The sequence below is a fragment of the Corythoichthys intestinalis genome, chromosome 16 (assembly GCF_030265065.1).
Source record: "Corythoichthys intestinalis isolate RoL2023-P3 chromosome 16, ASM3026506v1, whole genome shotgun sequence".
Lineage (NCBI taxonomy): Eukaryota > Metazoa > Chordata > Actinopteri > Syngnathiformes > Syngnathidae > Corythoichthys > Corythoichthys intestinalis.
In genome coordinates, this window is record NC_080410.1 from 32,511,243 (window position 1) to 32,799,600 (window position 288,358).

The following is a 288,358-nucleotide window of genomic DNA, read 5'->3' on the forward strand; positions in this document are numbered from 1 at the left end:
AAGAGTCTTGTTAGCTCGAATTGCTGTGTCCAGCCGCTGTAGCTCTGCTACTCTCTGTGAACTCTCTATTCAAGCCGGAACGCGCGCGGCTCTTAAGTGTCTCTGTCACGTGACTGTGTCGTAGCCAGTAACGTGCTCGGCCAAATGGACACACAAGTACGGAAGGTGAATTATGCCAAACAAAGGGTCACCACAATGTCATTATCATCATTTAAAAAATTTAAGTGACGGGTAAAAATAGATTGACCAGATTTTTATGACCCTGTCAGTCAAAATGACAGACAACGAAAAAGTCTAGCGCAACCTCTGATATATATATATATATATATATATATGTGTGTGTGTGTTAATCATATGTCAACTGTGTGATTAATCATAATTAATCACATTTCCCTTGGGATGAATAAAGTTGCTCTTCAGGAAAAAAAAATCTAGGAAAATACTATAATTGACTTAAAATTTGTTTTCAGATGAATTGTATGATGTATGAATGAATTAATACTTAACCAAATAGAGTTTTAAAATTTTACTCAGCTCAGCTTAGCTCGTATCAAATAAAATAAATTGTCTGTATTATACAGAAAAGAGTTTACCAGATTAAAGTGCCTCAGACTAACAATGTGGCTCAAGTACCGTTTGGCATATTGCCCAAAATTAACTGCCAACTTTAAGAGCAGACAAGCACAATACAGTAACAATAGCTAGTGTTTCAAAAAATGTGTAAACAACTTGTCTGTTAAATTAAACATTTCACACAAATAAATGCAGCATTTGCAGGTTTGCAGTAAATGACCTGAAAACTGTGAGATTTAAAAAGAAAAAATAATAATTTGTCAATTTTCACACACTTAACTGAAAAACATAATTATTACGTTTTTTTTTTTTTTTTTTATGCGTTAATATATCCAGATTTATCATGGTCGTTAACAGGTGGTTGACAGGCCTAATATATATATAAAGTAGTTATGGTTACAGTATATTGTTGTACTAAGTGACTTCTTCATCAACAATGACACCCAAAAATACCTTTGTATTATGGGGGCAAAAAAAAAATCTGAGACTGTTGTAATATTGTTTTCATGATTTTTTTTTTCAGTTTTAGTAATACTAATAAAATCTGAGGTAGGAGACTCAAGTGAGAAATTTTTTGTCTTGGGACTTGCTTGGCTAAATTCTACGAGATGAGACAAATCCGAGTCAGAATCACAGACCTGGACGAAGCCTTTGCACGTTCATAGATGATTGGCTTTATCTTTCTTAATCAACATTTCACATAACACATAGACTGACACAGAATTGTTATAATACAAATAATTTTATATTCCAAGTGTCAACAAGATAGATAAATTGCCTTAAACTGCCTTACTTTTTGAACATGTCTTTAACATGGTTACAACTTCAAATGGAAAAAAACAAAACCTCTGATTTAATCATATTCATGAAATTATTTGGCATCAAATTGAATCTGCCGTTTCTCAAGTTATTTGATTAGCAGAAAGTAAATGATTGCAGATATTTTTAAAAGGCAAGTCTATAAACCCTGTATTTTCATTACAAATATGTCCATGTTTATACAGGGAATGCAGAATGTTGTGCACAGAGAATCTTCATGTTGCTAGACTGCCTGAAAGTGTAATATACAATAATTTCTGCTATCCAGGGCAAAACTCATCCACCCAGGTGGTCGCCATGCTGTTAGCAACGCTGAGTTGTCACTCTTTCTTGGTGGGAGTCCTTTCCTACCCTGGGCCAGCCGCATGGGGGGTGGCAGATGTGTGGGTGGGTGGGCGTAGGGGGTGGTTGCGTGTCTGTTCGTCCCATTCCTGAAGGCTAGTTTGCGGTGGCTTGAATGGGGTCAAGTACAACCCTGGGTTTTGGGGGGCTAGGAGCAATGTGGAGAAGGCGGGGGTGGCACACTGTGCCCACTTCCCCCTCAGTTGTCAGGGGTAGCGCCAATTCGAACAAATACCAAAGAAAAAGTGTCCTGTGACAGCAAAAAAAAAAAAACATTGATAAAATAGTTCAATTTAACACATTGGACTGTCCATATATAAGTTTATTTATGTAAAACAAAATACTGAAATTTGACAGTTTTTCACATTGATTTCAAAATTTTGTCAGGTTTTGAACCCTAAGCTATTGGAGATGCACTGTTTAAAAAATTTTATTGCTAAATTAGTAAAGAAAAACAAAAAAAATTTTTTTTTTTTTTAAATTATTAGATTAGTCGACTAATCGTAAAAATAGTCGGCTGACTAATCGGGAGAAAATTAGTCATTTGGGACAGCCCTAGTGTCAACAATAATCGATGCGGCGATGCATCCCGATGCGGGGCATGGATGATTCGATTCGATGCAGGCATCAAGCCGAATCGATTCAGCGCATTTTAAAATATATAAGAACGTTCAAAAATCTTCCCTGCACAATTCCGGTGATGCAACGGATTTGGTTTCCCCATTTGTATTATCATTCTCATGTTTCATTTTTTACACCACATAACTCTGGTCAAGTTTCCCACCAAGCTCGTAGAAGCCAAATGTCTTCATATGTCTGCTTTCATTGTCTTAGGTGCATCAATAATCTTTCTCGCTCCCACTTTCTCCGCTTCAGCCATTGTTATGTTATGTCCTATCTCTTAGAGGTTAGATCTTGTGGCCGAACCTGATTAACATTTTGGTCCCGACCCAAATTTCGGGTGGGGCCCAAAATGTTAAGCATTCACGTTCGGGTCGGGTCGGGCCGGGCCACCGCGCCGGACTAATAAATTATTCATTCATTCATTCATTCATTCATTTTCCATGCCGCTCATTCCTCACGAGGGTCGCGGAGGTGCTGGAGCCTATCCCAGCTAACAACGGGCAGTAGGCAGGGGACACCCTGAACTGGTTGCCAGCCAATCGCAGGGCACAAGGAGACACACAACCATTCACGCACACACTCATACCTACGGACAATTTAGAGTGTTCAATCAGCCTACCATGCATGTTTTTGGGATGTGGGAGGAAACCGGAGTTCCCGGAGGAAACCCACGCACGCGCGGGGAGAACATGCAAACTCCACACAGGAAGGCCGAAGCCCGGGATTGAACCCTTGATCTCAGAACTGTGAGGCAGATGTGCTAACCACTCAGCCACCGTGCCGCCAATAAATTATTATTTAATAAATTATTTAAAAAAAAAAAAAAAAAAAAAAAAGGGATAAAACTGAGAGCAGGCTCTCTGTATTGTGCATTTGCTTGTGCACGCACAAGAACGCCGTGGCCTGCATATTTTTTTTATATTAAACTTTCCCAGCGTTATTTCGTTGTGTAAATGCTTTTATAATGATCATAAAAATATGTAGACTATTTAAACATTAAGAAAACTGGCGTTTTTTTCTGCCAACTGAGAATTCGTTATGAAAGACACTTTTATTTATGCACACAAAGGCAACAGAAATGTGATCCTTTTGAATCTTCTCCTCTGTGTGTCTGCAAAACCCAAGGTTTTTTTTTTATATTAAACTTTCCCAGCGTTATTTTGTTGTGTAAATGCTTTTATAATGATCATAAAAATATGTACCCTATTTAAACATTAAGAAAACTTTTGTTTTTTCTGCCAATTCGAAGAAATGAAAATAAATTGCTGCTGCTGCGTTTTTTTTCTGCGTCACTCCCCCCAAAAAATAAAAATTCGGGTGTTTTGGGCTGGTCCTGCAAATCTAGTTAATTGATCGGGCTCGGGCCGGGTCGGGCTTCAGATTTTTTAGGCCCGATCTAACCTCTTTTGCACATATATATATAGGCAGCTAGGCTTACATTTTACTTTTGTTCTACATTGCAAGTTAGTTGATGTTTTGTTTGCAACTGAACTGATCCCTGGATTAATATTGCGATAAAGATGCTGCTGCACTACAATATTTTCTTTGTCGTTTTCTTTAATATTTACTTGAATATTTTTATTAATGGGTCGTTGTGACTAAAATACAGTAAATGTTATTACTGATTTTGCACAGGAGTTCAGATGTTGCACTGTGTGAAAGGCTGCTACCGTGTGTAAAAAAAGAGACAGCCCTGGTCTCATTCAAAGCACTAATTAAATGCTGTGATGTTTTTTTTTTAAAATATGTATATCTGGAAGTATTTTCATTTGACTTCAACCAAGAGCGACACAGGAGCCAATAAAAAGTTGTTTGATGTCTGACCGCTTGTGTTGCCTCAAGATTCGCGAAAAATGTGATTTGCTTTAGAATTCTAATGCATCCCAGGCTTTAATGCATCGCGATGTATTGCCGAATCAAACCGAATCAAATTGTGACCCTCTGAATCGAATCGAATCAAATCGAATCGTGGGCCTCCGAATCGTAATCGAATCAAATCGTGAGGGCAGTGCCGATGCACACCTCTACCATCTAGTGTTAAAGCTGAGAAGTGCAACAGAATGAAGGCTGAATTTAAGCTTCTTGTGCTTGCCATATTCAATGATATTTTCATTATTTGCAGATGTCAATACAGATTGGGCAGCGGCTGCAGTTGGCCCGTGGGCCGTAATTTGGACACTCCTGATTTAGAAGATAATTTCAGTTGGAAGGAACACTTCTCTGCTGTACCTCAGTTGTCCTTAAAATTACACATGTACTTATTTGTGCACCCTATGGATAGTAATTAACAAGCACATAAAAAGTTCCACCTACTGTTTGAGTCTTGTGTTAATTCCCATGTTGTCTTTTGTCTTTCACTTCTTTCCTTTTCTAAACCGGTTGCATGCTGCTTTTCGCCCAGTAGCAAGTCGTCATACTTTCAGCATTTCAGTTTTAGTTCTTGTACTCAACGAAAGCTTTGCTCTTGTGGTTTTTGTTTTGAATGTACCATCTAGTTCAGTTCATAGTTTATGATTGAACATTTGAAATAAATTAATTGTTCCGAAAAGAACTACTTCATAGTTCTGCTTTTTTCCCCACTATATCCTGCTGCGAGCTGTGTTACTTTGAATTTTTAGGTGGATATACAATGATTTGACTTGTTTTCCTTAAGACACAAATTTTTTTTCAATATTAGTAATAGAGATGTCCTGATCACGTCATTTTCAAAGTATCGGAATTGGCAAAAAAATATCGGACATGCCTTTTTTTAATATACAGTATATATATTTTTCTTAATTAAATCATTTTCTAATCGTATTTAACGTTACAGACATAATGTGTTACACTCTTCCAGAGTCTTTAGTTTAAGCTTAAGGTAGGGTTATCAAATTTATTGCGTTAACGGTGAGAATTAATATTTTTTACATTTATCACGTTACAATATTTAACGCAATTAACGCATGCGCTGCACGACCCACTCACGCATTGTCGCATTCAATCTATAATGGCGGCATTTTACACATACAGTATATAGAGCTAAAAGGCAGCGTAAAATGAGTAGAGTGAAATTTGGCAGCCTTTGGAGCCTTTTTTCAAATGGCTAAAGCCTTACAATCCCTCTCCCAACGATTAGAATTGAACCCCGTGTATTTCAAATCACCGTATTTTCAAACTGTATTATCAAATTGCTGTACATACAACTGTCGTGCTGACGTGAAAAGTCAAACTTCAATGTGTCATTTTAAGCGTGTACATTTATTTTATTTGACGTTTCTTAATATTATTAAATGTTTTTTCATTTTTACAGGTAGTCCACGGGTTACGAACGAGTTCTCTTCCTAGGCTGGTGATGTAACCCGAATTTTTGCTTAAATTGGAATTAAGCCTTTAAGTACCCCAAGATACCCTTGAACCTCAAAATAACTGTCCAAAAACATGTATTATATGTCATATAAATAAGATAAAGTAAAAAATAAGATACTGTGAGGTACGCTGTGTTAAATGCCGTTGTATTCAATGACTATTTGGGCTGTAAAAAAAAAAAAAAAAAAAGTGAGTGAATCGCCTTGCTGAGAAAAAAAGGGCACTGTGGAAAAAGTAGGGAGGTGAGAGAAGAGGGGATCCGCGCCGAGGGGGAAGCAGCAGCAGAATGAGAACAGGGCAGGAACTGGAACAGGAACTGCAGGACAGCGGCAACACTGCTGGAGGAAGAGGGGAGCCTGACATGGCAAGAACTAGGTACTGTTTCCGTGAATTAAAAAAAAAAAAAAAAAAGTACTGGAGACAGAACGGCGGACGAGACCCTGCCGTGATTTAGTCGAAATCAGGTACGTCGTAACCCATGTGTGGGGAAAAAAAAAACCCATTTTTTTTTACTATGTGTGCAGGAGGGGTAGGGGCCCCAGGGATTTCTTGCTTGGAACCCAAAGATACCCGAGCAACGCCACTGGCAATACACACTCATTATCCTACATTATGTTTAATTTCCAATATTCTGTTTCCACAGCTTTTATTTTATGAATTATTATTATATATTGATTTAGTTTTTCTTTTCAAGATGCTTGACCGAAAATGAGAGTAAAAAGGGAAATATATGAATGATCAATGCAAATAACAAAATTCGTGGAAGGACTATGATGTAGTAAACAATTCAGCTCTGACAAATGAATGAAAACTGAAAAGATTCTGAGGCAAAAAACAGCAACTTTATTATAGTAAAGTATTATAGTATTTATTGTATAAACTCCAATCTGTCACATGTTGAAGTGCCTATCTGTCAATTGGTTTTTACTGAGAGGTCCAAATACTGAACAACTGGCAAAAATGAGCAAACTCCAATTAATAATGTTTTGGGGTTGGGGGTTAGTTCTTACCTCTTGTGTTCTCCCATTATTACAGACCTTGGATTAATTCTATTGCAAATATAATAGTTACAGTTTTAAATGAGACTCATGGGAAAGAGAAGATGTTGCCATTCAAAATCATTCAAAAGTCTTCAGTTTATAATGGCACCTCTCAGTACTATTAAAGCATCCCCACCAAAACAAACAAACATTTATTTGGTTTTTGACATGATCTGCTTTTCAAACTTTACCAAAACCTGAATATCAAACTACAGAAAACCTTCATAGAAAGCCCTTTTCCACATATGCTTGTGCTCCATAATCCCACTCAGAATATATTATATATTTTTCTTATATATATATATAAAATATACATAAAATAATAAGAAAACCTGAGTTGTCCACCATCATGGAGGATGCAGTATGTCACTGCATGATATTTGTTGCACTAATTTAGTTTAAAAAAAAAAAAAAAAAGCCTTCCTTACAGGCTTGTTGAATGTTGCATACACAGACATAAGGCACAAAATTCCTTGTAACAACAAAGATATTCTACAATTCCTGACTCACATTAGGGCAAATTTCACAGCACGGTAACAAGGTTAACTTCAGTGCAAATTGTTTTTGTAATGTCCCCATATTTTTCCATTATTAACATTGTCTATTATCCTTCTTGTGAGAACATGTTTTACGTTAGCTAATAATAGCTAAAGTTTGTGTGTGAACTATGTTGCGTACTTCGGTTTTTCGATCTATTTAAAAGATCCCAATAAACCAGACAATTGAAAGAGCAAAAATATTGGGTGGATTCATAATGCCAAAGTATGATTCATAAGCATGTTCTATACATAACTCCTAGATGCACCATTCACCAAGCATTCCATGTACAGTACCTGTCCGCACTTCTGTATATTTATAGCTGCTTGACCAAAAGGTGCCTCAAAAGGCCCTTTTTTAAAAATCCTGACGCCCATTTATTTGCTGTCTCCCAATGTCTGCCTCAGTGTCTCTGGCAGTTCTTTTCGCAGCAATAAATTAAGATTAGAAACCTTTTTTTTCTGGTTTTGTTTCACATCAGTTGAGTCCTGGGCATGGCTTCCTGCGGGTGTCCTGAGTACCAGTGGCCAAAATTGTTCATGTATCCACCAGAATGCACTGGTGTCCCTTTAGGTGGCAGGCTCATGTCCCACACTGAGCAGGGAGAGGTGGAAGACTGGAGTGGGGTAGACCTCTGCTCTCCATCTGATCCACAAGGCCCGGTCTTCATGATCTTTTTGTACTTTGAGCGTTTGTTTTGGAACCATATTTTAACCTGAAAATAAGCAAATAAATATAGTAAAAAACAAAAGACAAATATGAAAAAGCTTACAACTACTTTCTATTCCTTTGTATGACTGTTGAAATTATGTTTTGTTTAAATAACGACCTTTACATTTCAAGTAGTGATGACTCTATACATGAAAGTAGAGGTGTGCATCGGCACTGCCCTCACGATTCGATTCGATTACGATTCGGAGGGCCACGATTCGATTCGATTCGATTCGATTCAGAGGGTCACGATTTGATTCGGTTCGATTTGGCAATGCATCGCGATGCATTAAAGCCTGGGATACATTAAAATTCTCAAGCAAAGCATATTTTTCGTGAATCATGAGGCAACACAAGCGGTCAGACATTAAACAACTTTGGCTTTATTGGCTCTTGTGTCACTCCTGGTTGAAGTCAAATGAAATACTTTCAGATATATATATATATTTTTTTTAAAAACAGATCACAGCATTTAATTAGTGCTTTGAATGAGACCAGGGCTTTTTCTATTTTTATACACACAGTAGCAGCCTTTCACACAGTGTAACATCTGAACTCCTGTGCAAAATCAGCAATAACAGTCACTGTATTTTAGTCACAACGACCCATCAATAAAAATATTCAAGTAAATATTAAAGAAAACGACAAAGAAAATATTGTAGTGCAGCAGCATCTTTATCGCAATATCAATCCAGTGATCCGTTCAGTTGCAAACAAAACATCAACTAAATTGCAATGGCGAACAAAAGTAAAATGTAGGCCTAGCCGCCTATATATATGTGCAATAGAGGTTAGATCGGGCCTAAAAAATCCAGCCCGACCCGACACGGCCCGCTGGTATTGAAGCCCGACCCGAGCCCGATCAATCAACTAGATATGCAGGCCCAGCCCGAAAAACCCGATTTTTTGTTGTTGTTGTTGTTGTTGTTGGAGTGACACAGGAAAAAAAAACGCAGCAGCAGCAATTTATTTTCATTTCTTCAAGTTGGCAGAAAAAAACGAAAAAGTTTTTTTAATGTTTAAATAGTCTACATATTTTTATAATCATTATAAAAGCATTTACACAACAAATAACGCTGGGAAAGTTTAATAAAAAAAAAAAAAAAACCTTTGGTTTTGCAGACACACATAGGAGAACATTCAAAAGGATCACATTTCTGTTGCCTTTGTGTGCATAAATAAAAGTGTCTTTCATAACGAATTCTCAGTTGGCAGAAAGAAAACACAAGTTTTCTTAATGTTTAAATAGTCTACATATTTTATGATCATTATAAAAGCATTTACACAACGAAATAATGCTGGGAAAGTTTAATATAAAAAAAATATGCAGGCCACGGCGTTCTTGTGCTAGCACAAGCAAATGCACAATACAGAGAGCCTGCTCTCGGTTTTATCCCTTTTTTTTTTTTTTTTTTTTTTTTTTTTTTAAATAATTCATTAGTCCGGCGCGGCGGCCCGGCCTGACCCGACCCGAACGTGAATGCTTAACATTTCGGGTCGGGTTGGGCCCAAAATGTTAATCGGGTTCGGGCACAAGATCTAACCTCTAAGAGATAGGACATAACATTACAATGGCTGAAGCGGAGAAAGAAGGAGCGAGAAAGGTTACTGATGCACTTAAGACATTGAAAGCAGACATCTGGAGACATTTTGGCTTTTACGAGGTTGGTGGGAAACTTGACCAGAGTTATGCGGTGTGTAAAAAAATGAAACATGAGAATAATAATATGAATGGGGAAACCAAATCCGTTGCATCACCGGAATTGCGCAGGGAAGATTTTTGAACGTACTTAAACATTTTAAAATGCGCTGAATCGATTTGGCTTGTTGCCCGCATCGAATTGAATCGTCCATGCCCCGCATCGGGATGCATCGCCGCATCGATTATTGTTGACACCACTACATGAAAGGTAAGGAAAATTATACTTTATTGTATCTCATTTGTCTTATTTCCTTTAAAAAGAAGATTGTTGGCAATTTGTGTAATCTGTGTAAATTACCCGGTGAAATTATCTCACGTCAAATCAACAGAATATTTATTTCAATGTCAGAAAAATTTGAGCTGAAACTAATGTAGTGACTTGTGTGGTTAAATAATTTATGTGTTCACTTGATGGTTGTAGTTTGACAACTTGCTTATAAATTTAGCAATTAGGGAAATGCTCACTGTCAGATTGTGCTACTGTTACTACTTCTAATAATAATAATAATAATACAATAGTAATAATTAAATTTACACAGTTGTGTCAAACAGGTTTGAAATGCTATTAAAACAAGATGCAGGGATTGGAAATTTGTTAGCAAAGCAAACATTCATACATTGTGTGTATATAAAAGAGGTTCACTACTCTGGGAACAACTGCGTGAGTCGAGCTCATCTGAGACGGACTGACACATGTTTTCAAAGCTCACTCAATTGGCACTGGACTAGATGGCCACAATTCAGTGGAAATTCAAACATGTCATACATTAAAGTGAAACTTAAGTAAGTGGTATTTTATCAGTGATAGAAATATCCAAAATGCCATTGCTATATGAAGCAGTAATCAGAATGTCATATTAAAACAATTTAGATAGATCAGATAGATTATTCTACAGATAGATTATTTTAAAGTGTGAGTCATATATGAGTGGTGATATCAATTAAAAATATGTACTCAAACACGTTTGTACATTTTAAATACTGTATTCAAACAATGTATAATAAATAAACTCAAATAATGTATTTTGCAAATCTGTCAATATCACTATAAATTGCATTTTCTGTCTTCATCAGGATTACTCAAATTCCCATGAAAGTGTTGCTGAATAAAAAATTTAAAAAAATTCAGCCAATCATGCAGCTGTTCCGATGGCTCAGTGTCTCTATATTCTTATCTGATCACTCAACGATAACAATGAATAAAACATTGCTTATGGGGTACCTGCCCCTTTAAGTATTATTATTATTTTTTTAACACGTGTTTCAGTGACAATACTACCAATATTTTGTCTTTATTCAGTGAAGACTGTAAAAATGCGTGGTTGCTGAATGAATACTTATTCCAGTGTTTCATCATTTTCATGTCATTACTCGTGGAGTTGAATGTTGTCAAGTTAAAAATGTCAACTCTGTCATCATGATGCATACTTTCAGAAATTCAAAATATACTGTACAGTGGTACCTCGATATACGGTCGCTTCAACACGCGATCTTTTCGACATCCGACGTAAAATTTGACTCGGATTTGTTTCTACATCTGACGGCATTCTCGAAATACGACGACATGACAATGCCGCAGACAGGTGCACGTCGGATCTTCTTGTGAGAGAAATCAACACAGTTTACAAGAAGGTTAGTGCAGGTGGTGAAGGGGAAAAGGTGACGCTTACCCAGAGGGTCCTCCCAGCGACGAAACCCCGAGGCGCAATGAAGGTGAGGGCCACCTCTCCGCAACCAGACGCGGTGGGGAGCCAGACTGAAAGCCGCTGGGGAGGAAGCCCCAGTCCGCCCCGATCGGCGGCTGCGCCGGGGGCGAAGGGGCCCCGTCCCCGCGAACTGAGGCACTTTCGCGCGATTTATTTAAGAACTTGGGCAACACAAAACGCCAACTGTCCGCTCCATTTGACGGCAACAACAAAACATTAAAAGAAAGTAAAACAGAACTGCAAGCTCTAATTTACCGTCACGTCAGCCACGCGATGCGTTAAGGTACAGCAAAAAACGTCCGCCACATTAGAACCCGATTCATCACATTATTAGAGGAATCATCATTATTATTATTATGATTTTATTATTCCGGTTTTTATTAATAATTTATGTGTTTTGCTATGTGTAATTGCCATTTGTAATAGTACCAGCAGTATTTATTAAGGATTTAGTGTAGGTTGTCGTGCTGTGAAACGAATTAAAGGAATTATAATGTACTCTTATGGGAAAATCCTGCTCGACATACGACCATTTCGACTTACAAACAAGGTCTTGGAACGGATTAAATTCGTATGTAGAGGTACCACTGTATTTGTCAACTCATTTGATGGAATTGAAGGTGACAGATGTTTAAACCATTTTTGATTGGCTGGCAATGAATCATCACTGCTCTTTGCATATCATTTATACATACACTATACTTTTATACTGTATATATATTTGTGTGTAGTGGGAGCGGGGGAGTTTGACCATTAAGCATATCAAAAGGTTCCTCATTAATATTAAGAATTTGAGGTTAAATGGAAAATCTTTTGTGGTTTCACATTGTTCAAGGCACCTTAAAGTGATATTGACTCTACTAATTATGGCTGGTCGTTTTGCCATGCATGTGTTACCTGTGTCTGTGTCAGGCCCAGTTTAGAAGCCAGATCCGCCCTCTCGGGCAGAGCCAAGTACTGGGTTTGCTGGAAGCGCTGGTTAAGGGCCTGCAGCTGTAGACTCGAGTAAATGGTGCGAGGTTTTCGGATCTTCTTCCCATTCCCATTGAGACGCAGCTCTCCATTTTCTAATATGGTGGTGGGCTTCTCGTGTTCTGGTTGATGGAGGAAGAGAGCAACTAAGTCATATAAGTAGAAGGCAACATTGCAGTGCATTAACATTTTTGCTAAAAAAAATCTCACATTTTTATTTCTCAATGTGGACTAAGATTAAGAAAATGTGATTAAAAAACAAAACAAAAAACTATTAGAACTAATGTTAAATGACATAAGCACACTTCAGAAAAATACAGCTAGTCCTGTTATTTTTTAAATTAGCATTTTTCAAATTTGTCAGTCTGCACAAATGAATTTGACTTGTTTATGTAAATGCAGTACATTTTGTGAATGAATTGTTCTCTCTTTCCAACCAATGCACTAAAGAGATTGCTTTTCCAAAAATACTATATATGTTCATCGTGTGCAGTGGCTGAAAAACAACAACAACCTGATAACTAATCATGCAACATGCAGGAGTTCTAAAGCATTAAATTTGACCATGCAAGAACAAAAATGAAAGCAGAAATTTTCTGCAAATACATGCACATATTTGGACATTACATTTACAGAATAATAAGAAATGGCGAACTAAGGCAAATGTTTACATTTGCTTTTTTCCGTCCATTACAATTTTTCAAAATGTGTTTTTGACAATTTTGTGAATATTGTATAAGATAAAAACTTCAAAAATAGGACTAAGGGTGTTAGGATCTAATAAATTGTTCCACGTGTTTCATTTCGATTTATTAGACAATCCTGATTTTTGCACTGGCCAAAATATGATTATGACAGGATCAACAATCGTCTTGTTAGGACATGCTGGCATCATCGACTTTCATAAATAGAAGGGAACTAATAAAACCCACCTTTCTCTTCCAGTCTGCTGTGGCCCCCATAGGCCAAAAATGACCCGGGTTGGTGCGCGCTCACCGGGCTGTGATAGGACGGGTACCCGAGTGGACGGCCGTAGGAGGGAGCCGAGGATTGGAACGGACTGTCGTGCTGCGTGGCTGCGTGCAGACCGTGAAATTGGTAATGATTATGCGCTAATCCCGGGGAGGGCTGCTGGTGTCCGGGGTAGCTGTGGCCGCTGAATTCCAAAAAGGCCGACTTGGAGGGCTCGGGGGCGACCAAAGTTTCGGCCATGGAGCTCATTGTCATCGTTAGGGCTGCGGATGAGAAGAGTTGGCTCGTCAGCTCCGCTGGATAATAACGATCAGGAGAGCAGAACGAAAAAAAAAAAAAAAAAAAAAAAAATCAAAAGCAAATCGGAAGAATGAATGCTGTTTTAAAAGCTGCTCATAGTCCTCCAATACCAGCCACGACCTAAACTGGAATCCTGATTATTTGTAATGATGATATTGGAGGGGAAATAATCATAAAAATAAAAGTTAGTTAAAAAAAAAAACTGTCAACTGGGTTGTTTTATTCTTCACCGTGTCCGCCGCTCTTGTGTCTCCGTGCATGTGTCAAGGTAAAGTGAGTCACTGTGCGTCAAAGGCGGCTCAACTTGGCGCCGCACACACTGCCTCCTCATTGGTTCGCAGGTATGTGCGGTATAACAAAAACTAAAGTGACTCCGTTTGCAAAGAACTTGTATCCACTTCCACTCCACTGTGCCAAGTAATTATGATTAACGAAACAAAGCTATCAGTAAGACTTAGATCATGCTTATTTTCTTTATAAGCAGTTCTCAGGTGAGCCATAATTGTCATTATTATTTTTTTTAACCTCAGATGAACTTTCTTATAAGGTTGTGGTGGCAAAGGGACCGGGAGCACTTGTATGCAGCACATTCTCCCTCCCTTATAAAATATACTTTGTGTACATTTAAGTGCCTCGTGTCACAAAAAGTTTCAAATTATAATATATGTGTTCATAATAGGGCTGTCAAACGATTAAAATTTTTAATCGAGTTAATTACAGCTTAAAAATTAATTAATCGTAATTAATCGCAATTCAAACCATCTATAAAATATGCCATATTTTTCTGTAAGATTTTCTGTAAAATATTGTTGGAATGGAAAGATAAGACACAAGACGGATAAATACATTCAACATACGGTATATAAGTACTGTATTTGTTTATTATAACAATTAGGGCTACAGCTATCGAATATTTTAGTAATCGAGTAATCGACTGAAAATTCTATCGATTAATCAAGTAATCGGATAAAACAAATATATTTTTAGGTGAAGAGCAATTATAAATATACATGAGAAAACACGACATTTCATCTAATCTTGAACCATTTTCAGTCAATCAATGTCTTTATTTTCGATGTATATTGTTGAAAACAGCCAACAATTGCATCTCAGATGTAACTAGAAAAAAAAAAAAAAAAACCTAATTCACTGCTTTAACTCAAAAAACCTTTAGATCTTATTTAAAAAAAAAATTAAAAATTAAAAAAAAAAAAAAAAAAAAATATATATATATATATATATATATATATATAACTAAAAATGCCGTTACGCTTGATAACACACATCACTTAAAAGTTAGGATTTTTTTCCCACGTGTTTCAATTGAATTTCTATTTGTGTCAAGCCATTTTAAAGTTCTAGTTAAGTTTTAAGTTAGCCTAAACCAGAGGTCAAGGAACCGCAGACCTCGGTCCGGTTCCGGACCCTCAAGCCGTCTGGACCGGATCTCAAGCTGTCGCAAATAATACATGTTGCAACAACAAAAAATCATTTTTGTCTGCGGGTTTGCAGAGCGAAGGTGGGCAACAAACAAAAACCTTAGCGGTGACGCGCGTGAGCCAGCCAATGGGAGTGAAGCATTTGAAAGTTATTTTTAGAACAGCATGTCTCACACTCGCTTTCCAGACTCTGTGGAGTGACAGCCAAAAACTGAGCCGAATGAAGTTGGAGGATGAGGCGAAAAGGTACGGCAAATGGCGTGCTCAAAACTACGCAAGATTGATGCAGAAAACAGATTGTTTAAGGAGGAATGGACCAACACATTTTTGTTCATTTTACCTGGCGGCAGCACAAGACCGCCATGCCTCATCTGTTCAGAGACAGAAGTGCTTGTAAAAAGCAGCAATTTGAAAAGGCACTATGACACTAAACACGCAGCTTTTTCGCAAAGTTTCCCTATGAACTCTGCAATCCGTTCTCAAAAAATAGCGGAAATAACGGCTCAATATGCTCGCGCCTCAAGGCTCATGGTTCATTCATTCACTGCACAGCAACGCGCAAATGAATGCTCCCTCAGAATAGCGTGGATATTGGGTCAAAACAAAAAGTCTTTCAGTGACGCACCAATTGTCAAAGATTGTATGAGTGCAGTTGCATAAACTTTGCTTCGTGGAAAGCAAAAAGAAGAGGTCTGTCAAAAAATAAAGCAAATCCCCCTGTCAGCATCGACAATTAAAAAAAAACAAAAAATGTCTTGAACATGCTCTTATGTTGCTTTTTAATGATTCAATTGAAGCACTTTTTTTTAGTTTATGCACTTTTTATATTTTATTTACAATTTTGAATGCTGTAATTATCAGCATGGCCACGTAAAGATACGTTTGTATTTTTTGGAAAAAAACGAAGCATTAAAAATATTTCCGGACCTGAGATTGTTGTAATTTTTTAAATTTTGGACCCAGAGGATTTTAAATTCATGACCCCTGGTCTAAACTGTGAATCCTGATAGGATTTTGAGTTTTTGCAGTGTTCAAAATAAATGTATGATAAAGGCTGCATTGGAGCACATTAGGGACCAGTGCTACTTGGCGTTTTATCCAGCAATGACTACTGAGCTAAAATTGATAGTTAGCATTATTGAGTTTTTATTTTACACCCTCATCACTCCACAACGCTATGTTATGTTAAAGCCTGTATGTAAGACACGTTAGCCACGCATCGACAGTGGTCATAATTAATAGAAACCTAGCCCTCCGCAGGGCTAACGTTACGTGAGCTAGTGACAGTCACGTTAATCTTATTTATTAGGGCTCTATACTAGCGCTTAGCGCTCTACTGCTTTAAGATGTTTAAAGCAGTAGCTGTTTACTAACGCTGCTCAGACGCGGCCGAGTCTTTCATTTCGCATCTTAGTTCAACATACATGTGATCTCTATGAGACTCATCAGACGCTACCTGCTACTAACGTAGCATCGTGCGGGCTAGTATTTAGCAACGTCGGCGTCGTTTGTAGCGGCTGTCGGCTGCAGTAAGTTTTTTTTTTTTTTTTTGCTTCTTCCTCTACACACGTGACATCAGCGCGTTGTCCCGCATTAAAAGTAGTCCGAGCAAAACGTGATGCTTAGAGTTGTCAAAATAAACGATTACTCGAGGTGAATAAAATTACTCGGATCAGTTTTTAAACTCGAGTTACTCGAGTTGCTCGAGTATTCGTTTCAGCTCTAATAACAATAAATCAACAAGATGGCATTAACATTATTAACATTCTTTTAAAGCGATCCACGGATAGAAAGACTTGTAGTTCTTAAAAGATAAATGTTAGTACAAGTTATAGAAATTTTATATTAAAACCCCTCTTAATGTTTTCGTTTTATTAAAATTTGTAAAATTTTCAATCAAAAAAATAAACTAGTAGCTCGCCATTGTTGATGTCAATAATTACACCATGCTCACTCATGGTACTAACCCATAAAATCAGTTGGACCCAAACGCCAGCAGAGGGCGCCAAACACCAAAAAAAAAGTAACAAGCAGACATTACACTGTACTGTCATTTTAGTCTGTTTGAGCGGGGCAGGTGTGTCAAATATTTTAACGTGATTAATTTCAAAAATTAATTACCGCCCGTTAATGCGATAATTTTGACAGCCATAGTTCATAATAATGATAATGATGATAATGATAATTGAACAACAAAAATTCTAACCCCTCAAAGACACAATCGTCAATTTATTACTCAGCTCAACTCAACTTTATTCATAAAGTACTTTAAATCATGCACTGAAAAAAAAATCTGTTGGATTTACATTTAAAAAAGTATGGACATCTGTTGCACACAATAAAATCATGTTATACCAACGTGAACATTGCACATAACAAAATCATGTTGCACCATAGCATTTCCTTTTTTCTACACTTATTAATTTTACATTACACAAACCTTGTAGTTATCATGTAGTTATCTGTAATTTGTTCACATTTAGCAAACAATTATGTTTTAACAGCACAATTATTTCACTTAAATATGGCGTAAAACACAGACAAGGCTGAAAAAGCAGTTTCTGCTCTTGCACCCCTCTTTAAAATAAACTGCTGTATTTTAAGCCAAAAGAACTCTTGTGTTTGAAAGAACAATATGTCTATATGCTGCTATAGCAGATTCATTAGGCAATAAGCCCCTGAACTATTTTTAATTTGTTCGTTTTACCCTGGAAATCCCCGTTTACAGACATCGCGCAACTGCTTTTGTTTCAACTTAGCCATAAAAAGAAGTAATCGTATTTATCATTCGAAATGTCGGTCATTTTTAGCTTACAATCATTAATTGATGTCTAATATTTAGTTTAAAAAAAAAACTTTAAAAAAGTATTCACTGGCATATTTTATTTTAAAACAAATTACATCGCAATGAAAAAATTTGCGTTTGTAAAAAAGTCACAGATATCAACCTCATAACTATCAATTATATTTTTTCATTTTTGTCGCATTTTCCCCAATATTTTAGATGATAATCAATCCAAACATTGAAAAAAAAATGTTCAAAAGGGTAAATATATGAAAATGAAAATCTCAATTATCCTTGATGTCTGCGATTTCTGCATCGCGACCCTTGTTATATGACCATGTTTCACCCATAAAATCCCCCCAAAATCCAGCCGTGGTCATTCACAGCTGTGTCTTGACACTCGATGATACATGCTACATGGAGTTTTTGGATCGAAAAGAGGTAAGCACGCAATAATATAACGTTAAAATTAGGGTTGTTCCGATCATGTTTTTTTTGCTCCCGATCCGATCCCTATCGTTTTAGTTTGAGTATGTGCCGTTCCCGATATTTCCCATTCCGATTGCTTTTTTTTTGCTCCCGATTCAATTCCAATCATTCCCGATATTTTTTCCCGATCATATACATTTTGGCAATGCATTAAGAAAAAAATGAATAAAACTCAGACGAATATATAGATTCAACATACAGTACATAAGTACTGTATTTGTTTATTATGACAATAAATCCTCAAGATGGCATTTACATTATTAACATTCTTTCTGTGAGAGTGATCCATGGATAGAAAGACTTGTGACTTTGTATATTGTGACTAAATATTGCCATCTAGTGTATTTGTTGAGCTTTCAGTAAATGATACTGCAGCCATTCAACCCAAATGCATGATGGGAAGTATACCCATGACTGTGCGTAGTGCTACCAATTGATATATCTTCTCTGCGTTGGGAAATAACAAAGTGTTAAGAAAAAGATCAATTGCTACCTTGCTTCCCCACATTGCTTCCCATGATATTTCTAACCGTAGGGAGAGAGATTGTAAAGCTTTAGCCTATTAAAAAAAGGCTCCAAAGGCTGCCAAAATTCACTCTACTCATTTTACGCTGCCTTCTATCTCTCTAAATGGGTAAAACGGCGCCTTTATAGATTGAGCGCGACAATGCGTGAGTGGGTCGTGCAACGCATGCATTAATTGCGTTAAATATTTAACGTGATACATTTTTTAAAAATTAATTACCGCCGTTATCGGTACCTTAAGCTTAAACTAAAGACTCTGGATGAGTGTAACATATTGTCTGTAACGTTAAATACATTTAGAAAACGATTTCATTAAAAAAAAAAAAAAAAATCTTAAAAAAAGGCATGGCCAATATTTTTTTGCCGATTCCGATACTTTGAAAATGACGTGATCGGACCCGATCGATCATCCCAATCGATCGGGACATCTCTAGTTAAAATCATGGCGTCTTTATTTATACTCTCGCGTGCTCTCATCTCCAGTAAGGGTTTTGCTGTTTAATTTTTTTTTTTTTTAATATATAAATGCCCTCCTGTTCAAAATTTTTCTTCCCCCAGAAAATTGAGATTTTAAGCTTTTCAATGATGTATCACACGTGCATATCGGACAATTTTGAAATTTGGCCAAATTGGGAGTCTTAGAGTGGAACTTCAAGTCACCTGCGTGTTTTCCGCCATACACATACATAATATTAAGAGATTGCAAATTGCATTTTTAATATTCAATTTCAGTTTATTTTCATGCTCATAAAAGCACATTCTGCCAATACTTTCTGAAAGAACTACATGCATGATTACAATTAATCAAACAGGACACAGAACACAAATTAATTTTGATTCAATGACAAATATATGAATTTTTCACTGTGCAAAAAGTTGTTTCAATAAAATCTACGATTACTGCGACACTTGGTAGATCAACCACCACTGCCTGGCCTTTAAAGAGTATTACAACACCTGGGGAAATGCTAATATTCCATCATTTATCCATAAACGCATGCCTTTTGGATTCATATCATGCCACTTCGTGTAAGTACACACATCGCAACACCAAGAAAATGATAGAAATTTGGATCGATTGTCAAGCTAAAACGACCGGCGACCGAGATCCCGGAAATCTAGCATATTGTGTGCGCGACGTCACAACTAGGAAACAGTTGGAAACAGTGCTTTGTACTGAACGGCGGCGATGATGGCGGACAATTTTGTTTCTGGTTGCAGCGACGAATCCGACGTAACGAACGTTCTTCTAATGGTAACGAAGAGAGTTATGAACCTTTCTTTGGTGTTTTGGGTTATAAATTTGAGCCCAAACGAAAGCCAATGCAGCCTAATGAAACGATCATTGAGGGGAGCAATCACACTGATGAAACACCGGCAACAAATCGTGTGGGAAACACCGAATGGTTTGTTTTGCATTTCTTTTTGCAAAGCTGATACACCGTGACAGCAAAATAAAGTAATGTATAGAATAATTATCATTTATTGTGCTATCATAGGTTTTCGCTCTGCCAACAGACACAAATATGAATGGGATTAGAGGATTTGTTGTATATATTTTACGAGCATAATTTATACATGCGTCCAGTCATATATCGAATGCGTGATATGTTTTTTATTATAAAAGAGTACTCACTCTGGCCATTTCGAGCTTGGCTGCTCCCCTCTTTTGCTTAGCCTGGGGTGGTCTCATCAGTGCCAGTCATCGTCCTCTTTCTTGATATCTCGGGACATTTAAGGTGGCTGCGTGTGTATGGTGGGCACCACATCTGCTTTCAGCAGAATTTCTTAGTAAAACCTGATTTCTTTTGTCCATAGTTCAATAGCTTTCAGGTGTAAAATGTGCACCACACAAAACCGTGCCGGAGGCTGGGTCTGCAAAATTAGCCCTCTTTGCACGGACGAACTTTACTCATCGTCTGCGTAGTCCAGTTCTTTTTCTCGCGTTCGGGAACTCATGGGTACTACATTGCGACAAATGGTTATTTGTACACCACATAGCATGACAGGTTTGAACCATTTTAGCGATTTTTTGATAAAACACGAATGCAACTCTCTCGTCGATAAACAATGGTGGCACCTGCCTCTACCTTTTGTTTCCTGGCTGTGATGTCAAAACCCCATTCGGCTGTTTCCGGAATACTTTCGGAAATGTTCGTAATTTTCGATCTATTTTCGATAATTGCTCATGAATGTGATTTATTTTTACCATGTGGACGTCTTCTTCCTCACCACTGCCACTGCCAGTTATGAGGAAATTCCCAACGTTGTGTCTTCAATTGTCTCTTGGATTGTGTCAGGGTGTGGGGTCAAGGTGGACCCAAAAGCAGGGAAACAGGGAGGCGAGGCTAGGTGGAGGTGAACTCAAAAATAGTTTAATGATAACAAAAACACAAAGTACAAATAGAAGGCCAGGGGAACAAACAAAAAGCATCAAAACTTGTTCAAACAGGGGATCTGAACATGAAGGCTTGGGCGTATGAAAAGACATCGGTTAGACACTTGGATAGACACTTGGACAGACAATGACCGAACAAGAACAGACAGCACATTGGGAAATTAAAGGGATCCTCTATTTTTAAGACAAGTACAGTGGGGAGAAAAGTATTTGATACACTGCCAATGGGTTTTCCCATTGACTGTGTATCAAATACTTGTTCTCCCCACTGTAATTCTTAAAATATAAATGTTAGTATGAGTTATAATTTGATATTAAAACCCTTCTTAATGTTTTTGTCTTAATAAAGTTTGTAAAATTATTTTAAGTGATAGGTCGCCATTCTTGTTACGTCGCAGTGCGTGACGTCACTGGTCCCGTTGCCGAAATTCCAGCGTGTCACTCGTTAGCGTTAGCTATTTGAGGCAGATCTGAAAGGTGAAGAGCAGGACAGCACTGTCGGTCGTTCACAAGACGAGCTTCAGGGAAAAATGCGTGCAGCAAATACCTGATAAGACAAAAGTTGGGCAAAACTGGTGACGCGAGAGAGTCCTGTTAGGAACTCCGGTTGGGAGCGAGAGTGTATGCTGTCCGGTTTTATTAGCAGATATTCAAGGTAAGCATATTGCGTTTTCAAACTTATCCCAATATAAGTATGTAGATTGTTAGCATCCAGAGCTGTCGTGTGCTTTACATACAGTACAGGCCAAAGAGCACACCTTGTGTAATCCATGTCTTGTACATTGTAACGCGTGGTAGCTAGGATACGTGTATAAAAATACCAAAAAGAGGAGAAGCTTCCACTATGCACATTTATTCACAAAAAAAATAATATTTCCACCTTGACCACTCTTCACTCGGGAGCTCAGCAGTAAGCAAACACACGTTTCCTGACGAACATTGTTGTGAGGTCCACGTCAGAGTCACTGTCGTCACTGTAGCGTGCCATAGTGCTTTAATTATTTAGTATGATTTGGGGAAAACTCCCACGAAGAATAGTCAACATAAAAGATAGCAATAGTAATCCAAATCCGTGTTTTTTACTCACTCGAAGATCCAGGAATTAGACCGATCCCATGGCAATGTCGCAGCGGTCGATTCCACAAAACAGACTGATCCGAAAAGCCGCCGTGGGACCGACGAATAAAAAAAATGGACAGATCTGAAACCAATATTGCAGACGTGGTGGGACCGTCGGATCCAGAAAATAGACTGATCCCTTACATGACTGAGGATCCAAGAAAAATGTTCGGGCACTAGTTGTAACGCGTGGTGGGTAGGGTACGTGCATACAGGGACCAAAAAGGGGGAGAAGCTTCCACTTATGCACGTTTATTCACTAAAAATAATAATTCCACCTTGACCACTCGCTTCACTCCCCTTGTTTCCACTTGACAGGAAATTGCATCCAAAAGCAGCACATCGTGGCATTTTACTTCGCGAGTTTAGTCAGTAATAAGCAATTCTTTAACATGCTACACATTTGGAAAGATACCAATGACGTCATCACTGCGAGCCCGCAAACCATGGCGCCAACTAACGGTCAAAATATGGACTAAATATTATAAAATATTGCCATTGATTTAACATTTAATGTGTTTCGAACAACAATATTTTAGTACAAGAGAACAACTGTGGTTTATTAGAGCCTACGTGTATTTAAGTTAGAGGATCACTTTAACCCTTTAAGGTCTGGGCCTATTTTGTCTGATTTTGCATGCCTTTGAAGTTGCCTTTATATTTCAAAGAAAGAATTGTTTACGATGGCCTGGTTTGGTCCCTTTTTTTGTGACACCTTGAACTTTATGTCCAAACTGTTGTTTCCTTCACTGACCAATTATAAATCATCATTTTGGGCCCAAAAAGACCAAAAATTCCTAAATCGTTTTGTCAAAATTTTTAATATTGATGTCCAATTGACAACCAAACATGCGTAACGAACCGTTTTGAAACTTTGTAATATTTATTCAACATGTTAGGATGAACATTCAACCAAAAAAATTTAGAATAAATAGTCTTATATTTGACAATTCAACATAAACAACAGGTATAGCCATAGGCGTTTTTTGCCTTTATACATGCTCTATTCAAAACAGGTTATATACAGCAGACCAAACAGTGAAGAACAGTGAACAAATATACCATCTAACACAAAAAGTGTTTAGAGGCCATCTCTTATGAGTTTAGGTATTGCGGCCCATCACCTGATGAAAACTATGTACACACAATCAAGCTTCTTGAACACACATTTATATACACAAATTGAGAAGACTGATTGTGGGAAGAAAAAAATATATATATAACATTGGGGAAAAAAAGCATTTTCAAAAATATTTACAATAAACAAGTTAAATTTTTTTCAGACATGCCACTCCGAAAAGCAGTTTCATCCTGGAATTAGACACAGGGCTACATCACACAGACCACACTTCCATGGGGTGTCGGTCCTCTTTCCACCCTTCCATTTTCATTTCACTTTACTTTCATTGTCACTATAAATGTACATGAAAAAAAGTCAGTATTTATGAAAATAATAAAGTATAAAATAAAAATATATACAGCAATAAATAATAATGGAAATCTATATGTATGACAATAGAAAGAATACCATAGCTGAATATGTGCTACATCCCTAATCTTCATATAGAAAGAAGAACACCACAATTATAAATTCCTGCCTTGGATACACACAGTGCACGTACGACTTTGATCTGATATGCACATTTTATTATTATATACACAAACACACACTTATATTGCATCAAAATTAACTTTGTCTTGCAATATCAAAAGAAACTTTTTCAGCATGAAAAAAAAAAAGAGTTTGCTTACCTCTGCTCGTCGATGGCGTCACCCACGTGTTCAAATCCGTCACTATCTTCACTCGAGGACTCTTCCGAAGAAGACGATGATGACGAATTTGGACCATCCTCTTCCTCAAGTTGATCAAAAAGCACAATTGCTTGCGCTAAATTTAATTTTCCGTTCATTCTCAAAGTCACACAAAGTCGCTGCTCGAACCAAACGGCCATCGCTCGCCACCTCGCTGCTTCAGAACACTCCTCCCTCTCGTTCGGTGGAACTTCGCACGGCAGTTATATTTATTTAAAAAACGCATTTTGTGCTTCCACTGTGACTTCGAAAGGGTTCCTTTGATTTGTGTTTTTTTCATGGAGCTTCCGTTTTGAAAAAGGACAAGAAATGATGAAAATATAGACATAAACAAATGATCCATACAGCGTTTTAATGTTTTTTTGAGAGGACAATAAAACTATAAAACTTAAATGACAATATCTCACGTTTTAGTTGGTCGATTGACTTCAAATAATAACGAGAGTAAACTGCAACTTCCGCACTTTAAAACGAGACCAACCAACGGCATGTGGGTCACGTAATTAAAACGTGAGGGCGCTTCAAAGACGACGTGCGCTGAGGACGCACCGGCGCGTCCTTCGACTCTCAAGGGTTAAGTACAGACATGGTGTAACGAGACAATGAGACACAGGTGGTTGATACAAGAGGCAGCGGATTGGTCAAGACACAAGGAGCAGGCCACAACAGGTGAAATCAATGAGTAATCACATGGACAAGAAACACTAGGGCGAAATCCTAGCAAAACTCAACTCAAGGCATGACAGATTGAAGCATAGTCTTCATTCTACAGAACACAGACAATTTCATTTAAGTTTTATAGATGCAAAAAATGGCCAATCACCACCTGAAGGGGAAGCCGACAGGTTTCTTAGCTTTCTTTAAACACCTGATTATCTATATAGTGCTCTACTGTACATAGCACAACTATACAGAGTGCACAAAGTTTCAAAGTATAATTTGTCATTTCAGAACAAATGAAAATTCACACAAAATGTAAAAGTAAAACCTGTGAGAATACAGGTCGATAGGACAGAGGAGAAAAGTGTTTGCTTGTGAGCTGGCGACAGAAGAGGACAACATTAGTTTAAACCAGCGGTGAGATTATAGTTACTAGATCTGGCAATATGTTAAATAGTGTGAAAACAACAATTCTCAAGTGATGTTTCCCACTTCCAAACATTTATTTGTTAGAGGTAATTGTTCAGCACAGGTGGTAAAATGGCCGATTCAAAATTATCCTCAGGTGGAAATGTGCTCTGTAGACGGGGTTTCCGTCCCTCTTGCAAAGGGGCACGCACAAAACATAACAATTTCATTTGTTATCAACATGATTTTGACATGTTGATGCAACAGCCCTAAAAATTGTCTGCAATCTTCAAGCTTGTCATATGTTTTGATGGGGAGCCTAAATTACTCATGCATAGACTTCATAATGATATTGACGGGACACATTCACCAGACACTGCGCCACGCCTTCAAGTAGGGGGCCGTTGTCCCACACTCCGCTACAGTCGGTCGAAGTCGGTCGCAATTATTCTTACAGACATGCAGCAATCCAACGCCGGATTTAGGTTGAAAAAGTACATAAGCTGTACCGCATACGAACAGGAAGGATTGTCTCAGGAGTGGTTTGTGGCAGGATTCAAGGTAATTATTATATTTTTCGTACCAGGTATGAATTTTGAGACGTGAAAAAACATCAATGGGAGAAATTAACCGCTACGACATTGGCGTCATAATTTGCAATATTTACGTAAAATAAATGCTAACTGCCCGTTTTTTTTTTTTTTTGTCTTTTAACCAAGAATGGAGACTGTTTCACGTCCATATCAATAAAGAATTCAGGAATTTCAGCATTTATTCACAAGAATTTTCAACATAAAAAGCTATTTGTGAAGATAAGGCGGCGCCACAGTGGCTTAAAGACTAGCAGCAAATTTGACATATTTATGTAAAATAAATGCTAACTGCCCGTTTTTTTTTTTTGCTTTTAATCAAGAATCGAGACTGTTTTACGTCCATATCTATAAAGAATTCAGGGATTTAAGCATTCATTCACAAGAATTTTCAATGTAAAAAGTTCATTGTGTTTCCACTCGGTCAGCTTTGACGGAGATAGGCCCCCTATTAATCGGCCCCGCGCCTATTGTCACATCAATATATTATGAAGTCTATGACTCATGTTATTTAGGCCAGTTTAATATTTGTAAATTGAACGGCGTACCGCAAGCAACACGTCACTTCCGCTCATTAATATTCATGACATTAGCAACTGTTGCTAAGTAAGGACAAGCCACCGTTTGTCCCTAAGAGGAAATGAATGGAAATCGTGTACGAAGGAGATGTTTACAGAGTTAAACCTACCAATTCTCTCCGAAAATGATGTGCCTGGTGCCAAATTCACTGGCAAAGATGTGGAAGAACATAAAAATGTTGGCTTTAGTGTCGAAGGCTGAAAAAGACGAAAAAAAAGAGCCGACCTAAGCATAGCTTTAGCTTTTTTATCGACGCGACTGACAATGACATTCTCCTGTTTCAACAAGCTATCCTTTACCATCAGCCCTGTCTTTCTTATATATCCTCTGGTTGTCCTACGTCTCTTACCGTTCTTGGGGGTAATTTAGTTAGCTTTGTGTAGCGATCGCAAATGCTACTCAGTGACAGCCAACGAACACTTTTAATTTTTTAATTGACAACACATCTTAATCCTATAATTTATTTACACTCCCCCCTTACTAAAGTTGTTTTTTTATATATATAACAGAAACGGTAACAGTGGCAGTCAGATACCATTGTAATTCTTTTCAGGTCATTCATTGTTAGACAGAAGCAGTATGGCACAACGTTACGCTAAAAAAATAAGTTAAAAATATAAAAATGGCTTACCTCTTTGTCCTCTGAAAGACCATGCCAACCCAACATAATGTTTACTGCATATGAAACGGTTTGAATGGATTCACCAAGCTGGTGTTAAAGTCCGCGCAAGTTGATTCGGTCTTCACATTTTTTCCTCTCGAGTTTTTGGTTTCCGGAAACGTATGAAGAAAACATCTTCATGTGTCGTAATGACTTGAGTCGTTTCTACAAGTTCCAAAAAAGCAATGCGTGATCGGCATGTTCGTTTTTGAAAGATTACCGGAGAAAAGTAGCACTTTTTACGTTGGGTCTATGCGAGGGCGGGTCTATAATATCCCACTTCGGCTTTACTTCCGCTTTACGATGCGACGTCACGGTCTACAAATAGCCTGCGTGCGGTACGCCATTGAACATCTCCATTTCTCCCATTTTTCAGTAATGGTGTGCAAAGATAAAAAGAAACTGTAAAATTGGATAGATAAACAATAAATGAAAACAAGCAATAAAAGAACAAACCATTAATCATTAAAAGAGTTGAGTGTCATGCATGAACTAAAAGTGAGTTTTTTAAAAATGGACAGTAATTGGAGTTGTCTATATGCAAATGTCACTCGTTCCAGTCTAGGTGCAGCAATGGCTCTGGCCCATCTTTTCCTGCCAACTGACCTTTTCACCTTTACCCACAGTGTCTTCAAAAACAGTAGGAAAGAGCATACCTTTGCAATTTATGTCTAAATCCAGATTGGCACATTAAGGAGGGCGTGCCATGTCAGTGAGGAGAGGAATGTTGGACACAGATAAAAGCAAGAGTGCCGGCTTGGATGTGTAACAATTCTGCTTACACAGCTTCATTTGCAAAAGCAAAAACAACAAACCAGGAAGAAACACTCCAAAATGCAAAATCACTATGTGTGACTTAAAAAGAAAACAATAAAATTAAATAAAAAAATAATACACATAAATACATCCCCTTAACTTATATTACATTTACAAAGTGAATCAAGTGATCATTTAGAAGCCTATCATTATCAAGCACATTTGAAGTATTGATTCTAAATTTGGAATTGACATCGAAAGCAACACCAACATTATGTGTACACAAATTGCAGCTGTTTTGTTGAATGCTATATTTTTCTATTGAGTTGAATACTGAATTTCAAATTCAAATACATAAAATTAGAATTATTGTAAGGAGAAAAATGTGAATATAGAATGAGCACTTATTCACTAACGTCTGGGGGAAACGATAAGTTACAATGTACTGTAGGACAAATAAGTATTGAGTCAACCACCAAATGTGCAAGTTCTCCTATTTGGAAAGATTAGAGAGGCCTGTAATTGTCAACATGGGTAAGCCTCAACCACGAGAGACAGAATGTGTGAAAAAAAAAAAAAAAAAGAAAATCCCATTGTTTCATTTTTAAATAATTTATTTCCAAATTAGAGTGGAAAATAAGTATTTGGTCACCTACAAACAAGCAAGATTTCTGGCTGTCAAAGAGGTCTAACTTCTTCTAATGAGGTCTAACGAGGTCTAATGAGGCTCCACTCGTTACCTGTATTAATGGAACCTGTTTTAACTCGTATCGGTATAAAAGACACATGTCCACAACCTAAGTCAGTCACACTCCATGCAAGATCTCACCCCGTGGTGTCAAAATGACAACAAGAACGGTGAGCAAAAATCCCAGAACCACACGGGGGGACCTAGTGAATGACCTACAGACAGCTGGGACCACAGTAACAAAGGCTACTATCAGTAACACAATGCACCGCCAGGGACTCAAATCCTGCACTGTCAGATGTGTCCCCCTGCTGAAGAAAGTACACGTCCAGGCCCGTCTGCGGTTCGCTAGAGAGCATTTGGATGATCCAGAGGAGAACTAGGAGAATGTGTTATGTTCAGATGAAAACAAAATAGAACTTTTTGGTAGAAACACAGGTTCTTGTGTTTGGGGGAGAAAGAATACTGAATTGCATCCGAAGAACACCATACCCACTGTGAAGCATGGGGGTGGAAACATCATGCTTTGGGGCTGTTTTACTGCAAAGTGACCAGGACGACTGATCTGTGTAAAGGAAAGAATGAATGGGGCCATGTATCGAGACATTTTGAGTGAAAATGTCCTTCCATCAGCAAGGGCATTGAAGATGAGACGTGGCTGGGTCTTTCAGCATGACATTGATCCCAAACACACAGCCAGGGCAACAAAGGAGTGGCTTCGTAAGAAGCATTTCAAGGTCCTGGAGTGGCCCAGCCAGTCTCCAGATCTCAACACCATAGATATTCTGTGGAGGTAGTTGAAAGTCCATGTTGCCCAACGACAGCCCCAAAACATCACTGCTCTAGAGGAGAGCTGCATGGAGGAATGGGCCAAAATACCATCAACATTGTGTGAAAACTTGTGAAGAGTTACAGAGAACGTTTGGCCTCCGTTATTGCCAACAAAGGGTACATAACAAAGTATTGAGATGAACTTTTGGTATTGACAAAATACTTATTTCCCACCATAATTTGCAAATAAATTCTTTAAAAATCAAACAATGTGATTTTCTGGGTTTTTTTTCCTCCACATTCTGTCTCTCATGGTTGAGGTTTACCCATGTTGACAATTACAGGCCTCTCTAATATTTTCAAGTGGGAGCACAATTAGTGGTTGACTAAATACTTATTTGCCCCACTGTAAGCAATGAAAATCACTTTGACACCTCTTACTCTTAGAAACAGCTGTCACCCGATTTATTCCCACGTTTTTGATTGCATGCAAGAACAGTGAACCGCTAGCGACACACAATACGGATGTCCGTGTGCACCTTCGGTGAGGTGCGGCTTGGCGATGCAAAGACTGTAATTATGCAGTAGCTTTATGAAGTACACAACAAAGACCAGCCCAAGAGGAGCCTTTATACTGCTGTCTCTTTTTACCGCAGAGTTAATAAGCTACTCCTTCACATAATGCAGACGGTATGGCGTCAAACTGTACCACACGCCTAGTTGCATGTGTTGTTTGTTTTGTTGTTATGACACAATGGATATACAGTGGGGCAAATAAGTATTTAGTCAACCACTAATTGTGCAAGTTCTCCCACTTGAAAATATTAGAGAGGCCTGTAATTGTCAACATGGGTAAACCTCAACCATGAGAGACAGAATGTGGAAGAAAAAAAGAAAATCACATTGTTTGATTTTTAAAGAATTTATTTGCAAATCATGGTGGAAAATAAGTATATAAGTAAGTATAAGTATTTGGCATTTGGATGATCCAGAAGAGGACTGGGAGAATGTGTTATGGTCAGATGACACCAAAATAGAACTTTTTGGTAGAAACACAGGTTCTCGTGTTTGGAGGAAAAAGAATACTGAATTGTACCATACCCTCTGTGAAGCATGGGGGTGGAAACATCATGCTTTGGGGCGGTTTTTCTGCAAAGGGACCAGGACGACTGATCTGTGTATAGGAAAGAATGAACTGGGCCATGTATCGAGAGATTTTGTGTGAAAATCTCCTTCCATCAGTATGGGCATTGATGATGAGACGTGGCTGGGTTTTTCAGCATGACAATGATCCCAAACACACAGCCAGGGCAACAAAAGAGCGGCTTCGTGGTGGCCTCGCCAGTCTCCAGATCTCAACCCCATAGAAAATCTGTGGAGGGAGTTGAAAGTCCGTGTTGCCCAACGACAGCCTCAAAACATCACTGCTCTAGAGGAGATCTGCATGGAGGAATGGGCCAAAATACCAGCAACAGTGTGTGAAAAGCTTGTGAAGAGTTACAGAAAACTTTTGGCCTCCGTTATTGCCAACAAAGCGTACATAGCAAAGTATTGAGATGAACTTTTGGTGCTGACCAAGTACTTAATTTCCACCATGACTTGTAAATAAATTCTTTAAAAATCAAACAATGTGATTTTCTGTTTTTTTTCCACATTGTGTCTCTCATGGTTGAGGTTTACCCATGTTGACAATTACAGGCCTTTCTAATATTTTCAAGTGGGAGAACTTGCACAATTAGTGGTTGACTAAATACTTATTTGCCCCACTGTACACATACAGTTTGCCTTTCGTATCAATTTATTTCGTAGCAAGAGGCAATATTTTCCAGTTGAGGCGTGTCGTGAAAACAGAAGTTTATGTGTGCTTTTAATTTTTTGTAAAGTGCATGATGTCATTGTGTTGGGTTTGTTGTATTTTAATTGAGGATATGCAAAATAAGGCTAGAAGGAAGTAAGAGTAATATTTCTGCCAATGCCTTAGAGGTATGCATGACATTTTAAGATAATTATGTTGGAATACTGATATTGAATGCAATCACGCATGTATATTCTCAGGCTCGCTTTTCTTGCATGTTTTGTTGAAATGAAATCCTTGAGTATTAGTTGCAGGGTTAATTTTCCCATTTATTTATTTATTTTTAATACATCTGTGTTCCCAATAAGTGCTTTTATCTGGTTCGGTGTGTATGTAGGCATCCACTTCTAGTTATGCAATAAATGCTTTTACTTTTAAACTGTTGGATCTATTCACTGTATTTAACAAACTGAACTAGAAAGCAGAGGAATATGGTGCAAGTGGACCCCCATTTACAAACATCATACAGACATTCCCAAAGTCCGTGTGCAACAATGGGCAAGAAGAGACAAGGATATTTATATCTGGACATGTTATTATTATCTCCCTAAATCTTTATTTAGTGAATGAGGACTAAGCACCTAAAAGTTTTCTATGAGGGGCCGTATAAGACATTTTTCATTCTGGCCCTCTCACAAACATACATTCTCCTTTCACATCCATATATATTCACTCTCGCACACATACATTCTCCTCTCACATGCATACATTCTCCTTTCACATCCATACATATTTACTTTCACATTCATACATTTTTACTTTCACATTCATACATTTTCACTCTCACATTCATACATTTTTACTTTCACATTTATACATTTTTACTTTCACGTTCATACATTTTCTCTGTCACGTTCATACATTTTTACTTTCACGTTTATACATTTTTACTTTCACCTTTATACATTTTCACTCTCACATTCATACATTTTTACTTTCACATTTATACATTTTTACTTTCACGTTTATATATTTTCTCTCTCACGTTCATACATTTTCACCCTTATATTCATACGTTTACTCTCACATTCACACATTTTTAGTCTGTGAAATGTATGTTTGTATAAATAAAATATATGTGTATAAGAGTGAATATATATGTATGTGAGGAAAGTATGTATGAACGTGAGAGGAGAATGTATGTATGTATGAGTGAAAGTATAGTGAAAACGGAAGGAGTCTAGTTGAAACGGAAGCCAGCTCTGATTGGCTAGCTCTGACTGGTAAGCTCTGATTGGCTGAGAACCTGACACGGGTTACTGTTCATAAAATAACAACTAAGGGTCAGCATGGAAGAGGACGCACAATCACTTCGGCAAGCAGTTGGACTTTTGCAAAACATTTTGTCGACCCCAGAAACTGTAACTTCTTTGGCTTCCTGTCTCGAGCGGCGGCAAAGGACACAATCAACTGCACCCAACAGTGCTAATTATGACGCAGTTGAAAGTGAAATGAGAGACATTTTTAGACCGAGCAACTCTCGAACCTCTTCAACTGTCCAAGCGAGAGCTAATATGACCCGCTCGTAAACTACTGCGGTCAAGCCACCCTCCACTCGTAAAAACGAAGTCAAGCTAGCCGCCCCTCATTTGGATCATTGTTTGCATTGTGTGCATTACGGTAATGCAACGCGCTGGCTTCATAATGGAACGCGGTGGCTTCACAGCGCAAGTCCCCCGGTGGCTTCACAGCGCTAGTCCCTTTATTGAAAAAAATAAATATGAATAAATAAAAAACGGGAAGCCATCCAAGAACGGGTCCACTTGAGAGAGGCACTCGAGCACCCCGAGACCCAAACTAAAGTATTATGATATAAAGAATAATTTAGGAATTCCGAGTAATACTACTTAGAAAATTGCTAGTTATTTCTGTCATTTACCCTTATTTCAAATATTAATTTAAAAATATCTGGCTGATATCCCGGGACGGGTCCACTTCTGAGGTATACTAGACGACCCCAAGACTCGAACTAAAGTACTCTGATAAAATTCTGATGTATCATTTCAAAATAAAAGTACTTTGAAAATTGCCCATTTTTGCTGTCATTTCGCCTGATTTCAAAATTTGATTAAAAAAAATCTGGTCGATATCCTGGGACGGTTCCACTTCTGAGGTATACTAGACGACCCCAAGAGTCGAACTAAAGTACTCTGATAAAATTCTGATGTATCATTTCAAAATAAAAGTACTTTGAAAATTGCCCATTTTTGCTGTCATTTCGCCTGATTTAAAAAATTTGATTTAAAAAATCCGGCTGATATCCCGGGACGGTTCCACTTCTGGGGTATACTGGACGACCCCAAGACTCGAACTAAAGTACTCTGATAAAATTCTGATGTATCATTTCAAAATAAAAGTACTTTGAAAATTGCCTATTTTAGCTGTCATTTCGCCTGATTTCAAAAGTTGATTAAAAAAAATCTGGCTGATATCTTTACTCACATACATATATATTCACTCTTATACACATATAATTTATGTATACAAACATACATTTCACAGACTAAAAATGTGTGAATGTGAGAGTAAATGCATGAATATAAGAGTGAAAATGTATGAACGTGAGAGAGAAAATGTATAAACGTGAAAGTAAAAATGTATAAATGTGAAAGTAAAAATGTATGAATGTGAGAGTGAAAATGTATAAATGTGAAAGTAAAAATGTATAAACGTGAAAGTAAAAATGTATGAATATAAAAGTGAAAATGTATGAACGTGACAGAGAAAATGTATGAACGTGAAAGTAAAAATGTATAAATGTGAAAGTAAAAATGTATGAATGTAAAAGTAAAAATGTATGAATGTGAAAGTAAAAATGTATAAATGTGAGAGTGAAAATGTATAAATGTGAAAGTAAAAATGTATAAATGTGAAAGTAAAAATGTATAAATGTGAGAGTGAAAATGTATGAATGTGAGAGTGAAAATGTATGAATGTGAGAGTGAAAATGTATGAATGTGAAAGTAAAAATGTATGAATGTGAAAGTAAATATTAATGGATGTGAAAGGAGAATGTATGCATGTGAGAGGAGAATGTATGTGTGTGAGAGTGAATATATATGTATGTGAAAGGAGAATGTATGTGTGTGAGAGGGCCAGAATGAAAAATGTCTTGTACGGCCCCTCATAGTATTCAATAAAAATACTCACACAGAATTTGTATTACCTGGGGACTTCTGGTAATTTGCGATAGTTACATAGGATGTCTCAGATCTTAATCCCGTGCCATGTCTGTGATTTGTAAAGTAAAAATTCCACATGGGTGCGAATCTGCATGAGAGTGTTTTTTATTGTTATTACGTAATTTTTATTTTCCTTTTTTTCCACATAAATTGTAAATTTTATTTGGCAGTCTTGACAGTTTTTCAAGGGTAAATTATATTACGGCCCTATATCAGACTGAATGGAAATCAATGTGCAAAAGGGCACGCGTCCTACCAATGCCTGTTTTTGTTTTAATGTTTTTTGTACTTTGTACGTAGGAGTAGTAGCAGACACAGGGGCGGAACTGAGGGGGCTGCTGGAGGGGTGCAACCGCGTCCTGGCACGACATTAAGTGGACATGGATGGGCGAGGGGAAGGTCAAACAGAAAGGTAAGATGATTCAGGTAGCTGAGGTGTCCGCGAAATGTGAAGGGGCCCGTGAATATTTTCCCACAAACCCCCACCATCGAACGGTGCATTTGGTGGTGGTGGTGGTGGGGGGCTATTTCTACTTCATGAACCTAGGCCCTGTTCACATATGTTCCACCACTGAGCAGACATCTTGTCCTTATCAGAATAAGCAGAATATCTAGTTTAGGACATACAGTGGGGCAAATAAGTATTTAGTCAACCACCAATTATGCAAGTTCTCCTACTTGAAAACATTAGAGAGGCCTGTAATTTTCAACATGGGTAAACCTCAACCATGAGAGACAGAATGTGGAAAAAAAAAAACAGAAAATCACATTGTTTGATTTTTAAAGAATTTATTTCCAAATTAGAGTGGAAAATAAGTATTTGGTCACCTACAAACAAGCAAGATTTCTGGCTGTCAAAGAGGTCTAACTTCTTCTAACGAGGTCTAACGAGGCTCCACTCGTTACCTGTATTAATGGCACCTATTTTAACTCATTATTTGTATAAAAGACACCTGTTCACAACTCAGTCAGTCACACTCCAAACATCACTATGGCCAAGACCAAAGAACTGTCGAAGGACACCAGAGACAAAATTGTAGACCTGCACCAGGCTGGGAAGACTGAATCTGCAATAGGTAAAACGCCTGGTGTAAAGAAATCAACTGTGGGAGCAATAATTAGAAAATGGAAGACATACAAGACCACTGATAATCTCCCACGATCTGGGGCTCCATGCAAGATCTCACCCCGTGGCGCCAAAATGATAACAAGAACAGTGAGCAAAAATCCCAGAACCACACGGGGGGACCTAGTGAATGACCTACAGAGAGCTGGGACCACAGTAACAAATCAGTAACACAATGCCCCACCAGGGACTCAAATCCTGCACTGCCAGACGTGTGCCCCTGCTTAAGAAAGTACACGTCCAAGCCCGTCTGCGGTTCGCTAGAGCAGGGGTTCCCAACCTATTCCACTAAGGCACACTGTGGGTGCAGGATTTCATTCTTACCAAACAAGATGACAACACTTTTTCCCCAATCTGGTGTTTTACAAGTGCAATCAGTTGATTGCAGTCAGGTGTGGCTTGTTTTAGCAGAAGCCTCATTGGTTCAACTGTCTCTGCTGGATCGGCTGGAACAAAAACCAGGACCCACAGTGTGCCTTGAGGACTGGGTTGAAAACCCCTGCGCTAGAGAGAGTGTTACGGTCAGATGAAACCAAAATAGAACTTTTTGGTAGAAACACGGGTTCTCGTGTTTTGAGGAGAAAGAATACTGAATTGTATCCGAAGAACACCATACCCACTGTGAAGCATGGGGGTGGAAACATCATGCTTTGGGGCTGTTTTTCTGCAAAGGGACCAGGACGACTGATCTGTGTAAAGAATGAATGGGGCCATGTATCGAGAGATTTCGAGTAAAAATCTCCTTCCATCAGCAAGGGCATTGAAGATGAGACGTGGCTGGGTCTTTCAGCATGACAATGATCCCAAACACACAGCCAGGGCAACAAAGGAGTGGCTTCGTAAGAAGCATTTCAAGGTCCTGGAGTGGCCTAGCCAGTCTCCAGATCTCAATCCAATAGAAAATCTGTGGAGGGAGTTGAAAGTCCGTGTTGCCCAACGACAGCCCCAAAACATCACTGCTTTAGAGGAGATCTGCATGGAGGAATGGGCCAAAATACCAGCAACAGTGTGTGAAAAGCTTGTGAAGAGTTACAGAAAACGTTTGGCCTCTGTTATTCCCAACAAAGGGTACATAACAAAGTATTGAGATGAACTTTTGGTATTGACCAAATACTTATTTTCCACCATGATTTGCAAATAAATTCTTTAAAAATCAAACAATGTGATTTTCTGTTTTTTTTTTCACATTCTATCTCTCATGGTTGAGGTTTACCCATGTTGACAATTATAGGCCTCTCTAATATTTTCAAGTGGGAAAACTTGCAGTTTGTGGTTGACTAAATACTTATTTGCCCCACTGTATTAGGCCTCTCAACTGTAAAAAAAATAAAAATTAAAAAAATCAAAGAAAAGAGAAAACATTAATTAAAAATAGCCCTTAACTCATTCACTGCCTTTGACAAATTGAACAATCGCTGCCATTCCTGCCAGACTGAAATTTATGTTATGTGCACTTAACTTGGCTAAAAAGAACATGCAGGAAGTCGATTTAGCTTTTGTTGAGTTTGGTAGCTTTTCCCCCAGTTGCTGTGATAGCAACCCTCTTTATTCAGGAGTGGCGTGGTTCAGTGGTAGAGTAGTTGTCCCCCAAACCAGAGGTTGTGGGTTCGATTCCCTGCCCTGATGAACTCGTCTAAGTGTTGAGCAAGATACTGAACCCCATATTGCGCCTGGTGCTGTGTCACCAGTAGGTAGATAGTTATCCTATCTGGTGATGAACTACCGTAATTTCCCGAATATAAGGCGCACCTGTGTATAATGCGCCCCCCAAATTTACTTAATTATTTACAAAATGTAGGGAAAATTATTGTACCCGTTTATAACGCGCACCCAAATTTTAGCACCAATAAATAGAAGAATACAAGAAAACAGAGCTCGTGTACAGGTACAGAAATGTCATTTTACTGACTGGTGAAACACAGCACAAGCATAGCACATTGGTAGTTCAAAACATTACGATAAACTGACAATATTTACGGTAATAATATGATTTGACAACTTGTCCAACTTACCAGAATCTAGGAAAAAACAAAACAGATGTGAGTTTTCTTTTAAAGGCTGCTGTATAACTTGCTCGTTTCATCATGATGAATAAATGTTTCTTCCATGGATTGATACGGTAAAATGAAAGTGAGAACGTAAGTCGGAAATCCGTGAGAGCTCATTGCTGTCAACACGACAGTAACAATAGGATCTATTGTTATTTGGGTTTGAATTTCCCGAGGGACAGATATAGTTGACAGACACAGGAAATCTGTGTGCTTACGTTTGTTATGGTCCGAGTTGCGGAGCTGCAATAAACGTTGACTCAAATGAGTTCAAGAAACTAAATTCTGTGCTTTATGAAGAGTGAAAAAAGCAGAATTTAACACAGACGAAATCATTCGGCCGATTAGAGTGAAGTATTACCGAAACAAAATGGTGACGTCACGTACCGTAATGGTTGGCAAAGGGTCGCCGCATACGTTTCTTCAACACAACGTGGCCGTGTCAATAAAAAAAAAAAATCGGTTTATATATATATATATATGTATATACATATATTTCTGTCTCCATCCATGTACCCGTTTATAATGCGCACCATGATTTTACAAGTTGATTTTGGGGAAAAAAAGTGCGCGTTATATTCGGGAAATTACGGTATGATAAGGAAAGCATGAATATTAACTGTATGCACAACAATTCTAACAGTATGTTTATCGCTGTCAATGGCAGGCAATGAATTGATATTTAAAAATAAATACATTGAAAAAAATCTGATCTTTTTCACCCGATTCTGATCCTGTTTAACCCTTTAACACCGAACGTGTCGGCCGCTGGTTGGTCTCATTTGAAAGTGCGGAAGTCGATGTCCACACCAGTTTTTATCTGACGTCAACCGACCAAGAAAAACGGGGGATAATGTCATTTGAGTTTTATAGTTTTATTGCACTCATAAATATGCATTAAAACGCTGCATGGACCATGTATCTATCTCCATATTTCCATCATTTCTTGTCCTTTTTCAAAACCGAAAGCAGCACAAAAGACTACATATGCCGAGAGCCTTTGTGATGTCAAGAAGGTGTCAAGAAGGACGAACCGAATGTGGACATTTTTAATAAATTTCCGAGCGAGGCGCCAACTGAGGAAAAGGAGACATGCGAAGCAAGCAACGGCCGGTTGGATTGAGCGAGCGACTTTGAAACGTGCAGAATGAATCTAAAAATAAATTTAGCGCAAGCTAATGCATTATTTCATAAACTCAAGGAAGAAGATGAGCTGTATTTTTCGTTGTTTTCCTGGGATGAGTCGGCATCTCGGCTAGTAGAAGTGACAGCAGCGCGCAAACGGCGAAAGAGTTGAAGTGTGACGTTGTGTGTGACGCAGCTCCGTGACCTGTTCATGCAGAAGCTTTATTGAGTGCACACAAAAAAAAAAAAAAAAAAAAAACTTTATTGGGTCGGATGCCAGAAAATTTTGAATTGAACTGAACTACTTGTCAATATTTTTGAAAATAATTTTTTTCAATGTTATATATATTTTTTCTTCACTATAATCTTTTCAGTTTTTAAAAAGATGAGTGTTCGAGAAGCTTGACTGCATGTACGTATATACTTTAGATAAGGTGATGGGTATAATACCTAACTTCACAAAGAGATATCCTCCAAACCCTTTTTGTGTTAGATGATATATATATATTTTTTTCTCACTATTTTGCACTGTATACAACCCATTTTGACCATCGTATGTGTAAAGGCCAAAAACGCCAATGACCATACTTGCTGTTTGTGTTGGATTGTCAAACATAAAACTATTCAATCTTATTTTTTTCTATTGAATGTTTATCCTAACAAGTTGAAAAAATATTATCAAGCTTCAAAACGGTTGGTCGAGCATGTTTGGTTGCCAATGGTACATCAACATTACAAATTTTGAAAAAACATTTTGGGATTTTTTTGTCTTTTTGGGTCCAAAATGTGGATTATAATTGGTCAGTGAAGAAAACAACAGTTTGGACATGAAGTTCAAGGTGTCCTTAACAAAGGGACCCAACTTGGCCATTGTGAACAATTTTTTCTTTGAAATATAAAGGCAACATCAAATGCATGCAAATTTGGCTAAAATAGACATAGGTGTTAAAGGGTTAACAAATGCAAGTGAAAGGATTTAAGTTGGCGCTTGCATTCTGTTATCTTTTTTTTTTTACCTGTCCAGTTCAGCTGCTTGACACATTCTGTTATTTATCGAAAAGCGGCCTCCAGAGAAAAAATGTTTGGACCCTCCGGCTGACTTCAATGTTGTTGTAGTCCCTCTTTGGAATGAAGCCAGTCAAAATTAAATAAAAATTACTGGTTGAAAAAAATTCTCGTTAACAACGCGGAACTAATATTAACACAAATTGTATTTAAAATCCGCATTCATCCTACAGAAGTCACAAACACAGCTATAGACAGGTAGGCAACGGGCAAGTTTTAAGGTTTTATATCTTATCGTAGTAATTGCAAAGCCGTTTTCTAAAACTCAACAAAGAGCATTGTCAAAGCCAATAATAATTATCAACTATATAACTTGTACTAATCTCCAATTATGATAATGATAATTATCAGGGTAATAAACAATTCAGATTTTCTTGAACTTGTCAGCTTGTTTGGATAAAGTGTTTAATCACACCAATAAACACATGGTAATTGGTAAGATGATACGGCCACGTGCCAGGAGAAAACTGAATAACCCATGTGAGGATGTCTGAATACAGTAAAACAAGAAAAAATACAATACCGCCAAGCTGAGAGAAGACCTCCATCAAGGCTTTAACTGGATCAGCACCATTGTTAACATTTTTAACAATCCTGCACTTTTCTACAAATTGTTTTCGTATTTAGACATTGAGACAACAGGGACGTGCGCTCATATTTTGTCCTTGGGAAAAAAATAATGCATGGAAAATTTAAAAATAAATGCATGTAATTTTAATTATAGCTTGTACACGTCTATTGCACGCATGTCACTTATAGTGACAAAAACAAGGGCGTTATTAAAAAATACCTAATGGAACTGACTCATCTGAAAGAACTATTTGCAACTAATTAGTTGTGACTGGAGGGAAGGGCAAGTCCTTTCAGATTCCTTTAGCATATTTGCAACCCACGCGAGGCTGACGACAAAGTTCAGATCGAAGTTCCATTTCAGGTTTTGACTCATGTTGAAATCGCAGTCAATGGTGTGATTTCATTTCTAGACTCTAGTTTTTGTCAGTAAATGGTCTCCGATTCTTGACACAAATTAAGACCACATTCCATTTGCCGTTCATCAAATCGCGATCATTAAAACAATGTCTGCTAGTTTTATTCTACACATTCCTGCAATACAACAATTATCTCGCTCAACAGCCAGCTACAAATTACAATAATGCAGATATATTGACAACTCATACTGTGTGTTCTCTGGCAAATGCCAAGTTGTTATGAATGACGACATTTGTTTGATTTTCGTTTCAAGAATTTTGGGCCATTTCCACTGTAAAGTATTTGGGGTCTTGTGGTTCTGTTTTGAAAGGACAAAAATATATTCTCATTGTCAGTGTTGGGTACCTTACTTTAAAAAAGTAATTAGTTATAGTTAGAGCAGGGATCGCGTTAACCGAATATTTTCCGTCGTTGACCGGTTTTTTAAAACGGTGACGGAAAAAACTGAAGTCCGTCCGTCATTTTGACAGGTTGCAATTCACACCCCAGACCACAAGGTGGCAAGTGAGCATATTAATTAGCTATTGTCTCTCTTAATGCATGACGTCGTTGGCTATTCTGTCAGAATATTGTAGCGTCACCGGGGTCTGGCGGCGGCACCGTGATTGACACATCAACGCGAGGTTCTTATTAGTGCACCCGGTGTGCCAGCGCGTCATCCAATTGGTGGACTAGATTGTCGCCTGTGTATAGACCCCAATCACATGACGTCACAACTCCGCCCCCCTGACTGGAGCCGCCATATTGTGTGTCAGCTCGTCGTGTTTACACATTACCGCTACGTACATGCCTCCTATTACGGCATGTTTTTCTGCTCGTTAACATTAATAATCAAAATGGTGAAGGCGTGTGTGGCGGTTGGTTGCAGTAACAGAGAAGATAGACGGAGAGACTTGAAGTTCTACCGTATTCTGAGAGACCCGAAGAGGAGAGCGAGATGGACTGCTGTAATTCGACAAGAAATCTGGGCACCAAACGATCACCACAGACTATGTAGTAGTCATTTTATATCTGGTAAGATGCATTTAATATATATTTAGAAGATTTTGGGCTGACAACCACAATTAAGATCATTGTGTGACGTTGGTGATTGGGGTCTATATAGTAGCCTCTTTTTCTTTGGGGGCGGAGTTGTTGTTTTGTTGGTGTTGTTGGCGGTAAGCAGAGTAAAAAGAGGGAGAAAAATACTTCCGTGTCTAATTTTTCGCCGCCAAGCAAGCGTTACAATATTAATTAAAAATGATGAATGAAAACTAAATACTACTGAATATGTCATCATTATCATTTTAAAAATGTAAGTGACGGGTAAAAATAGATTATGACCGGATTTTTATGACCCTGTCAGTCAAAATGACAGACAACGAAAATGTCTAGCGCAACCTCTGAGTTAGAGATATCGCGATCGATCAGGATGCCGATCGATCGGGTCCGATCACGTCATTTTCAAAGTATTGGAATCGGCAAAAAAATATCGGCCATGCCTTTTTTTTAATATATATATATTTTTTAATTAAATCGTTTTCTAATTGTATTTTACGTTACAGACTAGAGATGTCCCAATCGATTGGGATGCCGATCGATCACGTCATTTTCAAAGTATCAGAATCGGCAAAAATATATCGGCCATGCCTTTTTTTAATATATATATATATATATTTTTTTAATTAAATCGTTTTCTAATTGTATTTAACGTTACCCACATAATATGTTACACTTATCCAGAGTCTTTAGACTTAAGGTAGGATTATCAAATGTATCCCAATAGAGGCGGTAATTAATTTTTAAAAAATGTATCACGTTAAAATATTTAACGCAATTAATGCATGCGCTGCACGACCCACTCACGCATTGTCGCGCTCCATCTGTAATGGCGCCGTTTTGCCTATATAGAGAGCTAAAAGGCAGCGTAAAATGAGTAGAGTGAATTTTGGCAGCCTTTGGAGCCTTATTTTAATTGGCAAAAGCCTTACAATCCCTCTCCCTACGATTAGAAATATCATGGGAAGCAATGTGGGGAAGCAAGGTAGCAATTGATCTTTTTCTTAACACCTTATGTTATTTCCCAACGCAGAGAAGATATATCAATTGGTAGCACTACGCACAGTCATGGTTCCACTTCCCATCATGCATTTGGGCATGGCCTTCAGTATCATTTACTGAAAGCTCAACAAATACTCTAGATGGCAATATTTAGTCACAATATACAAAGTCACAAGTCTTTCTATCCGTGGATCCCTCTCACAGGAAAAATGTTAATAATGTAAATGCCATCATGAGGATTTATTGTCATAATAAACAAATACAGTACTTACTGTATGTACTGTATGTTGAATGTATATATTCGTCCGAGTTTTATTCATTTTTTTCTTAATGCATTGCCAAAATGTATATCATTGGGAAAAATTATCGGGAATGATTGGAACTGAATCGGGAGCAAAAAAAAAAAGCAATCGGATCGGGAAATATCGGGATTGGCAGATACTCAAACTAAAACGATCGGGATCGGATCGGAAGCAAAAAAAACATGATCGGAACAACCCTAGTTATAGTTACTCACTACTTCTTCCAAAAAGTAACTGAATTAGTAACTGAATTACTAATTACTAAGTAACAAGTTACCAGGGAAAGTAATTATTTCCGTTACTTTAAAAAGAAGTTGTTGTATGTCAAAGAATTTGAAATTTTCTAAGCAGTATTCGAGTCAGTTTAATAGAGAAGAACAGAGCGGTATTTGTGTTATAGAACCTTGTAATATTATTGCACCTCACCAGCAACAGATTTGTCCTACACTTGAAGTGCAACAAAAATAAACAGTATACAATATAATAAAATAACAATCAGCAGTAAACAATATAAAGTGAGTTTAATCAATTAAATCTAACTCTCACAACCTGAGACAACTGGTCAAGTAGACATAGCCTACTGTACTTCAAGTATTTTGACTTGAAATAGTGTTTATATCTCCACCTCGTAAAGGACAAATTTTCCTCTGAACGCTCTGCCATCATATCCCTCTGCATCTGTTTTGCGTGTGTGTGTTTGCCGCACGCGCTGTTCCGGTTTGTGTGTGAAAACACCGGCTCTGATTGGCTTACCATGGCACATGACTCTAACCCTCAGTCAATCACAATCTTTTCCATCGCAGCTATCCAGGTGGTGCATTCAGGTAGCCTCGTCCCCCTACTCCTCCCGTCACCCTCAATGCGTCTGCTGTCCTCAAGATGGAATCAGCATTCTTGCTGGCTGACAGTGGGGGATGGGAACGAGGCTAGCATTCAGGTGTAGCAAACGTTAGCCAGCTTTGGAAACAGGGACAAACAGACTGGAGTCATATGAAGTACGTGCTGTAATATTCTGATACAGAATTATCCGAGGCACCCTAAAGTGCACACGGCGACAATATTGTTTTGCTCGCATGATGCGGGGGAGTAAGTTAGAGACACGGCCTGCCGAGAGCTGTACGTTTGTGTTAATGTTGAAGTTATATGTGCTAGTAAAGAAACAGAGTGCCAGCACGTCCTGTGTGGTATATCTTTGCTAAGAAAAAGCAAAAAACAAAACACGTGCACTATTCTCGAACCTGAATGCACCCCAAGTCTTAGATGACAAATAAACAGATCAGACTCGCGACGGCTGGTAGTTTCTTCAATTTATTCAGAGTAAGTAACGCACCGCTTTTGACCGTCAGTAACGGTAACGGCGTTGTAACGGCGAAAAAAATAATTAGTTAGGGTTAGGGTTAGGTAAAATAACGCCGTTATGTAACGTCGTTATTTATAACGGCGCTATTCCCAACACTGTTCATTGTTAACTGTTTTGTTGTTTGAATTCTATCAATTTTCTGTGGTACAGCACTTACAATAATGGTTTCTATCGGTTTTTCAGGCTATGAGGCCCCACTACATTAATGCAGTAAATGATCGCTTTGAAATGAGTTTGCCCTTTTCAAAGTGTAAAATTCAGACCTGCTGTGTGCCTTGGTTCTTGTGTTTAATCATCAGCAAAAAGAGCTTGCGGGGAACTTAGATGCTTCCTCTCATAAAAGATGCTGTGAAAACTAGAAGCCGATGCCTCTTCTACTGAAGATAAGCTCGACTCAGCAAGTGGTTGGTAGAAACGGCAAATTTTCCATATTAATGGTCTTCATGATGGGAGCCTGTAGACCAGGGGTCTACAGTGGGGTACCGCGGACCGGTACCGGCGCATTTGGTACCGGGCCGCGCAGTAATAATAAATAATTAATTAACGACTGCATTCTGGCCGATTGACTTTGGCCTGTGCCGCTTAACACGCCAATATCCCTCTCTACTCTAGATATACAACTACAGGATAGGAGGTCGTCATAGAAATGCATTGATTGGACTGTGAGCAGTACATCTTGTTTTGTATATCTAAGTGCGCTTGGCTTCGATAATAACGTATGACGTAGGGCGGGCACACCACATTTGTTCCCGGAAATAATTAGCCCCCACACTAGAATGACTGAAAAACAGTCTTTGGACAGATTTTTTACGGGGAAAAGGGAGCCTGACGGGCCAGAAGATGAGCCTACAACCTCGAAGAAAACAAAATCAATGTTACTTCCCAGTCACTAAGGACCAGGGGTGAAAGTGGCTAGAATTTCTTGCCGGAACTCCCCGATGTGAAGGTCGACACAGAGCCAGAAATTGAGTTTTTTTATTCATTCATTTTCATTTTTGGGGGGTGTAGGGGGTGGGGGTGGGGTGGGGGGGGGGTCAAACCTCCTAAATCTACTGGAATGCAAAGAATACTGTTTTCACACAGTTATTTCTATAACACATACAAAAACTGATTCTTATTCAAAATTGTATTTTTTCAATGATTTGCAAAATAAAAGTTCCTCCATCTCCGAATTTTTATTTTCCCTCATTTCCTCATATACTAAATGCCAAATCTCAATTTTAACTACTTAAGAACATAGGATGTATATAAAAATTAAAGTTAATGTAAACATTTACTTTTTTTTTTTAAATAATAAAGATTTAAGAAACATACATTCAGAAAAATAAGTACAAATGACTTATATTATGCAGAGTGAAATGTAATATATTTTGAAGATTGCGCAAACATTGATTTTTTTAAATCATAAGGAAATGAATAGCCTAAAATACATGAACAAATATAAGTCCAAAGTGCACATTGACAGCTAAGATGTTCTGAACCTCCCCATCAGAGCAAATAAAACTAAATACAGTGCCCTCCATAATTATTGGCACCCATGAAAAAGATGTGTTTTTTAGCTTCTAATATATTTTTTTTTAATCCAAATAATATGGGACCTTAATGGGGGAAAAAAAGAGAAAAATCCAACCTTCAATACAAGTGCATTCATTCAGTGGGGAAAAAATCCCACATAAAGAAAAAAATATTTGACATCAAATAATGTGTGTCACAATTATTAGCACCCCTGGTGTTAATACTTTGTACAACCCCTTTTGCCAACAAAACAAGGTCTGGGGACTGAGATGGCCATAGGAGGAGCTTGATTTTGTGTCTGGTGAACCATTTCTGTGTCGATTTGGCCATATGTTAAGAGTCATTGTCTTGCTGAAAGACCCAGTGACAACCCATCTTCAGCTTTCGGGCAGAGGGCAACAGATTTTGATTTAAAATGTCCTGGTATTTCAAAGCATTCATGATGCCATGCACCCTAACAAGGTTCCCAGGGCCTTTGGAAGCGAAACAGCCCCACATCATCACTGACCCACCCCCATACTTCACAGTGGGTATGAGGTGCTTTTCAGCATGCGCATCTTTCGTGGCACGTCAGACCCACTTAGAGTGTTTGTTGCCAAGAAGCTCAATCTTGGTCTCACACAAAAATACACAAGGTCCCAGGCTTCAACTGGGACCATGTGCTTTGGTCAGATGAGACATATGGCCAAATCTACACAGAAATGGTTTAGCAGACACAAAATCAAGCTCCTCCCATGGCCATCTCAGTCCCCAGACCCTGTTTTGTTGGCAAAAGGGGATTGTACAAAGTATTAACACCAGGGGTGCTAATAATCGTGACACAGATTATTTGATGTCAAATATTTTTTTCTTTATGTGGGATTTTTTTCCCCACTGAATGAATGCATTTGTATTGAAGGTTGGATTTTTTTCCATTAAGGTCCCATATTATTTGAATAAAAAATACATATATTAGAAGCCAAAAACCACATCTTTTTCAGGGGTGCCAATAATTATGGAGGGCACTGTATAATAAATAAGCCTCCTTAACGCTTTCCTTGCTCTTAAAGATTTGATCCATTGTCTGTTGCATTGCCCTTTTTTGTTGCGTCCATTCAACAAACTTTTTTCCTTTTTTTACTTTTCCAGAAAACACGCACATTTGAACCAATCAGAGCTAACTATATCTGTTGATCACAAGTCAGTATGTCAGCCAACTGAACGGATAAATGGGTCCAGGCGTTTTGCTTTTCTGCGTGCATTCGCACTGACGTGACTCATAATCGTCAGACTCAGATAACTGCAGCAGCTGGGGAAACCCCCATGCCGTCCATGGAATAAAATAAATATCGGTGGAAACGGATTACGCAACACAAGCACTTTATCATGCTTGTTGTTAACACTTGTGTATGTAAATCTGATGTCGGTAGATTGTTTTCTTCTTGGAGATGAAATGCCTTTGTGGCTGCTTAGCATTTTTTTTTTACATAGTGTTTTGACAGTTGCCCTCATATTTTTGGAATCAAAGCACCGTGTACCGGAAAAGCATTCCGGCCCTGATTTTTATACCGTCACTGCGTTCTTGACCGTTCTAGTCCACTTTCACCCCTGCTAAAGACCCACAAACTGCGAAGGAGTGGATTTGTGACCCATATGTGAATAAACCTAGTGATTCGAGCATGTCTGTGCAACAGGAATATCAGCTTGTAGAGATCGCAAATCACGGCGACCTTAAACGTACATTTGAGACAACAACTCTACCGAGGTTCTGAATTAAAGTCATTTTGGAATATCCTGACATCGCTAGGAGCGCGCTAAAAACTGTGCTACAATTTCTAACATCGTCTCTTTGTGAAGCTCGCTTCTCTCACTCTCCCATCTCGGGACCATCTCGTCACAACGAAACAAGCTCAGGCCTCCCGCTGATTCAGCTGGTGAGTTGTATTTTCCATGCACTTAACACGACGGGGCTAAAAACAAATGTTATTTTATATTTGCTGTATTTTTCTGCCGCAAATTGCCGGCGTTCTGACAAATTTGGCATGCGCGTAACGTTAAAAATGGCCGCGAATGCAGCGATTCCAAAGTACACACAAACTGTCTTTAAAGAAAGGAATATTAACTTACGTGCGCCATGTTAACTGCACACAACTACTCGCAGCTCTCTCACTTAACGACTTCGCCGTGTCGTTAAGCATTAATTTACGCCATTTTCGTGATGCACATGTATGTTTATGATGTAAATAGTTTTTTAGCACCGTTGGATAACATTGAAAGTCCAACTGAATATAAAAGAGGGCTTTTTTCACCGCCACAAAAGCTATGGGAGCAAAGTCTAATAAGGGTGCAAAATTTGACAGAACACCGGTCTGTGAAAAAAAGACCCAAATCACACTGGTCCGTGGTGCAAAAAAGGTTGGGGACCCCTGCTGTAGACGACTCCAACTATTGTTTGACCTTTAATGGTCAGCATTCAAACCCAGGGCAAGTACAGTATCTAGTACAGGGGTACCCTGGAACTCCAGACTTTGGCGACCGTCCGGCAGATCAAATTTCCAGGCAGAGCAAGCCACAGCAAACAGACAGCGGAGTGGACCAATCAGCGACGGGCGGACGTGATGTTGGTAAAGCGACAAGAAACTAGCGCGAGGGGCCGTGAGCGGAGAATGGAGAAGTTTATTCAACATGGCTCGCGCGAGACAGACTGTTGTCAATGACTTGTGTCGATGTGTTTTTCGTAATTTAAAACTGATTTTACAGCGGATTAGAACATATTCTCGGCTCTCCTGTTCCCCATCTGTGTTTTTGTGGAGACGACTTCCGACGCGCAAGTGTGACGCTACTTGTTAAAAGTACTTCATGCAAATAATCGAATCTGATTGGAAGGATGATTTCGTTAGCCTCGCGAGGCCATTAAGGAGCTGGGTCCCAGACTATTCTCACAGTGTTTGAAAAATACAGGGAGAACAGTCTGGCCGTGCCAGGCAAGTACAGGGATGTCCAAACTGTGGCTTGCTGTCCAGTTTTATTGTTAAGGAGTGCGAGAAGGATCGGATCCCAGCGCAGACAAATAGGGGTTGTGAGTAGCAATGATTTATTAATGACCACAAGGGAGAATATGACCGTTGTAGATCGCTCTGCTTGGGGTAGCTGAGCCAACGTGAGATGAGGAAGCTCGGAAGGAGGCAGGCGTGGAATCTGACGAGTGGCGCGCATGAAACAGGTCCTGCGGCAAGAGCAGTGCTTAATTTGTAAATCATAAGGTGCGGGAACGCAAAGTACATATGACAGCGCAGGGATGACGAGACGAGCACAGGTCCCAGAACATACGCAGAAAATGGTGCTGAAACAACACGCAAATGCCCACTTGCCATGCTGTGGGACTTACAAGCCTCAGTTTCAGATATTATCTGTGGTATCAATGTTATGACAACAATTCACAATTATTTAGGCTATACTCTGCACAGCACGGGCAATTGCTCACATAACCACAGGTGGGACTTACAGTACACAGTCGCAATTAGTCTCTCAACAGGTTTAACTTGTAAAACATACCAAAAAAAAAACAAAAAAAAAACAAAAAAAAAAACCCTGAGATTACAATAAATAACAGAAATCTCCCAGTATTATTATTTATTATAATAATAATAACGGCTGGGTTTGAGGAAGCTCTCTGATTTCCATCTGAATCTCTGTACTTTCAGTAGGCTACAGCGACTCCACCTCCGTCTCTCCATACAGCGCAGCTGCATCCTCGGGCCAATACTGTGCGTGAAGCACCTTCAACTCCTCAATAAACTTGTTATATCCAGTTTTATCTGGCAACCGAGCTCCATGGGATAACAAGTGATTTGTTGGTTTTTCAGTGCATTGACAAATCTCAGACTGTTTCAAATGACGTTAAATTTTTATAAACAACATGCAATTCTTGGGATTTCTTCTGTAAATGAATGTATGCATATTATTATTTTATTTTATACTGTAATGTCCGTAACTATTCACGGTCCCTTTAAGAGACGCTGGGACTGGAGAGCTGTGAGGTAGTAGGAAGCGGGGGGGAGACGGGCGAGAAGCAAAAGTTTGTGGTCGAATGCGGCGGCAGTCAATTGTTATTTTGTTTATTGTTTTCTTATTGTTGCCACAATAAAGTGGAGAAAGCCATCAACGACTACCCCCCCCCCCCCCATTCGGGGCTATTACAATTAGGGTTGTTCCGATCATGTTTTTTTGCTCCCGATCCGATCCCGATCGTTTTAGTTTGAGTATCTGCCGATCCCGATATTTCCCGATCCGATTGCTTTTTTTTTTTGCTCCCGATTCAATTCCAATCATTCCCGATAATTTTTCCCGATCATATACATTTTGGCAGTGCAATAAGAAAAAAATGAAGAAAACTCGAATATATACATTCAACATACAGTACATAAGTACTGTATTTGTTTATTATGACACTAAATCCTCAAGATGGCATTTACATTATTAACATTCTTTCTGTGAGAGGGATCCACGGATAGAAAGACTTGTGACTTTGTATATTGTGACTAAATATTGCCATCTAGTGTATTTGTTGAGCTTTCAGTAAATGATACTGTAGCCATGCCCAAATGCATGATGGGAAGTGGAACCATGACTGTGCGTAGTGCTACCAATTGATATATCTTCTCTGTGTTGGGAAATAACATAAGGTGTTAAGAAAAAGATCAATTGCTACCTTGCTTCCCCACATTGCTTCCCATGATATTTCTAATCGTGGGAAGAGGGATTGTGAGGCTTTAGCCAATTAAAAAAAAGGCTCAAAGGCTGCCATAATTCACTCTACTCATTTTACGCTGCCTTTTATCTTTCAATGTAGGTAAAACGGCGTCATTACAGATTGAGCGCAACAACGCGTGAGTGGATTGTGCAGCGCATACATTAATTGAAATTAATTAAAAATTTTAACGCATTTTAAAAATAATTAATTACCGCCATTATAGGGATAAATTTGATAACCCTACCTTAAGCCTAAACGAAAGACTCTGGATGAGTGTAACATATTATGTCTGTAACGTTAAATACAATTAGAAAATTATTTAATAAAAAAAAAAAAAAAAAAAAAAAAATTAAAAAAGGCATGGCCGATATTTTTTTGCTGATTCCGATACTTTGAAAATGATGTGATCGGACCCGATCGATCGGGACATCTCTAATTACAATACATTTTTTAAAAAACGTTTTTCTATTATTATTATTATTTTCTATACACGAGAGGTGCCGGATCTGCTAAAATAAGTTCCGGAACACAGGGAGGCCAAAATCAAGAGGAGTTCCGGCATGTTCCGGCTCAAATTAACCCCTGGGCGAGAGCAAAAACAAGTCATGAGCCTGTGATCAGACGGAATTATCAAAGTAATGCGTGAAACAACTGGCGGAGGAACCAGACAAGCTAATTGGAGAACGAGGTGGCGGCGTCCACTGCCTTTTAAAGATGGTTGATTGGCATTGCCAGCACCTGTGGCTGCTCAACCCGTCTGACATCCAACCTGCAATCAAGATTACAAACACGCCCAAGGTGGCGTAGCTCTCAGGAGGGAGGCGCGGAAGCCCTAACATTTATTTTAGAACAACTGTACTCTGTAGTGGCTACTCTATCAGTGCATCATTCCATCACTCCATATCTGTTAACAACTTGTTATATCATTTCTCGTTTTTAAATATAAAAATTGGAAAACAAATAACGGCCTATTTTTTGCTGTTTTTATTTTGTTTTGAAATCAACAAGAGAATACGAGAGAGGGGAATTATCATGGTATTTTTGTATCATTCGTTTTATTGTCTGTATCAATTTCAATGTGTTGTGAACCGGAAGTTGTTGACTTTGACAGCACGGATCTTGAAACCTATTCACAGAGATAGAGAAGGTGACCAATATGGCCGCACGTACTTGTCCACCATCCTTGACAAAAACGTTAAGTAAAAATAATTTAAAATGTTAGCTATCATGCTGCTCAATTCACCCATCAATTACCACGTTTACATGGAGCCAAATATTCCAATTACAATCGGAATATTTGTTCAAGCCAAATAAATTTGTTCCATATAAACACCTCATTCGGAAAAAACAGGCCCAAACCGAATGGAATTTCATTCCGATTCACAGGGGTGGAATATTCCTTTTCCCAAACCGATTAGAAGTAAAATTATATCATGTAAACAGGGAAGCGGAATGGTGTCTGGTTGCGTTCTTTCTGCGCATGCTCCGTACTGACGTGGTGACGTCACTCGGTGACGTAAGTAACGTCACTTGCAACATGGCTTCCAAGCACCCACACAACTTTTTAAATGAACGGCGTATCATTCTAAAGTTTTGTTTCCACTCGAAAAGTTAAAACAGCAGCTGATCTGACGATCGATCTCCATGTTTTGCAACGTGACGCTTTGTTTTGATTAATCTGCGCATGTCAGACGGCAGTTGTCAAACGTCCTTTCGGAATAAAGGCAGTCACATGTAAACGCTGGATCGGAATAGATGAATTGACATGTAAACAGCTGATGTGAAATTTCCATTCGGAATGATTTGAATCGGTGTGAATAAAAGTCAGCATGTAAACGTGGCTAATGAAATCACCCGGTAGAGACTGACTGGCCTTCCTGAGAAAAAAATTAAATCAACAACTTCCTGTGTAGGTACGAAGGGCGTAGGTTTGGTCTCAACATTGGTAGGGACGATATAACAGCATAACCTGCATGTACACTTTTGGCTGGGGACGGGACATTAATAAGACCAAAAAGCTTGGGTGAACGGGGGTCAGTGCTACATTTCTCACGAATATGAACCTAATTAATATATCATATCATATATATATTTTAAGTATTTAGTCAACCACTAATTGTGCAAGTTCTCCCACTTGAAAATATTAGAGAGGCTTGTAATTGTCAACATGGGTAAACCTCAACCATGAGAGACAGAATGTGGGGAAAAACCCCAGAAAATAACATTGTTTGATTTTTAAAGAATTTATTTGCAAATCATGGTGGAAAATAAGTATTTGGTCAATACCAAAAGTTCATCTCAATACTTTGTTATGTACCCTTTGTTGGCAATAACGGAGGCCAAACGTTTTCTGTAACTCTTCACATGCTTTTCACACACTGTTGTTGATATTTTGGCCCATTCCTCCATGCAGATCTCCTCTAGAGCAGTGATGTTTTGGGGCTGTCGTTGGGCAACACGGACTTTCAACTCCCTCCAAAGATTTCCTATGGGGTTGAGATCTGGAGACTGGCTAGGCCACACCAGGACCTTGAAATGCTTCTTACGAAGCCACTCCTTTGTTGTCCTGGCTGTGTGTTTGGGATCATTGTCATGCTGAAAGACCCAGCCACGTCTCATCTTCAATGCCCTTGCTGATGGAAGGAGATTTTCACTCAAAATCTCTCGATACATGGCCCCATTCATTCTTTCCTTTACACCAATCAGTCGTCCTGGTCCCTTTGCAGAAAAACAGCCCCAAAGTATGATGTTTACACCCCCATGCTTCACAGTGGGTATGGTGTTCTTCGGATTCAATTCAGTATTCTTTCTCCTCAAAACACGAGAACCGGTGTTTCTACCAAAAAGTTCTATTTTGGTTTCATCTGACCATAACACATTCTCCCAGTCCTCTTCTGGATCATCCAAATGCTCTCTAGCGAACCGCAGAAGGGCCTGGGCGTGTACTGGTTTCAGCAGGGTGACACGTCTGGCAGAGCAGGATTTGAATCCCTGGCGGCACATTGTGTTACTGATAGTAGCCTTTGTTACTGTGGTCCCAGCTCTCTGTAAGTCATTTACGTGGTCCCCCCAGGTGGTTCTGGGATTTTTGCTCACCGTTCTTGTTATCTTTTTGACACCACGGGGTGAGATCCTGCATGGAGCCCCAGATCGAGGGAGATTATCAGTGGTTTTGTATGTCTTCCATTTTCTAATAATTGCTCCCACAGTTGATTTCTTTAAACCAAGCGTTTTACCTATTGGAGATTCAGTCTTCCCAGCCTGGTGCAGGTCTATAATTTTGTCTCTGGTGTCCTTCGACAGCTCTTTGGTCTTGGCCATAGTGGAGTTTGGAGTGTGACTGACTGAGATTGTGGACAGGTGTCTTTTATACCGATAATGAGTTAAAACAGGTGCCATTAATACAGGTAACGAGTTGAGCCTCGTTAGACCCCGTTAGAAGTTAGACCTCTTTGACAGCCAGAAATCTAGCTTGTACAGTGTGCAGGTGACCAAATACTTATTTTCCACTGTCATTTGGAAATAAATTCTTTAAAAATCAAACATTGTGATTTTCTGTTTTTTTTTCCCACATTCTGTCTGTCATGGTTGAGGTTTACCCATGTTGACAATTACAGGCCTCTCTAATCTTTTCAAGTAGGAGAACTTGCACAATTGGTGGTTGACTAAATACTTATTTGCCCCACTGTACTTAGATATCTGCAGAAATGCGAGGGGTGTACTCACTTTTGTGATACACTGTATTATAATTGATTCTGCATGCTTTCCTCAAGTATTGAGTTTCTGCTGTGAAAATTGAGTGATTTATTTGCTGTTGAAAACATGCAGTAAAAAAAAGAAAAATATGTTTTATATAATTAGTATTTTGGGCAAAACCGTGTATAAATATGTTAAATATTGCTATTGATCCTGATAATATAGGTAATTATCGCTGCATTTGATGATTTTTGTGCATTTAGTGTATAATCTAAAAAAATTATAGGCATTTTAGGTTTTGTTATACTTATATAAAAAAATAATTAATCGGGATTTTATTAGGGAACGACTTTGAATTTTTTGATGCCGCTGCTCATGGAGACTCATATATGACTAAAGTAGGTGCCTGTTTTATGTTTTAGGTCGGTAGCAGCTTTGATTTTGAAAATATTTAAATTTGAAGTTTTTGAAAATAGCCCCCCTACGAATTTATTCTAAATCGTCCATTAATGACACAGTAGAAAAAAAACAACCTGAATGCCTCTTGCAACCCGAGCGTTGTTGTCACGGCATCAGCAGGTGCAGGCTCCTGAACACTTTGTGAAACCTGAGCAGATTGTGTACCAACACCGGGTCACAACACAAAAACGAAAAGAATGAAAATACCATGATAATTCCATTCTCTCTTATTCATTTTTTTTTAAAATTTCAAAACAAAATCAAAACAGCGAAAAATAGGTCGGTTGGTATTGTTTTTGTCCGATTGAAATAGCAAGTCGCTATCGATTTTCAGATTTTGGATTCTAAAACAGATATGGAACGAACGAATAATACGCTGATACCACTCCTTGCCTGCTACTTTTTTTTTAAATGTATTTTTTGCCTTAGGCTCATTGCTTGGTGGAATGATTTGTGACTTGCTTCTCTAGTTTTTGTGAGAACTGGTTCTACAAAGATCAACTTTTTAAATTGCTCTGCACATGTTTAAAACTATGACATGATAGGTGCATCTTAGTCACGTTTTTATTTTTCATGTGTAGATTTGTTGGTTATTCTGAGGTAACACGTGTAAGGCTTTTGTGGGCCTGTGAGTTGACACCACATCTGGATGTTCTTAGGATTTGGTTGTTTCTTCCTAGTGCAACTTGTCCCTGTGATTACCCGTTGATTTCACCGGTTGTGCCCGCTCCTTGTGTAACCACCTACTATCTGCTTCCTCTCCTGTCACCCACCTATGCTCCATTGTCTCGTTACTCACTGTTCTGTGTACCTATGCTCCCCATTTTGTCGAATCCTTGTTGTTCATGTCAGCGTTTGAGCCCCTCGTGTTCCTGTGCCCTCATCCTGCCATGTTTGAGTTCTATAGTAAATTGTTTGAGACCAGTTTTGTTTGTGTTAGAGTTTTTGGATTCTGCAGGCTTTTGTTTGTACTTTGTTTTTTGTTAGCTTGAATCAAATCATTTTTGCACTGCTTGTCTGCCTCGCCTCCGTGCTTTCCCTGCATTTGGGTCTACTCTGCCTGCCTGCCCACAAAACATGACAGATGTGCAGGGGTGAAAGTGGGCTAGAACGGTCAGGAACGCAGTTCCGGTATAAGATTCAGGGCCAGAACGCAGTTCTGGTATAAGATCCAGGGCCGGAATGCTGTTCCAATATAAGATTCAGGGCCAGAATGCTGTTCCGGTACACGGTGCTTTGATTCTGAAGATATGACGGCAACTGTCAAAACGCTATGTAAAAAAAAAAATGCTAAGCTGCCACACATGCATTTCACCTCCATGAAGAACACAATCTACCAACATCAGATTTACATACACAAGTGTTAACAACAAGCATAATAAAGTGCTTGTGTGGCGGAATCCGTTTCCATCAATATATATATATTTTTTTTATTCCATGGACGGCATGGAGTTTTCCCCAGCTGCTGCAGTTATCTGAATCTGTCAATGATGAGTCACTTGAATGTGCGAATGCACACAGCAAAGCAAAACGCCTGGACTCATTTATCCGTTCAACTGAATGACATACTGACATGTGATCAGCAGAGATAGTTAGCTTTGATTGGTTCAAATGTGCATGTTTTCTGGAACAGCAAAAAAAAAAACGTTGCTGAATTGGTGCAACAAAAAAAGGGCAACGCGACATAAAATGGATCAAATCTTTAAGAGCAAGGAAAGAGTTGAGGAGGCTTTTTTTTATCATATTTAGTTTCATTTGCTCTGATGGGGAGGTTCAGAACATCTTAGCTGTCAATGTGCACTTTGGACTTATATTTGTTAATTTATGTTAGGCTACTTATTCATTTCCTTATGATTAAAAAAAAAATTAAAAAGTCAATGTTTGCGTGATCTTCAAAACATATTCCATTTCACTCTGCATAATATAAGTGATTTGTACTTATTTTTCTGAATGTATATTACTTATATCGTATATCTAAAAAAAATAAAATAAAATAAAAAAAAAGAAAAGAAAAAGCTAAAGTAAATGTTTATATTAACTTCAATTTTAATATACATCCTATGTTCTTCCGTAGTTAAAATTGAGATTTGGCATTTAGTATGTCAGGAAATGAGGGAAAATATAAATTAGGAGATGGAGGTTGGGGTTATTGCTGTTTTTGTTAACTTTTATTTTGCAAATCATTGAAAAAAATACAATTTTGAATGAAAATCAGTTTTTGTATGTGTTATTGAAATAACTGTGCCAAAACAGTTTTCTTTGTATTTCAGTAGTTTTAGGAGGTTTGACCCTGCAAAAATGAAAATAAATAAACAAATAAAATTTCTGGCTCCGTGGCGACCTTCACGTCGATGAGTTCCGACAAGAAATTCTAGCCACTTTCACCCCTGCAGATGTGTTATTACAAAGGTCAACAGACTTCTAGCATCAGCATCTACTGTGTGTGCATGTTTAACACTTTAACGCCGAAAGTGTCAGCAGCAATAAAATTATGCATATCATCTTTGAAACCTCGTCACACTGAAATTACTTAACCCACGTGCCGCTGGTTGGACTCATTTGAAAGTGTGGGCGTTGAGGTGCACGCCCGTTTTTACTTGAAGTCTATCGACCAAATAAAATGGGAGATAATGTCATTTGAGTTTTATTGCCCTGATAAATAAGCACTAAAACTGCATGGACCATGTGTTTATGCCCATATTTCCATAATTTCTTGTCCTTTTTCAAAACCAAAAGCACCACGAAAGACTAATTAAATATAAAAAATAAATATTTTTTAATGAACTGCCGAGCAAGGCGCCACCTAAGGAGAGGGAGGTGAGGTAGCGTGCAACGGTTGGATTGAGCGAGCGACTTTGAAAGGTGCGGAATGAATTGAAAACTTACGTAGGCTAGGTTCATACTGCAGACTTTAACGTACGAATCCGATTTTTTTGTGTTTTTCCGACTCGAGTGAGGCATTAACTTGACAGTCTGAACGGGACAAGTCGCATAGAAGTAGACCATTTCAAATCAGATCTGGGTCACTTTCGAATGTGGTTTAAATCTGATATAGGCCACATTTTTCAAGAATGTTGCCGCAGTCTGAACTGTCAACGCTCCCAAATCAGAATTCTTGCAGAAATTCTTTTGGGGAAGGGTCGGGCTTGACGAGTCATAGAAAAATAAAAATGGGTTGAGGATAAGCCTGTGAATGCTCGGATTTCTCTCTTTGCTCCATATGAGCAATATTTCAAGATTGCTTACACGGCCGAGAGTCGGGACGAACTGTCCGTATGTGTGTGTCATGCACGGACAGTGAGTGCATGCTATCAATTTCAAATAAATCACCTTTGAATGATGTTGAGCCAGCATGTGTCATCTGTTTTGATGCTCCTGCGCATGTGGGTCATTTTCCTCAGCGCATCTCAAACTGCGAAATAGTGCGCATGTGTGATACTTGAACAGGCTCAATCGACAAAGGCAGTCTGAAAGGGGACGCCAAAAAAGCAGTTATGACAAAAAAATCGGATTTGTGCATGAAGACCTGCAGTATGAACCTAGCCTAAATTTAGCGCAAGCTAATGCATTATTTAATCAACTCGAGGAAGAGGATGGACCAGATTCGTCGTTGTTTTCTTCGGATGAGTCAGCGAGTTGGGAAGAGTGACAGGCTGACAGCGCAAACGGCACAGTGTGACGTAGTGAATGAGGTGGGCCTTTGTCCTGTTCAAGAGGGAACTGAGTGGTATGCCTGAAAAAATTGAATTTAACTATTTTTTTTGTCAATATTTTTGACTTTTTTTCCCACTGTCAATCTTTTACATGTGTGTGTGTTCGAGAAGCTTGACTGCATGTACAGTATATACTTTTGATAAGGTAATGGGTACAATACCTAAAGTCACAGATATACTGTATTTTTGTGTTAGTTGATACAGTTAGATGATATATATATATATATATATATATATATATATATATATATATATATATATATATATATGTATATATATATATATATATATATATATATACAGTGGTACCTCTACATACGAATTTAATTCGTTCCAGGACCTTGTTTGTAAGTCGAAATGGTCGTATGTCGAGCAGGATTTTCCCATAGGAATACATTATAATTCCATTAATTCGTTCCAAAGCCTAAAAACCTACACTAAATTCTTAATAAATACTGCTGGCACTGTTACAAATGGCAATTAAACATAGAAAAACAAATAAGTTATAAATAAATAATTCAGAATAATATAATAATAAGAAGAGGAATTAATAATTATTCCTGTAAATAATGTAACGAATCGGATTCTAATATGGCGGACACTTTTTATTGTCCCTGAACGCACCGCGGGGCTGACGTCTCAGTGAGATAGGTCAGTGCAGTAGAGATAATACTTTCGTTTTCTTGAGAGCAAGTCAACTGCTTAGGACAATGGGCGTTTTGTGTTGGATAAGTTATTAAATAAATGATAAAAACGTGACGAAGCTGGCGATTTCCTTGGCAATGTTACCACAATAATAACTGTCACCTTAACTTATAAATAGTGGCGAACGGTGGTCGGAAGAGGACCGTGGAGCTGTATTGTTGAGCCAGTTCAGGGATGCGCACCCCAAGCTCATATTTTTCTATAACTTGCATCTTCATTTCAAAGGTAAGCATCACTTTTTTCCTTGTTTCTCCAACTGTATCAACTTGTTTTGAAAACTGTGTTGATTTCTCACACAAGAAAATCCACCGTGCGTTCGTTTGCAGTGCTGTCATGTCGTCGTATTTCGAGCATGTCGTCGGATGTAGAAACAAATGGCGAGTCAAATTTTACGTCGGATGTCGAAAAGATCGTGTGTCGAAGCGATCGTATGTCGAGGTACCACTGTATATATATGTATATATACAGTGCCTTGCAAAAGTATTCGGCCCCCTTGAATCTTGCAACCATTCGCCACATTTCAGGCTTCAAACATAAAGATATAAAATTTTAATTTTTTGTCAAGAATCAACAACAAGTGGGACACAATCGTGAAGTGGAACAAAATTTATTGGATAATTTAAACTTTTTTAACAAATAAAAAACTGAAAAGTGGGGCGTGCAATATTATTCGGCCCCCTTTTGCTCCAATTACAGCTGCAAGTCACTTGGGGTATGTTTCTATCAGTTTTGCACATCGAGAGACTGACATTCTTGCCCATTCTTCCTTGCAAAACAGCTCGAGCTCAGTGAGGTTGGATGGAGAGTGTTTGTGAACAGCAGTCTTCAGCTCTTTCCACAGATTCTCGATTGGATTCAGGTCTGGACTTTGACTTGGCCATTCTAACACCTGGATACATTTATTTTTGAACCATTCCATTGTAGATTTGGCTTTATGTTTTGGATCATTGTCCTGTTGGAAGATAAATCTCCGTCCCAGTCTCAGGTCTTGTGCAGATACCAACAGGTTTTCTTCCAGAATGTTCCTGTATTTGGCTGCATCCATCTTCCCGTCAATTTTAACCATCTTCCCTGTCCCTGCTGAAGAAAAGCAGGCCCAAACCATGATGCTGCCACCACCATGTTTGACAGTGGGGATGGTGTGTTCAGGGTGATGAGCTGTGTTGCTTTTACGCCAAACATATCGTTTTGCATTGTGGCCAAAAAGTTCAATTTTGGTTTCATCTGACCAGAGCACCTTCTTCCACGTGTTTGGTGTGTCTCCCAGTTGGCTTGTGGCAAACTTTAAACGAGACTTTTTATGGATATCTTTGAGGAATGGCTTGCTTCTTGCCACTCTTCCATAAAGGCCAGATTTGTGCAGTGTACGACTGATTGTTGTCCTATGGACAGACTCTCCCACCTCAGCTGTAGATCTCTGCAGTTCATCCAGAGTGATCATGGGCCTCTTGGCTGCATCTCTGATCAGTTTTCTCCTTGTTTGAGAAGAAAGTTTGGAAGGACGGCCGGGTCTTGGTAGATTTGCAGTGGTCTGATGCTCCTTCCATTTCAATATGATGGCTTGCACAGTGCTCCTTGAGATGTTTAAAGCTTGGGAAATCTTTTTGTATCCAAATCCGGCTTTAAACTTCTCCACAACAGTATCTCAGACCTGCCTGGTGTGTTCCTTGGTTTTCATAATGCTCTCTGCACTTTAAACAGAACCCTGAGACTATCACAGAGCAGGTGCATTTATACGGAGACTTGATTACACACAGGTAGATTCTATTTATCATCATCGGTCATTTAGGACAACATTGGATCATTCAGAGATCCTCACTGAACTTCTGGAGTGAGTTTGCTGCACTGAAAGTAAAGGGGCCGAATAATATTGCACGCCCCGCTTTTGAGTTTTTTATTTGTTAAAAAAGTTTAAATTATCCAATAAATGTTGTTCCACTTCACGATTGTGTCCCACTTGTTGTTGATTCTTGACAAAAAAATTAAATTTCATATCTTTATGTTTGAAGCCTGAAATGTGGCGAAAGGTTGCAAGATTCAAGGGGGCCGAATACTTTTGCAAGGCACTGTATATTAAACATTCAACATACTGTACATAAGGACTGTATTTGTTTATTATAACAATAAATCCACAAGATGGCATTAACATTATTAACATTCTTTCTGTTAAAGGGATCCACGGATAGAAAGACTTGTAGTTCTTAAAAGTTAAATTTGAGAACAAATTATAGTAAATTTATATTAAAACCCCTCTTAATGTTTTCGTTTTAATAAAATTTGTAAAATTTTCCATCAAAAAATAAACTAATAGCTCGCCGTTGTTGACGTCGCCGAGTAGTGACGTCACATCGGGCTCCCTGCTTTTCTTCCACAGTCCTTAACTACGTATGGTAGTGATTGAAATACACCACAAGGTGTCAATGGCGAGTTTTAAATTAATTAGAGATCTAGCCAAGGCAAAGTCTGAGTAAGTTTTATGTGTATTTTGCATAGCTATTTTGATTGGGAATGCCAGTTCTCATTCCATTGAGGGCTTTTCTTTTTGTGAACATTATTTTTTTGAGAGATAGGAATATTTATTTTTGTTGTGCTTTCACTAAATGATACTGTAGCGACTTAACTGTTCTGCCCAAATGCATGATGGGAAGTTGGGAAACCATGGCTGTCAGTGGAGGCTGCAAATGGTATACAGTACGTTCTGCATTGTGGTGAAGTAGGCGTTTTAAGAAAAAGAATGTCTCCTGCTCTGCCCAAATGAATGATGGGAAGTTGGGCCACCATGACTGTCAGTGGTGGCTGCAAATGATATACAGTATGTTCTGCGTTGTGTTCAATTAGGAGTGTTAAGAAAAACAAAGACTCCTTCTCTACCTAAATGCATGATGGGAAGTTGGGCTGTTAGTAGTGGCTGCCAAAGCTTAAGCCAATAAAAGGCACGGTCCAATGAACGCCTGCGTCCGCTCGCATTTCTCTGCCTTTTCGTTGTCAATGTGCTAAAACGGCAACATTGAAAACTGTTTGAGGCAACGCATGAACGGGTCATTCAGTGCATGCGTTAATTGCGTTAAACGCGATAAATTTAAAAATTACTTAACACGATAAATTTGACTGCCCTAATATATGTATTAGGGTTGTCAAACGATTAAAATTTTTAATCGAGTTAATTACAGCTTAAAAATTAATTAATCGTAATTAATCGCAATTAATCGCAATTCAAACCATCTATAAAATATGCCATATTTTTCTGTAAATTATATATATATTCTGTAAAATAAATTGTTGGAATGGAAAGATAAGACACAATATGGATATATACATTCAACATACGGTACATAAGGACTGTAGTGGGCATTTCACTCTACTGTCATTTAAATCTGTCTATGCTGTCCTCACTCCGAAGCGTCTACTTTTTCCAAAGCTAGACAGCTAGTGAATGACGCCTTAATAATCAGACTTCCTTTTTCATCTGATTTATTAATAAAATAGCCTCAAAACATTGTCCTCTTTAGACCGTAGTAAAACTACAAAAAAAAAAAGTACACAAGCATTGCATTAGCAACAACGTTAGCTTAGCACGCTATACAGGTTCACTAAACATAAACAAAAAGCGTCTCATACAAAAAATATAACATTTCGCTTACTAACATAATATGTACATTCTTTACAACAACCATACTTACGGACAAATCTTGTCCAAGGATCATATAAGCACAACATTACAACGTAGGCGTCAGTCCGAGACGTCGTGCAGCCATATTGAACTGGCAAGAAAAAAATAAACCATGTCGCAAAGCGACCACAAGAGTTCGCTGTTAGACAGCACAAAAAACCTTGCTGTAAAACATACCAAAAGGCAGAATACTGTCTGAGCAGGACATGTGCGTTAATTGCGTCAAATATTTTAACGTGATTAATTTAAAAAATTAATTACCGCCTGAGACAGTCAGGAAATTAGAATATTGTGTATTCTAATTTCCTGAGACAGTCCTGTATATATACACAGGACTGTCTCAAAAAATTAGAATATTGTGTATTCTAATTTCCTGAGACAGTCCAGTATAACCTGTTTTCAGTTATTTCACTTTTTTTTGCCATTCCACATGTTCGTTCATAGTTTTGATGTATTCAGAAAGGATTTACAATAGTATAGAAAATATATAAAACGTAAAAATGTTTAGGTGTGTCCAAACTTTTGACATTTGTTTCAGTCATCAACATGCTTTGCCCCCAGCCCCACAAAAGTAAAATGGTTACAAACACTGACAATAAAATGTGCATATAGGCTGGTTACAAACTGTAGAAGTGCTGGCTGTCTTGTTACCTGTAGGCTTTTTCGAGTTTTGTCGCGTTGTCCTGTAATTCCAAGTGCTTCCTTGTTGAATTGGATGTAGAGTTTTTAGCGGCCGACAGCCAGCCAGCGGAGATATTTTTGTCATCTTTACTGGACAGAAATGTGTAGTAATGGCTGTACTTCCAGTGAGCAAATGCATCCATTTGCGGCATATATCCTGCCTTTCACTGTTAGCCTCGCTGCCTCGTCAGAATGCTATGTTGTTGACCGCTGTGGCAGACAGCCTCAAACTGCATTGAAATACACGTGACCTGTTTTTTTTTTATTCCCCCGATGAGAAATGCTCTTCGTACATGACTACAGTATTCTTCATTCTACATACATTATGAGGCAAAAACAAAATAGTAATGCACAGGCACTAGGGAAACTAACTTTAATCGGATTACTAGCTTGGAAGAATGAACACGTTAGATTACTCGTTACTAGGGATGGGAATTGATACGATTTTTACGATTCCGATTCCATTATCGATATTGCTTAACGATTCGGTTCTTTATCGATTCTCTTATCGATTCTAATTTCGGGAAAAAGAAGAACAAACATTTTGATTGGCATCAAGTTTGTTTAATCAGAAGTCACAACCTTACAAACTCACAACGAGGTCAAAACAGGCCCAAAGCCTCAATGTTAACTGTGGCAATAAGTGGCAAATGCACAAGAATGTGTAACATTTTACTGAAACATTTTTCTAATAGAAATAAAAAATATTGGTACATTTTGGCATATAGGTCGTTGTTCTGCCTTTGGCAATGTCCCCAAACTTTTTCCTCTGAGGGCCAAATAACTTTTCCCTTCTCTGATGAGAGGCCGGGGTCAGTTTGTAACAGAAAAAGTGTGACGATTGCAGGAGTGCGAAATGTAAAAAAATTATTGTTTTTCAGAAAGCCACAATCAAATAACCCTCTGTGGATTCTTCACGGAACAAAAGTAAATAAAATAAAAATAATAATATAATATAATTATAATAGCACTATTAATTAAATAGATAATAACCAAATAACCCTCTCAGAGTTATTCACTGAAAAAGGCCAGGAAATAAATAACACTACTGAGGGAGAAAAAAACAAAAAAAAATTCAAAATGCTCTCTGGAATTGTTCAGGGGGCCGGACCAAATATGGAGCCGCGGGCCGTAGTTTGGGGACCCCTGTTTTTATTTACCAGTATATTGAAATGCATGCCTTTTAGTTTTTATGGCGCTTTCACGCTCAAGTGGTGGCGCCCTTGCGCTTCCTCACGCGAAGAAGAGCGCGAAGTAGAAGAAATGCCACATCCAAGCCAGTGAGCGAGTTAGTGAGAAAGGGAAACACTGCCACGAGCCTATGTTCTTTGTTAATGTTTGTAAAATATCCACAGAGCCAACGCCTGTATGTATCATCTTCTGTGTTGTTGTTGTGTGTTTCCACTCGCGATCGGACACTTAAATCCAGTTGTGTAGTGGTTTAAACGATGTGCTAATGCTAGCGAACGCATGCTAACTGTTTGTTATGACTGTGTTAGCAGCTAATCATCGCTGATTTACGTTGATGCGAACCTGTTTGTTATTGGGGACGAAATTGATTTGTTTCATTTCTATTTTTAGTTTCAAGTGATGGTTGAATAAAGTCAGCAAATTATACCAACATTTTCTGCATCGTCATTTGGGAGTTTAGCTAGCTGTATAGCCAGGATTGAGCCTTAGCGTCTCGGTGAGGACAGTGCAGTCTATTCCCTCCCGATGCAGTTATTTCCATCTCGCAATGACTGCAAGTCGCTTTGTCGTATTTTTTCCTCGTGAAGTGAAGACACGCTTTCGAGCGTTCGAACCTACGTCATTGTTATGTTTACGGCGGCAACGCTCGTGCTAAACTATCGTAACCTTTCATTTTCACCCTTTTTCCTGGTGAAGTGTAGCCAACTTTGGCGCGAGTGGTTCTTGGCGCCATGCTAGTTTGATGCGTCTGGACAACAAGACACGTCACGACGCAATATGCATCTTTAGGGATCGTTAAAGGGATCGTTAAGGCTTTTTCATTGTGATGTCGAGGCCTCGAAACACTCGGAACCGGTTCTGAATTGGAATCGGATTTGGATTCCCATCCCTACTCGTTACTGAAGAAAGTAATCGGATTACTTTCTTACTAAGTAACGCGTTACTGACAAAACTGATCAGGAGTGATTCCGACCCCTAACACTAGGGAGAGGGCTTCAAAAATACCCTTCCAAAATATTTCTAAGCTCGGACATAACCAAAACATATGGTTCAGTGTTGCATCCGCCAGCTTACACCTATCACACAAAGGGCTGATTTCTGGAAAGATTCTGGACAATCTTACCTTAGAATAATGTACCCGATGTACTGTACTACCTTAAATTGAATCAGAGCATGACGAGCGCACATAGATGAATTATGTACCCTACCCAAAACCTTAGACCACAGTCCCTCTCCGATTGGTGTTTGAAGATCCCGTGCCCACAGGTCTTTGATTCTGGATAAGGACGGAGCTACCATATGAAAAATTAGATTAAAAATGCGCTTAATTCCCCCTTTCTCTGTCGGCTCTAAAGACATAACATCATCTAAAACTGTTGCAGGAAGTTAATTTGGGAAAAGCGGTATGATACTCTTAACAAAGCTTCTAATTTGCAGATATCTAAAATGATGAGAGTTAGGAATATTAAATCTTTGGACTAGCTGTGTGAAAGGGGCAAAAATATCATCCACAAAAAGGTAATTTATACGTGTAAGACCCAGGCTGGACCAAAAATGAAAGGCGTTATCGACTGTTGAGGGTACAAAAAAATGATTCAACACCACTGGGCTAAAAAGGCACAGTACCAACTACACCATTTTTTTCCCTAAATTGAGATAGCATCCGAAGGGAGTGAGATAATACTGGGTTATTTCCCGATATCCCGACTGTCAAGGGCAGTGGCGCACCACACAAGGCGGCTAATGAATTTGGGAGACATGCACATGCTTCCATCTGCACCCAAGTGGGACCATTCTCCTTAAGATGGTAATATAAACAATATGCCATACAATTTAGATTTGCGGCCCAGTAATACAACTGAAAATTAGGAAGAGCCAAACCGCCCTCGCTTTTATGTTTTTTATGTTCCTGTTTTCCAATAAGCCCTGGATCACTATGAGGGAGGACTATGGTTTCTTATCATCGTTCTAGCCGGGACCAGTGCTCAAGGTCTCAGCTCAAAGATGTTTTTGTATGGAAAAATACCCAGGTTTGTGAGATGATGAGTTTCGTTTCTTAGCAAGTTTCGTTTCACGGTGGGCTTCGGCACCGCCCTTTCAACAGTATAAATGTCCAGCCAGTATTGTACTTCTGCATACTTCTGGGTGATTACAGCTCCTGGCTGGGTCACATCATTTTGTACCCAAGAGCTCTTGTTCATAAAGCCCTCGAAGCAAAGCAATCCATGGTTGGGATCGTATTCATTTCTCTAATCGAGCTATCGAGGTAACACTTGTCTTGGAGTTCAAATTTGAGCTTCCCTGACAATGTCTGTCTGTCTGGATGGATGGATGGTAGAGCTGGGAATCTTTAAGCACCTAACGATTCGATTACGATTCAAAGGCTCCGATTCGATTATAAATCGATTATTGATGCACCCCACCACACTTTTAATGTTTTGTACACTAGTTCCAAAATTGTTCAAAAATCCTCTCAGGCTAAACCAAACTATTTTAGTATCAAGTTAACAGTTAAAAACAGTAAATAAAATACTCAAGTCCCCATTCTGTATCAAAAGCTTTAAACTACGTTCAATTAATTTAATGTTGTGAATCAACCTTTAAAGTTGTTAAAATTGTTCCCGTTATTCCATAATTTCCCGTCCGTCTACTTCCGAAATGTCAAAGTTTTAAAACTGTTTCATCATTTAAAGATAGATTAAAGTTAAGATTTTGCAGATTTAGGGATATTTTAGATAAAAAGTAATTAGGTTCGCTACAACAGAGCTGTCAAGTTCAAAAATAGACCCTGAGGTAGACATTTGTAAAATTACCCAAAAATAAGGAGAGAAGACACTCAGTTTTCTTGGCCAAGGAGAGCAAAGAGGGACTAGACAGAGAAATGCTAGATTACGCTGTATAGTCACCAAAATTGATCTAAGGAAAAAACCCTCCTTGCTCTTTTTATTAGGGGTTTGTCCTAACAAAGAAGGGTGTCGCCCTGAAGGGAGGGGGAAAGCAAGATGGAGACACCCATGTGATTTTGGTTGGCTATGTGTAAGCATGTAGGTGGAACTAACTAGATACACGTGTGTAAGCAAGGGCACAGGTAAAGTGGTCAGAATGACCCAGACACTTCAGTTATGCAACGCTGCGGCCATGGAAGATGTCCTCGAATGGAAAATTGTCCTCGAAGGTCTAGACGAAAGTCTAGACGCCAGGTGCTGAAGATGTCCCGGAAGGTCTAGTTACGCAATGCGGCCATGAAGCAAGGCAGTTGTCATCCCGACCCTCTTTACTCTTTGTAACACTTAAACATTATACTACAGCCTAGTATAGCAAGCAATAATCATTTACTGGTTATATCCATAAGAAAAAATATGGCAATATGTATTATGTATGTATTACGTATGTATGAGCACAAGCAAATATTCAATTAATCAAGCAAATATTCAATCAACCCTCGATAATTTAACTCAACAGAGCCTTCTAGAGAAGTCTACTGCTTTAAGATGGCGGCAAGTCTGTCATTTCGCATCTAGTTCTTTGTATATGTTCCAACACTGTCATTACTGTCATTTCACATCTAGTTCTACAATATGTGATATCTACCATAGCCATATGTTGTTTGTAGCAACTAGCAACCTGTCGCTGTTTGTAGCGGCTGTCGGCCACAGCCAGGTATGATTTTTTTTTTTTTTTTTTTAATCTAGCGGCATGAGTTGAACAAGATATTTACTCTCGGTCAGTTCCTCATTGCGTCCCGAAGACCGCAGCGTCCCAAAGACCGCGCTGACTGTGTTTTATTTCCGCTTTACCTGGTATAATTCAATAATCGGAATTTGGATGTTTAATAATCGTTCTCGAATCTTCCACGGCCGAATCGCGTATAATCTATGAATCGGAAATTTCGCACACCTCTAATGGGTGGATGGATGTAATTCTATTTTTTTGTATAATTTTATTTCCTGTTTCAACTTTCTTTTGATTTAATGGTATTTTTACGAATCATTTTATCTCTGCTGGATCTTCATGTGCTGTAAAGCACTTTGAATTGACCTGCATTGAATTGTGCTATACAAATAAATTTGCCTTGCCTTGATTGTTGTGTGTTCCTTTTGCACAGTCATTGGGAATAGAGATGCAAGCATTTCACTGCCAATTTGCTTCATGTAAATTTTAGTATGTGACAATAACAAATCTTAAATTTATTTTAAATTAAAAAAAAAAAAAGTTGTTATGAGCAGGAAGTGACACAGAAAAGCCCCTAAAGCAGACATGTCCAAAGTCCGGCCCGGGGGCCAAATGCGGCCCGTGGTCAAATTTCATCCGGCCCTCAGCCTCTGTCATAAAATCAATAACGTCTGGCCTGCACACAGACTTAATAAATTGGTCAGTAGTACTGCAACCAGCATATGAAGTAGCTTACACACGAAATGCTGCTCCTCATTTACCCACTAAAAGGCAGCAGCACTTTAACCCTTTATTGCCAAACGTATCACATTTGATACACCTAAAATTTCATGATTTTGAGACTAATTTAGAATTTTGACATTTCTTTTTGAAAAAAAAAACCAAAACAAAAAAAATGATGGATGCAAGTCAACACATGCATTTGCAGGTTCTATGAGAAAAAAAAAAAAAAAACATGATTTAGCATGAGTTATAGATATTAGAGCACTTACAGTATTACACATATTCATTTTGACTTTTTTTTTTTTTTTTACAAATTCGAAAAAATGGTTTCATTAGGACCTTATTTTTCAAATTTTGGGATTCTCTGATAATTGCTTCATGTTGCAGGTATTGAAGGGCTAAGCAACATTACCCCGTGTGACCTATTACTTCCATTTTCTAAAATGGCTACAATCAACAAAAAAATGAAAGTTGACTGTGACGGCCGACGCTTCAAGGATAGGTGGAAATTGGACTATTTCTTCACTAAAATACGCAACAACTGTGTCTGCCTCATTTGCAAAGAGACAGTCGCTGTTTTTAAAGATTTCAATGTTAGCCGATATTACTAAACAAGACACGCTGACATGTACGGCAAGATTACAGGGAAGATTCGCAGGGAGAAATTGAAGCAACTTGGAGCTAATTTAATTTCACAGCAGCAGTATTTCGCAAGAGCCCGAGAGTCGAAAGAGAACGCCACAAAGGCTAGTTGTAAGATTGTTGAAATTATTCAATTTAAAAAAATAATAAAGCAAATGTGACACACTGAATGGCTTGCTAAAATTTGCTTAAATATATTGTTCTACGTAAAGGACGTCAGCCAAGGTCGCCCCCCCCACATTTTTACCGCACCAAATCTGGCCCCCTTTGCAAAACGTTTGGACACCCCTGCCCTAAAGCTACAGGTTGTGCCCCAAAATGCCTTAAAATCAACAGGAAATGATCCGAAATCCACAGAAATTGACCTGTAAGTACCCTAAAATTAACAAGGAAGTGACTCCAAATTATTAAATTAATTCATTTCCCGCCGTTGACAACAGTAGCTATCCAATTCATTTAAACTGGTTACCGTCAATAGCAGCCAATGAGTTCTTAAGGAAGTGACCCGAAAATGCCCCCAAATTAATAGTAAATAACCGAAAATCTACAGGAAGTGACCCATTGGAGAGAGACTAAAGCATCCCCAAGCAATTTCTACAGCATCTTCCAGTTGATACTATTGTTATGAACATTTTTATGCTACTGTACGTGCATGCAGATTCATTTCCTTCTGTTAAACTGCATAGTCAGTGCATTGTTACATTTATTGCATCACTCATGACTCTAAGACCTTTGAAAAAATAATGAGGAAAGGTGACGCACATAACCACCATTTTTCATTATTGCAAGGTATAAAGGCTTTTTGTGTGGTTAGGGAGAAAGCATGTGGGGTGACATTGTGATCAATGGCAACCTCATATAAAACGGAAAGTTTGGTTTTTTTATTTATTTATTTATTTATTTATTGCTATTGAGCATGATTTTGGGGTGGTGCATTGTTAATGTTGATGCACGACAGTATGTGATAACAGTTTCGTACCAACTTCAATTTATGTGGCTTATCATCGCTGATTTCTTACCAAATGCATTACAACCAGAAACTAGCGAGTTCAACCACAAATATTGAGAACAGACCTACGCCCTTGCATGACACTGCCATGAGCATTAATGAATGCTTATGACAGATGTCATTTTGTGTCATCCAGCAAACTATTTGCCTTTTGAATGGATGTAAAAGATCCCAGCTGGACAAAAATGGAGTTAGTGACTTAATTTGCTGGATGACACACACTCATTAATGCCCATGATAAACTCATGTCAAAATTATGACGGTCTTATGGCAGTCTTATGACGCCGCTGTCAAATAAAGTGTTACCTATTAACCCGAGTAAATCAACAAATAAGCCGCACTGGACGATAAGCCGCTGGATTCAAAATGAGTCATAAAAGTAGTGGTTTATAGTCCGACAGCGAACTCTTGTGGTCGCTTTGCGACATGGTTTATTTTTTTCTTGCCAGTTCAATATGGCTGCACGACGTCTCGGGCTGACGCCTACGTTGTAATTTTGTGCTTATATGATCCTTAGACAAGATTTGTCCGTAAGTATGGTTGTTGTAAAGAATGTACATATTATGTTAGTAAGCGAAATGTTCTATTTTTTGTATGAGACGCTTTTTGTTTAAGTTTAGTGAACCTGTATAGCGTGCTAAGCTAACGTTGTTGCTAATGCAATGCTTGTGTACTTTTTTTTTTTGTAGTTTTATGGCGGTCTAAAGAGGACAATGGTTTGAGGTTATTTTATTAATAAATCAGATGAAAAAGGAAGAAGTCTGATTATTAAGGCGTCGTTCACTAGCTGTCTAGCTTTGGAAAAAGTAGACGCTTCGGAGTGAGGACAGCATAGACAGATTTAAATGACAGTAGAGTGAAATGCCCACTACAGTCCTTATGTACCGTATGTTGAATGTACAGTGGGGAGAACAAGTATTTGATACACTGCCAATGGGTTTTCCCATTGGCAGTGTATCAAATACTTGCTCTCCCCACTGTATATATCCATCTTTCCATTCTAACAATTTATTTTACAGAATATATATATAATTTACAGAAAAATATGGCATATTTTATAGATGGTTTGAATTGCGATTAATTGCGATTAATTACGATTAATTAATTTTTAAGCTGTAATTAACTCGATTAAAAATTTTAATCGTTTGACAGCCCTACTTTAAATATATTAACGTGATTAAATAAAAAAAATAATTACCGCCGTTAAAGTAGGGCTATCAATTTTATCGCGTTAAGTCAAAACTAAAGACTTTGGATGAGTGTAAGGCATTTTGTCTGTAACGTTAAATACAAATAGAAGACGATTTAATTAAAAAATACATATATATTAAAAAAAGGTATGTCCGATATTTTTTTGCTGATTCCGATACTTTGAAAATGACGTGATCGGACCCGAGACATCTTTATTCGGGACAATACAGTATTTAATGCAGTGCATGCGGCAGGGTTGCGCAGGCGGGCCAGGTAGCTTCCATGAGATCAAGGAGAGAGCCATGCAGAGGTATCAGGTGTAAGTCAGGCCAGAGCATGATCGGGAAAGCCAGGGAAACAATCAAAGCACATGGGGCGAAGGCACATGTCGCGAGATCCTGGGATGATAGCAAAAGTGATCATCAAACAGAGCGAACAAGAAAAATGTAAGATGGATGAAGCCAAAGAGGTGATCTAGTGATTGCTTCAAATAGTGGCTTGGTCTTTCCAACATCTGTCGCTGCTCCACCTGTCTAATGCTGGACCGGCAATCAGCTGGTACACAGCCACACATACATATCCCCGGAACAGGGTTGGCCTCAGGGAAGCCGAAGAGTGTCTTGACACTTTCTATCAGATTTATATTTTTGTCTGTTGGGTCCCTTAGGCAAAACAAACTTGCTCTACAGCAATGAATTTCAAAAAACTGAAATGCCGCATTTTGTTTGGAATGTGCTCAGACACCATACCTTTGAATGGTTCCAACTAACTCCCACCACATGTGTCAAATGTGAAAATCATTAGTCTTCCAACAACTGCGCAATAAACACATACATAATTATAATCCTGTGCATACAGGATATAACGATTCATTAAAACTGACCTTAGAATTCTATCGCAGGTGTGTACAATTTTTTTTCGCCGGGGTTTTGACTCCTGAGCTAATGGAGACACAGTGTTAAGTGTCTAGCTCCATCTAATGTTAAAAAACTGAGAAGTGCAACAGAATGTAGGCTGAATTTCAATATACTTGTGCAGGCAAAATTCAATGACATTTTCAGCATTTGCTGTACGCCAGGGGTCGGCAACCTATGACACGCGTGTCAGCACTGGCACGCGAAGGGTTAACCAGTGACACGCGAGCGCATGGCAAAATAATAATATATATATATTTTTTTTTACCTGAAATTAAGACATTTTAGTTGCACGCCCTGTTATTTAGGGCTTTACAGGAGCGTCCCTCCCGACCCCTCTGCCTATAGCGTTATTTGCGTTAGTTTTTTTTTTTCCTCTGCGCGCTCAATTCTGCGCGCTCAATTCAGCACCCGCTACTAACGTGTCACGAAACCAACCAGTCAGAGAGCTGGTGGAAGTACACAGTGTTACCATCCTGCACTTTTTGGTACTGTTACTCCAAGCCCCAGCGTGGAGGCCGGCGGGCCAGTAAGCGAGTAGACAGCCGGCGAATCGCCGGCGTCCGCGCCGGGAGCCCCATCGCTTTAACTTTGAATTGAGATCCCGATGTCACACCCTCGCCCCGGCGCGGAGGCCGGTCGCTTAAGATACGGGGCTGTACACCCCTGTCCCGGCGCATCGCAACACTCCGGTTGGACCCCGATTGCCAGCCGTCAGGTCAGGGCAGCGGGTGAAGCGATGCTTGCACTGTAGTATGGAGTGGACCGGCGATTAACGTGGCTCGTTGCCGTCGATTCGTCCGGTGCTTACTTTGGAGAGGGGGCAATGTGTATAAAAACACTGTGACGCGTTGGATGGCGTTTTACTGGAGACTTTTATTAAACAAAACAAAAACCAGCGGGGGACACAGCCTCTTCTCTCCTTTTCACGGCGCTCTCCGCTCTCTCTCAACACCTTCCTTCGCTCCCTCTCTTTTTCTCGCCCAGACGCCCAATTCTTCTTCTACGCTTAACTAGCAAGCCGATCATATTGTAGGGGACAGCGGCCCCTTGGGGATACCGGTAACAACTGGTTGCCTGGTTACTTCTGGTAGCTCTTTTTGTGCATTATGCCTCGAGGGAGTTGTGTGTCGCACAACAAGTGTCAAACGCCACTACGAGACAAAACATGAAAATTCATAGAAAGCAGGGCCAAGGAACACATTAAAGTAGGTATATTTTATATTTGTAACATAAGATCTAAAATTGTGCATATATTTCACTGTTTAAGTTGCTAGTGAACAAGACAAAATGTAAGAGTCGACTGTTCTGACTTTGAAGGCTCTCTGTACTGTGAGAGACCTGCACTGAGAATCACACCTGTTCCCCTTTGCGTGCTGGGGTGTGTGTGTGTGTGTGTGTGTGTGATATGTTTGCATAAAATGGTGCAGCTGTACAGCTGTTATTACTGTTGCACTTATTTTCAAGTTTTGATATTTTCGACAATGTGCATTAGTTTTTAGTTAATTGATGAGGACGAATGGTAGTTATACAAATTAAATGTATGTCCATGTTTTTTTTTATTTGGAGTAAAATTGCAGCTCTGCTGAATATAAAAATTCGGATGCGCGTCATTAATCTTGGGGTGGCACACTGATTGACAAGAAAATTTGAAAGTGGCACTCCACACCAAAAAGGTTGCTGACCCCTGCTGTACGCCCATGAAAACTGGGCAGAGGCCTGCAGTTGGCCCGCGGGCTGTAGTTTGGACACTTCAGCTAATATACAGTATGTACAGCAGGGCCGTGCAGAGACCGATGGAGGGGCAGGTGCTCATAGATCAAAAGGTGCATGTGAACAAAAATTTAATACACCTTACAACAAAAAAAATCCAATTTAACAAGGTTTACAGTATAATTGGCTGTGACTGTGACTGAATTTCATTGAGAGGGGGAACAGTGAATATAAATCAACACTGTCATCAACACTTTCTGGCTGTGACTCAGTCAGTCTTTGCCTTTTTTCTTCCTTCAACCTCTATATCAAAACTTCCTTGCTCAACTTGTTGTTCATCTGAGAACAACCAAATTAGATGTTCACCGAGCCAGTATCAGCACAATTTTTTCAAAACTATTACTTCCTTATTACAGCACTTAAAGATGTGTACCTTTCTAGATAACGTTGTGAAGAGAACAGACAAATATGGTTGCCTATAGAAAGTAGGGACACAAGGGTCGAAATAGCCTTGGAGCAGGTGTAATTCAATTATAAAGTAGAAAACTATATAAGAAAATTACTAGAGCTGTCAAAATTATCGCGTTAACGCGCGATAATTATTTTTTTTAAAATTAATCACGTTAAAATATTTGACGCAATTAACGCACATGTCCCGCTCAGACAGTATTCTGCCTTTTGGTAAGTTTTACAGCAAGGCTTTTTGTGCTGTCTAACAGCGAACTCTTGTGGTCGCTTTGCGACATGGTTTATTGTTTTCTTGCCAGTTCAATATGCTTGCACGACGTCTCGGGCTGACGCCTACGTTGTAATGTTGTGCTTATATGATCCTTGGACAAGATTAGTCCGTAAGTATGGTTGTTGTAAAGAATGTACATTATGTTAGTAAGCGAAATGTTATATTTTTTGTATGAGACGCTTTTTGTTTATGTTTAGTGAACCTGTATAGCGTGCTAAGCTAACGTTGTTGCTAATGCAATGCTTGTGTACTTTTTTTTGTAGTTTTACGAAGGTCTAAAGAGGACAATGGTTTGAGGCCATTTTATTAATAAATCAGATGAAAAGGAAGAAGTCTGATTATTAAGGCGTCGTTCACTAGCTGTCTAGCTTAGGAAAAAGTAGACGCTTCGGAGTGAGGACAGCATAGACAGATTTAAATGACAGTAGAGTGAAATGCCCACTACAGTCCTTATGTACCGTATGTTGAATGTATATATCCATCTTGTGTCTCATCTTTCCATTCCAACAATTTATTTTACAGAATATATATATAATTCACAGAAAAATATGGAATATTTTATAGATGGTTTGAATTGCGATTAATTGCGATTAATTACGGTTAATTAATTTTTAAGCTGTAATTAACTCGATTAAAAATTTTAATCGTTTGACAGCCCTAAAAATTACATATTATTATTTAAAACAAAAAATCCCCACTATGAACATGGTGTAAGAATTTTTACTAAAGTATTTGCTCGAACACGGTTTTAATAGGGTAACACCATTTGCTTTCAACTACCAGATGTCCTCAAACTCCACACACCTAGGTCAAAGAGGTTATGCGGCGGCTTAGCAGCACACAGACAGCTATTTTTTTTTTAAATTGTTATTATTTTTAAAGGGATCCTCTATTTTTAAGACAAGTAATTCTTAAAAGATAAACGTTAGTATGAGTTATAATAATTTGATTTTAACCCTATAACACCTAATCCTATTTTGGCCGAATTTGCATGCATTTGATGTTGCCTTTGTATTTCAAAGAAAAAATTATTCACAATGGCCAAGTTGGGTCCCTCTTTTAAGGACACCTTGAACTTCATGTCCAAACTGTTGTTTTCTTCACTGACCAATTATAATCCACATTTTGGACCCAAAAAGACAAAAAAAAAAAAAAAAAAAAAATCCCAAAATATTTTTTCAAAATTTGTAATGTTGATGTCCCATTGACAACCAAACATGCTCGACCAACCGTTTTGAAGCTTGATAATATTTATTCAACTTGTTAGGATAAACATTCAATATAAAAAAATAAGATTGAATAGTTTTATGTTTGACAATTCAACACAAACAGCAAGTATGGTCATAGGCGTTTTTGGCCTTTACACATACTATGGTCAAAACAGGTTATATACAGTGCAAAATAGTGAGAAAAAAAAAAAAAAAAAAAATATATATATATATATATATATATATATATCATCTAACACAAAAAGGGTTTGGAGGATATCTCTTTGTGAAGTTAGGTATTATACCCATCACCTTATCTAAAGTATATACGTACATGCAATCAAGCTTCTCGAACACTCATCTTTATAAAAATTGAAAAGATTATAGTGAAGAAAACATATATAACATTGAAAAAATAAGTATTTTCAAAAATATTGACAAGTAGTTCAGTTCAATTCAAATTTTTCTGGCATACGACCCAATAAAGGTTTTTTTGTTTTTTTTTTGCGCACTCAATAAAGCTTCTGCATGAACAGGTCACTGAGCTATGTCACACAGCCTACTCTTTCGCCGTTTGCGCGCTGCTGTCACTTCTACTCGCCGAGGCACCGACTCATCCCAGGAAAACAACGACAAATACGGCTCATCTTCTTCCTTGAGTTAATGAAATAATGCATTAGCCTTCGCAAAATTTAGTTTTAGATTCATTCTGCACGTTTCAAAGTCGCTTGCTCAATCCAACCGGCCGTTGCTTGCTTCGAATGCCTCCTTTTCCTTAGTTGGCGCGTCGATCGGAAATTTATTAAAAATGTCCACATTCGGTTCGCCCTTCTTGACATCACAACGGCTCTTGGGATATGTAGTCTTTTGCGCTGCTTTCGGTTTTGAAAAAGGACAAGAAATGATGGAAATATGGAGTTCGATACATGGTCCATGCAGCGTTTTAATGCATATTTATGAGAGCAATAAAACTATAAAACTCATATGACATCATCTCCCGTTTTACTTGGTGCTGGTCTGTTGCGAACTCCGGTTTTATTAGCAGATATTCAAGGTAAGCATATTGCGTTTTCAAACTTATCCCAATATAATTATGTAGATTGTTAGCATCCAGAGCTGTCGTGTGCTTTACATACAGTACAGGCCAAAGAGCACACCTTGTGTAATCCATGTCTTGTACATTGTAACGCGTGGTAGCTAGGATACGTGTATAAAAGTCCCAAAAAGGGGAGAAGCTTCCACTTATGCACATTTATTCACAAAAAATAATATTTCCACCTTGACCACTCTTCACTCGGGAGCTCAGCAGTACGCAAATATGCGTTCCCTGACGAACTCCAACATTGTTGTAAGGTCCACGTCAGCGTCACTGTCGTCACTGTAGCGTGCCATAGTGCTTTAATTATTTAGTATGATTTGGGGAAAACTCCCACGAAGAATAGTCAACATAAAAGATAGCAATAGTAATCCAAATCCGCGTTTTTTGCTCACTCGAAGATCCAGGAATTAGACCGATCCCATGGCAATGTCGCAGCCGCGATCAGGCCGCCAATTCCACAAAATAGACAGATCCGAAAAGCCGCTGTGGGACCGACGAATAAAAAAAATGGACAGATCCGAAACCAATATTGCAGACGCGGTGGGATCGTCGGATCCAGAAAATAGACGGATCCCCTACTTGACTGAGGATCCAGGAAAAATGTTCGGGCGCCAGTTGTAACGCGTGGTGGGTAGGATACGTGCATACAGGGACCAAAAAGGGGGAGAAGCTTCCACTTTGCACATTTATTCACTAAAAATAATAATTCCACCTTGACCACTCACTTCACTCCCCTTGTTTCCATTTGACTGGAAATTGCATCCAAAAGCAGCACATCGTGGTATTTTACTTGGCGAGTTTAGGCAGCAATACGCAATTGTTGAACACGCTACACATTTGGAAAGATCCCAATTACGTCATCACTGCGAGCCCGCAAACCATGGCGCCAAATAACGGTCAAAATATGGACTAAATATTATAAAATATTGCCATTGTTTTAACATTTTATGTGTTTCTAACAACATATTTTAGTACAAGAGAACAATTGTGGTTTATTAGAGCCTACATGTATAAGTTAGAGGATCACTTTGAAGGTTTTTTCAGTGTTCAAGTAAATTACTCGTTGGCAGTGTTGGGAAAAACGCCGTTATAAATAACGCCGTATATTTTTTTAAAAAATTTTAGTAACGGGGTAATCTGACAAATTATTTTTTCCGCCGTTACAATGCCGTTACCGTTACTGACGGTCAAAAGCGGTGCCTTACTTACTCTGAATAAACTGAAGAAACTACCAGCCGTAGCGAGTCTACTCTGCTCTATTTGTCATCCAAGACTTGGGGTGCATTCAGGTTTGAGAATAGCGCATGTGTTTTGTTTTGTGCTTTTTTTAGCAAAGATATACAACACAGGACGTGCTGGCACTCTGTTTCCTTAATAGCACATATAACTTCAACATTAACACAAACGTACGGCTCTCGGCAGGCCGTGTCTTTAACTCCCTCCCGCATCATGTCAGCAAAACAATATTGGCGCCGTGTGCACTTCAGGGTGCCTCGGATAATTCTGTATCCGAATATTACAGCACGTACTTCTTATGACTCCAGGCTGTTTGTCCCTGCTCATTCAATTAGACAATGCTTTCCAAAGCTTGCTAACATTTCTGTTTTTGCTAATCCTGAATGCTAGCCTCATTCCCATTCCCCACTGTCAGGCAGCAAGAATGCTGCTTCCATCTTCAGGACGGCAGACGCTTTGAGGGTGACGGGAGGAGAAGGGGGACGAGGCTACTTGAATGCACCACCTGGATAGATGCGATGGAAGTGATTGTGATTGGCTGAGGGTTAGAGTCATGTGTCATGGTAAGCCAATCAGAGCCGGTGTTTTCACACACAAACTGGAACAGCGCGTGTGGCAAACACACACACGCAAAACAGTTGCAGAGGGATATGATGGCAGGGTATTCAGAGCAAAATTTGTCCTTTACGAGGTGGAAATATAAAGACTATTTCAAGTCAAAATACTTGAAGTACAGTAAGCTATGTCTACTTGACCAGTTGTCTCGGGTTGTGAGAGTTAGATTTAATTGATTGAACTCAATTTCTATTACTTCCTGCTGATTGTTATTTTATTATATTGTTTACTGTTTATTTTTGTTGCACTTCAAGTGTAGGATAAATCTGTTGCTGGTGAGGTCCAATAAATATTACAAGGTTCTATAACACAAATACCTGTTTGTTCTTCTCTATTCAACGGCTCAGAAAATTTCAAATTCTTTGACATACAACAACTTCTTTTTAAAGTAATTGAAATAATTACTTTCCCTGGTAACTAGTTACTTTTACTATAGAGTAATTCAGTTACTAACTCAGTTACTTTTGGAAGAAGTAGTGAGTAACTATAACTAATTACTTTTTTTAAAGTAACGTGCCCAACACTGCCCGTTGGCGTGTCTGCACAGTCGGCCAGCACACACATACACACACACACACAAAAAAGCCCGGTCAAAAGGGGCACTTTGGGCATGTAGGGGCAGGTGCTCAAGCACCCACTCCCCCCCACACACACACACACAAAAAGAGGTGAGAACTGTGGCAGGTTTCCCTTGACGGCACTGCTGCTTACGATGTCTTAACGGATCCTGGGTAAGAAGAACATTGCCGAAAAAGGAAACTGGAGAAACTTCCCTACTTACACGACCGAGCTCTGAGTCTGAAATTGTAAACGTGACACTTCATTAACACGTAAAATACCTTTTTGTTTGGCTTGTAATGTCACATTAATTATTATTATTACTTAACTTTATTTTTGTACTGACAACCAAGGTACTTTCCACAAATATTATGTTGCGTGCTGTGCCAAAACCAAAGTTTTAATGGTAACTTGTCATGGAATTAGTTTTGCTTTCATTTTATAGTAATTATTATTGAAGTTAAGAATGAAAGGACAAGTTTAATGTTTTGACATTTACATACTTATTTCTTTCTCATAACATAAACGAACAACATTCCACCATGCTGCCTACTCTCTTATGGAGGAGTTGAAATACCAAACCAATGCACTGTAACTTGTATTCTATTAACCAGTGAGTTCTGTAAGTTAAAATTAATTGAAGAAAAAAGAATAAAATATTGCAATTTATTCATTGGTTCAGTATTATTTCCCCAAAAATATAATGGGCTGTAAAGATATTGATGAATTTCGTTCTCTGTGTACCCACAAAAAAAGGTGAAGTGGCTTGCCAAACTGAGGTTGGTGAAAATTTCATGTTTTTCTCAAATTACGTTTTATCAAGTTAAAATCAATTAAACAATTCTGGTAAACCAGTATTGTATATATATTTTTAAATATGTACTTAATGCTGAGGGGAATTAACCAAGTGCAGATGCTTTGGACTTGAGTTTTTTTTATTATTATTATTTTTTTTATGATGGCATTTTATTTGGCTATTTATTCACCTAGTACGTAAGTTCTACTGCTTTATCGAAAATAAAAAAGGCCGAGGTAAGGTTGAGCTCTTGAATTATTATGAGTTGAAAAAAGGACACCAGTGACATCTAGGGATGTAAACTAGGGATGACAGCAAAACATTGAGGGGAAGCTAGACATTCTTCATTCATAGCCTTATTCAAGAAAATGGTTTGATGTCGGCTCCAAGCATGGCTTCTCAAAAGCACACAATCAATTCACGTGTATGTTGACAAATTGCAGCAACTACAATATTATGAAAGAATTTTGGCCCCTGCTAAAAGCTTCAAATAGCTTATTCGGAGTGTCCCTTTCATGCATCTTTTCAGATTAACTGCTTGTATATATGACCATGTTCTTGTGTGTACCATGATGCAATGTGTGAATAAACTAAACTAAACTAAACTAAACTAAACTAAACTAAACTAAACTAAACTATATACTGTTAGTCGCAAAATAAATAAATAAATAAATTAATTAATAATAATAATAATAATAATAAATAAATTAGTAGCATACTGAAATGAGTGAATGGACGTTCAATCCATTATGACTGGGAGGAATAGATTGGACGTCTAGCGTCGTCAATGACAGCCAGGGAGTTAAATGAGTGCCCAGGACAGGCTAAAATATCAAATAAAATAATGTATATGGTGGAAAACACAAGACTGAAAAAGCAGTTTCTGCTCTTGCACTCCTCTTTAAAAGAAACGATTGTCTTTTAAGCCAAAATAACTGTTGAGTTTGACAGAACAATATGTCTATACGCTGCCATAGCAGATTCATGGCGCATTAAGCCCCAAACTATTTTTAATTTGTCCCTTTTACTCTGGAAACCCCCGTTTACAGACGTCGCACAACTGCTTTTGTTTCAACCCAGCCATAAAACGAAGGTAATTAATTAGATTTATTATTCAAAATGTCTGTGATTTTTAGCTTAGAATCATTAAGTGATGTCTAACATTTTGTTAAAAAAAAAAAAAAAAACGACTTTAAAAAATTTATTCACTCGCATATTTTAAACTTTTAAACAAATGACGTCACATTGAAAAAAATGGCGTCTGTAAAAAAGTCACGGATATCTACCTCATAACTATCGCTAAATTGTATTTTTTTTGTTACTGTGGCATTTTCCCCGATATGTTAGATGATAAATAATCGATAAAAAAAAAAAAAAAAAAAGGACAAAAAACGTTTAAAAGGGTAAATATATGAAAAAGAAAATCTCAACCAGTCCTTGATATCTGCAATTTCTGCATCGCGACCCTTGTTATATGACCACGTTTCACCCATAAAATCCCACCAAAAATCCAGCTGTGGCCATTCACAGCTGTGTCTTGACACTCAGTGCTACATGCTACATGGAGTTTTTGGATCAACACAAGGTAAGTACACGATAATTTCTCGTTAAAGTCATGGCGTCTTTAACTCTGCTCTCGCGTGCTCTCACCTTCAAATAGGGTTTTGCTGTTTAATTTTTTTTTTTTTTTCAAAATGTTTCTTCCCTCAGAAAATTGAGATTTTAAGCTTTCCAATCATGTATCACACATGCATATCGGACAATTTTGAAATTTGGCCATATTGGGGGTCTCAGAGCAGAACTTCAAGTCACCTGAGTGTTTTCCGCCAAATATGTGTTTTTAGGTGGGGGTGCGTTATTTCGCGGTTTGTCACTTATCGCAGCGGGTTGTGGTCCCCATTAACAGCGAAAAACGAGGGATCAATGTGTTCACATGCCTGCGAGGCAAGATGCGACAAGCAGAGAACAGCGCCAAAATTTGAGTGGGATGGAATAAACTAGGGTGACCAAACGTCCTCTTTTGCCCGGACAAGTCCTACTTTCACGTAGTGTCCTCGTGGTCCGGGGTTTTTTTATAAATTCATAAAAATGTCCGTTTTTTATGATTTTTCACGGGACCAATTTGAAGAGAATCCCTCTAACCGCTGGGTGGCAGCAGTTGACATGGCTCCTACGAGAATGGAGGGAAGTAGTAGTTCTTCTTGTTTTTGTTGGCAGTTTACCCCTATCATGAGGCATTACCGCCATCTACTGGGTTGACGATTTGGCCACAATGCCTGTTTTTTTTTTTTAATGATAAATACGTATATAATGGCAACTGTTGACTTCTGTCGGAGCTTTGACTGTAAAATCCCGTTTGGTGTAGCATCGGTGCGCTGCCGATGATTGTAAACTTTTATAGCAAAGTTTGATTTTTGCCTCAGCTAGCTATCAGTAAGCGCAACCGTGCTAGGCATTATGGGAAACGTAGTTTTGAACTGCTACGGAAGCATGCATGCTCATACCGCTTTGGAAACATGCTGATTGAATAGTTTGTCAGTTTATTTCGGTTTTTGTTTGTGTGCAATCTAGAACATTGAATGAGAACATCAATTGAATGGGAATAACAATTTGTCAAGGACAATTGTCGTGATAGTAATTTATAAAAATGTTTAGTTGGCACATAGCCTATGTGACTGGACTACATTTCTATGGGTCTGCATTATATATATATATATATATATATATATATATATATATATATATATATATATATATATATTGTGACCGCACACGAGTTAGGCCTGGCCAGGAAGGATCTTGAGACGCCAGTGTGTCCAACCAAACAGTTCTTTAATCAGAAAAAACAGCGGGTTTCCCCCTTCGCGTCATCTGGTCGTCTTTTATCTTGTCCTCCAGGCCAGCTGCAATTAGGTGGCTTAAGCAGCCACACCTGACTGCGTTGTGCGGCATGCTGGGAATTGTAGTCTTTGGGCTGGCGGCCATCTTGACTTGATTCTTCTGCTCTGGAAAAGGAATGTAACGGCCCTCCACTACCTGTCCCCGCCTGATGTCACTATATATATATATATATATATATACACATATATATATATATATATATATATATATATATATACATTAATTTTTTTTTTTTTTTTTAAGTCATTATTAATTTTTTTTCAAACTGCATTTCTCCATCCAGAGTGAGGGGGCACACTTTAAATATATTAAATGGACATAGGCATCTTTGAGTGAACTTTGAGTAAAATTCAAGTATCTTGAGGCCGGGCTGAGGCTGGGCTGAGTGTGCTCTTTTTTAGAAATCAAAATATGGTCACCCTAGAATAAACCATTTTGCAAGGTTGATTAAAAATACTCTGAAACTGGATTCATTTGATGAAATGGAAATAATTAATTACATTTTCTCACTAAAATATGTTGAGTAACTTTTTCACAAAGATGTCGTTTCTTAACATGTGTCATTTAAAAAAAAAAAAAAGTTACGTAAAACACGATAAATATTTTTTGCAAGCGGCATTCCAATTTCTCCCCTCCCTGCCCCTGCCAAGTCAGTGTCAGTGGGTTCGAGCTAGTGGGACTCAGACAGGACATCATGGCCAACGTGAATAGCGGAAATTCTGGATGTCGCGCTGTGGTTATGGCGGGTAAATACCTATCAAAAACGTCCCCCCTGGGAATGACAAAAGGTTTACAACCGAGGAAGATTAGCTCTTCACGGCGTGCGTCAAGCTCCCACGCGTCTGGTGTGGCAGAAAAGCCAGTGGCTCATCATTTCTCCGCCTCGGCCAAAACCAACCTGATATACCGGGACGTCAAAGCTTTTCTCAGTCAAGTTGGTGGAGACCCCAGGGAAGCTCGGTACTGGCTCGGACAATTTCAGAGAGCTGCTTCGGCCAAGTCTCCTTTTGCAGTTATAGAGGTGTGCTCATAATTTTATTTAACACATTCGCAGAGGTGGGTAGTAATGCATTGCATTTACTCTGTTACATTTACATGAGTAACTTTTTGCAGTAGCGCCCCCAGGGGGTGGCCAGGCCCCCCTATAGACCCTACTCACGTGACGTCACAGCCACGCCCCCGCGCCATGTTGTCCGTCTACTCGTCATGTTAATGCATTAGCGCTTCGTAAATTCCTCCTATTATGGCGTGTTTTTCTGCTCGTTAACATTGATAATCAAAATGGTGAAGTCGTGTGTGGCGGTCGGTTGCAATAACAGAGAAGATAGACGGAGAGACTTGAAGTTCTACCGGATTCCGAGAGACCCGGAGAGGAGAGCGAGATGGGCTGCTGCAATTCGACGAGAAAACTGGGCTCCAAACGATTACCACAGATTATGTAGTAGTCATTTTATATCTGGTAAGATGCATTTAATATATATTTAGAGGGTTTTGGGCTGACAACCACAATTAAGATCATTGCTAGGCTAATCGCCGACAACATACACTCAGACGTTGTGAATGAACTACCTGAAAATATATAATTATAAGGGGATAATAAGACAGTTGTCATACAATTAATTTACAATTTCACTATTGAGGTCAAAAGCCAAAAAATAAATTCAACTAGGGACAATCTGGAGTAGTGCTATCGCACTTCATATTTATTACATATTATATATAGGGATGGGAATTCAGAACCGGTTCCTTGTGTTTCGAGGCCTCGACATCACAATGAAAAAGCCTGAACGATCCCTTTAACGATTCCTAAAGACGCATATTGCGTTGTGACGTGTCTTGTTGTCCAGACGCATCAAACTAGCATGGCGCCAAGAACCACCCGCTCCAAAGTTTGGCTACACTTCACCAGGAAAGAGGGTAAAAATGAAAGGTTACGATGGTTTAGCACGAGCATTGCAGCCGTAAACATAACAATGACAGCACGTAGGTTCAATCGCTCGAAAGTGTGTCTTTACTTCACGAGGAAAAATTACAACAAAACGACTTGCAGTCTTGCAATGTGGAGATAACTGCATCAGGAGGGAAGGTGGAGATAACTGCATCAGGAGGGAATAAGACTGCACTGTCCTCACAGAGACGCTAAGGCTTAGTCCTGACTATATAGCTAGCTAAACTCCCAAATGAGGATGCAGAAGATGTTGGTATAATTTGCTGACTTTATTCAACCATCACTTGAAGAGTGAAACTAAAAATAGAAATGAAACAAATCAATTTCGTCCCCAATAACAAACAGGTTTGCATCAACGTAAATCAGCGATGATTAGCTGCTAATATAGCTAAACGGTTAGCATGCATTCGCTAGCATTTGCACATCGTTCAGTCTACTACACAACTGGATTTAAGTGTCCGATCGCGAGTGGAAGCACACAACAACAACACAAAAGACGATACATACAGGCGTTGCCTCTGTAGATATTTTACAAACATTAAAAAAGAACGTAGGCTCGTAGCAGTGTTTCCCCTCTCTCACTAACTCGCTCACTCGCTTGGATGCGTAATTTCTTCTTCGCGTGTAAGCGCGCTCTTCTTCACGTGAACGCGTTCTTCTTTGCGTGAGGAAGCGCAAGGGCGCCCCCACTTGAGCGTGAAAGCCCCATAAAAACTAATGCATTTCAATATACTGGTAAATAATACACTTTAACAGGGGTCCCCAAACTACGGCCCGCGGGGCGGATACAGCCCGCCCCCACATTTGGTCCGGCCCCTGAACAATACCAGAGAGCATTTTGAATTTTTTTTTTCTTAATTGTGTGATTTATTTTCTGGCTTTTTTCTGTGAAGAACTCAGAGAGGGTTATTTGGTTATTATCTATTTGATTAATAGTGTTATTATTATTATATTATATTATTATTGCCTGGCTCTGCCAAACTATTCTCCCTGTATTTTTCAAACACTGAGAGAAATAGTCTGGGAACCATCCCATTAACGGCCTTTTCGAGCAGGTACAAAATCAATCGACAAATCAGATTCGTTTATTTGCGTGACGTGTTCTTCACGAGCAACGTCACTCTTGCGCGTCGAAAGTCGTCTCCACAACACAGATGGTCAACAGGACAACCGAGAACATGTTCCAATCCGCGGTAAATTCTGTTTTAAATTACCAAAAACACATCGACACGAGTCATTGACAATAGTCTGTCTCGCGCTAGCCATGTTGAATAAACTCCGCTCTCTTCGTATGTTTACTTCCGCGCGCAAGTCCCTCGTGCTTCCGTCGTCAGTTAATAACGTCACGTCTGCCCGTCGCTGATTGGTCCACTACGCTGTCTGTTTGCTGTGGCTTGCTCCGCCCTGGAAATTGTATCCGTGGGAATGGTGGCCAGACTCAATAGCTGGAACAGCGTTGAGTCTGGTGTACCAGGCAAATATTATTATTATTATTTTTTTTAAATTATTTTTTATTTACTTTTGTTCTGTAAAGACTCCAGAAAGGGTTATTTGATTGCGGCTTTCTGAAAAGCAATAATTTTTTACATTTCGGCACTCCTGCAATCGTCACACTTTTTCTGTGTTCTGTTCAAACTGACCCCGGCCCCTCATCAGTTAAAAGTTATGTGGCCCTCACAGGAAAAAGTTTGGAGACCCCTGCTTTAACACATATTGCCAACGGCAAAACAACGAACTATATGCCAATATTCATTCATTCATTCATTTTCATATTTTTTATTTCTATTGGAAGTTTCAGTAAAATGTTACACATTCTGGTGCATTTGCCACTTATTGCCACAGTTAATATTGAGGCTTTGGGCCTCTTTTGACCTCGTTGTGAGTTTGTAAGGTTGTGACTTCTGATTAAACTCGATGCCAATCAAAACGTTTGTTCTTCTTTTCAAATTAGAATCGATAAGAGAATCGATAAAGAATCGAATTGTTAAGCAATATCGATAATGGAATCGGAATCGTAAAAATCCTATCAATTCCCATCCCTAATTATATATGTATGTAGTGAGAGTGCTATCGCTAAACCATATAAACATTAAAAGCCCTAGCTCCATTGACAACTGACATGAAATACATTAGACTTGACAGTGGATGTTAGCAAGAACAAAAGATTTTGAATTGAAAAATTTCGTAACTCACCTTCCCGAGCACAAGATAGATTCCTGCCGAATTTTCGTGGAAGAGGACCTGTTTCACCCAACCAGCAACGAAGTATTTGTAAGCCTCCAAGCTCTTAAAGTTTTTCAAACTTTCGTGAGAATAGGCTGATTTTGTGTGGACAAGATAGTTGTAAATATCAGGGTAGCTAGCAGATGTCAGGCAAAGACGGCGAAGACAGCGGGTCGAAAAACATCGATTTAGGCATCAAATATGGATCTGGCGAATGGATAAACTGAAGCTTTTCCACATAACGCCTTTTATGCAACGCATCCAATGAGTTTACAGCGTCAGATAACACCGGGGCTTCCATGAATTGCTCTATAAATTGCACGACTAATTGAAACCATTGAGAATAGGGCTAAAAAATGACGGACAATATGGCGGCCGGATACAGCGACACGTCATTTTGTGACGTAGGTGAGTAGGGTCTATAAATTTGTTGGCCACCCCGCTTGCCAGTATAGACCCCAATCACCAACGTCACGTGATCGCTGCATTTTGCCGCCATATTGTCTGTCATTGTGTGTCGTATTGTCAATGGTAGTAGTTTCTAAAGGTGGATTCACTTGCAAATTATGGAAGCCCCGGTGCTTTCAGACGCTGTAAACTCATTGGATGAGTTGCATAAAAGCCGTTATTTGGAAAAGCTTCGGTCGATCCAGTCGCCAGATCCATATTTGATGCCCAAATTGATGTTTCCTCCAGTCCGGTCCCGTCCCCTGCGTCAGAGCTCGTCCTGAGACCACAAAATTTCCAATCATACTCCAGTTTATGTCAGGATGAGGAGTCGGGTACCCAAAATCGGCACCGGCCCGAATATAAACCGACATTTGGTCAGCTGAGCGTCACCGTTGTCACGATTGTAAAATGAAACTTGATTGACAACGGGCCGGTGTGTGCCGAAAAATAGCTGCCCCCGCGTGAAATGTACCCCCTGACGGGAGCGCTTATTGACGTGAAAACATCAAATGTTTTCATGGACGCATTACAGTAATGGATTTACGACTGTAAGATCAGTTTAAAATAATTAAATTACACAAAATATTAGTACTGTATTTTAGTAACAAATCGTGGACTGGGCAACATAACAATCCGTGAACAGAAATGTATTAGTCTACAGGTTTTCACGACCATATCCCAATGACAATCACACAGGTATGACATTTATTAGTTCAAGCAGAGTAAAATAATACATATTCATGGTACAAGAAAGTCGTTTCCGTGTGGGCCCTCCCGTCAGGGGGGACATTTCACACAGGGCGGCTATTTTTCGGCACAACACCTGTTGTTGCGCTCACCTTCTTGCTGCGCGACCGTGGCGACGAGCTTCGTAGTCTCCGTCTGATGATGTCTCGTGTTGGCATCATATTGATGTTTTCGCCGCTGTCTGACGGCTGTAGACACAAACGCATCATGGACCGAGATTAACAAACTGTGTTAAGTGATTTGCCCTTTTAACAATGGGCACACAGCAACTTCTAAAATGACCGTTTGTCTTCTCTGTTACTGCAACCAACCGCCACACATGCCTTCACCATTTTGATTAATCAATGTTAACGATTGTCAGGAAGGTTTTTGGGTTCGTTTACTAGGCAGCGATTCCTTAGACAAGCAGAAAAACAAGCAGTAATAGGAGGAATGTACGTACCGGTAATATGTAAACATGACGAGCTGACGGACAGTATGGCGGAACCAGTCAGGGGGGCGGAGTTGTGACGTCACGTGAATGGTGTCTATATCGTTAGATTGTTGTAGCATCAGTTATGCATTTCATCCCAAATGCAAATCTGCCAGCACACTCTTTTCCCCAGTTATTATTTTGTTTTGTTAAATGTACACCTTATGCCTAATATATACAGTACATAACACAATAAAACAGAATTGTTGTGGAACTCAAAATGTTGACTGGACAGTTATGGACTATTAAATCATTAGTAACATCAAATATTACACTATACACCAAAGTATATCAGTAGCCATGTCCTTAAGTCTTTCTGATAGTTTTCCCCTGAACTTTTTACTGCAATAATATAATGAAAACCTGAAATTATGGCTTTTAGTTTTGGTGTGTCACCCCAAGATTTTAAGTGGCCCCATCCCTTTGAAAAATTTCTGGAGGCGCCACTGACTTTTTGAGAAAAATGTACTTCTCAGCAAGGGCGTAGGTTTGGTCTCAACATTGGTAGGGACAAAATAACAGCATAACCTGCATGATTTCAACTAAAGATACACGATAATATCGGTGGCCGATAATTATCGGCCGATAATGGCAATTATGACGTCACACAGATAATCCAGATAATAAAAAATTCAACCGATAATGCAATCCGATAATTATATACTTGATTTGGCCTCCAAATGTGCGCAACCGAAGAATTCAGCACGCCGCCTCCTCAACCCCTCCCCTCTCTGAAGCCCCTGAGGGAGGAGGGGTTGAGGAGGCGGAGTTACACGACAAGAAGTAGTTGAATATTATGGCGGCTGTTACTAAAAAAACGACGCTCTCGCCATTTGCGAAACATGTACCGCAGAAGTTCCATGAGGCCGAAAGAAAGCGTCCTCATTCAAAACCACTAACCCAGCATCCATTTAAAACTGCATCACAAAGATTTTTGGAACGAATACCAGGCTGCTGCTGCTAGCGGAAATGCTAACGCTAATGTAAACACTAAGTTAAACTAGGGGCTTGTGACGATACAAGCCCTTTGGGAAAGCAGCCCAAGGCGGGTGGTAAACTCTCATCTAAGGCTAAACACCAGTAAGATTGGAGACCGATAGTCGGCAAGTAGCCGTCTTCCGACGGAGCCCGCCGCTCTGGCCGGTCCGGCAGGCCACCGCCGCCCCGCCGATGGCGAGGCGGGCAGAGCCCGGTTCCCCGGCTTCAGGACCTCCGGCGAACACCCCGGTTTCTCGAGCGTTCCCTCACAGCATGTGAGCAGAGCCAGGCCCTGAATACGCTGCGGCCGCGGGCGGATTATCCGGTACGAACGTAGCCGCCGCCGAGACGAGACACGATTTTTTTTTTTTACCGAAATGACCCGAGAGCCAAAGCCCTGGATAAAAAAATAATGCAGTTTATACGACCACCGTTCTTCATGAAAAACATGCCAATCACATTTTCACCACTACATCTGGAAAAGTGATGTCCAGTAAGCAAGCTTATCATGACGGCACAGTGGTTAGATGATAATTTAAACATGGAGAAAACGAAGTCAGCCCGTCAATAATGCATTCAGTATGTAAAATGACGAGCGGTCAGATGACTTTGTAATGCTGCCTTTATTTTCTGCTTAACAAAACTCAGGCACAAAACAACACGCACGGAGATGCGAGCTCCAACTGCATCCAAATAGTACTGCCGTTTATCAGTTTAGCTGCTGTGAAGCGAATGTCGCGACTCGTGAGTGCCGCAAATGTAAACAAAGCGCTGCAGAATGGGTACATGACATTTCGCTATTTTGAGTTAATCATTTTCACAGTGTGCAACAAAGCATATAACATTAGCAATCACTTTTCAAATTAACTTATTTGTCTGCTCAATTACAGTCACAGTAGATGATCTAAACTTATTGGCACTTATCAACACTTATTAATTTAAATATGCACATTCCTGTTGTAATGAAATAACAATAATATTCTGTAGCCACAAATATTCAAAATCTTTTCTTCTTCCAAGTTTTTTTAGGATTAAGTATAATAATGTATTGCTTGAAATAAGGCTGTTAAGATTATTTTCAGCTAGCTATTTTTCTTCCAAGAAATCTGAGAGAAATACACCTGAAGCGCTGGCAGATAATTTCACTTATTTCCAATAGATTTACACTTAAAACTGACTAGTTTTAAGGAAGTGTGTTTTGCAGTGTATTAATGTTATGTTAGGAATGGCTTACTTTTAAAGGCATTTTTGTGCAACTTAGGTATTTACTCTGTAAGTAATTGTTGCCAAAAGTTTACCATTACACAATGTCAGACTATGTCATTATTTAGATGTTGGAATTGACGACTTGTTCATATTTTATGTTGAAAAAAAAAGAGCAATAAATTATGTTTTTGCACAGTAATATTTTCTTTTGTTTAAAATTTTACATAAATCTTTTAATAGAATTATCGGCTTGACATTATCGGTTATCGGTAGGAATGAGGAGGAAATTATCGGTTATCGGTATCGGTTGAAAAATGTATTATCGTGCATCACTAATTTCAACCTGCATGATTTCAAGTAGGTCGAAATCCAGCGTAGGGCTACTGCACCTTAAAACATGTTATATTTTTTCGTTGAGATAACTGTTATTGTAATTTGTTCTAATCAAATAAAAGTTGATTTGATTTTATTTGACTTAGAACACATCTATAACTGAACAGTATGAGCATGCAGGTGACAATGTTTTTTTTAGGTAACCTATTGTGGTTCCTCGGTTTTATTATTATTATTTTAGCTATTCTTTGTTCAGCCGACCCTTTGAGCCCTACTTTGACCCCCTCAGAATTATGGGGCGCCGTTTGTAAAGCAGCACATGCTGAAAATTAAGACAACATTTTTTCACATTTAGTGCCACACAGTGTTTAATATGGTGTGAAATTTTTAGTCACTTTTTTTTTTTTTTTTTTTTTTTTTTTTTTGCACATTTACACCATTATTTAGCAACTTAAATATTCATTTTTAAATAAGAAGTTTTGGACCTCAATGTTTAAATCCAGAACTAAATATTTAATTTAAATCTTAAATTTATATCCTATATCCTAAATGCTAAATCAGGAAACGGTGGGAACTAAATATTTAGTTTAATATACAAATTCACATGACTGGAGACAGGAAGTAACAAAATAAAAGCTGGTGGAGCAACTCAGACTGTCTGTTTACGTTGCTTGAAAATGAATAAAACCTACTCAACGGTGGCAGTCTGCTCTTAGACATGAGTCATTGTGATAATAACAATATATAGGTAAAATACATATTTAGGAGAAACTATTTAAAGAGTATTTTGTGTGCTCCAGCTTTTATTTTGTTACTTCCGGTCTCCAGTCATGTGAATTTGCATATTAAACTAAACATTTAGTTCCAACTGTTTCCAGATTTAGCATTTAGGATATAGGATATAAACTTAACATTCAAATTAAATATTTAGTTCTGGATTTAAACATTCAGGTCCAAAACTTCTTATTTAAAAATGAATATTTAGGTTGCTAAATAATGTTGTAAATGTGCAAAAAAATGTGACTCTAAAAATTTTAACACCACGTTTTCAACACTGTGTGGCACTAAATGTGAGAAAATGTTGTCGTAATTTTCAGCATGTGCTGCTTTACAAACGGCGCCACATACAGAATGCTTCAAAACTCAACAGCCAAGTGAACACTGGTGAAAACTTTGATAAAATGTTAAAAAAAAATATATATATATATATATACGTCAATGTGTGTAGCGCCCCCTATAGAACAAAACCAAAATTTCATTTTTTTTTTTTTTTTAATAAGGTGAAAGAGGAGGTAACAACGTAAAGATTAAAATTTTGAACACATCAGTAGTCTACTATATGAATGGGATACCATACGCGGTGCCCAGATTGCCGTTAGTACTACATCCAGTTTTCTTTGGGTGGGCAGAGCGTGTCCGTGGGTGGGCACTGAACCCCCCCCCCCCCCCCCCGCCCCCCGCCCCCACACTCCCCTGTAACGCCCCTGCTGCTAAATGAATTGGACGTCTATCGCAGTCAGTGGCATGCAATAAGTTAAATGCTTTGTTTAAAAAAAAAAAATACACTGGTTCCAGTCCTAAGTGACACTCCAAAAGTTTATTTTATTTTATTTTTTATTTACAGTATTTAACTCATTGCATGCCACTGATGGCAATAGACGTCCAATTTGTTTAAACTGAGATGTTCATCTTACTGTGCTATTGGCGGCGCTAGACGTTCAATCCATTTTGACTGAGAAGGACAAATGAACAGGAACAAAACAAAAAATTTTGGAAGTGTTGGAGAGTTAATTCAACAATGGAAAGGTTTGCTTTGATACTGTACGTCAGTGGTTCTTAACCTGGGTTTGATCGAACCCCAGGGGTTTGGTGAGTAAGTCTAATGGGTTCGGGGAACGTTAAGACACACAGGGCCCGATTTTCGTACACCTACTAGAGGCAAAGTGTCATTTTAGACTATGTTTTGGACTGGTTTGCCCCCAATTCACAGGCTTTATTCAATTTCTTTCAACTGGTTTGCTCAGTGGAAGTTTGACCCCACACTTGGCACGAGGACGCGTTAAAAAAAAAAAAAAAAAAAAACATTTGTTTCACATTTTACACTATGAAAATAGTATGTGATGCAAGGATGCAACACTAAAATGATAATGTAGACATAAAAAAAAAAACATTTTCTAACATGAAAATCAACTGCAAAAGGCACAATTATTTGTAGTATATGAAATTTGAAGTAATTTGATATTATTAATATTAGCTTGCTATAGCTTATCTAAATCAGTTGTGAATTTGAAAATAATTGCTTTACTATTTTATCCCGCAGGGTTCAGCTAATGCACATGTTAAACTTGTGGGTGTCAGTACCTTTAGCAAGGTTAAGAACCACTGCTGTATGTTTTTCATGTGCAATTCCATACTTAAAAAAAACAAGCACTGTACCAAAAAACTAGTAATTGTGTTCAATTTCTAGAACATTTTCAAATGCCCCTCTCTCTCTCTCATGCAGGTGGAAAGTTCAGTGTTTGACAGCAAGGAAATGGTTCAAAGCTTAGCCTTTGGACTCTCATTCCTACAGCGAATGGACATGAAGCCTCTAGTGGTGATGGGCATGTCCCAGTCTGACAAAAGCGATGACACTCTTACAGAGGGGGACTTGCAGAGCTCCAGGAGACCGGTGGAGCAAAGTCAGCAGCTGACTGAGGCTCTGCAAGAGCAATCAGCCTCTGTTTTACCATTCTTCTCGGCTGAAGCATTCCTAAAGCTACATAAAGTTCCACATGGCAGCAGGTGAGCAAGAAAAGATTTTTCACACGCGACTTGAAACTCTTAAATGAGAAGCCATATTATTGAGACAAAAAATACAGAGAAAGAAATTCATTTGAAGCAGGACCGCTTTGAAAACTTTTGATTCATACTGTATATTGTAAATATTGTACGATGAAAAGTAGCCAAATTCACATATAGTGGCTGTAATAGATAGAAAATTGAGATTGATTTGGGTCCTTTCTAGTGATGCACGATAATACATTTTTCAACCGATACCGATAACCGATAATTTCCTCCTCATTCCTACCGATAACCGATAATGTCAAGCCGATAATTCTATTAAAAGATTTATGTAAAATTTTAAACAAAAGAAAATATTACTGTGCAAAAACATAATTTATTGCTCTTTTTTTTTCAACATAAAATATGAACAAGTCGTCAATTCCAACATCTAAATAATGACATAGTCTGACATTGTGTAATGGTAAACTTTTGGCAACAATTACTTACAGAGTAAATACCTAAGTTGCACAAAAATGCCTTTAAAAGTAAGCCATTCCTAACATAACATTAATACACTGCAAAACACACTTCCTTAAAACTAGTCAGTTTTAAGTGTAAATCTATTGGAAATAAGTGAAATTATCTGCCAGCGCTTCAGGTGTATTTCTCTCAGATTTCTTGGAAGAAAAATAGCTAGCTGAAAATAATCTTAACAGCCTTATTTCAAGCAATACATTATTATACTTAATCCTAAAAAAAACTTGGAAGAAGAAAAGATTTTGAATATTTGTGGCTACAGAATATTATTGTTATTTCATTACAACAGGAATGTGCATATTTCAATTAATAAGTGTTGATAAGTGCCAATAAGTTTAGATCATCTACTGTGACTGTGATTGAGCAGACAAATAAGTTAAATTAATTTGAAAAGTGATTGCTAATGTTATATGCTTTGTTGCCCACTGTGAAAATGATTAACTTAAAATAGCGAATTTTCATGAACAATGGTGGTCGTATAAACTGCATTATTTTTTTATCCAGGGCTTTGGCTCTCGGATCATTTCGGTAAAAAAAAAAAAAAATCGTGTCTCGTCTCGGCGGCGGCTACGTTCGTACCGGATAATCCGCCCGGGGCCGCGGCGTATTCGGGGCCTGGCTCTGCTCACATGCCGTGAGGGAACGCTCGAGAAACCGGGGTGTTCGCTGGAGGTCCTGAAGCCGGGGAACCGGGCTCTGCCCGCCCCGCCAACGGCGAGGCGGCGGTGGCCTGCCGGACCGGCCAGAGCGGCGGGCTCCGTCGGAAGACGGCTACTTGCCGACTATCGGTCTCCAATCGTGCCGGTGTTTAGCCTTAGATGAGAGTTTACCACCCGCCTTGGGCTGCTTTCCCAAACAACCTGACTCTGTATCGTTACAAGCCCCTAGTTTAACTTAGTGTTTACAATAGCTTTAGCATTCCCGCTAGCAGCAGCAGCCTGGTATTCGTTCCAAAAATCTTTGTGATGCAGTTTTAAATGGATGCTGGGTTAGTGGTTTTGAATGAGGACGCTTTCTTTCGGCCTCATGGAACTTCTGCGGTACATGTTTCGCAAATGGCGAGAGCGTCGTTTTTTTAGTAACAGCCGCCATAATATTCAACTATTTCTTGTCGTGTAACTCCGCCTCCTCAACCCCTCCTCCCTCAGGGGCTTCAGAGAGGGGAGGGGTTGAGGAGGTGGCGTGCTGAATTCTTCGGTTGTGCACATTTGGAGGCTAAATCAAGTATATAATTATCGGATTGCATTATCGGTTGAATTTTTTATTATCTGGATTATCTGTGTGACGTCATAATTGCCATTATCGGCCGATAATTATCGGACACCGATAATATCGTGTATCTTTAGTCCTTTCTAATGAATGTGAACCAGATGTTTTATACATATTTTCATGTCATCATGGAGCTATTCCACAGAAACAAGACTTGAGTCCAAAATCAGACAAATTAGATTTTAGGCTGCTTTTGTCAAGTCCTCAAAAAAAGAGTTTTTCTCCTTCACGTTTGAGGGAATTACTGACATAAAATATGAGAAATTAGCCAAAGAAGCCATGAGGCATGTTTGCCTTTTAAAGGTTCTTAGCAGCCATTTTTAATCAAAAGAAGCAACCCTCTTTTTGATCATTCATGGAAAATTGCCAACATCGCCCAGCCGCGCTCTGTGTTTAATTCAGTAGCGGTTATCTGTAATATGGTGAAAGGTTGTCAAAAAATGGCAAGTTTGGAGTATATTTTTACCTGTTTTCTCAATGCTTTTAATGGGTCTGCAAAAAAAACAACAACAACAAAAAAGACACACACACATTTAAAAACAACTTAGTGCTAATCTTGTTGTTGCTAGTTAATTTACATATCATTCTTAACCACACATTGCTTCCAGAAGACATCATATATGGCTTATAATAGGGTTGGGCATCATTTGAATTTGAACGATTCCGGTTTTGATTCCAATTCCACCTTTCAATTCTGAATTAAATGATTCTCGATTCCGATTCTTTTAATTGGCAGGGTGAAAAAAATTGCAGTTTATATTAATTTCTTCACTTCTTTAATATATATATTTTTAATTATATGAACTTTCAATTAACTGTAAGCTTCACACGGGGCTATTTTTAAATTGTATCCAAATATCAGTCTTTGAACTTGAATATGATGAGGTTTCTTTCCATAGGAGTGCACTTTGACAAAAATGTTTATTTTTCCAAAGCTCACGGAGAAAAAATTTACACATATTCTTTTGCCTATGTTTTAGAGTGTCTTATGCTGCAGGCATTTTTACATGTTATTGAGCTCCCATTATTGGGCTAACCTAGTGCAGAATATAAAACAAACAAACAAAAAAAACAACTTGTAATACCAGTCCAGATTAGCAGCGGGTAAAGTATAAAATCAGAAACAGTTTTTGTTGAGCAAAATGATCATATCTGCCTTCTCAGGCAGTACGCATGAGCGTTCTGGACTGATAGTGTCTCCTGCAGTGGGGAGCACACGTTCACTGAGTGTAGTTGAAGCTTGATTGCATAAATATGAGAAAGCGAGAAAAAGTATAAAATTAGGTAGGGGTAAATTAGCTGTGAGCCATTACTTACTTTATGTACATGTACCTTAGCTGGGAGCTACGACGAAGCATTAGTATAAATTTTTGGGTGACAGATGAGGGCAAAATAATAAGGATTTCCTTATTTGTAAAACTGATTCTAAAACAAAACATGCTTTTAGTAATGTTGATTTTAATGGAGGCGGCAACACGCTATGTAAAGTACGTAGCTGCTTATATAGCTACCTTAGCCTGATTTAATAATACAACCTATTCTTGTACTATTCCATCCATCCATCCATCCATCCATCCATCCATCCATCCATCCATCCATCCATCCATCCATCCATCCATCCATCCATCCTCTACCGCTTAATCTGGGGTCGGGTCGCAGGGGCATCAGAAGACAGACGTAATTTATTGTTTTACTTACCTGGTCCTGACTGGTTAGAGGACCGGCGCAGCGTGTCAAATACACGACACTCAACTATGCACTACTCAGCACTTGTATTCCATGAAGCTAGAGGTGTTTAATCATATTGGTGATGCAGTCACCTTTGCAGGATATAGCTGTGTTGCAAATGTTGCACTGAGCTGACTGGTCATTTTTCTTTGTGAAGTTGAGCCAAACGTTTGAGCACCACTGCTCCGTGTCCATGGTTGAAAAAAAAGTTGCAATGCACAAACACATACTTAATGTGGTTTCTTCTTCGTGGTGTTCGGCAGCTATTTTTTCTGATCGGCGGTCAGGGCATCGAAATATGATATCAAAATTTTAAAATTCAAACGGTTCCGGGAGAATCGGAGTGTTAGTCCGGGATCCCATCGATGCTCGATGCCCAACCCTACTTACAACGAAGCTGTACTTTGTTAAATTTGTATCTTCAGAGGTTCAAAGTTCAGCCTATTTTCTGACAAAAAAAAGATCTTTAAAGTTTTTCATCAACCCAAACTGAATCAATCAAACTTAACAATTGCTTGAAAATTGATCCTTATTTTATGTTCATCATGAATGCTGTATGCACACATTGTCCTCTCATTGCAGTGCTCTACCATCCCTCTCTGTTGATACAAGCCTTCTCCAGTGGAGTCTCAACTGTGGGATGATTCCTCTGGTTTGCCCTGTGGGGAAGGATGAGCAAGGCCGCTCTGTGATCTTGGACTCGATGGAAGTTACGGCAGCGATTTCTCATGCTTTGCAGCCCCACAAAGTTATGTTCTTGACCAACATGGGAGGGCTGCGGAACCAGGAAAATGAGGCATGATTGTAACCATTTGCCTTAAACATGTTTCGCGATTAGGGCTGCAGCTATCAAATATTTTAGTAATCGAGTAATCGACTGAAAATTCTATAGATTAATCGAGTAATTGGAAAAAACTTTTTTTTTTTTTTTTAGGTTAAGAGCAATTATAAATATACATGAGAAAAAAAGACATTTAATCCAATATTGAACCATTTTCAGTCAATCAATGTCTTTATTTTCAATGTACATTGTTGAAAACAGCCAACAACTGCATCTAAGATGTGACTAGAAAAAAAAAAATCACTGCTTTCACTTAAAAAACTTCTAGATCTTATTAAAAAAAACATATTTCATACATAAAAATGTGATTACGCTTGATAACACACATCACTCGAAAGCTACGTGTTTTTCCCACGTGTTTCCATTTAATTTCCATTTGTGTCAAGTTTTTTTTAAGTTTTAGTTAAGTTTTAAGTTAGTCTAAACTAAGTACTGGTAGGATTTTGAGTTTTTGCAGTGTTCAAAATAAATGTATGATACATGCTGTATTGGAGCACATTTATTCAGTAATGACTACTGAGCTAAAACGGACAGTTAGCTTTATTATGTTTTAAATTTCATCACTCTACAGCGCTGTGTTTTTACAGATTAAATAAAGCTTGTATGTAAGACACGTTAGCCACGCATCGACAGTGGTCATAGTCAATAGAAACCTAGCCCTCCGAAGGGCTAACGTTACGTTAGCGAGTGACAGTAACGTTACATTTATTAGCGATGAGAAGTCTACTGCTTAAAGATGGCGGCTGTTCACTAACGCTGCCCAGACGCGGCCGAGTCTGGCAATTCGCATCTAGTCTTAAATGCATGCGATATTTATAAGACGCATCGGACACTACCTGCTACCAAACTAGCATCATGCGGGCATAGTTTTTAGCAACGTCGGCGTAGTTTGTAGCGGCTGTCGGCTGCGGTAAGTTTTTTTTTATTTTTTTTTATTAATTCTTCCTCTACGCATGTGATGTCAGCGCGTTGTCCCACATTGAAAGTAGTCCGGGCAAAACGTAATGCTTAGAGCTGGCAAAATTAAACGATTCCTCGAGGTGAATAAAATTACTCGGATCAGTTTTTAAACTCGAGTTACTCGAGTTGCTCGAGTATTCGTTTCAGCTCTATTCGCGATATACTGTAACTGCACATGACACAATTTGCATTATGAAGGAATGGTTCAAGTAGCATGGTGTTAAAAATATTGTAAACCCTGACATTATACTTGATGTGATTGGAGTCTGTTTGCTGTACAGGTGTTAGGTACCGTGTCATTACCTGGCGACCTGCCTCATCTTTCCATGGCACCATGGCTAAGCGCGAAAGAGCGCCATAGAGTGACTGGCATAGCCAGACTGCTTAACTGCCTGCCGACTGAGTCCTCTGCAGTGATCACCTCTGCTGACACACTGCTGACAGAGCTTTTCAGCCACAAAGGTGCTGACTGGCTCACCGTTTTTATTGTTGTTGTTTTGTTTCTTAGCACGTGCATCGCACGCACACACTGCACATACATACAGACTGGTGCTTTCACTTATTCCTTCCCGCAGCTACTTTTATATTGCTCTACTGTATCTCCCGTGTCTGAGTGTCTTCTCTATCCTTCTATTTTAGGATCTGGGTCACTATTTAAAAACAGAGAGCCCATACATAGGTAAAAAACTGTTTGTCCAGTTTAAAAAAAAAAAAAAATCACAATTCCAATGACTCATCCTTTTTGCATTTTATGCATTTTTGTAGGTATAATTCCTTTGATGAGATTGATGCAGATCGCCTTTTGGCTCTCATCAACAAAACTTTCAATAAAACACTGAAGCGAGATTACATTGACTCTCTCAAAGGGCGGCTGCATTCGGTCTATCTATCTGAAGGGTGAGTGCGACGATCTTAGTTTTAGGCTGGAGCGTTGTAACAATAATATGCAGTTATTCCAACTATGTGTGGAAATGTGTGGGGCTATGGCCCTGCGCTATGTTTACACTAACCCTTATTTAACCAAGAACCTTTATCTCTCTGTGAGTCACAATTATTAATACCCAAATGGATCGTTTGCTATCTATGAAGAAATGATGGGATGATTATGCCGTAAAAGAACAATATTTGAAGGGAAGCAAACCTAATTTTCACAACCCGTCAAATGAAATACATTGGTACCTCTACATGCGAAGCTAATTCGTTCCAGTACCGTGTTTGTAAGTCGAAATGGTCGTATGTCGAGCTGGATTTTCCCATAAGAATATATTATAATTAGGGTTGTTCCGATCATGTTGTTTTGCTCCCGATCCGATCCCGATCGTTTTAGTTTGAGTATCTGCCGATCCCGATATTTCCCGATCCGATTGCTTTTTGTTTGCTCCCGATTCAATTCCGATAATTTTTCCCGATCATATACTGTACATTCCTCAAGATGGCATTTACATTATTAACATTCTTTCTGTGAGAGGGATCCACGGATAGAAAGACTTGTAATTCTTAAAGGATAAATGCGACTTTGTATATTGTGACTAAATATTGCCATCTAGTGTATTTGTTGAGCTTTCAGTAAATGATACTGTAGCCATTTAACTGTTCTGCCCAAATACATGATGGGAAGTGCAACCATGACTGTGCGTAGTGGCACCAATTGATATATCTTCTCTGCGTTGGGAAGTAACATAGGGTGTTAAGGAAAAGATCAACCACAAACCTTTCTTCCCCCACATTGCTTCCCGCAATATTTTTAATTGTTGAGAGAGGGATTTTAAGGCATTAGCCAATTAGAAAAAAAGCTCCAAAGACTGCCAAAATTCTCTCTACTCATTTATGTTGTCTTTTAGCTCTATATATAGGTAAAACGGTGCCATTATAGATTGAACGCGACTATGCGTGAGTGGGTCGTGCAGCGCATGCATTAAATGCATTACATATTTTAACGTGATTAATTAAAAAAAAAAAAAAAATCACCGCCGTTAACGCGATAAATTTGATAGCCCTACTATAAGCCAAAACTAAAGACTCTGGATGAATGTAAGACATTTTGTCTGTAACGTTAAATACAATTAGAAAACGATTTAATTAAAATATATATATATATATATTTAAAAAAGGCATGTCCGATATTTTTTTGCCGATTCCGATACTTTGAAAATGACGTGATCGGACCCGATCGATCGGGACATCTTTAATTATAATTCCATTAATTCGTTCCACAGCCGGAAAACCTTCACTAAATCCTTAATAAATACTACTGGTACAATTAAAAATGTCAATTACACATAGCAAAACAAATAAATTATTACTAAAAATCTGAATTATAATACAGTATAATAATCATAATAATAATAATAATTCCTGTAATAATGTAACAAATCGGGTGCTAATGTGGCGGATGTGTTATGCCTGCTGTACCTGGATGAGACAGTAAGATAGGTGTGGTAGAGATTTTACTTTCTCTTTTATTGTTGTTGTTGGCGTCAACTGTGGTGGACAGTAGGCGTGTTGTGATGCAAAAGTTCTGAAATAAATGATTGAAAACCTGACAAAGCTTGCGATGTTACAACAATAATTGTCACCTTGACGTATAAAAACCGGTGAACGGAGGTTGGAGGAGGACATTCACGATCGTAGACATTCTACGGCCGTATTGTCGAGCCAGTTCACTGACACGCACACCACTCTCATATTTTTCTATTATTTCCATCTTTATTTCAATGGTAAGCGTCATCTTTTTCCTTTTTTCACCACATGCGCTAACCCTCTTGGAACCCATGTTGATTTCTCTCACGGGCAAATCCACCCTGTGTTCGCTTGCAGTAAAACAAACTGTGGCGCTGTCATAACTCGTTGTATTACGAGCATATTGTTGGATGTGGAAACAAATGGTGAGTCAAATTTTATGTCGGATGTCCAAAAGATCGTGTGTCAAGGCGATTGTAAGTCGAGGTACCACTGTATTTCGAAGCTGGAGGAGGTACACACAGCACATTTAGGACCAATGACAGGAACTAATTTAGATGTGTTTGGGTTAAGCAAAATTTTGAAGTAACCCTTGAACTGCGTACAATCGTGGTGATTGGAATGAAATCTTTGTTTTTGTATTTGTTCAGCTACACAGCTGCAGCCATTGTCACTATGGAAGTGGCGAATACGCCATACCTTGATAAACTGGTGGTTAGCACAACAGAGCAAGGCCAGGGCACTGGCCACCTCATGTGGGAGTGTATGAGACAAGATCTGGGTAAACTCTTCTGGAGGTCCAAAACCAACAACAAAATTAATCCCTGGTAAGACATGGGCCAAAAAAGCTATTAAAATATTCATGTATATGTTCACACACCTCTAATTTCATACACTGCTGGCCAAAAGTATTGGCACCCCTGCAATTCTGTTAGATAACGCTCAATTTCTCCCTGAAAATGATTGCAATTACAAATGCTTTGGTAGTAATATCTTTATTTATTTTGCGTGCAATGAAAAAACACAAAAGAGAATGGGGAAAAAATGAAAACATTATCATTTTACACAAAACTCCAAAAATGGGTCGGACAAAAGTATTGACACCCTTTGAAAACTCATGTGATGCTTCTCTAATTTGTGTAATTAACAGCACCTCTTACTTACCTGTGGCACATAACAGGTGTTGGCAATAACTAAATCACACTTGCAGCCATTTAAAATGGATTAAAGTTGACTCAACCTGTGTTCTTGTGTGTACGACATTGAGCATGGAGAAAAGAAGACCAAAGAACTGTCTGAGGATTTGAGAGGCAAACTTGTGAAGAAGAACGGGCAATCTCAAGGCTACAAGTCCATCTCCAAAGGCCTTAATGTTCCTGTTTTTACCGTGCGCAGTGTCATTGATAAGTGTCAAGCCCATGGCACTGTGGCTAACTTCCCTAGATGTGGACGGAAAAGAAAAACTGACAAGAGATTTCAACAAAATATTTTGCGCATGGTGGATAAAGAACCTCAACTAACATCCAAACTAGTTCATGCTGTCCTGCAGTCCGAATGTACAACAGTGTCAACCCGTGCTATCCGTCTGAGTCTGAATGGAAAGGGACTCTATGGTAGGAGACCAAGGAAGACCCCACTTATGACCCAGAGACATAAAAATGCCAGGCTGGAGTTTGCCAAAACTTACCTGAGAAAGCCAAAAACGTTTTGGAAGAATGTTCTCTGGTCAGATGAGACAAAAGTAGAGCTTTTTGGGAAAGGCATCAACATAGAGTTTACAGGGGGGGGGGGAAACTAGGCCTTCAAAGAAAAGAACACGGTCCCCACAGTCAAATATGGTGGAGGTTCCCTGATGTTTTGGAGTTGCTTTTCTGCCTCTGGCACTGGACTGCTTGACCGTGTGCATGGCGTTATGAAGTTTGAAGACTACCAAAAAAAATTTGCAGCATAATGTAGGGCCCAGTGTGAAAAGGTTGGGTCTCCCTCAGAGGTCATGGGTCTTCCAGCAGGACAATGACCCAAAACACACTTCAAAAAGCACTAGAAAATTGTTTGAGAGAAAGCACTGGAGACTTCTAGAGTGGCCAGCAATGAGTCCAGACCTGAAAATGGCAGTTTGAAGAAGGCACCCTTCAAATCTCAGAGATCTGGAGCAGTTGGCCAAAGAAGATTTGTCTAAAATTCCAGCAGAGCATTGTAAGAAACTCATTGATGGATACTGGAAGCAGTTGTTCGCAGTTACTTTGTCTAAAGGTTTTGCTACCAAGTATTAGGCTAAGAGTGCCAATACTTTTCCCCAGCCCATTTTTGGAGTTTTGTGTTAAATGATAATGATTTTTTTTTTTTTTTAATTCATTCTCTTTTGTGTTTTTTCATTGCAAGGAAAATAAATGAAGATATTAATACCAAAGCATTTGTAATTGCAATCATGTTCTGGGAGAAATTGAGCATTATTTGACAGAATTGCAGGGGTGCCAATACTTTTGGCCACCAGTGTATTAGAGTATTAAAAGATGAATGTTGACAATTCCATTGCATTAACAACTTTCAGTTTTTCAGAAATTGTTCTCCTTCTCTTTGGGTGTTTAGGTATTACAAACATTGTGAAGGGAGCTTTGCTAATGGGGAATGGATCGTCTTCTGGAGTGGCCTTACAGACATTCGAGAGTCATACGAGCTTGTGGAGTATGCTAAGAATCTGCCCGACTCTTTCTGTGCTTCTCCTCTAACACCAACCCAGAATCTGAAAGCATCATGAAACTCGTATGCTTTACATAATGGGCTTCTTTTAGCCGCAATAAATAGGGGGTTAAAACTTTCAGCTGCTGAAGTGTTCTATTTTAAAAGTTCTCTTGAGTTTTTCATTGAGCACATCGTAATCTGAACTCCAAGCAGAGTGCCTTGAAAATTTGGACAGCTTTAAAGTATTGACTATATTTAGCTAGCGTTTCTTCAGTGATATCCTACAGTCAGTGATTGGCTAAGTTCACAGCAACAGAAATCATTTTTTTAGTAAGTGGTGAGACAATGCCATCGTTTTGCTCCACGGCCTACTTTGTGACACTTATATATTTTTTTTTTCAAGAAAAGTGTGTCCTGCTTCAATACTAGGATACAATCAACACTGTCAATACCAGTCAACATTAGCCACACAAGTGACATTGGTAGCATAACTTCATCATAATAGAGGTACCATAACACAAAGTTTTCATTTTGAAATTTATTTTTTTGGAATGTACAAGCAATTAGAAATGAATGAATGAAGCTTTTTTTATTTCGAGCATGCACAAGGAAGCAGAAATACATTTTAACTCAGAATATGAATCAGAAAAAATTATTTAATCCCACCCGATCTCATCGTCCAGCATTCTTATTTTGTGGGATACTCCTGTACTTCAACTCTAAGTCCACACAATGAAGAGAGAGAGAAAAAACAAGAAAAGAAACAAAAACAACTCAACCAAGAGACAACTAGACCAACAAATTCATAGTTAGCTCATTAATAATAATTTTCATTATATACACACCAATTCTACAAGAACCGCAACAGAAATTGTCAGTAAATGTCATTATATTGTGACCATACCATGTCTATATACAACAATTTAAATGTTTGGATATTTTGACAGTGCTTGAAGTGTTTGTCTAATTTGTTCCACAGTTTTACTCCACATACAGAGACACAAAAACGTTTACGAGTTGTTCGAAATCTGGGTAAAATGAAATCTCCAGAACCTCGCAGACTATGCGTACTCTCCTGAATCTTAAAAAGATTTTATATATTAGATGGCAGTAGTTTATTATATTCTTTAAACAACATTATAGATGTATCATATTTGACAAGATCCTCCATTTGAAATGTTTTGAGTGAGAAAATGGATGATAAGTGTGATCAAGAAATCCAACTTTATGTATAATAAGTACCGCTCGTTTCTCCAATGTGACTAATGGATTAATGGTAGCTTTATAACTGTTTCACCACAATTCAATACAATATATAAGATATCAGAGCACCGGGGAACAGTATAAGGTGCAGAGTGCACTACCATCAAGGTATAATTTAACTTTATTTATTAGTGAGAGGCTTTTTGAGATTTTGGTTTTGATGTGTCTGATGTGGGCTTTCCATTATAATTTACTATCTATAATAACTCTTAAAAATTGTATTTTGTGCAATATTTAAGGTTACTAAGCATCATTACTTTTGTCTTATTTAAATTAAATGATAATTAATATCCATCCGCTTCTTTAATTCACTTAATTCCTGATTAACAATAGTTACCAGTTCATTTTGATTTTCACTACTATACAATATGTTGGTGTTATCTGCAAAAACTATAAATTTCAGAAATTTAGATACTACATATATACAAGATATACTGGACTGTCTCAGGAAATTAGAATACACAATACTCTAATTTCCTGACTCAGGAAATTAGAATATTGTGTATTCTAATTTCCTGAGACAGTCCTGTATATATACACAGGACTGTCTCAAAAAATTAGAATATTGTGTATTCTAATTTTCTGAGACAGTCCAGTATACAGTGGAGCAAATAAGTATTTAGTCAACCACCAATTGTGCAAGTTCTCCTACTTGAAAAGATTATAGAGGCCTGTAATTGTCAACATGGGTAAACCTCAACCATGAGAGACAGAATGTGGGAAAAAAAACAGAAAATCACATTGTTTGATTTTTGAAGAATTTATTTGCAAATCATGGGAAAAGTGATTTGCCAACCAAGTGGGAGAACTTGCACAATTAGTGGTTGACTAAATACTCATTTGCCCCACTGTATATACAGTATACATATATATATATATATATATATATATATATATATATATATATATATATATATATATATATATACAGTAGGGGAGAACAATTATTTGATACTTATATATTTATCCCAAGTGGAAGCTTCCATGATCCTAATAAATTTAATAATTAAAAAAATATATATATACAGGGCGGCACGGTGGCTGAGTGGTTAGCACGTCTGCCTCACAGTTCTAAGATCAAGGGTTCAATCCCGGGCTTCGGCCTTCCTGTGTGGAGTTTGCATGTTCTCCCCGTGCCTGCGTGGGTTTCCTCCGGGAACTCCGGTTTCCTCCCACATCCCAAAAACATGCATGGTAGGCTGATTGAACACTCTAAATTGTCCGTAGGTATGAGTGTGCGCGTGAATGGTTGTATGTCTCCTTGTGCCCTGCAATTGGCTGGCAACCAGTTCAGGGTGTCCCCTGCCTACTGCCCCGAGTTAGCTGGGATAGGCTCCAGCACCTCCGCGACCCTCATGAGGAAAAAGCGGCATGGAGAATGAATATATATACAGTACTGTGCAAAAGTTTTAGGCAGGTGTGCTGCCTAAAACTTTTGCACAGTACTGTATGTATATATATATATATATATATATATATATATATATATATATATATACAGTGCCTTGCAAAAGTATTCGGCCCCCTTGAACCTTGCAACCTTTCGCCACATTTCAGGCTTCAAACATAAAGATATAAAATTTTAATTTTTTGTCAAGAATCAACAACAAGTGGGACACAATCGTGAAGTGGAAGAAAATTTATTGGATAATTTAAACTTTTTTAACAAATAAAAAACTGAAAAGTGGGGCGTGCAATATTATTCGGCCCCCTTGCGTTAATACTTTGTAGCGCCACCTTTTGCTCCAATTACAGCTGCAAGTCGCTTTGGGTATGTTTCTATCAGTTTTGCACATCGAGAGACTGACATTCTTGCCCATTCTTCCTTGCAAAACAGCTCGAGCTCAGTGAGGTAGGATGGAGAGTGTTTGTGAACAGCAGTCTTCAGCTCTTTCCACAGATTCTCGATTGGATTCAGGTCTGGACTTTGACTTGGCCATTCTAACACCTGGATACGTTTATTTTTGAACCATTCCATTGTAGATTTGGCTTTATGTTTTGGATCATTGTCCTGTTGGAAGATAAATCTCCGTCCCAGTCTCAGGTCTTGTGCTGATACCAACAGGTTTTCTTCCAGAATGTTCCTTTATTTGGCTGCATCCATCTTCCCGTCAATTTTAACCATCTTCCCTGTCCCTGCTGAAGAAAAGCAGGCCCAAACCATGATGCTGCCACCACCATGTTTGACAGTGGGGATGGTGTGTTCAGGGTGATGAGCTGTGTTGCTTTTACGCCAAACATATCGTTTTGCATTGTGGCCAAAAAGTTCAATTTTGGTTTCATCTGACCAGAGCACCTTCTTCCACATGTTTGGTGTATCTCCCAGGTGGCTTGTGGCAAACTTTAAACGAGACTTTTTATGGATATCTTTGAGAAATGGCTTTCTTCTTGCCACTCTTCCATAAAGGCCAGATTTGTGCAGTGTACGACTGATTGTTGTCCAATGGACAGACTCTCCCACCTCAGCTGCAGATCTCTGCAGTTCATCCAGAGTGATCATGGGCTTCTTGGCTGCATCTCTGATCAGTTTTCTCCTTGTTTGAGAAGAAAGTTTGGAAGGATGGCCGGGTCTTGGTAGATTTGCAGTGGTCTGATGCTCCTTCCATTTCAATATGATGGCTTGCACAGTGCTCCTTGAGATGTTTAAAGCTTGGGAAATCTTTTAGTATCCAAATCCGGCTTTAAACTTCTCCACAACAGTATCTCGGACCTGCCTGGTGTGTTCCTTGGTTTTCATAATGCTCTCTGCACTTTAAACAGAACCCTGAGACTATCACTAAGCAGGTGCATTTATACGGAGACTTGATTACACACAGGTGGATTCTATTTATCATCATCGGTCATTTAGGACAACATTGGATCATTCAGAGATCCTCACTGAACTTCTGGAGTGAGTTTGCTGCACTGAAAGTAAAGGGGCCGAATAATATTGCACGCCTCACTTCTCAGTTTTTTATTTGTTAAAAAAGTTTAAATTATCCAATAAATGTTGTATCTGTAAGGTGTGGTCAACTTCAAAGGCCAGATAACCTTTTTTTTTCTTCTTATGATTAAATAAGTAAAATCTCAAATGTAATTCTTTGCAATTCACATCGATAGGGAGCGCTAAAACTTTTTAAAAATTTTTACTATCGGCCTTGCTTGTCTTAACAGCCAATTAGAATGCATGAAATCGATAGCGTCATTATTAAGCGCCATCACCCAAACAAATCTTTTTATATTTATTTATTCATTTATTTATTTTTATTTTTAAATAATATTTTATACCCAAACAAACCATTACAGAAGAAAAAGCGGAAAAGTTGTCAAAACGAGAGATTAACAGCCGCAGAGACGCAGCTCCTTTGGCAATGCTTGCCCTAACAGCCAATCATAATGCATGAAATCGATAGCGTCATCGTTAGGCGCCATCACCCAAACAAACCATGGCGGAGAAAGTCGCTGAAAAGTCTAAACAGAGATTAACAGCGGCAGAGACGCAGCTCCTTCGCCGCCGACAAGAGTTGGATTATTGGAAGAAGTATGCAGCGCGGATCCGCAGCAGGAACCTTGTGACCGGCTTGTGTATTGGCGCGTTTGTGGTCGGGATGTGTATCCTTGTGGAAGAGCTGCCCTTCAGGCCCGAGTGATGTAACTCCAAATGTAAAGGAGCAATGTACTTAAGAAATACACTAGATCTGTAGAGCGTACCTTTAAAAACGTTTTAAATGTAAACTGGAAAATGTGATATTGCAATAGTTATTAAAATATATAAATACATTTGATTTGTAGAAATTGAATTCATGTAAGTTAATATAATTGTAGTCAAATCAAGGGATGTAGGTTTGGTCGCAACATTGGTAGAGATGATATAAAAGCATCAGCTGCATGTACACTTTTTGCTGGGGACGGGACAATAATAAGACCAAACAGATTGGGTAAAAATTAATTGATAGACTAAATGATCAATGCAAAATAAATCTGCATTGACTTATACTAATGTTCACGTGTATTGGTTCAGGTGATACACCGTTCGATTCAAACCTTTGTTTTCAAAAATTACTAAATAAATTATATTAATCAATTATATTAACATACATAACAAACTTGTTCATAATCTCGTAACTATCTGGGAATGCAAATAATAAACATTTGTCTTAAGACCACTCAACATTGTCTGTCTAAATAAATTGGTTAGATATAACTGGAAAAAATGTCTTAGAGTATAACAAAAATAAATAAAAATGAAACCTTCCTTCAGGTAAATACTGCTTTTGTCCACAAGCGCAGCCAAACTTAACAAAAAATGAAATTTATTTTTACCTTTATTGTAATTATCTGAGAAAATGTCTGCATTGGCTGGAAATAAAACAAATAAGGTAGAAAAGAAATTAATACATTCGAAATAAATGCAAGTTATCAGCCATTCAAACATGCGTTTGAGGGGAAAAAATGGACCGGCACATTCGGCAAGTGAAAAGGGGTAAATATAAGTCTGAACATGATGAAAATAATTCACTTAATAATGGTGTGGTCAATTCTATTCTTACAATATATGGGAAATTACCAGATAACTGAACTTATTATATAATGCAAATAAGGTTGCTTAAAAGTTGGTGGGGGCAATTTGAGTGTCCTGAAAAGTTGATAGTGTTATGTCCCTACCGTCCCTATGCAAACCTACGCCCTTGACTCAAATAATGTATATGTGAGTGCACGCGTGCCAATCAAAGCCAATTACAGCGTGACTAGTTTATCCGTATGTTCTTAACCTTGCTAAAGGTACCGAACCCCACGAGTTTCACAGGTGCATTCACTGAACCCTTCGGAATTTCAAAAATAATAATTTTTTTTTTTTTTTTTTTTTTTGTAAATCCAAAACCTAGAAAGCTAACATCTAAGTGAATTCCTGTTCAAATTTCTTCCATATTTCAAATTTAGTACAAATAATTTAGCCTTTTGCTGCTGATTTTTATGTTGGAAAATTACATGAATCTCATTTAATTTCACACTGTTCCTTTTTTGTTCTATTGTCTACGTTCAGATTTTATTGTCGCATCCTTGCATCTCATACCATTTTCATGGCGTAAAATGACGCATTTAAAAAATATATATATCTGCACAGTTCATGCTGTCTGTAGGTCTGTTATACTTCCTCATATCAAGTGCCAGTCAACCTGACACTGAGCAAACTGATCCCTCCTCCAATTAGGTAGAAGGTGAGCAGTTCAAAGAAATGGAATAAAGCCTGTAAATTGAGGGAAAACCAGTCCTAAACCTGGTCCAAAACACCACTTTGCAGAGATTTACTCAGCGTACAAAATAGGGCTCTTTCTTAACCTTCACCGAACCCCTCGGGTTCGATCGAACCCTAGTTAAGAACCACTGGTCTAAATATACATTGGGGCAAATAAGTATTTAGTCAACCCCCAATTGTGCAAGTTCTCCTACTTGAAAAGATTAGAGAGGCCTGTAATTGTCAACATGGGTAAACCTCAACCATGAGAGACAGAATGTGGGGGGGGGGGGGGGGGGGGGGGGGGGGAATCGTTTGATTTTTAAAGAATTTATTTCCAAATTAGAGTGGAAAAAAAGTATTTGGTCACCTACAAACAAGCAAGTTTTCTGGCTGTCAAAGAGGTTTAACTTCTTCTAACGAGGTCTAACGAGTCTCCACTCGTTACCTGTATTAATGGCCCCTGTGTTAACTCATTATCGGTATAAAAGACACCTGTCAGTCACACTCCAAACTCCACTATGACCAAGACCAAAGAGCTGTCGAAGGACACCAGAGACAAAATTATAGACCTGCACCATGCTGGGAAGACTGAATCTGCAATAGGTAAAACGCTTGGTGTAAAGAAATCAACTGTGGGAGCAGTTATTAGAAAATGGAAGACATACAAGACCACTGATAATGTCCCTCGATCTGGGGCTCCATGCAAGATCTCACCCCGTGGCGTCAAAATGATAACAAGAACGGTGAGCAAAAATCCCAGAACCACACAGGGGGACCTAGTGAATGACCTACAGAGAGCTGGGACCACAGTAACAAAGGCTACTATCAGTAACACAATGCGCCGCCAAGGACTCAAATCCTGCACTGCCAGACGTGTCCCCCTGCTGAAGACAGTACACGTCCAGGCCCGTCTGTGGTTCGCTAGATAGCGTTTGGATGATCCAGAAGAGGACTGGGAGAATGTGTTATGGTCAGATGAAACCAAAATAGAACTTTTTGGTAGAAACACAGGTTCTTGTGTTTGGAGGAGAAAGAATACAGTGGTACCTCTACATACGAAGTTAATCCGTTCCAGGAGCTTGTTTGTAAGTCGAAATGGTCGTATGTCGAGCAGGATTTCCCCATAGGAATACATTATAATTCCATTAATTCGTTCCACAGCCCAAAGACCTGCACTAAATCCTTAAAAAATACTGCTGGTACTATTACAAATGGCAATTACATATAGCAAAACAAATAAATAATAAATAAAAATCGGATTAATAATATATTAATAATAATAATTCCTGTAATAGTGTAACGAAACGGGTTCTAATAAGGCGGACGTTTTTTTCTGTACCTGAAGGCACCGCGGCGCTGACGTGACAAAGAGGGAGGGGAGCGGGTGAAAGTTTACTTTCGCTTTCAATGCTTTCTTGAGAACATCGTCAATTGCGGCAGACAGCAGGCGTTTTGTGTTGAATAAGTTGTGAAAGAAATGATGAAAACGTGGCGAAGCTGGCGATTTTTCTGGAGATGTTACCACATTAAGAATTGTCAGCTTAACTTATAAAGACTGGCAAACGATGGTCGGAGGAGGACCGTGGAGATGTATTGTTGAGCCATTTCACGGATGCCCACCCTACGCTCATATTTTTCTGTCATTTGCATCTTCATTTAGAAGGTAAGCGTCAACTTTTTCCTTGTTTCACCACCTGTACCAACCTTTTCTGAAACCTGTGTTGATTTGTCACACAAGAAAATCCGCCGTGCATTCGTCTGCGGTGCTGCCATTGTCGTCGTATTTCGAGCATGTCGTCGGATGTAGAAACAAATGGCGAGTCAAATTTTACGTCGGATGTCGAAAAGTTCGTGTGTCGAAGCGATCGTATGTAGAGGTACCACTGTACTGAATTGCATCCGAAGAACACCATACCCACTGTGAAGCTTGGGGGTGTAAACATCATGCTTTAGGGCTGTTTTCCTGCAAAGGGACCAGGACGACTGATCTGTGTAAAGGAAAGAATGAATGGGGCCATGTATTGAGAGATTTTGAGTGAAAATCTCCTTCCAACAGCAAGGGCATTGAAGATGAGACGTGGCTGGGTCTTTCAGCATGACAATGATCCCAAACACAAAGCCAGGGCAACAAAGGAGTGGCTTCGTAAGAAGCATTTCAATGTCCTGGAGTGGCCTAGCCAGTCTCCAGATGTAAGCCCCATAGAAAATCTGTTGAGGGAGTTGAAAGTCCGTGTTGCCCAATGACAGCCCCAAAATATCACTGCTCTAGAGGAGATCTGCATGGAGGAATGGGCTAAAATACCAGCAACAGTGTGTGAAAAGCATGTGAAGAGTTACAGAAAACGTTTGGCCTCCGTTATTGCCAACAAAGGGTACATAACACAGTACTGAGATTAACTTTTGGTATTGACCAAATACTTATTTTCCACCATGATTTGCAAATAAATTCTTTAAAAATCAAACAATGTGATTTTCTGGGTTTTTTTTCACATTGTCTCTCATGGTTGAGGTTTACCCATGTTGACAATTACAGGCCTCTCTAATATTTTCAAGTAGGAGAACTTGCACAATTAGTGGTTGACTAAATCCTTATTTGCCTCACTGTATATCAATCCAATTGCAAGGAAGGGTGGACGGACTACCAGTATTGTAGTTTGTTGTAATCGTCGTTTATTTCCCCTGTTTATACCTCATCGACTGACACAATCTGCTGTCACTCACATTCGACGTATGGTGCACCTGTTCTCTAGAATTTTCCAATATTTTACACTTTCCTTTAACTGTAGTTTTTCAGTTGGTTACACCATCCTCTCCGTCAAGCAGGAGAGAATCCTGGACGAAATAGACGATGAAGCCAGGATCCACATCATCAGTGGTCCGAGGACTGGTGCCAACTCCTGAACAAGAGCTTACTGCCTCACAGGGCTCTTGTACAACTGAAAACTACATGCTGACATAATTTGTGGTTGATGATGCTGTTTGATGGCTGCCTCCGTTTGGCTTTATCACATGACACTTGTTTATTATTTGGCGGTTGCATTGTCAATATCGCTCATCAAGCAAGCCTATCATTATAATGCTCTACTATCATAAATTTACAAACCACTTATGAACATCAATGGAGAAGCTACCTTGAAATGGTATTCACTAACAAATACTTTGTTCTAAGTTGGTGAAATTGTTATTGTCACACATCTGACATGCTATGCTGTGAGTATTGTAATAAAAATATATGTATCTATTAAAAGATTTAGCATATTTTCTATTAGTTTTTTTTACCACATTAAGTGATAAAACATTTTTTACACCATTATGCACTAAAGGAAATATTGTAGTGCAGAATATTTTTCATTTAAAACTGTTATTCATGCAGGTAAAACAATTTAACAGATGCTCATTTGAAATCCTGGCTTGACTATTCTGTAAGATGAAATAAAGCTAAGATAAATGCCAAGGCGTTGTGTATATATAGATCTGGTAAATACACAAAACAGTTGGCAGAGGTGGTTAGTAACGTGTTCTATGTACTCTGTTACATTTACTTGAGTAACCTTTTGAAAAATGTGTTTAAGAGTAGTTTTACTAAACTATACTTTTTCATGAGTAGATTTGTGAGGAAAAACGCTACTGTAACTCTGCTACTTTGGGCTACAAAGAGTTGTTACATTTTTCCTCTTTATTTTCATACAGTAGGCTATAATGTATTCTTCTGGGAAAATCCAGCTCGACATACGACCATTTGGTCTTACAAACAAGGTCCTGAAACGAATTAACTTGGTATGTAGAGGTACCACTGTATTAGATTTATTCATTGAGCGTGAGCTTGCTCGAAACTGGATTTCACTGATGTTATAAATAAGAGTGTGACTGTATCTCAATACAGTGATATATCGCGATATTTTGCAACCCGATCGGTTATTGATATTCTCCCGCCAAGTATTGATACTTTTATTTAACATATTGGCCATACAATGGAGTATGGATGGTGTAAACTGCTTAATGTTTGTTGAGCAATTCCTTGGCGGTCCACTAGGGGCGCTCAAGAGTAGGGGTGAAGGTAAAGCGCACAAGTCGTCTAGCAAAAATAAGGTTCACTTGGATCTGGTGACGAAGTGCACACCGGATTTCTTCACTGCTTCGCATTCATCACTTGAGGTAAGAGTTTTGCAATGTAATTGATTTTTAATTTACATGTATTAATTTGATGACATTTGGTGTTGAATGATATTAAAAAAAAAAACAGGACCCTAAACTGGATGAAAATGAATATCGAACAAGCACACATGAATTCACCGATTTATTTGATATTATTTGAGAACCACTTTCCATCTAGTTTACTACACAAACTGTTATTACTGCCATTTTGATACAGTAAGCTATAAAAATGGTTTGAATAGGTTCCAAGATATATAAAGTGATGTGCATGATAATTAATGTAGCCTACATAATTAAAATAGGTAATTATTGCATTTTTAATTTCTATACATTCAATTCATATATATATATTTTTTAATTCAGTACTTCCAACACACACAAAAAAAAAATCAGGATTTCAACGCAAAAGCTATGAAGTAGCTGATATTTTTTTGTTTTATTTTGTTGTTTTTAAGGTGAGGAAGACTGACTGAGCAAGTCTGACATCTCAAATGCTGAAGCAGATAGTGGAAGTGCTCAAACCAACGCTTTAGGCAACAAAGGTCATATCCGAAGAAAAGACCCACCGATTTTATCATTGCCGCACTCCAAGCTCAACTGCTGACACCTACAGCACTTTTTTTTTTTCTTTTCTTTTTTTTTTTTAAAGATTTAAAACTAAAGAAATTAAGGGTGCCATTCATCATGATCTCTCCAAGCGATATCAGTGGTTGTGGTTTGTTTCCTCTATATGTGCAGGTGCACAATTTGCAGTAGATTTATATTTTACAGCAATGTTGCACAGAAAAGGTGTCACTGTTTAATAAATGACTTAAACAGTATTTTTTCTATTTTGAAATCTTTTCTCGTTTCAACAGTTGTATCGTAGAATATCATGTATCCAATTTCTGACCAATATATCGATAATCGCTGTATCGTGAGATAATTGTTATCGAGAGCCTTGTATCGCGAATCGTATTGTATCGTGAGGTGCCCTGAGGTTCCCACTCCTAGTTATAAATTACTTTGCAGTCAAAAAATCTGGGTGCATCACTGTTTAAGGGCTTGATAACCCCAGGGATGTGGAGGGGGCAGGCACAGGATGTTTAGTTATACTGTTTTGTTGCTTTGCAGGCAGGCATAGCACTCTCAGTTGTATTGTATTGTAGCCTACATGGGACAATACATGGAAATTGTTTGTTTATATTGTGTAACATCACAATATGGTCTGTTAAATTTAGCTGTCCATCTCAAATTAAATAATTTGAAAATTTACGCTGTCATTGCTTGCAAAGCGTTAAAAGCACTGGGCATGTTGTCATGACAAGCCGGTGGGTGGGGTGGGGCCGGGGCCATAATGGTCTCTTGACCCTGGGTTCTTGCAAGTCTGTTGACAGCCCTGCTTGTACTTGTTTTACTACTTTTACTTCAGTAATATTATTTTGAAGTAACGCTACTCTTAATTGAGTAATATTTTTGGCTACTCTACCCACCTCTGATGGTCAGTCAAACAGTGGTATTCTGTTCACTAACAATCTCCCATAATGCCCAATCGCACAGTCTTTCCTGGTTTAACCGCACCTCAAAACGGCCAAATCTGGAGATCGTACACGTGTAACCAACTGGTTTCCAGCATGTTTCCACTAGAGTGCGCTATTTTAGTGCTATCCAACTTCCAAAATACATACAGTCTGTGTTTATGTGGACCTGAGAAATCCAATCTTCAGGACAAAGACAACTAGCCATATTGAAATCTGTATCCTTATTTTGTAACGGTAAATGGGCATCCACTTTTAAAGCACTTTTCTACCTTTGATACTTATTTCCTCAACTAATTCAGGTTCAGTATCTTGCTTAAGGACACTTTGACATGGTCACCAGGCTGGGGGAATTGAACCAACAACGTCTGGATTGGGGAACAACTACAGTACTCTACTCCTGAGCCCTGCCGCCTTATAATGCCATATCAAAAGATAAAGTTGAAGGGGAAACTCAAGATATCCACACACTGCTCACACCAATGATATCTAACATCAGTCTGCATTTATGAAGTAATAGAAAATAAGATATTACAAATGCTTCGTTACAGTTTTGAAGTGGATATTTCAGGCAACTAAACTTGATTTAAATTTCCTAACACCGCCCTATTATAAACCACACCCCCTTGTTTAGTCCACAGCCTTGCCATCAGTTTCCCTTCCCTCACTCCTAACTGACACAACATATTTCCTTAAAGTGATTGCTAATTGTTATTTAATGTCTTATCATATCTTTTTATTTCAGTAGATAAAATTTCTTTAAGTCAAACACTTTAAATGAGTTAGTCATTGAAATGGAGGAGCTGCAGGGTCTATGTGTGCGAAAGGGAGTTCTGGTTGGGCGTCGGACATTATTTAATTTGGCCACCAGAGGCCGCTAGGTCGATTGTTTCCTTTAAAGATTAGACATGGACTTGCATGTATTCGCCTCCAAAAATAGATGCGTGGTCCAGAAGGTTGAAAAAAGTATTTTTTTGTGGAATTAAATGTGCCAAAAGAAACAAATTCACAGCATTTTGTTCTTAACTATAGGGTTAATGACTGTGTTATTACCATACAAATTAAGCTTAAGTCAATTTGTGTGTTTCAAAGATGCAGTTGTGATTGTTGTCCAAATTAGGCCACGTTATCGAATGTTGCGATCCAACACATTAGCAAAGACCATTTCAAACAAACTGCTCTAGTTCCTGTTTACAGCAATACAAACTGCTCAATTGGGTTTGATGGCCGGACTGCTGCATAGCAATGTTGTCGATTTGAAATCTTAGGTATATGTAGTCAGACAACTGTTTGTAACATTCCCTTGTTCTCCCTCAAAAACTAAATCCCTCAAAAACTAAATCCGTAAAAGAATTATGAAACGTGCTTCACTTTAGAGAACTGACTTATTTGGACTTTAAGCATTGCTCTTCCTCGTTCAAAAATCTGCAATGTCATAGTGACATTAAGAAATCGTTTAAGGATAAATATACAATGAGGATTAGAGTTACAAAGACTGGTTAGCTATAAGAAACTAGAAAAGTAGTACAGTACATGCAGTTTATGTGACTTAGGATGTTCATCCTCTCTGTGGATCTCATCATAGCTACAATTCCAGTAGCTCTGAATGTGACCCAACACCACAACAGCCAATAGAATCTTGCCTTTGCTGGTATCGACCAATTACCACCTCAGAGTATGAAAAAGCCCACCTACTTCAATTGTGCTCCACCCTCAAATGACTGCAGGAATCAGTATTAAATCATCCAAGGCCTTGACTCTGACTTGCTGAGGACCTCTCAAAAGAGAGGTTTCCACTGGATATGTTTACAGCTCAAGCCCCTTGAATGTTTTGCCGGAGCTCACAAAATAAAGGCATGAAGAATTGTAATGTTTAATTGCAATATTCGTAATTCAGTGCAACAAGAGTACAAAACACTACACTTAGACAATGACCTTTAGAAAAATCACTTTCCTACTCCTCAACCTTGCACTAAAGACTACAGGAATTTTACTTGTATTTCAATATATCAACTCGATGCCTAGGATTTACTTTCACGAGCCACACAGAATGATGTGACGGGCCAGGCATGGTGGCCCCATGGGACGCAAATTTGACACATGTGCTGTAAGGCATTTTTAAAAAGAAAATTATCTTCTAGTTCCCGTTTATTTAAAAAGCTAAAATATTAATGATTCACTTAAAGAAGTCATAATTAAAGCATCAAAAGAGCAGAATTCCGAAACAGTACGTTGAATATTTTCTGTTAATCTGTTAACTGTTACCGTATATACAGTGGTCCCTCGTTTTTGGCGTTTAATGGGGACCAGAACCTGCTGTGATAAGTGAAAAACAACAAAGTAGTTTTTGTGTGATGTATTCATTCAGATTTAGCATATGAAAGATATATATTTCAGTTCCAAAGTATAATTAAAAAAAAATGTATATATACATATATTAATAAATGTTTTTAAGCACTTCAAATATAATAAATATGAGTTTTAAACATGTTACTTTCCCACCGAAATTATTTTTAAACAACAATAAAGCAGAAAAATGCTTGGCTTTATTAAATGCTTCATTGAGTGAGTCCACTCAAATCCGCTCAGCTGCTCACTTACAATGAGTTGCAGAAGCAACTGTTTAGCAAGATAAACGATGACTGACGCATGCGGCACTTTGATCTTGCAAGAGAACCCAACTTCAAACATTCAATGTCTGTCAATCATCGTTTACCTCTTTTTCCTTCTTTCTTTATTTGTTCCTTTCAGGCATGACAAATCCAAACAAACATACAGCATTCATAAGTGTTTACATTTAATTCAACCCGAAAAGAAAAGGGCAGACGGGAGAAGCCCAAGCTTATTGAATCCAGCCCCCAGTATACCATAGGACGCAAAAATTATTGAATAACAATTTTTGACATTTCAGATTGTGTAGTGATTACAAGTTTAAAAAAAAAAAAAAAAAAATTCAGAGGTTAGTTCATTCTGTTGAACCGATCCAGAAGATAGGGAATAGCTGAGGACTGATGGCAGGCCGTGTCCACCACCCCCTTTCGTCGATTTAATCCTCGTCGCGGTTTTCATTCCGTGCTGCATTCCGACAAACATTCATCTCCAAGTTGCGCAGCTCCATAGTAATTTTCATTACCATTCTGGTTCTGGCAGTGTTGGATGCCACTAGGTTCATTCTTCACCTGTAATATGTCATCACAGACCTTGCTGAGGTTGGCGTGCACTCCAGCGATAGCGCTGTCTGCAGTAGTGGCCAATTCCACTGATCGCTATAGGCTTTCCATCAAGTGGGCTCCAAGCCCCTGCAGAAGAATCGCAGCCAGCTGCGCAACAAAAAGATACACATCCTCGATGTCTTCAACTTCGAGTTTGGGCTGACACAGCGGCCGCCATTTTCCCTAGCTATCCTCCATAAATCCAGACTTGAAAGCATTGTCGAGAAGATTTTGTCCAGGGCACTCAGTGACCAATTGACCTCTCCAGTGCTCACACTGCCTTACCAAAAAAGGAGAGGGAGGGAGGAAGGGAGAGTGGGACTACGCGATCAGATAGGGACAGCTAATCTGTATTTTTTTTTTTTTTTAATTGAAAAAAAAATCCGCGATGGACTGAGGGCGCGAGGTTTGAAGCGCGAAGTAGCAAGTGATCACTGTACTACTGTATTTAAATTCAAAATGAAAGTATCAGTCAATTATAAATATTTTTATACATATATCCCAATACTTCTTTAGATAACTATTATTGCACCTTCTATTGGTTTGTGGAATAATAATTAGCATTAATCGGCTCACATTGGTACTATAGCTTTTATACATACAGCAAAATTAAATTGCTACACCATGAATATGTTAGAAAATTAAAGCTTTAACCTAACCATTTTATAAGGAAATCCCCAGACATCTCGTTTAAAAGACCTCCATAAAACTTCAAAACAGCGCAGGGCTCAATGTAAGCAATTCTGCCCCTGCATCTATAACGCCCCCTGCTAACGTGGCTAAGTGCTAACAGGAACCAGCAGTTTTAGAGATGTTCGGCACCACGAGAAGGGGATTACGGTACGTTAATAGGCTTTTCTGAGCTTCTAATATGGAAGGAAAGACTGTTTAAAAATTGCTGAGAGCAAAAGAAAGGGGGGCATGAAAAGGAGAGAAGAAAGGAAAGGAAGAGGTGACTTGGGGCCCCCTGATGTCATGCTGGAAAATGCTCGAGGGGGGCCTTTAAAAACTCCTCCATAAAGGCATTTAGGAGGGTATAGGTGCCAGCATTACCAGGTACTTGAGCTGCAGGTACACATGAGCAGAATTCATGTTGTTTTTTTCATTCTTTCTTACTTCATAATTACAACACTTGATGTCATTGGCATCGACTGAAAGAATGCACAATTTCCACAAAGTACCAGAACAAAAAAAGATGCAACTCTAATATTGTGTAACACGTCAACAAAAGAGTCAAAATTATGTGGTTGTCTTGGAAATTTAAACTGGATTATGCTAGCAAATTAAATCATTTCCATACAATTTGTCATACCTACCTACCTACCAAACTTGAGATGTACAAAAGAGCAAGACTGTCTGCATAAATCATCAGTCTTTTCCAATCGAAATGAATCCTGTCATTCCCTTTAAATATAGCACTCTAGTTGAGCACAGATTTTTTTCCCCCCCTCAAAGCAGAAATGTGAATTTCTTCACATGCCAAATAGGGTCACAATTAAAGTAATTAAACATTGGCCAACAAATAAAGCATGAAAAATTTATTTATATGTTGTATATTTGACAAAATAGTTCGAGCCTGAAAGGGGACGAACCTGGAAGTGATACGTCACACCGGGAACAGCGATGGCAGCTCCATGCATACGGCTGCCATACAAAGCCCTTCAAACAATGATTCAAACAGCGATATAAGCGATAGATCGAGCGCAAGGGAGGAGATCCAAGTTTTTGAAGAGTTGGAGGAAGAAGAGGAGGTTGGAATTTTATGTTGGACCTAACATGTATTAGCCAGACGCTAATCAGGATGCAAACAATGTTCCTAGACTACCTGACATGGAATGGATACATGACCCATCGAGATTACAAGATTGATAAGATATAGGCTGTTATTATTTTCATGATTTGAAGATGTAGGCATTTGCACATAATTTTATATTTTTGTCTATCTGATGACATGTTAAAAAATAATAATTACCAGACTTCATGTTCATTTTGGCAGATCCGGCAGCTCTTGTGCATATAAAATAATAATATAAAAACGTTGGGGGGAAAGAAGGAGATGAGTCGTTGATGGCTTTCTCCACTTTATTGTGGCAACAATAAGAAAAGAAAATAATAACGGACTGCCGCCACATTCGACCGCGAAGTTTTGCTTCTCGCTGATCTCCTCCTCGCCTCCTACTACTCTTAAACGGATCGTGCATAGTGTCTTGTTATGAGCTTTATGCTTACAAATGTATCGAACACATGACGTGCTGAAAACTTTGTTTCTTTATTAACACATGGAGCTAACAGTACACACAGAACACAGCTCGGGGCTCTCGGCAGGAAGTGGCGTCTAATGGCGTGAGGAAATGTAGTTTTTTCACACAAGCGAACAGATTACAAAGCACCACTTCAGTGTTGTCCCGAGACTACATTTCCCATGATTCACTGCGTGACCTGCACGCTCGCTGATTGGCTGCTAGACATTAAAACCAACATGCTTGTTGTTGTCACCTGTCAGCGGCTCGTACGAAAAACACAAACTAGAAGGCTATCAAGCGATCACCGTGAAAGAAACGCCGAACCGTACAAATGCAATGCAATGCTTGAAGCATGAAGGTGGAAATACATAATACAAATACAAATAAATGTGCACAAACCCACCGGCGGTGTGTGTCTCTTACGGCAGCGTGACCGTGAATTACCGCGACGCCGACCCGCTTATATGCACATCCACACCCCTTTCCCGATTGACAGTGGACTAACCCTTTCGGAAAAGATCGTAGATGACACACAATTTAAACACGCTTAACCTAGCGAACGCAACAACAACTATGATCGGGGATTGCCTTGAGTTAACTTTCGGCTAACGTCGCTAGCTTATACTGTTCATTCCACAACAGTTGGCAGCTCTGCTTTGACAAAGTCATCAGTCATCAATCCAAAAATCACACTTATTTTGGCAAATCCTTGATCATAAGCAGACCGGTTAAGTTAAGGAAGCAGGCATCTTCGAAGTGTTTGCAGCAGAGAACACTACTCGATGATGGCGTGAAATTAATTCGCTTCGTGCGAACGAAAGATGTCCATTTACGTGCCCTGCTATCCTTTGGCCACTCATACAACTTTTCGTTTGAGTGAGAACAAAACATCGCCACACACCGCCGTGGCATCTTACCGAGAAGCAATGCAACAAACAATACTGTTCTATGGCGGACTTCCCTCGCACTTCCAGGTGTGATGTAATTTCCGAAGATTGCCGAAGAAAAGCATTTTCGTTGTCAAGGGCATTGCTATGGGTTAATCAAAGAATCTGGAAGGGTTGCGTTAAAAAAAATAATGAAAATATGCTTATAATTGTTTAGCCATTGATATTATTCTAAAACATGGTTGGCCAACATTAGTTCACATTTCCGCTTTAAGAAAAAAAAAAAAATTGTTCCTCTGGAAAATCAGTGCATATTTTGTCAAGTTGGTTTGGGAAGCGCTCACAAATAAACTTGGAGAACAGCCTCCGCTCCAAGTGTTAATGTCCAACCCCTTATACCGAAGGTGCACTATAGTATTAAATGTATTATTAATAATAGTATTATTAATGAAGATGGTGCAAATTTCAAGTTCTGTGTGACTTTTGAGGCAAATTACAGTATTTTCTGAAGATTTCAGCGGGGTTGAGTTATGAGTTCTCTGATGCTTTTTAGTAGCTGAGCACAAGCATGATGATGCATATATATCATGACGATCAAAATCGGATTGAGTGAACGGGAGGAAAATTAGAAAACTAGGTCAAGGAATTGAGAGTGAGTAATGAAAACAGATCGCAATATTTTTAGTAATGTAGTAATTTCAGTAATCTGTTGCTCTCTCTTGCTGACTTCACACGAACACACAGTAAAATCCCAGTATGTGTTTCTGGTTTCTGAGGAAGCAGTAAACCCACCAGGTATCCCACCGGGTTCTCTGCTTGTCCCCCTTGATCTTTTGCTGTGTAAAAACATTTGGCTCCAAGGCCACCAGACGTAATGAGAGTGTGTGCACACGTATGCACACTGCAGCAGTAAAATCATTTTTAACGCATTTTAATGGATGAATCCAATTACCAAATTGAATAGCTTCATTAATGTGGAAGAGAAATTAGCCTCATAGCGGGGCTTTCCCGGAATTTGCTTGTGCTGCAGGTGGTAAAAGCTGCAGAACTTAGCTCGTTCCAAAAACTGTGAAAAAGCATGTAAAGTGAAGGAAATTAATCTACCTGGTAACATATTAAGTCATGGCTCAGCTTATGGTAAAACGTATTACTCTTACGGTTTACACTTAGAATTATAGTATAGTATATGGGGTAGTATTAGTTAGACCATATGTTTGTAAGACTGTTCAGTCAGAGATTCTCCAAGTAACCATGGTGTTACAAAACATGTTTGTCTTTGGCTGTTCAACAGCATGGTTTAAATATTAAATAGTGTATGTATAGAGAATTTTGGTTTTTGTTTGGTTGGTGTGTTTTAGTTTGGTTTCATTGTAGTTTCTGCCTCCGTGTGTCCTCGTGAGGAATTCATGCCACCTGTTTTTGTGGCCTCCTAGTGTGTCACTCACTTGTTTGTCATCGTCTCATCCTTCTGTGAATTGAATTGAGTTCATCATTAGTAGACGTTCTATTCGTTTGAACTGGGAGGCTCCCACTTCAAATGGATTGTACGTCTATGGCTGTCAATGGCAACCAATGAACAGAGGTGGCTAGAGGAGCCAAAAATTTTACTCAAGTAAGAGTAACGTTACTTAAAAATGAGATTAATTAAGTGAAAGTAAGTCATCATAAAATTGTACTCAAGTAAAAGTAAAACAGTATTTGGTGAAAACAATAATCAAGTAATGAGTAACATTGTGAATAACTGCTTATAATGTTTGCTTTTTTAAAAAAACCTTGTTTTTTTCCCTCTATATGAACTGTTATTATTTTACTTTGACGAAGAAAAAGACTATAACGTATTACATAACCACATTTAAGCCAGTGAAATACCAAAAAAAAAAAAAAAAAAAATCATTGAATTCTGGCAAGAGAAAAAACAGAAATAAAGCATTATTTGTCCAAAGAGTATGAGTGCCCCGTGATGGAGAAAACTTATTTCCGATTGTGTAACTTAAAAGGATCGTATGTCTGCTTTTTCGTGGTCAGTAGGTGCCAAATAAAAACTGGGAGAGAGGTTAAAATCCATGCTTTCGAGTCATGTTGACGGCAGTGCTCCATGTCAAATACTTAATTTTTTACGATACTTTAAAAATTCCACGTGATTGAACAGGCAGGCGTGATTATAGAACGACAGGCTTCAATTTGACTGGTATAATTCAGTCATGTGGTTATTGTTGTGATGTCTCGTGAAACTGGTAGCACCACTGCTGTAGTCTCTGGCAAAAAAAAAAAAAATAATATGTAGACTAAAGAGGTAAAATGTAATGACGAGTGTAGTGCAAAGTAGCTAGGTAAGATTAGCATTTCTTCTTCACAATTCTACTCAAGTAAAAGTAAAAAGTATGGCTTAGTAAAACTACTCTTAGAAGTACATTTTTCTCAAAATGTTACTCAACTAAATGAACAGAGTAAATGTAACGTGTTACCAGGGCTGTCAACACACTTGCAGAGGCCCGGGGACAAGAGACCATTATAGGGCTACCCCACCCCACCCCTGCCACCGGCTTATCACGACAACATATGCAGTACTTTAACGCTTTGCAAGCAATGACAGTGTATATTTTCAAACTATTTAATTTGAGATTGACAGTTAAATTTAACAGACCGTAATGTGATGTGACACAATATAAACAAACAATTTCCATCTATTGTTCCATGTACGCTACAGTACAATACAACTGAGAGTGCTATGCATGGTGAATGGTGTTATCGGCATCCCCAAGGGGCTGCTGTCCCCTACAATATGACCGGCTTTAGCAATTTAGCACAGTCGAAGAGGTGGGTGAGCGTAAGGGGGTCAGATAGGAGTTGCTGATAGTTGCTGCGCGGCCATCCAACGTGTCTGCATTTTTATGCACATCGCCACCTTCTTGAAGGAAGACCCGGACGAACTGACGACAAACGAGCTGTCCACCCATCCACTCCACACTACGGTGCAGAGTTTAGAGCACCGCAACTTACCATAAAGTGCAGTTTGGTAACAATGGCTAGGTTGTTAGGCCTGCCCTGTGATATGGTGGAGCGTAGGTAGTTTTTTATCATTTTCATTTTACTGAAGGCTCGCTCTCCTCCAGCTACAGTCACTGACAACGACAAGAAAATGCGTAGCACTTCAGTGCGCCAGAGCGGGGTCAAACCATTCTCTGCTAAGACAGGAGGGGGCGTTGTGCAAAAAAAGGAAAAGAAATCTATTTTATATTTGAAATATTTAATATATAAAGTTGTAAAGTATAAAGTAAATATCGTATAAAGTATATAAAGTATATATCGAGTAGAACATAATGATTTAAATAAAAAAGAAATGTGAATGTAAAGTAAAATAAATTAAGGGTCATTCAGGGGCCCCTATGGTCTTGAGGCCCGGGACAACATACCTCTGAATACTGAATCAGGCTGCTAAGAACAGCTACAATTTTCGCCAAGCTCGTCATTCATTGAATATGGTAAACTCGCCTTTGGTGGCTGTGTTGTACAATTAGTGTCTTTAGTCAGGCAAATTGAAACTCCGCTCACCATTTTGGCGGTGCTCTCTGGCGTTTCAAGGCCCACATTTGAAATCCTTGGTTCTTGCTGAGTAGTTGTTGTCGCTTTTGAAAGCTTAGGTTTGAAAAAATTACGTATATCCATCTTGCATCTTCGGTCCTCAGGTGGTTTTGTCCAACCAAAGCAAATGACCATCAGAGGTGCTAGTCACATGATTTGTTTGAAAAATAATTTTGACCCATTCGAAAAAAAAAATGTGTTCATTTCATTCATTTTTGTTGTTTGGTTTATTGCTTTACAACTTTTATAGACAATATTTTACCAGAAAACTCTTGATTTTAAAATCATATACAGGAAAGTCTACTACATGCAATGACACTTTGCATGTCCCCTCTGGCCCTCCTTAAACTCCGCGTATGATTTCGCAACTTGTGGTTCATTTTAATAAATAAATAGTTAAATTAAAAATTATATACAGTGGCATCTTTTTAAAACAATGTATAAATTCTTGGCAGGAGCATATCGATAACCTTTTGGTATACAAAATATCACGATATATCCATATGTAGAGTTTGGGAGGGGCAGACCCCCCATGTGGCTGAAAAGTGTCATTACATGTAATTGACTTTCCTTTATATGATTTTAAAATTAAGTGTTTTCCGGTAAAATATTGTCTATAAAAGTTATACAGCAATAAAACAAACAACAAAAATGAATGAAATGAACAAAAAAATATATTTCTATAATGGGGCAAAATTATTTTTCGAACAGATCATGAGAGACTTGCACCTTAGACAGTCATTTGCTTTGCTTAGCCAAAACGACCCGAGGACAGAAGAGGCAATTTTTTTCCAAAAAGCTTTCAAAAGCGACAACAACTACTGAGCAAGAACCAAGGATTGAAAATGTAGATCATGAAACGTCAGAGAGCACCGCCAAAATGGTGAGCAGAGTTTCAATTTGCCACTAAAGACGCTAATTGTACAACGGAGCCACCACTGGTGTGTTGCCAATGTAGTTACCCCCATCAAAAATATGTATCCCCTGGCCAAGGGAGTGCACACAACACACACAAATTACTTATGAGTTGTTTCGACTTAAACAATTAATTGAAGCCAGAAAAGAACCACATTTATATATTTTGCACGTCGACGTTTATTAAATTGGAGAAACTCCATACACGACTTGAATTACAGTAATAACAGTTATAGGTCATCCTACGCGTAAAACAGTAAAACATTGCCTTTTTTTACGTTCAGTACGTATGTTACGTTATACGACAGAAATTTTTATTAATTTTTTTAATGGATATTCCATGTTTTAAAACCTCTTAGATAACTACATTACCAAAACACGGAAATCAAGCAAATCAGTGGAGTGCAGTGGCTCCGCCCAGGGGATACAATTTTTTACTGGGGTAACTACATTGGCACGGCAACGGCAGGCGTACCATATTCAATGGATGATGATTTTGGCGAAAAGTATAGCCGTCCTAAGCAACCCGATTTAGAATTCCCCTAAAGAATGATGGGAAACAAAAAACACTCATTTTCAACTTATTATTATACATTAGGGTTGTTCCGATCATGTTTTTTGCTCCTGATCCGATCCCGATCGTTTTAATCTGAGTATCTGCCGATCCCGATATTTCCCGATCCGATTGCTTTATTTTGCTCCCAATTCAATTCCAATCATTCCCGATAATTTTTCCCGATCATATACATTTTGGCAATGCATTAAGAAAAAAATGAATAAAACTCGGACGCATATATACATTCAACATACAGTACATAAGTACTGTATTTGTTTATTATGACATTAAATCTTCAAGATGGCATTTACATTATGAACATTCTTTCTGTGAGAGGGATCCACGGATAGAAAGACTTGTGACTTTGTATATTGTGACAAAATATTGCCATCTAGTGTATTTGTTGAGCTTTCAGTAAATGATAATGTAGCCATGCCCAAATGCATGATGGGAAGTGGACCCATGACTGTGCGTAGTGCTACCAATTGATATATCTTCTCTGTGTTGGGAAATAACATAAGGTGTTAAAAAAAAGATCAATTGCTACCTTGCTTCCCCACATTGCTTCCCCATGATATTTCTAATCGTAGGGAGAGGGATTGTAAGGCTTTAGCCAATTAAAAAAAGGCTCTTTAGGCTGCCAAAATTTCCTCTACTCATTTTACGCTGCCTTTTATCTCTCTTTATAGACCCTACTCACCTACGTCACAAAATGGGCGTGTCGCTGTTTCCGGCCGCCATATTGTACCTCTTTTTCAGACCTATTCTCATTGTTTTCTATTAGTCGAGCAAGTTATAGAGCAATTCATGGAAGCCCCGGTGTTATCTGACGCTGTAAACTCATTGGATCCGTTGCATAAAAGGCGTTACGTGGAAAAGCTTCAGTTTATCCATTCGCCAGATCCGTATTTGATGCCTAAATCGATGTTTTTCGACCCGCTGGCTTCGCCTGACATCTGATACCCACACAAAATCAGCCTAATTTCACGAAAGTTTGAAAAACTTTAAGAGCTTGGAGGCTTATAAATGCTACGTTGCTGGTTAGGTGAAACACGTCCTCGTACACGAAAATTCGGCAGGAATCTTGTGCTCGGAAGGTGAGTTACGAAATTTTCAATTGAAAATCTTTTGTTCTTGCTAACATCCACTGTCAAGTCTAATGTATTTCATGTCATTTGTCAATGGAGCTAGGGCTTTTAATGTTTATATGGTTTAGCGATAGCACTAACTACATACATACGTGTATGTTGTCGGCGATTAGCCTAGCAATGATCTTAATTGTGGTTGTCAGCCCGAAACCCTCTAAATATATATTAAATGCATCTTACCAGATATAAAATGACTACTACATAATCTGTGGTAGTCGTTTGGAGCCCAGTTGTCTCGTCGAATTGCAGCAGTCAATCGCGGCCTCCTCTTCGTGTCTCTCGGAATACGGTAAAAATTCAAGTCTCTCCGTCTATCTTCTCTGTTTTTGCAACCGACCGCCACACACGACTTCACCATTTTGAGTATTAATGTTGACGAGCAGTAAAACGTGCAATAATAGGAAGAATTTACGAAGCGCTAATGCATTTCTATGGCGAGTATGCGGACATCATGGCGCGGGGGCGTGGCTGTGACGTCACGTGAGTAGGGTCTATTGGTAAAACGGCACCAATACAGCTTGAGCGCGACAATGCGTGAGTGGGTCGTGCAACGCATGCATTAATTGCGTTAACGTGATACATTTATAAAAAAATTAATTACCGCCGTTATCGGGATACATTTGATAACCCTACCTTAAGCCTAAACTAAAGACTCTAGATAAGTGTAACATATTATGTCTGTAACGTTAAATACAATTTGAAAACGATTTAATTAAGAAATATATATATATTGAAAAAAAGGCATGGCCGATATTTTTTTGCCGATTCCGATACTTTGAAAATGACGTGATCGGATCCGATCGATCGGCACATCTCTATTATAAAAATTATTGTAAGTTAATTTTATTGCTGACACTGCGTTTCGGGGTCATCAACATGTTGTGCCCCCCCTGCCCCAAAAGTCAAACTCCTATGGATATATCAGCATTTTGATATTTCGTTACACCTCTAGTCCACGTGACCACTTCCCTTGTTTCTCGCCTGCTTGTCCCGCCTTTGTGAAGGCCAATAGTGACTAATGTGTACATGCATGAGAGACAACTCATAGGTGAAAAATATTTGCATTACCTACAAAAAGCAAGCAGTTGGAATGAAGGCAACATCTGTTTTGAGTAAAGTTATAGTATTTTAGTGTACGTTTCCTTTGATAGAAGACAACCAGTTGTAGCAATGTTAATAGTTACTCCGGCATCTCTTCAGTGTGCAACTAAATGAAAAGGTTGGAGGCTTTTTAGAGCTTCTTCACAGCTGCTGGCACACTCCAAGTATGTTAAGAGTAGATCACTTAAGCAAGTAGTTGCGTTGATGGACACGCGCACTTTGTTACACAAAAGACAGTTATTATATATCAGAACTGATAAAATGATAAAATCATTAATCTAGATTAAATTACATATCTCTGACGCTTCACAACCCTTTATTATTTTGGTATTTTATTTATTCCTGTTCTCTGTAGATACCATTGCCAAGATGAATAGAAATGTGAGCAGTTAAAGAAGGAAAAGGTTCTCTCGGTGCAACAATGTAACAGACACATTTTCAAGTTCAGTCTTTTTGAAGACAACTTCCAAAAACGCACACTCTCTAATTTTCTGCGTATTTATAGCAGCCTTGGTAGCCTCAATGGCCTGCATGGTCTGAACGCCACAGTGGATGGAGGAAAATGGAAAGGCGTGATTACACACCACAAGTCTCAGGCCTTTTCCTCCCTTCCTGTTGCTTAGCCGTCTTCAGCCTTTTTTGTGCAGGGGACTTGTTTCACAGATGACGGACTGTTAATATAATAACGATTAAAAATACAAGTCAGCATTCAGGTGAATGTAGAGCTTGTAATTAACCCTTTCAGGGACGGTGGTCACGAGAATGGACATTTTTTCAAAATTTGACACTTAAAACCTTTCACCCTTTAAAGAGCAAGTACATTTTTTGTGGGGGGGCACCAAATAAAACCTTTAACCTTTTATAAGAGAGCTGACAATATTTGGTATTTTAAAAAAATAACTTAAATATTAGAAAATATCATCATATTATTATTTATTGTAAATTGTATTTTTCATATACTGTTTGTAATTATAAATCAATTCATAAATTATTATAATGTTAATTAAAAAAAACACTGGTTTAATTAACCCAAGTAACACTCTAAAATTGATGTTTTTTTTCATATAGTATTTAACTCATTGCATACCATTAACGCCAGTAGATGTCCAATTCATTTAAACCAGTAGGACTTGCCATGAATACTCATCTTTTAGTGCCATTGACAGCACTAGACGTCCAATCCATTTTGACTAGGAGGGGCGAATGACCAGTCTAATTGAATTGGATGTCATCGGCAGCCATTGAGTTATATGAGTGCCCTGTAAAAGTAAAAAAAAAAAAAAAAAAAAAAAAAAAAACAATCATTATTAGAGAATAGGCGGCACGGTGGCTGAGTGGTTAGCACGTCTGTCTCACAGTTCTGAGATCAAGGGTTCAATCCCGGGCTTCGGCCTTCCTGTGTCTGTGAGATCAAGGGTTCAATCCCGGCCTTCGGCCCTCCTTTGTGGAGTTTGCATGTTCTCCCCGTGCCTGCGTGGGTTTCCTCCGGGAACTCCGGTTTCTCCCCACATCCCAAAAACATGCATGGTAGGCTGATTGAACACTCTAAATTGTCCGTAGGTATGAGTGTGTGCCCTGTGATTGGCTGGCAACCAGTTCAGGGTGTCCTACTGCCCGTAGTTAGCTGGGATAGGCTCCGTGACCCTCATGAGGAAAAGCGGCATGGAAAATGAATGAATATTCAAGAATAAAATCACCTAACAAATGAAGATAAAGGCAAAGCATTTCCAGGCCAGAAACTCAGACTTCAATGGGCTCAGTTACAATTTATCGTTGACCAAGCGTCATTTTATTATTCATGTTTAACTGGATGAAATGCAACATTTCTAAGTTTGAGACGTTTGAACAACAAACGTGTTACTCGTATCAGCATCTACAGTATCTATATTAGGGCTGTCCCAAACGACTACTTTTCTCCCGATTAGTCAGCCGACTATTTTTACGATTAGTCTACTAATCTAATAATTAAATTTTTAAATTTAATTTTTTTTTTTTACTAATTTAGCAATGAAATTTTTGTTGACTCTTATCAATTCACAAAAACATAGTGGAACACGTAAATTATTTATTTAACTACAAATAAACACGTAAATACCAATAATAAATAAAAAAATAAACAACGAGTTTAAACGCTGATAGCATTAACTAGTGCAAAAGAATGGAATGTAAACAGATTCAGAACACTGACTTCGCCTTTCCAACATGATTCAAAAAGATTCTTAAAAAACACCTAGCATTAATATTATAGTATAGTACTATATATAATAGTATTATAATAATTATAATAATTTATCATTGCCAATTAGATTTTTCATAAAGGGTGTCATTTTAAAGGTATTCTTAGTGTAGAATCTGAATTTTGAAAGTATGTGGGATTAACTGCAGAAATCGCTATTTATATGAAGAACATGACATCCTTTTATTTTGAAATGTTCACCGGAAGTACGTTCGTTAACCGCTATCTTCATTTTTTTCGTTTGCAAATGCTGTTAACCAGTGATTTTTCATGTTTGAAGTGTCACCTTTTAACTGCAAGTTTGCTTTCACGAGACGACTGCATAGCATAGCAGGCTAAAGTAAGTTGCCTTTTTCCCCCATTCACCTCAGTGTAGCAGTGCTAACATTACAGTGTTTAATATAGATGTGTTTTCTTATTTTGTATGTCTGAACTTCTACAGCGTGTTGATAAGAGAAAGGAACTGGAGTCTCATATGCCGTCAGCACGCACGCACCAATGTATGCACGCACGCGCGCAGCGATAAAAGGCAGCCGTGAAAATAACCGGCCTCATTTTTATTTGCCGTGCGATAAATGGACTCATTGCATATCGTGACAGGCTTAGCAACTTCAATAAAACATGTCGTGAGTAAGTTAGATGGACTTACAAACTGGGTGACGGCGCTTTCGGTGTTTATTCACGGCCGACGTGCAGCCAAGCTTGGCATTGAAGAGACAGGACAAAAGAGTGTACCCTCCTTTGTTTCTTTGAAACAAGTCAATGTTTTGGACACTCTGGTGCGCTCTTTTGGCTTTGTGCCGCTTTCTCCGCTTGCATACAGAGCGTCCGACATTCTGAGCTTTCCACGCATATATTTTTTTAACCCCTCATTAACCGTCGACGGGATGTTTTGCTCGTCGACGGATTTACGTCATCGATGACGTCGACTATGTCGACTAGTCGGGACAGCTCTAATCTATATCTATACTGATATGTGAATGGAACTTTGTCTGTCTGTGTGTGTGTCTGGGTGGGCATGTGTGTGTTTTTGTGTTCGTTCCCCATGGACTCCAAAACGGCTGGACGGATTTTAACGAGATTTTACACAGTTGTACTGTATGTTTCTGGGAGTGTTCTTAAATGGGTTTGATCTCTGTAGGCCTCCAAGTTAATTCGAAACTCCAAAAATTTGCATAGAAAATCCCTGATTATCGAAGCGCAAAAGACGTGTCTCTTGCGATTGAATTGTAGCAGTTGGCTTTCATGTACAAATTTAAATGTGCTGTCATGATACGTTGTGGCTTTAACTACCTGTAATTTCCCGAATATAAGGCGCAGCCATGTATAATGCGCACCCCAAATTTACTTATAAAATCTAGGGGAAATTACCGTATTGTACCCGTTTATAATGCGCACCCTAATTTTAGCACCAATAAATAGAAGAATACAAGAAAACAGAGCTCGTGTACAGATACAGAAATGTCATTTTACTGACTGGTGAAACACAGCACAAGCATAGCACATTGGTAGTTCAAAACATTACCATAAACTGACAATAGTTACGGTAATAATATGATTTGACAACTTCTCCAACTTACCAGAATCTAGGAGAAAACAAAACAGATGTGACTTTTCTTTTATAGGCTGCTGTATAACTTGCTCGTTTCATCATGATGAATAAATGTTTCTTCCATGGATTTATACGGTAAAATGAAAGTGAGAACGTAAGTCGGAAATCGGTGAGAGCTCATCACTGTCAACACGACAGTAACAATAGGAACTATTGTTATTTGGGTTTGAGTTTCCCGAGGGACAGATATAGTTGACGGACACAGAAAGTCTGTGTGCTTACGTTTGTTATGGTCCGAGTAGCGGAGCTGCAATAAACGTTGACTCAAATGAGTTCAAGAAACTAAATTCTGTGCTTTATGAAGAGTGAAAAAAGCAGAATTGAACAGAGACGAAATCATTCGGCCGATTAGAATGAAGTATTACTGAAACAAAATGGTGACGTCACGTACCGTAATGGTCGGCAACAGGTCGCATCATACGTTTCGTCAACACAACATGGCCGTGTCAATTTTAAAAGATTGGTTTATATATATGGCTGGATATTCTCTCTGTAGCGACTGTTATTTATTATGTTACGCCCGCAATGGTTCATGGGTAGTTGTGGCAACCATGACTGAGAGTGATGGTTGCTGTTGTCATGTTCTGGTGTTTTCTTTTCAATAAAGGTGCTGTCTTTAGGGGTCGTGTGTTGTATAGGACACAAGACCAGCAAGTGTGAAACAAAAATTCTCTGTCTCATTATTCTCCACATTGCTCGCCACAGTACTGTACACCGGGATGGAAAGGCGATTGCTAATTAACGCATTTATGTGTCTTTTTACTATCATTACATTACAGCTGCATCTCTGAGGAAAGTTTTATCTGCCATTTGGTTGTATTGCGTTTACCTAGCAAAGCCGGGCCATACCTCGAGTGATTAATTTTTTTTCCATGTCCATGAATGATGAACCCTCAGTTCTGAATTGTGAGTGCGTGTTTTTCCTGAAGTCCAAGTTGGAAAAAGAAGAAAATAACTCCCCACAAAACGAGTAGCCCTTTGCTCAAAAGCTATCATCATCACTGCCAGTTTGTCTCTCACCGTATGTGAGTGTTTCTCCTTCCTGTCTCTCTGCTGCTCTTTAATTGCACAACGCAAGACAGCTTTTTGAAGTTTAGCTTTGAACTGATGGCCTTTTTTCACCTTATCGAAAAACAAAATTGCCAATAGTATACCAGTTAATTCTGTTTTTAACCAAAACACATTCATTCGCGCTTACTGAATATACGCACACACACATACATACATTCCTCCCCCAGTTTTACAATCATACAAGGTAAATTCTGTGTACATAAAAAGTAGCTTAGTGAATATAAAACTCACTTACTGTACGTCTCTTTTTTCAAAATGTCAAATATTTCAAACCCTAAGGTACCATTGGAAACACCTGCTTCATGAATACAGGTGGCCCAACACGAAAAGACGCAGCAAGGTCATAGGAATAGCTGGTTTTACAGAAAAGTGGGAATTGAAGGGAAGAGAGGAAACATGTAATTTCAGGTGTTTTTAAAAGGACAGTGTTGAGGAATGTATTTTTGAAGTGTATGCTTGTTATTACCAAGAAAAACAATTTCTATTGTGACGCTCAACTTAAGAATTTCCATATTGGGCTTGGTGGGCCGTAAGGGGTCCCGCAATGTGCCGTGCTGGTTGAGGGTGCGGATGGCCCGGGGGACCACCCTGGATCCCGGGGGGATGACGACGGCCCCACTCCCCCTGCGTCCTCTCGATTGGCTGGGGAAGGGCCATGGCTCTAGGGCGGCACCCACGAGACATCTCCACTCGTCTGCCGGACTATCACATGTCTGATGGGATTCACGCATGACTAGGTACAATTAGACACACTCAAGTAGAAAACCTTGGTGTCAGGATTAGCAATGAGACAGCATAGAATAGGATGCAAACATATTGCCTGGCACGGCCAGACTGTTCTCCCTGTGTTTTTCAAACACTGAGAGTATAGTCTGGGACCCAGCCCATTAACGGCCTCTCGAGCAAGTACAAAATCAATTGACAAATCAGATTCGTTTATTTGCGTGACGTGTTCTTAATGAGCAACGTCTATCTTCCGCGTCGGAAGTCGTCTCCACAACAACACAGATGGTGAACAGGAGAGCCGAGAATATGTTCCAATCCACGGTAAAATCAGTTTTAAATTACCAAAAACACATCGACACAAGTCATTGACAACAGTCCGTCTCGCGCTAGCCATGTTGAATAAACTCCGCTCTCCTCGTATGTTTACTTCCGCACGCAAGTCCCTCGTCCCGCCCGTCGCTGATTGGTCCACTCCGCTGTCTGTTTGCTGTGGCTTGCTCCGCCCTAGAAATTTTATCCGCTTAATGGTGGCCAGACTCAATAGCTGGAACAGCGGTGAGTCTGGAGTACCAGGCTAGCAAACATACTCACACTCACAAGGGATTCAAACAAATACTGGGTTCTAGACCAGGGGTCCCCATCTGCCGGGCTGCGGACCGGTACCGGTCCGTGGTGCATTTGCTACCGGGCCGCACAGAAATAATAATTTAATAACGACCGCATTTCAGCCGAATTAACCCTGTGCCCCTGCTTAACACACCAATATCCCTGTCTACTCTAGATATAATACTATGGGATAGATTAGAATGTCGTCATAGAAATCCATTGATTGGACTGCTAGCTGGATATCTTGTTTGTGTATATAATATATCTATGTGCGCTTGTCCTCGATAATAACGTATTACTAGGCCACGGGCGCAGCACTTTTGTTCCAGGAAATAATTAGCCAACACATGAGCGAAGGTGACTGGAAAACAGACATCTTGGGAGATATTTTTACAGCGAAAAGGGCACCTGATGAGTCTACAACCTCGAAGACCCACGAACTGCGAAGGAGTGGACTCGTGACCCGTTTGTGAATAAACCGAGTGATTCAAGCATGTCTGTGCAACAGGAGGATCAACTTGTAGCGATCGCAAATGATGGCGACCTTATTAAACGTACATTTGAGACAACAACTCTACCGAGGTTCTGGATTAAAGTCATTCCGGAATATCCTGACATCGCTACGAGAGCATTGAAAACCTTGCTACAATTTCCAACATCGTATCTTTGTGAAGCGGGCCTCTTAATTAATGCTTAATGACAAGGCAAAATCGTTAATGGTGAGAGCAGCGTGCAGTTGTTGTGTGCAGCTAACATGGCAAGATGTATCTGTGGAGAACTTTTTCCACAAGTCCTTCCATGATCAAACGTAAGTTAATATTCCTTTCTTTCAAGAAAGTTTGTAGTGTCTACTTTGGAATCGCTGCATTTGCGCATTTTGCGGCTATGTTTGACGTTACGCTCAAGCGCAGAACCGCATCGTTGCAATTTTTGATGTATTGCAAAATTTGTCAGAACACCGGTTCGTGAAAAAAAGACCCAAATAACATCGGTCCGTGGTGCAAAAAAGGTTGGGGACCCCTGTTCTAGACCACATGGCTGATTTGTGTACACTCCACTTCTCCCAATCACTTATCTTTCAGACTCTCCCCCGATCTGTCCTTGATCATCAGGCCCCCCCTACATGGTGTCAACTGGAAATACAACTAGCTCACGATAGCACTAACATATTCATAGTTAGTGTAGGCATTCAATATATTTCTTGTTGTTGTGTGTGCTTTTGTCTCTCTCTCCTTCTTTTCTTCTGTTCCCCAATAGTCCCTTCCTGTTTGCTGCTTTCTAGAAAGGAAAGAAAGAAACAAGAAAAAAGGAAAAAAGAAACATTCCATATTAAAAGATCTGACGGGGCTACTCCGTCACAGCCTGAAAAAGTGAAACTGCTTCCAGAGTTAAATATTCCAGTGGGACACAATTGCACTTTTCCTGGTAGAAATGTCTCACAGCGTTTGTGGAAAGGACTAAATTGTGGAATGTCCATGTATGCGCCTAAAATTAAAGTAACACACGCACACACCAGTGTGCGTACGCATGCACACGCTTACACGCACATTCGTTTTTATCAGTAACCCTGTAATTTTACAGTGCGTCCTCAATGTGGATAGAGCACGAAGAGTTAAGTTCGCTGCATTCTGCTTTCTCTCACATTCTCACCACTCCCTCAAATGAGTTATGTGGCCCACTGCAAGTGTGTGTCTGTGTGTGACTTTCCAGCTGTGTACTTTTTTTTTTTTTTTTTTTAACCCTTGCAGAAGTACTCTGTGCTGACCTTATTTGTTACGCAGTAAAATTGGTAGTGAAAGATATTCTGTGCATTCTCTAACTACCCTCTTCAGAACAGTTGTCGACCAAAATTTTTTGTGCTTCGTTTTTGTCTTTCTGTCTTACTTAAGAGTAAGACTCTGGTGGGAGTTTCTTCTTACTTTGTCTCCGATTACCGCAGTCTGCCTTTTCACTTTGCGGCTACTCTCTCCTCCTCTATGCAGCTATGCTAACTCACTTAACCACATGACTTCCCATCTTTTCCTTCTTTCCTCTTTTGTTTACGTCTCCTCATATTAAAGTGTTGTACTCAAAGCCACATCAACGTTACTTCAATAACCCTTTCAGGGACAATGGTCACTACAGTGGACCCGTGTTGTTTTCGTCAAGGATGACGATAAGGAAAATATTTCGTCAATGAACAATTTGTTCATGACGATGACCCCGCAATGACGTGTCTTGGGAGACTAAAACATGATGAGATGGACACGAGAACGAGGTGAAAATTGGGCATAGTTTTCGTCATAAATTCGTAATATGTGATATTTTCTTGATGTATGTGTAGTTAGCACGCATTTAGCAGTGTTTGGTAGAGTCACTCATGTGACGTGCTGCCCCTACCACCTGCCCTGTGCCCATTTCGGCCTCCATTTGTACGTAAAACATGTGTCAGGTGCTGCTTGGTAAGTTTTGCTTTCTTATCTTGGCTAGATATGCCATGTTCCTTTAGCTTTTAAAGGTATGTGCTGAGTGATCATCACACACTAAACTAACTTGTAATGTTAGCATAGCGTTTGAGTTTGAGTTTAGCATTCACATTAGCATTTAGCGCAGTTACTCTGTGTCTTCTTAAACTCTTGGAAAACATTTTACATACAGTTTGTGGCGTCCAGCTGAGTTTAATTAATTGCAAATACAGTGGTACCTCAACATACGAAGTTCATTTGTTCCAGAACCGTGTTTGTAAGTCAAAATTGTTGTATGTTGAGCAGGATTTTCCCATAACAATACATTATATACATTTGGAGAAGTGTGCACTAAAACCAGACGAAATTTGTCGGAATTTTCTTTGACTAAAAGTAATGGAAGACCAAAGGCATAGGTTTGGCCTTAATATTGGTACGGACAATATAACAGCACAACCCGCATGTACACTGTTTGCTGGGGACGGGACATCAATAAGACCAAACAGACTGGGTGAAGGGCACTCAGGGCTACATTTCTCACCAGTAAGAACCTATTTAATTGATAGGCTAAATAAATAATGCAAAATAAATCCGTATTGATTTATACTAACTTTCACACTGCAAATTTACAGAATAACGTCTTAATCTGATAATTTTTCTTAAATCTAGTCGAATAATTTTCTTCACTTTGTTCTAAAGGCTCAATCAATCAAGCAATCAAGCAATCAATCAATCAAATAATAAATGTGTCAGATTCTTCCACTTACTTTTAGTAAATATTACCATTTGTTCTTATTAAGACCAAAAATCTAAAAGTGTGTCATTTTTCACCTGAATCAAGAAAAAAATGCTTTCAAATAATGTTTTGAACAATATCAATTCTTGAATTTAAAACATTCCTGACAAACAAGTTTTTTTAAGATTAAATATAGAAGCTTTTTGCTTAAAATAAGTCTGTTAAGCTTATTTTCAGCTAGCTATTTTTCTTGTATCGAGAAATCTGAGTAAAATTTACTTGCACTGGCAGATAATTTCACTTATTTCTAGTAGATTTAATCTGAAAACAAGGAAATTTAAGTTTTTTTTTTTTTCCAGTTTTAACGAGATGGGTTTTTGCAGAGCATACGTATAGGTTCAGGTGATACACCGTTCGATTCAAACCTTTATTTTCAAAAACCAAAACATTTTAAACGCTTCCAGAATAAATGTCTGGATTTAATTAGCAAATTTACAGTATATTGCAAAATTTGAACACAAATTTTTGTATTAACAAAGAAATAGAAAATTTTAAATCATCTCTTAACTATCCAGGAATGCAAAAAAAAAAATGAACATTTGTCTGAATCCCACTTAAAATTGTCTGTCTAAATAAATTAAATATAACAAAAAAACATCTCAGTCTGTGAATAAGATCAATAACAATGGAAAAACACTGCTGCTTTTGTCCACAAACACAGCCAAACAAAAAATGAAAGCTCCTTTAGGATGCGTTAAGACCACATAAGTAAAATAAGCAAAAATGAAAACTGGGAAGATGGGGGTACACCTTGGTTCACTACATTTCTTAAAGCTCAGTAAAGTTAACTATATTTCTCAGTTTAATTAAAGCTGTAGTGTGAACTAATTTCTTCACATGCCAAATAGGGTCACAAGTAAAGTAATTAAACATTGTCCACCAAATAAAGCATGAAAAAATAATTTATATGTTGTATATTTGACAAAATAATCGCGTTTCCGAAGTTCGAGTCTGAAAGGGGACGAACCCGGAAGTGATACGTCAAATTTGATATTGAAACTAAAGTTGCACCGATACCAGTATCGGCAGGGGGCGCCGATCCGGCCCGAATTGCTGATATCGGTATCGACTAGTACCAACATTTGGGGCGCCGATACCATCTACTGGCATCAGTTGAATGCAACTGTACTGTCTTCCCCAAGTGAGCTAAATTCCCAAATCCTGATGCATTACATCAGTATGATTTTGTCTCTCGTTTACCAAACGAAATAAACACCTTCTGTTAGGTTTTGTGTTCGTTTTCTCCTAGTGTGACTTGTCCCTGTGATTGCCCATTGACAGCGTTGGCAGCTCCATACATACGGCCGCCATACAAAGCCCTTCAAACAATGATTCAAACAGCGATATAAGCGATAGACCGAGCGCAAGGGAGGAGATCCAAGTTTTTGAAGAGTTGGAGGAAGAAGAGGAGCTTGGAATTTTATGTTTATTAGCCAGACGCTAATCAGAATGCAAACAGTGTGCCTGGACTACCTGACATGGAATAGATACAAGACCCATCGAGATTACAACATTGGTAAGATATAGGCTGTTATTATTTTTATGATTTGAAGATGCAGGCATTTGCACATAATGTTATGTTTTTGTCTATCTGATGACATTGTTAAAAAAAATAATAATCAGACTTCATCTTCATTTTGGCAGATCTGGCAGCTCTCGTGCATATAAAATAATAAAGAAGGGAAAGAAGGAGATGAGTCTTCGATGGCTTTCTCCACTTTATTGTGGCAACAATAAGAAAACAAAATAATAGCGGACTGCCGCCACATTCGACCGCGAATTTTTGCTTCTCGCCGATCTCCTCCTCGCCTCCCACTCCAGCGTCTCTTAAACGGATTGTGCATAGTGTCTTGTTATGAGCTTTTTGTTTACAAATGTATCGAACACACGATGCGCTGACAACCTTGTCTCTTTATTAACACATGGAGCAGTTCTTATGGAAAAGTTGGAACACAGCTCGGCACAGCTCTCGGCAGGAATTGGCATCTAATTGCGTGAGGAAATGTAGTTTTTTCACACAAGTGAACAGATTACAAAGCACCACTTCAGTGTTGTCCCGAGACTACATTTCCCATGATTCACTGCGTGACCTGCACGCTCGCTGATTCGCTGCGAGATTGACTCAATGGCTACGCTAAACCAACACGCTATTTTTCAGCTGTCACCTGTCAGCGGCTCTCATAAAACACAAACTAGAAGCCTATCATGCGATCACCGTGAACGCTGAACCGTCCATAAGCAATGCAATGCTTGAAGCATGAAGGTGGAAATACAAATACAAATAAATGTGCACAAACTAACTGGCGGTGTGTGTCTCTTACAGCAACGTGACCGTGAATTACCGCGACGCCGACCCGTTTATATGCACATCCACACCCGTTTCCCGATTGACAGTGGATTAACCCTTTCGGACATGATCGTGGATGACGCACAATTTAAACACGCTTAACCTAGCGAACGCAACAACAACTATGATCGGGGATTTCCACCAGTTAACTTTCGGCTAACGTCGCTAGCTTATACTGTTCAATTCCACAACAGTAGGCAGCTATGCTTTGATAAAGTCATCAGTCATCTATCCAAAAATCACACTTACTTTTTGGCAAATCCTTGATCATAAGCAGACCGGTTAAGGAAGCAGGCATCTTCAAAGTGTTTGCAGCAGAGAACACTACTCGATGATGGCGTGAAATTCATTCGCTTCGTGCGAATGAAAGATGTCCATTTACGTGCCCTGCTATCCTTTGGCCACTCATACAACTTTTCGTTTGAGCGAGAACAAAACATCGCCACACACCGCTGTGGCATCTTACCGAGAAGCAATGCAACAAACAATACTGTTCTATGGTGGACTTCCCTCGCATGTCTAGGTGTGGCGTAATTTCCGAAGATTTCCGAAGATTGCCGAAGAAAAGCATTTTCGTTGTCAAGGGCGTTGCTATGGGTTAAACAAAGAATCTGGAAGGGTTGCGTAAAAAAAAATAATGAAAATATGCTTATAATTGTTTAGCCATTGATATTATTCAAAAACATGGTTGGCCAACCCTACTTCAAAGTTCCCCTTTAACGCTAACATAATAGCATACACATACAGGAGGTCACTTCTCCTGAAGCAGCTTCCTACTCAGGTTAGCAAGTTCACATAGTTTGATGTAATGGTAATGCTAAACTGTGATACAGGTTCGACTTTCAGTAGCAAAATTAGCAGTGCGTTTTTCACCTTCACGACAATGACTTTTAACATTACTTAATGCGGCTGCTCGCAAAAAAAAACACTTCTCCCCTTCTTCCTCCTCTTCGAAGTGGGCTGAGCAGGCGGCATGTCGACATGTAACGTAATTCTGTACTGTGAGAGTGTGTGGGGGGCGGGGGGAGGTCAAGTCATCAGCCAATCAAACGTGCGTTTGAGTTAAAAAACATGGACTGGTTCATTCAGCAAGTGAAAAAAGGGTAAATGTAAGTCTGAAAATAATGAAAATAATTCACTTAACAATGGTAGGGTCAATTCTACCTTTAAAACATTTGGAAAGACAATCTAAATGACCTATATAACTGAACATATTATATAATGGAAATAAGTTGCTTAAAAGTTTATGGGGACAATTTGAGCATCCTGAAAAATTGGTAGTGTTATGTCCCAACCGTCCCTATGCAATCCTACGCCCTTGTGGAAGACCGCCACATTTTGAAATGACTAAAATATGACAAAGTCTAATGAGTATTTTCGTCGACTAAGACAAAAATTAAAATGGCTGCCAAAAACAGCACTGCAGTTGACAGCTATTTGAAAGTTGACACTCAAGTTCTTATGTTTTTTTGTCGTTCAGGTTAGTTTCAAGAATGATACAAAAGATGAGAGTGGATAAAGAGATAATAACTTATAAAATAGAGATGAAGAGGAAAAGGGAAGTTATTAGAACAGTAGTAGCTGGAAAGAGCGCAGGAGCAGGTAAACATGAGCGAAAATTCATGGAGAAAGGAAGTGATGGAAAAAGGGAAAGGAAGTTGTTGAAAATCCAGTCAAATGAGCACATGACGTGGGTTGGTGGGGGGGGGGGGGGGAGAAAGGGGAAGGTTCGGAATCAGGAAAACATTAGTGAAGACTTCAGATTGAACAGATGGGGACATTGGAGGAGGAGAGAAAAGAGAATGAGATGCAGATGGGAGGAGAAAAAGGAGAAATACATTAAAAGTCTTAAACTCTTGAATATTTAACTATTTAAAATTTCATTCACTCTTTTCCCTCACGCACTTTTCTGAAAGAAAACATTTGTTTTGAAAACTTTAAAACATCTGCTCAAGTCATTACAATGAAATACTGCTAGACCGACAGGTTTTGAATAAGTAAGGCTCTGAATATCAGTACTGAATATTGCCCAAATGTGCGATAATTACTAAGTCCATCTTTTTCAGTGCATGGTAAAAAACTTGCTTAAAAGATTGACCTCAATGGAAAAGAATGCAAATCTCTCTTTCTCTCTCTCTTTCTCACTCTCTCTCTCGCCCTCTCCTCCCCCTCATGTGTGAGACGCGCACATACTGCTTAGATTAAAGTGCCACGGAGTGCGAGAGAAATAGAGGGAATGTTCTTTTTCCACTTTTGACCCAGACTCAGACTCTTTTTCCTGATCGCCCATTTTACTCACATTTTGCCCCTCGATTAAATTCTGACCCCACGACTCTGGAGAACTTTTTTTTTTTTTTTAATGTTATATGGACAGTATAAAGTACAGTCTTAACATAAAATAATCAACATAGCTTTACATATAGTAGATGTGTGTATGTGCAAAACAGAGCAATTTAAAGGGTCGTGTAATCGAATGGGTAATAATAATTTTAATAAGTGTCTTTTGGTTATTTTAAGTAAAATACAAACACAAGTATTTACTGTAGCTTTTCCATACCTATTCCATGAATTTTGACATTCACTAGAAGCCTATTATTCATGAAAAAGATTACATATAATTGTGTTTTGCTGTACACTTTTGTGTTTTTCAGAAATGTATTAGTTGTGGTGTGACAATGGGGTTCTCATCTTTCCTCTGGCTTCCATATGTGTGTTTCCTTTAAATTTTCTTGCTTCCTGCCACTTCCACAAACATACGTACATGTCATTAAAGTTTGCACCTTGTCCGTAGGCAAGTGATTGTAAATGTTTTTGTACTGTATATACAGTAAGGTTTCAGCCCTGCTATTGGCTGGCAATCAAACCAGGGTGTACCTGACATTCTGCTCAAAAGTCATCTCAACCGTGACCTCAGGTTGGACAAGTGGTTCTAGAAAATAATTTGCAGAATGGATTTGCATACTATGACAGTGATCATTTAACAGTACTGCAGTGTGGTCTTGACAACTTTACAGATGGTTCACTGACAGGTATCATATTACAGGCATCAACATTGGCTACGCCTTCTCTCCTAGTTCATCACATGTAAGCGCCGCCCTCTCTGGCTTTCCCAACCACCCGATAAAATTCTATTAAGTGATGTCATATGTGTTTATCAGTCAGTTTGTCAGAGTGAGAATATGAATATAATACTGTTTAGAACAGAGGTATCCAAACTATGGCACGTGGGCCAACTTTGGCCCGCTGTCCTATTTATGAAGAATCACAAGAAGCTTAAATTCAGCCTTCTTTCTATTGCACTTCTCAACTTTAACAATAGATGGAGCTAGACACCCAAACAGTGCCTCTCCATTGGCTCAGGGGTCAAAACCTTACATGTTGGAATCAATGTAGGAAACTGTGTTTGTTTCAGTGATGTAACTCAGATTAAAAAAAAGAAAATATATATATATATATATATATATATACTCAGGGGTCGCGTTAACCGAATATTTTCCGTCGTTGACCGGTTTTTTAAAATGGTGACGGAAAAAACTGAAGTCCGTCCGTCATTTTGACAGGTTGTAATTCCCACCCCAGACCACAGGGTGGCGAGTGAGCATATTAATTAGCTATTGTCTCTCTTAATGCATGACGTCGTTGGCTATTCTGTCAGAATATTGTAGCGTCACCAGGTCTGGCGGCGGCACCGTGATTGACACATCAACGCGAGGTTCTTATTGGTGCACCCGGTGTGCCAGCGCGTCATCCAATTGGTGGACTAGATTGCCGCCTGTGTATAGACCCCAATCACATGACGTCACAACTCCGCCTCCCTGACTGGAGCAGCCATATTGTGTGTCAGCTCGTCGTGTTTACACATTACCGCTACGTACATGCCTCCTATTACGGCGTGTTTTTCTGCTCGTTAACATTAATAATCAAAATGGTGAAGGCGTGTGTGGCGGTTGGTTGCAGTAACAGAGAAGATAGACGGAGAGACTTGAAGTTCTACCGTATTCTGAGAGACCCGAAGAGGAGCGCGAGATAGACTGCTGTAATTCGACAAGAAATCTGGGCACCAAACGATCATCACAGACTATGTAGTAGTCATTTTATATCTGGTAAGATGCATTTAATATATATTTAGAAGATTTTGGGCTGACAACCACAATTAAGATCATTGTGTGACGTTGGTGATTGGGGTCTATATAGTTGCCTCTTTTTCTTTGGGGGCGGAGTTGTTGTTTTGTTGGTGTTGTTGGCGGTAAGCAGAGTAAAAAGAGGGAGAAAAATACCACGACTTCCGTGTCTAATTTTTCGCCACCAAGCAAGCGTTACAATATTAATTAAAAATGAATGAAAACTAAATACTATCGAATATGTCATCATTATCATTTTAAAAATTTAAGTGATGGGTAAAAATAGATTATGACCGGATTTTTATGACCCTGTCAGTCAAAATGACAGACAACGAAAATGTCTAGCGCAACCTCTGTATATACTGTATATATTATATATAAATATATATAAGTGATCCCCGCTATTTCGCGCTTCAAACTTCATGCCCTCAGTCCATCGTGGATTTTTTTTTTTTTTCAATTAAAAAAAAAAAAAAAAAAAATACAGATGAGCTGTCCCGAGCAGATCGCGCTGTCTCACGCTCGTTGCTTCCCTCCCTCTCCCTGCTCTTTGTTCGTCAGAGAGTGAACTGGAGTTGCTTATTAAAGTAAACGATGACTGACAGACGGTTAAGCTTTGATCTTGCCAGACACTCGGCCTTCAAAGCGCCTCATGCATCAATCATCGTTTAACTTTTTAAACAGTTGTTGTGGCAACTCATTGTGTGTCAGTGAGCAGCTGGAGCGAATTTAAGTGGACCTCAATGAAGCATTTAATAAAGACAAGCATTTATTTATTTATTTACTTTTTTTTTAAATAGGTGGGGCGTCTACTTTTTTTCTCGTTTAAAAATAATTCTGTGGGACAGTAACATGTTTGAAACTTATCATAATTATACCACTTAAAGTGTGGAAAAAGACATTTATTAAAATATATATACGTTTAAAAGTCCTTAACTCATTCACTGCCATTGACATTTCTAGACATCAAATACATTCCAACTGGGAAGGCTGGCAATGAATGATCATATTTCATGGATATTGATAGTGATAGACAAGTCCTCCCAGTCAAAATAGATTGGACATCTATTGATCTATCAATGTCAGAGATTGAGTTAATACAGTGTTACCTCGACATACGATCGCTTCGACACACGATCTTTTCGACATCCGACGTGAAATTTGATCGCCATTTGTTTCTACATCCTACGACATGCTCAAAATACGACGATTTATGACAGCACCGCAGTTTCTTTGTTTTCACGGTGGATTTTCTTGAGAGAAAAATCAACGCGGGTTCCAAGAAGGTTAGTGCAGGTGGTGAAAAAAGTAAAAAGGTGACGCTTACGATTGAAAAAGATGGAAATGATAAAAAAATATGAGCGTGGTGTGCACATCCGTGAACTGGCTGGACAATACGGCCGTAGAATGTCTACGATGTTGACGGTCCCCCTCCGACCTCTGTTCGCCAGTCTATCTAAGTTAAAGTGACAATTATTATTGTGCTAACATCGCCAAAGAAATCACCAGCTTCGTCAGGTTTTTAATCATTTTTTTCAGAAGTTGTGCAACACAACAAGCATACTGTCCGCTGCAGTTGACGCCAAAGCGAAAGTAAAATCTCTACCGCACCTTTCTCACTCTGGCACATCAGCCACGCGGTGTTTTCAGGTACAGCACTCAAAACACATCAGCCACATTAGAACCCGATTCGTTACGTTGTAACAGGAATTATAATTATTATTATATTATTATTCTGATTTTTATTCATGATTGATTTGTTTTGCCATGTGTAATTGCCATTTGTAATTAGGGTTGTTCCGATCATGTTTTTTTTTGCTCCCGATCCGATCCCGATCGTTTTACTTTGAGTATCTGCCAATCCCGATATTTCCCGATCCGATTGCTTTTTTTTTTTTGCACCCAATTCAATTCCAATCATTCCCAATATTTTTTCCCGATCATATACGTTTTGGCAATGCATTAAGAAAAAAATGAATAAAACTCGGACGAATATATACATTCAACATACAGTACATAAGTACTGTATTTGTTTATTATGACAATAAATCCTCAAGATGGCATTTACATTATTAACATTCTTTCTGTGAGAGGGATCCACGGATAGAAAGACTTGTAATTCAAAAGGATAAATGTGACTTTGTATATTGTGACTAAATATTGCCATCTTGTGTATTTGTTGAGCTTTCAGTAAATGATACTGTAGCCATTTAACTGTTCTGCCCAAATGCATGATGGGAAGTGCAACCATGACTGTGCGTAGTGGTACCAATTGATATTTCTTCTCTGCGTTGGGAAATAACATACGGTGTTAAGAAAAAGATCAACTACTACCTTTCTTCCCCACATTGCTTCCCACGATATTTCTAATAATTGAGAGAGGAATTGTAAGGCTTTAGCCAATTTAAAAAAAGGCCCCAAAGGCTGCCAAAATTCACTCTACTCATTTTACGTTGCCTTTTAGCTCTATATATAGGTAAAACAGCGCCATTACAGATTGAACGCGACAATGCGTGAGTGGGTCGTGCAGCGCATGCGTTAATTGCGTTAAATATTTTAACGTGATAATTTTTTTTTTAAATTAATTACTGCCGTTAACGGGATAAATTTGATAACCCTACCTTAAGCCTAAACTAAAGACTCTGGATGAGTGTAACATGTTATGTCTGTAACGTTAAATACAATTAGAAAATGATTTAATTAAAAAATATGTCCGATATTTTTTTGCCGATTCCGATACTTTGAAAATGATGTGATCGGACCCGATCGATCGGCATCACATCTCTATTTGTAATAGTACCAGCAGTATTTATTAGGGATTTAGTGAAGGTTTTCAGGCTGTGGAACGAATTGATGGAAATATAAAATATAATAATATAAAGGGAAAATCCTGCTCGACATACGACCATTTCGACTTACAAACAAGGTCCTGGAACGAATTAACTTCGTATGTAGAGGTACCACTGTACTAAATATAAATACTTTTTTTTTTTTTTTTAATTAACAAATAAAATTAGATTTCAAGCTGGAAAATGTTTGGACACCCCTGGTTTAATCTATCAGTCTGTTGGCGTGTATGTCCATTTTTATTCATACAATCAGTACATAAAGCAGCTATTTCCCTCTTGTGTTATTGTTTTAGTTTTCTCCAACAATCAATGATTCAAATAATTACATGGTTGAATGTGGTTGTCTATAGTCTAAAAGTGCTCTGCAGAAGAAAAAACTGTCTCCTTCGATATTTTCTCTCTCGTGCTCTCTCTTGCTCTCTCCCTCTTTTGCAACATCACCCTGCCACGTCGAGGATGGGCAGTACGCCGTTTCGCTTTCCCTCCTTCAAACAGAGGTCAAAAGAGTTTACTAAAAACAGAATAAGAACCCAACGAGAGAAACTAGCATTTTGTCAGATGTGTTTTAATATGAATTAGCATCGCTTATAGTGTTTATGTATTTCTAGAGTCAATAGAAGATTAGGCAAGGCAAGGCAAGGCAAATTTATTTATATAGCACAATTCAACACAAGGCAATTCAAAGTGCTTTACATCACATGAAGATCATAAAAATCACATTTAAATCAACACAACGTAGAAACGAAGACAAAAGATCACATTTAATCACAGAATAAAAATAAATAGATAAAATAAAAATAAAACAAAAACTACTACTACTAATAATAATTGAAATCAGCAATGGAGATAAAAACAAGAGGAATAGAAAGCAGGTAGATTGAAATATATAGACAGTTATAGATATGCAGTGCTAAACAAAAGCGTTTTTAGCCCTGATTTAAAAGAGCTAACAGTTTGAGCATACTTCAGACGTTCGGGTAACTTGTTCCAGAGGTGGGGAGCATAATAACTAAATGCTGCCTCACCCTGCTTGGTTCTTGTTCTTGGAACATGCAGAAGACTGGTTCCAGACGACCTTAGGGGTCTAGATGTCTCATAGGACTCTAACAAGTCAAGCATGTATTTTGGTCCAAGGCCATTAAGTGTTTTGTAGACGAGCAGTAGTATTTTATAGTCTATCCTTTGACTTACTGGAAGCCAGTGTAGCGATTTCAAAACTGGTGTAATGTGGTCCAGCTTCCTTGTATTTGTGAGGACTCTGGCTGCAGCATTCTGTACCAGCTGCAACTTCCTGACTGATTTTTTATCAAGACCTGTAAACATACCGTTGCAATAGTCCAATCTGCTGAAAATGAATGTATGCATAAGTTTTTCCATGTCTTGTTGAGTCAGAAGCCCCTTAATTCTGGTTATATTTTTTAGGTGGTAATCAGCGGATTTAGTGACGGACTTTAAATGGCTATCAAATTTTAGGTCTGAGTCAATAATTACGCCAAGGTTTCTGACTTGATTTGTAGCTGTAAGTGACATTGTGCTAAGTTGGCTGCTTATCTTTGACCTTTCCCTTTTTTGGCCCAAAAATGATCACCTCTGTCTTCTGCACATTTAACTGGAGAAAATTCTGGCACATCCATTCATTGATTTGATGAATGCATTTGCTCAGGGTGACTAAGGGACTATAATCATGTGGGGACACAGAAATGTACAGTTGTGTGTCATCTGCATAGGCGTGATAGGAGATGTCATACTGTTCCATTATCTGAGCTAACGGAAGCATATAGTTGTTAAATAAGAGTGGTCCAAGAATTGACCCTTGAGGGACTCCACACGTGAATTTGGTTCGTTCTGACTGATGGTTTCCGATTGACACAAAGAAATCCCTATCATGTAAATAGGATGTGAACCACTGAAGAATAGTGTCAGTAAGCCCTACCCTCTATTAGAGGAATAGAGGACAAGGAACATAGAAAATACTACATTTCAAGATTGATAAAAGGAGTCAAAATAAGAATTTTGTCAAGGCTTTCCAAGGCTGTCTGACTGATATAACTTACATGCTAACAAAATCACAAAATTCCAGTTTTTGACTGTCGCTTTAAAGTGCGTACGACAGGATAAAAAAGTCTTAAAAAGCATTATTATGTGACAGGATGACATCGGCACGGTCATGGTTTCATCTGATTTAGAATTCAACCCACTGAGGGGGAATTATTCAGAATGAGGAAAATGCGACGAAGAGAGCCGCAAAATGTCATTGTTTCAGTCTCTTGACTCCAATAATTTTACAGGATATTCTTTTTATTGAAATATTTTCCCCCAATTGCTAAAGAATTGGTATGGTCATGACTAGTGTTGCACCGATACCATTTTTTGGCCCCGATACCTGGCTGTGCAGTATCGGCCGATACCGATACCACCCCGTTTATATATATATATATTTTTTTTTTTCTTAATTTTTTTTTTTTTTTTTTTTTTTTCCAAAGAGCTTCATAATTGGATGTGAAATCATTGCTATCAAGGCTTTGTCAGGCTGTTGCTTACCTTTGCAAAATAGGAAAAAGTACACTAAACCCTAGTAGACAATAGTTGAATAAACCTTTGGCTCTCAAAGGCCAAAATAGTGCTAAATTTGTGAAATTAATAAAACATGTATAATACTAGCCCAACAGTAAGAAAGTAAAAATAAATTCATAATAATAAACTCTGAATTAACTGAATAAACTTTTTTAAACCTCTCAAAGTCCAAACAGTGCAACTTTCATGAAATTATTGTCACATTCTGCTGCTGGTTGGATTGTGTTTTGTTGCTGGGCGTGGGGGCGTGGCACTTGAATCCAATGCAGGCTCATCAACGCAGCATTTAAGCACTTGTGATCTCAGAGAAGGCTGCCGAGATATTTGCTTTGCTGATCGCTATTTGACATCTGGCACAATAATCTCGCTACATTTGCTTGTTATGCCCCTGCATTGGGTTTTTCTGTTAGTGTGCTGCTCTCGTTTGTAACCGCTGCCTATCGTCTTAGTTTGTCCGTCGACCTGCTGTCACGGACTCCTTTTGTTATTTCTACTATCCCGCGATCGCGTGTTATTTTTTGTTTGCAATCATTAAACCCTTTTATGTATCCCCCGCTTGTTGTCTGCTTCGAGGTTCAACCTTGTTTCCGCATTTGCGGACGCTAACAATTATAAGTAATAATAATTGACCACAGCATCCCGTCTCTCCTTTTTTTCGGGAGGTGGGAGTCCCTTATTTCTATTTCTGAAAGGTGGCAGCAATACTTTGGAAACACTTCCCAAATTACTGCGGCATTTCTTTCAGTAAAAGACAATAAAAGTAAAGTAGACGAAGTTAACTGACCAGAGATTGTTGCTCCGGTCCAGCGGCCTTCTTCCTCTGGATAGCAGTCCTGCTCTTGCAGGCTCAAACTCGTTGTGTTCGTTCACGTTTCGTCTTCAAATGTTTTATCAAGTTCGAGGTATTGAAACTGGCCGATTTAACTCCACATCTCCAAACTTTCAGGCCGCAAATCTTGCATGCAGCCATTGATTTTAATCGACGGGATTTCTATTTGGAAATATTTCCCGACCGCCGCCATATTTCCTGGTTTGTTTTTCGTCCATATGAAAAAGCCCCCTTTTGATTGGTCAGGAGTGGCTATTCGCCCGCTCTCATTGGTCTGGAGCAGGCCAATAGCGATAGCTGCTTGGTGCTCACGTGTCATCACACAACACAGAGACAGAGTGTAGTGAGTGCCAGGAGGAGAAAAAGGCTGTGGTCAAATGTTATAATATTGGACCGGTAAATGGTATCGGCGCCGTCTTTGTTGGTACTCGTCGATACCGATACCACCATTTTGGGCCAGATCGGCGCCCCCTCCCGATACTAGTATCGGTATCTGTGCATCTTTAATCATGACAATTAATAGTCTTGTAATAAATAGAATATGAAAAAATAAAAATGCATTTATTCAGTACGACATGGCAAAATTACTCTGTAATGGTCAAAACTGTCGACTTCACCTTTACTGTCGCACCTCCCGAACGATATTTTATGCCACCGTAGTTAATCAGGCTTTTGTCATTTCCCTTCCCTGGCTTCGGCGAATGTAAACAAACCAAGAGGCGTGACAGCTAGCCGACATGCTAATCCGAACTGAGTGAAGTCTCAAAGTCTTATTTTCGCTTTTCGAAGCAAAAAAAAATCACAATTTGTCGATTGGCTTTGCCGATCGGCAACCCGCCCATCCGCAAGCAAGTTACAGCTCATTCCCCTGCTGTGGGCAGGAGAGCTCGCCAGGGAAGCAGCTGGAGAGTACCGCCGCACAAACCAGCCGATGTCGGAGGAGCACGTAGCTGCCTCATGGTCAACACGAATATGGCGTAAAATAATGCTTTACTACACGGCGAAGATGGAAACAGAACGGCGTGCAGTTGTTCTGCAGCTAACATGGCAGGATGTGTCTGAGGAGAACTTTTCTACATGTTCGTCCATGATCAAACGTAATTAATTGGTCCTTTATTTATGTTTACTTTGTAATCGCTGTATTCCCAGTCATTTTTATCATAAAGTTGCAATTTCTGATGGGGTTGAATATTTGACAGAACACTGGGCACACAAAGAGGGCAATAAGCCGAGTATAGAGGGGGGATGAGCAAACAAGCCGCCGGTCGTCAGCCGAGTGGACAATCAGCCACAAAATGCAAGCCACCTCCGTATTAAAACGTGTGCCATGATCCCAGGTTTTGACATAATACAAAATACGATGTTTACTCACTTCCTTGTAAGTCCAATGGTCCCACAGTAGTAGGGCTTGTTTTGGCCAATATCTGTGGTGAACGGGAACCTTTTGAAACCCAAAAAGGTTCACACGCCTCTCTCTGGTGCAGCAACAATTTTCTGCAGCTGTTTGGCTGGCGTGATGCGAAAAATACACGAATTAATCCGCAAAATCTGCTGAATCCGCAGTCCATCTGCATGCTATAAAGCAATGCTCTATTGTGAGATGCTGACCAGGGTGACGTCACATTTGTCCTAAACCTGAGACTGAAGCCGGAAGTCACTCATTTTCATGGCGCGGGTTTAAAAAAATGAATATAAAACGATCGCTTCCACGCACATCCAAGCGGTCCTTTTCATTCCGGAGCATAAAACACCGCGTGAAATATGAAATAAATATGCTTTTTGCTGTCATACGCACTTTAAGCCTTTCATTTTGCTTGTGATAATGATTAAGCAGATAGCACAATAATAGTTTGCATATCTGTATTGACACCGATAGACGTCCAGTCAAGTTTGACTGGTGGGCTTGCAGCGATCGAACAATCCATAATTAAAATTAAATGAATTCATCAATTTGGGGTCCATTTTGGGTGGGGAAAAAAATCAATTATTGAAATTATAATAAGATTTAAAAAAAACAAAAAACAAAACATGAATAGTAAAACATTAAACAAATTCAAACAAAGTTAAATAAAATGGAAAAAGAAGAAGAATAAAGACAAATTCAAATGAGTGTGGCCCATTTGTATTTTGCCCTGTGAATATTTTTTTTTTTTTTTTTCTTCGTGATCTCATATAGCTTTATTCTTTGGCCGTCAATAGGTGTTCTATTTCATCCCTTCTGACCACCAGAGGCGGTGCTGAAAACACTGAATGATACCTTCACGAATGTTTCGTTTTCAATATAAATTTCCCTCTTTTACTAACTACCACAACACATACTCCATGACCTAAGCTGTCAGTGGATGAGTCGAGCTAACGATAACTTGAACAGATGTCCTCTGTCGTGACCATTGTGCCTGAAAGGCTTAATTTTGGTTTCATTTTAAGAAAGTAGAAGATAGGATTCTATTTTAACAGGCAGATGTTTGTGTTTGCGCCTGCGTGTGTATCTGTTTGAGTCCTCTTCAAAAGTGCGTCTCAGTGATTAATAAAACACATGTAAGACCAACAGAATGATTTACACCTTGCAAAGTCACGGTTGGAAAAACATAGGATTCCTACAATGGCGTACCGCAAGCAACACATCACTTTTGCTCATTAATATTCATGACGTTAGCAATTGTTGCTAGGCGGGTCAACCTCCTGTTTATCCCTAATAGTGAATGCATGGAAATAGTGTACGAACAAGGTGTTTACTGAGCTAAACCTACCAATTCTGTCCGAAAATGATGTCCCTGACGCCACTGATGATGACATTCTCCTGTTTCAACAATCTGTCCTTTACCACTATATGCCTTGTCTCTCTTATATATTATATCTTCTGGTTGTCTTACGTCTCTGACACTTCTTGGGGGTAATTTACATTGCTAGTTTTGTGTAGCGATCTCAAATCCTACTCAGTGACAGTCAGCGAACCCTTTTAAGTTGTTCATTAATAACAATTCTTAATTCTATAATTTATTTACACTTCCCCTTTACTAGAGTTGTTTTTTTGCAACAAAAACGGTAACAACAGTGGCAGTCAGATACCATTTTAATATTTTTTCAGGTCATTCATTGTCAGACAGAAGCAGCCTGGCAAAACGCCGCGCTGAAAAATAAGTACAAATATCAAAATGGCTTACCTCTTCATCCTCTACAGGACCATGGCCCCCAACAAAATGTTTACAGCGTATAAAATGTGAATGGCTTCACCTTGCTGGCGTTAAACTAGTCTTTTGGACGTCCGCGCAAGTTGAACGTCCGCGCAAGTTGATCCATTCTTCACATTTTTTCCTCCGAGTTTTTGGTTTCGGGAAATGTATGAAGAAAACAACTTTCATATGTCGTAATGTTTAGAGTCGTTTCTACAAGTTCCATAGCAGCAGTGTTTACTCGGCAGGTTTTTTTTTTTTGAAAGATTACCGAAGAAAACATGAAGAAATTACATGGATTGTTTGACATGTCTATGTTGACCCACTACGATGGCGACGTCACGGTTTAAAAATAGCATTTGTGTGGTACACTATTGTCATCGTCAACATTCTACAGTCCCTGACAAAAGTCCCATCCGTTTTGTAGAAACAATTACTAATAACCTGACTTACTGAATTATTCAATTGGTTTCAGAAATGGCTCATATTTTCATATGAGACCCTCCGAAATGATGTTGAATGTACAAAAATATATTTGTTTCACTGAAAAAAGATTTATCATTTAATGGAGACATAAAGGTCAAATTTTGGCAAGACATAAGTTTTGTCGCCTATAGAAAGTAGTGTGAAAATTGAACAAAAATTGTACTTCAAATACAAAAATATGTTACATAACATAAGCGAATTAAGTTGTGGTGCTGTGAGATCCTAATATAATATTTTGTATGACTTCCATGGGCTTGAAGGACTGCATCCATGCGGTTCGGTAAGGATTCATATAATTTATTGATGAAGTCATCAGGAATATCAAATAAAGCAGTCTTGCATGCCTCCCAGAGTTCATCAACATTGCTGGGTTTCGTCTTCCATGCTTCCCTTTTCATCCTACCCCAGACATGCTCAATGATGTTCATGTCTGGAGGATCTTGATCTTCTTTGCCTTGAGGAACTTTAAGGTAGAGATTGAAGTATGCGATGGAGCACCATCCTGCTACAGAATTTGTCCCTTTTTATGCTTAGGAATGTAAGAGGCAGTTAAGATTTGTTGATATTTCACCCTGCAGATCTCTCAGGTGATGACAATTAAAAAACCATGTGGCATTTGCCAAGGTTAAAAGGATGGACGCTGGAAAAGTGGCAAAAGGTTCTTTTTCAGATGAATCTTCCATTGAATTACAGCACTGGCGCTGCAAATATTGCAGGAGACCTCCTGGAGCCCGAATGGATCCGAGGTTCATTCAGAAAACAGTGAAGTTTGGTGGTGGCAAAATCGTAGTCTGAGGTTATTTCCAGTATGGGAGTGTGTGAGAGATCTGCAGGGTAGAAGGCAACATAAATAGTCTGAAATATCAACAAATCTTAGCTGCCTCTTACATTCCTAACCATAAAAAGGGACAAATTCTGCAGCAGGATGGTGCTCCATTGCATACTTCAATCTCTACCTCAAAGTTCCTCAAGGCAAAGAAGACCAAGATGCTCCATGACTGGCCAGCCCAGTCACCAGACATGAACATCATTGAGCATGTCTGGAGTAGGATGAAAGAGGAAGCATGGAAGACGAAACCCAACAATGTTGATGAACTCTGGGAGGCATGCAAGACTGCTTTTTTTAATGTTCCTGATGAATTCATCAAGAAGTTGTATGAATTCCTTTCGAACCGCATGGATGCAGTCCTTCAAGCCCATGGAAGTCATACAAAATATTAAATTTGGATCGCACAGCACCACTACTTAATTCGCATATGTTATGTAACATATTTTTGTATTAGAAGTACATTTTTTGTTCAATTTTCACACTACTTTCTGTAGGCAACAAAACTTGTCTTGCCAAAATCTGACCTTTATGTTTTCATTAAATGATAAATCTTTTTTCAGTTAAACAAATATATTTGTGTACATTCAACATCATTTGGGAGAGTCTTAGCTTTCATATGAGCCATTTCTGAAACCAATTGAATAATTGGTTGAATAATTGACAATTGAATAAGTCAGGTTATTAGTAATTGTTTCTACAAAATGGATAAGTGACAAGACTTGTCAGGGACTTTATGTTTTCTGGGCTACATCTTTTCAAAAACTGTACCAGTGAAAGCTAATAAACACACCTTTTCTGGCTAAAGACATGGGACACTAAATAAAGAGACGTAAAGTCAGAGAGTGTAACGGCTTGTTGTTGCTTTTCGCAGCAAAACCAACACTCGTCTGGTGTAAAAAGTTCACAGAATGAGTAGAATGGTAGGTTGGTAGATGAGGCATATGCTAAAACACTTATTGTGTCCAAGCAAGAATTACTTTAACCCCCACCACCCATTTATGACCTTGGATCTTTGACCTCTGCAGTTTTAGAGGAGCAATGATGTCACAACATATACTAGAAACACACATGCCTTTGCTAATCAAGATACAATTTTAAAGTGGCCGTTTCCCTTGTCGTTTTCTGCCTTTTCGTACAGAACAAAGAATTACCAACCTGTTAACATTACTCCATGTAATTTGCACTTGCACATTTACATTTCATTTTGCATGGTGTTCAATACTGTACCGTACTTATTTTCCTCACTGTAAGTACTTTTTTTAAAAGCAGCATCAAAACAATGAGGCGGCCACAAATGCACACCAATGCAGTTGCGTACAGACCAGTCAGCACACAGCAGGGTTGACTTTTAATGCATACAAATGGCGCCTTGGTAATGGCGTTAACCGAAAGCACACAAACAGAAACACACGCACAGGTGTGACGGGAGACCGGAGGCTTTAGATTTACAACACAGGAAATGGACAGCAGCCAGAGGTTATGACAAAACATTAACACACACCTACATCTAATATGCTCCTTTTTTGAACACACTTACTGCACACACATACACACACAAGAAATTAAAGCAAAATGTTTTACAGTATGTTTCAGCTACTGCATTTAAAAGGCTCTCTTTCAATTTTGCCCCCAATGTTAACAGTTGTGGCAAAAATTGTTGTGTTTTTGACACAAAAAAGCCCCATTTATTTCCGGTGGCAGACATATTTAAATCATCCAACACTTTTTTATCCAATTCACCGAATTTACACATTAAAAAAATCCATTAAATCAAGGCGCACAAAGGTTGTAAGGAATTTTTGCCGAAACGCATGGTTCCACCAAAATTTGACAAAAACGTCCTCGTTATTTCCAATTGTCTCATTCATTTCCAATGTTTATACAGTGGGGCAAATAAGTATTTAGTCAACCACCAATTGTGCAAGTTCTCTTAATTGAAAAGATTAGGGAGGCCTGTAATTGTCATCATGGGCAAACCTCAACCATGAGAGACAGAATGTGGAAAAAAAAAACAGAAAATCACATTGTTTGATTTTTAAAGAATTTATTTCCAAATTTGAGTAGAAAATACGTATTTGGTCACCAACAAATGAGCAAGATTTCGGGCTGTGAAAGAGGTCTAACTTCTTCTAACGAGGTCTAACGAGGCTCCACCTGTTACCTGTATTAATGGCACCTGTTTTACCTCATTATCGGTATAAAACAGACCTGTCCACAATCTCAGTCAGTCACACTCCAAACTCCACTATGGCCAAGAGCTGTCAAAGGACACCAGTGACAAAATTGTAGACCTGCACCAAGCTGGGAAGACTGAATCTGCAATAGGTAAAATGCTTGGTGTAAAGAAATCAACTGTGGGAGCAATTATTAGAAAATGGAAGACATACAGGACCACTGATAATCTCCCTCGATCTGAGGCTCCATGCAAGATCTCACCCCGTGGCGTCAAAATGATAACAAGAGCGGTGAGCAAAAATCCTAGAACCACATGGGGGGACCAAGTGAATGACCTACAGAGATCTGGGACCACAGTAACAAAGGCTACTATCAGTAACACAATGCGCCGCCAGGGACTCAAATCCTGCACTGCCAGACGTGTCCCCCTGCTGAAGCCAGTACACGTCCAGGCCCATCTGCGGTTCGCTAGAGAGCATTTGGATGATCCAGAAGAGGACTGGGAGATTGTGTTATGGTCAGATGAAGCCAAACTTAAACTTTTTGGTGGAAACACAGGTTCTCATGTTTGGAGGAGAAAGAATAATGAATTGCATCTGACGAACACCATACCCACTGTGAAACATGGGGGTGGAAACAGCATGCTTTGGGCTGTTTTTCTGCAAAGGGACCAGGACGACTGATTTGTGTAAAGGAAAGAATGAATGGAGCCATGTATCGAGAGATTTTGAGTGAAAATCTCCTTCCATCAGCAAGAGCATTGATGATAAGACGTGGCTGGGTCTTTCAGCATGACAATGATCCCAAGCACACAGCCAGGGCAACAAAGGAGTGGCATAGTAAGAAGCATTTCAAGGTCCTGGAGTGACCTAGCCAGTCTCCTAATCTCAACCCCATAGAAAATCTGTGGAAGGAGTTGAAAGTCCGTGTTGCCCAACGACAGCCCCAAAACATCACTGCTCTAGAGGAGATCTGCATGGAGGAATGGGCCAAAATACCAGCAACAGTGTGTGAATAGCTTGTGAAGAGTTACAGAAAACGTTTGACCTCTGTTATTGCCACCAAAGGGTACATAACAAAGTATTGAGATGAACTTTTGGTATTGACCAAACACTTATTTTCCACCATGATTTGCAAATATATTCTTTAAAAATCAAACAATGTGATTTTATGTTTTGTTTTTCCAGATTCTGTCTCTCATGGTTGAGGTTTACCCATGTTAACAATTACAGGTCTCTCTAATATTTTCAAGTGGGAGAACTTGCACAATTAGTGGTTGACTAAGTACTTATTTGCCCCACTGTATTTAAATCATCCAACACTTTTTATCCAATCCACCTAATTTACACATTAAAGAATCCATTAAATCAAAGCGCACAAAGGTTGTATGGAATTTTTGCCAAAACGCATGGTTCCACCAAAATTTAACAAAAACGTCCTCTTTATTTCCAATTGTCTCATTCATTTCCAATGTTTATACCTTGGAAGTAAGACATTTTATAGGTGCCAGAGACCAAACAACAAATACCAACAGATAGCATAAGTACTTCTCAACATGCTCCTATGAAATTACACATTACAGAGTGTATAGTATCAATATTATTGCCTGGGAAATTAAACTCCAATATGAGGAATTTTCAATTTTCTTGTCATGAAGTTAACTTTTTTTTTAGCATGAATTGTTTCAGTCAGCTGCAAGTAAGCAGAGTCCTTTTTTTTTCTTGTGTTGATCATTTCTCTGTGCTGTCTGGCAACTGCAGCGATCATAGTTTCCATCCTCAGCCTGTCTGCTGTGTGCGTGTGTGTGTCTTGGTTTGGAGGAAGGGGGATGGGCTCCGATACAGTATTCTTCCCTCGTCTTCTCCCAAAGTGCAACAAAGTGTGTTAAGCATTCCTCTCTCTCTTCCGCACCGTAACTACTCACTATTTTTTTTTTCCATTTGTTAATTCTCAGCTAATCTCCTCCCACTTTTCTTTACCATATGCTTAAATTTGCCACTTTCCCTTGTTCTAATACTCTTAGTAACCTATTTTTTAGTGGTAAGTTGCATACCTGCAAATGTTCTTTAAAAAAAAAAAAAAAAAAAAAAAGGAGGGGGCAGATAAAACGTTCTAAAATTTAGTCCAAGCACGTGATTGGCTGTTGAAACACTGATCTCATGAAGATAATCATGGGAAGTCTGGAGAGTTTTAACTCTGCTGACATTGGCATGGCTTTCCATCTGTCTGCCTGATCGTTGTTAGCTTTTTGAAGAGGAAAACTCAAATTTACGTTTCACATAACAAGCTAATAAAGTGCAGCAATATTCGCGTTTACATTTAGATTTTTAGTCACAGATTTGAAATCAAACTGGATGCAATGTTACACACATTTTTCCCCCAGTAACAATTTGCCACACGAGCGCAAAAAACTGCTGCTAGAAATAAATACTATGATTACTGCTCATAATATATCCAGCAAAAGAATTACAGAGGCGGAGGAGGAGGGACAGAGGATGAGTCATGCATGTGGACGTGGCTTCCCTTCCATTCTCCCTCTTTGGAGCGTTGCATATGATTCTTTAACCGTCCCTCCCTTGGCTTCCAAAACCAAAACGAGGCCTTCAATTATCTTCTTTCGGCACACAGAGAAAGAGTTCTACCATGTAGGAAGACCTTCGTCTTCTGTCTCCCTCACTACAGTACTTGTATCTGCCTCAATCTTTGTCAACCCAGGAAATTCCTTTTTAATGGGAAGATGATACTGATATTGGAGTTCTCTCCCATGGCAATAGTCCTCAACATTTTTTGCAGCTGAGGTTGATACAACGATGCAATTATGGTCAATAACAACAGATTTTTTTTTCTTATTACAATTACTGTAATTTTCAGACTAAAAGTCACACCTGAGTATAAACCGCACCAACCAAAGAATGCACAACGAATGCACAACCCCAGACATATCCTGCCATATTAGCTGCACAACAACTGCACGCCGCTCTCTGTTTACGTCTTCGCCGTGTCGTAAAGCATTATTTCGTGGTGACCATGTGGCAGCTACGCGCTCCTCCGACATCAGCCAGTTTGTCCGTGGGTCATTGTCCATCTGCTTTCCCGCAAACAAGCCTTCTGCCCGCAGCAGGGAAACGACGAACTCTAACTTGCTCGCCGCCGAGGTTGCCGATCGGCGAACAAAATCAACAACCCCGCCACCGTGTGATATGTTTCGGGCTAGTTTTGAGTGATTTTTTTTTTTTTTTTGCTTCGAAAAGCGAAAATAAGACTTTGAGACGTCACTTGGTTTGGGTTAGCATGTCGGCTAGCTGTCACGCCTCTTGGTTTGTTTACATTCTCCGAAGCCGGGGCAGGGAAGTGACATAAGCCTGACTAACTATGGTGGCATAAAATATCGTTGGGGAGGTGCAACAGTAAAGGTGAAGTCGACAACTTTGACCATTATGGACTAATTTTGCCATGTCGTACTGAATAAATGCATTTTTGATTATATTCCATTTAGCACAAGACTTATTTGTCATGAACAGTGTTGTTAAGAACGGCGTTAGAATATAACGGCGTTACTAACGGCATTATTTTTTTCAGTAGTGAGTAATCTAATTAATTACTTTTCTCATCTTAGCAACGCCGTTCCCGTTACTGAGGCGAGAAAGGCCTGCGTTACTATGCGTTACTATGTTGGTTGAATGACACGAGAAAAGTCTGAGAGAGACAGACTCACGGAGACAAGAGAGCAGAGCAGGAGTGGGGAGGAGGCAAGGGAGTTGTGACGCCGTTGCAAACGCGATGCTAGGTGGCTCCAATAATACCTGACTGTAGCCGATAGCCTACAAACTACGCCCACATGATGCTACGGTAGATATCACATATTATAGAACTAGATGCAAATGACAGACACGGTGGCATCAGCAACATGTGTAAAGAACTAGATGCGTTAGTAAACAGCCGCCATCTTAAAGCAGTAGACTTCTCAGGAAGGCTCTGTTGTAGAGAACCTTCCTAGCGAACCTATGTCACTTTTTATCTAAAATGCTCCTAAATCGGCAAAATCTTGACTTAAATCTATCTTTAAATGATGAAAGAGTTTTAAGACTTACACATCTCGAAAGTAGACAGAAGGGAATTAATGTAATAACGGGAGCAATTTTAACAACTTTAACGGTTGATTCACAGGATTAAATTACTTCCACACATACGTAGCAAAGGTTACTATCTAGTAATCGCAATATCCGCAATAAACTTCACATTGTGTGACCTGTTTTTTTTTTTCTTTTTCTTTTTTTTTGACCAAAAAAAAAAAAAAAACATGAAAATTACACCACTTTGCCAAGTGTAAGATAAGTTGTATGCCAAATATATTGTGCCAGTTTGCTCACCCACAGCTATTATACACACACTCCCAAGCTATTATGAAGAATACAGTTTTAGCCCATAGTCATGTGCTTACCGGTGATTGCTCACATTCTGCTGATAAATAGATACACACACACACATATGTTGATTCATCACACAACATCTCAGTACTTTTCCACCAAGCTAAAGTACTTTGAGTGCAAATGTGTGTTCAAAACAAATATATCTTGCCTGCTCAGGAGTGTGACTGTTAATTCAATCAAGAAGTGTCTGTTCAATCAGTGATTAGAATACTGCCACGTTGGACAACAGTGTTGTAACTGTATTCCGCCCATCAACAAGCCCTCAATAAAAGTTAGCAGCGCGGGGGAGTTCAGAGAGAGACTTTGATGAGACATTGGTCGCGGAACATGTCTCCTGGCTCTCCCAACCTGCAGGTTGAAAAATGTCAACTCTCTGACTCTGTCTCACTTTATGCCCTGCCTTTTGTCAGCTTGCCTTGGGTAAATAACTAAGTTAAAGAACGAGTTTTAGAGCCAACACCAAGTAACTAATTACTCTTACATTCAGGTAACTGAGTTACTAACGCAATTACTTTTTGGGAGAAGTAATTTGTAACTGTAATTAATTACTTTTTTAAAGTAAGATTAACAACACTGGTCATGACCATACAACTTATTTAGCAGTTGGGGAAAAAAATTAAACAGAGTAAAAATTAAAAAGAATACAGTATATATATTGCAATAGAGTATGAATTTGCAGGCTAAGCCGAACTATGAAAAAAGTGCGACTTATAGTCCGGAAAGTAGAGTAACTCATGCCATGCCGTTGGTAACAAAAGATGTCCGATCCAGTTAAACTGGGAGAGTTGGCTTTGAATGTTCATGTTTGACTGCTGTTCATGTTTGACTGCCATAAAGGGGTGCCCCGAAAGGTTAAATATAACAAATAAATCATAATTTGTGGATGAACGGGTTAATTGAATTGGATTTTGTTGCACTAAGCAGCCACAACTAATACAATGTGTGCAATTTTATTGTAATTATACTGTACATTTATTGTTTAGCAGCTGACAGGCCTGTACCAAAAAAAATCGCTGGACTAACCCTGACCCCGGACTTTTCATACACACAACAATACAGTATTTAACATAGTATAGCTGGTATTGTAGGTTGTTCAGGACGATTATGAATTAATTGATTGTCATTGGACAAGAGGCACAATGAAATTTAAATTAGAACATCAGCTGTCAAGGACAGTGCAAACAGAAGAAACATAGACGTCAGTGAATAATAAATACTGTATATAGGTGAAAAAGCAAATAAATAATTGAAAGGGTGAATAATAAGTGAAAGTGCGAATAAATCAGTAAAATTTGGCAATTTTTTGAAGTACGTATGAACACAGCACAACAATGATTTTTAAATCATGTATTATCATTCAGCTGTGGGGCTGATTGGACATTGGAAATAAATTAGAACATTTTTCATGTAAGTTTACATACATTTTACAGGTGGCTTATACCCTTATTAATTAACATCAGGTACATATATTCATAAATACACAAACAAGCCCTGCGGCAATGTTTCCCCCCGAACCCCTCTTTTCTCTCATCTTTTCCAGTAGCGTTAAACTTCAAACAGCCAATAGCTTCCGTTCATAAAGAGCCCATTACACACACACACACACATACATGTTTATTAGTGACACGCTTAAAAGCAGTAATGAGGAAACAGCAGGTAAGGCTCCCCTATATGTGCGTCTTTCACACAAATACACTAGCGCATACTCCCACACAAACCAAGTCTTGCTGTGTTTGATGACAATCAGCTGTGTATTTGGTTTTTACAACCTGAAAGGAAGTGCGCAGTCAACAGTGGAGAAACTTCAAAGTAGTTACAACAGGACCGTTAATTACAGTAAATGCACTATAATGCATGTCATTACAATAATATAAAAAAACATGTTGCAGGAAAAAAAAAAAGTTCCTATCTTGTAATCATTTTATTTGTGTTGCTTGGTTCCAAACTAAATAAAAAAGTGCCTCCAAAAAGGTAAAACTGGTTTTGCTAAAATAAGAGGGTATATTGAATTTTTTAAATTTTACATCGGAGTTATGCAGAAAATATTACGTCAAATGTAATTTCTTTGTGTTTCAAGTCAAACTAAGTCTATAAAATAAGAAGGAGAACAAAAAACAGCATCACTGACCCACCCCCATACTTCACAGTGGGTATGAGGTGCTTTTCAGCATGCGCATCTTTACTGGCACGCCAGACCCCCTTAGAGTGTTTGTTGCCAAAAAGCTCAATCTTGGTCTCATCTGACCAAAGCACACGGTCCCAGTTGAAGCCTGGGACTGTATACGGTTGAAGCCCCTCATACCCACTGTGAAGTATGGGGGTGGGTCAGTGATGCTGTGGGGCTGTTTCACTTCCAAAGGCCCTGGGAACCTTGTTAGGGTGCATGGCATCATGAATGCTTTGAAATACCAGGACATTTTAAATCCAAATCTGTTGCCCTCTGCCCGAAAGCTGAAGATGGGTCGTCACTGGGTCTTTCAGCAAGACAATGACCCTAAACATATGGCCAAATCTACACAGAAACGGTTCACCAGACACAAAATCAAGCTCCTCCCATGGCCATCTCAGTCCCCAGACCCTGTTTTGTTGGCAAAAGGGGGTTGTACAAAGTATTAGCACCCCAATTTTGACACACATTATTTGATGTCAAATAATTATTTCTTCATGTGGGATTTTTTCCCCACTGAATTAATGCACTTGTATTGAAGGTTGGATTTTTCTCTTTTTTTCCATTAAGGTCCCATATTATTTGAATTTTTAAAAATTATTAGAAGCTAAAAAACACATCTTAACCAGGGGTGCCAATAATTATGGAGGGCACTGTATATGCCCTTTTCATTTTCGTCTTTGTCGTAGTCTTTTGGACGAAAACACTTACTACACTTATTAGTCTTAGTCATATTTGAGTTATTACAAAATGTTATCGTCTTCGTCTAGTTTCAGTAGATGAAAACTCAGACAAATTTCATCAGGCTTTAGTCGGCAATTCTCTAAATGTTTCATCCATGAACTTCAAAAGTTTTAGTTCATGAATAAATAAATAAAATGTTTCCAACAATTTTGAATGTACGTTGACAGACTAGCCCATCATTGTAGGGTCTCCAAGGATATCAACATCTTCTTGATAATGCACACTCAGCTGAAAAAGTATATTAATTGCAATTAATTAAACTCACCTGGATGCCACAAACTCTATGTAAAAAGTTTTCCAAGAGTATAAAAAGACACTCACCAAGTCACAGCGCTAAATGCTCATGCTAACGCGAAAGCTATGCGGCAGAAAAAGTACATTATTTGCAATTCATTAAACTCACCTGGATACCACGAACTGTATGTAAAAAGTTTTTCAAAAGTATAAAAAGACACTCATCGAGTCACCACGCTAAATGCTAATGCTAAAATTAACGCTATGCTAACGCGAACGCTATGCTAACGGTACAAGTTAGTTTAGTTTAGTGTGTGATAATCACTCAGCACAGACCTTTAAAGTGCCTGTGACCTGAAAAAGCATGTTTATTTCATAATACACGCGGTATTTGATGCTCCTGATGACAAGGTTTCACTAAGGACCCAAATGCACGAATGTTCCGTTAAAACAAAAATATTTATTTTCAGTTCATAGGAGTTCAAAAACAGCCAACAAAAAATCACAGCACATGCTGGACACCAAACATCTGGGCAAAGTCAACGAAAAATCACAGCGCTTGCTGGATACCAAAAATCTGAGCAAAGTCAACAAACAAAAAGGGCATTTGAACCCAACATAAATCTTGGTCAAGAAAAGGCTTACATGAGCTGGTAACATGGAACATGGCAGGATACAAGACAAGCCAACACAGGGCAAGGTTAGATGCAGACTATATATACAATGGATCACAGGTGGATATGATCAGCCTGATTGGGTAGGGCAGGAAGTAAAGCTGGAACCAGGCAGAATGCCATTACCAAAATAAAAGCAGGAAATTCAGCACCAACAAACAAAACACTAACAAGACTTCCTAGACATGACACCTGAATGAAATGGACAGCTTGGATGTGTGTGGAAGTGATCGCTATATTTATTTAGTTTTTTTAATCCCGCGCCATGAAAATGAGTGACTTCCGGCAAGTCTCTAGTTGAGAAAGAGGACGCTGTGACATGTACGGTAGAAGGAGTCCGCTTCACTATACAGCCGTACTGTTGTATGAGAAGAACTAAGGATTCAGCTGATTTTGCGGATTAATACATTTATTTTTCGCATCACCCCAGCCAAACGGCTGCAGAAAAATCTTGCTGTATGAGGGAGAGGCGTGTGCGCCTTTTGGGGGTTTCAAAAGGTTCCCATTCACCGGTGGATATTGGCCAAAACAAGCCCCACGACTGTGGGACCATGGGACTTACGAGAAAGTGAGTAAACATCATGTTTTGTATTATGTCAAATACTGTGATCATTTTAATACGGAGGTGGCTTGCATTTTGTGCCTGACATGCGCCTTGTCCACTCCACCGACAACCGGCGGCTTGTCGCACATCCCCCCGCCGGGCAAGCACTATACTCGGCTTTTGCCCTCTTGGTGTGCCCGGTGTTCTGTCAAATTTTCCACCCCATCAGAAATTGCAACTTTGTGTTAGCCGCGAATACAGCGATTAGAATGTAAACACTACAAACATTCTTTAAATAAAGGACTACTTACGTTTTATCATGAATGGGCATGTAAAAAGCTCTCCTCATACACATTAGCAACATTGTCCAGCAGCTTCCCCGGCAAGCTCTCTTGTCCGTAGTAGCAGAGGAACGAGCTGTAAATTGCTCTCCGCCGGGCGATTTGCCGATCGACGAAGACAATCAGCAACCCAGTCGTCATGTGAAATGATCCGGGCTAGTTAAGTGTGATTTTCCGCTTCGAAGACTTTGAAGCATCACTCGGTTCGTGTTAGCATGTCGGCTAGCTGTCACTCCTCTTGGTTTGTTTACATTCTCCAAAGCCGGGGAAGGGAAATGACATAAGCCCGATTTAGGTGGCATAAAATATCGTTCGGGAGGTGCGACAGTAAAGGTGAAGTCGACAGTTTTGACCATTATGGAGTAATTTTGCCCTGTCGTCTTGAATATATGCATTTTTATCATTTCATATTCCATTTAGCACAAGACTGTTATTTGTCATGACCATGCCATGTATTTAGCTATTGGGGAAAAATAACTTAGATAAAAAGAATATCCTGTAAAAAATATTGGTGTAGAGAGACTGAAACAAAGACATTTTGCGGCTCTCTTCGTCGCGTTTTCCACGTTCTGAATAATTCCCCCTCAACGGGCTAACTGGTCCTTCTCAAGCCATTTATTTAGCTCTTAGGAAAAAAATACTTGGATAAAAAGAATATCCTGTAAAAATATTGGAGTAGAGAGAGTGAAACAATAACATTTTGCGGCTCTCTTCATCGCGTTTTCTTCGTAGTAAATAATTCCCCCTCAATGGGCTGCATACTAAATCAGTGAAATCGTGACTCCGCTGATGTCATCCACCTGTTGGGGACGCTAGAACCCTATAATTGTAGGCGTGGCTAACCGGCAGATTAAAAGACTAATTTCTCGTCATCTGCACTTTGCTAAATTGTTGTATATAGTCAAATCAAAATCAAAATATGATTCTAATTCACATAATAATCATATTTTAGACTTTTTTCTCCTGTCGTACGCACTTTAAAGGCTAAAGCAGGGGTCTCCAAACCGGTCCTCGAGGGCCGCTTTGGGTCCACGTTTTTGTTCATACCGATCAAGCACAGACCTTTTAACCAATCTGTTTTGTACTAAAACAAGCAGCACCTGACTGCCATCAACTAATTACACTTATAAAACACCAGATTGGTGAAAAGGTGTGGTCTTGTTTTGTTGGAGTGAAATCCTGCACCCACAGCGGCCTTATGTGGAATCGTTTGGAGACCACTGGGCTAAAGCAACATGACATAGCCAGGATAAGAAAACAAAACTGACCAAGCAGCACCTGACACATGTTTTCCACAAAAGGAGCCTGGAATGGGCATACGTTTCCTGTGTGTGGCAGGCACAGCACTTCACATAAGTGACACGACCAAACGCTGCTAAACGCGTGCTAACTACACATACTATAAGAAGATATCACACATTGTGAACTTATGACGGAAACTACTGCGAATTTTCTTCACGTTCTCGTCTCGTCAGACGACAACTGGCATCCATTTCATAATGTCTTAGTCTCCCAAGACGTTTTTAGCTCGTCATCGTGATGTCTTCATCATGTAAAAAATGTCCGCTGACGAAATAAACAAACTTTTTGGGAAGCAAAAGTGTTTTTAGATGTCAATGCGACGAAACAAACTAGTGAATACCATTTAGAGCCTGGGAACAAAATATGTGTTATGTGGTGTAATTGGTGTAATCCAGATACATCGAAGTTTATGACTAGTCAATCGCAATTTGTAAATTTATTGAGCGATAGTAAGTCATACTATAAATTAGAGCTGGGAATCTTTGGGCACCTAACGATTCGATTAAGATTCAGAGGCTCCGATTCGATTACAAAACGATTATTGATGCACCCCCTCCATTTAAAATTTTTTTTTTTTTTTTTTATGTTTTGTATATTTCCAAAATTGTTCAAAAATCTTCTCAGGCTAAACAAAACTATCAGTATCAAGTAACAATATAACAGTAAATAAATTTACAAAAATAACTGTAAATAAAATACTCCAGTCCCTATTCTGTATCAGCAGCTTTAAACTACATTCAATTAATTTCTTGTTTTGACTTAACCGTTACAGTTGTTAAAGTTGCTCCCGTTATCCCATAATTTCCCTTCTGTCTACTTTTGACATGTCAAAGTTTTAAAACTGTTTCATCATTTAAAGATATATTCAAGACAAGATTTTGCCGATTTAGGAGTATTTTAGATAAAAAGTGAATTAGATTCGCTACAACAGAGCCTTCTAGAGAAGTCCACTGCTTTAACATGGTGGCTGTTTACTAACGCCGGCATGTCCGTCATTTCGCATCTCTGTTCAATAATACATGTTCTAACACCGCCGTCGTCTATCATTTTGCATCTAGTTCTACATATATATGATATCTACTGTAGCCGTTTGTTTGTAGCAACTAGCAACCGGGCGTTGTTTGTAGCGGCTGTCAGCCGCAGTCAGGTATAATTGTTTTTTTTATCTAGTTGCATGAGTTGAACATGATATTTTCTCTCGGTCCGTTCCTCATTGCGTCCCAAAGACTGCGCTGACTGTGTTTTACTTCCGCTTTACCTGGTATAATTCAATAATCGGAATTTGAAAGTTTGTGAATCGTTCTCGAATCTTCCATGGCCAGATCACGAATAATCTAAGAATCGGAAATTTCGCACGCCTCTACTATAAATTGGTGTTGACTGGAAGACATCTGGAATTGACAGTAGAACTGCAGAAGTGCACTAGGCTCTTATGCAATAAACCCTTTCATGCACCCAAAAATTTTTTTCAACCTTTAGCGCCATCAATGGCATGCAATGAGGTAAATACATCGGAAAAAAACATCAACGTTACAGTGTTAGTTGGGGCCGTAACCAGTGTGCGCATTCACTGCCATTGACAGTGATGAACATCAAATCCATATGAACTGAGATGACTGGCATTGAGTGATCATGTTTTACTACGATAGAAGGCAATAGACAAAAATGGATAGGACGCTCGAGTAAGGACATGGACGGTAAATTAAAAAAAGAAGAAAAAAATAGAATAAATAAATACATATTCTTGCCTGTTGCATATAAATAATTGACTGAAGGATTAAGACACAGATAAATCATAAAACGAGATTTTTGGAATTTTTTTCGTGACCATTTGAGTTTTTCTTATTCCGAATGCACATCTTGATATCACTTCAGTTTCATGTTACGCACTCTCTGATTCCATTTGTTCACAGCAATGAAAGAAAAAAAATTCTAGACTAACTTTGTGAAGGGAAGAGTTCAACAAGGGCCATAACAGGCTGGGGCCGTCCAACCAAAGGCTCTATTTTTGTGTGTGTTATGGAAAATGGAGGTTCTCGGTTTTAGGGCACATTCATTGATCTGTCACAAGTCAGTCATGACCCCTTTGTTTCAATGAAGTACACAATGAGAAAAATCTTACAAACTTTATATGCAAGGGTAGCATACATTTAATATAATAGTTGTTTTAGTATAATAGTTAGAGTTGTGTATGTTTGTAAGCAAAAAGTTTAGTCTGTTTGCATTTTCTTGTTAAATCATCTACCCTGCACTGCAATCCAAAGTATGCCAACAGGATGGTGGTTACACTACACTACGGCCCCGCCCGAGCCGTCTGTGTTCACTGACCAGATCATGCTCCTTCTTAAAGATCCAGTCCACTCCAAGAATTGAAGAGAATTTCTTCCGAAACAAATAAGTGTTTACTATGAGACCTACCATAACTGTTAAGACCATGTGTGTCCAGTGGTGTTGCTCGGGTCTCGGCGGCTCCAAGTAAGAAATCCCTGAAGCCCCCACCCCACTCGTGCACACGGCAAAAAAAATGTTTTTTGCACATATAAATGCACAATAAGTAATCACATCAAAAGAAAAATAAAGTCGAAGGGAAAAAAATATAACACATTTTGATATATAAACATTTAATAGTACAAATATTAACGTCAAATAGAATAAATGTACACACTAAGTTTCACTTTTCACAAACTACGAAGGGTCCAATGACAGTATCAAGTTCAGGTTGTAACAGCAAATGGGTTGGAGCCTGACAAGGAGGGTTTGCTAATGCGGTGTCGTTTCAAATGAGCATGTCAGGGTCCGCAAACACAGAAACAAAGTTGGACCTCACAACAGACAACAAGCAACCGAGGGATGCATTCAAGGTTTTATTAAATACAAAACAAAACAACACGCGATGCGGAAAAAAAGGGGAAATAACAAAACGGGTCTGTGACAGAAGGTCGACGGGGATCAATATTATAAACGCAAGGGTAACCAGGGTAGTAGGCAGAAAGCCAATAAAACAACTAAAAATACACTCAAATACCTGCACAAGGTAGAGGGATACAAAACTAAAGCGGTAGACGACCAAAACTTAAACAAGGGCCAAAATCACAAAATGCAAAGCATCTCGAGTTCAAGGTGTCGAATTGCGACCAACAAGGTAATATCTCGACACCCTTCTCCTGGATCACCTGTGTATTTATGCAACTGTTGATGAGCAGGAATTAGCTACGGGTGCGACGTTGGGAACGACACAACAGTCAGCTCTGTATCAAAACAAAATCTAGCAGTAGAACGTGACAGTTGTTTCTGTGGAGTATATTTTGGTAGCCCTCAGGGGCCCTTTCATTGGCCGAGGCCCTAGCAACTGCATGGCTTGCCTGTCCGCTAGTTCCACCTCCGGATGTGTCCAAACTACGGCCCGCAGGCTAACAGCAGCAGCCTGCTGCTCGTACTTTATTAGTCTACAGCAAATGATGAAAATATCATTGAATGTGGCCCGCACAAGAAGCTTGAGTTCAGCCTATATTCTGCTGCACTTCTCAACTTTAACACAACAGATTAAGCTAATCACCTAAACTGTGCCTCTCCATCAGGACCGTGCAGAGACTGGTGGTGGGGCAGGTGTTCATAGATCAAAAGGGGCACATGAACAAAAATTTAATACACCTTACAACAACATAACTTCCAGTTTAACCAACTTTACAGTATAATTGGCTGTGACTGTGCCAGACTTTAATTGGGACGGGGGAGCAGTCAATAGAAATCAACACTGTCATCAACACTTTCTGGCTGTGACTCAGTCAGTCTTTGCCTCTTTTCTTCCTTTAACCTCTACATCAAAATTTCCTTGCTCAACTTGAATTTCATCTGAGAACAAACCAAATTAGATGTTCACTGAGCCACCATCAGCACAGTTTTTTCAAAACTATTATTTCATTATTAGAGAATTTAAAGATGTGTACATTTCTAGGGAACGTTATGAAGAGAACGGACAAATATGATAAGAGACAAATAAGAGAGTAGAGACACATGGGTCAAAATAGCCTTGGGGCATGGGGGTAATTCATTATTATAGTAGACAACTACATGAGAGAAAATTATTTTTTTATTTTTTATTTTTTTTTAAATCTCCACAATAAACCTGTTGTAATACTTTTCACTACAGTATTTGCTCGAACACGGTTTAGTAGGGTAACACCGTTTGTTTTCAACCACATGATGTCCTCAGACTCCTCACCACACACCCAGGTCACAGAGGAACAGCATGCGGGGGGTGGGGGGTGTTCAAGTCTGTGTTCAAGTACAATCGGCCAGCACACACATACGCACAAAAAAAAACAGTCAAAAGGGGCACTTTGGGCATCTAGGGGAAAAGGGGCAGGTGCCAAGCACCCTAACTTCTGCACGTGCCTGCTCTCTATTAACTCAGGGGTCAAAACTTGACATGTTGAATTCAATGTAGTAAACTGTAGAATTCCAGTTTTTTTGTTTTTTTTTTTCTTTTTTTTTATATTTCTTTTTTTCTTTTTTTTTTTTTTTTTAACGTCAATAAAAAAAAAAAAAACATAATCCAATGTGATAAACTTGAGCTTGCTTGGTTGCAGACTCGGAAGTTCATTTTCCACATGAACTAGATCAAATTGCTGTTCACAAAATTTAAAATGAACTGTTCAGTTCATAGTTCATAATTCAAAAATGTCAACTAAAGTTCATGGTTCAAAAAAATTTTTTTTTTTGTAATTCATTCTTCTCCCCAATTCTTCTCACACAGCAAGTGGGATGAGAATTGGGGGATAAGGGAAAATCGCTGGTCTGTTATATGATGTCAAGTGAGATGTGCGCAAGAATTACAGTGCATAAAAAAGGAGTTCACATCATATACAGTAGTTGCGTACAGTATGTTCTTTGCTGCACAACAACAGTACTTGACAATGAATAAGGTTATGAACTCCGCTCACAACCGCTAGAATGATCGCGTTCACAGTAACGTTAATGAGACAAAAATGTAATGCGCTCAGCTCACGTATGCCCAAAATATGAATGTGTTCATGAACGATCGTTCATTGAACGTGTACATACCCAACACTGCTTGGATGTGATTTTTTTTGTACTTTTTTTTAAACTCACAGTTCTAGACAGCCAATCCATTTCAAATGGGAAGGTTGGCATTGAGTGATCATGTTTCACTGCCATTGACGACGATACACATCCAATCCAATTTTACTGCCAGCGATTGTATAATCGCTGCCAACCCTCCCTGTCAAAATGGAATGCACGTCCATCGTCGTCAATGACAGCCACTGAGTTAATACTTAAAAATAAAAATAAATAAATAGATTTTAAAAACCTGACCTTTTTTTCTTGGAATAAAAGGAAGAAACAGTTGGATGGAATTCAAAATAAAGGTTTTTGAAAAGCATCATTCTACGGCTGACCTCCTTGACACATGGGCGTCAGAAAACATGCAGCAGAACACCTGGACTGATGGCCGCCTATCACTTAAATTGTGTGTTTACTGAAGTGTTGACGTTGAAACGTATGCCTTTTAAGAGAATGGCATTTGAATCATAAATTCGATTATAGGTGTTAACAGAAAATTCCAGAAAACTGTTAAAGAGTCCTCGTTTTCAGTAATTATCTGAATAAATCATATTTTTTCTGATTTCAATGAGTCTAAATGTCATCCAAAACTCATTTCATTTTCTGCTTATCCTCTTATTGTACAGTTTTAATACTGAAGCGGCAGCAGAAGCAGCTTCGATTTGCAGCCTCAAACTGGACACTTGTCCACTGGAAAATTTGTCCCTGGAAGCATAATCCAAGTTATTCTCCAGAAGGATCAATAACTGTACTGCCAAACCTACAAAATGCCTCGTGGCGCATCGTAAATCTGCACAGCATTTATTATTGATAAGTGACCCCTTTAACGTTTTTTCTTTGGGGCGCGAAAATTATTATATCGAGCCCAGGTAAAATTACTGTTATTAGTAGTGTTTCTTCTCCAACAGAAACCTTTAATTTTTACTATAAATGTAGGAATTCAGAAACATAGCCAAGTTTTCAGAAGGAATACATTATTATTTTTGAAGTCACACTATAATCAGTAGGTGTGAATTATTGCCACGAACCCAGTATTGGAATTCATTTCTGTTAAAGAACAGTTTAAATTCTTAACTTTAGTTATATTTTCCTCCTTTTTCCGTAATGCAGATGTTTTCCTCGAGCTCTATCAGGCCAGTACAGAATTTTTTTGAGTCAGTTTTATTTACCCCGTTAAACGTTCACGCATATCAGCTTTGAAGCCTCGTCACGCTGTAATTACCGTATTGGCCCGAATATAAGTCAGTGTTTTTTGCATTGAAATAAGACTGAAAAAGAGGGGGTCGTCTTATATTCGTGGTCTAGACATTGTACCCATTCACGATGCTAGATGGTGCCAGATATCATTGAAGCGACGTTCTGTCATGACAGATCTCAGCTATTCTCACGTTTAACCAGTTTGCATTATTTTATTGCAATGTTTTTCCTTATTCAGATCTGTTTCAAGACTGCAGTTACAGTTAGACTTCACTTTGATGGTTAATGCAGTTATTGCAATTTTGTTGTTTTATCACAATAGATTGGTTTATTTACATTTCAAAAACCAGAAGCCAATCATTTACGAATGTGATTGCACTTTACATATTCAAATGTTCAGATATTAAGATTTGAATGAGGCAAAATAACATGCTTTTCCTCTCAAATATATTGTTATAATCATTTGTTTTGGATGTACTGTAATTATTTTCTATATAAAAATTAAATTGGTGGTCAAAAAGTCTTTTTTCAAACTTGAGTCATGAAAAAGAGAGGGTAGTCTTATAATCAGGGCCGTCTTATATTGGGGCCAATACGGTACGTCAGCCACGTGCCACTGGTTGGTCCCGTTTGAAAGTGCAGAAGTTGAGGTCTACGCCCATTTCTACTTGAAGTCAATCGACCAAGTAAAACAGGCAGAGATACTTTGAAAAAGACATGATCGGATCCCGATCGATCGGGTCCGATCATGTCATTTTCAAAGTATCGGAATCGGCAAAAAAATATCGGACATGCCTTTTTTTAACATATATATTTTTTTTAATTAAATCGTTTTCTAATTGTATTTAACGTTACAGACATAATATGTTACACTCATTCAGAGTCTTTAGTTTAGGCTTCAGGTAAGGTTAACAAGTTCATCCCAATAACAGTGGTAATTCATTTTTTAAAAAATGCATCACGTTAAAATATTAAATGCAATTAATGCATGTGCCGCACGACCCACTCACGCATTGGCGTGCTCAATCTGTAATGGCGCCGTTTTACCTATATAGACCCTACCCACGTGACGTCACAACTCCACCCTCCTGACTGGTGCCGCCCAATTGTCCGTCAACACATCGTTTTTACCTGTTACGGCTACGTACATTCCTCCTATTTACGGCGTGTTTTTCTGCTCGTTAACATTAATAATCAAAATGGTGAAGGTGTGTGTGGCGGTCGGTTGCAATAACAGAGAAGATAGACGGAGAGACTTGAAGTTCTACCGGATTCCGAGAGACCCGGAGAGGAGAGAGCGAGATGGGCTGCTGCAATTCGACGAGAAAACTGGGCTCCAAACGATTACCACAGATTATGTAGTAGTCATTTTATATCTGGTAAGATGCATTTAATATATATTTAGAGGGTTTTGGGCTGACAACCACAATTGAGATCATTGCTAGGCTAATCGCCGACAACATACACGTATGTATGTAGTGAGAGTGCTATCGCTAAACCATATAAACATTAAAAGCCCTAGCTCCATTGACAAATGACATGAAATACATTAGACTTGACAGTGGATGATAGCAAGAACAAAAGATTTTGAATTGAAAATTTTGTAACTCACCTTTCCAAGCACAAGATAGATTCCTGCCGAATTTTCGTGGACGAGGACCTGTTTCACCCAACCAGCAACGAAGTATTTATAAGCCTCCAAGCTCTTAAAGTTTTTCAAACTTTCGTGAGAATAGGCTGATTTTGTGTGGACAAGATAGTTGTACATATCAGGGTAGCTAGCAGATGTCAGGCAAATACGGCGAACACAGCGGGTCGAAAAACATCGATTTAGGCATCAAATATGGATCTGGCGAATGGATAAACTGAAGCTTTTCCACATAACGCCTTTTATGCAACGCATCAAGTGAGTTTACGGCATCCGAAAGCATCAGGTCTTCCATGAAATGCATTATAAATTGCTCGATCAATTGAGACCATTGATAATACAGACACAAAATGACGGACAAGGGGGCGGAACAATACAGCGATTACGTGATTTTGTGACGTCGGTGGGTAGGGTCTATAGAGAGCTATAAGGCAGCGTAAAATGAGTAGAGTGAATTTTAGCAGCCTTTGGAGCCTCTTTTTAATTGGCTAAAGCCTTACAATCCCTCTCCCTACGATTAGAAATATCGTGGGAAGCAAGGTGAAGCAAGGCAGTAATTGAACTTTTTCCTAACACCCTATGTTATTTCCCAACGCAGAGAAGATATATCAATTGGTAGCACTACGCACAGTCATGGTTCCACTTCCCATCATGCATTTGGGCATGGCTACAGTATCATTTACTGAAAGCTCAACAAATACACTAGATGGCAATATTTAGTCACATTTGTCCTTTAAGAATTACAAGTCTTTCCATCCGTGGATCCCTCTCACAGAAAGAATGTTAATAATGTAAATGCCATCTTGAGGATTTATCGTCATAATAAACAAATACAGTACTTATGTACTGTATGTTGAATGTATATATTCGTCCGAGTTTTATTCATTTTTTTCTTAATGCATTGCCAAAATGTATATGATCGGGAAAAATTATCGGGAATGATTGGAACTGAATCGGGAGCAAAAAAAAGTAATCGGATCAGGAAATATCGGGATCGGCAGATACTCAAACTAAAACGATCGGGATCGGATCGGGAGCAAAAAAACATGATCGGAACAACCCTAAAAACAGGAGCGTCAAATTAGTTTTATTGCCCTCATAATTCCATGAATAAACATTAAAACGCTGCATGGACCATGTCTTTATGTCCATATTTCCATCATTTCTTGTCCTTTTTCAAAACCAAAGGCACAGGTAAAACTACATATCCCAGGAGCCATTGTGAGTTCACAAAGGAAGGACGTCATCCGAAAATGTTTACTATATTGCCGAGCGAGGCACCATCTAAAGAGAGGGAGGCGTGGTAGCGAGCGACGGCCGATTGTATTGAGCGAGCGACTGTGTGAAATGTGCTGAATGAATCGAAAACTACATTTAGCGTAAGCAATTGCGTTATTTAATCAACTCGAGGAATGAGGACGGGCCAGATTTGTCGTCGTTTTCTTCAGATGAGTCGGCGAATGAGAAGAGTGACAGTGGTGCCCAAAGGGCAATAGGAGGAAGTCGGTGCTGACTGAATGACATGCCTGAAGAAATTGAACTGAACTGGCTGGTTGTAAATATAACATTGAAAAAAAGTATATAAAAAGTATATTTTTCACAATCAGTCTTTTCAATTTGTATATACTAGTCCTTCTAAAAAAAGTAGCATACTGTGATAAAGTTAATTATTTTCTGTAATGTACTGATAAACATTAGACTTTCATATATTTTAGATTCATTACACACAACTGAAGTATTTCAAGCCTTTTATTGTTTTAATATTGATGATTTTGGCAAAAAATTAAGAAAAAACAAAAGTCCCTATCTCAAAAAATGTGCGTATTTCATCCAACCAATATAAAAAAGTGTTTTTCAACAAAAAAAAAGTCAACCTTCAATTAATTATATCAGCTATGCACTCAATACTTAGTCGGGAATCCTTTTGCAGAAATGACTGCTTCAATGCGGCGTGGCATGGAGGCAATCAGCCTGTGGCACTGCTGAGGTGTTATGGAGGCCCAGGATGTTTAGATAGCGGCCTTAAGCTCATCCACAGTGTTAGGTCTGGTGTCTCTCAACTTCCTCTTCACAATATTCCACAGATTCTCTATAGGGTTCAGGTCAGGAGAGTTGGCAGGCCACTTGAGCACAGTAGTGCCATGGTCAATAAACCATTTACCAGTTATTTTGGCACTGTGAGCAGGTGCCAGGTCATGCTGGAAAAGGAAATCTTCATCTCCATAAAGCTTTTCAGCAGATGGAAGCATGAAGTGCTCCAAAATCTCCTAATCGCTAACTGCATTGACCCTGCCCTTGTAAAACACATTGGACCAACACCAGCAGCTGACATGGCACCCCAGACCATCACTGACTGTGCGTACTTGACACTGGACTTCAAGCATTTTAGCATTTCCTACTCCCCAGTCTTCCTCCAAACTCTGGCACCTTAATTTCCGAATGATATGCAAAATTTGCTTTCATCTGAAAAAAGTACTTTGGACCTGAGCAACAGTCCAGTGCTGCTTCTCTGTAGCCCAGGTCAGGCGCTTCTGCGGCTTTTTCAGGTTCAAAAGTAATGCGGCACCTGTAGCCCATTTCCAGCACACGCCTGTGCATTGTGGCTCTGGATATTTCTACTCCAGACTCAGTCCACTGTTTCTGCAGGTCCCCCAAGGTCTGGAATCGGCCCTTCTCCATAATCTTTCTCAGTGTGCGGTCAAGTCTTTCTGATTGTGCAGTGCTTCCTGCCACACTTATTCCTTCCCACAGACTTCCCACTGAGGTGCCTTGATACAGCACTCTGGGAACAGCCTATTAGCTCTGAAATTTCTTTCTGTGTCTTAGCCTCTTGCTTGAGGGTGTCAATGATGGCCTTCTGGACAACAGTCAGGTCAGCAGTCTTGCCCATGATTGCGGTTTTGAGCAATGAACCAGGCTGGCAGTTTTTAAAAGCCTCAGGAATCTTTCGCAGGGGTTTTGAGTTAATTCGTTGATTCAGATGATTAGGTTAGTAGCTTCTTTAGAGTACCTTTTCATGATATGCTAATTTTTTGAGATGGGGATTTTTGTTTTTTCTTGACTTTTTTGCCAACATCATCATTATTAAAACAATAAAAGGCTTGAACTGCTTCAGTTGAGTGTAATGAATCTAAAATATGTGAAAGTCTAATGTTTATCAGTACATTACAGAAAATAATGAACTTTATCACAATATGCTATTTTTTTAGAAGGACTAGTAGATGTGTGTGCTTGAGAAACCTGATAGTATGTATAATGCTTTGATAAGGTGATGGATGCAATACCTAACCTCACGAAGAGATATCCTCCAAACCCCTTTTGTCTTTTGACAATGAATGTGGTGATACCTCGCAACTTCGCGCCCTCGGTCCATCGCGGATTTTTTTTCACAGATGAGCTGTCCCAAGCCGATCGCCTAGTCACACTCTCGCTCCATTCCTCCCTCCCTCTGCTGGTTGTGGGTCAGCAGTGAATGCACTGGAGTTTCTTATTAAAGTTCACAATGATTGACAGTCGTTGATGTTTGATGTTGGCAGAGAATCGACCTTCAAAGCACTGCATGCGTCAATCATCGTTTAACTTGTTAAACAGTTGCCGTGGCAACTCATTGTGTGTAAGTGAGAGGATTTCAGTAGACCTACTCAATGAAGTGTTGCAAGTGCAGCCTTTGAACAGACAGGTGAAAAGTGATTCTGACCAGTTTGTAATTTCCACATGTCACTCCAAGAGTAACAACCAAGGGAGGTACCGGAAGCATTTAATAAAGCCAAGCATTTCTCTTTTACAGTTCTTGTTTATAGATAATTAGGTGGGACAGTAACAAAACTTATCATAATTATTACATTTGACGTGCTTAAAAGCTATTTATTAAAATATATGTACAGTATATACATAATTTATTTTTTTCAAATTATACTTTGGGGAAAAAAAGTTTAAAAAATATGTCTTATATGTATCTTTTCCCAATGCTAAATCTGAATAAATACATATATATATATATATATATATATATATGTATATATATATATATATATATATATATATATATATATATATATATATATATATATATATATATATATATATATGTTTGTTTGTTTTTTTTTCCTTAGGGGTGGGGGTTGCACTACTTAACCATTTTTCACTTATCACGGCGGGTTCTGGTCTCCATTAACCGTGAAAAACGAGGGATCACTGTATTCACTATTTTGCACTGTTGTTTTACTGCATATAACATGTTTTGACCATAAAGTGTAGAAAGGCCGAAAAACGCTTATGACCATACTTGCAGTTTCTGTTGAATTTTCACATATAAAACTATTCAGTCTCTTTTTCTGTTAAATGTTAATCCTAATTAGTCGAATAAATATTATCAAGCTTCAAAACGGTTCATTGAGCATGTTTGGTTGTCAATGGGACATCAACATTACAAATTTTGACAAAATATTTTGGAATTGTTTTGTCTTTTTAGGTTCAAAATGCTGACTGTAATTGGTCAGTGAAAAAAAAAAAAAACAATAGTTTCGACATGAATGTTATGGTGTCCTGAAAAAAGGGCCGTTGTTAACAATTTTTTCTTTGAAATATAAAGGCAACATTAAAGGCATGCAAAATCAGACAAAATAGGCCCAGGCCTTACAGGGTTAAACATCAACAGAAAATAATGCATTTATAATTACATAATGCACCTTTAAACGAGCATTGATGTATTCTAGTACACAGTAGAAGAAGAGTTTTACTATAGCAAAGAGTCAGTACCTCTTATTTGTCTTTCACCATTCATGAAACGCAAGAAGCGGTAATTACAGCAAAAGACGCTCCAATAATATGAGGTTTACGAGCAAAAACACTGGAATCTCAGTTTCCTCAAAAAAACAGAAAACCTGTAAGAATATACCTTATTAGCTTGGGAAAATATTCAAAGCATCCATTGTCAATAATAATAATTTTACAACACTTACAGAAGCAGGCTTGGAATGGAATGTCCATTTATATCTTAACACTTGTGGCCAACATATTTATAATAATCACCTTTAGACTTTAAATAATATTTTTGCGATAGCTGTAGTTGTGCTTAGAATTAACCAATTCAGTGCTGTTTAAACTCCATTGTCCAATCCATTTTTAATTGGCTAATCAACAGGAAATGTAAAGCAAGTGGCCCATAATTAACCATTGAATTAACCCACAACTAACTAATTTGCTCACATTGAAAATGATCGACATCTAATTTATTTTAACTGTGAAGACTGGACGGAACAATTCATCTTTCAGTGCCGTTGACGGCAATAGACGTCCAATGCATTATGACCCAGTCGAAATGAATTTTAGATCTAGCCCCATCAAAGGCAGCCAATGAATGAGATGAGTCCCCTCTAAGGGTTAAAAAACACAAGAAGAAAAAAATCATCCATGAAAATGTTGTCTCTGGTAACACAAAATCCCCAGAGGTTACCACAAAATTTTAATTTCAAGGATTACAATACTCTCATAGGTCACATTCATACTAGAAAATGTTTTGAATTATTTTATCTAGCTCAATTTTTTTTTTTCATTATTTATATTTGGTCATTTAAACAAACTTAAATATTTGAAATTATGATTATATTATTATATTTTTTTATATTTATAAATCAATTTATAAATTATAATAAGGTAATGTCAACTAAATAGTAGTTTAAACCGTCAGGACTGTCCATGAATGCGCATCTTTCAGTTCCATTGATGTAGCTAGACATCCAATCCATCCAATCCAAGCCGCAGGTCTTAATATACAGATCTTATTTTTCCGTGTTTTTCCGACTCAAGTGAGCTATTAACTTGACTTTCTGAATGGGACAAGTTGCATATGTCACTTTCGTATGTGGTTTAAATCCTATCTGGGCCCCATTTGTCCAGAATGTGGCTACAGTCTCAAATGTCAAGTCTCCCAAATCGGAATTCATGCAGCAATCACGTCAGCAAAGAGCAGGAGCAGCCGGCAGGACGGCAGTGATGTAGCTGTGTATTATCGTTAGCACTTACCTTGAACTCGGCTTTTACGCAGGAGGCGGGCTTGACCACAGTCATAAAAAAATGAATGAAATGAAGAAAAGGATAAGCCTGATAATGCTCGGTATTCTCTTGTATACCAGATAATCAGTATTTCAGTATTACTTACATGGCGGAGTCGGTGCAAACTGACACACACACATAAGGCTTATGTGTTTTGTCATGCACGCAAAGTGCATGCATGCGATCTATCAATACATATAAACTTTGAATATTCACTGCTGCCCAACAGTATTGGCACCCCTGCAATTCTGTCAGATAATGCTCCCAGAAAATGATTGCAATTACAAATGCTTTGGTAGTAATATCTTCATTAATTTTGCTTTTTGAGGACATCCATCCAGCCAGGGGTCAGGATAGTTAGGAGGCTGCGGCTGAAAAATAGCTCCTCCCCAGAGGGGAGAAGGGAAAGGGGACATCTACTCGATATTAGAATTAGAAAAGAGAAATAAAGTAAACAAGTGGTAAGTAGAGTGAGGAAAAGGGGATAGGACTCAGCGGCTGCGTTATAGCTTCTAGTGCTGCTTAGACTGAACTGTGAGTCTAGTCCGATTTCAACTAGCCTGACCATAAGAACGTTTTTAGTCTAATCTTAAATGTACAGACTGTGTCGGCTTCATTAATACTAGCTGGAAGCTGATTCCATAAGACAGGAGCTTGGTAGTTAAAGGCTGTTGCTCCCACTGTACTTTTAGAGACCCTGGGAACTACCAGACCTGCATTCTGAGGACGGAGTGTTTTGTTAGGGCGGTATGGAACCAGACCATCGGTGAAATAAGATGGTCCCAAACCATTAATGGTCTTAAATGTAATAAGAAAGATTTTAAATTTAATTGTAAACTCGACTGGAATCCGGTGAAGGGCCTGGAGCACAGGGGTGATGTGCTCTCCTCTATTAGTTCCTGTTAAAAGTCTTGCTGCTGCGTTCTGGACTAGCTGACGACCTTTTAGAGAACTTTTAGGACAAGCTGCAAGTAAGGAGTTATAGTAATCCAATCTAGATGTCACGAACGCGTGAATTAATTTTTCTGCATCGTTTTTGGACAAAATATTTCTAATTTTGGCTATGTTGCACGGGTGAAAAACAGCTGTTCTGCAGGTTTGTTTAATATGAGCTTTAAATGATAAGTCTGGGTCAAATACAACTCCTAGGTTTTTAACTGTGGTGCTGGAGGCTACACTTACATTGTCCAGAGTGACAGAGTCTCTTACACTTTTTGGGCCAATTATAAGGACTTCTGTCTTTTCAGGGTTAAGTAAAAGATAATTAGTGCTCATCCAGGTATTTATATCTCGGATGCAGGTGATTAGTTTATCCACTTGCCTGATCTACTCAGGTTTAATTGATAAATACAGTTGTGTGTCGTCAGCATAACAATGAAAGTTAATGCTATGTTCATGCATAAGAGGGTTAAAAATGTTGTCACCTGTAGCACACAATCCTCAGATGTTGCAACTACATTTCAGTTCAAAGGATTACAATGACTCCAATATGTCACATTCATATTGGAAAATGTTTAGAATTATTTGATCTGCAGTAGCTCTAATTTTTTTTACACTCCCAAAAGCTTGCTTTTTAACAGAGGTGTTCAGTGTTTTTACATCCATTGACAATTAACCCCACATGCCAGAAAAATCAAGTAAGACAAGTTTACAACATATCCATTAAACTTTTGTAGGACTACAGCTAAGGAGCACTTCTGTGTTGACATCTTCATGTCAAACGTTGTTCAAGGGGGGAAAAGTCAACTTCACAGCTTGTTAACAGTTGTTCCTCTCGCTAGACATGAGTTTATGTTTGCGCTTGTTGAATTTCACCAATCGGAAGGCTCTCACATGAGTTCTTGTGGACATTTTGGACAGTCCATTTCTATGCCAAATTTTGCAATGATAAAAAAATAAGTCCTTTTGTGGAAATTTCATGTATTTCTTTTGTTTGTTTGCATTATGATTTCTATTTTGTTAGCCAAGTGAAAGGTTTGCACAAGATAAAACTTATTTTGAGCTATTGCAGAGGTTGATATGCAACCATTTTTCTGTGTATTTTATCACCATGGTTTTGCCAAATATTTTTACTGAGATATTCTTTGTCCTCAGCCTTTGGGAATACCTAATGTCATTTCAATCTTTTTTTCCCCGGTACGTTGGAATCCCAAATATTTCCATGACTTTCTCCCATCATCGATTTGCCAGGTAAATGTTAAAAAACTAAAAAACCGGTTGACCATATTGATTGGATATTGTGTACAAATGCATTCTTTATTTTTTCTTCTTCCTGGATATGAATGATATTATTGTTATCACATTGTGTGAATGAGCTCAAATATGTTGCTAATGTTGTTTTACAGTTGCATGTTCAATGCACTATTCGTGAAACGGATCATAAAATAAAGTACAGTTGTAGCCTCAAATGGTACGACAGTGATCCCTCATTTTTCACAGTTAATGGTGTGTGTGTGTGTGTGTGTGTGTGTGTGTGTGTATATATATATATATATATATATATATATATATATATATATATATATATATATATATATATATATATATATATATACATATATACATATATTAGGGGTGTCAAACGATTAAAATTTTTAATCGAGTTAATTACAGCTTAAAAATTAATTAATCGTAATTAATCGCAATTAATCGTAATTCAAACCATCTATAAAATATGCCATATTTTTCTGTAAATTTTTGTTGGAATGGAAAGATAAGAAACAAGATGGATATATACATTCAACATACGGTACATAAGTACTGTATTTCTTTATTATAACAATAAATCAACAAGATAGCATTACCATTATTAACATTCTGTTAAAGCGATCCATGGATAGAAAGACTTGTAGTTCTTAAAAGACAAGTTATAGACATTTTAAATTAAGACCCCTCTTCATGTTTTCGTTTTAGTAAAATTTGTAAAATTTTCAATCAAAAAATAAACTAGTAGCCCGCCATTGTTGATGTCAATACTTACTTAGACAATGCTCATGGGTGCTGAAGCCTATAAAATCAATCGCACCCAAGCGCCGGCAGAGGGCGGCAAAACTCCGAAAAACACAAAAGTACACCTTTCACTGTGCTCTCATTTTAATCTGTCTGAGAGGGGCATTTGTGCGTTAATTGCGTCAAATATTTTAACGGGATTAATTTAAAAAATTAATTACCGCTCGTTAACGCGATAATTTTGACGGTGTCAAACGATTAAAATTTTTAATCGAGTTAATTACAGCTTAAGAATAATTAATTAATCGTAATTAATCGCAATGAATCGCAATTCAAACCATCTATAAAATATGCTATATTTTTCTGTAAATTATTGTTGGAATGGAAAGATAAGACACAAGATGGATATATACATTCAAAATACGTTACATAAGTACTGTATTTCTTTATTATAACTCATATAACTCATAGAACTCATATAACTCATATGCTCTCATTTTAATCTGTTTGAGCAGGACATTTGTGCGTTAATTGCGTCAAATATTTTAACGGGATTAATTAAAAAAATTAATTACCGCTCGTTAACGCGATAATTTTGACCGCCCTAATATATATACATATACACTCACCGGCCTCTGAATGCACAGTACGTCGAACTTTGAGGCAGATGGGCTACAGCAGCAGAAGACCACACCGGGTGCCACTCCTTTCAGCTAAGAAAAGGAAACTGAGGCTACAATTTGCACAAACTCATCGAAATTGGACAATAGAAGATTGGAAAAACGTTGCCTGGTCTGATGAGTCTCGATTTCTGCTGCGACATTCGAATGGTAGGTTCAGAATTTGGCGTCAACAACATGAAAGCATGGATCCATCCTGCCTTGTATCAACGGTTCAGGCTGGTGGTGGTGTAATGATGTGGGGAATATTTTCTTGGCACTCTTTGGGCCCCTTGGTACCAATTGAGCATTGTTGGAACGCCACAGCCTACCTGAGTATTGTTGCTGACCATGTCCATTCCTTTATGACCACAATGTACCCAATGCGCCATGTCATAAAGCTGGAATCATCTCAGACTGGTTTCTTGAACATGACAATGAGTTCACTGTACTCAAATGGCCTCCACAGTCACCAGATCTCAATCCACTAGAGCATCTTTGGGATGTGGTGGAACGGGAGATTCGCATCATGAGTGTGTAGCCGACAAATCTGCACCAACTGTGTGATGCCATCATGTCAATATGGACCAAACTCTCTGAGGAATGCTTCCAGCACCTTGTTGAATCTATGCCATGAAGAATTGAGGCAGTTCTGAAGGCAAAAGGGGGTCCAACCCGTTACTAGCATGGTGTACCTAATAAAGTGGCCAGTGAGTGTATATACATATATATATATATATATAAGTATAAAAGTATATAAAAATTGGTTAAGAGCGGCAATTGGCCCGCTTTCATTGGTGAGGAGAAGGCCAATAGCGATGGCTGCTTGGCATGCAAAGTGATCACGTGCCATCACACAACAGAGTGTGTAGTGAGCACCAGGAGAAAGAAAGGCTGTGGTCAAGTGTTATACTACTGGACCAGTAAATGGTATCAGCGCCCTCTTTGTTGGTACTCGCCGATACCACCATTTCGGGCCGGATCGGCCCCCTTGCCAATCCTGGTATCGGTGCATCTTTAGTAATCAGTGTGTATTTCTGGTATTATTAATTTTAATATTTCATTTAGTTTTACTGTATGAAGTGTAGAAGAGAAACCGAAGTATGATAAACATGTGAATGTTTGTGTACTACAATATACTTTTATTTATACAGCTTTATTCGTGCAGGAGCATGTTTAAAATTTAATGTAATGACAAGACACAATTAGAATTCATGTCATTCATGTTTCCTTTTCTGGCAATTTACCGCATATACAGTTGGGCAAATAAGTATTTAGTCAACCACCTATTGTGCAAGTTCTCCTACTTTTAGATTAGAAAGGCCTGTAATTGTCAATATGGGTAAACCTCAACCATGAGAGACAGAATGTGAAAAAAAAAAAAAAAACAGAAAATCACAGTTTGATTTTTAAAGAATTTATTTCCAAATTAAAGTGGAAAATAAGTATTTTATCACCTACAAACAAGCAAGATTTCTGGCTATCAAAGGGGTCTAACTTCTTCTAACGAGGTCCAAAGAGGCTCCACTCGTTACCTGCATTAATGGCACCTGTTTTAACTCATTATCGGTATAAAAGACACCTGTCCACAATCTCAGTCAGTCACACTCCAAACTCCACTATGGCCAAGACCAAAGAGCTGACGAAGGACACCAGGGACAAAATTGGAGACCTGCACCAGGCCGGAAAGACTGAATCTGCAATAGGTAAAACGCTTGGTGTAAAGAAATCAACTGTGGGAGCAATTATTAGAAAATGGAAGACATACAAGACTACTGATAATCTCCCTCGATCTGGGGCTCCATGCAAGATCTCACCCTGTGGCGTCAAAATGATAACAAGAACGGTGAGCAAAAATCCCAGAACCACACGGGGGGACCTAGTGAATGACCTACAGAGAGCTGGGACCACAGTAACATAGGTTACCATCAGTAACACAATGCGCCGCCAGGGACTCGAATCCTGCAGTGTCAGACGTGTCCCCCTGCTGAAGAAAGTACACGTCCAGGCACGTCTGCGGTTTGCTAGAGAGCATTTGGATGAACCAGAAGAGGACTGGGAGAATGTGTTATGGTCAGATGAAACCAAAATAGAACTTTTTGGTAGAAACACAGGTTCTCGTGTTTGTTGGAGAAAGAATACTGAATTCCATCCGAAGAACACCATACCCACTGTGAAGCATGGGGGTGGAAACATCATGCTTCGGGGCTGTTTTGCTGCAAAAGGACCAGGACGACTGATCTGTGTATAGAAAAGAATGAATGGGGCCATGTATCGAGAGATTTTGAGTGGAAATCTCCGTCCATCAGCAAGAGCATTGAAGATGAGACGTGGCTTGGTCTTTCAGCATGACAATGATCCTAAACACACAGCCAGGGCAACAAAGGAGTGGCTTCATAAGAAGCATTTCAAGGTCCTGGAGGGACCTAGCCAGTCTCCAAATCCCAAACCTATAGAAAATCTGTGGAGGGAGTTGAAAGTCCGTGTTGCCCAACGACAGCCCCAAAACATCACTGCTCTAGAGGAGATCTGCAAGGAGGAATGGGCCAAAATACCAGCAACAGTGTGTGAAAAGCTTGTGAAGAGTTACAGAAAACGTTTGGCCTCCGTTATTGCCAACAAAGGGTACATAACAAAGTATTGAGGTGAACTTTTTGTATTGAACAAATACTTATTTTCCACCATGATTTGCGAATAAATTCTTTAAAAATCAAACAATGTGATTTTCAGGGGGGGGGGGTTTTCTTCCACATTTTGTCTCTCATGGTTGAGGTTTACTCATGTTGACAATTACAGGCCTCTCTAATATTTTCAGGTGGGAGAACTTGCACAATTAGTTGTTGACTAAATACTTATTTGCCACACTGTAGTTCTTCCTCTTGCCCTCACCCAAAATTGACTTGAAAATGAACACGCTAAGATTTGGTGCGAGTGATTATATGTGAGTGATTTTGTCGCTTTGTGACGCTCCCACAGCCGAGCTGGAGGTCGAATCAGGGAACGATGAGGTGGCACTTTGTTCTTCTGCCTGCCTTCTTTTCTCTGGAAAGGCCGATTGCATTCCATCCTCCTCCCAGTTTTAAAAAAAAAAAGGGAACAGGCAGACACATGGATAATGTGAAGGTATCTCCAGTTTGTGAGAGCAGTAGAGAGAGAGAGGGGAAGAGTGAGCAAGAGAGAAGGAGGAGTGACTTGAGACGTTGTTGGCCCGCTTTAGACTGTGCAACGTGTCTCCTGCCGCCGGATCAGATGGCCATGTGTTTCCCTTCGGCTCATCTGCTTTAGTGTAATAGCTGGTTTCTGCCTAATTACAGCTCACCTGAAACACCACCTTCTGGAGGAAGATGGTCTTTGTGGGCTTGGGGAGAAATCATAAAAAGGGCTCTTGTTATTCAGTAGAAAACAATCATAATCTTGGCGAAGGCCTCAATTGTGGAGGTATTTTAAAATGGGCAGGGGGCCTTTGCGTAAAAATGGACAAAAACATCCGTTTTTTTCCCCCCTTAGTCACAACAAGAATACGTGAATTTCAGTATTCTTATTCTGAAGATACTGTCATTGTAGAGAGGTCAGCATGTGTGTGAATAGATGATGTAACACTTAGATAAAAAGTGTCATGTCTAAAATGAACAATACATTTTCCAAGTAATATTTAGGAAGAGCTAATTGTATTTTTTAACATCAATTTATTGCCTTTTTGAAAGAACAGCACTTAGCCGGATAGCAGTTAAAAATAATGATATTGGGTATGTACAAATATGAATAAATAACCTACAGTTAATAACTGTGGTGGTAGAATTAATAACTAGGTGACTGATTGAATATGGAGAACTTCACTGATGTTTACAATTCTCTGAGCTTTATTCATGCATGGATCACTTCAGCCAAATAAGGACAAAGTTTCAAGATGCAACAATTTTTCAGCAACATTTATAAAATAGTTTATATCACGATTCCTTCTTATAGAGGATTTCTCAGGCACCACATTATGTTCTCTCTCTCTCTCTGAGGTTCAATCAAGCATCTGAATCATGATACATAACAAAAAGATTTGTTTTAAATGTTGGTTTTGTGTGATGTTTCACTATGCATGAGAAGATTGATACTTAAATCTTGGATTTTTTTTTTTTAGGTTGACTCTTACAAAATATTGGTAGACATCCATTGAGCCTGTACGATTGCCACAATCAGTTACTGGTGATCAGTGGTAGAAAAGAAACCAAAGTCTACACACATCAAACACATGTTGCAGCCAAGCAGGCCACGTCTTGCAGTGGAAAAACGTTGAATCACTAGAAAGGATTTTCCATGCCAGACCGAAAAAAGATCATGTGAACACTCTTGACTTTTCCAAGATGGAACTGAATTCAATGAGAATCGGGAAGAAGATCGGGATCCGAAATAAAGGCTGGAATAAACCTGCCGCTGTTGCTGCTGCTGGAGGAGAACTTCCTCAAACCAAGCGATGCTCTTCAGGATCAAGTTTCCTTGTCGTCACCCCCCTTTTCCTCTTCTCTTCATCCCAACTCCAACCCTTCAGCTGTGGAATTATGGAAGGAAGGACCTCCTTTTTTCCCCTTCCCTTTCTTTCTTTTCATCTGTCGAGGGAGGGGTCCATTCTTGTCTTTCCTAAACGTGAGTCGCAGCAAAAGGCGTCCCAGTCGCTCCGGTCCCAGCGCCTCCCAGTTTAGACTCCCATATAAAAACCCTGGTGGAAAGTTAGTGTAGGCAGTAGGGAGTTTTCTGCTGGGGTCAGGAGGACTGTGGAACAAGCGGACCCTGCCCCACAACACCCGTGTATGAGTGGAGTGTAGCAGAAAGAGAAGACATCCCCCAACTTTTTTCCTCTCTTGCCTCAAAGAGTCTACATGTCTAGAGGCATCTAGATATGTTCAGCTTTGTGGATTTGCGGCTGGCGCTGCTGCTCAGCGCAGCGGTGCTTTTGGTTAGAGCACAGGGCGAGGACGACCGTAAGTTTCATCATCTCATCACTGTTTTATGGAGCTTCTCAACCAGACTTTTTTCCCCCTTTGCTTCTTCTCAATTTGGAAATTGGATATTCTTCTCATCATTTGGACGTCACAGATTTGTATCTAGAAAGAAAGAAAGAGAAGGAAAGGATTGCATTAGATAGTGCAACTTTGATTGTTTCTGCAAGGTAGACAGACATAGACAGATAGACAGATAGACAGATAGACAGATAGACAGATAGACAGATAGATAGATAGATAGATAGATAGATAGATAGATAGATAGATAGATAGATAGATAGATAGATAGATAGATAGATAGATTTGCGTAATGCAATGGGCATCCCAAGGAGGCCCCTCTCTCATCTCCTTGCCCTCCTCCCCCACCTTAATGCATGCAGAGCAAGTCGCTGCAGGTTTTCCATGCAGGCTTTCCTTCAGGCCACGGTTCCTCACATAGACTTTGTATTTAAACAGTTTACAATACCTCGACACCACGCTTTTGTATCTTTAGGAGGTGGAATCATGGGCTTTAAACATGCTTTACCTCCATGTAGTTTAGATGCATCCCCACAAGGATATTGCTTGACTCTTCAAGACATGTTTGGTGAATGTGGTAGGGTAAATGAAACACCTCCTGTGGCTCATTTTTGGAGTTCCCAGATGAGGGACATTGAGTTCATGAGCGGAAAAGTATAGGAAGAAAGAGGTAAACAGGCGTAGTCTTGCTCATCTTGACAAACTGAAGGCTTTTTTAGCCAATTGGTGAAAATTCGAAAGGTTTAAAGATTTGTTTTTGGTGACAGTTCTCGGTTTAATTTCCATAAACTCCAAAAACAAGAAGAATGGCGTTTAAATGCAATTTTCCAGATGTGGACTGTCTAGAAAGGGTCGTAAAACTTGCTGCCAAAAGCATGTGAGATTTGTCAGATTTACAGCGCCACCTAGCGGCTGGGCTGTGCACCTTGCGCACACATCTGGACGTCTCGTTTTCAGCCCCCTTTCCTCCCACCCTTTTTTTTTTTCTTTTTCCCTTTGTTTTTTTTTTTTTTTTTTTTTTTTTTTTTTTTTTTTTTTGTGGCGCTCTAATTGCAAACATATGTAAAGTGTTTCCAGCAGCTGTTGCCAAACCCACAGGCTGCCGATTGCTCTGAGCTCAGTTCGCTGGTATTCTGGGATATTTGCAACCCCCAACCTTGTATTTTTTTCCCCAGAATTTTTTAAATCAGCTATAGAGTAGAGAAATGTGAGGCTATTAAATGATGGAGTAATACTAGGATTATTATTACGTTAAATCACATTCAGTTTGCACCCTTGCTTTTGATTTCTACAGATAGGTAACTTTGTTGCCAATGTAAAAACCTGTAATTATGCGTTAAATAACTGTTATTAATATTAAATTATTACGTGAAAAAGTATGTTTGGAATTTAAGGTCCAACTTTATTTACTTCCTGTTTTTTTCCTATTCGTGCACGTGTAGTGTACCTGTCTCACCTGTCTGTGTCCCTCTGTCGCCCCCCTCAGGCACAGGCGATAGCTGCACCCTAGACGGCCAGGTGTTTCAGGACCGTGACGTATGGAAACCGGAGCCATGCCAGATCTGCGTGTGCGACAGCGGCACCGTGATGTGCGATGAGGTCATCTGCGAGGACACAACCGACTGCCCCAACCCCGTCATCCCCCATGACGAGTGCTGCCCCATCTGCCCCGACGACGGTACTACATCTATTAAAAAATAATAATATATACCATGCCTTTGCAGCATTATCGATTACAAACATGGTTGTACTATAACATAACACATAATTGGATATATCAACAAAAACTTGCAGTTTTCAATTATTGCATTTACACCATTAGGATTGAAAATCATAAAATAGAATTTAAAATACATATCACTATTGAGAAATCTAAGGATGTCAAACTTTTTTTTGCTTGTCTTTGTTTTTGTAACGTGTCCAACTAACCTCATATCTATTTTTGTCTGCAGGCTACCAGGGTCAATCTCAGGTCGAGGTAAATACATTATTATTATATTAACACATATGGAATTGTTATTGACAAATACCTATTCATTATAGGTACAAATCATTGTTGCAAATGAATTTAGATGATCAACATCATAAAGAATATTTGGGTTCTGTGTGTTTTGATTTAATTGATGAATGATTAACTTCATACTACATTGTATACGTTTTTATCTATTTATTTATTTATGTATATATTTTCACTCAAATACAATAGTCGCTCATGTCTTTCATATTGTGATATGTTATTTACATTTGAAGTCAAATTGGTTCCGTTTTTTGATAAAATGCTAAAACTTTTGTCTTTTTTTTTTCCCCTTTAAAGGGACCCAAGGGAGATCGTGGACCTAAAGGCGACAGGGTAAGTGCACGCACTCATCAAAATTTTCAGCGCTCGTTTTTAACCTCTATTGATTGTGCGTTGCAAAGCTTGATGTGTTTCATTTAAATCCAGTAATATAAAGTTAAAGACAAAAATAATAATTCTGAGTTGTGCTCTAGTGTGGTCCGTTATGTTATGATCACCAAAAATCATGCAAAATTTCAGTCTGAAATATGGAGAATATTTCTGAAGTTCAATATCAGTGAATGTGAAGATGGAGGTTAATCAGAAGTCTGATGATGTATGAAGGACAATTATAATATAAAGTGTGCATGTGTGCTGGTTTGGAGATTGATAAAATATTTCATTAAAAAAAAAAAAATCACTTGAAACTGGCCAAGAAGCCATGTTGATTTCTTTAATTTTTTAATTAGTCCAGTGGTGGTTCATGTCTGTTGGAGGTTTTGTTGTTTTATCATTATGATCATACATTTAAAAATGCACATTTCAGTTTGAAATAGGAGCTTTAGCAGTTTGTGTTTAGTGTAATTATTATTATTATCAACTTTGGTTTGGTTGTCGGGACGGTCATGGATATAGTATTCCCAAGTTTATATTATTCTTACCGAGTTCCTGCTTCCTAAGGTCACATGACCAGTATTCCTGGTTGGTCACATGGCTCCTGTCTTTGGCGTTCCAGTCTCTTAGAGCATGATTTTAGCTGTCATCGCTGTAATTAGAATTAAAAACAAGGATATCATTCAATACGATAATTAATACAATGAATGGTAGATGCAATAATGAGGCTTTCTGACTTAGCAATGTTGTATTTTATTCAGACTTTTTAACCTTGCATTTTTATCTTCCCCCCTGCAGGGCCCTGTTGGTCCCCCTGGTAACGATGGTATCCCCGGCCAGCCTGGTCTGCCTGGACCTCCCGGCCCCCCTGGACCCCCCGGCCTTGGTGGAGTAAGTTTTTCTAGATTGTTTTGTTGTTGTTAATGTTTTTGTGTTTAGCGGCAATTAAAAAATGTTATATAATTCCTGTGTGGAAGCCATTGGGCCTACACTTACCTTCTAATTATGTATAGTGCTGTTCTATCACAGCAAACTTAAGTAAAAACTGTCAGCTACACAAAGATAATTGCCATTACACTTTTCGTATGTAGAATTTTTGTCACTTTAATTGTCATCTAACCCACTTTAATATCACATTCAATATCATGATCACCTTGTTTTTGAAATGCAGGCCTGGTTAAAACATCCTACAAGACTGATGTGTGTTAAAACCAACATTAAATGAGACTGGGAATTAAAGGCATTTTTACACAGATTTCTTGAATTACCTCAAGTAAAGCTAAGACATTATTGTGACATTTTGGCGTGAATCATTAAATTCATTGCAGAACATAATAAAAAAACAAATGGATTCATTGAAGTAACCAACAATTTTGGGTAATTTCCCTCTCATGACTTAATTGTTTGATTGCCATCCATGTTACGTAATTCTAACATGGCTCTATTTTCCCGCAGAACTTCTCCCCTCAGATGTCTGGCGGCTATGACGACAAATCTCCTGTCATGCCTGTTCCTGGACCTATGGTTCGTCTCTCACACTCAAAAGCACATTTTTCATTTTCCCATCAACCATTGTCATGGAGACTCTAACATCTCTGATTCCATTTGACAGGGCCCAATGGGACCTCGTGGACCCCCTGGACCTCCCGGTTCTAGTGTAAGTACACAGCTTGATCCCTGTTTAAATGATATAGGCTGTTTTTTGTAGTATTTTCATCAAATAACAATGATTATAGTGATATTTTACATGGCAACTTCATTTAACATGCATGAGATAAACACAAGTCTTTTAAAATGAAGAAAATCATAAATTAAACAGCAAAGTAAGTTGATGTAAAGACAATGTAAGGGACAAAACTTCTTAGCTAACAACCCTTTTGTATCCTCTCCTCAGGGCCCCCAGGGATTCACTGGCCCCCCTGGTGAGTCTGGAGAGGCCGGAGCTACTGTAAGTATTACAAATACAGCAAGGACATCAAATTTGACATGACATAGTTCTGACTTTTCACATACAATTGTTTTCTACAGGGACCCATGGGACCCCGTGGACCCGCTGGCCCCCCTGGCAAGAACGGAGAGGACGTAAGTTGCCCAAATCTCAACTCGATTGACCTCGCTTCATCATGCAAGACTTTAATTTTCTTCCACTTTTAACTAGGGTGAATCTGGCAAACCAGGTCGCCCTGGTGAGCGTGGACCTACAGGTCCTCAGGTAAGTCGCCAATGCCAACGCACCTCACTTCCCAACCTGCATGATATACCGTTAAGTACTATGCTTTTTACCTCAGGGAGCTCGTGGTTTCCCCGGAACTCCCGGTCTGCCCGGCATCAAGGGACACAGAGTGAGTAATAATATCTACAAAATTCAAACTATTCAAAAAGTTTCTCTTCGTTAAAGCCGAGCATCTCAAGTGCCTTCAGTTAACACGCAAATATTTTCTTCTCCTCAGGGATTCAGCGGTCTTGATGGTGCTAAGGGAGACAGTGGCCCTGCTGGACCTAAGGTAAATGATAACACAGAAATCCTTAACGATTAAAATTGGCATCGTTCTTAAAATGATTGCTTTCACGACCAATATTAACAGAGTTACAGTTGTGAATTCACTTTCCCATAAAGCATAACATTTTATTGCGAATGTAAGTACAAATGTATGCTTTATAGTCGTATAATCGTATCAAAACCGAATTATTGTGCTAGCTAGCTGCTAGCGTATTTTCAGTTCTACTGCTTACAGTTAGGCCCAACGTACTTCTATGGGTCAAGTTTCACTGATTACATTTGCTATATTTCTACTGCGATGAAGTAAAACAGGTGAATTTAAGTTTGTACGAAATGATGCCAGAAAAGATTTCATAAAAATCAGTTTAACCGCTATGCGCAAAAGTGTAGACAAACAATCGGGCAATACTAAATAAGTCAGGTATGTACAAATAGAGACAAAGTATTTGCATCTCTAATAGGAAGGGAACAAATTGTCATACTCACATAGGTTTTGATGTGATAGAGTACTGACTCAACATCTTTCAATTCAATGTCAATAGTTCTTGAACATTTTCATTCATTTTAGCCACATTAAAAAACAAGTTAACCTGACGAATTACAGTTTCGTTTGACCATTATGTATTTGTTCCTAGGGAGAGACTGGAGCCGCTGGCGAGAACGGAACTCCCGGTGCTATGGTGAGTAACACGTGTCACCCGAAATCACGGATTGTTTTACAAATTATGCCTCATCCTGTAGATTTAATCCTGATTTTCTCCATTTTCAGGGACCTCGCGGTCTGCCCGGCGAGAGAGGTCGCGCTGGACCTGCTGGAGCTGCCGTGAGTCCACTCAACTTTTATTTTACTTGGATTATTCAATCAATTGGTCAAGATTGGAGCCAAACTTACTTATGGTTGTGCCGCAGGGTGCTCGTGGTAACGATGGTGCTGCTGGTGCTGCCGGACCTCCTGTAAGTGTGCATTTTTGACCATATTGTCCCAACTTCATTGAGGGTCCTACATTTTTGGTCTGATGATGTTGTATTTATTGTTTCTACTCAGGGTCCCACTGGTCCCGCTGGACCTCCTGGATTCCCCGGTGGCCCTGGAGCCAAGGTAAAAAAAAAAAAAAACAATGCTTTTTATCTCATTCATTTAGAGATGATTGACTAAAATCTGTAAATTCTGGGAAATTAGAACTACAATTAGCTTCTTGATGTTGTATCTACTAGCACATTTTGGTATTTAGGTTTGATACTGATTAGGTTTCACTATTTGTTTTGGGTTTCACCTGAAAATGTGATTATTCGGTAGCTTGGTGCTTAATCATTTTACACTTCCAACTTTTTAGGGTGAGGTTGGAGCTCAGGGTGCTCGTGGACCTGAGGGCCCCGCTGGAGCCCGTGGTGAGCCCGGTAACCCTGGACCTGCTGGGCCTGCCGGACCTTCTGTAAGTTAAAGACTTGATCCTAAATGATAAAAACTTCTTGACTGCTGATGAATTGGTCATGAACATTTATATTTTCAGGGTAACCCCGGAGCTGACGGAGCTGCTGGAGCTAAGGGACTGCCTGTAAGTACACCACGTGATGCTAAAGTTGCTTCAAACTTGAGATAGACTCAGAACTAAGCATATGCTGCCTCCTGCAGGGTGCTGCCGGAGTTGCTGGAGCACCTGGATTCCCTGGACCCCGTGGACCCCCAGGAGCCCAAGGTGCTGCTGGTGCCCCCGGACCCAAGGGTAACACTGTAAGTAAAGTTCCTGCATAACAATGTCAATTTTTGATTGATGTTTGTTTTTGGACTTGTTTGTCAACATTTGCTTATTTGTTTATCTCAGGGTGAGGCTGGTGCCCCTGGAGCCAAGGGAGAGCCCGGTGCCAAGGGAGAGGCTGTAAGTTGCCAACATCAACTTCAGCTAATCGAAGCACATGCAAGTACATATCTAAAGCTGTTAGCTAACATTTTTCTGCGCATTTTTATCGTCCAGGGTGTCGCTGGAGTTCAAGGACCTGCTGGACCCGCTGGTGAGGAGGGCAAGAGAGGAGCCAGAGGAGAGCCTGGTCCCGTTGGAGGCCGTGGAGTTCCTGGCGAGCGTGTAAGTATCTCAATTGTACATCCCTGGAAAACCCAACTTTTTGGAGGTAGATGCCAGAAATGTTCGTATTTATAACCAAAAGGTATGATAGATAGGGGTCAGTATTTGATTCGGATAACAGAGGGCAGTATTTTAACAGATAAAGAATTATCTTCAGTTCATGTACTGAACTGTGCAAACTAGGTGGAATAATAGAGACCTAAGCAAGCTTAATTGATTTTCTCCATAGGGTGCCACTGGTGGTCGTGGTTTCCCTGGTGCTGATGGTGCTTCTGGACCCAAAGTGAGTACAACACGTACACCACAATTAGCACACACCATCCTTTATGCTACCTGTTGTCAAAATAGTGTGTTTCTTCTTGGGGTAATTAAAAAAAAATGTTTTCCTCCTGACAATCTTAGGGAGCCACCGGTGAGCGCGGTGCCCCTGGTGTTGCTGGACCTAAAGGAGCCACTGGTGAGCCTGGCCGCACTGGTGAACCTGGTTTGCCCGGAGCTAAGGTAAGACTGCTGTCAATCATTTCTTCAATTTTTTGCTGCTCTTCCTCTGAACATTTGTCTGTGATCTCAAGGGTATGACTGGCAGCCCTGGCAGCCCTGGACCCGATGGCAAGATGGGAGCTACTGTAAGTTTGTTTTTTAATGCCCTCAGTCTTTTAAACGAGTCCACAATGAGCTAATGAATCCACTTGACCAGGGTGCCCCTGGACAAGATGGCCGCCCTGGACCCCCTGGCGCTGTTGGAGCCAGAGGTCAGCCTGGTGTCATGGGATTCCCCGGACCCAAGGGAGCCGCTGTAAGTACCAAGTTTCATTTTCCAATGTATTTTTGAAGCTTTCTGAATCATTGTTAAGATATCTCGTATAAACAAACCCCCAACTTGTTTTCAGGGTGATGCTGGAAAGCCTGGTGAGAGAGGAGTGATGGGACCTACTGGCCCTGTTGTAAGTTCTCTATAATACTCTTCTTAGTCCAATAAATGCTAACTAGGCACTCAAAAGCAGCATCTTTGTTTATTTAGGGTGCCCCTGGAAAGGATGGTGAGGTTGGTGCTCAGGGACCTGCCGGACCTAACGTAAGTACTTGCCCATGCTTAATACAAATTACCACTGCTCACTGTTTATCAGTTCTCACGTTCTTTATGTAATTCTTCTTAGGGACCCGCTGGTGAGAGAGGTGAGGGAGGACCTGCCGGACCTCCAGGATTCCAAGGACTTCCAGGACCCCAGGGTGCCATTGGTGAGACTGGCAAGTCCGGAGAGCAGGTGCACAATTAATTCAATTGATGTAGCATTTTTTCTTCCTTTTGATGAACTACCTTGACACTTTTCCTCTAATTTAGGGTGTGCCCGGAGAGGCCGGAGCCCCAGGACCCGCTGGTGCTAGAGTAAGTCACATTTACCAATAACCTGATATTAAATCGCAAACTATCCGCAGTTTCATTTTTAGAACCAAAACTAGCACACTGAGGACACTCGTGGTTCCCGATTGACTGACATTTGCATGATTTGCTCAAAAATGTTTTCTCTTAAAACCGTACGATAAGAAAATACTGTCTGTTACATGAGGTCAGAACTGATCTTGCCCTAAATTTGCGGTATCCCTCTGCTTCAGGGTGACAGAGGTTTCCCTGGTGAGCGCGGTAACCCTGGTCCCATCGGACCTGCTGGTGCCCGTGGATCTCCTGGATCTGCTGGAAATGAGGGCGCTAAGGTAATGTTAGCATATGTTGAAAGACATTTCTTACTCTGCTTGTGAGGTATTATTGCATCTAATCTTTTATTTTCCATTGACCAACTTCAGGGAGATGCTGGAGCACCTGGTTCTCCCGGAGCTCAGGGCCCACCTGGACTGCAGGGAATGCCTGGTGAACGTGGTGCCGCCGGTCTTCCAGGACTTAGAGGAGACAGAGTGAGTGATTGCACCACCATCACATTACACCTTCAGAAAGCTCCTACTGTATCAGAATTTCATGATCGGGTATTTCTCCCCTCTTCAGGGTGAGCAAGGAGCCAAGGGTGCTGATGGAGCACCTGGCAAAGACGGTCCTCGTGGCATGAGTGGTGCTATTGGACTTCCCGGACCTGCCGGAGCCACCGGAGACAAGGGAGAGACTGGCCCTGCTGGACCTGTTGGAGCCGCTGGAGCCCGTGGAGCCCCTGTGAGTTATTCTTTGTTTCCCCACCTCTGGTACAACTCTAGTTATTAGTTGTATTCCAGGAGCAATCTAAGCGTATTTTCTATCGTCGCTGTTGTCTATGATTTCTCAAGGACTGTAACATTGTTTTCTTCCATAGGGTGAGCGTGGAGAGGCTGGACCACCCGGACCTGCCGGATTTGCTGGACCTCCTGTAAGTTCATTAAGACTTTCTGTGCAAGTGGACACTACATTGGACAGTTTTTCAAAAGTTGACAATTCAAACGTTTAACCCTTTATATAGCAAGTGACTATTCTTTTGAAAATTATTTATTTAGTGAGACTTATGAGTTTTAACCCTTATTTTTATATTATGTCTTTATGATTATAAACACAATTGTGAATGCATACAATTTAAATACATTCTGGTCAGAGACCGAAGTAACACTAACAGATTTTTTTTTCTCCGTAGTGTTTAACTAATTACATACTATTAACAATAGACATCCAATTCATTGAAATTAGGAGGACTGGCTGTTAATGAGTGCCCGATGCTTTAATAATTTGTCTTCTCTCACAGACATATCCTCAAACAACTTCCACAACCTAACCGTTTTCTCATCCCCACATTTAGGGTGCTGATGGTCTTGTTGGTGCTAAGGGAGAGACTGGTAACAATGGTGCTAAGGGTGATGCTGGTCCTCCTGGTGCTGCTGGACCAACTGGTGCCCCTGGACCCCAGGTTTGTAAACTCAAATCATAAATCATCATTGCATTGGATGCCCTTTAGTAGCCATTCCATGCTAAGCAACTGTGTACTATGTTCATTCAGGGTCCCGCTGGAAACACTGGTGCCAAGGGAGCTCGCGGAAATGCTGGACCTCCTGTGAGTTTGAGCAGTCACTCTTCTGAGATGTTCTCATCTACATCACCAAGCAAACTTGTATTTACACTGAACTTCTGTTTTCTTACCAAGGGTGCTACTGGCTTCCCTGGTGCTGCTGGCAGAGTTGGACCTCCTGGCCCCGCTGTAAGTCTATTGCAGCACATGACTGTGACAGCATGTAGTAGAAAGCTTCAGAACTATAATAATAGTTGTATACTATATTTGTTTTGAAAAGGGCAATGCTGGACCTCCTGGGCCTGCTGGACCCGCTGGAAAGGAAGGACCTAAAGGAAACCGTGGTGACACCGGACCTGCTGGTCGCACTGGCGAGATTGGAGCTGCTGGAGCCCCTGGACCTTCTGGCGAGAAGGGTAGCCCTGGTGCCGATGGTGCTCCTGTAAGTTATTTTCTAATTTACCATCAAACTAACATCACAAAATGATGAGACCCCTGTGTAACACTTTCCACTGTGATTCTCTACAGGGTGCTCCTGGTGCTCCTGGACCTCAGGGTCTCAACGGAGGACGTGGTATTGTCGGTCTGTCTGGAATGAGAGGCGAGAGAGGTTTCCCTGGTCTGCCCGGACCTACGGTAAGATCATACTATTTCTTAGTCCTAAAGTTATCAAGACATCTGTCTTTGGCCAATGCAACTAGTTGGTCTTGTTAGTCATAGTTGGCTATTGAAATTGAATGCACAATTGCCATGTCAACCACAGGGAGAGCCCGGAAAGCAGGGACCTGCTGGCCCCGGTGGTGAGCGTGGACCTCCTGGACCTATGGGACCCCCTGGATTGGCTGGACCCGCTGGAGAGACCGGACGTGAGGTATGAGAAGAAAGTACTCATACACTGCACTTCAGTTGGCCATCAACCTTACACGTTCAGTCCTTTGACAGTATCACACAATTCATTTGTCTTTCTGTTTTAGGGTTCCCCTGGTAATGAGGGATCTGCTGGTCGCGATGGACCTGCTGGACCCAAGGTGAACTCAATGGACATGACGACACACTTTATGTACTGGCAATAAGCAAACAATTAGATATCACCCTTGGACTTAAAACACTGCACCAATTTACGTTGCAAGGGAACAATTTGCTTCATCATGTAGCCACTTGAAGCTGACTCAATTCCAAGTAGTGATCCGTAAATGTCTAACATTTGATTCAAACCCTATTTGAGACGGTACTGTGTCTCAGTTTTAAAACTAGAGTAGTGAACGATTACAGCACATCCAAAGGTTTGCTATCTGCTATTACAAAAATGACTCCTCTTTGAATGGGAGGGTAATGGATCTGTTCTTGTGAAACAATTTAGGGAGACCGTGGAGAGTCTGGCCCTGCTGGAGCTCCTGGTGCCCCCGGACCTCCTGGTGCCCCCGGACCCGTTGGACCTGCCGGAAAGACTGGTGACCGTGGAGAGAGCGTGAGTGAAAAGCGTCCCTGCATGGCAACTTTATAAATGAATGATGAAAATATATATCAAGGGTGTCCAAACTACGGCCCACGGGCCAACTGCACCCCACTGCACAGTTTTTATTGGCCCGCAGCAAATTATGAAAATGTCATTGAATATAGCCCGCACAAGAAGCTTAAATTCAACCTACATTCTGGTGCACTTCTTAGCTTTAACAGTAATGGAGCTAGTCGATTAAGCAGTGCCTTTCCATTAGCTCGGGGGTCAAAACCTGGCAACATGTTGAAATCGATGTAGGAAAATGTTAGTATTTTGTTTTAATTGAGATATCTTGGTTGCAATTTTCTTGACTTTTTTGCTCTAGCTGGACATTTGTTCCTCAAAGTTTTTTTTTTCAGTAATGTAAATAATATTTTGATAAATATATTATTTTGTTCACCTCATTCACCACCATTGACAGAGTTCTAGAAATAAAATCAACTTCAACTGGGAAGGCTGATATTGAGTGGTCATGTTTCACTGGGATTTCAATTTGGCCCACACACCCTTTGGTATTTTTGAAAGCGGCCCTCAGACGGGAAATAAGTTTGGACACCCCTGGTGTATAACTGAAACATAACATAACATGACAATTTGGTTTATTCCAGGGAGCTGCTGGCCCTGCTGGCCCTGCTGGTCCTGCTGGACCTCGTGGCCCTGCTGTAAGTAGCATGGCAAGCATAAGCTATACAGAGGGAACAGAGATCGGGTGAATCATATTTTCTCCTCATAGGGAGCTGTTGGACTTCGTGGAGACAAGGGAGAGACTGGAGAGGCTGGTGAGAGAGGCATGAAGGGACACAGAGGATTCACTGGTATGCAGGGAGCTCCTGGACCCGCTGTAAGTTACTCGACACTCATGGCCACACACTTTTTTTGTATCATTCAGGTCTCAACTACTGTTTTCTTTGCACAACCATAGGGTCATGCTGGAGAGGCTGGACCTGCTGGTGTTGCTGGACCCGCTGGACCTAGAGTGAGTTAATGCGCCGAAGAAACTTTGTCATATGTTGTACTTTTTCCTTCTGGGAATTTAAGATCTTGCTTTCCACAGGGAGCTTCCGGAGCTGCCGGTTCTCCTGGTAAGGATGGTATGACTGGCCTGCCTGGTCCCACTGGACCTCCTGGACCTCGTGGACGCTCTGGAGAGATGGGACCTTCTGTAAGGCTTACTTCATTTGTTATCTAGATTCACCACCAAAACCGTTTTAATGCATTATTCTGTCTCCACTTGTTTTGTTCTTTAGGGTCCTCCCGGACCTCCTGGACCTCCTGGAGCACCAGGCGCCCCTGGTGGCGGATTTGACCTCGGTTTCATTGCCCAGCCCCAGGAGAAGGCTCCCGATCCCTTCCGCATGTACCGCGCTGATGACGCTAATGTCCTGCGTGACCGTGACCTGGAGGTTGACAGCACCCTGAAGACCCTGAGCCAGCAGATTGAGCAGATCCGTAGCCCTGACGGCACTCGCAAGAACCCTGCCAGAACCTGCCGCGACCTCAAGATGTGCCACCCAGACTGGAAGAGCGGTGAGTGTGTCCGTCACGGGCACAGACTATTCAAAAGGTTGTCGTTGCAGTCGTAACAAATACATTTCTGACACTTTGTCCCCCTCCATGTTCAGGCGAGTACTGGATTGACCCTGACCAGGGCTGCACTCAGGATGCCATCAAGGTCTACTGTAACATGGAGACCGGAGAGACCTGCGTGGCACCAACTCAGCGTGAGGTCGCCATGAAGAACTGGTACATCAGCAAGAACATCAAGGAGAAGAAGCACGTCTGGTTCGGCGAGGCAATGAACGAGGGCTTCCAGGTAAACGCACTGACTCCACCTATTAGTCATCTTTAGTAGAGATGTCCCGATCGATCGGTCCGATCACGCCATTTTCAAAGGATTGGAATCGGCAAAAAAATATCGGGCCATGCCTTTTTTTAATATATACTGTATATATATATATTTTTTAATTAAATCATTTTCTAATTGTATTAAACGTTAGACATATTATGTTACACTCATCCAGAGTCTTTAGTTTAGGCTTAAGGTGGGTTATCAAATTTATCCCAATAACGACGGTAATTAATTTTTTAAAAAACGTATCACGTTAAAATATTCAACGCAATTAATGCATGCGCTGCACGACCCTCTCACGCATTGTCGCGCTCAATCTGTAATGGCGCCGTTTTACCTATATAGAGAGATAAAAGGCAGTGTAAAATGAGTAGAGTGAATTTTGGCAGCCTTTGGAGCCTTTTTTTAATTAGCTAAAGCCTTACAATCCCTCTCCCTACGATTAGAAATATCATGGGAAGCAATGCGGGGAAGCAAGGTAGCAATTGATCTTTTTCTTAACACCTTATGTTATTTCCCATCGCAGAGAAGATATATCAATTGGTAGCACTACGCACAGTCATGGTTCCACTTCCCATCATGCATTTGGGCATGGCTACAGTATCATTTACTGAAAGCTCAACAAATACACTAGATGGCAATATTTAGTCACAATATACAAAGTCAGAAGTCTTTCTATCCATGGATCCCTCTCACAGAAAGAATGTTAATAATGTAAATGCTATCTTGAGGATTTATTGTCATAATAAACAAATACAGTACTTATGTACTGTATGTTGAATGTATATATTCGTCCGAGTTTTATTCATTTTTTTCTTAATGCATTGCCAAAATGTATATCATCAGGAAAAATTATCGGGAATGATTGGAATTGAATCGGGAGCAAAACAAAGCAATCGGATCGGGAAATATCGGGATCGGCAGATACTCAAACTAAAACGATCGGGATCGGATCGGGAGCAAAAAAACATGATCGGAACAACCCTAGTCTTTAGTATCAATCTCTATAACGCACACTAATCCCCTGTGCTTCTCCCAAAAGTTCGAGTACGGCAGCGAGGGATCTCTGCCAGAGGATGTCAACATCCAGATGACCTTCCTGCGTCTCATGTCAACTGAGGCTTCCCAGAACATCACATACCACTGCAAGAACAGCATCTCCTACATGGATGCTGCCACCGGCAACCTGAAGAAGGCCGTGATCCTCCAGGGCTCCAACGAGATCGAGATCAGAGCTGAGGGCAACAGTCGCTTCACCTACAGTGTCCTTGAGGATGGCTGCACGGTGAGTACATTTGCTTGGATCCATTATCAGGAAAACCCGATCGATCGGGTCCGATCACGTCATTTTCAAAGTATCGGAGTCGGCAAAAAAATATCGGACATGCCTTTTTTTAATATATATATATTTTTTAATTAAATCGTTTTCTAATTGTATTTAACGTTACAGACAAAATGTCTTACACTCATCCAGAGTCTTTAGTTTTGGCTTAAAGTAGGACTATCAAATTTATCGCGTTAACGGCGGTGATTAATTTTTTAAAAATTAATCACGTTAAAATATTGCACGCAATTAACGCATGCGCTGCAAGACCCACCCACGCATTGTCGTGTTCAATCTATAATGGCGCCGTTTTACCTATATATAGAGCTAAAAGGCAGCGTAAAATGAATAGAGAGAATTTTGGCAGTCTTTGCAACGTTTTTTTAAATGGCTAAAGCCTTACAATCCTTCTCTCAACAATTAGAAATATCGTGGGAAGCAATGTGGGGAGGAAAGGTAGTAGTTGATCTTTTTTCTTAACACCCTATGTTATTTCCCAACGCAGAGAAGATATATCAGTTGGTGCCACTACGCACAGTAATGGTTGCACTTCCCATCATGCATTTGGGCGGAACAGTTAAATGGCTACAGTATCATTTACTGAAAGCTCAACAAATACACTAGATGGAAATATTTAGTCACAATATACAAAGTCACATTTATCCTTTAAGAATTACAAGTCTTTCTATCCGTGGATCCCTCTCACAGAAAGAATGTTAATCATGTAAATGCCATCTTGAGGATTTATTGTCATAATAAAAAATACAGTACTTATGTAATGTATGTTGAATGTATATATTCGTCCGAGTTTTTTTCATTTTTTTCTTAATGCATTGCCAAAATGTATATGATCGGGAAAAATGATCGGGAATGATTGGAATTGAATCAGAAGCACAAAAAAAAGCAATCGGATCGGGAAATATCGGGATCGGCAGATACTCAAACTAAAACGGATCGGGAGAAAAAAAACATGATCGGAACAACCCTCATTTCTGGTGTTTTAAATGTTGATCCTCAAACATGCTTATCTCTCCTTGCAGTCACACACCGGTACAAGGGGCAAGACAGTCATTGAGTACAAGACATCTAAAACATCTCGCCTGCCCATCATTGACATCGCTCCTATGGATGTTGGTGCTCCAGACCAAGAGTTTGGCCTTGAAGTTGGACCTGTCTGTTTCTTGTAAAAAGAGAAATCTGGACTTGAATATGTTGTGGTGCGTGAGTGCGTGTGTTATGTTTTTTTCTAGCAACCATCCCTCTTAAAAAACAAAAACCCCACTAAAACATTTTTCTGATCTGGCCCCCTCCACTCCTCATCCTGCGATACTATACGGCCATTGTTCCAATGGTCTACCATACCTAAAACCTGCACTTCAACAAAGATGGCAGTGATGCGGCAACACTCGCATTGTCGCGTTTGGGACCACTACTTTTTTTTTGTTTCTGACTCTTTGTTTTTGTCATGTTTTTACCATCACCAACACCAAGGACCCCATAGAGCAACAAGAAAATAATATATGATTCTGTAAAGTGTAAAAAAAAAAAATTGACTTGCCCCTCTTCGACCAAGCCAATCCAGGACTCACTGGAGTTTACAGAAACACACAGGTGACTTTTGTATTTTTATACACCCGCCCTGCGGTGAGAGGAATGAAAGGACAGTCCCGACAGACAGAACCCAATTGCTTTGTACCACATTTCAGGTGTTGATGAATAAACGGTGAAACTGACAGCCATGTTTGTCTTTGTTGTTGTGCCACCCGGTCTCCACCTGCCCAAAATCAAATCTGTTTTGCTGTTGGGGCCGCTCTCGTGTTTGTTCCTCTTGTCTTCCAAAGTCACATTAAAACCACCAGCAGAGAAACATGGGTTTAAAACTTGTTTTTCTTTTAAAGAACATCCTATGGCTACCTCAAAAAAGTTTGAAAGTGTTCAGCTGCCGGCGTTGTGGCGGTCAGTGGAGTCATTGAGGCACTTTAGTAAAAACAAAACAGGTGCTATTCTCTTGTTTAGGGTCCCTGACATCCGCTTTGTCTTTACTGTTTTTTAGTATTGAGCTTAGTGATGTGACAGAGGCCTTCATGGTGCTAAAATGAAACCACCGAAAACGATTTTTCAGTTTTGTTTTTCAGTTCTCAACCCTCTGCTCATGTAAATCAAGCAAATTCTCTAAAAGCCCTCCTCTCCTTGACCCTCAACAATCTGTTGTCCTTTGTTTTCTGGAGGTGGTTTTTCCCATTCCAAAATTTGAAATGCACAGAGAGCCAGAATGAGAGAAAGAAACACTTATTGGGAGAAACACCACAAAGATCTGTACCTATTTTGTATATGTATAATAATTTGAGATGTTTTTAATTATTTGAATGCTGAAATAAAGCATGTTAAGTGGTCGTACAATGAATCCTGCCTTCACTGTCTCACTGACTGCCCCTGCAGGCTCGTCCTCGGACATTTTCAGAATGCTCCTTTTTGAACCAAAGGACCAAACATTTCCCTGCACTTTCAGTGGAGCATTTTTTTCCCTAACATAGTTTGTTAAGCATCACATTGAGAAAAGCAGCCTACCTCTCAGTTGGTGCAGGTCAGTTGGTTATTTTGATTCCAAGGGATAAAATCCATTGTGATAGGAAATATTTCATCCACTAGATGATCAGACCGAGGGCCTATTTCTGATTTTAGCTTGTTATCCGAAAGCAGGAATCCAGAGGAGCGACATCATGCAGCTATAGCAGCAAAGCCAAGACTGCCTGGGTAAAGCCACGGTGCAAGCGGTGGGCATCACAAAGAGGCTGATTGTCCACCTCACATCCCCTGCGGGGGCTCCACAGAGGAATATGGTTCTGTATTTGGGAGAGGTAATTCGACCTCATTGAATGCATGCATCTGTGAGGCTTGGATTGGTGCACAGTAAAAAGTTAAAATTAACAGAAGTCCAGTTTACTTAAAATTAAAGATGTCGGGTCCGATCACGTCATTTTCAAAGTATCGGAATCGGCAAAAAAATATCGGACATGCCTTTTTTTTATTAAATAGGTTTCTAATTGTATTTAACGTTACAGACAAAATGTCTTACACTCATCCAGAGTCTTTAGTTTTTGGCTTAAAGTAGGGCTATCAAATCTATCGCGTTAACGGCGGTAATGAATTTTTTATTAATTAATCATGTTAAAATATTTAACGCAATCAACGCATGTGCTGCACGACCCACTCACGCTTTGTCGCGTTCAATTTATAACGGCGCCGATTTACCTATATATTGAGCTAAAAGGCAGCGTAAAATGAGTGGAGTGAATTTTGGCAGTCTTTGGAGCCATTTTTTAAATGGCTAAAGCCTTAAACTCCCTCTCTCAACAATTAGATATATAGTGGGTAAGCAATGTGGGGAAGAAAGGCAGTAGTACGTATTTTCTTTACACCCTATGTTATTTCCCAACACAGAGAAGATATATCAATTGGTGCCACTATGCACAGTCATGGTAGGCATTTAGGCAAAACAGTTAAATGGCTACAGTATCATTTACTGAAAGCTCAACAAATACACTAGATGGCAATATTTAGTCACAATATACAAAGTCACATTTATCCTTTAAGAATTACAAGTCTTTCTATCCGTGGATCCCTCTCACAGAAAGAATGTTAATCATGTAAATGCCATCTTGAGGATTTATTGTCATAATAAACAAATACAGTACTTATGTACTGTATGTTGAATGTATATATTCGTCCGAGTTTTATTCATTTTTTTCTTAATGCATTGCCAAAATGTATATGATCGGGAAAAATTATCGGGAATGATTAGAATTGAATCGGGAGCAAAAAAAAGCAATCGGATCGGGAAATATCGGAATCGGTAGATACTCAAACTAAAACGATTGGGAGCAAAAAAACATGATCAGAACAACCCTACTTAAAATGCTTTTTTTAAACTACCGTGTTAATTTTTTAGTTGTCTATCAAAACCTGAAAACAAAGTGGAATTGGATAACTTGAAATTTCAAGTTATTTTTATTTTCTTAACAAAGTAGAGGAGCACTGATTAGTGAATCTAGGTGAGAGCCTAAAAGACCTTGCCCATATGAAGAACAAACACAATTTTCTCTCACTGTCATTCTTTTGACCAGATTCAGCTGTTGCTGTTGTAGTTAAATTATGATCCACCAGATTAATTATCTATTAATGTCAAGAGTAGGAATGTGACAGTATGAGATTTTGACGGTATGATAACCCTAAGCAAAACTACCGCGGTTTCACGGTATTGCAATTATTATGTAAGTGCCCACCCGCAGACACGCTCTCCCCACCCAAAGAAAACTGGATGTTGTATAGTTGCAAAAATAAATTTGAAACTCAAAAAAAGGCACGTGAAAGCTATTTTTTTGATTGAATTTTTTTTTATCGGAGTCGTTTTATTTGATTGAAGCAACTTTTTTGATTGAAGTAATGTTGATTTGTGTTTGGGCCACATTTTTGGCTAGGACGTTTTTGTCTTTATTCTTCAGTCAAAAAATAAGTTGCTTCAAAAAATATATATTTTCAAAAAGAATTACTTCACTCAAAAAAAAAAAAAAAAAAAAACATTTCAATCATAGAAAACATTTTTGAATGGGAAAAAATATTTTGAGATTGAAAAATTTGCATATGAGCACTTAATTTTTCATTGAGCAAAAAGTTGCTTCAGTCAAAATATATATTTTCAATCAAAAAAAGTCGCTTCAATAAAAAAAATGTGAATGCAAAAATAAATTTGAAACTCAAAATAAGGCATGTGAAAGCTATATTTTTGATTGAATTTTTTTTTTTGATCAGAGTCAAGTTTTGTTTGATTGAAGCAACTTTTTTGATTCAAGTAATGTTGATTTGTGTTTGGGCCACATTTTTGGCTAGGACGTTTTTGTCTTTATTATTCAGTCAAAAAATAAGTTGATTCAAAGAAAATATATATTTTCAATAAGAAAAATCAATCAAAAAAAAAAAAAAAGAAAAATTTCAATCATAGAAAACATTTTTGAATGCGAAAAATATTTTGCGATTGAAAAATTTGCATATGAACACTTAATTTTTCATTGAGCAAAAAGTTGCTTCAGTCAAAATATATATTTTCAATAAAAAAAAAAAGTCGCTTCAATTAAAAAAAAATGAATGCAAAAATAAATTTGAAACAAAAAAATTTTTTTGATAATTTTTTTTTTTTTTTGATCGGAGTAATGTTTTGTTTGATTGAAGCAACTTTTTTGATTCAAGTAATGTTGATTTGTGTTTGGGCCACATTTTTGGCTAGGACGTTTTTGTCTTTATTATTCAGTCAAAAAATAAGTTGATTAAAAATATATATTTTCAAAAAGAAAAATCAATCAAAAAAAAAAAGAATACAATCATAGAAAACATTTTTGAATGCGAAAAATATTTTGCGATTGAAAAATTTGCATTTGAACACTTAATTTTTCATTGAAAAAGTTTTCTTTGATTGAAGCAATCCTTTTTGTGTTTGGGCCATTTATGGGTGGGATATTTGTGTCTAAATCAGGGGTGCCCAAGTCCGGTCCTCGAGAGCCCCTATCCAGCTTGTTTTCCATGTCTCCCTCCTTGAAAACACCTGAATCAAATGATCAGCTCATCAGCAAGCTCTGCAGGAGCCTGATAATTATTGATTATTTGAGTCAGGTGTGTTGGAGGAGGGAGAAATGGAAAACAAGCTAGATAGGAAAAATGAAAAATAAAATTGCCCTCACCTAATTTTTTTTTTTTTTTTGAAAATTATATGAAAAGCAAATGACCGTCTAAGGTGCTAGTCGCGTGATCTGTTCGAAAAATAATTTTGACCCATTATAAAAATATATTTTTTTGTTCATTTCATTCATTTTTGTTGCAGTTTTATTGCTTTACAACATTTATATATATATAGGAAAGTCAGTTTCATGCAATGACACTTTTCGGTCACGGGGGGGCTGCCCCCCTGGCCCCCCCCTTAAAATCCGTTTATGATGACACCAGGCGGTAATGAATATGAATGTGGGCTTATGAAAGATGTCATTGTCATTTAGTAAATTATGCCACTTTTGATGCAATATTGAGATTTTTTTTTCAAATGTCTTTGTGTTGGGATTAGAGTTTTAGGTACTTTGTTAGGGTTAAGAGTAGGGCTGTCAAAATTATCGCGTTAACGGGCGTTAATTAATTTTTTAAATTAATCCCGTTAAAATATTTGACGCAATTAACGCACTATGCCCGCTCAGACAGATTTAAATGTCAGTACAGTGAAAGGCCAACTTGTTAATTGTGTTTTATGGAGTTTTTCCGCCCTCTGCTGGCGCTTGGGTGTGACTTGCATATGTTATGTGGCGTAATGTCGCCCTCTGCTGGCGATTCAGTGCAGCGGATTATTTGGGTTTCGGCGCGCTTTTCTGACGTGATTATATGTCGACGTGAACTCACACTAATAGACAGTGCTATTCAGACCAGGTAACGTCCGCATCCAGTATTCAGTGGCAGTTCTCATAGCCCCATCACACTGTTTGTGTCTAATACATGCATCGGTTGTGAGTTATATTCCTCCTTTGTTTATATTCATGAGCATTAGATAGTTATTGATGATGTGTATTTGAATTTGTTCACATATATGGTGAAATGCAGTTACATTGTTAGATGCTTGTGAGCTAATTGGCTAGTCCTACTGCTCAAATGGACACGTGTGTGTACATTTTATGTTATTTTGTGATTTATGCAAGTTATTGACACATTGCCTTGTTATTTTCAGTTTTACAAAAATACAAGAAACGTGCTCCTGTCAAAAAGAGATGACTTCAGTAAAGCCCATGCAACTTTGCCACACCGTCTGATTTCTTTTTGGAACTTATGTTCGCTATCTGTCAGTTTGTGTACTCACACACATTGAGGACAGAATAGGGCTACTAGTTTATTTTTTGATTGAAAATTTTACAAATTTTATTAAAACGAAAACATTAAGAGGCGTTTTAATATAACATTTTATCCATGGATCACTTTAACAGAATGTTAATAATGTTAATGCCATCTTGTTGATTTATTGTTATAATAAACAAATACAGTCCTTATGTACCGTATGTTGAATGTATATATCCATCTTGTCTTATCTTTCCATTCCAACAATAATTTACAGAAAAATATGGCATATTTTATAGATGGTTTGAATTGCGATCAATTGCGACTAATTACGATTAATTAATTTTTAAGCTGTAATTAACTCGATTAAAATTTTTAATCGTTTGACAGCCCTAGTTAAGACACTTCATGACATCTGTCATAAGCATTCATTAATGTTCGTGACAATGCCATGTCATAATTACAACGGTCCTATGACAGAGTTTGTGTTTTCGTCAACAGTAACGAAAATATTTTGTTGACGAACAAATTTTCTCATGACAATAACGAGCTAAACATGTCTAGGGGGACTAAAACCTAACGAGACTAATGCCAGTTTTCGCCTGACGAGACGCAAATGCGCCGGTTTCCGTCACGTTCAAAATGTGTGACATTTTTATGTAATTAGCCTGCATCTTAGCAGTGTTTGGTTGTGTCACTCATGTGACGTGCTGCGCCTCCCCCTCCAACTCACCAGTGTCCTCGTCTCCCTCTTGCTTGTTCTGAAACATACACAGTAAGATTTGGTTTATCTTGGCCGGAGAGAATATGCAATGTTGCTTTAACATTACAGGTCTGCGCAGAGTGATTATCACTAGTGTTGCAACGATTAATCGATTAACTCGAGTAATTTGATTAAAAAAAAAAAAAAAAAAGCTTCAAATAAAATTTTGCTGCTTCGAGTATTCTTTTAATTAGTGGCATTGTCATCGTTTGTTTTGAAAGTTCAGTTTTATTGATTTGGGAGGATACACTGCCCTCTAGTGGCAACAGTGAATATGATATAACTGATAAAAATGGCTGAATCCAGTTGCTCCCGTTAAGACTAACATAAGGGAAGTTTTCGTTTGATGTGTTTTATGCATTCGTAATTTAGTTTACAAGTGTATTTACAGTAGCTGTGTTTTGTAGGAATATGTGCTTGAACGATTTGTTAAGAGCTTTGTAAAAAAAAAAAAAAATAAAAAATAAAAAATGGTAGCATTTTATAGCATTTACGCTAGCCAACTTTTGCTATGCAAGTAGCCAATTGTTCTTTTGTTGTACTTATTTTCTTTGTATACCCTTTGGTTAGGCTCAAGTGCTTTATTATTAAATGAAAGTGCAAATCTGCAGTTTGAAGAAACATTCGAGAATTTAGCATTCGCATTTAATTCTGTCTTACATCTCCTAAAATTGTTTAAGCAACGCATTAAATGTTACTAATCTCATTACTTGATTATTCGAACCAATTAGTTGACTACTAAAATAATCGATAGCTGCAGCCGTACTCACACACTAAATGGAACTCATAGTGTTAGCATAGCATTCACGTTCTCGTTCGCATTAGGCTAATGCTAACAGTGAGCATCCTCTTTAACTGTGACTTTTTAAAAATATATATACATATGGTTCGTGGCGTCCAGGTGGGTACAATTCATTGAAAATACACACTCAGAAGGAAACAGTACAATATCACCAAGTTGGCGTTGTCCTTGTAGACGCTACAATATGCACTTGTTTGTCAATGTTCATTCGAAACAGTTCGAAACATTTATTCATTCATTTTTGGAGTAAAACTTTTAAATAGGGCTGTCAAAATTATTGCGTTAACGGGCGGTAATTAATCTTTTGAATTAATCACGTTAAAATATGACGCAATTAACGCACATGCCCCGCTCAAACAGATTAAAATGACAGTGTCATGTCCATTTGTTACTTGTGTTTTGTCACCCTCTGCTGGCGCTTGGGTGCGACTGATTTTATGGGCTTCAGCACCATCCATGAACATTGTGTAATTATTGACATCAACAATGGCGGGCTACTAGTTTATTTTTTGTTTGAAAGTTTTAGAAATTTTATTAAAACGAAAACATTAAGAGGGGTTTTAATATAAATTTTTTATAACTTGTATTAACATTTATCTTTTAAGAACTACAAGTCTTTCTATCCATGGTTCGCTTTAACAGAATGTTAATAATGTTAATGCCTTCTTGATTCATTGTTATAATAAATAAATACAGTACTTACGTACAGTATGTTGAATGTATATATCAGCCTTGTGTCTTATCTTTCCATTCCAACAATAATTTACAGAAAAATATGGCATATTTTATAGATGGTTTGAATTGCGATTAATTATGATTAATTTTTAAGATGTGATTAACTTAAAACTTTTAATAGTTTGACAGCCCTACTTTTAAATTTTACAGACGAAAACATTGAGTAAACGTCGACTAAAATTGGGCGAAATTAGTCTGAGTTTTCGTCAGGAAAAAGTAGACAAAGACATTTTAAAAAGACTAACATATGACTAAGCAGGGGTGAAAGTGAATAGAATTTCTTGCCAGAACTCCCCGACGTAAAGGTCGCCACAGAGCCAGAAATTTTATGTATTTTTTTTTTCTTTAATTTTTGGGGGGAGGTCACGCCTCTTTAACTACTGAAATGCAAAGAAAACTTTTAGCAGTTATTTCTATGACACATACAAAAACTGATTTTCATTTAAAATTGTATTTTTTTTTAATGATTTGCAAAATAAAAGTTAACAAAAACAGCAATAACCCCAACCTCCATCTCCTAATTTTTATTTTCCCCTCATTTCCTCACATACTAAATGCCAAATCTCAATTTTAACTACTAAAGAACATAGGATGTATATTAAAATTGAAGTTAATGTAAACATTTTTTAAAAAATAAAAGTAACATACATTCAGAAAAATAAGTACAAATTATATTATGCAGAGTGAAAGGGAATATTTTTTTGAAGATCGCGCATTGACTTTTTTAAAAATCATATGGAAATAAGTAGCCTAACATAAATGAACAAATATAAGTCCAAAGTGCATATTGACAGCTAAGATGTTCTGAACCTCCCCATCAGAGCAAATAAAAATAAGCCTCAACTCTTTCGTTGCTCCTAAAGATTTGATCAATTTCATGTTGCATTGCCCTTTTCATCGCATCAATTCAACCCTTTTTTTTTTTTTTTTTTTGCTGTTCCAGAAAACATGCACATTTGAACCAATCAGAGCTAACTATCTCTGCTGATCACATGTCAGTATGTCAGCCGATTGAACGGATGAATGAGTCCAGGCGTTTTGCTTTGCTGCGTGCATTCGCACATTGACGTGACTCATCATCATCAGACTCAGATAACTGCAGAAGCTGGGGAAACCTCCATGCCGTCCGTGGAATAAAATAAATAAATATTGGTGGAAATGGATTACGCTACACAAGCACTTTATTATGCTTACTGTTAGCACTTGTGTATGTAAATCTGATGTTGGTAGATTGTTTTCTTCTTGGAGATGAAATGCATGTGTGGCAGCTTAGCATTTTTTTGGTGTTTTTTTTTGCAAAGCGTTTCGACAGTTGCCGTCTTATTTTCGGAATCAAAGCACTGTATACAGAAACATCATTCCGGCTCTCAATATTGTATACTGACTGTTATAACGGAACTGCGTTCCTGACCGTTCTGGCCTCACCCCTGTGACTAAGACTAATACTGTAAGTATTATTGTCCAAAAGACGAAAATTAAAAGCGCTGCCAAAAACAACACTGCTGAGTAAATAACGCAAATAAAGTGTTGACGTTTTACTGTACTTGGGCAACTGCACCTTTCCAGTCTTCCATTGTTTTGGTGCTCAGTGTTAACGCTACCTGTGTTATTTATAACAAGACGCTTATAAATTCAATGTTTATTTGGAGTTAAACAGAGTAAAAGCTTAAGAAAACATTTCACCATCACCCAAAATTATCATATCTCCCACTAAAAATGTAAAACTAGAACGTCAAGATGAATAAAATACAAGCATCAGGACTCGGGAGTTACTTTACTTAATAAGGAAAGCAAGGGCTTTGACACAAGGTAGTCAAAAAAAAAAAAAAAAGGCAGCAACATTCTCCACTTGGTTATTTGGAAAGACCAATTGTTACAAAGCACAACACAGACTAATAAGGATGCACACAGGAAAAACTACAACATGGAGGTTGTGCCTCCTCTAAATGAATTCACCTTTTAGCGTCCCGTCTCAGCAAAGTCACATGTGACTCGGTGCTTCAGCTTGATACAGAAAAGCACCAAGAACCCTCCCGACGAGTAAATAACTTCGTACAACAATCTTTTATTTGGTCAAATCCGATGGTTTGATCAATCAAAGAACAGTTTGAATAACGTTTTCTTCCATCAATTCGGTCCTCGGAAGAATCCTGAAGAACCTTCATTCCAGCCCAACTTGCCCACAGGCAATCAATATCACAGCCCCGCAGAGGCAGAGTTTCAAGAGAACAGGGTGGGCAATGCAAAGAAGCCACTTGGAGACCACCCACAGCGTGATGGCAGTGTGCTCCAGTGGGAAAGGGCTCACTTCCCTGCTTCATCTTGAACTCAGGCGGAGTTTAACGAGCTCAACAGGACGCAGTGATGTTCGGGGTACAACTTGATCGTAGGCTGCAAAGGTGAGGGGGGCGAGGTATCTCTCATTCGCCCTCCTCCCCGCCCCTCCCCCCGATCCGGCGCAGCTTGCCTGGTGGAGCCCCAGAAAAGGAGGTGGGGCAAAGGCAGACCCATTAAGCGTTGCGTTGGCCCGATCGCCTATTTTTGCTTTGCGGGAGTGTGGTGGCAGCTACGGGGTGGCTCGCCCGGTATTGGTGCCCAGAAGGTTGGGAGGGCGGGGCTAAGCTTCCGCTTTCCATTTCCTCCTCGCAGTGTGGCTGGGTGCTGCTGTTCCGACACCCGAGACCCTAAATCCACTAGGACTTCAGTGGATCTCCGAGCCTTCGCTGGACCAAAGACATGAATGACGCTGGCGCTGTGTTCACACCCAGGCGGTCCAGCCCTCGTATAGCTGGGCTAGGTTGTCCATGTTTGTGGCGTCCTTGATGACAAAGTCCACCTGGAAGCAAACAATCGGACAACCGTTTCATTTGGGAGTCCTTTCAGTCAAGTGGTGAGGTAAAACAAGGCGCGCAACAAACGTACCGGCCGGTAAGCCTGAACGATATATCGTTTAAACATCGCCATCGCGATGTGTGCGTGCGCGATAGTCCCATCGCAAGGACGTGCGATAGTTTTTTTTTTTTTTAATCCACATACGTCCTGCTTTCTGCTCTGCGCAGAGCCTCACACGCTCTTTGAACCCCACAGTCACTGCAGCACTTGCTTATTTAAGTTAACGACGCTGGTATCTTTGATCTTGCCAAAGAAGCGGACATCACAGCGCAGCAGCTGTCAATCATCGTTTAACTTGTAAAACAGTTTCTGCAAGGAAGCCGCTTTGGAATGAATGTGTGTGTGTGTGGAGACGTTTGAGACATATAAATTAAATGCCAGAAGTGATCATGAGGAGTTTGTAATTTCTACATGTCCAACAAGAGTCACAGCTAAGGTAGATAAAAAGAAGTATTTAATAAAGCCAAGCATTTTTCGACTACAGTACTTTATTCTTGTTCAAAAGTGATTTGGTTGGACAGTTATGTTTAAAACTGATCATAATATAACTAGGGCTGTCAAAATTATCGCGTTAACGCGCGGTTAATTAATTTTTTTAATTAATCACGTTAAAATATTTGACGCAATTAACGCACATGTCCCACTCAGACAGTATTCTGCCTTTTGGTAAGTTTTACAGCAAGGCTTTTTGTGCTGTCTAACAGCGAACTCTTGTGGTCGCTTTGCGACATGGTTTATTGTTGTCTTGCCAGTTCAATATGGCTGTAGGACGTCTCGGGCTGACGCCTACGTTGTAATGTGGTGCTTATATGATCCTTGGACAAGATTTGTCCGTAAGTATGGTTGTTGTAAATAACGCACATATTATGTTAGTAAGCGAAATGTTACATTTTTTTGTATGAGACGCTTTTTGTTTATGTTTTGTGAACCTGTATAGCGTGCTAAGCTAACGTTAATGCTAATGCAATGCTTGTGTACTTTTTTTTTGGTAGTTTTACGACGGTCTAAAGAGGACAATGGTTTGAGGCCATTTTATTAATAAATCAGATGAAAAAGAAAGAAGTCTGATTATTATGGCGTCGTTCACTAGCTGTCTAGCTTTGGAAAAAGTAGACGCTTCGGAGTGAGGACAGCATAGACAGATTTAAATGACAGTAGAGTGAAATGCCCACTACAGTCCTTATGTACCGTATGTTGAATGTATATATCCATCTTGTGTCTTATCTTTCCATTCCAACAATTTATTTTACAGAATATATATATAATTTACAGAAAAATATGGCATATTTTATAAATGGTTTGAATTGCGATTAATTGCCATTAATTACGATTAATTAATTTTTAAGCTGTAATTAACTCGATTAAAAATTTTAATCGTTTGACAGCCCTAAATATAACATAACATTTGAAGTGCTTAAAACCATTTATTAATATATATATATATAATATATATATACACACACACACACACACATTTTTTTAAATCATACTTTGGGGAAAAGGTGAGAAAAAAAACATGCCTTATACTGTATGTATCTCTTTCTAATGCTAAATCTGAATAAATACATTGAGCACACACACACACACACAAAAATAAAAATTTGGGGGGCGGGGTGCGCAACTTTGCGGTTTTTCACTTATCGCGGTCCCCATTAACCGCGAAAAATTTTTTAATATCGCAATATAATATTGCAAACCCCCCAAAAAATCGCAGCAATAGTTTTTTCCAGTGACGTGCGGTCAGGGGAGGCAGGTGAGGCAGAGCCTCACCTGTCATCATAACAAAAAAATAATTATAGCATCAAATTTATATTAATATTTGTCCATTGCTCTTGATGTATGACTCATTTCAAAAAATTTTATAGTCAAAATCGCTGAATTTGCCTATTTCCTGTTCAAATAAAGACATTAAACGAGAGGTGCGGCAGCAACGAGTAAAGCCTCACCTCTGATTGCGCAATCCTTAACAAACTGGGTTGATACATGGAATTGGAGTGTGCTGGTTGCCGTACATCTGCATGTCGCCATTATAATGTTTCCAGATATGTTTATTTGACCTGATTTTCCTCAGTCTGGCTAATGTCTTTAACCCTTAAAGTTTAATGTTTGTTAGCGACATATTTAGTTTTGCTGATGGGAAATAAAACCGCAGTGAAAAGACACAGGCTGCGGCAGATAGTACTCTGCCGCACTGCAAGGGGGCGTACGTGAAACTGGACTTTCCGTTAAAAGTGGACGCGGTTAACACAACGCCGGAGCTAAAAGGTTTGCTTCAAACTACGGGACAGAGGATAACTCGCGCTTTTCAAACGGACTGGTACACCCGAAAAGACTGGCTATGTGGCTGTCCTTCGAAAAATCGCCTTTGCTGCTTTCCCTGCCTTTTCTTCTCAACTTGTGCCAATGTCTGGACTAACACGAGATATTGTGACATTAAAAAACTACCACGAAGCCTCAGCAAACATGAGAGCTCGACCACTCACATTCAAAGCCTGTTTGCTTTAAAAACTTTTGGAAGCTCAAGGATCGATTTGGCTTTGACGAACAGCGGAAGCTCAACGGTAGCATCCTCAAAGCTAAGGTAAAGAAAAGAATTTGAAAGACCTCATTAATGCAACCTGCATCCTAGCTAAACAGGAGTTAACATTTCGTGGTAACGATGAGCGTGTAGCTCTTCTAAAAGTGGCATATATGTAGAACGATTACATGGTTTTGCTGAGAAAGATGAAAGGTTAGCTAGACATTTGGACACATCCACTGTGTTTTCTGGCTTGTCAAATAGAACACAGAACGATCTAATTGAAGCAATCTTCTCCATTGAGGCGGAGAGATTTTTTTAAAGTGAAGGAAAATAAGGAGGACTTTTACTAAAAGGGCATGGGTTTGCATAGGGACGGTAGGGACATAACACTACCAACTTTTCAGCATGCTAAAATTGTCCCCACCAACTTTTAAGCAACCTTACCTTTTTTGCATGATATAATGTTCAGTTATATAGAGAATTTAGATCTTTCAATAGTTCCATATGTTGTAAGGATAGAATTGACCCTACCATTATTAAGTGAATTATTTTCACTATGTTTATGTTTGCTAATAAAAACCAGACATTTATTCAGGAAGTTTTCAAAATGTTTCTTTAGTATTTTTTGAAAACAAAGGTTTGAATTGAACAGTGTATCATCTAAACCAATGCACGTAAAAGTTATTATCAGTAGATAAGGATTTATTTTGCATTGATCATTTTGCCTATTAATTAATTAGGTTCATATACATTAGAAATGTGGCCCTTTGCCCCCTTCATCCAACCTGTTTGGTCTAATTAATGTCCCGTCCCCAGCAAAAAGTGTACCTACATGCAGGTTATGCTGTTATATCGTCCCTACGAATGTTGAGACAAAACCTATGCCCTTCCAAAGTAACGCCGGTTTTTGTGGTGAAGGACAGGCGCAAGACCACAAACAGTTTTCATTTCAATCTTATTTAAAAAAAAAAAAAAAAAGAGCTTAGACCAAGAAAAATACAATAGAATATTTAAAAACTAAATTTTGGGCTTAAATAAAATATTATTTGTTTTTCTTCTCACACTTTTTGTTTAGCAATCTGTAATAAATTGATTACAGTTTCAGAATTAAAAGTTTTAAAAACAACTGAATATTTCACTCAAGGTCAGAAGTGAATTCTGTGGTTTTGTACACCAACCACTCTTTACTCTCATTTATGTTGCATGAATTATAGAATGGCGACGGCCAACACATTGAGGGTGTAGAGCAAATGCATGTTATTTTCTTACTTTTACGTATCGATAATATGTACCGTGTGTGCGTGTTTTGTGAAGAATGCTGATGAGATATGAAATAACCAGTAGCCAATTGAATAAGCTACCCTTTTTGGTTTATATATTTGGAAATCTGACACTAAAGGAGTCAGTGCCTCACCAACCATGAACCTCACCGCACGTCACTGGTTTTTTCCAATATCGTTCAGGCCTACCGGCCGCTACATTAGAGGCATATTGATATACAATTGGCTCCATGTATGAGTACTTTTACAGTATTTTACACTCTTACAAAGTTCAACAAGGGCCAACTTAAATTACTTCCACTTTCATTTGCTAAACAGAGCATCAAAATCAGGTACAAAAAAACAAAAAACGATTGGGCACAGTACAACTGAATATGCAATGCAAAATTGTACATCTTTTAAGCAATTAAGCAATTAAAGCACCATATCATACGTTGATATACTGTTTAGTGCTCAACCCTTGGTAAGGTGATTACGTCCTGTGAGTGTTATGTTTATTAAACTTCAGACTGAAAGAAAAGTGCATTTATATTGTCTGCATATCGTTTGAATATCGACATCGCAATGTACGCATGTGCAATATTCCTATCGCAGGATGTTAAATTACCATTATTTTTTTGGGAAACTCAACTTTTGGTTTGCTTGGTAAAAGCACCAAGTTTGCCAAGACATGGCTTCCTGTATCCCTTTTATATACAGCAATCTTCCTCATTCACAGATAAACCCCCTTAGCCACAAATGAACGGTTTTATATGAATTGGTGCTGCAAAGGTTAATAGATTAACTTGAGTAATTCGATTAGAAAAAAAGATTCGAATTAAATTTAGCTGCTACAAGTATTCCTTTAATTAAAGTGGTGTTGTACTAGTTTTTTTTTTTTAAAGTGTTTGCATTAAGGTTTATTGATTTGGTGGATACACTGCCCCCTAGTGGTGACAGTTAATATGATATAACTCATTTCATATGGCTGAATTCGGCTGCTCCCTGTTAAGACCAACATTATTTATTTATTTTTAACAATTTTTTAATGCATTCGTAATTTAGTTTATAGGTATATTCAGCCATTTTTTGTAGGAATATGTGTTTGAACCATTTGTTAAGAGCATTGTTTAAAAAAAGCATTTTATAGCTTTTAAGTAAGCCGACTTTTGCTATGTAAGTTAGCCAATTGTTCTTTTGTTCCACTTAGAGTACAGTATTTTAAATTTTTTATGTTTCTTATCAAATAACTCGATTATTTGAACTAACTACTATCGATTAATCGGCTACTAAAATAATCGATAGCTCCCGCCCTAATATGAATTCAATCACAACATATATTGTGGGTTTGCAAATTTTTTGCACTTTCGGTTCTTAAATCAATAGTTAATTGCAGCACCTTACATCTATAATGCAACAAAAAATAGATAACGCTTTCATGATGAAGAATATGATGAATTGTTTAAAGAATATAAAATAAAGGAAAAAATTAAGAATACAAGGATAAATGAGAAACCAAAGGGGAAACTCAGGAAAAACATCTAATAAAATACTGAATACAATACATTGATATAAAAACATGGTGAGTCAACCAAAGTCTTTTCCAAACATAGCTATTCAAGTCATCTGGTGAACATTCTTCTAGTTTTAATATTGCAATATACCGTATTGGCCCGAATATAAGACAGCCCAGATTATAAGGCGACCCTCTCTTTTTCAGGACTCAAGTTTGAAAAATGACTTTTTGAACACCAAATAAATTTTTATACAGGAAATAATTACAGTACATCCGAAACAAATGATTATCACAATATATTTGAGAGAAAAAGCATGTTATTTTGCCTCATTCAAATCTTAATATCTGAACATTTAAATATGTAAACTAAAGTGCAATCACATTCCTAAATGAGTGGCTTCTGGTTTTTGAAATGTAAATAAACCAATCTATTGTGATAAAACAACAACATTTCAATAACTGCATTAACCATCAAAGTGAAGTCTAACTAACTGTAGTATTGAAACAAATCTGAATAAGGAAAAACATTGCAATAGAATAATGCAAACTGGTGAAACTTGAGAGTAGCTGAGATCTGTCATGACTACATTGATGCAAAGATATCTGGCGCCATCTAGCGTCGTGAATGGGTATAATGTCTAGACCGCGAATATAAGACAACCCCCTCTTTTTCATTCTTATTTCAATGCAAAAAACACAGTCTTATATTCGGCCCAATACGGTATATCGCAATATATTGCAACCCCCCCAAAAAGTCGCAATGTAAGTTTTTTTACAATATCTTTCAGCCCTAATTTTAAACCTGACCTGCTCAGTGACACTCATCCTCCGGTTTGGATCGATGTCTCTGCCCTCCAGTTTGGCTTTCACTCTCTTCCACACACTAACAGCATACGAGTTCCTTTCTTGGACAGCTGCAGGTGAAAAAGAATTTTAATGTGGCGTAAAACACAGACAAGGCTGAAAAAGCAGTTTCTGCTCTTGCACCCCTCTTTAAAATAAACTTCTGTATAGTGTAAGAACTGTTGTGTTTGATAGAACAATATGTCTATATGCTGCCATAGCACATTCATGGCACATTAAGCCCCCAAACTATTTTTAATTTGTTAGTTTTACCCTGTAGACCCCCGTTTACAGACGTCATGCAACCGCTTTTGTTTAACCCAGCCATAAAAAGAAGCTATTTATTAGTCAAAATGTCTGTCATTTTTAGCTTAGAATCATTGATGTCTAAAATTTAGTTTAAATAAATAAATAAATATTCACTCGCATATTTTAAACTAATTACGTCACAATGAAAAAAATAGTGTCTGTAAATAAGTCACCGATATCTACCTCATAACTATCGCTTAATTGTATTTTTGCTTTTGTCACTTTCTGATTTCCCCCAATATTTTAATGATAAAATAATCGATCTAGACAAAGAAAAATTGGGAATTTTTTTTTTTTTTTAAAGGGTAAATATATGAAAATCTTGACCACTCCTTGATGTTGCGATTTCTGCATCGCGAACCTTGTTATATTACCATGTTTCACCCATAAAATCCCCCAAAAATCCGGCAGTGGCCATTCACAGCTGTGTCTTGACACTCGGTGATACATGCTACATGGAGTTTTTGGATCGGAAAGAGGTAAGTACGCGATAATATCTAATTAAAATCATGGCGTCTTTAATTACCGTAATTTTTGGACTATAAGCCGCTACTTTTTTTCCTTCATTTTAAATCATGCGGCTTGTAGTCCAGTGCGGCTTATTTGTTGATTTATTTGGGTTAATAGATAACACTTCATTTGACAGCAGCGTCATAAGACTGTCATAATTATGACATGACACTATCATGGGCATTACTGAATGCTTGTGTCATTAAGTGTCATCCAGCAAATTATGTCACTAACCCCATTTATGTCCAGCTCGGATCTTTTACATCCATTCAAAAGTGAAATAATTTGCCGCATAACACTAAATGACGTCTGTTATAAGCATTCATTAATGCTCATGACAGTTTCATGTCATAATTATGATTGTCTAATGACAGTCTTATGGCACCACTGTCAAATAAAGTGTAACCAAATACTATAACTAGCAGTTAATGAAACAAGCGGAACAGTAACTGAAAAAATAATTACCACAGAACATGAATTTTGATTGCTATTTACATCTATAGCGCTGCAATGCATGTTAGGAGGCATGTTGGACAACAACAGTGTTGACAGCAGATGGCAGCAGAGGTTGACTGTCTACCCCAAGGGAGCAGTGATGGCCATATGAAGCGTCTTGAAGCAATAAAGCATTGCAGCCAATTGGTTCAAAGCTTCATGGTGGTTCATTTGGTCTTCCGACAGTCATATGATGCCGCTGTCAAATAGTGTTACCGGTTAATATCTTTTGGTGTAAATATTCCATAATACACTGAGGACAGCTGCGGTTTATAGTCAAGAGCGGTTCACCTATGAAAAAATGCAGTTTTTTTGCCAAATTTGGTGGGTGGCGGCTTATAGTCAGGTGCTCCTTATAGTGCGAAAATTATGGTATGCTCTCTCATGCTCTCGCCTCCAGTTAGGGTTTTGCTGTTTAATTTTTTTTTTTTTTTTCAATGCCTTCATGTTCAAATGTTTTCTTTCCCCAGAAAATTGAGATTTTAGGCTTTCCAATGATGTATAACACATGTATATAGGACTATTCTGAAATCTGGCCAAATTAGGAGTCTCAGAGCGGAACTTCAAGTCACCTGACTTCAAGTTCTGAGAATTGGAAATACAAAAGGGTGTTGTTACTACTTCTGGTATGTGTGGCTGTATTGCCAGTCATCCTCAGATTTTTCTAATGGCTCAGAAAAAAGAAATTGAAGTTGATCAATAATATTTGCATTGGGAAGAACAATGTCTTTTGAGAGCAAAGTGGTTATCCAACCTTTTCCTGTTTTGGGGTCACGCACAGCCCTCTTGGGGCTGGGGTTAAGGCCTTTGCTGTTCATCAGTGTGCTGGGTGGGGTGTCGGTGGGGGTTCCCAGGTTACGTGGCAGGGCCTTCCGTGCATTCTGGGACATGGATTCTGGCTGTGTCTTCAATCCACTGCATCGAACAGCTGAAGGACAAATGAAATTCAGGTTTAAGCATTGAATGAAAAATCTCTTTTCTTCACAACGGAAACTAAACTTAAATGAAGAAACCCCAACAAACACATTAGTAAAATTTATAGTACTTTGTAGTGATGGGTTGACGAGGCATCGAGACATTACCCACAATGCATGCTGGTACTGTGTCACTCTATTGCAGGCATGAAAATGGGTCAGGGGTTAAAAAGGTGAGAAGGGTGTGGAGGAAATATGTTCCAGTACACTGTACACCCCAACAAAATATTGAGCTCTGTCGACCCACACTGTGTTTCAGCAGGGCCGTGCAGAGACCGGTGGAGGGGCGGGTGTTCTTAAAACTATTAATTTCATTATTATCCATACTTAACAACTCTAGCACCTAATGATTAATAAAGCAATGACATAAAAATCTTATAGAAAAATAACATTGTAATTGTGTTTATAATTGTATTTAATACCCGACTATCCTTGCAAACTTGTTCTTACCAGGTCTGCTATTCACCCAGCTGATGAGGTATCCACTGCCTTTAGCAGCCTCATCTAACTCATTTTTTTATCCCTCAATCTCCCTTCCCGACGACGCATGTCTATGTAATGAAATATAAATATTTTAAAAAACAAACTCCCCGGTGGCTTTTAGTTTTAAAGCTTTCTTAATTTCTTTCTTTCTCAATAACGATTTGTGTTTGTTTTATTCAATCAAAAAACAAAGTTACTTCTATCAAAAACAAAGTTGCTTCAATCAAAATACAGTATATACTTTTAATCCCCAAAAAGTCACTTCAATTTAAAAAATTGTTTTTGATTGCAAAAATAAATTTGAGACAAAAAAAGCATTTGAAAACTATTTTTCTTGATTGAAACAAATTTTTCCATTGAAGTAATGTTGTTTTGCATTTGGGCCACATTTTGGCTAGGACATTTGTGTCTTTATTATTCAATCAAAGAAGTTGCTTCAAACAAAAAAATATATATAAAAAGAAAAACTTTGCACATGTGTCAATCACCGTTTACCAAAGCCTGAGAGGGTTTGAGTAGACTCACTATGAAGCATTTAATAAAGCCAAGCATTTTCTTACTACTTTATTCTTGTTTAAAAATAATTCAGTGGGGCAGTAACATGTTTAAAACTTTTCATAATTCTTACATTTTGAAGTGCTTGAAAACCATTCATAAATGATACTTTGGTGAAAAAAGTGAAAAAACATGTCATATATATGTATCCTTTTTCCAATCTGAATAAATGCATTGAACACGCACAAAAAAAATGGGGGCGGGGGGGGGGGGGCTACTTCGCGGTTTTCACTTATTGCGGCGGGTTCTGGTCCCCATTAACCGCCAAAAACGAGGGATCCCTGTATTTCTGAAAAGCTTTAAGAAGCAGGACTCATTCCCACCACTCGTCGGGCCGGTCGTCAGCTCAAATCCAAGCCGAAAATAACGCGTCTCCGGCGGAAGACGGGAGCGATGTGAGGCGCCCCCTCCATCCGAGAGCATGCCGCTTAATTTGACTCAACGGTGTGTTTCTTCGTTTGTATTACCGCTAAATACACACGCTTGACGCCAATTTAACGGGAGCTATTTTTTTTCATTGGAGATTTAGCTAGCTCTGGCAGTGTTCAACGCAAGCTGCAACGAATGGCAGTAACTTTTTTATATCGCAAAATGTGAAAACGATTGAAACCATTACTCATCAACTTCAATCTGCTGGCAAATACAGGCAAGTGTGTATGCTGCGCTCTGGTCTGCCCCGGTGTGGATAAGGCCTGCTTTTTGTTTTCGCAGCTTTGCAATGCAACGAAAGGCTCTCCGAGCACTCCATGTACAGTAAGGAGTGCGCGCGTTTGGAATAATGGAACGCAGCTTGGCCGATGATTGGTTCTCGTCTGCGAAGCATCTAGAAGGATTTGCTGACTGTGCTCTTAAGTGCTCAGTTTACGTACTAAGTTAATCACATGATGATAATAATAATAATTAAATAATACCTCCCGACCCCCCCCCCCCCTCCCAAAAAGAATTTCTCCTCGGATCTACGCAATTCATGTAGGTCGCCCTTTTTGGCTTCAAAACGGCGAATTTCGCCGAAAGGTGAGAGATTTTCATGCCTGCTATTGGCTAACGAGAACACCCGATGGATCTTAATATTTTTGCCAGCAGCATTGTTAATTGACAGGGTGATTCCATAACCTCTAAAATTATTAAGGCCAGTGTATTATTTATGTCTTAATATTAGGGCTGCCAAAATTAACGCGGTAACGGGCGGCATTTTTTAATTAATCACGTTAAAATATTTGACGCAATCAAGGCACATGCCCCGCTCAAACAGATTAAAATGACGGTCTCATGTCCATTTGTTACATTGTGTTTTGTTTTTTCGCCCTCTGCTGGCGCTTGGGTGCGACTGATTTTATGGGTTTCAGCACCATTCATGAGCATTGTGTAATTATTGACATCAACAATGGCGAGCTACTAGTTTTTGTTTGAAAATTTTACAAATTTTAATCAAACGAAAACATTAAGAGGGGTTTTAATATAAAATTTCTATAACTTGTACTAACATTTATCTTTTAAGAACTACAAGTCTTTCTATCCATGGATCGCTTTAACAGAATGTTAATAATCCTAATGCCATCTTGTTGATTTATTGTTATAATAAACAAAGACAGTACTTATGTACAGTATGTTGAATGAATATATCCGTCTTGTGTCTTATCTTTCCATTCCAACAATAATTTACCGAAAAGTGTGACATATTTTATAGATGGTTTGAATTGCGATTAATTACAATTAATTATTTTTTAAGCTGTGAATAACTCGATTAAAAATTTTAATCGTTTGACAGCCCTACTTAATATATTCTAAATATATGGCTGATATTTTTAAATAAAATCAATAAATGTGAATAATAAAGTCAGAGTAAACTTCTTGTAATGTGATGTGCCTTATGTACACTTAAGACCAGAGGTTGCGCTAGACATTTTCGTTGTCTGTCATTTTGACTGACAGGGTCATAAAAATCCGGTCATAGTCTATTTTTACCCGTCACTTAAATTTTTAAAATGATAATGATGACATATTCAATAGTATTTAGTTTTCATTCATTTTTAATTAATATTGTAACGCTTGCTTGGCGGCGAAAAATTAGACACGGAAGTCGTGGTATTTTTCTCCCTTTTTACTCTGCTTACCAACAACTCCGCCCCCAAAGAAAAAGAGGCAACGATATAGACCCCAATCACCAACGTCACACAATGATCTTAATTGTGGTTGTCAGCCCAAAATCTTCTAAATATATATTAAATGCATCTTACCAGATATAAAAAGACTACTACATAGTCTGTGGTGATCGTTTGGTGCCCAGACTTCTTGTCGAATTACAGCAGTCCATCTCGCTCTCATCTTCACCATTTTGATTATTAATATTAACGAGCAGAAAAACACGCAGTAATAGGAGGCATGTACGTAGCGGTAATGTGTAAATATGACGAGCTGACACACAATATGGCGGCTCCGGTCAGGGGGGCGGAGTTGTGACGTCATGTGATTGGGTGATTGGATGACGCGCTGGCACACCGGGTGCACCAATAAGAACCTCGCGTTGATGTGTCAATCACGGTGCCGCCGCCAGACCCCGGTGACGCTACAATATTCTGACAGAAGAGCCAACGACGTCATGCATTAAGAGAGACAATAGCTAATATGCTGACTCGCCACCCTGTGGTCTGGGGTGTGAATTGCAACCTGTCAAAATGACGGACGGATTTCAGTTTTTTCCGTCACCGTTTTAAAAAACCGGTCAACGACGGAAAATATCCGGTTAACGCGACCCCTGCTTAAGACATATGCTTATGTATGATTGTTTGATTTTAATTTACTTCAGACGTTGTAGTTTTGATACAATTCATCCCATTGGCAGGTGGCAGATGCGCTTCCTATATATTCGGGACAATTTGAGAGCTTGCTTGGCAAGTAATTCAGCGACTGCATCGGTCATGTGACTTTTTCTAAAAGTTGTACGTGCACCAAGATGAGACTTCGCTCAGTGAGCTCAGAGCACGCGCCGATGCATCAGTATGACACTACACATTTCTAGTACTTTGTAATTTTGATCAGTGAGTTCTGGTAACCCTTTCATAAACACAATACTGTATTGGCATGAACACGTTTAAGCACGGCATGTAAACATCAGTAAGCCTTTTTTAAAAACATGAATATACTCATATTTGGGTTTATAAATCCTGATAATCATACCTGCTGCAAAGCTTGTCTGTGCTGCTGACACAGGACTGGCACATTCATTTTCTCTGTCCGTCACCAGTGGGGAGGCGAAGCCCACCAGGCCATTATACACACTGCAGTGAAGCAAGCACAGAGAATGAACACCTGCTTGATACCATAATTCTTGCGTGGGGCCTACCTCTGACTCTGGGAATGGAGCTCCTTCACAGTGGCGGGGATCTCTTCGAGCAATTCGAGTTGCTCTTGATTACGTGGCTGCCCACTGGCTTGAATAACGGTGAACAAGACCACTTGGATGTTGTCCTGCCATGCCTTGTACTCCATCAAAAAATGACGCACGCTGCCCTCATATGCTACCTCTTCACCATCAGCCAATGCCGCCTCCTCATCCTGTACAAAATTTAAACATAGATTGCACAATTAAAAACAAAATAATACATGTAATGCAGTGCAGCTGTAGTCAAAACCAACAGACAGTACCTTAGCCATGGCTCGAAGGAGGTGCTTGACATCCGCCAACTGGCGGTTGTGGCTCGACAAAATAGTTTTAATGGAGTCAACAAGCAGTTGTTGAGTTTCAGCACAAGATTCCAGCTGCTGCTCCCGCTCCTCCTGCATCCTCTGCTCTGTACTCAGCTCTTCTTCCAGCTGTCTGTGGGCACACGACAGCCATTCAGGACTGCCTATTGGTAGGTCTAGCACTGGATTCTGCAGGGATAAAGAGTTTGAAAAAATAAGATTAATAATGTGTCACTCTTTTCTCATTTAAAAAGGCTGACAATGAATATAAAGGAAGAGCATTTTCTAATTTTAAATAAGAATGCATCTGAATTGCATTGCATTACAGGTAAATGCTCAAATATGCAGTTGAACGCTATAAAGTGTAAAAGCAGCCTATGGTGGGAAGCCAGAACAGGTGTTATGCACTCCCTCTTATGTGTTCCGGTTAAGAGCCAAGCAGTCGCACTTTAGAGTACATGGAGAGGTTGACTCCAGAGTAAAATACATTACCATATTCCAGCAAAGAAAAGATGAAGGTATAATTAGCGAGCTAGTTGTTCTCAAAATTTGCTGTAACTGTTGGTAATTTCATAAATATAAATATCTTTAGTGGACAAAGGTACAATCTTGGGCTCTAACAGCATTCTGGTGTTTTTATCTATTCTTCATGCAAATCAGCGGTGGTTAACAGGTGGGTAGAGTAGCAAAAAATTTACTTAGGTTGGAGTAGCATTACTTCAAAATAATATTACTCAAGTAAAAGTAGTCAACCAAAATATGTACTTAAGTAAAAAAGTATTTGCTGAAGAGAATACTCAATGAGTAACATTGCGAGTAACTGGTTATAATGTTTCTTTTTTTTTCCAGCTCAAAATTATCTATATGAACTGTTATTATACTGTAAAATAACCCATGACATAACCACACAAAGCCAAATAAATACAAAAAAAAAAAAAAAAATCATTGCATTCCAGTAAGAGAAACAAAAATGACAGAACTGAAGCATCAGTTGTCCAAAGAACATGAGTGCCCTCTAGTGGAATAAATAGTGCGTAGTTTGAACTGTTGAATAGTGAATAATTTTTCATAGTTCCTATTATGAAATTAAAAGGATCATATCTCCTGTTTTCCGTGGTCAATCAGTGCCAATTAAAACTGGGAGACAGGGTAAAATCGGCACTTTTGAGTCATGTTGATGGCAGCGCTTTATGTCAAATATTAATTTTTTTATTGTGCTTTAAAAACACCACGTGATTGAAAAGGCCACCGTCATCATACAACGGCAAGTTTAAGTCTGATTGGTATAATGGAGTCATGTGAATATTGTTACGACATCTCATTGGTGAAACTGGCAGAATTACTGTTGGCATCGCTGACAAAAAAAGTAAAATCTAATATGTAGAATAAAGAGGAAAAATGTAATAACTAGTGTAGCCAAATGTAGCAGAGTAAGAGTAGCGTTTCTTCACAAATCCCAATCGCATATTTTTGCACCAGAGTCCGAATCACCTGATTTTGAGAATCTGCCGATATGGGAATTTTTCATTCATTTATTTATTTTTTTTTCAACAGAAGTTCCAAACATGTTACTGTCCCACCGTACCACCTTCAAAATGTGATTTTTAAACAAGAATAATGTAGAAAAATTCTTGTCTTTATTAAATTCGTCATTGAGTGAGTCCACTCAAATCCCCTCACGCTACTGCGAACAGCCTCTCAAATACACAATAAGTTGCCACAGCACACTTATGCAAGTTTAACTATGATTGACACATTTGTGCCTTTCATCGTAGAGCTACCAAGCTTCTCTGGCAAGATCAAAACTACAAACCTGTCAATCATTGTTAACTTTAAGTACCAAACCCAAGCTGGACAGTCTGGCCGCACTGCTTAGCAAAAGGGAGGGTGAGAAGCTGTGGTGCTGTACGAGCATGAAGCAGAAAAACATTTTAAATTAAAAACCCGACACTTTTTCCTGATTTCGATCCTCTGAAAAATGGCGCGATCACGTGATCGGATCGGGACATCTCTAGAATCTACTTTAGTAAAACGTGTGAGGTAAAACTACTCTTAGAAGTACATTTTTCTAAAAATGTCACTCAAGTAAATGAAAAGGAGTAAATGTAACGTGTTACTACCCACCTCTGGTGGTAAACCATGACTTCAGAACGAAAAGCAAAGTACGTTGCAGTCGAAAATGCTGAGAAAACTGGTTAAATATCAAAAGTGTATGTGCTGGTCAGCTGTAAACAACTTTAACCATTGCTAGGGACCATTAAATGCAATAAAGTAAATTGCCATGTCTTATATTAGCGGTCACACCTACCAGCCTCTGCAACAGCTCAAGCTCCAGTGTAGAAACCGTGTTACTAAACTGGGCAGCATATGAACAGGTCTGCTGACAGCGCTTCAACAGTTCAAACAAGGCTGCATCCATGTTGAGAGCCTCCTGTGATCTGGTGCGAAGGCCTTCAAAATTTAGGATGGTGGAACACAAGAAGGTGACCTAAAAATTAAGATATCGTTAAAATGAATCGTCCAGTTGCTACTAGGTCAGTATACCGTTTAAGGTTTTATGAAGAGGCGCTCTAAGAAATGGCACCTGGCTTGCACGCTGGTTTTCTCTGGCCACAGTAGCACGTCTCTCCCTGATGGTCATCTCAAAGTCCTGAAGGACTGGTGCCAGTGTTGGGTTTGCACCACCAGCCCATTTCAGGCGCTGCTCAATGCTGGCCTCCAGTGATGAAAGCTTCTCCTGTAGGAGAAAAAAAAAACTCTCTTCAATACAAGAGGGCTAAAGAAACAAGTCAACATTAAACAACGATGTCTATCATGACACAAACCTGAATTGCGACAATGGCTCCCTCATCCTGACTTAGCTTGTACAGCTTCTTCTTCATATTGCTGAGGATGACGGCACGAGGGGGAATGTTGACACTGAGTGTCTGATTATTTGGACCCAGAATGTCCTCATGCTGCCACTGTGGGAAAGAGGCGCAAAAGACACCAGTTTACTTTGGCATGAAAGAACTGAAAACATTCTGATTACGTCAAGTTTCGAAACTCGTCCAAAATTTCTGTACGTCTTATTCGAGTGTTATCCAGAAGCATAAATATGGTACTTGAAGAACGATATTAATTCAGAAGAGTCCTTGGTAAAATTAAGTCATTATAAGCAATGAGAAGTCAAATGTAGCCTCTGGGGAATACCTGAAACATAGCAACATGGAGTTGAATCCTCTGCAAACTGGCCTTTGCAGCATCCAGGTTTCCATCCAACCTTCGCAAAAGGTCCAATTTCTTCCAAGCTGTATCATAAGACGCAGCCAGCACCGTGGATCTGTTTAGCAGCAATTGGGACACACGACCTGATGCCAGGCTCTGCTCTGCTGCCTTCTTACAAAGTTCGTCCAAAGACACCTTGCGAAACATTAAAGATGAGCTTAGTGCAGTGTTTTCTAACCAATATGCCATGGGAAATTATGCAATTAGCTTAATTCACTGATAACATACTGTATTTATTTCAAAGTAATTTATTTAATTATCCATTTATGCTAACGACATATTGTGACAAATAGAACAAGTACTGCAAATGTTACACCGGTTACCACCTATAGAGGTACAAATAAAAAAAAATTGAATATTATGAAAAAGTATTTCAGTATTTCCATTGAAAAAGTGAAACTCATTATATACAAACTGAAGTATTTCCAATGTTTTTTTTATTTTATTTTGACCATTAGTGATCAAACCCTATTTCAGAAAATTAGAATATTGTGGAAAGGTTCAATATCGAAGAGAGTATGTGCCACACTCTCACCATAACGGTATGCAAAAAAATTTGTACCTTGCTCTCTGCCCCGAAATCTTTTGCCTCAACCTGGGCAACGACATCCAAATTAAGAGCAGACAGGGTGCTGCAGAGGGCCAACCCAAGAGCTTGGCTGGGCAGACCTATGAGCATCTGCCAAACAAATTCAGCCGTAAAGGCCTTAATGGGCCGTGTTAATTGTTCCTCACTGATTATCGCCCCACTCGAACCAGTAGCGTTTGGCTGCCTGAACAACGGTTTTCCTAAACCAACTGGTCCATTTGAAGTCAACAGTTCATCAGCAGGGGGCCCTTGACAAACAGGTTTCCCAAAAAGAAAGAATTAGTCACTGACCAGACAGACATTTAGGACTACAGTGGGGCAAATAAGTATTTAGTCAACCACAAATTGTGCAAGTTCTCCCACTTGAAAATATTACAGACGACTAATTGTCAACATGGGTAAACCTCAACCATGTGAGACAGAATGTAGAAAAAACCCCAGAAAATCACATTGTTTGATTTTTAAAGAACTTATTTGCAAATCATGGTGGAAAATAAGTATTTGGTCAATACCAAAAGTTCATCTCAATACTTTGTTATGCACCCTTTGTTGGCAATAACGGAGGCCAAACGTTTTCTGCAACTCTTCACAAGCTTTTCACACACTGTTGCTGGTATTTTGGCCCATTCCTCCATGCAGATCTCCTCTAGAGCAGTGATGTTTTGGGGCTGTCGTTGGGCAACACGGACTTTCAACTCCCTCCACAGATTTTCTATGGGGTTGAGATCTAGAGAGTGGCTAGGTCACTCCAGGACCTTGAAATGCTTCTTACGAAGCCACTCCTTTGTTGCCCTGGCTGTGTGTTTGTCATGCTGAAAGACCTAGCCACGTCTCATCTTCAATGCCCTTGCTGATGGAAGATTTTCACCCAAAATCTCTCAATACATGGCCCCATTCATTCTTTCCTTTACACAGACCGGTCGTTCTGATCCCTTTGCAGAAAAGCAGCCCCAAAGCATGATGTTTCCACCCCCATGCTTCACAGTGGGTATGGTTTTCTTCGGATGCAATTCAGTATTCTTTCTCCTCCAAACACGAGAACCTGTGTTTCTACCAAAAAGTCTGACCATAACACATTCTCCCAGTCCTCTTCTGGATCATCCAAATGCTCTCTAGCAAACCGCTGACGGACCTGGATATGTACTTTCTTCAGAGGGAGACACGTCCGGCAGTGCAGAATTTGAGTACCTGGCAGCGTATTGTGTTACTGATAGTAGCCTTTGCTACTGTGGTCCCAGCTCTCTGTAGGTCATTCACTGGGTCCCCCGTGTGGTTCTGGGATTTTTGCTCACCGTTCTTGTTATCATTTGACGCCACGGGGTGAGATCTTGCATGGAGCCCCAGATCGAGGGAGATTATCAGTGGTCTTGTATGTCTTCCATTTTCTAATAATTGCTCCCACAGTTGATTTCTTTACACCAAGCGTTTTACCTATTGCAGATTCAGTCTTCCCAGCCTGGTGCAGGTCTACAATTTTGTCTCTGGTGTCCTTCGGCAGCTCTTTGGTCTTGGTCATAGTGGAGTTTGGAGTGTGACTGACTGAGATTGTGGACAGGTGTCTTTTATACCGATAATGAGTTAAAACAGTTGCCATTAATACAGGTAACGAGTGGAGCCTTGTTAGACCTCGTTAGAAGAAGTTAGACCTCTTTGACAGCCAGAAATCTTGCTTGTTTGTAGGTGACCAAATACTTATTTTCCACTCTAATTTGGTAATAAATTCTTTAAAAATCAAACAATGTGATTTTCTGTTTTTCCACATTCTGTCTCTCAGGGTTGAGGTTTACCTATGTTGACAATTACAGGCCTCTTTAATCTTTTCACGTAGGAGAACTTGCACAATTGGTGGTTGACTAAATACTTATTTGCCTCACTGTTCGTGCATTTCCATCACCTTTTTTCGTAGTAAATAAATCTTACCAGATAGTGTCTGAGCAAAACAGGAGCAAATTCTGAAGAACTCTCTGATGGTTTGCAATCTCTTGAGGAAAAAAACTTCATCCATCAGCTCACGCTGAGCCAGGGTGTCAAAGAAGTGCAGCTGCGCAACACGTGCCTCTCTGAGGACATCCACTTTCCTCCACGCTGATGGCACTTCCAGGGAACTCAGCTGAGGTTAAAGAGAAGATAGAAAAGGGTCATATTTCATCGGGAAAAATAACACTGTTTCCCAAATAAAAGAGGAGTTTATGGTGTGACAAAATTACAGCCACCTCTGTTGCCAAATCTCTTTCAAACAACAGACCTGGAGACATTCAAGTTCACTGTTACCAAATTTGTTAAATGTGCACAATGTAGGATTGATGGCCAAAAATGGTACTGCAGCTAGATCAAAATACTGACTAGCAATAAATGCCCTCCCCATTCGGGTTGCCAGAATACCGCTTCACATTGGAGAACATGCAGGAAAAGAATTTTGAGTGGCAAGCAACTAGTCTTCTGCAGAAGGAACAGTATGTCTTATTTTTTAATTTTCATGCGAGATGTTTTCAATGCAAAAATGCAAACACGTAGAAATGACGATTAAAAGAGCAGTGATACGAGGTCTAAGTCACTTTATGTCACCATGACCAAGTGAAAAGGGCTACTTTTCTCAATATATAAGCACACTGGCAAAGAAATATATACAATAATTTGGTAATGCATTGACAGCAACAACAAGGACAATTTAACTACTCCATCCATTGTTGTTTTCATTACAGACTCAATATATGCACGTGTAAGTTTGCTGCAGTCAATGGATCCGCATACTACATAAAGTAGCACCAGCAGAACACCGGTCAATAGATTTAAATGCTAAATAACGCAGAACAACCACACCGATTAAATGCATATCCTTTGTTTTTCTTGTCTTGTTGTCTTGAATTCTTTGAGATTTGTAACAATGTTTTTTTTTTTGCTAGAGTGGTAGACATAATTCAGCCTATTTTTTAAAGTTGGTGCAGCTTTAGTTTACGGTGCGTACAGAGCTGTGGCAACCCGAAGAAGACTGGAAATTGGTCTCATGACTGGCTGATGATGAACACGGAAGCAAAACACATTTGCGACACGTAAATAGTCTTTTAAAATTGGAAAATCTCTGCTTAACCATTGAGATCTGTTTTAGAAGTATTTCCAAAAAACAAGTATCTTTAGTTGTTGAAATGTTGAACATGATGAAATATTATGGGCATTTCGTGACTAATTGAAGTGCAAATCTTACATTGTGCACCATTAAGTGTTAGTATCTGGGCAATAGTTACTGTATGTTGCAATATCATACATTTCAAGAGCTTGCATTTGGTAATTTTTTTGTGATTGACTATGTGTAATGGGGATTTGGTCAAAAAGTAGTTACCCTTACTGATAGATTATGATATGATAGATAGAATATGTTGCATGGACTATTATAAGAATTATAGTGTATGCCTAACCTTTTCGGTCAGCTGACTAAAGGCAGCTTCTAATTGAGTGAACATTCCATCAAAGGCCACCAAGAGCATTTGACCTGCAGACATCTTTGGTGAGTCTCGACCAGTCCCATCCATGCAGCGAGGCTGGATGAGCTCAGAGTACTGGGCACGCAACATTCTAAGTGCATAAACAAAACAAATTACATGATATCACGCAGTACATGATTTAATAGTTGCAATTTGTAACTAAACGCTGTTTGTATTTGTACCACAATTATGCATATTTAATGGGAAATACACAGCACAACATCATTTTGAATACAGAAATACATGTTCGGTGCACCAAAATGTTTTTTTTTGCAAGGGCTCACATCATGTGTAAAATGTTATTTTTCGCACTAACATTTTACACAAAATTTAAACGCGGGTTTTTGCAAAATAACAGGTTTTCGTGCACTCAAAGCACATACGTGTTAGGCAATATTGTTGACATATTTGTATATTGTAATATCAAGTGCCAACATGCATATTGCGTGAATATAATTTTGTGGAGTTCATAATTATCCTTTTATTTTCACCATCAATGTTTTTCCACAGACGCCAGCTTACCAAATGACAGGTCAAAGTCATGTTAATGCGTCATTCTCGTTTGAAGAAAGCCTTAAACAGATAATGGATACTACGCTCTTTATTGAATTGGGCACGCCAGATGTTAAACTCGTTTTTTTTTTTTTTGCAGTTTATAACGTCAAATACATAGGCAGAGCTATTGCTAGCTAACTACAATTTTTAAAAAGTATATGCAGTGGCATAAAAAGTTTTTTTTTCATTCACCCGCAAAAAAAAAAAAAGTCTGACCTCTGTCAATTGCCTAACAAACTGTATATTGCAACATGTATTGCAATATGCCTTTGCCATATTGGATCATATAGCAATACGCTTCAAGTTGCAATACCAAGGCCTTCTCGAAACACGCTTTAGTGTTCGCCAGTTTCCATTTACATGTAATTGTAGCACAAATCTCACCCCATTAATAATTGCTGTTTACCTTGTGATGTCCAGACATTGGTTGTGACCATCATGATCGAGACCTGTTGTGGCCAATAGACTGTCAACCAAGCCCTGCAAGCCAAGACCATTGGAGCTCTGATCCACAAGCTGCTCCAACTCTGCCAACATGGATTCCAGGGTGGGCTCTCCTTTAACCATACAGCGCAAAGCCTCGGGAAAGATAATCTGACGGAAGTTGGTGTTCAGCTCCTGCGTTAGAAAAATTGTTACAATTCAGTTGAGGCAATAGTTAAAGGATGTTTATCTGCTTTTTTACATTATACAAAACTTGAGCATACAGAACAGGTTAGTTTGTGGGTGACTAAAATTACCAAGCCTCCCAACAAACTGAGAAATTTGATTGACACTAGCCACAATAGCACCAAAATATATTTTGGTGCCTGCAAATCAAGCGGGAAATTCTTTGCGCCTCGGTGCAAGTCACTTTTCCCTTTACAATACTGTATAGGGCTGAAGGTTTTCGGAAAAAATCTCATTGTAATTTATCAGGCCGATGCAGCAATTTTGATTCAAGTGAAAACACTCAGTGCAAAATTGAGTCATAGTCAAGTCAAACATGACATGAAATTACATATCGAAACATAATAATGCAAGGACACTCAAGTGTTATGCAGTCCTTTTAGATTTTTATCTATTGTTTCTAAAAATCAGAGATGCTTGCTGCCATACTTATTTAATTATGTGAAAATATTTTTACATACAGCAATAAATGCTGTAATTTTCGCACTATAAGGCCCACCTGACTATAAACCGCCACCCACCAAATTTGACACGAAACTAGCATTTGTTTATAGATAAGCCGCATTGGACGATAAGCCGCAGCTGTCCTCACTGTATTATAAGTGTTTGTCATAAGACCAAATGAACCACCACGAAGCCTTGAACCATTTGGCTGCGAAGCTTCATTTGGCCATTACTGCTCCCTTGGGTGAGACAGTCAACCACTGCTCCCACCTGTTGTTGTCCAACATGCCTACTAGTATGCATTGCAGCGCTACAGATGTAATATCAAAATTCATGTTCTGTGATAATTATTCCTTCAGTTACTGGTCCCGTTGTTTCATTAATTGCTAGTTATGGTATTTGGTAAAACTTTATTTGACAGTGGCACCATAAGACTGTCATTAGACAATCATAATTATGACATGACACTATCCTGAGCATTAATGAATGCTCATAACAGATGTCATTTAGTGTTATCCGGCAAATTAACTCACTTTTGAATAGATTTAAAAGATCCAAGCTGGACATAAATGGAGTTTGTGACATAATTTGCCAGATGACACTTAATGACATCTGTCATAAGCATTCAGTAACGTTCATGATAGTGTCATAATTATGACGGTCTTATGACGCCGCTGTCAAATAAAGTGTTACCTATTAACCCAAATAAATCAACAAATAAGTCGCACTGGACTATAAGCCGCAGGATTCAAAATGAAGAAAAAAGTAGTGGCTTATAGTCTGAAAATTACGGTAAGTTAATTATGTCTGGCATCGAAACCAAGTCCACAGTAGGTGTTTCAGTGAGTCACTTGTATCAGTGATGACATTACCTGCAAGCATGTATACACAGAATTGGCCAGGTAAACTGCCTGGATCGTGGCAGAGGGCGATGGGAGTTCCAGATCATTCGGCAGGAGAGGGCAGCGCTGCAACAGCGTTGCCAAGGCACTGACGTTTCCAATCATGCTGCAAAGTTCCTCTAGGAACCATGCTCCATCCCGGGACATGAGATCTACCAGTTGCTCTCCAGCACTGGCTGCTGCACTCTCCATCACTAGGTTCCGCCTAAATAAAAACACTTGTAATTATCTTCTTACATTCTACAGAAGGGTAAAGTAAAAGTTAAGTCTTTTTCTGCAAAGTCCTTTGTTTTTTTAAATGATTTAAGACTATAAATCAATTGGAGTTTAAAATATACAATAACGACTAATTTTCAATACATATAATATGAACTGGCTTCTAACAGATGTCTTGAAAATTTTATTAGAAATATATCAAGTCTTTGAACCTGCAGAGTGAGCAAAGGGCTGAGGTGATGATCCCAGCAAGGCTGAGCGAGCCTGACTCTCCATTTTCCCGCAAAAAGACGCCAATACAGTGCTCGATTTCCTTCAGCTGCTCCTCACAGGCAGCAGCAGTTGTGCCTTCAGCTTTTAGTCGCTCAGCTTGGTGCATCACACGCTCATTGGTGTCTGCCACTTGGCGCTGAAGAGCCAACTCCAAATTGGACATGAACTGGCAGGTTGCACTGGACTGAGGGGCAAACAGCACCTCATATCTGCACAGAAAAAGACACCAAAGGTATTATAAATCCAGGGGTGGTATCTAAAAGGTTATGCTTTGTGAATGTTCAAACGAATTCATGGATGTGCGCAGCTTACTGTCTGTAGATATGTTGGCATTGCTCTACTGTCATGACTCTCAGCATTTCCTCTAACCAGGCCTTCCACTGGTGGGTTCGATGGCGCAAAAGGTTGGTACGTGGGTACAGCAAAGCAACTGTTGCATAGCTATGCAGCTGTTCCAAGCAAATCCGAAGGGCTCCACGGCGCTGCTGGAGCAAAGAGCTCACCTCTGCCTCTAGGGTCTCACACTGGCTAATCAGATGGGCCTGGCCTGCATTCTGCAAGAAGGCTGTAGCTGGCACGTAGCTAGGAGGGCCTGGTGGGAGGGGAATTGTAATTTAACATTTAATAAATCATATTTGTACTTTTTTAGTATGCTTCTGAATCGATTTGTATTTAAAGTTTGCCACTCTGTGTAAATGAGTAAGTGGCTCCAGTCCAGGGCGAACCTAAGGCGTGAACCTGAGCAACTTACATAGTAAAAATATGAACACATGCACAATAAATGTGATTATCCTAACCTAGATCTATGGGGCTACTAATGTCCTGCAGCAGAGCAGCAAGCTGTGTGGTCTCCAGGTTGGAAAATGCCGCTTGGTACTGGGAAATCCACTGATCCAGGTCAGCCAGCTTGCTTTGAATGGCCTCTTGTACAGTCCTCTGTCGGGATTGCAGCTGGGTGTGTTCGGAGTATCTAAAGGGGAAAAAGAAAGGGAGTTTGCAGTTGTAGCATTACGACTGGTATGCACAAGTTTGAGTATATTATGGAAGTACGGGATCGGTTGTTAACATTTTGACTGTTCCCATCAACATGTCTTGAAATTGCCATTTATTACAGGAAAGCTTGGCGTCGTCTTGGGTGGGATTTTTAATTTATCACTGCAATTTATAATCAATCAAAGACACCCTGGCACTTTGTAACAACCATCTCCATCTTCTGAATGAAGACACAAGAGTGAGAACCAAGCCCTTTTCCCCCTACTTGATGGTCGGCTGTGTATCGTTCATACCTTTGCTCCAGAGTGACAATTTGATGCTCTGGATGGTTCTCTGCTCCTTCCAGGAAGGTCAACTCTTCTTGCAGCTTGGCCTGGAGTTTTTCTCCCTGACAGAGAAGATCCTGGAGGACCAAGTACTCTTCCACAGCCTCTTCCACTTGTGGCAGTACAGCCAGCATTTCATCACGATTCTTAAACCAGTTGACCTTCACAAAATACATACAGTAAACCCTAACATGTTCTACTATATGCATATAAAAGAAATCTTGACTAACCATGAGAAAACAACTCTAACACCGACTTCTTTAAGTCCTTTTGGGCCTTACCTTTATCTCTGCCACGCGGGAAGAGTAGAGAGATCGTGTGATTTCTCTCTCCATCTCTCGTTTGCTCTGTTTGCTGTCAGCCTGTTGGCCCCCTCCTCCATACACTGCACCAGCAAAGCCCACCTCCCCTCCAGCAGTCCAATCCACCAGGGGATCATAAACAAAGGCTTCCAGCAGGGTCAGGAGGGTCTCTCTGCCTCGGCGCATCATTTGGATAACCTATAAAAAGAACAGCTTATTTAGAAACAACGTATTGACAATGTTCTAATCTCCAACTATGTGGAAGACCTTGAATGCGTATGAACTACAGCTGGACAATTCAGTCAAAGCCAGTCAGCAAGTTGAGATGCAGACTTGGGAGTAGAACTGTCCCAACTAGTCGATGTAGTCGACGTCATCGATGACGTAAATGTGTCGACGAGCACGACATCCCGTCGACGGTTAAAGAAGGGTTAAAAAAATATATGCGTGGAAAGTTGAGAATGGCAGATGCTCGGTATGCAAGCGGGTAAAGTGGTACTTAGCCCAAAAAAGTGCACCAGAGTGGCCAAAACATTGACTTATTTCACTGAAACAAAGGAGGATACCCTATTGTGTCCTGTCTCTTCCATGCCAAGCGCGCATATCAGGCTGCACGTCGGCCATGAATGAACACCTAAAGCGCCGTCACCCAGTTGTATTTTGGAAGATGACAGGAGACAACAAGCTGGCAGATCGTAAGTCCATCTAACTAACGACATTTTTATTAAAGTTGCAAAGCCTGTCGCAATATGCAATAAGTCCATTTATCGCACAGTATATACAAATGAGGGCGGTAATTTGCACGGCCGCGCTTGATCTCTGCGTGCGTGCGTGCGTGTACACGTGTGTGTTGATGGCATTTGAGACTCCAGTTCCTGTCATAGATGTTTATTGGTCATCAACATGCCGTAGAATTAAAGTTCAGACATACAAAATAAGGAAAAACATCTATATATCAAACACTGCAAACGTTAGCATTGCTACATTGAGGCTAATAGGGAAAAAAGACAACCTGCTAACCACTTTAGCCTGCTATAAAATATTGGCAGTCTTCTCCAAAACGCAAACTTGCAGTTAAAAGGTGACACTTCAAACATGAAAAATCGCTGGTAAACAGCATTTGCAAACAGAAAAAAAAAGGAAAAAAAGTGCACTTTTTTGCGGAGTGTAGAGCTTGCGGTTAGCGGTTTAGCGAATGTACTTCCAGTGAACATTTTAAAATAAAAGGACGTCATGTTCATCATACAAATAACGATTTCTGGAGTTAATCTCACATTCTTCAGAATTCAGATTCTACACCAAGAATAGCTTTAGAATGACACACTTTATGAAAAAACTGCGACCCTCGTGAGGAAAAGCGGCATGGAAAATGAATGAATGAATGAATGATTTGCAATGATTATAATAGTATTATATATATTAGTATTCTATAATATTAATGCTAGATATTTTTTAAGAATTGTTTTGAATCATGTTGGAAAGGCGAAGTCAGTGTTCTGAATCTGTTTACATTCCATTCTTTTGCACTAGTTAATGCTATCAGCATTTGACCTCATTGTTTATTTGTGATTTATTATTGTTATTTATGTGTTAATTTGTACTTTAATAAAGAATTTAAGTATTCCAAAATGTTTTGTGAATTAATAAGTGTCAACAAAAACTTTAGTCGACTAATTGTTGAAAAAAAGTCTGCTGACTAATTGGGAGAAAAATAGTTTGGGACAGCCCGAGTTGGGAGGAATATGCTAGGAGTCAAAGTCAGATCAAGTGTGTGGCTTTACTTTGATCAATTTCTGCTCAGAAAATCCAATTATTTAACATAGTGAAAGGCTGAGTGTTGATTTGGCTTTTTTAACCATGCCACAAAAGTTATATCTTCGCATTCACAGGCAAGAGTACGAACGTTTACCGTGAACTTCGTGCTTCAAGATTTGACATTACTTACCTGTTCACAGGAAAGCCTGAAGATGCCTTCCACTCCTGTAACTCCCAGTGCACTCTCAATATTGTGTGTCATCCTGAAAGGTACCTTCTCTGGGACTCGTAAACTCTTCCCTAACACAGGGCAAAAAAGGACAGTCAGTTTAGTGATGTTCGCAATTTGTCTCCTGAATAGGGCTGGGCGATATGGCCTTAAACATGTATCACGATAAATTGAGCAGATTTATCTCGATAACGATAAATGACGATAAATTCGCCCAAGCGGACTGTTATATAATTTGAAAATCTGAATCAATGCATGAAATACAGATTAACTATTTCTTGTTGATTTATTTACCAGCATTCAATTTGATATACTGTATTTAACAACTGTACATGCAGTCTAAACATTAAGTTTATAAAAATGTATTGTAAGCAATAAGAATTCAAGTATGAACATTTATAACAGCGTGTATGACTTGAACAATGTACATTGTCAAAATCAATATGCCTGTGCAAACATGTAATTGTAACACAAATGACTTGCAGCTTGAACAGTACACTTCAAAAAGACAACTTATTGTTAATGGTTGCTGTGACATAATTATTAAATACAAGTGTTTACTTTATGGTTTAAGGGTTTTTTCCCCCCAGTGCATTTTTTAATAAATGCACGTACAATAAAAATAGCTGGGGCCATTTCTCGGTCATTATAAGTTTCGCCATTGGATTGTACTTTATGCTGAATGCTTTACCATCACAAAAGCTATCAGAGGAATCACACACAGACAGATACAAAATAACGCCACATAGTAATTGCTAGATGCAGTCCGTGCCCAATCCACTCATTAAGTTCAGCCGTTTCGACAAGGTTAGAGCCGCTATCCGACTCCATAACGTTCATTTGTAGCGTTAACCGCTAGCTAGCGTTAGCCTGGCTACCAGTAGAAAGCACTGAAAGCACAATCTCCGGAAATCGTGAGAACAAAGGAGGACAGCGGGTGAAAGCCCGTCTGGATGCCACCAAGAGTCTACTAAATGTCGGTTGAAAGTTTGGTGAACCTCCCTTAAGCCACACTCCATCACGTTTTGCTTGTAGCGTTAGCTGCTAGCGTTAGCTTACCGTGCTTTTGTTTGATTGGCTTGCTGATGATCACGTGACTCCCTACGTAAGCACATTCACTGCTTTCTTAAAGGGGAATGAACATAGACGAACAACACAGAATCAAAGCGGGATGAAAATACTATATTTTCTTGTTTTATTAATTTACCGAATTTACCGACATGGTCAAAATTACGTCGGTCATCGTTAAGAATTTCGGTGACGGTAAATTTTCGGTTTACCGCCCTGCTCTACTCCTGAAGCAGTATTAATCTCAAACTATGGAACTGACATTATTAAACGTGCTTACCTTTTTCAAAACACACATTGTAATCAATGTGTACAACCTCTCCAGTGGTCATGTCAATGAGCACATTGTCAAGGTGTCTGTCACCAAGGCCAATTATGTATCCCACCATTGACATGACAGCAGTGGATCTGGCGTAAGACTAAAGAATTTAAAAAAAAATCAATTGTAATACTGTACATCCATGAAATATATAGTTGCATATTAATAATACGTAATATAAGAAAATTGTGGTTACCTGAGTAACCCGCCACCATTCACTAGGTGTGGTACATGAACACCACAACTCCTTAGCCAGTAAATTGGAAGGTGTAGCCTCCATTAATTCTTTAAGCACCTCCTTCATGACACTGAGGGGCCAATCTCGCCGCGTTACATCCAGACTGAGCCCAACTGCTTTCAGGGCAGGTCCAATGCGACTGTAATAGAGCTCACTAGGGCGCGGTACAAGAGGCACTGGTTGCTGCTGGAACGAGTCTTGAGCCTAGATCAGAAAAGAAAGAACATTGCATTCAATTATGCAATCAAACATTACAAATTTAAAAAAAAATTACAATGGGTAACGACAAATGTTTAGTGAGACCCGGTTCTGGATACAATAATAGTAAAACACTTTTGTATGCTACCTTCTGAGCTTGCAATACAGCCTCCCTCTGCTGCCAGCGTTTATATAGACCGAAGAGGGGCGTGGCTCCATCTACCCACTGGATCAGTCCTGATCGTGTTCCAAGGGGTGTGACAGAATAATGGCGCGCATGAAAACGTGGCTGCTCCTGTTGGTTGATCTTGGTGAACATGGTGTTTACGATTGATAAGAACTGCATAATGCGCTCGTCCAAATGTAAATCCTCGAGACCTGAGAGATGGGACGATACCACTTTGTTACTTCATTTGAAAAATTATCTTACTCCCGGCAATGTTTTTGATGAGGGTTTGCTAACTGGAAAATGAAGTTTGTACTTAAGACTCCTAGAAGCGGCCCTCGCGGGGAAAATAATAATAAGTTTGGACACCCGTTTTAGGCTAGGTAACTACCGCATGTCTTAATGCACAAATCCGATTTTTCTTCTTTTTCTTTTTTTTTTGGGGGGGCCTGCCCATTCAGACTGCTTTTTCCTTTGAGCCCGTAAACTTGCAGTTCGACACGCACTGAGCAAACTGACACGTATTCGCAGAAGCATCAAAACAAATGACTACACCAGCTGGCTCTACAGTCCCTGACAAAAGTCTTGTCGCTTATCCATTTTGTAGAAACAATTGCTAATAACCTGACTTTTAATTATTCAATTGGTTTCAGAAATGGCTCATATGAAAGCTAAGACCCTCCCAAATGATGTTTAAAGTACAAAAATATATTTGTTTCACTGAAAAAAGATGTATCATTTAATGAAGACATAAAGGTCAAATTTTGGCAAGACAAAAGTTTTGTCACCTACAGAAAGTAGTGTGAAAATTGAACAAAAAATGTACTTCAAATACAAAAAAATATGTTACATAACATAAGCGAATGTGAGATCCAAAAATAACATTTTGTACGACTTCCATGGGCTTCGGCAAGGATTCATACAATTTATTGATGAAGTCATCAGGAACATCAAAGAAAGCAGTCTTGCATGCCTCCTAGAGTTGATCAACATTCTTGGGTTTCGTCTTCCATGCTTCCTCTTTCATCCTACCCCAGACATGCTCAATGATGCTCATGTCTGGTGACTGGGCTGGCCAGCCTTGGAGGATCTTGATCTTCTTTGCCTTGAGGAACTTTGAGGTAGAGATTGAAGTATGCGATGGAGCACCATGCTGCTGCAGATTTTGTCCCTTTTTATGGTTAGGAATGTAAGAGGCAGCTAAGATTTGTTGATATTTCAGACTATTCATGTTGCCTTCCACCCTGCAGATCTCTCGCACACCCCCATACTGGATGTAACCCCAGACCATGATTTCGGTAATCATGTAACCACCAAACTTCAGTTTTCTGAGTGAATCTCGGATCCATGCGGGCTCCAGTAGGTCTCCTGCAATATTTGCGGCTACTGTCAATGGAAGATTCATCTGAAAACTCCCCCTTTTGCCACTTTTCCAGCGTCCATCCTTTTCACAGGCTGTGGGCCTTGGCAAATGCCACACGGGTTTTTAATTTTCTGCACCCTGAGAGATAAATAGTCTGAAATATCAACAAATCTTAGCTGCCTCTTACATTCCTAACCATAAAAGGGGGTAAATTCTGCAGCAGAATGGTGCTCCTTCGCATACTTCAATCTCTACCTCAAAGCTCCTAAAGGCAAAGAAGATCAAGATCCTCCAGGACTGCCCAGCCCAGTCACCAGACAGGAACAGGATGGAAGAGGAATCATGGAAGACGAAATCCAAGAATGTTTATTAACTCTGGGAGGCATGCAAGACTGCTTTGATGTTCCTGATGACTTCATCAATAAATTGTATGAATCCTTGCCGAACTGCATGGATGCAGTCCTTCAAGCCCATAGAAGTTATACAAAATATTAAATTTGGATCTCACAGCACCACTACTTAATTCGCTTATGTTATGTAACATATTTTGGTATTTGAAGTACATTTTTTGTTCAATTTTCACACTACTTTCTTTAGGCGACAAAACTTTTGTCTTGCCAAAATTTGACCTTTATGTCTTCATCAAATGATAAATCTTTTTTCAGTGAAACAAATATATTTTTGTACATTCAACATCATTTGGGAGGGTCTTAGCTTTCATATGAGCCATTTCTGAAACCAATTGAATAATTAAAAGTCAGGTTATTAGCAATTGTTTCTACAAAATGGATAAGTGACAAGACTTTTGTCAGGGACTGTATGTCATTCTAAGATGATCATATTTTGATTGACACATATAATAGACATAACATTAACACTGACCTCACCTGTCAGCAACCATTTCACTTTTTTTCACTCATGCTGTTATAGACTTAAGAGGAAAAAAACAAACTGGTCTTTACCTTTGAAAAGATATGGGTAGGTCTGTCCATCAGAGCCCTGGAAGAAGATCTTCTTTGGCTTAGTCTTGGTAGGGAGAATAGTAATGGATTTGCCAATGCTCTGAATGGTGACCGTGTCTGATGCAGACACCACTCCAGGCAGAGCCATCTCTGTTGCCTTCATAGATGCCAGGTGTGGACTGATCTCATCCAAGTGAAGGAGATAGCTGGCTCGTTTTTGAGCACGCTGCTGCAGGCTCAACATAATCTGAAACAAACAAAATTCAGATAAATCCATTCTTGAAATGCAAAGAAATTTTTTCCCCCAGTAAATTATACACACCTGTTTGAATGGCAGCCAGCTGCTGGCAGGGTTGGCAGGATTGTGAGGGTTTCGCAGTCTTTCGAGGGCAGACTTTATGGCCTCACCATAGGTTTGCTGGAACCAGGTCTCATGTGGTGTCTCTGCTGGGGCCGATGTGATACTACAAACATGTTCCAGAGCAAATACCACAGGCCGCATCAAAGCAGAGTGCTTCTCACGCATTATTGCTATCTTCTCATCCCTGATGCACAAAGGAGGAAAAAGATTAATTAGGCTTTATGTATCATTACAAAACACAGTATAAATGGTGATGTGCTTGGCAGATGTTAAACACATCTAACCTGCGGAGTGTGTTATTGTTTTGAACCCTCTTGACCTCATCCTCCAATTGCTGGATCCGACGCAGGACATGCATGTGTTGCTGCTGCAACACGCCCAACCACAATTCATCCCAGAGTAACGTCACCCTACGCAGCTCACCGACCAACTGCTGGACCTGGTCACCATACACTACTGGTTAGGACCTCAATGAGACATTATCCCAATTGTATCAACATTAATGTAATTACCTGAAGCACCATGGTAGGGTTTGCTAAAGACAGCTTTTCCACTATCTTGCTGTAACAATCCTGCATCATGGCTTGGTCTTGACTGGAGCAGAATGTTGGCAGTTCTTCTGAAATGTCGCCTTTGTCGCCACCCTCAGGCTGCTCCTCTTCCTCCTCTTGCTCACCAAGGCCCTCTCCTTGGATGCTCCCCAAAAAAGTGGGCAGAGCTGAGGGCAGTTTGCTCCCTGCCAGAATTAGCAGTTTTTACAAAATGGATAAGTGACAAGACTTTTGTCAGGGACTTTGAACCTTTTGGAATTTCTCACATTTCTGCATAAAATCACCATCAAATGTGATCTGATCTTTGTCAAAATCAGACAGATGTAAAAACGGAGTCTGCTTTAACTAAAACTAGAGCTGTCCCGACTAGTCGACATTGTCGACGTCATCGATGACGTAAATCCGTCGACGAGCGCAACATCCCGTCGACGGTTAATAAAGGGTTAAAAAAAATATATGCGTGGAAAGTTCAGAATGTCGGACCGCTCTGTATGCAAGCGGGGAAAGCGGCACAAAGCCAAAAAAAGCGCACCAGAGTGTCCAAAACATTGACTTATTTCAAAGAAACAAAGGAAGGTACACTCTTTCTGTCTTGTCTCTTCTATGCCAAGCTTGGCTGCACGTCGGCCGTGAATAAACACCTCAAGCGCCGTCGCCCAGTTTGTAAGTCCATCTAACTAACTAACGACATGTTTTATTGAAGTTGCTAAGCCTGTCGCGATATGCAATGAGTCCATTTATCGCGAGGCAAATAAAAATGAGGGCGGTAATTTTCACGGCTGCCTTTTATTGCTGCGCGCGTGCGTGCGTGCATACATTGGTGCGTGCGTGCTGATGGCATGCAAGACTCCTTTCTCTTATCAACACGCTGTAGAATTAAAGTTCAGACATATAAAATAAGAAAACACATCTATGTTAAACACTGTAACGTTAGCATTGCTACACTGAAGTGAATGGGGGGGAAAAGGCAACCTACCGGTACTTTAGCCTGCTATGAAACACTGGCAGTCGTCTCGTGAAAGCAAACTTGCGGTTAAAAGGTGATATTTTAAACATGAAAAATCGCTGGTTAACAGCATTTGCAAACGAAAAAAATGGCAAAAAAAAATCTATTATTAACACATGCAATGACAAAAAGTGCTTTTTTTGCGGAGTGTAAAGCTGAAGTTAGCGGTTTAGCGAACGTACTTCCGGTTAGCGGTTTAGCGAACGTACTTCCGGTGAACATTTCAAAATAAAAGCATGTCATGTTCGTCATATAAATAACGATTTCAGGAGTTAATCCCGCATACTTCAGAATTTAGATTCTACACTAAGAATACCTTTAAAATGACACCTTTATGAAAAATCTGATTGGCAATGAATAATTATTATAATTATTATAAAACTATTATATATAGTACTATATTATAATATTAAGGCTAAGTGTTTTTTTAAGAATTGTTTTGAATCATGTTGGAAAGGCGAAGTCAGTGTTCTGAATCTGTTTACATTCCATTGTTTTGCACTAGTTAATTCTACCAGCATTTGAACTCATTGTTTATTTGTGATTTATTATTGTTATTTACGTGTTTATTTGTACTTTAATAAATAATTTAAGTGTTCCAATATTTTTTTGTGAATTGATAAGCGTCAACAAAAATTTCATTGCTAAATTAGTAAAAAAAAAAAAAAAATTTTTTTTTTTTTAAAATAGATTAGTCGACTAATCGTAAAAATCGTCGGCTGACTAATCGGGAGAAAATTAGTCGTTTGGGACAGCCCTAACTAAAACCACCCAAAAATGATAGGTTTTCATAATTTAATGAGGATAGCATGTAACCAGTGACAGAGGGTGGAAAAATAAGTAAGTTAACACTCCGCAGACAAAGAGCAATTGAAACCAATTTTCACCAAACAATTTAAGTCAGGTGTGTGTCTAATCACTGATGAGTGGTTTAAAGCTGACCTGCCCACTATAAAACACACACCTGGTAAGAATTGTCTTGATGAGAAGCATTGTTTGATGTGCATCATGGCTCGGTCAAAAGAGCTGTCTGAAGACCTGCGATCGAGGATTGTTGATTTGTATAAAGCTTTGAGGATACAAAACCATCTCTAAAAGTCTGGATGTCCGTCAATCGACAGAGAAGTTGTCTACAAATGGAGAGAGTTTGGCACTGTTGCTCCTCTCCCAAGGAGTGGCTGTCCACCAAAGATGACACCAAGAGTTCAGCGCATAATACTCAGAGAGGTAAAAAAGAACCGTAGTGCTAAAGACTTACAGAAATCACTGGCACACAGTCCAACATCTCTGTGCAAATATCAACTATATGTAAAACTACGGCCAAGTATGGTGTTCATGGGAGGACTCCACAGAGGAAGCCACTGCTGTCTTTAAAAAAAACATTGTTGCTCGTTTAATATCGCAAAAGGGCACTTGGACACTCCAAGGAAGTTTTGGCAAAATATTTTGTGGACAGATCAAACCAAAGTTGAATTGTTTGGGAGTAACACACAGCGTCATGTGTGGAGGAAAAATGGAACAGCTCACCAACATTAACACCTCATCCCCACTGTGAAGCATGGTGGAGGGAGCATCATGATTTGGGGCGGTTTTGCTGCCTCAGTGTCTGGACAACTTGCAATCATTAATGGAACTTGCAATCATTAATGGAAGAATGAATTCAAAAGTTTATCAGGATGTTTTTAAGGAAAACCTGAGGCCGTCTGTGAGACAGTTGAAGCTAAAAAGAGGATGGATTCTGCAACAAGGCAATGATCCAAAACACAGCAGTAAATCAACTTCAGAATGGTTTCAGAAAAACAAATTACACGTTCTGGAGTGGCCAAGTCAAAGTCCAGACTTGAACCCCACTGAGATGCTTGTGGCATGACCTAAAGACAGCGATTCATGCCAGACATCCCAGGAATCTGACTGAAGTACAGCAGTTTTGTAGAGAAGAATGGGCCAAGATTAGTCCAGATCGATGTGCCAGACTGATCTGGAGCTACAGGAAGCGTCTGGTTGAAGTTATTGCTGCCAAAGTATTAAATGTGATGGTTCACTTACTTATTTTTCCCCCTTCTGTCATTGTTTGCATACTATCCTCATTAAAATATGAAAACCTAAAAATGTTTGGGAGGTTTTAGTTAAAGCAGACATTGTTTTTTCATGCGTGTGATTTTGACAAAGATCAGATCGCATTTGATGGTGATTTTATGCAGAAATGTGAGAAATTCCAAAAGGTTCAGATACTTTTTCATACCACTGTAACTATAATGACCTATGAGCAATACACAAAAACTTTACCGGCACTTTGAGCTTCTCCTCCAAGTGAGAGTGACCCCACGATTGCAGGGTATAGGATGAGATGCGGGGAGTCCTGGGCTACTCGGCAGAGCAGGCTGCATATGCTTTGTCGTATGTATGCTTCTGGATGATTGAGACGTGAAAAAAGCTGCGGAGTGATACCTGAGAGAAATAATCAGAAAACTCGTAAACACCATTATATTGAACAGAAAAGAAAAACATAAAACTGATTACAATGTTTGGCATACCTCTCCAGGGTGCTGTCGGCGTTGAGGCTAAACCTAGCTCAAGCCCCTCCCTCAGTTCCCCAGCATGCTTGACCAACAAACGGAGAAGACGGAGGGTTGCCATGACAATCACATCGTCATTACTTTGTTTGCTGTTATGACAGGAAAGCAGGAGTTTGGGGTCGTCTTCATCAATAGGGACCTGTTGGCAATAATGATTATATACAGTATATTAAAAACGTGTCTTTTTTTACATTAACTACATTCATTAGACCTATGTATAGCCCCAGTGTTTGAACACTTGAAACATGCAGATTTTCCCAAGTCTTACCTGGCCTGCATTGAGCTTCAAAAAGGTAAAATATGCTTGGCAAGATATTCGGTAGAGCCCAAATATTCGGTCTACCACACGTCTCCAAACACGAATAAGCCCATCTGCAACTGGTTGGCCAGCCTCTGCCAACCAGGGGCATGAAGCGATCAGCTGTCGCCATATTAAATCCACCATGTCATCCTCATCATCTTCCTGCTGGAGCGCCATATCTTCATCCTAAAGCAAAGCGCGTGTAGAATTAGGACAATCTACATTACATTACATTACATTACGATCTATGAGATATAAATAAAGATTTTAAAGTTGTGAATACTGCGATAAATGATGGCTTTGTTAAACATAACCCAATCTGTCAGGGTTAGAAGCAATTCAACTCTACCTGTATGCCAGTTGGTCGACACATGGCTTGACCGAGAATGCTAAAAATGGTTTCTTTGTCTTCTTCACTTGTAGAAGGAGGTAAAAGCTCCTCAATATCCTTCTTTTCTCCGGATAGAAGAGGCAACCCCTCACCTTGGCTAGAGAGAAATACATTCGCAGTGTGAGGTTGGTCTGCCAGTGTAATCATAACATATTGAACAAAAAAATAAAAACAAATATTTGGCTGCATCCACTAACCTGGCATTATCAACAACCTTCCTACCCCAGCGGTATGCCCAGCTAGCCAATGCTGCCCAGGATTTTGCTACCTCAGGAGCGAGGCTGGTGGAAAGCTGGTACAGTTGGCCAAGAACAAAGTCTGGCTCCCCAACACCAACACTCACTGCGTAGAAATCAGACATTTTTGGCTATTCTAAGACCTCATTCTTGTTATCCTCATTAAACGATGCTTATTTGCACACTGGCCATAAGAATGCTGCCTGCTAAAACTTCTGCATCCATGTTTTGTTGTGGCATGTTGTTACACCTAATTTCATGTTCAGGTGGATCACAACAAAATGTTTAGTCATTAAAATACAACACAAAAAAGTATTTACAGTAAAATTTCCCACTATGGGTTGTTGATGCTTGCCTTGTCAAAGTTGACACATTATGTCAACAGTCAATCCAAAAACAATACAAAAACTAAATAGGTTGCCATAACAGGGTTTATCTTCCTCTTCCAGTAGTGTTTTTACAAAGACAATGCCCTACAGTGGGACTCCATAAGTAAATGTATGGATGCACTGTAATCTAAATTACCTGATGTTTCAGTGGTGATATGGGGAATGCTTTGTTCCACAAGAGGAAGCTCCAGCAGAGAAGAAATGTTCTGACACAAAGGTGACATGCTGCTCAAAGCATTGGATGAATTTGCTGCTCCTGCCAGCTTTACAACCTTGAGCAAAATGGCACAAAACACATAGCTAGGATGTACAAAAAAAACTTTTTTTTCTTTTTTTTTTTACAAAATGAAATCAAGTAGGACCATAAAAAGTACTTGTTTAAGCTGGGGTATCATGTCCTTCCAGTCAGCTAACAGCCATTTGCAGAGTGTGAGCAGTGACCGACAGGCAGCGCCTTCATTCTTTCCCACATAGCAATATGACAGAGCCGCCCTGCTCAGCATTTCCATGGCTGTCATGGACTGGCCTGTGGAATTGATTGACAAATAACAGTTCTGGTGCTGTTAAAGTATAATCTGGTTCCGTTTGAACTAAGTAATTAAAGTAATTTGTGAAAAACCACACGCTTTTACTAAATTATTGTGTTTAAGTTGTAGAAAAAATACACAAGTGCAACTATTCATATTTAGCTTGAGTTGAACCATCACAGACTCCGGTCCTCACCTGAAGTTCTCACTACTTTGGCTTTTTCTATCTGTAGCTCTGGCCCCCACTTCTCTCCCAGCGTGCCCTCCACAGTGAGGCGCCGGAAGGACTTTATCAATTGGTCATCTTGCTCCTCGTCTTGGGTTCCATCGCAACACTGGCTGAGCAAGCGGGACGCCAGGGCAATGTTTCCTTTCTTTCGAGCAAATTTTACAGTTGTCAAACAAAGCTCCATGAGGTGGGCATCTGTAGTAGGAGAAGAACCTAGAAGAGGTTGAAGAAAACAAACAGGTTTTCTATTGGTGTGAGTCGATCAATTTCTGATGGAATTTATCTTCAGTCAGACTTCAGTATCGGTTGACGGGACGAGAGGCCGCTCCATAGGGGGCCTAATTTCAAAAACTTAAAATTCAATTTTTTTTTTTTTTTTTAACAACCAAAGCCGCTAGCGACCTAAAACAAAAACAAACACCTCCATTAGCCGTATATGGGTCTCCATTAGCAGTGGCATCAAAAAATTAAAAGTCGTTCCAAAATAAATCTCGCTAAATCATTTTCTATATATCGTAAGTATAACAAAACTTAAAATGGCTATAAATTTCTCCGAGTTTACGCTAGATGCACAAAAATCACCTAAAGCAGAGATAATAACCTACATTTTCAGGATCAATAGCAATATTTAACCTATCATATACGTTTTTCACGAAATACTGACTTCATTTTTTTTTAATTTAGTACAACTTTGACATAAGTTTTCAACAGCTAATAAATCACTCAATTTTCACATCAGAAACTTAATGCTTGAGGAAAGCATGCAGAATCATCGTAATTTTATTCAACAAAAGCAAATTTGGGATTTTTCTATATACAATCACAACTAATTTAGGTTGAATTCCAATGTCACTGTTGCCTCAGCACATCTTGCCAGCCATCTGGACCTAGTCCTTTTTAGATTGAAATGTTATGCCTGCCGGCATGTTTTCATCGTTGAGCTGACTGTCCCGTGGGAGGATGCCATCGATGAGGCATTTGAACGGAAGAGGCTGCGGTATGCCAACTTAGCAGCTGAAGCAGAGGGGCGGGGCTGGAACGTGAAGGTGTGGCCAGTGGAGGTCGGCTGCAGAGGCTTTGTAGCAAGGTCCACCACAAAGCTCCTGAAGGAGGTGGGGATCAGAGGGCAGGCCCAACGGAAGGCAATCAAAGAACTTGCCACTGCAGCAGAGCGGAGCAGTCACTGGCTGTGGCTGAAACGCAGGGACGCAACATGGGCTGCCAAGTGACCGTGCGGTGCCACCGCTTGACACTCACCCAGGTCTGATCAGCCTGTGGTGGGCCAACCCCAGCAGAGGGTGTATTGTGTTAAGTGGCCGAAACACCTGATGAAGCTGGGGCACACAACTGATGATGTGTCGAGCTGGTGGCACCGCTCAGTCAGTGACTAAGTCCACCCCACCCAAGAGGACCTCAACTGCTGTGCTGATTAATTTACTTTGGGATCTATAACAACTAGTCCTATTAAGAAGTCTGATATCTGGTGTCAAAACCAGTGACCGCTGCGAAAGGGCAGATGACAACCTGGGAAAGACCTGGTGACAGCCTGGAGAGACTGCTGACAGGAGGGAAATAGACCCCAACGGGGCTGGCATGGGCTAGCTACCCATGCTGGCAGGAGCCTTTCACCTTACAGTGATTTGGATCCACCCAACGATTTGCTACGAAAAGTTCTAAAGGAAAAATACCCCTTGAGTCTGCGAGAGCAGGGGTGGAAGAAGACTCATCGGCGGACCACACGGCTACGGACTTTGCAACGGAAACGACAATGAATGAAATGATCAGCATGGAAGTTGAAGGAGCAACAGCACTGGCAGGACATAAGGTACAAAGCTGCATCTGTGGCTGGAAAAAGATAACATCAGAAAAGGGGCTAAAGATCCATCAGGGTAGGAAAAAGTGCTTGAGAGAGCGAAGCGAGGGGCCTCGCATTGACCACTACTTCCTTAGAGGTAGGGCAAATCAGTCGAGTGAAGCCCAGTGGCAGGATACTCACCACAGTTCACAGGGCATCAGAACCCCATACGAAGCCCAACCAAGCACCGATCCATCAACGGACCTCGGTCCAGAGCCCACTCAGCCACAGACTGCAGTAGAGAGGAAGATGGATGGACGTAAGCCTCAGATATTGTGGCCTAAATCCTGCCAGAAACAGGAGTGGGAATCCACAGACACAGACCTTGTCCATCTATTAGAAGGTCTGAAGGGGTGCGTGGGAAGAAAGCTGGACAGGATCGGAGATGTGATCTACAGCTATGGAGCAGAGAGGTTTGGGGTGAAAAGGCAGAACCAGAGGACACAGAAGGAGTCATCAGCCCATCTGAAGTCCAGGAGGCAGCAGGAGATCGAGAGACTGGTGAAGGAAAGAAGGTGCCTGAGGAAACAGTGGAAGAAGGCAACAGAAGGGGAAAGAAAAGGAATTGAAGCACTGCAGGGTGACATCAAGCAGCGCCTGGCAACACTGCGCCGTGCAGAATGCTTGAGAAAGCAACATAAGAAGAAGGAACGAACGAGGACTGCCTTCTACAGAGATCCCTACAAGTTCGCTAAAGACCTCTTTGTCAAGGAGAAAACTGGGCCCCTCAAAGCACCCATAGGGGAACTAGAGGAGCACCTGAGGAAGACCTACTCGGACAAAGAGAGGCGTGTGCCAGTCAGCATTCCGGATGACATGCCACCAATCCAGCCACCTGAGCACCAGATGGAAACAAGGCCCCCTACATGGAGTGAAGTTGAGAGCACAGTGAAGCGGGCAAGAACAGCCTCAGCCCCTGGGCCCATATAGGCTCTATAAGAACACGCCGGGTGTCTTGAAGTACCTCTGGAAGCTGATGAAAGTGGCATGGGAGAAAGGAAGCATACCAAAGGCATGGCGAAGGGCAGGAGGGATCCTGATTCCTAAAGAGAAGAACTCCTCAACCATCAACCAACTCCGCCAGATCAGTCTTCTGAATGTGGAAGGAAAGATTTTCTTCAGTGTTGTGGCCCAGAGGCTCTCAGCATTCCTGCAGAAGAACAACTTTGTTGACACCTCAGTGCAGAAGGCAGGGTTAAGTGGTTTCTCAGGATGTATGGAACACACAAATGTCATCTGGCACCAAGTACAGACGGCCAAGAAGGAGAAGAAAGATCTGCATGTGTTTTTTTTAGATCTTGCCAATGCCTTCGGGTCGGTGCCTCATGAGTTTTTGTGGACCGCGTTCAACTTCTTCCAAGTCCCAGAGGACATCACCAGGCTGGTCAAAGCCTACTTCCAGGACCTCCAGTTCTGTGTCACAACACAGGCTAGTACAACTGCCTGGCAGCACCTGGAGACAGGCATAATGGCGGGCTGCACCATCTCCCCACTGGCGTTTACCATGGCAATGGAGCTCATCATTCGCGCATCGCGGTGGGTGGTTGGAGGGGAGCGTTTGAAGAGCGGGCTGCGCCTTCCTCCAATCAGGGCGTACATGGACGACATGACGACAATTACAACAACAAGCGCATGCACCAAGCGACTGCTGGATAAACTCCAAGGAAACATCAAATGGGCACGAATGGAGATAAAACCCAGCAAATCTCGCAGTATCTCCATTGTCAAAGGTCAGCTTGCAAATGAGAGGTTCCACGTCAACGGCGAGCCAATACCAACAGTTCTGGAGAAGCCAATCAAAAGCCTTGGCCGCTGGTATAGTGCAGAACTTAAAGACTCGAAGCAGGTGGAACAACTCAGGCAGGATACCATCACGGGCCTCAAGCAGATTAACAACACTGCTCTCCCGGGGAAATTAAAGCTGTGGTGCTTTCAGTTTGGACTGCTGCCCCGTCTTATGTGGCCAATCTCCGTCTACGAGGTCACCTTATCCCACGCCAATCGACTAGAGAGACTGGTGAATGCACAGGTGAGGAAGTGGCTTGGACTGCCAAAATGCCTTAGTAGCATTGGCCTGTATGGCAACGGAGCCCTCTCCCTACCAATCTCAAGCATAGTGGAGGAGTACAAATGTGCCAAAGCAAGGCTGGAGATGACCCTCACAGAATCCCGAGATCCATTCGTCAGAGGTGCTGCTCCAACCCAAGCAACGGGGAGGAAATGTAAGCCATCTGCAGCAGTCGCATTTGCAAAGACCGCCCTCAGACACCGGGATATAGTGGGGCACGTCCAACATGGCAGAGGGGGCCTTGGATTGGAAGCAACAACACCCACATGGCAAAAGGCTACTCCAACCGAACGGCGGCACATGGTAGTGGAGGAGGTGCGCCACCAGGAGGAAGCAGCTAGGTGTGCCAAAGCAGTCTCCCAAGCTCAGCAAGGCCGCTGGATGAAGTGGGAGGGTGTGGAGAGGAGGAAAATCACCTGGAACGAGCTGTGGAGCATGGAGTCTAGCAGGTTGAGCTTCATCATAAGAGCCACATATGATGTTCTGCCTTCTCCAACCAACCTTCATCTTTGGTATGGAGAGGACCCAGCCTGTCACCAATGTGCAGCCTCAGCAACCCTCAAACACATCTTGGTGGGTTGCAAAGCCGGCCTGACCCAAGGAAGATACACCTGGCGCCACAACCAGGTCTTCAAGTGTTTGGCTGTCGAACTTGAGAACAAGAGGGTATCCACCAATGCCATGCCTCTAAACGCCCAGGTTACCGTCCCACAGAAAATGTTTGTCCGGGAAGGGGAGAAACGGCGGAACAAGTCATCTCCCCCGGAATCTGGCCCGTTGAGCGCAGCCCGGGATTGGGAAATGCGAGTGGACCTCAACCAGAGGCTCACCTTTCCACCCGAAATTGCAGCAACCAATCTGCGACCAGACCTGGTCCTCTGGTCCAAATCCTGCCGGCATGTTTTCATCGTTGAGCTGACTGTCCCGTGGGAGGATGCCATCGATGAGGCATTTGAACGGAAGAGGCTGCGGTATGCCAACTTAGCAGCTGAAGCAGAGGGGCGGGGCTGGAACGTGAAGGTGTGGCCAGTGGAGGTCGGCTGCAGAGGCTTTGTAGCAAGGTCCACCACAAGGCTCCTGAAGGAGGTGGGGATCAGAGGGCAGGCCCAACGGAAGGCAATCAAAGAACTTGCCACTGCAGCAGAGCGGAGCAGTCACTGGCTGTGGCTGAAACGCAGGGACGCAACATGGGCTGCCAAGTGACCGTGCGGTGCCACCGCTTGACACTCACCCAGGTCTGATCAGCCTGTGGTGGGCCAACCCCAGCAGAGGGTGTATTGTGTTAAGTGGCCGAAACACCTGATGAAGCTGGGGCACACAACTGATGATGTGTCGAGCTGGTGGCACCGCTCAGTCAGTGACTAAGTCCACCCCACCCAAGAGGACCTCAACTGCTGTGCTGATTAATTTACTTTGGGATCTATAACAACTAGTCCTATTAAGAAGTCTTACATGAAATAAAACACGTAAAAGACCTTTTTTTTTTTTTTTTGCACGGATGCAGAAATGTCTAAGTACCTAGTACAGTGGTACCTCTACATACGATCGCTTCGACACACTAACTTTTCGACATCCGACGTAAAATTTGACTCGCCATTTGTTTCTACATCCGACGACATGCTCGAAATACGACGACAATGGCAGCACCGCAGACGAATGCACGGCGGATTTTCTTGTGTGACAAATCAACACAGGTTTCAGAAAAGGTTGGTACAGGTGGTGAAACAAGGAAAAAGTTGACGCTTACCTTCTAAATGAAGATGCAAATGACAGAAAAATATGAGCGTAGGGTGGGCATCCGTGAAATGGCTCAACAATACATCTCCACGGTCCTCCTCCGACCATCGTTCGCCAGTCTTTATAAGTTAAGCTGACAATTCTTATTGTGGTAACATCTCCAGAGAAATCGCCAGCTTCGCCACGTTTTCATCGTTTCTTTCACAACTTATTCAACACAAAACGCCTGCTGTCTGCCGCAATTGACGATGTTCTCAAGAAAGCATTGAAAGCGAAAGTAAACTTTCACCCGCTCCCCTCCCTCTTGGTCACGTCAGCGCCGCGGTGCTTTCAGGTACAGAAAAAAACGTCCGCCTTATTAGAACCCGTTTCGTTACACTATTACAGGAATTATTATTATTATTATATTATTAATCCGATTTTTATTTATAATTTATTTGTTTTGCTATGTGTAATTGCCATTTGTAATAGTACCAGCAGTATTTTTTAAGGATTTAGTGCAGGTTTTTGGGCTGTGGAACGAATTAATGGAATTATAATGTATTCCTATGGGAAAATCCTGCTCGACATACGACCATTTCGACTTACAAACAAGCTCCTGGAACGGATTAACTTCGTATGTAGAGGTACCACTGTATTTAGCTAAAAAACAGACAGTTGGCCAAAAATTACCTTATTATTTGAATGTAAAGTTATTTTGTGTATGGATACAAAATCCAATATGGCAGCCATCACAAAAAAAAGAGCTTTTTCAAATTAAAAGTCTTGTAAATAAATGGTAAATCCCCGAATTTCTATTGATATGAAAAATAAACAGTCTAGATTCTTGGTTAAAAGCAAAAACGGGCAGTTATCATTCATTTTACGTAGATATTTCAAGCAAAAGTTACGCTAACGTTTCAAAGTGCACACATGGTGCTATTTTATATACCGGTATTAATTACCTTGACTCCTCAACCAAATCACTCGAGACACTCCTGCCTGCTTGTATGCACTAAAACTTTCGTCCTGTTTCTACCTAAATCCGGCGTTAGAATACAGTGTGTGTTTGAGTTTATCGCAGTGAAAGCTGCAACGACGCTCTGCCTGGCCTGCCCCCATGGGAAGCCGTGGCGCAATGTATTCAGGAGCTGTCTCGTCAACTGATAGTGAAGTCTATGCTTGAAAATCATTCAAATTTCCCTACTTGCACAACCAGTTGTTATTATTATTTTTAATGTTTGTACATGTTACATGACATGGATGCACTCATGGTAGCTTTGGCTAACTGCTCTCCCAGTGAGTACTCAGAAAACAGACTTAAAGACAATTCTAAATTCTATTAGCGTATTTTAGTTTAAACTCAAAAACTTTGTTTTCTGCTTTTGTGAAAAACCTGACGTCGATGCACGATTTACTTTTGTGGGCCACACAGAATGTGGCAGTCAAATTAATTGTTTTAAGTAACCTGTTTGACTGAGGTTTACTTTAGTGAAGCATTGCACAATTCATGAATATTTTTTGTTTTAAATGTTGTATTACCTCTGAGTTTGTTGAGGAGTTGTCTCTGAAACAAGGTGTATCTGAGGGCTTGCATGAAAGGTTGGACATCTTGTTGTTTACATGAGCTTAGTGCCTCACTGTTTAAAGGAATCACAGAGTCCTATAGAGAACACAAACAGGACATACAAATGAATCACACTTCCAAGACTATTATGGAGCAAGAATTAATATCTACGATGGTCTTTTCATTCTATCAACAGACAGAAGTCATTTTCCTTTTATTAAATGATAATAATAATGATAATGACAAATTATTCTTTCAAATTCCTCATCTTTGCCATTTCAATAGCATCAGTTTTTCAGAGCCAGAGTGGCATACGTACCTCTTGTCCTGAAAGCGTGTTCTCGAGAGTGACAGTGCAGTGAAGCTGCAAAGTAGGAAGGGTGGGCAAGCCATCGGAGAGGGTCAATGTTGACAGGCGTAAAGGAGCCAGGCAGATCCTTCCAGTTTGTTTCAGGGAGCGCACTAATGTACTGTAAAATTACATGAATCGTTAGACTGAACTACTACTACTGCGGGAAAAAAGTATTTTGTGGTAATTTATCTAAGAAAAACAACATTGAAACAAGCAAGACCTGAATGAGCAACGAGCATTTCTAAGCCTCTTTAGAACTACTCACTCTTGATTGGCAGTGGCCCTTTGCTCTGGTGGCTGACTGTTTTTTGCTAGGGCACTAACAGCGGTACGGAGGAGCTGTACCTCAACAGCTCTCTGAAGTTCTGTAGGATCAGGACTCAATGATGGCAGAAACCTCTTTAGATCTAAACCAGACACAAACAAGCATGCAATGTTGATCAGACCGATTAAGAAAGCAATTTGATGTGCAGTGTTAGTACATGATGTATTCACCTATACATTTTCAACGCAGCTTATCCTTCACAAGTATTCATTATCAAATAATTCATTATCCCCGTTACCATTTTTAAAATAACTGATTGTATTTCTATGGATACAAAACAAAATGTAAGGATTAGCCCCACACTCACCCATCTTGCTACTGGAGAGCAAACTGAAGTCTTCCCCAGGCAGAAGTTCCAGTTGAGCACCACATTCATTCAAATCTCCGTCCTCAAAGCGGCTTAAGGCCTGAATGTAGTTGAAATCAGCCCTTAGGTTGATGCCAACTAGACTGGTGGAGTTTTGTTTCAAGTTATGAACAGTGGCCTGCCATTCCTTGACTGAAGACCAATCACAAAGTGCCACATAGCACTGACATGCTTTGTTGGCCAGGAGATTGACCACCTCAGGAGAGCACTCATTTGACTTCAGCAGCACAGTTTTCCTGCTATCACCTTTTCAAGAAAAAACACAAATTAGCGTATAATACAGTTAACAAATAAGAGTCAATTATGTCTCTTTAAAATCTTTCGTTAGCATGACTAATGGGAAGTTTTATTTTTTTACACTGTACTACTGTGCATTGCTAACTCCAATATTGAATACAACTATTGAAGGAACTAATGACTGGAAGTAAAGTTAACTTGATTACAATGCACATTTGCTAGTTACCATTGCTTGTATGTTTGGGGCTGTTGGTATTACTGGAGAGTTTGAGTAGGTAACAGTCAGAGCTTTTGATACTACAGTCCATCCCTGAAACTGCAGAGAGCTGATCTTGATAGTCTAGAGCTGCTTTCTCAAACCTAAAGGCACAGCAACAAAACATGTCAAAATACCTTCCAAAAATTTCGTTTCAGTTCAGAAAATAGCTTTAGCCAGTTTTTGTCGTATGAAATAATGCAAAATCACTGATCTAATTGGGTACCATATTTTTCGGACTACAAATCGCACCAGCCAAAAAGTGCGCAATGAAAAGGGGAAAAAAACATACTGGAGAATAAGTCGCATTTTGGGGGGATATTCATTAGATAAAATCAATAACCATGAAAAGACATGTCAGAATAGAGAACAACAGGTTGAATACTAAATGTTCAGTATAAGAACGTTACATGACTAATAAAGCAAGTGTGTAGGTTTGCATAGGGACAGTAGGGACATAACACGACAAACTTTTCAGGATGCTCAAATTGTCTCCACTAACTCTTACGCCACCTTACTTGCATTATGAGTTCAGTTATATGGGTAATTTAGATTGTCTATGTGTGTCTGTGTTGTAAGGATAGAATAGACCCTACCATTATAAAGTGAATTATTTTCATGATGTTCACTTACAATGATCCCTTTTCACTTGCTGAATGTACCGGTCCATTTTTCCCCCCTTAAATGCATGTTTGATTGGCTGATGACTTGACCTCCCCGCCCCCTCGTCCAGCTACACAGACGCACACAACCCCACCGACAGAAATAAGACATGCCGCCTCCTCCATCCCCTTCATCGAGGAGGGTTATTAGAAGTTTTTTTCGGCCAGCACAAACCACTGTATGTAAAAAGACGTGAAAGTTTGTGCTACTAAAGTCCGACCTGCATCAAAGTTAGCATAGTATTCATGTGTGAACTTGCTAAGTTGCTAACTTGCAAAACTACTGCGGTCAAGCCAGCCTCTACAAGGAACAATAAAGTCAAGCTAGCATCCCTCGTGTGGTTCAGTGTTTGCATTACGTGCATTACCGTAATGTAATGCGGTGGCTTCAGAATGCAAGTCCCAAAAATGGGTCCACTTCAGAGGGAAACTGACATGAATGCGAACTGACATGGAAAAAAAAATCTGAAATGAAATCACACACCAGAATATCATGAGAGTAATTTGGTGCGAGTCTTGGGGTAGTCTAGGATGCCTCAGGTGTAGATGTAGGATGGTCTTGGAGATCTCAGACTTTTTTCCATGATTTTTCCCCCCAAATCACCTTTAGTTTGAGTCTAGGGGTGCTCCAGTGTCCCCCAAGTCTAGGGGTGCTCCAGTGTCCCCAAGAAGAAAACCCATTCTTGGATCGCTCCCATTTTTTTAATAAAGGGACTTGCATTCCAAAAATGTTTCTTCACTAGTTTTTTAAAAACAAAGGTTTGATCGTTGTATCACATGAACCAATCCACAAAAAAGTTAGTATAAGTCAATACAGATTTATTTTGCTTTGATCATTTCACCTATCAATTAATTAGGTTCGTCGGAGAAATGTCGCCCTGACCCCCGTTCGATAATCAGTTTGGTCTTATTAATGTCCCCTCCCCTGCAAAAAGTTTACATGCGGGTTATGCTGTTATATCGTTCCTACCAAACCTACGCCCTTGGCATTAAAAACGAAGTGAGAATGTGCCTGGTATGTTAACGTAACATAGCTATTAAGAGTTAGTCAGATAACTATAGCGCAAATAACTTGTGAAATGATATAATAATGAGTTAATAATTTCACACATAAGTCGCTCTCCCGACCAAACTATGAAAAAAAACTGCGACTTATAGTCCCAAAAATACAGTATTAGATACTGTACCAAACGATATCATTCACCATATGATAAAAAAAATGACAGAAGTCTTACAGCAAACTACTAAACAGTTCGGGGTTGCCTTACCGGCCCTCTGCTTGTAAAGCCACTGAGGACAACCAGCTGAGACTCTTGCCGGTGTTAGAGAGGCTCCACGCAGCAAGTCCTTGGATGGCATCAGGACAACGTAGCTCACAAAGAGCTTCTGCCAATAATGTTAGAGGAACCTCTAATTCTGGACCCTGGAGTGAACAAAAAGAAAAACTATTAGAATTTGCATCATGTTTGCTTATATGAAATTCTCACTGACTGCATCTTTATCCCTACCTGGGTGCTGTTGTTCTTAATCTCAGCAAGAAGGTCAAAGCCGTGACGAATGGTCACTGCTGGCTGGCCAGAGAGGAGACCAACCCTCATGAGTGAGAGGCGGATCCTTGTGAGCCAGTCTTGGCATGTCTGTCGATTAGTGTAGAAGAATGTCCTGATACCCTGGGTAAAAAGGAGAAATTTGAACGATTCTAACAAATGCAAATGCAAATTACTTGTAAATGTTATCCATGCTCAACATTTCAACTGGATAATTATGTAGTGAGACATATCAGTCTACCTTAGGTGGGGCTGTGAGAGCATTAGCACAGCCCTCATAAGCATTATACATGAGTTTCTCCAGGTTCTCAAGATACTGAAGCAGTAGGGTGATGCGTAGCTGATTGGAATGGTGACCATCTCCGTCACTCCCGGCACCAGCCCATACTCCAACATCTTGTTCTGGGTTTAGGCTGTGGGCAGCCAAGCTCCGGATCATACCTAAAAAAATAACAAAATAAATAATTAGATGAAGAAAAATTACGTTTGGCTATTTGTTATCCCCCCCCCCCCCCAAAAAAAATATATATATATGAGATGTGCTTGAAAAACTTTAGGGCTAATGTCACAAAATATACATTTCAAAACCGAACTACAAAATTTCCCCTTGAATTTAATCAACAGCTCGGAAATGCAATCCAATCCAGAGAAATAATGTCAAAAGAGGAGCATTGTTTTTTTTTTTGTATTAGAAATACTTTTATGTGACAGCAGTAGTGGAAGTTTTCTGAAAACTCGTATATGATCAAAATTGTTAATCAATCGCCTTCATACTTTTTAAGTTGAAATTTCAATTAAAATGACATTTTATTTGTTCTTATGAATGACTATTGATAAACGATTTTATGACAGGAAAAATTCTTGCAGGCCCACAAATTCTTTTCAAATGCAACCTTATTGCCACAGTCAACTTCTCAGAAGCAAGTAACAATTTGGGTACCACCTTCAATAGTCTGGAAGGTGTCTTGAGCTCGGCCGAGTGGAGTTCGGAGTTTTGACAGTACAGTGAACTGTGCTGCTTCCCACACTGCCCACTGCCACAGCACCACTTCAGTTTTTAACAGGGCTCTGGGCACAACACCAGGACGTATTCCATCAGCACCAGCTCGACCATCCCTTTTCTCAAGGCGCTGGCAGCTGTAATAAAGTCGCTCCAGCCATTGATCCTTCCTGTAGAAAATAAGGACAAGAAGCTTAGAAGGTTTTAGTCCATTGACAAACATACATATTTAGATTGATATACTGAATTTACCATCTGGGAGAATTTATGAGCACTCTTTAAAAAGACATACCCTCCGCGGTGCAGCACTCCATACAAGATGAAGCTGATGAGATCACTGAAGTCCTGGGGATGGAAGGTACTGCCCGCTGCTCGGCTCATATGGTGGCGAATGGCTAATGAGATCCGAGTCATTTCTGGGCGACTGTGGTTACTGATGACAAAACCAATGTTGGGGGAAAAAATTTTTTTTGTAGTTATAATGGCAATTCCTCACATGATGACAGGTCAATTGCATAGAAAAACTGGCAAATAGACAATACCTAATCCAAACGTTGCCATTTTATTGACAGAGACAACACCTAGTATAAATGACCTTAATGTGAAAGTTGCTTCAAGTATTTCAGTATGCAAATCACGTTTTTCGTGAACCTCTGATAACGGAGAAAATGATTTACAAACCGAAAAACAATAACACCGCTTACGAGCACATTTCGCTATTTCATGTCAATTAAAACTAGCGCTTATTTCTGACTAAAAAACTACTTTTCCCCCCTCATTTTGAATCCTGCGGCTTATAGTCCAGTGCGGCTTATTTGCCGATTTATTTTGGATAATAGGCAACACTTTATTTGACAGCGGCATCATAACACTGCCTTAAGACCGTCGTAACAATGAATGCTTATGACAGATGTCATTAAGTGTCATCCAGCAAATTATGTCACCAACTCCATTTAGGGCTAGCTCAGATCTTCTACATCCATTTAAAAGTGTGATAATTGACCGGATGACACAAAATGATATCTGTCATAAGCATTGATTAATGCTCATGGCAGTGTCATGTCAAAATTATGATGGTCTTATGGCACCACTGTCAAAGTGTTACCAAATACCATAACTAGGAATTCATGAAACAACTGGAAGAGTAACTCAAAAAACAATTAGCACAGAACATGAATTTTGATTGTTATGCAACGCAATGCATGCTAGGAGGCATGTTGCGACTACAGTGTTGCCAGCAGGTGGCAGTAGAGGTTGACCGTCTCCCCCAAGGGGGTAGTTATGGCCAAATTAAGCTTCTTGAAGCAATGAAGCTTTGCGGCCAATTGCTTCAAAGCTTCATGGTGGTTCATTTGGTCTTATGACGCCACTGTCAAATAAAGTGGTACCGGTTAAGTACCCCATAATACAGAGAGGACAGCTGCAGCTCATCGTCCAGTGCGGCTTATCTATGAACAAATGCCGTTTTCGTATCAAATTTGGTGGGTGGCGGCTTATAGTCAGGTGCGCCTTATAGTCCAAACATTATAGTACACACAATCACTGAGACTCAAACACAGGGGCATAGGATGATGGAGATTACTGTCATCACAAGAATTTGCAGGCAACCTGGGATACAAGAATTTGATTGGCTAGAACAGTCCCGTCTCCCGCAATGAGCTAGTTGGCTTATAGAGTTTGGGAGAACAAGGCAGTGTAAATGAATGTTGATAAAACACGCCCTACATTGCAACCTGAAAAAAAAAAAAACTTTTGGCCATTTTAAATTTTGGAAGTTATATCAATAAAGTAATTATTGTGTACTTTGTTACCTTAAAGAAACATCCAAGGGGATTGTCCTTAGCAATTTGCCATAGGCATGCCTCACCCTCACAGCTGAGTGGACAAGTTGGACTCTGCACACATCCAAACACCTTTAAAAAAAGAAAAAAAAACAACATTTGTAATTCAATAAACAGGGAGGTCAAAAAAACTGTCCTGTCTCCTGGGATGTGTCTGTCATTACTGGTCTTTGGCTTTATTGTAATTAGAACACCAAATTCCAGTGCGCTTTAGTTCTAACATGTGCAATGTCCATAAAGTTGTTATTATTATTATTATTATGTGTGGACAATAGTTAATTTACCTCTGCAAAAGCTCCGTAGATAAAGATGAGGAGAGGATAAGTAAGCTGTTGCAGGTCTGAAGGCAGACACTCTGATCTTCATTCAGGGCTATATAGTGAAACAGTATAGAACAATAATACCCACTTTATTAACAGTCATCAACCTGTGAGGGCATCTAAGGGTAAAAAAAAGACTAGTTGAGCTTGCCGTTGGACAGGAGGCCACGGCATAACTTGTTGAAAGAGGGCAAGGAGAAGAGCGGGCTGTAGGTGTCTGACTTTTTCATCAGCAGTGAGATTTCTTGGGCCCATGTCAGCAGCAGCCTCCTGATACATAAACATTAGATTCAAGGTTATAGATGACTTATTACTTGTTGCATTAAAATCATCTCTTGTTGGCAGGGCCAACAGTGCAGACTATGCTTTTGCCAAAAGACCGGAAGGAAAAAAAAAACCTGGCTTCAGGGTAGAGATGTTCCTTCACTAGCAGACCTCCCAGAAGGTTGAGCAGAGTGCTGAAATGTTTCTTTGTGGCTGTCGTGACAGTGCTGATGACCGCGCCATCAAACAGCGATGGGGAAGATGACGATAAACTGGATGAGATGAAATGATCGTGTCTAATGGAGACAGAAGTAGAGGAGATAAGACGCAGGTTGGCCTAACTACACTGGGAAAATTAAGTTGTCAGTGTTTCTGGATGGATGTGCCATTTTTGACAGCTTAAAAAAACATTACCTTGTGCAGTGGGAATAGAGTGTGTAAAGCACAGCGTACTGGATGGCAGGGTAGAAGACTGCTAACTCAGAGTGCACCAGCATAAGTGTGTGACTGAGCAAGGCAAAGACCGTGGGAGACAAAGCCCACATCTAAACAGGTTAAACAAAAGAATAATAAGTTACAATGACAAAAACGAGTCTATACTTAAATAACCAAATTTCCAAGCGGCATAAATGAGGATCCTGCAACAAACTTTGGTTTCTAATCAAGTGTTTCCTTCATTAAACAGGTTTTGATGGCTTCATTATTTCAGTATTCATATTTTTCATGACAATTGTGTCCCAGTGTGTGAAGCTCATTGGAAATTGTCTTGTAGGAAATCACGTGGTACACCGCACTGATGTCTACCATAATACAATTTACAATTTCCTCTACACCTAAGGGGACAATGATAAATGACAAAACCAATAGTGGCCAATAAATTCCCAATATTAGAAGACAAGTAAACAGGAGTGCATTACATTTGAGTAAATCTGTGTAGCTTACCCCGATTAGTGAATTCTTGGTGTTCCCGATGGTCGTGAGAGTGCTGAGATTGAAGATGAGGATGAACTGTGCCTTCTCTGGGTTAAGGGTGACCGAAGCGAAAGCAGCGTGCTGGATGCTGAAGCAAGGGCTATCGGGTGGCAGGGGCCCACTCGTCAGATCCAGGATCGCAAGAATATTGGACAGGGCACAAGCCATCTCTCCTAAAACCAATTTATATGCGGCCTCCAGGGTTGGAATATTTTTCAGACTCAGAAGTGCCTGGTACACCCCATGTACACCTGACACCACCTGTGGAGTGCACACACACAACTTGAAAAGGTGGTCCACAAAAAAAAAAAAAAATCTTGACAGAGAAAATATGTTGTCCCTTGTAAAATGTTAAATATGTTCCCTTCATTTAATTATACCGTAGCACTAGCAGAAGCTATAATGAAATAAAATATTGTGTTCAAATACAAGATCCGAGATAGTTACAAGTAGGGGTGTCACAAAATATCGAAATGGTGATAAATCGTGATACTTTGTATGCCCCAAAGGTTATCGATATGCTCCTGCCAAGAATCGAGATATTGTTTTAAAAAGGTGACAATGTTTAAAACCAAACAAAAAAAAAGGAACCAACAGGTTGCTACCAAAATCTTCCACCATAATAGTGTCTCAGTTAACTAAGGCTGCCATTGACGGTGCTTTACGCCCAATCCATTTTGAGTGGGAACGTTCGCTCATTAGAAACCAGAGCATTCGCAGTCATTCTGTCTGATTTTCGGGGCATTTACAGGTCACTTGCTGTTCATTTACAGGTCATTTCCTGTTGAGTTTGAGTCCCTGCCTCTTCATTTGGGTGATTCCCAGGTCACTTGCTGTTCTGTAACTCAAAACACACAGGAAGTGACCCATAAAATACACCAAAATCAACAGGAAGTAACTTAAAATCAACAGGTAAATGACATTAAATGTCCCAAAATTACCTCATTGCCTGGCATTGGCTGCCACTGACAGCCACAGACTTTCAATCAACGAATCATTCACTGATTGAAAGTCTATGGCTGTCTCGTCTATGGCTGCCATCCCTCCCACTTCAAATGGATTGGACGTCTACTAGTGATAAACTCATTCCAATTCACAGAATCTTGTTTTTCTGTTTATTAGTTGTTTGTAGAATATCCTAGAATGATTTCCTGACCAATGTATCGATAATCGTATCGCGATATCGTCAGATCACCGTTACCGTGAGCTCTATTGCAAATCATATCGTATCGTGAGGTACCAAGAGGTTCCCACTCCTAGTAACAAGTACAGGTGGGAATCTTTTGGCACCTAACGATTCGATTACGATTCAGAGGCTCCGATTTGATTATAAATCGATTATTGATGTTACCCTTCCGCCCCGCGCTTTTAATGTTTTGTACATTAGTTTCAAAATTGTTCAAAAAGCCGCTGAGGCTAAACCAAACTAATATTTCAGTATCATGTTAACAGTTTAAAACAGTAAATAAAATACTCAAGTCCCATTCTGTATCAGCAGCTTTAAACTACATTCAATTAATTTAATGATGTGAATCAACCGTTAAAGTTGTTAAAATTCTCTCGTTATTCCATAGTTTCCTTTCTGTCTACTTACTTACTAAGTTTTAAAACTGTTTCATCATTTAAATATGGATTCAAGTTAAAGATTTTGCCGATTTAGGAGTATTTTAGATAAAAAGTTAATTAGGTTCGCTACAACAGAGCCTTCTAGAGAAGTCTACTGCTTTAAGATGGCGGCTGTTAACAACGCGGCAACTACTAAACGGCTAGTCTGTCATTTTGCATCTAGTTCTACATATATGTGATATCTACTATAGCCGCATGTGGCCGTATGTTTGTAGCAAGTAGCAACTGGACGTTGTTTGAAGCAGCTGTCAGCCGCAGTCAGGTATTATTGTTTTTTTTTTATCTAGCGGCATGAGTTGAACATGATACTTACTCCTGGTCTGTTCCTCATTGCGTCCCGAAAACTGCGCTGTGTTTTAGGTCTGCTTTACCTGGTATAATTCAATAATCGAAATTTGGATTTTTGTAAATCGTTCTCGAATCTTTCATGGCCGAATCACGAGTAATCTCAGAATCGGAAATTTCGCACGACTCTAGTAACAAGCATTAGGCAGTATTGTAATACCCTATTGTAAGTACTTAACCCATTTTGAAACACCTTGGTCCAGGATTTACACTGTACAGTGTGTCCAGAAAGTACATCCGTAGTGTTTCACTTAAAATGTAAAAATACAAAAATAGAGTGAAAATGGATTACAGCACATAAATTTGGCATAGGCAATACAACAATATAGAACAGGGTTCACTAAACCCGGACCTCGGTGCCACTTTTCCTGTCGTGTTTTCCACGTCTCTCTCCCATAACACACCTGAATCAAATGATTATGTCATCAGCATCCTCTCCAGAAGCCTGATAATGCTCCTGATTATTTTGATTCAGGTGTGTTGGAGGAGGGAGACATGGAAACACAGGAAAAGTGGCACCGAGGTCCGGATTTAGTGAACCCTGATATAGAATGTCCTGTAAAAGACCAAGATTGTAAGAGATGTAAAGAAACACCCAAAGAAGCACCCAAATCCATCAGTCAGTGAGGTATACACACATTTTACACTTTTTTTTTGGAAAAATAAATGAAGTCACATGAAAATTAGGATTTCTCAGAAGTGCAATGGCAGCCGTTCAGTTAATATGATCTTTTGATACTTTAGATCAAAACATAAAATACAATTTGTCATGTGTCAGCGAAATACTTAAGTTTTAACCACCAGATTTTCGGTGCAACTAGTTTAATCCTAGTTCTGTGCTTGTATATTCATTTTTATATTAGTGAACACCAGGTCACGAACCTCTTTTTCTCGATGGAAACGCAACTCCAGCAACTGTGAGTCAGGGGCCAACAATTTCTCCACAAACGAAGCAGGCAGCTTTGTGTTGATCTGTTCCACAATCTAAATATTAAATAAAAATAAAAAATAAACATTAATTGCTCAAGACTGTAAATCCTTTAAATGAAATATTCCAGCTCTTCCCTGTCTGTAACATGAATACTGTACTTGTGATAAACATTCATCTTTCCATTGGAAAAAAACTCAAAATATTAGCTGTGATTAAAAAAAAATAAAGGATGGGCACGATCCATCAAGTCATTCATTTTATTTAGAATTATTTTGATTTTTTTTTTTTTTTTTTTTTTTTAACTACCCGTCACAAAATACGTACAGGAAACACTAATACTACAATTGGATGTCAAATGGTGACCGCAAAATATTGTCCTATGGGCTACAATTGGCGACGGGGCCGCAAGTTTGAGACTTTTGTTCTAAATGAATTAGGGCTGCAGCTATCAAATATTTTAGTAATCGAGTAATCGACTGAAAATTCTATCGATTAATCGAGTAATCGGATAAAACATATTTTTAGGTGAAGAGCAATTACAAATATAGATGAGAAAACAAGACATTTCATCTAATATTGAACCATTTTCAGTCAATCAATGTCTATTTTCGATGTACATTGTTGAAAACAGCTAACAATTGCATCTCAAATGTAACTAGAATAAAAAAAAAAAGACTAATTCACTGCTTTCACTCAAAAAACTTAGATCTTATAAAAAAAAAAATATATATATATATAAATACTATATATATATATATATATTTTTTTTTTTTTTCTTACCTAAAAATGCCATTACGCTTGATAACACACATCACTTAAAGAGCATATGAAACGAGAAAAAATGTCTTAAATGGCATTATTATGTGAATTAGAATCATATTTTGAGACGATTCGACTATATACAACAATTTAGCAAAGCACAGATGACGAGAAATTAGTCTTTTAATCTGCCGGTTAGCCACGCCTACCATTATAGGGCTTTAGCGTCCTCAACAGGTGGATGACGTCAGCGGTAGACTGGGCTCATCGGTTTTACTATTCAGCCCATTGAGGGGGAATTATTCAGAACGAGGAAAACGCGACGAAGAGAGCCGCAAAATGTCATTGTTTCAGTCTCTCTACTCCAATATTTTTATCGGATATTCTTTTTATCCAAGTATTTTTCCCCAATAGCTATATAAATGGCTTGAGAAGGACCAGTCAGCCCGTCGAGGGGGAACTATTCACAACGAGGAAAACGCGACGAAGAGAGCGGCAAAATGTCATTGTTTCTGTCTCTCTACTCCAATATTTTTACAGGATATTCTTTTTATCCAAGTATTTTTCCCCAATAGCTATATAAATGGCTTGAGAAGGACCAGTCAGCCCGTCGAGGGGGAACTATTCACAACGAGGAAAACGCGACGAAGAGAGCGGCAAAATGTCATTGTTTCTGTCTCTTTACTTCAATATTTTTACAGGATATTCTTTTTATCCAAGTATTTTCCCCAATTGCTAAATGAATGGCATGGTCATGACAAATAACAGTCTTGTGCTGAATGGAATATGAAATAATAAAAATGCATTTATTCAGGACGACATGGCAAAATGACTCCATAATGGTCAAAACTGTCGACTTCACCTTTACTGTCGCACCTCCCTAACAATATTTTATGACACCTAAATCGGACATATGTCATTTCCCTTCCCCGGCTTCGGAGAATGTAAACAAACCAGAAGGCGTGACAGCTAGCCACATGCTAACCCGAACCGAGTGATGTTTCAAAGTCTTCGAAGCGGAAAATCACACATAACTATCCTGGATTATTTGACATGACGACCCGGTTGTCGATTGTCATCGCGGATCGGCAAACCGCCCGGCGGAGAGCAATTTACAGTTCGTTCCCCGGAGAAGGGTGGCTGGAGTTGTTGTGCAGCTAACGGTGCTGCTGCTAATGAGCATTAGGAGAGCTTTTTACATGCCTATCAATGATCAAACGTAAGTAGTCCTTCATTTAAAGAAAGTTTGTAGTGTTTACTTTATAATCGCTGTATTCGTATTTGACATAATACAAAACAAGATGTTTACTCACTTCCTCGTAAGTCCAATGGTCCCACAGTAAATATACACGGTGAATGGGAACCTTTTGAAACTCCAAAAAGGCGCATACGCCTCTCTCTCATACAGAAGGATTTTTCTGCAGCCGTTTGGCTGGCGTGATGCGAAAAATAAACGTATTAATCCGCAAAATCAGCTGAATCCTTCTTCCTCATACACAACAGTACACTGTAGCGTGAAGAGGACGTCTTCTACCGTACACGTCACAGCGCCCTCCTCCTCAATGCAAGACCGAAGCCGGAAGTCACTCATTTTCATGGCGCGGGATTCAAAAAACTAAATAAAAATAGCGATCGCTTCCACACACATCCAAGCGGCCCATATCATTCAGGGGCATAAAATACCGCGTGTATTATGAAATAAACATGCTTTTTCGTGTCACAGGCACTTTAAAGGTTAGGTGTTTTTCCCACGTGTTTCAATTGAATTTCTATTTGTGTCAAACTATTTTTAAGTTCTAGTTAATTTTTAAGTTGGTCTAAACTGTAACTCCTGATAGGATTTTGAGTTTTTGCAGTGTTCAAAATAAATGTATGATACCCTGCTGTGTTGGAGCACATTAGGGACTAGTGCTACTTGGTGTTTTATCCTGCAATGACTACTGAGCTAAAATTGACAGTTAGCATCATTAAGTTTTTATTTTACACACTCATCACTCTACAGCGCTATGTTTTCACAGATTAAATAAAGCCTGTATGTAAGACACGTTAGCCACGCATTGACAGTGGTCATAATTAATAGAAACCTAGCCTTCCGCAGGGCTAACGTTACGTGAGCAAGTGACAGTAATTTTAAACTTACTTATTAGCGCTTAGAAGTCTACTGCTTTAAGATGGCAGCTGTTTACTAATGCCGCGGACTCTGTCATTTCGCATCAAGTTCAACATACATGTGATCTCTATGAGACGCATCAGACGCTACCTGCTACCACCGTAGCATCATGCGGGCGTAGTTTTTAAGCAACGTCGGCATAGTTTGTAGCTGCTGTCGGCTGCAGTAAGTTTTTTTTTTTTTTTTTTTTTTTTTTTTGCTTCTTCCTCTACGCACGTGACATCAGCGCGTTGTCCCGCATTAAAAGTAGTCCGGGCAAAACGTGATGCTTAGAGCTGTCAAAATTAAACAATTACTCGAGGTGAATAAAACTACTCGCATCAGTTTTTAAACTCGAGTTGCCCCAGTATTCGTTTCAGCTCTAAAATAAATGTAATACATTTTTTCAAAATCATAATTTGCAGGTGTAAGGGTTAAAGGAGGCCATACCAGAGTAAGAAGGCTGAGTACTGCCAAGTTGTAGTCTGAACCACAAATTTGACAGCAGTCCAACTGGTCCAAGCCATAGGCCAAGACTGTCTCCATTAGTTGCCCACAGGGTTCCATGCTGGCCAGCAACACACCCACACACTCATTTCCCGCAGTAAGGACTGCCTCAGAGAACTGGACCTGCTTGGCAGTGGTCACGCATGCCAGAACACGGTTAAGAATCTGAAAAGCAAAGAGGAATGTAAGTCTCGATGTTTAAAATTTGTTAATAAACTGCTTAGAATATTATTGTCATAATTTCAAAATTCATATCAACTGAACATTTCTATTGATGTATTTTCCAATGCATTTCCTTATTTTCAAAAAACATGGAGGGCTTTTCAACCACTAAATTTCTTATGGAAACTTTGCAACAGATACGTTAAAAACTGCAACATTTCTTTCAGACAAAAGTATCATCCTTACAGCCTGCTTGTGGCATACAGATCTGAACAACCTAGGTAGGTACCAAAGTGAAAAACTTTAAGGTAAAGAAGTTTTAAACATGTGGCCCCCCACGAGTGTGCGGTTTCTGTAGCAAGTATGCCATTGAAATCTATATAATCCATGGTAAAGAAATCCCCACCATGTGATAGAATCATTTTACCGCATCAAGATAACCGAACCAAAAATGTTTACATGTTACTGCTCTTACATCAGTGACATAGACCTCAGTGATGGGTGGTCCTCTAATGGGGCTGAAAAGCTCTCCAATGCTGCGAACTACTGTACTAAACACCCTCAAAAGAGCTGCCAGCTTTGGAAGAGACACTGCAGGAGGTGGGATGTCTTCATCCACCACCTCTCCTGACACGACGTGGCTCAGATCCTTAAAAAACAAAAAACCCAAACAGTCAGTAGGCTTGATTCAAAATTCTTAAAAACACACAAAAGCATGTTTCACCTCCGCATATGCTTCCATGTCCTCCAAGAACTGTCCCAGAAGTGTGGTGGAAAAAGTCAAATCTGCCACCCAAAACTGCTCCAGACTCTGTAGCCAGGCTTTACATACGAAAAGGCAACAGCGCAAAGGCAAGAGCTATTATTCAGTAGAATTATACTGTGTATGCCACAATTCATACTTAATGTAAATACTGTACAGTGATGATTTATTCATGGAACAATGGTGGTGCAGTGGTACCTCGAACGTCTCTACAAATTGAATTTTCAGGTTACGACACGCCTCAACGGGAAAATATTGCCTCGTTACAAAAGAAATTTCAGGATACGAGAGGCAAAAATACAGTATGAGCTGCTACTTAGTTTCTAGAGTTTATTGAATAGTCTAATGGTAACATATATTTGTTACAAGCATTGATGATTTTTTATGCTTTATAAAAGATGTCAGAATTTTGGGGGACTTGGAACGGATTAGGCCGTTTACATGAAAAACACGCACTACTTACGGAATTTTCAGGTAACGAGACTATTTCCAGAACTAATTAATTTCGTGAGTAGAGGTACCACTGTAGTTTTATTAGTAGGTTGCAACAGAATAATGGTGTTTCAAAAGGGACTTTTATGAGCTTGGTCACTGGGCAATTACAGTGAATCGTCAAGGTACTACTGCATACCCATAGTTTGTGTATCTAACCTTTTGTGGGTTACAGGTATTTTCTTTAGGACAACGAGATATCATTAAAACCCTAATTTCAAAATCAAAACTTTCACTGACCTGAAACCTGCTGAGTGAGTGAGTGCTTCTGAGTGTGGTCAATGTGCCAGCCAACCAAGATATCCACGGTGTCCTATTGAAAAAAAAAAAAACAGGCATAAGTTAACAAAGTTCATTAGGGACTACTTCTCATCCACTATAAATTAATAATTACAATTTTTTGAAAACCCGATCTTTTATACCTGATTCCGATCCTTAGAAAATGTAATCAGTACTGATTTCTGATCACGTGATCGGATCGGTGACATCGCTTATCCCAAATATTCATGCTTTTGCATAATTTGAACAATGATATTGAAGTCTGTATATTCCAGCCATAAACTGCAGCATGATTCACCATCTGACAAACTCACCCTGAAATTGGTGCTGAAGACATGTGGGTAGCAACGGGCCACTTGTAGAATACACTTGACACTTTGGCAAAGCAGTTCCGGAGTGTCCACATTCTCCAAGATGGACTGCAGATTGCTCATCACCTGCTATAACAGAGAAAACAAGCAAGTTAATACAGAAAACTGTAGACTTGCTAAGATTACACATTAGATTACAACAAACATTACAGAATTGACTAAATAACAACTTATGAATCATTAGTGGTGATAACCTCTGAGTACCTCGTGATATGATACGCCAAACAAGGCTCACGATAACGATGATCTCCCGACATGACAATACAACAATTATCGATACATTGGTCAGGAAATCATTCTAGGATATTCTACGAAACAACTAATAAACAGAAAAACAAACTCTTTATCCTTCTGCTGTGAAATGGAATGAGTTTATCACTAGTAGACAACCAATCAATTGAACTGGGACGGTGGCAGTGAATGAACGTTCATTCATTCACTGCCATCCCTCCCACTTCATACACATTTGACGTCTATGGCCGCCATGCCATTTTCTGTTGATTTTCAGTCACTTCCTTTTCCTTTTGGCAGCATTTACGGGTCCCTCCCTGTTGATTTTGGGTTACTGAAAAGGAAGTGACTCAAGAATGGCCCCAAATGAATAGGAAGTGAGTCAAAATAAACAGGATGTAACCTGTAAATGCCCTAAAATGAACAGGAAGTGACCTGTAAATGTCGACTGGCTGTGAATGCTTTGGTTTCAGTGCCACTGATGGCGCTCGACGTCCAATCTGGTCAAAATGAATTGGGTGAGTATCACCGTCAAGGGCAGCTAGTGAACTAACGTAGACACTACTCATATGGAAGACTTCGGTAGTAACCTATCGGTTCCCTATTTTTTTCTTTTTTTTTTTAACCAGTAACAACTTTTTAAAACGGTATATCAATTCTTGTTGTGATCATATTGATAATAGAGATCGACTAATATGGGTTGTTTTTTTTTTTTTTTTTTCAATTTTTGTTTTGTTTTGCGATTATCGGAGCCAATAATAATTTGCATCACAAGTGTAAAAATTGCCTTAAAAAATATTGAATAATGCAAACACTGAACTTTATTCAAATGCCTAACGCATGTTTATTGAATCACACAAATAGAAAATTATAGCTAATAATAGGGGGTGGCGTGGTTCAGTGGTAGTCATTCCCCAACACAGAGGTTGTCGGTTCGATTCTCCGCCCTGATGACCTCGTCTAAGTATCTTTGAGCAAGATACCAAACCCCACGTTGTTCCTAGTGCTGCATCACCAGTAAGTAGATCAGGATGTAGTGTGAAGCGCTTTGAGGGCCTTAAAAAGCTGGAAAGGCACAATACTAATTAACAACAGTAACTCCATTTACCATTGCCATTGAACCAATCAGAGGACGGGGTGAATACTAGTGCAGGAGAAAGCAAGCAAGAGGGAGGCACGGCTGGATCTGAGCTGAAATAAGCCAGTTTTAAATGATTTTTTCATATCGGCCGGTCGGAATAAAATAAGGCCGTTACCGATATACATCAAATTTCCAAATATCGGCATCTGTAATCGATAACCTTTTAGGCTACAAAGTATCGTGATTAAGGGTGTAACGGTACATGTAACAGTATTGAACCGTTTCGGTACGTGGTGCTCGGTTCGGAACGGACGCGTACCGAACGAGTTTTTGACGTAATGTAACCCTTACTTTTCGAGGCTGTGAGTCGAATGGGTTACAGTTTCTTTGTGTAGATTATATTTACTCCGTCTTCTCAACTATAATGAGGACCAACATGGTAGGACAGTATAACCCAGAAATGTCAACGGCGCGACAACTTGGCCGCCACGAGAACGCAGTGAAACGCGGGCGTTAAAGTCAATCAGCCAATGCACACCAGCCGCAGAGCGGCCGCGTGTTAGACGCGTCCCAGAAGCGGCTCAACGTGACGCACCCGAAAAGAACGGCAGAGTTTATTATTTGACGCGAGACGCGGACCTCCTGCGTCAATACTACTACCGGTAGCTAGGATCGGGCCGGAAGTCACTCGTGTAAAAATACGGTGGATCCGGTCGATTTTCAAACTAATATACAATCGTAACCTACTTTTTGAGTCCATCAGATGTCTTGAGTGGTAGATCGGGGCACAGTTGACTGGTCTTTGTTGATTTAATGCTGTCTTCTCTGCTATAATAATAACCAACACGGCCCCGTGTTCAATACAAAACCCTCCTACCACAACAAAACAAGTTGGAACTAATATTCACATAGGAACTAAAGTTATACAACATAAAATATATAATATAAATGAATACTACATAACATTTGTAAAATATAAACACATAATAAAATAAATAATAGCCCATTTAAATAAAATAAATTGAAATGAGCTTTTAACACCTGTAATTAAATAATAAGAATAATACACACATCCTGCTTACACAGTTAAATTTATTAATTTCTGTGTGGCGCTTTAACTTGAGAAAATCCACCAATAAAGGTTTTGAAAACTGTTCATAAGAAAAAAAAAAAAAGTTTCATTGAGGCATTTCATTTGTAAAATGCATGTTAAAATCTTTGTCATTGGGATTGCTTTTCTCTTTAGCACAGGACTTGTTTTTTCTTCTTTCTTTCTGACAGAAAGCTGACCAATAAGAGGGGTCTGAAAGGCAAATTGTTGTTGGATTATCTTTTAATACCCGCTACTTTTTGAACAGAATTCTAGCTTTGTTTAGGTTAATGTTTCTATTATTGAAAGCACAAAAGTGTGTAATAAACAACTAGCACATTTATATTTTGCATTTTGTTTTCTTACTGTACCGAAAATGAACCGAACCGTGACCTCAAAACCGAGGTACGAACCGAACCGAGATTTTTGTGTACCGTTACACCCCTAATCGCAATATATCGCCTTTCCAACATGTTGTTACACCACTTTGAATCATATCGTCATAGACAAAAAGTGAATTCATTTTTAGGTGAGTGAAATCAAATCTGTGCTTCTGGATACCTGCATGACTTGAGTAAAGGTCTTTCGTTCCCCGGCGGCCTCCAAAGCGCGCTGTGTTGCTAAAAGGTACAACAGCTTCACCTCGTCACGACTGCAGGAAGCGAACTTGAGGAAAAGCCACTTGAAGATGCGCTCCGCTTCGTAGCTGAGCACAGTGCAGAGAAGACCCAAGCAGGCTGCCGCATCCTGACGCAACTCCCAAAGCAGCTTACTACTACAACCACCAAAAACATGTTAGCATTACTTTTGTGACAACTGTAATTGACATTAAGGTGTTTTAAAAATACAGTTAATATAGTTATGTAGGTAAATGTTCACATTTAATCATAAATGCATGTGCAAGGTGACGAACAAACGACACCATCATTTGTCATGCATATACTCAGGTGCTTGTCACGATGTCACACTTCATCTTACCTCTCATTCAAAATATCATTCAAAGTGCTGAGGATGGTGTCCAACTGTTTGACCAAGTTCTGCAGGAAAACATACATACGCACTTAGCCATTTAACATGTTGAACTCGTTACTTTATTTTTAAAAGAACAGCGACATTATTACTGACCACTTTGTTCTCGCTGTGACTGATAAATTCCTTCAACTGCTTGAGGGTGGTCAACCGCCGATCACGGTCATCTTCCCTTGAGACTCTGCGCAGGAGGTTGGCCAACCGAGACTCATCTGAGTGAGCCATCCCTCTGTCTAAAATACCACATTGACATCATTTAGACAGCTACGTGAACAAGCACTGTATAAGAGTCTGTTGTTCTTTTTTGACCAAAGTAGAGTAGCCTTAATGAGGGTACGCTTCTCAGTGAGCCTCACCCTGCGATTTTCTCATGTCCTTTGAAGCTAAAGCACGGTTTCCATGCTGAAAAGAGTTTAAATCCGCTGTCACGTCATTTGGCCTCAACTCTTGCCCCAGCGACTTCCAACCAAAAGTAGTATCACAGACACCTTGATCAGCTTCATATCCACCTGAGTGATAAACATCAGGGTATATTAAATGAAAGGTATTACATTTATGCTCTAGATCTAAACATAAAAAAATCAATTCAGAAAGGTGGATAGAAGAGGAATGAGAGTTACTGTAGCTAAACTAAGTTTTGCAGTTTTGCTTTTCTCAATGACATATCTTTAATTAAGATGCTCTTTGACTAATAGATGAAATTGTTTTATATTTTCAAGTAAAAAAAAGTAGTTGGTTTAAGAATAGGGGGTGGGAACCCCTGTGTACTTCACAATATGAGACTCATGATAACGATTATGGCGATATAACAATTATCGATGCATGGGTCACCAAGTAATTCTACAATATTTTACTATACAAGAAAAAAAAAAAAAAGCAAGCTATTTTCATCCTTCTGCTGTGAAATTAATTTAGTTTATAACTAGTACAAGTCCAATTCATTCGAATTGTGAGGGTTGCAGTGAATGAACGTTTTTTCATTCACTGCCATCCCTCCCACTTCACACAGATTGGACGTCTATGGCGGTCAATTGCAGCCAATGAGCTTAGTTTTGTGGTATTTCAGCTCATTTGCTGTTGATTTTCAGTCACTTCCTGATGATTTCTGGGTCACTTTCTGTTGATTTTGGATTACAGAACAGGAACTGACACAGGAATCTCCCCAAATGAATAGGCAGTGACTCAAACAGGAAGTGTAAATGCCCGAAAATGATCGGAAATTGACTGCTAAATGACCCGAAAATCAGAAAGACTGGCTGCAAATCCTCTGGTTCATTTGTTCATTTGCACATACCAGTCTAAATGGATTGGGCGTCTAGCTCGGTGAATGGCAGCAATTGAGTTAACAGATATACTATTCTAGAGGAAGATGTTGGTAGCAACTTGTTGGTTCATTTTATTTTAGACAGTGACACCTTTTTATAACGATATACCGATTCTTGGCAGGCGCATATCGATAACCTTTTGGAATACTTAGTATCACTATATATAACAATTTTGATATTTTCTCACATCCCTAGTTGTGAAAAGGCCTCACCCTCTTCCTGGAGGGCATCTGTAGCAGCATAGGCATTGCTAGGCACCACTGGCTGCTCAGCCAAGCTGGAGGGCAAAGTGTCAGAATGTGCTGCTGAACCGAGCTCTCTGGACCTCACTCCGTCTTCGATGAATGACACACTATCAACTCTGTGGAGAGTAGAATATATATATATATTTTCAAAGGTGTTAATTTAATACATTTAAGAAGCATCGAAATGTAAAAACTAGGGATGTATTGAAATTAAAAGCGGTTTCGCGGTGTCTGAAAACGGGGGGCTCCAGGGTAAAGCGGACACATTAAAAATAGTTCGGGGCTTAATGCGCCATGAAATTGCTATGGCAGCATATACACATATTCTTTCAAACACAACAGTTCTTTCGGCTTAAAAATAATACTGCAGTTTATTTTAAAGAGGGTTGCAAGAGCAGAAACTGCCTTTTCAGCCTTGCCCGTGTTTTCCGCCATGAACATAATTTAGCCAGTTATTATTGAAAATTTCTTCCAAACTATGCCTAAAAGCTGTTGAAACCAAAAGTTTTTATTGAACTGAGCGGGTTTTACGGTGTAATTGGGTGTGAAACCTTCTTTCCCATCTGGAAACAACCATTTTCATTGTTGTAGGTCAGAAACCTGTATTTGACTTGTTTTTAAATGCAGAATCCAAAACTGATCTCAGATTTTGAAATATAGCATCCTGAATTTCTTTATTAAAAATAATAATAATTAAGGGTGTAACGGTACATGTATTTGTATTGAACCATTTCGGTACGTGGTGCTCGGTTCGGAACGGAGGCGTACCGAACGAGTTTCTGACGTAATGTAACCCTTACTTTTCGAGGCTGTGAGTCGATCGGGTTACAGTTTCTTTGTGTAGATTATATTTACTCCGTCTTTTCTACCATAATGAGGACCAACACGGTAGGACAGTATAACCCAGAAACGTCAACGGCACGACAACGTGGCCGCCGCGAGAACGCAGTGAAACGCGAGCGTTAAAGTCAATCAGCCAATGCACACCAGCCGCAGTGCAGCCGCGTGTTAGACGCGTCCCAGAAGCGGCTCAACACGACGCACTCGAAAACAACGGCAGAGTTTATTATTTGACGCGAGACGCGACCCTCCTGCGTCAATACTACTACCGGTAGCTAGGATCGGACAGACCGGAAGTCACTCGTGTAAAAATACGGTGGATCCGGTCGATTTTCAAACTAATATGCAATCGTAACCCACTTTTTGAGTCCATCAGATGTCTTGAGTGGTAGATCGGGGCACAGTTGACTTGTCTTTGTTGATTTACTGCTGTATTCTCTGCTATAATAATAACCAACACGGCCCCGTGTTCAATACAAAACCCTCCTACCAAAACAAAACAAGTAGGAACTAAATTTCACATAGGAACTAAAGTTATATAACATAAAATATACAATATAAATGAATACTACATCACATTTGTAAAATATAAACACATAATAAAATAAATAATAGCCCATTTAAATAAAATACGTTGAAATGAGCTAAAGCACCTGTAATTAAATAATAAGAATAATACACAAATCCTGCTTACACAATTAAATTGATTAATTTCTGTGTGGCGCATTAACTTGAGAAAATCCACCAATAAAGCTTTTGCAAACTGTTCATAAGAAGAAGAAAAAAGATTCATTGAGGCATTTCATTTGTAAAATACATGTTAAAATCTTTGTCATTGGGATTGCTTTTCTCTTTAGCACAGGACTTCTTGTTTTTTCTTCTTTCAGAAAGAAAGCTGACCAATACGCACGGTCTGAAAGGCAAATTGTTGTTGGATTATCTTTAAATACCCGCTACTTTTTGAGCAGGATTCTAGCTTTG

The 288,358-nt window shown here is 39.3% G+C and overlaps 5 protein-coding genes across 5 annotated transcripts in view; 3 read left to right on the plus strand and 2 right to left on the minus strand.

Moving 5' to 3' along the window:
* Window positions 1–7,198: 7,198 nt before the first annotated feature.
* LOC130904716 (homeobox protein Dlx4a-like) lies at window positions 7,199–84,844 on the minus strand. Its single transcript, XM_057817662.1, has 4 exons — window positions 84,693–84,844; window positions 13,304–13,606; window positions 12,297–12,493; window positions 7,199–7,995 (listed from the first exon to the last, which is right to left on the minus strand). Exons 2-4 carry the CDS (start codon window positions 13,596–13,598, stop codon window positions 7,753–7,755), a joined length of 735 nt encoding a protein of 244 aa, XP_057673645.1. The 5' UTR covers window positions 13,599–13,606; window positions 84,693–84,844; the 3' UTR covers window positions 7,199–7,752.
* nags (N-acetylglutamate synthase) lies at window positions 84,449–105,557 on the plus strand. The gene is made up of 8 exons (XM_057817661.1): window positions 84,449–84,815; window positions 94,655–94,935; window positions 99,034–99,247; window positions 100,534–100,714; window positions 100,892–100,931; window positions 101,018–101,149; window positions 103,363–103,539; window positions 105,302–105,557. The coding sequence occupies exons 1-8, from the start codon at window positions 84,489–84,491 to the stop codon at window positions 105,468–105,470; spliced, it is 1,521 nt and encodes a 506-aa protein (XP_057673644.1). The 5' UTR covers window positions 84,449–84,488; the 3' UTR covers window positions 105,471–105,557.
* A 4,501-nt stretch (window positions 105,558–110,058) lies between these two features.
* On the plus strand, window positions 110,059–115,285 carry LOC130904718 (cytochrome c oxidase assembly factor 3 homolog, mitochondrial). Its single transcript, XM_057817663.1, has 2 exons — window positions 110,059–110,248; window positions 114,670–115,285. The coding sequence occupies exons 1-2, from the start codon at window positions 110,083–110,085 to the stop codon at window positions 114,774–114,776; spliced, it is 273 nt and encodes a 90-aa protein (XP_057673646.1). The 5' UTR covers window positions 110,059–110,082; the 3' UTR covers window positions 114,777–115,285.
* Window positions 115,286–192,808: 77,523 nt separating this feature from the next.
* col1a1a (collagen, type I, alpha 1a) lies at window positions 192,809–209,454 on the plus strand. Its single transcript, XM_057817631.1, has 49 exons — window positions 192,809–193,063; window positions 194,589–194,780; window positions 195,055–195,080; window positions 195,417–195,452; window positions 196,290–196,382; window positions 196,947–197,015; window positions 197,104–197,148; window positions 197,386–197,439; window positions 197,520–197,573; window positions 197,650–197,703; window positions 197,780–197,833; window positions 197,942–197,995; window positions 198,627–198,671; window positions 198,761–198,814; window positions 198,901–198,945; window positions 199,037–199,090; window positions 199,326–199,424; window positions 199,503–199,547; window positions 199,625–199,723; window positions 199,815–199,868; window positions 199,965–200,072; window positions 200,302–200,355; window positions 200,475–200,573; window positions 200,645–200,698; window positions 200,770–200,868; window positions 200,963–201,016; window positions 201,094–201,147; window positions 201,230–201,337; window positions 201,415–201,459; window positions 201,687–201,785; window positions 201,876–201,983; window positions 202,072–202,233; window positions 202,370–202,423; window positions 202,844–202,951; window positions 203,042–203,095; window positions 203,186–203,239; window positions 203,331–203,492; window positions 203,579–203,686; window positions 203,814–203,921; window positions 204,025–204,078; window positions 204,411–204,518; window positions 205,157–205,210; window positions 205,282–205,389; window positions 205,471–205,524; window positions 205,603–205,710; window positions 205,796–206,075; window positions 206,171–206,361; window positions 207,440–207,682; window positions 208,762–209,454. Exons 1-49 carry the CDS (start codon window positions 192,982–192,984, stop codon window positions 208,906–208,908), a joined length of 4,347 nt encoding a protein of 1,448 aa, XP_057673614.1. The 5' UTR covers window positions 192,809–192,981; the 3' UTR covers window positions 208,909–209,454.
* Window positions 209,455–216,814: 7,360 nt separating this feature from the next.
* Window positions 216,815–288,358, minus strand: part of smg1 (SMG1 nonsense mediated mRNA decay associated PI3K related kinase) — a 73,478-nt gene continuing 1,934 nt past the window's right edge. The window contains exons 2-64 of the mRNA XM_057861390.1: window positions 286,505–286,653; window positions 285,324–285,476; window positions 285,064–285,200; window positions 284,917–284,975; window positions 284,500–284,713; window positions 281,480–281,605; window positions 281,127–281,199; window positions 280,356–280,453; window positions 280,107–280,280; window positions 279,413–279,634; window positions 276,006–276,107; window positions 273,123–273,413; window positions 272,595–272,725; window positions 272,315–272,476; window positions 272,068–272,186; window positions 271,881–271,968; window positions 271,567–271,668; window positions 270,048–270,188; window positions 269,699–269,925; window positions 268,997–269,196; window positions 268,717–268,878; window positions 268,477–268,631; window positions 266,517–266,650; window positions 265,994–266,299; window positions 265,627–265,768; window positions 265,329–265,479; window positions 264,985–265,105; window positions 257,771–258,016; window positions 257,422–257,573; window positions 257,184–257,319; window positions 256,620–256,764; window positions 256,381–256,519; window positions 255,999–256,217; window positions 255,689–255,869; window positions 255,441–255,602; window positions 252,110–252,333; window positions 251,882–252,036; window positions 251,559–251,781; window positions 251,237–251,483; window positions 248,894–249,123; window positions 248,506–248,751; window positions 248,271–248,409; window positions 246,884–246,993; window positions 244,918–245,136; window positions 244,604–244,797; window positions 244,115–244,287; window positions 243,630–243,909; window positions 243,257–243,526; window positions 242,799–243,033; window positions 241,220–241,431; window positions 240,193–240,349; window positions 238,700–238,889; window positions 236,753–237,027; window positions 236,116–236,325; window positions 235,749–235,886; window positions 235,508–235,660; window positions 235,232–235,411; window positions 232,885–233,112; window positions 232,583–232,794; window positions 232,417–232,517; window positions 227,982–228,155; window positions 225,878–225,984; window positions 216,815–219,718 (exon numbers count right to left, since the gene is read on the minus strand). Of these exons, the coding sequence (XP_057717373.1) occupies window positions 219,641–219,718; window positions 225,878–225,984; window positions 227,982–228,155; window positions 232,417–232,517; window positions 232,583–232,794; window positions 232,885–233,112; window positions 235,232–235,411; window positions 235,508–235,660; window positions 235,749–235,886; window positions 236,116–236,325; window positions 236,753–237,027; window positions 238,700–238,889; window positions 240,193–240,349; window positions 241,220–241,431; window positions 242,799–243,033; window positions 243,257–243,526; window positions 243,630–243,909; window positions 244,115–244,287; window positions 244,604–244,797; window positions 244,918–245,136; window positions 246,884–246,993; window positions 248,271–248,409; window positions 248,506–248,751; window positions 248,894–249,123; window positions 251,237–251,483; window positions 251,559–251,781; window positions 251,882–252,036; window positions 252,110–252,333; window positions 255,441–255,602; window positions 255,689–255,869; window positions 255,999–256,217; window positions 256,381–256,519; window positions 256,620–256,764; window positions 257,184–257,319; window positions 257,422–257,573; window positions 257,771–258,016; window positions 264,985–265,105; window positions 265,329–265,479; window positions 265,627–265,768; window positions 265,994–266,299; window positions 266,517–266,650; window positions 268,477–268,631; window positions 268,717–268,878; window positions 268,997–269,196; window positions 269,699–269,925; window positions 270,048–270,188; window positions 271,567–271,668; window positions 271,881–271,968; window positions 272,068–272,186; window positions 272,315–272,476; window positions 272,595–272,725; window positions 273,123–273,413; window positions 276,006–276,107; window positions 279,413–279,634; window positions 280,107–280,280; window positions 280,356–280,453; window positions 281,127–281,199; window positions 281,480–281,605; window positions 284,500–284,713; window positions 284,917–284,975; window positions 285,064–285,200; window positions 285,324–285,476; window positions 286,505–286,653 (10,879 nt within the window). The 3' untranslated portion in view covers window positions 216,815–219,640. The remainder of the gene's footprint in view (window positions 219,719–225,877; window positions 225,985–227,981; window positions 228,156–232,416; window positions 232,518–232,582; window positions 232,795–232,884; window positions 233,113–235,231; window positions 235,412–235,507; window positions 235,661–235,748; window positions 235,887–236,115; window positions 236,326–236,752; window positions 237,028–238,699; window positions 238,890–240,192; window positions 240,350–241,219; window positions 241,432–242,798; window positions 243,034–243,256; window positions 243,527–243,629; window positions 243,910–244,114; window positions 244,288–244,603; window positions 244,798–244,917; window positions 245,137–246,883; window positions 246,994–248,270; window positions 248,410–248,505; window positions 248,752–248,893; window positions 249,124–251,236; window positions 251,484–251,558; window positions 251,782–251,881; window positions 252,037–252,109; window positions 252,334–255,440; window positions 255,603–255,688; window positions 255,870–255,998; window positions 256,218–256,380; window positions 256,520–256,619; window positions 256,765–257,183; window positions 257,320–257,421; window positions 257,574–257,770; window positions 258,017–264,984; window positions 265,106–265,328; window positions 265,480–265,626; window positions 265,769–265,993; window positions 266,300–266,516; window positions 266,651–268,476; window positions 268,632–268,716; window positions 268,879–268,996; window positions 269,197–269,698; window positions 269,926–270,047; window positions 270,189–271,566; window positions 271,669–271,880; window positions 271,969–272,067; window positions 272,187–272,314; window positions 272,477–272,594; window positions 272,726–273,122; window positions 273,414–276,005; window positions 276,108–279,412; window positions 279,635–280,106; window positions 280,281–280,355; window positions 280,454–281,126; window positions 281,200–281,479; window positions 281,606–284,499; window positions 284,714–284,916; window positions 284,976–285,063; window positions 285,201–285,323; window positions 285,477–286,504; window positions 286,654–288,358) is intronic.

Bases quoted from the DNA above. Each gene is read 5' to 3' on its own strand.
- LOC130904716 (XM_057817662.1), bottom strand. From the start codon at position 13,598: ATGACAATGAGCTCCATGGCCGAAACTTTGGTCGCCCCCGAGCCCTCC. The intron at 12,494-13,303 runs GTGGGTTTTATT...TCCATCAACCAG, and splicing joins CAGCAGACTGGAAGAGAAAG to AACACGAGAAGCCCACCACC. The intron at 7,996-12,296 runs GTAACACATGCA...GCTTATTTTCAG, and splicing joins TGGGCCTGACACAGACACAG to GTTAAAATATGGTTCCAAAA.
- nags (XM_057817661.1), top strand. From the start codon at position 84,489: ATGGCCAACGTGAATAGCGGAAATTCTGGATGTCGCGCTGTGGTTATG. The intron at 100,715-100,891 runs GTGCTGACTGGC...CTTCTATTTTAG, and splicing joins AGAGCTTTTCAGCCACAAAG to GATCTGGGTCACTATTTAAA. The intron at 103,540-105,301 runs GTAAGACATGGG...TTGGGTGTTTAG, and splicing joins AACAACAAAATTAATCCCTG to GTATTACAAACATTGTGAAG.
- LOC130904718 (XM_057817663.1), top strand. From the start codon at position 110,083: ATGGCGGAGAAAGTCGCTGAAAAGTCTAAACAGAGATTAACAGCGGCA. The intron at 110,249-114,669 runs GTATCCTTGTGG...GTAGTTTTTCAG, and splicing joins CGCGTTTGTGGTCGGGATGT to TTGGTTACACCATCCTCTCC.
- col1a1a (XM_057817631.1), top strand. From the start codon at position 192,982: ATGTTCAGCTTTGTGGATTTGCGGCTGGCGCTGCTGCTCAGCGCAGCG. The intron at 203,687-203,813 runs GTAAGATCATAC...TGTCAACCACAG, and splicing joins CTGGTCTGCCCGGACCTACG to GGAGAGCCCGGAAAGCAGGG. The intron at 204,079-204,410 runs GTGAACTCAATG...GAAACAATTTAG, and splicing joins ATGGACCTGCTGGACCCAAG to GGAGACCGTGGAGAGTCTGG.